The sequence below is a fragment of the Canis lupus genome, chromosome X, assembly GCF_048164855.1.
Source record: "Canis lupus baileyi chromosome X, mCanLup2.hap1, whole genome shotgun sequence".
NCBI lineage: Eukaryota > Metazoa > Chordata > Mammalia > Carnivora > Canidae > Canis > Canis lupus.
The window spans coordinates 78976707-79181034 of NC_132876.1; the positions used below are offsets into that span (position 1 = coordinate 78976707).

At 39.0% G+C, this 204328-nt stretch overlaps 2 protein-coding genes, 1 long non-coding RNA gene and 2 pseudogenes across 10 annotated transcripts in view; 3 read left to right on the plus strand and 2 right to left on the minus strand.

The window, feature by feature from the left end:
- WNK3 (WNK lysine deficient protein kinase 3) overlaps positions 1 to 14637 on the plus strand; it is a 154114-nt gene extending 139477 nt beyond the window's left edge. For all 4 annotated transcript variants that reach the window (XM_072817553.1, XM_072817552.1, XM_072817554.1 and 1 more), the window contains exons 22-23: positions 4944 to 5146; positions 9208 to 14637. In XM_072817553.1, the coding sequence (XP_072673654.1) occupies positions 4944 to 5146; positions 9208 to 9537 (533 nt within the window). In that variant the 3' untranslated portion in view covers positions 9538 to 14637. The remainder of the gene's footprint in view (positions 1 to 4943; positions 5147 to 9207) is intronic.
- Positions 14638 to 17753: 3116 nt separating this feature from the next.
- On the minus strand, positions 17754 to 22733 carry LOC140628010 (uncharacterized). Its single transcript, XR_012026466.1, has 2 exons — positions 22087 to 22733; positions 17754 to 17961 (listed from the first exon to the last, which is right to left on the minus strand). It is a non-coding gene; the product is annotated as an uncharacterized lncRNA (long non-coding RNA).
- On the plus strand, positions 21991 to 184229 carry FAM120C (family with sequence similarity 120 member C). 5 transcript variants are annotated; one of them, XM_072816737.1, is made up of 16 exons: positions 22001 to 22820; positions 46636 to 46882; positions 48362 to 48444; positions 73997 to 74125; positions 87117 to 87219; positions 87780 to 87856; positions 88422 to 88573; positions 89555 to 89828; positions 90469 to 90640; positions 120261 to 120510; positions 166819 to 166933; positions 168570 to 168779; positions 176039 to 176240; positions 178746 to 178884; positions 179272 to 179329; positions 183271 to 184229. In XM_072816737.1, exons 1-16 carry the CDS (start codon positions 22128 to 22130, stop codon positions 183523 to 183525), a joined length of 3159 nt encoding a protein of 1052 aa, XP_072672838.1. In that variant the 5' UTR covers positions 22001 to 22127; the 3' UTR covers positions 183526 to 184229. The 5 variants fall into 5 exon arrangements, 3 of the variants coding, with proteins under 3 accessions (XP_072672839.1, XP_072672838.1, XP_072672837.1); XM_072816736.1 differs by having other exon boundaries at positions 22002 to 22820; positions 88293 to 88573; XM_072816738.1 differs by lacking the exons at positions 168570 to 168779; positions 176039 to 176240 and having other exon boundaries at positions 21998 to 22820; positions 88293 to 88573.
- Positions 124548 to 149908, plus strand: LOC140627825 (beta-galactoside alpha-2,6-sialyltransferase 1 pseudogene; annotated as a pseudogene).
- On the minus strand, positions 153512 to 154299 carry LOC140627187 (small ribosomal subunit protein eS6-like; annotated as a pseudogene).
- Positions 184230 to 204328: the final 20099 nt, after the last annotated feature.

Sequence of the window (204328 nt, forward strand, 5' to 3'; positions counted from 1 at the left end):
TGATAAAGGCTTATCAATTTTGTTGATCTTTTCAAAGAGATCCAGTGTTTGCTTTTATTGATTTTCTCTATTGTTTACCTGTTTTAATTTGCATTGATTTCTGCTCTTCATATTCTCTTCTCCTTACCCATGCCTTGTTTTTATTTTGCCCCTTTCTCTAATTTCCTTAAATGGAAGCTAAGATTTTTTTTTTGTTGCTAAGATTATTTTTTAAAGATTTATAGGTAAAATCTTTAGAAAAAAACCCTATCTAGAGTGCTTATTTTTTATAAGAAGTAATGGACCCAGTTATTTTTTTTTAAGATTTATTCATTTATTTGAGAGAGAAAGCACACACACAAGTGGGGGGAGAGGCAGAGGGAGACACTATCAAGCAGATTCCCCACTGAGTGTGGAACCCTATGCTGGCTCAGACCGAAGACCCAAGAGATCATGACCTGAGTCAGAACCAAGAGTAGGCTGCCCAACCAACTGAGCCACCTAAGCGCCCCTGTGAGTTTACCTTGTGAGTTGTAGCCTATCTTCTTTGGTCTGTTGTTCCAATGTTAGCTCAGTTGCATTGCCTCTGTGGTGTTCTTTGGATCTTTCCCACATGTGGGTCTCCAAGTGGTCAATCTCAGTCTTTGGCAGTTGTCTTAGTTCAGTTCTCATGTCTTTGGTGTACTGCATTTCTTGTTGCTGAGAGAAAGGAGTATGCTCAGGTGTGCCCCTTCATAATAGGAAGAGAGCATAAGGAAGTCTGTGCATGAATTTCTCCAGATTCCTGTCTTTTTCCCTTGCTGATCTATCATGCATCTTTTTGCTGTAATAAACTTAGCTGTGAGTACAACTACATGCTGAGTCCTCAGAACTGAATCACTGAATCTGTGAGTGGTTTTGAGGACCCTGAAACATAATTACATAATCTCAATCCTCAAAAGAACTCTAAGGTAGATAGAAGTTAATGTCTGTCTTTTATAGGTAAGAAGACTAAAGTTAGTGAGGCTAAACAACTTCCCTAAGACCTAAGACCTCAGTTCATAACAGAGGGAATCCAAATCTGTTTAACCCCAAAGACTTGGTTCTTTTTTGTTATTCTGCATTGCCTCCCAATATCAAAAATTGTGTCTGCAGTGGGTTGAGAGGAAGCAATGGAGAATCATAGTGGATGATAGTGGTCTGAGATTGCTACATATAGGTTGTAGTATTTGAGTTGGTCTTGAAGGATAAATAGGATTAAAATTGGTGAAGTGCTGTGGGAAGAGTATTGTCAGTAGGTAGAATTGCATGATATAAAGGCATGCAAATGGTAAAATTTAAGATTTATTTCCAAGAAAGAAAATATAACAGTTGAGTGAAATGGAGGGTTTACATTAGAATTAGAAGGTTTTTCTTACATACTTTACAAAAAGAACTTTTGGCTTGTCTATGCTCTAGTTTGGTGTAAGATAATTTATCTAACACATAATGATATGTTTAAGCTTAATACATGAGATATAGTATGTATAAGGATAATAAACACCTGTTCTGCAAAGATAACCATGACTACTAACAATGACTTTACCACGTCAACAAGTTAAAAACCCACTGTTGTTGGTATTAAGAAACCTTTAGGGCAGCCTGGGTGGCTCAGAGGTTTAGCGCCACCTTCAGCCCAAGGCATGATCCTGGAGACCCAGGATTGAGTCCCACGTCGGGCTCCCTGCATGGAACCTGCTTCTCCCTCTGCCTGTGTCTCTGCCTCTCATTAATAAATAAATAAAATCTTTTAAAAATAAAAAGAAACCTTTAAGGGGGAGGAGGAAGAGGAGTGAAATCGAAAATAGTTAGCTGATACTAATCTGGTGGTAGTGTGAAGAATATATTGGCTAGAGCTAGGGAGTGAGTCCATTTATTTAGATCATTGTACTCACAGCATTCCATGTATGAGATGATTAAGAGCTTAGAGAATTATGGAAGTGAAAATAGGCAAGAGGTGTTGTATAGGATGAATTGCAATGATGTGGTGATGAATTAGATATTTGTCTGTTTTTGGTTAGATCCAAATGTTCAGAGTCAAGTGACTTGGAGAAAATGTGAAAGATATCACAGAAATAGGACACTTAGGTGAACTGTTATGTGTATTGAATTGAACAATTTATTGACATCCAAGGGGAAAAAACACATTTGGGTTTTGAAATTGGATTGAAGATGGGTCAAGATCTGAGATAAGAGATGGGAACCCATTGCAGTTGGATGGTCACTAAAACTATCTGAATGTGGGCATCACCTTAGGGAACAAACAAACAAACAAACAAACAAACAAAAAGAGCACCAAGTACCATACTCTGGTTTTATTCATTTCATCAGTAAGAAATGAATATTAAAGAATATCTTTGAAGTTAAGTAATGTCATAAGTAATGTTGACATTTTTTATAAATGGTAAAACATTTGTACAGTACTTCTTTTCATGTAAGTATTTTCTCGTTTGTGAGCTTCAAATTAAGTGATCTTTTATGGTATATGAAAAACTCTTAAATGAAATCAATAAATAATTGTCCTTTTCATGTGTAGAGTATAGTTAGGCCCTGGATAACGTTCAAATCACATTTTCTGCTTCTCATGTAGCACTTTATTCTTGATAACTTCTGGAAGGTATGTGTGTGCATATCATTCTGTTGCCTACTTAGGAGTCTTGCCCTTGGCCCCTATTTCATTTAAATACCTGCTTGGTTTGCTAATCATTTCTTCACTTGCTGGCTTTTGTGCCACTGGTGCAACATCCATCATTACCATCAATTGAGAGTTCAAGATCACTTGTTCCATCAGAGCTGTACACAAGAATCCTGACATTGGGCTTTCCCTTAGTGCAGAAATGTTCTTAAATGAATGACATTCCAACTTAGCTTTATGTGACACAATTTTTTTTTAAGAAACTAAGGGGAATAAGCACAAAAGTACTCCTTGGAAGAAGTGGGGTGGGCAAAAATGCTGGCACTAACTTGTATATGGTTCTGGCTATCTTCTCCTTTTTACTCCTGCCTGCTGACATTTTTCCAGGGTAAGAAGACAATCTTAGGTTTCAGCTCCAGAGTCTTACCCAATATCATTCTATTTGTTCCATCACTGGAGTTGATGGAGAATTAGATGAACGTGCAGAGGGATTACAGGAAAAAATGTCTTTATTATAGGCTGACTTGGTGTCTTTGAGTTTTAAGTCTTAGAAAAGGAGAAAAAATAAATAAATAAATAAAAAAGAAAAGGAGAGACTTCCAGCAAAATTGGTATGTCCTTTTGGTATCTCATGGTTGCCCAAAATGTAGTATCCATGATTTTGATAAAACTCATTTGTATATGTGAATATGGTCCAATTAATTCATTAAGCTATTCTCTTTTTTTTATTTTTTTATTTTTTTATTAAGCTATTCTTAAGCAAATTTCATTAATATATTTTCATTTAAGATTTAATCTCCTTGAATCTAAGCTTTTAGTAGTGCAGAATTCGTTGAGAATCACAGATTTTGTATAAGCAATCATTAAGATTATCATGTTCCTCCTTTTGAAGCAATTTCCCCCATTCATTTCCCAGTGTCTTCTGTGGTACAGTAGAAGGTACACTGACCTAATTGTCTGGATACCTGGGTTCTAGCTGAGCACATAGCCTCAGCTTCTGGATCCCATTCTTTTCATTGAAAAAAAAAAAAAGAATACTTGTTGAGCCTATATCACAGGCCTGTTGTAAGTCTCAAAAATGATAAAGAAAATTACTTTGAAAGTGTCAATATGGAGGCTTTTTGTATCATCTTCTGCAATTTCTATATTTTTCATAATTAAAAAACTACCATAATAAATGTACAAGAAATTTTCATATGCTTGTTTAATAAAATCCCTGAAAATGTTATTGTGCTTATATTTCACAACTCTATTTCCTAAAATTCATTTTAAATCCACTCTCTTGGGGGATCCCTGGGTGGTTCAGTGGTTTAGCTCCTGCCTTTGGCCCAGGGCGCGATCCTGGAGTCCCGGGATCGAGTCCCACATCGGGCTCCTGGCATGGAGCCTGCTTCTCCCTCCTCCTGTGTCTCTGCCTCTCTCTCTCTCTCTATGTCTATCATGAATAAATAAATAAATAAATCTTAAAAAAAATAAAAAAAATAAACCCACTCTCTTAAGTTTTGGTGTGTAAATCAGAGGAATTGGAACTTCATGAATTTTTTTCTGTGAAAATGATTTAGTGAATGTGTATAATAGTACTAAATAATTTAAAGACTTAGTGTGACGTTCAGATTAGGAAATTTTTTTTTTGGCAGAGACTTCTATAATTGATTTGTTTCATTTATTTGGACATCTTATGCTCTACAACTCTTGAGGTTCACAGACCATCTGCATTCTTGTTTCTGCCATTTATCATTAAACAAAAATATTGGTTAGAAAATTAGATTCTGGTTTTCTGATGCTGGTTGAAAGTCAGTATGGTATATTGAAAAGAGAGAGCATCCTTGTCTACACAGGCCTGATTCAGTTGGTAACTAATTGCAAGAACTCATCATACTTATTCTGGGGCTCATTCACCCATTATAAAACAAGTGGTTTGAATTAGACTTCTAAGATTCTTTGCAATTTTAACATTCTATGGTTGTTTTTTGAACTCTTCTAAATATCTATCTGAGGAAACTAATATAAAGATTATAATTGATACTGTTTTTAGAAATATTGTTTATTATATTTGACTTATAACTTCTACCTTATTTGACTTAAACCAAGGTGACCATATAATTTGCCATCCAAATAGAGGAAACTTTTGAAAGCTAATAATTACTCCAGGGCAGCAGCTTTTAAACCAGAACTGTCCCAGATAAACTCAAATATCTGGTTACCCTATATGTACCCTATATGTGAATTTCTGTCAACTGCATTATTGGCCAAAATCAGTATTTATCAGTTTTAATTCCTTTTTGTGATTTTCCTGTTTTTTTTCTTCTAGATCCACTGTGTGTGGAAAGTAATGTAGCATCATGCCAGCAGTCTCCAGCTAGTAAAAAAGGGATGTTCACAGACGACTTACATAAATTGGTGGATGACTGGACAAAGGAAGCAGTAGGAAATTCTCTAATTAAGCCAAGTTTAAACCAACTCAAACAGAGTCAACACAAACTCGAGACAGAAAACTGGAACAAAGTATATGAAGTAAGTTGGTTTTATGTGTTCCTCTTTATTTATGAGAACTAAAACCAGGGGCACCTGGGTGGCTCACTTGGTTAAGGATCTGACTCTTGATCTCAGCTCAGGTCATGATCTCAGGGTTGTAAGTTCAAGCCCCACATTGGGCTTCATGCTGGGCATGGAGCTTACTTTAAAAAAAAAAAGAACTAAAACCATAAAAATTGATTCACTTAGGCCTATGGTTAAAGTCACTATGAGAGAATGGTGTGATTTGACAACATAGAGATTTTTATCCTCGTCTAGATTCATTATGTCTTGGAGCAAATTATCTTTTAGACAAGAGGTCAGCAAAGTTTTTCTGAGAAGGGGCCAGCTAGGAAATACTTTCAAGCCATGTAGTTGCAACTAGTCAATTCTGTCATAGGGCAAAAGCAGCCATCGACAAATCATAAATGAGTGCATGTGGCTTTGTTCCATTAAAACTTGATTTGCAAAAAGAGGTGGCAGACTGTAGATTTCTGTCCCTTGTTTTAGACTCTTATACCTGAAAAAATAAACATCAAGTATCAAAAGAAAGCATCTGTAGCGAGGATTAATTCAGTCCTGTGGTGCAAGAAAAGTTTGGGTTTTGAGGAAAAGGTATCATATGTTGTATGTCAATATTCTTAGAACTATTAAGTGATCTCATTTGTTTGGTTTAAGAAATAATTTCAAAGCTTTTTAAGCTAGAATACTATAAAAGGCATCTTAAGTTTACAGATGAGATGCCTAGTTAATTGCATATGGCCTTAGTCAGATGTACATGTATTTGAGATATAGAAAGATGTCCTGAATGCATTCTGGATTGGGAAGAAGGCAGGCTTATAGAACAGTACATACAGTATTTGTTTAAAATTACGTATATTAGATATATGTATATACACATAGAAATGAGAAAAGCCATTAACAATAGGCTGGATGGTGGAATCTGGGCCTTATTTTACTTTGTACTTCTCTGTTTGGATTTTTAAAGTATTTTTCAAAATTAGTAAATCTATTAAAATGTGTATCAGGGCTTAGAATCTGAACCCTCATAATTGAAATATATTTGTGTGCTGTGTTATGTATGTATGTGTATATTTGTACACATGTATGTATGTGTATATTTGTAGTCATTGTATATAGTTTAGTAAAGGAAGTCTGAAAATACGTTTAGTGTTAATCTTGAATAGAAATTTCAAAAACCTAGACTTCCCAAACTAGTAAGCAGCATATCTTCTTGGGGACTCTGTGTATTTATCTTATTCCTGGCACCGATTTATACACAGATAGTATCACCATTGTAAAAATTGGAAGGCTTTAGAGGCAAATTTCAAGGCATAAATGCATTGGTGCTGCCATTGAGAGATCCTCTGAATACTGTGAATGGAGACTTTTGTTGACTAGTAGGAGGGTGGTTTTTTGCAGTATAATGGGGGATTTTTGGAGGGAGAGTGAGTAGAAAATGGAGTATGAACAAAAGTGGTGAAGGACACAGAATTGGGTTCCAGTGTCAACTCAGTCACTTACTAGTTGTGTGACTATAGGCAAGTCATCTGTGCCTCAATGTCTATGTCCTTAAAACAGAGATACTTACCTGCCTTATAAGATTGCTGTGAGGATTAAATGAGGTGTAACACCTATAAAGTGACTAGCACAAAGTAGTAATATTTTTGTATTTTGAGTTCAGTTGATTACATCTTTGTGTGGAAAGCTCATCTCCTAATCTAATGTTCTTGCTTGTTACTGGTCTGTGGCCTTACTTAGAAAATTTTGTCACAATTATGTCAGGCCCTTTACTTTGTGCCAAGCGCCCTACTAGGCACTGGATTTGATGAGCAAAAACAAGTATGTGCCCTCTCTCATGGAACTTACACTCTGGTGGGACAGTTAGATATGAACAGACTAATATAAATAAATATAAAATTGTAGCTGTAATATGGACTACAAAGGAAAAATATAGGATATCATATAGTAAGAGATTTGATCTAATAAAAGGAAGTCAAGCTTTCCCTGAGAAAGTGATGATTGAACAGAGATCTGAAGAATGAGTAGGTGTTGACTAGGTGAAAAAGGAAGGGGATATGATTCCAAGCAGAAAGAAGAGCATATGCAAAAGCCATGTATGGCTAAAGGGATTACAAGGGGACTGAAAATAGGCCCATTTGGCTGAAGTGAAGAGAGCAGAGAGGAGCTGGTGCACAGTGACTCTAAGGACGTTGGGAGGGCCTTAAAAGTAGTGATGATAAGGAACTTTGTCTATTTTAAGAAAGCTAGATAGCAAAAAAAAAAAAAAATTGGATAGCCATTGAAGCCCTAGGGTTAACATCACATTTGCTTTTTGAAAAGGTTATTCTGACTTGAAACAAGAAGAAAGGATTTTTGGGGGTAAGGATACGAGTTGATAGATCGGTTAAAATTTAGTCACAGTAGTGCAGATAAAGAGAAGTTGAGATGAAGAAAAGTGAACAGATTCTAAGAATGTTTAAGAGAGAAAATGGGGGAGCCTGGGTGGCTGAGTCAGTTAAGTGTCTGACTCTTCATCCCAGCTCAGGTCTTGATCTTGGGGTCATGAGTCAAGCCCTGCTTTAGGCTTCACACTGGGCATGGAGCCTACTTAAAAAAAGGAGATAGAGAAAATGGACAAGATTTAGTGATGGAATAGATGTATGGCAGAGGGAAGGGATCAAGACTAGGTTTCTGGCTGGCATTACTGGCTATCATTCCAGCATGCCAATTACTGAGATGTGGAACATGAGTAGGCAGTGCGTTTTGGTAGAGGAAAGACCATAGGTCATTTGAATCTCAAATCCCTTTGAAATATGCAAGAAAAGGTTAAGTATAACAAATCATCTCTCATTGTCTTTTTTAAAAATAAAAACCACATTATTTGTAAAATAATATTGTTCATAGAATTTAATAAATGCAGTAAAGTACAGATCTTAAAACAGCACCTTCTAATCCCACTACCTAGAAATTATTGTCACTAACTTTAGATAAACACCATTTCAGATATCTTTCTATGTTTGTATTTAGATACATGGAAATGACTTTATAAAAATGCAATCATATATATATGCTCTTTTGAATCAGAAGTATTAAATTTAATTTTACTTTAACAGGACAAAAACACTGATACGAAGAAGGGATTACTGAACTTGAAGTGAAAGTATTTTTTTCACCTCAAGAGATGTAGTCATTCATTCTTGAATCAAGCAAAAGCCTTTAGCTTTAGTTTGAAAGTTTATTTGAAAGGCTTTTAGCTTGACTATTCAGTTTAGAAGAACTAAGCATTTGGGACTGATACCAAACTCTAAGTGGGATTTATTTACTTTCATTAGACATATTATTACCATGTGCATAAGATTTCAGTAATCTCTGTATGTGTGCATAATCACAAGAAGACATGATAAGAAGAGTCAGGCAGGAATATATTTTCACAATACTGCCAAAAACATAATTGTCTTGAGTTTAAACTTCCAAAAATGCTACAGGAACATTAGACTTTAAGGCAATGAGTAGAAGTGGGTAGGGAGGTGACATTTGTTGAGCACTTACTATATATGCCACGCTCTTTTCCCTTGTGTCACACTAAATCATGCTTCTCTGTCTCCAAAGAATTATGTAGTAAGCTGGGCTATTATTGTCTGTGGTGCTGAATGAGAGAATTCATGGGGCTGGCAAAAGGAAATAAAGATAGAAGAGTAGTGCTAGCATAAAGAAAGGCGATGACACTAACTGGACAGACATTTAGCAGGGTCCTTGGAGTAGGCTGGAACTCTATTCAAATCCTTACCTCACTATAAAGTTGCTTAGTGATATTAGGTGTTACCAATTTTGAGCTTCGGTTTCCTTAATCTGAAAATGCCTACTTTGCAGGGCAGTAGTGAAGAGGAAGTGAAAGAAGGTATGCAACAATGCTTGGTACACAGATAGGTGGTCTAAAAGTGGTACCCATTTATAGTAATAATGGGAATAGTAAGCCAGAAAGAATAGGAAGGAATATAGATGGGTAAAAGCATCAACCAAATGAACTGATCTTTTGTTTTTATTTTTGTTTTTGTTAGAATACTCCATCTACTATGGGCTACACATCAACATGGATTTCTTCTCTGTCCCAAATCCGTGGAGCTGTCCCAACCTCCATGCCACAAGGACTCCCACTCCCTTCATTTCCTGGGCCATTATCATCATATGGAATGCCCCATGTTTGTCAGTATAATGCTGTGGGGGGGCCAGGGTACCCAGTACAGTGGGTAGGAATTTCAGGAACACCACAACAGTCTGTAGTAATTCCTACTCAATCTGGGGGACCATTCCAGCCAGGAATGAATTTACAGGCATTTCCAGCTTCATCAGTGCAGAATCCATCTGCAATCCCTCCTGGTCCCAAATGAATCAGAGTAGATGATGAAGAAAAGGGAGATTTTTTCAGAATTATTTTCAGGACACCTAAGATACTAAACGTTCTTCTTGGGTTCTGCCACATTTTCCCTCATTTGAGTTTACTTTCCACTGTACTTTTTCATTCCATTGTGGTATTTTATATAGCTCATCATTCTGTAGAACTGTGCAGTTTGTACATAGAACACTGCACACAGAAATGTTTTTTCACTGCAAATCCTATCCTCTTTGATACTTGATTTTTTTAAAAAATACCGTTCAGAATGCTTTAATAAGCTCAGCTTGAGCATTACCATTTCCAGGACACTTTTCATGAATTGCTGAGAAGCCCCCATTTTTTACTGCTGCTATCTGCAGCTGGATGATACTTTAAAATGTATAAAAACTATTTAAATTGATATTCCCCAAACGTGGACGAAGTGAGACCCTCCAAAAGCTGGAGTCTTATGGGATTCTTCACATGTTTATCTTAGGTTTACTTTCACAGAAGGCAGGGTAACTTACTGCAGGAAACATTTTGGTATATAAAATTAGAATAACTTTGTCAACCAATATAGACCGTGAGCCCTTTTTAATGTGATTTTCTTCCCGTCTTCACAGCAGGAGGAGTGAAGCCTTGTTTTAGGTGAGGCGGAGAGAAAGGAAAAAACAGAACTGTAACAGTTCCTTGATTCTGCAGATACTGTAGCTGCTTTAGGATTTCAATAGTAATTCAAAGCAGCTATCTCCTTGTTTCTCATGTGCACACTACATTGTTTTGGGGCATCTGAGAGGCATTGGTTTGGCTTGCATTCTTTTGCAAGGGATATATTGCAGCTGATATGAATCTCATTTTGGGGGAATCTTTGTATTCCTAACAAAGAGGATTCAAGTTACACCTCTCAATCCATTCTTCTGAAGTAAAATGTACTTGACAAGTTGGTTGTAGGTTTTGAGACTTACACATGAAACACTGGCTTTACAGGGTTCTAAAATGTGGGGTATACACTGTCCTGCAGTGAGATAGTAGACCCTTGAAGGACACTATTTAAGTTGCCCTTAGCTTCTTTTTTTTACTACAATTTTTTTAGTTGTTATAATTTCTTATTAGTATATATAGCATCCTAGATGATTTTAGATCTTATGATTTTGGCAGCCTCTTTAAAATCTGAGAGAGATTACTGTCAAGTTGCACTTTACTGGGTTTTATCCAGTTTTAGGAGGAGGTGAGGCAGTGTCAAAATACACTTTTGGCTTTCGAGGAGGTTAACTATAATAATCTTAAAAGGCTAGTCACAGAGTTACCTAATGTTCAGTCTGTGAAACCCAAATAGAATTCTTAAATGGTATTAATCAACTACCACATATACATGTTTAAAATACTTTCCACTCTGAAAATTTCAAGCTCAAATTTCTAGTACACATTTACCTGATAATGAGCTGTCTACTGGTAAACATTCCAAAATTTCACCCAACATTTCTTTTAACAGATTTTCCTCCATATTCCCCTAAAATTTTTACCCCAAGAGCTTGCCAGGTAATGAGGAAAATTTAATAGGTATACATTTTTTTTTGCATAGCCTACTTTGTGACATTCAGTACCCTTTTTCAAAAAATGTGTCTAATATTGCTTAGCTAAGGATCACACTAAATATCATAAAGATTGATTCTGTCATTATCCTTTGGGGTGTCTAAGGCAGCATTTTCAGAATTACCGTTTATAAGAGTCACAGTTTCTTTTCATAAAACATACTCTGGTTTGGGTGATTCTTTCTAAATCTTATGTACAGATTCTTCAAATTTCTTCTACAGTATTGGTTTTCAAGTTGCAGTGATTTTAGGACATTAGCATTAATGCAAATGCTTACATTGCAGTATTTTCCATGTGTACAAAAACAATGCACCTAAAATCCGTAATTCTTTAAAACTGCTCATGTTTTATTATAATAGTTGGTTTTGTGTAATTACACTAAGACTTAATACCTATAAAGTGAAAATCCTGCAGGTTTTAAGATCCCTTCTTCTCTAGATGTAATCTTTTTAAACCGTGTACCCCAGGATGAAAAAACTTCCATGGATGACATGCACAATTACATTTATTATTGGCTGCTCTACATCAAATGTCCCACATTTTGCCACCACTTCTGTTTTATGTATAGCCTGCAGACTTTTGCAGTGCCTTGTAATATTTAGAATCTTTTCAGATTTTTTTGCTGGAAAGAAAAGTAGTCTTCTAAAGTTTGAAGATGGTGAATAGTGTACTGCTGTCTCCGTGCTGACTGCAGTAGTTGGATTAACATATGTTATGTATATATTATGTATATGTAACATGTATAAGTTTAAAGATACAGAAAAAGTGAGTTTGTGCAGAAATTAAGAAACGGTGTTACATCACTGTAGGGTTTTTTTCCCCCATTACTTAAATGTTGATTCAGATTATAGTCACTTTGTGAATATTGGCTAGTTTTTTATCTAGGGGTTTTGCATTATTTCATAATTTTGTGAACTCATATAATAGTGCTGTTTTCATCCTTGCTGAGGTGATTTTCCTCCCCAGAAATAATTAACTCTTGAGGTGAAGCTCAGAAATTCCCTTCTTACTTAACTATGAGCCTACTATATAACAGGAGCCTTCTTCCCATTTCCAAAAAAACACACAAACCTGTCCTTTTCATAGGAGAAAAACAGTTGTACTAAAGTACCCTGCTTGTAAAGTTTATTTGGGGGATAGTCTCTATGTTCAACCACCATGTTTACTTCTCAAAGTACAAGTCTGACAATAGTACTGTATCTCCATATGTGGCAATGTGAGCATTTCATCATGAAGTACATGCTGCTATGTTTGTGAAGTTGGGTGTAACATCATAAGACTATGAAACCAGTATTGGTATAAATCTAATGAAAATAACCCTATGTATATTTGTAGCAGTCTTGAATCTCTATTTAAGGTAATTTGCTGTAATATAACAAATATCCATTTTGTTTTTCATCCTTTTCTTGCCAATTTTATATCAAGCATGAATTCTAATGGTTTGACAGCAAAATTATCTGTGAAAGTTTAAAAGGCACTTTTCCGCTGTAATTTTTGGATTGAGTGTGGAGTGTTATGTGCAGTATGATGGGATGTATCATTTTAGAACCCCAGATTTAATTCCAGTCCAGTTACTTTTGTTTATCTACCTCGTTTTCAGTACAGAAGTGAACACTGCCTGTGAAACTTGCTTTTTTTTTGCCTTGATTCTCAGTATACTTTCAGGTTATAAATCTGGCCTGCCTCCTAGTCCCAGTGCTAACCATGAGTTCGAGTTGAGAGGGACCATCACTCTGCCACCAATCTGTGTTTAAGTGATAAGAGCCATGTGCCTCTGCAGAATAAGCTTTGGGGATTTGTGGATGACAGCAGAGAAGTAAATCCAGCTGGTGGCAATATAGGACTTGATTTAAGGGTCAGTCATAAAATAAATGCTAAGAAAGTATCTAAATTAGACAGTCCAGTGCCTGTAACTTTGCATCTTTTATTAAAGATGCATTTCTTGTCCGTGTGCCTAAAGGGCTAAAGGTTGAAATTGCTTTAACTACCACAATGAAATATTTGATAAATCCTATAGCAGTGGCCTGTCATTCAGCATACTGGTAGGTACTTGCAGTGGCATTTTGTTACCTTAAAATGGCTATATGCTTTTAGTTGAATTGTAGTTGGTGGTAACTGTTTATTTGATCTCTAAAGTTTATTGGAGGCATTGACTTTTTTCTTTGTTGTCTTTTCTGAATGATGAAATGATGCATTCCTTTTCTTTTTCCAGAAAACCTAGCTAATGTTTATAAGCCACATGCTCCTTGTTTCACATGTTTACTGTAACACTACAGCATATTTAATGTTAGCAAAATACTGTATTTCAGGCTTCATGCACAAATACATTCCTGAGGTTTATTTGCCATCAGTTTGAAATTTGGTTATTTAATCTTCTGTTTGGTTTAGAAAAACTTGAGATTTGAGGTGGTGTGCAGGTCATTTTCTAGAATAGATTGTTCATTTTTTCATTCTGTAGTGTACTGGGGACTTTTTATCCCCCCTTTGTTTTGAAGGTGAACCAGAAAGGGGGTATGTTGTAGAAAAGGCCATTGATTTGATAAATATAATTTCTGGGATTCAGTTTCTTTTAAAAACAATCCAGACTGTAAAATTGTGACACTCAAACTTGGTAAAATCCTTTGAAATTGGTATGAAGTTTTGTTGGAGCCAAATGCTTTCAGATCATCATGGAAGTAGTCTTTGTATGTGAAGGATGAACACAAACATTGGTCAGGGTCCTTGCTAGCTAACATAGGCAGGGGCCTGGGATAGTGGCTAGGTTACACTGAAGTTATTTTCAACTGAGATAGTTGAAAGAGTGTACAAACCAACAGCTTCCATTCTGGAAGGTTTTCTTTTAATTTAAAAAAAAAACTCAAAAAGGCTAAAGTCAAGCAAGAAGGGAAAAGAGAAACTGGGCCCTTGAAAAAAAATGTGCGGGTGTAAAATAAACTCCTAAATGTGTGCTTGTCATCCTTTTAGGTTTTTGTTTTTGTTTTTTAAGTTGCATTTCTTTTTCACTATAAGCTAAGATTTCAGATTGAGGTTTGTGGTCCAGAACATACCCTCAGCAGAAATAGTGACTGATCGGAAAGTGCAGTTGTTCAAGGTCTGTCATGCTCAATCTCTTAAAGCTGTCATTTGTTTGATATGAATATTAAGCATGTAGACCTAGTGCAGCATGGGAGCCACTCAGGAAGTTTATGCAATTAATAAACTTTCATGCATAATTTACTATGAAGTATGCAGACTTTCAGCCACTTCTCTACACTTAACATTTAGTTGTATATGTGAACTCTCCTTCCTTAATTGGGGAATGTAGCATTATATAGAATGTTGTTAAACTCAATTTTAATCCTTCTTGACATTAACTTTTTTTTTTTTTTGGTAAACCAAGTGATCTGCCTTTAAGCAGTTGTCTGTTTTTGGTTCTTTGAAACTGTGATTTTTATTTCATTTGTACCCAGCCATTGTAAGTATTTTGTTTTGTTTCTTGGAAATTTTGTTTTGAAACGAAAATAAAGGCTGTGTTATAAAATGAGTATGCTATCTTATTAAAATGCTTTCACAGTCACTGCAATCACCTGTCTTAAACTGATTCTTCATTTATCAAATGTAATTTAGCAGATTTAAAAAATGTAGTCCTAAATAAATAAAATCTTAAGAAAAAAAAGTGCAGCCCGGTAGCTCAGCGGTTTAGTGCCGCCTTCAGCCCAGGGCCTGATCCTGGAGACCCGGGATTGAGTCCCACGTTCAGACTCCCTGCATGGAGCCTGCTTCTCCCTCTGCCTGTGTCTCTGCCTCTCTGTCTCTCTCTGTCTCTCTGCCTCTCTCTCATGAATAAATAAATAAAATCTTTAAAAAAAATTAGTCCTATAAATTATGCTGGCTGAACAAATTAACCAAGATAATCAAGATTATCTCTTGATGTATACAGCTCTAGCAAAAATTGAGTTGTACCTCTTCTCCACTCTTATTAAGGAACTATACTTGTAACTGTCACTATGATTTTCTGAGTATTTATTGTGTTATCTAGACTTTTACTTGTGATAGTTTTAATTTCAAAACAATCCTATAGGCTAAATCTGTTACTGTCTCTACAGAGAAAATTAATGTATCAGAGAGATTAAAGAATTTGCCCTGGTAATATAGCTAGGAAATGGTAAAGCCTGAATCCAGAACCAGATCTGTCTGACTCCCAAGCTCATGGGAAAAACCCCAGGCCACACATTTCTTGGATATACTGTAAAGAAAAATAATGCAAATACATTTACAATAAGTCTTCATCTATTATTAGGATTAGTATGTACTCTTTTTAACATATCTTTCATTAGGTTGTAGCCAGTGCTTGTTTCATAATTTTAGGAGTAGAAGTATGTGTTTATGGTACAAATAAGGATTCAAGATGTGCCCTTTGCGCAAACTTATTAAGGAGATTTCCTTTCATATTGACAATGTATATGGTACACCCTTAGAAAAAATTACATTTGGAAACTTCCCTCCCATATTTCTCATTTACCACACCACAGTGACTTGGGAAACTGCCAAATGAGGTGCGATCACTTGTTCACTTTGATAACTTATTAGAATAGTGCATATGTTATGCAAACAGCCCTGGGGTAAGTTAGAAGCCTATCAAAAATATTTAAGATTAGCTGAGGATTTTATAAATATTTTTTTAAAATCTATTACCTTGATATATTGACCCAGTAATGCTGAGGCATTCTATCTTAGATGATCCCTAAAGGTAGGATACAAGGTACATAGTGGAACAAGCATGGCATGGGTTTTGATTCACAGACCTCTCAAACCTCCATTTTCTCATTTGTAAAATGAGGTGGTTGTATTAAATGAGATCTGTAGAAGCAGCTATGTCTGTCCCTAATGAACTAATTGTGTTTATTGTGAGATATCTCTCTCCGGTGACTTTCACACTAAATTTGTAATTAGGAATCAGGCTGGTTTGGAAATTGGCCCTCATTCTTACTACAGTTAATACAGATATACTTTTTAGAGTGCAGCAGACCTGGATTTGTAGTCTAGCTTTGTGAACTTGGGAAAACTGCTACACTTTTCCACCTCAACTTCTTTATCTGTAAAAAAAGGATAGCTGCCTTAGTTGGGCTGTTTCTAGACTAAATGATAAAGCATATAAAGGACTGGTACATAGTAGGTTTGCTCAAATAATAGTAACGACTACTCAAGGGACCTTACATTATCACTATTTTAAAAGAAGAGGAAACAGGTGACAAACTGAACCCAACCTGTGAGTCAGTGTGAGATTCATTGGTGGAAAAGATTAGGTATTGGCCCAAAAGGTGCTAGAGGATGTAACAGAGTGGGGGTTCAGAGGTGAACATGTCTATGTTGGGGGATAAGACCATATAAAACCCATGTAAAGTGTGCACCACTAGATAAAAGAATGAGATGGCAGAATTGTCTGGCCTAAAGAGTTTAGAAGGAGCTGAAATAGTAGTAGTCGGGGAAAAGAGGGTACAGTGTTACAACAGAAGCTCAAGACAGAAATAAAGGTGTACAGCATAGGTAATGGTCCAAATAGGAGCAGGACCTTGTGATAGATAAATGAATTGGACTAGCTCACATGCATGTTACAAATGAGAAAATAGCCTCAGGAATTTAACCAGTATTTGTAAGGTTTCTTCATCCCAGCTCAGAGATTCTCAACCCTGACTGCATATTAAAATCACCTGGGGAGCTATGTAAAGCATAGCAATGTGAATATACTTAACATTACTGAATTGTGCAGGTAAAAATGGTTAAAATGGTAAATTTTGTATGTATTTTACCACAATTAAAAAAAACGCATGTGTGTCCCATCCCTACAACCAGTATCGTTACATACACATATTAATGTAATTAGGGTTGAGAACCACTGTCCTTGTTTACTAATCAAATGACTTCCCTGCTTGCTACTAGCCAGTTGCTGGTTCAAGAAAAACAAGAAATATGGCAGCCTCATTAGACCTTCTAATGAACTATTTCCTATAACCATATGAGCTTATAGCCTCTCATACAGGCCCCAAGGTTCTGGGCAATAGAGAAAGCTAAGTGGGCCCCTTGCAGAAACTGAACAGCTTGTTGCTACTTGAGTGGAAGATACCAGAAGATTGAGTCCAATGTGAACTCTCCATACCAACTTCTTATGCTTCTTTCCACCTTTCCTGATAAGAATGAACATTAATTAGGTATGTACTGTGCCAGTTACTAAGCTAAGCACTCTACATCATTTAACCTCCACAAGCTTCTGAGGTAAGTATCATTACTATTTCCCTTCTAAGCTCCTCAACTGTCGAAAACTGCTTTCTCCCAGTGTCCAGCTTTATTCCTGGCATGTAGCAGGTACCAAATCTGTAGAATGAATTAATAAGTTCTTATTTCACAGATACAGTAAGGGATCAAGAGGCTAAGTAACTTGTTAGATAGCTAATAAGGAGTTGAACTAGTATTGGAATCCAGATCTTGGCTCCAAAGCATGCACTTTAACTACTATTCTGTGACATCTACTATCCCCTTCTGCTCTCAGGGCTTTGACCTATGTTATCTCTACCCTCTCTGGTCTATCCAGCATGAAGTTTCTCCTGTATTAGGTATGTTAAGACTCTTGTGTCCAAGTAATAGAAATCAATTTGAACAAGCTTAAGCAAAAAGAATTTATTATAAAGATGGTGGTGTCTCACAAAATCCAGGGATAATGCAAATGGGCTTTAGGAACAAATACATCAGGTGCTTGAATGCAGCCAGGATTTTTCATCTCTTCACCAACCAGCTCAATCCCAAATTCTCTGTGAAGGTACATAAAGAATGCTTCCTGCTGCAACCATGAGGATAAAGTAGAGAAAGGGTGCTGGGAAGACAAAACAATAGATGTTTACCTGTACTCCTCCTCTTAAACTGCCCATAAACACATGCCACTTTCCCCACATCTACAATTCCAAAAACGCAAATACCTAACAATCCACGGCCAACTACAAGTCACATGCCCCTTCCTCTACTTCAGCGACAGTCTAAATGTGGCTCCTCTTGATCCTGCAACCTTTTGTAAACTTAACCACTACCAATAGATCTAATATGAGAAATAGATTAACCATGATCAAAATCCCCTTTTAGGAGAGGAGAGGGGCACACCATTATCAGCTACCAAGTCCAAATATGCACCATTTCCACCTGGATAGGAATAAAAGTAAATTACAGGCATAGAAAAACTTATGGGAGTCAATTTACTGATGCACCTTCTCACTTAACCAGTCTACTTGGGCCGAGGGCATGTTCTAGAAGAGAAGTGATTCTCAAATTTGAGAGTGCATTATAATAGTCACCTGAAGGTGAGACCTGCAAAAACTTTCTCAACACAAACAGTCCCTTCAAACACCTAGGTCAAGAGACTTGACCAAACTTTAGTATAGCTTCTAGAAGCCTAAGGCTAGTCCCTGAGATGACTCATTTCCCATTTGGAAAGCTCAGGGCTGTCAACAGAATTTATAGTTTGCTTTAGCCAACACTTAAAGATAGCCCCCTGACCTCCCATTTTTAGAGCATTTACTAAAAAAGGCTTACACCTGTGAGCTCTTCCCCTCCGTCCCCTCTTACAACTCAGAAAGATCTTTCTTAAGGACCTGAGAGCCATTCCTTTGAAATGTAATCATCAGGAAGGTTAGGCCTCTATTTCCCAGTCTCTGTAGGACAGCACCCTAATTTCCGTAAGTGCCAGCTAGCAGACCTAGCTGGCCTAATCGCTTTTACACTCTTGCCCACTCTTTGTAATTTTTCACTACCCTGACTCTACTTGAGCCCCTGCACCCTCCTTCATCCTCCCTCATCCTTCCTTTAAAATACCCAGTCACCTCTGCACAAGTGGGAACAGAGCCCAGCTTTTTCCCCAACTGACAGTAGTTACTGAATAAAATGTTTTCACTGCTTTTATTTCAAGATTTTAAAAAAAAATTCTAGTGACCATGGTAAAATTGGTTTCAGGAGTAGAATTTAGTGATTCATCACTTATATATAACACCCAGTGCTCATCACAAGTGCCCTCATCACCCAGTTTTCACTGCTTTAACTAATGTCAGGTTTTGTTTATCTTTGACATTACTTAAAAACACAGATTGCTGGCCCCACTCACAGAGTTTGATTCTGGAGGTCTGAGGTGAAGCCTGAGAATTCCTAACAGTTTGTAGGTGATGCTGATGTGCAGGTCCAGGGACCATCCTTTGAAAATCACCATTTTGACTCATGGTCTCTATTCACTAGATATGATTTTCTAGTGATACAACTTCCTCAAAACCTCACTTGACTGCCTGTGGATTTCATTTGAGGGGACTCAGAATGCTAATAACAAGTCCAAGAACCTTGTCAAATTATAATCTTTGTTTTTTTTTTTAAATTATAATCTTTGAATCTTAAGATCTACTAAAGGGAATAACCTGGCTCAGCCTGTTGCAGCTTCTCTTAGTACTCTACTGAATGACTTGGCTTATTCTCCCTGGCATTCTACTCAAGCTATACCCAAGTTCAGAGGTTGGGTAGATAATAATAGGCTGAGTTCAAGGCTATGAAGTGTGTGTGTGTGTCTTTTAAAATATTTATGAGAGAGAGATAAGCAGACTCCACCTGAGTGCGGAGCCTGACGTGGGGCTTGATCCCAGAACCCTGAGATCACAAACTGAGCCAAAACTTAACTGACTGAGCCACCCAGGTGCCCTGCCTCTCTTTTCCGATCTGCTTTGGGCATGTTATACCTATTCTCTCTTCTTTGCATTTCAGCTGAATGTATTTACAGAGGAAAATATCATCACATTTGGGGATCTGGAGGACAAGGAATCTATGGAGGTTTAGACAGATAACCACATTCCAATTACCTAGATGCCAATTTCCTAATCAGTGAACATTTGAAATGAGAAAGTTCTGCTTTAAGTTAGCAAAGCCCATGAACATCTGACACTCAGCAATTGAAGATCTCTTGATACAGGCAGAAGGGCTGCTCTGTTTAGAGTCCTGAGAGTAATAAGCAACTGCCTCACTGCCAAATAACACAAAATGCCAACTTCCCATTAACTGATGTGGGAGATCACTAATCTCTGCCAGTTCCATATTTTGGGATCTATAAATTGCCACACTCCATTTCTCCTATCAGTTTTTGAAGGGATTTTTTTTTCATCATAAGTAGTTTCTAATCCAATTCTGTCTTAAAAGTAATAATAGTAAGGATATGGGGTTGCCTCACAGAAACCAATGACCAAGAATGCTTCAGGAATGATACAGAACCTGGAACTTAAACACAAGACTATATCTCACTTCTGTGCTGAGAATCTGCATTTTTCTTCCCTTTCTATAGAGTACATTTTACTTCTTTCCCTCTGGTGGTGAAATTGCTGACAGCTTCCAAGTTTTATGTTTAGAGAAAAACTGATCTCTCTGGTCCAATTCCAACTTTCCAGGGAATGAGATTCTGATTGATCCAGCTTGGATTGTCTATCTTTGACCCATTCAGTTATGGTTATATGAACTAGAAAACCTCTATTCTTTCCATCTTTCATCCCTTTGAGCCACTGCTCTCTCCTTTTACTAAGAGTTACCTATGTGCACTGCTTCACCATCTATTCTTTGCCAGTATGGCTTGTTCTATCTGCACTATTCTTTCATGATAAATTCCTTTATGGAGCTTGAAGCATTTTCAGCTTTTGCATCCTGATAGACTGTTCTCAGACTTTCATTTATCTGGACTACTCTTGGGTTCTGCACTTTTATATTCTAACTTGGCCTACCATTATCTCCCATCTTTCATTATGTTCCAAGCCAGGTCTGGCTACACTACTCCCTATTACAAACAGATCTTCTATTTTGTTGTCCTCCTGCTAAAAGAGTGGGCCCTAAAAGCCAGTCAGAAGACTGATGCTACATCAGAATCAACTAAAAAGCATGCTGAAAGTCTATTTTTCAAAAGATTATGATTCTGTACGTCTGGAATTGTAGCCCTTGCAGTTATTCTGCAAGAGCTCCCAGATTCACAATGAGGTTTGGAAACAAAGGTCCAAACTAAAAGACACTGTAGCTCTGTGACTACCTTGCAGTTTAATTTGTGTTGGTGCTTATTTCCCAGACCAAAGACGTTCTGGAAAAAAAAAAGTGATAATTTCACTTTGTCTCTGCATTGCCTTGGGCAAATAAGTAACGTCAACTTCACTACTCATAAACTGGGGCCAACAACTCTTCGAAGAATTACGGTAGTTAAAAGTTAAGTAGAGTACTACAGAAATGTTGGTTACCACTTTTACGTTTCATGTGTGTCCCATCTCATTCATTAAAAGATACGCATATTATACCACCCCCCCCCCGGAAAATGCTCCCTCCTCAGGAATTTTAGCGTTGTTTAGCTGAACTCAATTAATCCACTCTACTTCCTTTCCCATGGTGCATCACTTCTTCCCCCAAACTCCTTTTCCTGGGAAAGGCGGTAAACAGCCTGAAGCAATTCGGCGGATGCAGGGAGTTGGGATTGCAAATCCTAAACACGTTTCACGCCCCGTCACCTCGAGTCCTGTGAGCGCAAGGGCAGAAAGGGTTGGTAATCTTGTTCCTCGACTGCATCCTGAGGCCATAAAGAAGACTACAACTCCCAGGATGCCCCCTCCGCCCCGCCCCACTATCCCTCCCCCAAGCTAGAAAGCGTGTACCATAGAGAAGACGAGGCAACATGGCTCCCGGAGGTGGAAGGAAGAGGCTTCACCCCTTTTGAAGCGGTGAAGATCGGCCAGAGAGGGGGGAGAAAAAAAAAGAAGTCACTAGAGCCCGTCATCGCTTTTATCCTCCTAGCCTCTCCTGAGTCCGGTCGGCCTCACCCCTCCTCCCCACTCCGCCCTCGTCCTCTCGCTCGTTTCCCCCCTCCCCCTCAGGATTCCTTTTCCCACCCCCTCGCCCCCTGCGGAGTGCGCACGCGCCCGCCCCCAGCTTCGCGCCCAGATCGCCGCCTAACCTGCTCGCGCAGCCGCCGTCTCGTCTGCCCACCGACGAAGCATGGGCGTCCAGGGCTTCCAAGAGTTCCTGGAGAAGCGCTGTCCCGGGGCCGTGGTGCCCGTGGACCTCCTCAAACTCGCGCGCACGGTCTCGCGCCAGCAGCAACAGCACCAGCATCGTCAGCTGCCGCCTACGGCAGCGCTAGCACCCGGGGCTCCACGCGCCGCCAGAGGCTCCGCACCTCTGCAACCGCCGCTCCCGCCCGCTGCCTTGGGTGCCTACTCCGGGGGCGCGGGGCCGACTCGTCACCATCACCCCGCTCACCACTTCCACCACCAGGGCCAGGCGCACCCTGGGCTGCACCCGCCACCACCGCCGCTTCCCCCTCCGCTGCCTGGGGCCCGGGTGCTTGTGGACGCGGGCTCGGCGCTTCCGCGGCTTTATGGTGGCTACCAGACGGATTGGGTGTGTGGCGGCCAATGGAACGCCATGCTGGGCTACTTGTCAGCGCTGTGCCAGGCTTGTGCCTATCCCGGCGGCGACGGCCTGGAGCTGGTGGTCATGTTCCCCGGGGGCCTTGGAAAGGACCGGCTGGCCGAATGGGGCCGTCGGTGCCAGGCCGAGCGGCAGACAGCGCAACTGATCGTGGGACACGTGGGCAACAAGGGCACCCCTCCTCCACGGGCCTGGTTCCTGCCACCGGCCTGCCTGAGCCACTGCGTGAGGCTAGCACTCATCCGCTTCCGGGTCAAGGTGAGGGAGGGGCCGGATCTTAAATAATATGCCCACACCTATTCCCTCCCAGCTAAACACCTAACCACCCACCCACTAACCTGCTCCCCATCTACTCGCTCACCGACTTAGCAGCTAATCCACTTGCCTAACTATCCTTTATCATTCTATCCATCTACCCACCCTTTCATACCACCTCATACCAATTTGCCCACCAACACAACCACATCTCTACTCATGTCATCCCAATAACTCCCTTTACCTTCGTTTATCCAGTGGCCTATCCCAGGGTTTTAGCCGAATTTCTTTTGTCGCCCCATCTTTCTCCTGCTGTCTTCTGCCTTACGCTGAAATGGCTTTTTTCCAAATTTTACCAGTTGGTACCTCTGTATGTCTCCTTCCAACCTTGCAGCAAATCAAACATGTTAATCGAATACCTTTCTAGATCTTTCCCCACCATTTGACCCTGTCCGCTTTTTTTTTTTACTGCTGTATTCAGCCTTTTTTCACTTCAACATGCTATCTCCTCCTGCCTTAGCCTAAACAAATAAAAAACCCACTGATTCAGTCACTGTTCAACAAATATTAGACCACTGAGAGAGGGATTTAAAGGACATGTGAGACATGATTTCCTGCCCTTGGAAAATCAAGTATATAAACATGAAAGATTTATTTAATGGTTTAAGTGTATGTGATTATGCTTTTACGATACAGACTGTAAGTACAGTATCTGCTTTGTGTGTGTTGGGGGATATCTGTGGGCTAAATGGGTCAGGGGAGGGAGGCTTCCTTGAAGAACTGGATCTCTAGTTCTACAGGGTTGGGTTGGATTTGAATGAGTTACAGGTTTGGGAGGGCTGCTTTATGTGGGAGAAAGAAAATGAGCGGAAGCAAAAAGGAATATGCATGTCAGGCCCCATGGACAGTTAAGTCCAATCTCTGCATGTAGTTGGTCACTGCATATGGGGTCTGGGGAACAGCTGGGCAGCAGCATCTCCAGTTCTTGGCACCACTCCTATTGCTCTGTTGCTCTCCCATACTCTTAGGTTTCAAGTTCTTATGTGTGGGGAATACCAAGGCTTTTGAGAAGTAAAGGAGGTGGGCAGGAAGAAGAAAAAGTAGTACAGGGTTGGGTAGGACAAAACCTCAAACCCATTTTCCAACCAAGGCTCTTGGGTATGTGGTCACAATTAGAAGACAGGACAGGGAATTGTGAGCATCATAAAGAAATTGTCCTGGGTAGAGTAATGTGGAAGGAAAACTCATCTGAGAGACTATAAAGACCTGCAACAAGCTTGCAGTGGTCAGAGAGTTTGTGGCTACAAACTTCTGTCATGCTAGAACTCCTTGTACATATTCTTAAATCTGTGCCTGGGTTGGATACAACATCCAGTAAAGAGCCATCTCAAATATACAAAGTAAGAAAAAATAATATAGCAGGCATTCATTTGTTTTCCCTCAAGACTGAACATTTTTCAGTAGATTCTTCATTTATGACAGTTCTTTCCATTTTGTTTTCATTGCTACCACTCGAGCTTTAAGGACTTTTTAACTCAGTGGCATTATTAACCTGGTTGCTGGTGACAATGACTGATGGAATGCTTATTTTGTGCCAGGTGCTAATCTATGTGCTGTAACAACAAAATTTCTTTCATTTGATCCTCACAATAACCTGTGAAGCAGTATTATCCCTGTTATCCAAATGTGGAAACTGAGGCACAGGAGGTTTAGAAAGTTGCCCAAAGTCACCAAGCAATAAATGGCAGAGCTGAGGGATCCCTGGGTGGCGCAGCGGTTTGGCGCCTGCCTTTGGCCCAGGGCACGATCCTGGAGACCCGGGATCGAATCCCACGTCGGGCTCCCGGTGCATGGAGCCTGCTTCTCCCTCTGCCTATGTCTCTGCCTCTCTCTCTCTGTGACTATCATAAATAATAAATTAAAAAAAAATGGCAGAGCTGAGATTTTGAGGTTAATGCCCAGGCAGTCTGGCTCCAGAGCTCATGCTCTTAACAATGGTGCTCTAAGATGAATCTTTCTAAAGTGCCAATGTGATTAGATCATTCCCCCTACTCACCTAAAATCTTTCCTGGTTCTGGATAAAGACAGGTCTGGGTCATTAATTTATTTCATTTATTGCTTGCTGTAGACTAGGTACTATGCCTGTTGCCAGGGGTTAAGAGGTTAAAAAAAAAAAAGGAATCCTTATACTTAAGGAGGTCAGTTTAGTAAAAGACAAAACCAAGTTGCAGATATGATACTGTGAGCTAATTGCAAATGATGAAAAATATGGCCCTTACAGGGGGCATGGTTAATTCTGAGTGAGGGTTTAAAAGTTGGGAGAGGCTTCACGGTTTGGTGCTTAGCCATGAAGAGGGCTGGGAAGGATAGTTTGGGTAGTGGACAAAGGTGTGGAGACCTAAAATGGCCAGCCATGAGATCTGAATGGATTTTGATTGTAGGTTGGCAAGAGAGCTAAACACTAAGTGTGGATTTGTGGTTTCCAGACTTTTTGTTCATGCATCCCATCAATCAAAAGTTTTGAGAAGCAGCCTTAATATGGCCTACCAAAATTCTCTATCGCACATTATTTAATTTTTAAAATCCCAGCAGTTCATTCTAATAAGATAGATTAGATAAATGGATTGATAAGGCTAGTGAAAATGGAGGAATCTCACTGCAAAATTTCAACTTTGCCATATGTTTGAAGTTTTTCATAATAGGATATTGGGGAAAAATTCCCAAAAGTCCTCTTCAGTCCTGAGAACTACCATTTGGGGAATATATAAATCTTGTTCCCTATGCTAGATTGTAAACAAATTCTTTCATCTTTTCATATTCTCCATAATGTCTTGTATATTTTAGGTTTAGGATACATTCTCTTAGGAATTCTAAGAGAGTGGTTTATAAGAGTAACTTTTAAAAAGTGTGTAGTGTGGCTCTTAATCTAGTGGATTTAAAACTGGCTCCAAAGTCACATATAGTAAGGTATCTGTAGTTGTTACAATGAATGAAGTTCTCTTTTCTGGTTCTGGTTGGTGATTTTTGTTGTTGGAGTGATGGAGAACTTCCTTCCTGGTTTATAGTACAGACTTAAAAGTTATTGGTTAATAACTGATCATGGTTTGCCTTTATAGAGGAGTGTGTTCCACTGTCTTTAAGATAGCAGTTTTTCACTTGGATGATCTGTATGGGTCCCGTTTCTTTTGACTGAACTGCTAGTGCTTCAGAACAAAACTTACTACTGTATTTCTCCTCCCCTTGGTTTTATTCTTCAGCCTAGACCACAAAATGGGTCTTTATTCCTAATCTCATTTTCTTTTTTTTTTTTTCGTTTTTTTTTTAATTTTTTTTTTCAATTTTCATTTATTTATGATAGAGAGAGAGAGAGAGGCAGAGACATAGGCAGAGGGAGAAGCAGGCTCCATGCACCGGGATGCCCGATGTGGGATTCGATCCCAGGTCTTCAGGATCGCGCCCTGGGCCAAAGGCAGGCGCCAAACCGCTGCGCCACCCAGGGATCCCTAATCTCATTTTCATATCGATTTTTTTATTTATTTATGAGAGACAGAGAGACAGAGACAGAGAGAGGCAGAGGCAGAGACACAGGCAGAGGGAGGAGCAGGCTCCATCCACGCAGGCAGCCAAACATGGGATTCGATCCCAGGTCTCCAGGATCAGGCCCTGGGCTGAAGGCAGTGCTAAACCACTGAGCCACGGCCGCCCTCCTAATCTCATTTTCATTTGTAACAGAGAAAATAAAGGTGGAGTGATTAAATAAAAGATAAATTGCTGGGCTGTTTAGCTTTAGACAGTTTGAGACTTCCCATTAAACGAGTCAATGTATATTGTTGGCTTGAATTTTGTCATTTGTTTGGTTTCATTGGTATGTTCTGCAAACCTTTATAAGTGGTAATTGTCAATAGCAGGAAAATTAAGTAAACTGACAAATTGCTAGCCTGATCTCTTCCTAAGGGTCTCAAAAGTCGAGCAGCCAAAAGCAGTTTTAGAATGTAGTCTGGGAGATGACATGGGGGTGGCTCTGGGGATGACTGCTTTGTTTTAATGGTTAATATATATTAGAAAAAAAGAAAACACATCAAACGCACCTCTTCACAGTTAATTCTTTAGAATGGGACCAATTAAAGAAAAATTAGTTGGTTTAAAGAAAAGTATTAAGTTGCAGTACTTGGATGTGGCAGAAATCATATTGGTGGTAGGTGAACAATCCAAGTTTTGAAAAGTCTGACCAAGAGCTGGTGTCTTTTTATGCTTTTGTATAGCATACGGTATAGCAATGGCTGCTATGGTTCTGGGTTATTTATTTATCCTCAGTCATAGACACATCCTGATGATACTTCTTAGGTCCCTAATGGTAGGAAAAATGATTTTTTTTAAGGTTTTTATTTATTCATGAGAGACACAGAGAGGGAGAAGCAGACTTCCTGCGGGGAGCCTGATGTGGGACTCGATCCCAGGACCCCGGGATCATGACCTGAGCCAAAGGCAGATGCTCAAGAGCTGAGCCACCCAGATGCCCCAGAAAAATGCTTCTAATAATAATAATAATTAATAATAATATTATTAGTAATAATTATTACTACTTCTTGAGTTCCAAGTTGTACATAAAGTGCTTTTTATATATCTCATTTATTCCTCACAAGCTTGCAAGAATGCACAGTATTCTTCCCCATTTAACAGTTGAATAACTGAGGTACAAAGAGGTGGGATGATATTTTTGGTCTGTACAGTATTACATGCTGGGTAAAAATCCTTGTTCTGAGTCTGTGTTGCTCATAGTCCCTTTCCACATTTCTACCACACTATTTCCTTCTTTTTGTATATTCCTGCGTAAGATTGTACACTTTTATTGGCCAGATAATATGCATAAATACAAGAAGAAAAACAATAATAAGTCAACTTGTTGAGCACTTAGTTTGTTCCAGCATTGCTAAATGTACATTACTACCAATGTAAAGCACATGTGTAAGCTAAGTGCCAAATGAGTAAGTCATACCAATCTCTTTTTTTGCATTTTCAGTCTCTCCCTCTGGTTTCTTGCACTTACAACATAAACAAATAACCTTTAAACAACAAAAACTTTGCCTTTACTTTGTTATTCCCTTAAGTCATGATCCTTATCCCATTCTTCCCTTTTAGCCATTAATCATGAACAAAGAAGACTATTAATTCCCATTCCCTAGCCTGTTGTCACTTGATATCTGAGGTCACCATTCTCAAGCTGCCACATCCATTTCCACTCTTACCCTTTCTTGGTCCTCTTTGAAATAATTAACACTATTGAGCCATGCATTCCTTGAATTGCCTTCCTTGGATTTCATAATGCTACTCACTTCTGATTCTCTTTGTAATTCTCTATTTCTTTCTCCTTTCCTAAGTTACTCTTCTCTGCCTGCTTCCTTAAGCTTTGGTTCTCTCAAAGCTTCTGTCCTAGTCATTTTATTCTATATTCACTTCCTGAGCAATCTTACCATTATTATGGCATTAAATATTAACTATATTCTGATGATTCCTATAGCTCTTTCCCTACCCTCAACCTGTCTCGAGCTTTTTTTTAAGATTTTATTTATTTATTCATGAGAGAGACACAGAGAGAGAGAGAGAGAGAGGCAGAGAGAGAGAGAGAGGCAGAGACACAGGCAGAGGGAGAAGCAGGCTCCATGCAGGGAGCCGGATGTGGGACTCTATCCTGGGTCTCCAGGATCACGCACTGGGTGGAAGGCAGGCGCTAAACTGCTGAACCACCCGGCCTGCCCTCTCATGAGCTTTTGACATATCTTTTCAGTTCTACTACTAATGTCTTATAGGTCACTTAACCTTAATAATATTCAAGATGTAACTCATTATCTTCTCCCAAAACTTGTTCTATTTCCAGTATTCACTTTTTCTTTGAACATTGTCTTTTATCTATTTCAAGCCAGAGATACTGGAGTCCTTAATTCTTCACTCTCCTGTCATATCCACTGTCATATCCACTTGGTTACCTAGTCCTCTCACTTCTACCTCAAAAATGTCTTCTGAGTTCAGCTATTCCCACCCCCATTGCCTTAGTTCAAGCTGCCATCATTTCTTATGTTAACCATGAAAATAGCTTCACTTTTCCCTTTACCACTTCTGGGCTGTAATCCATCTTACACATTGCCATCCGGGATACCATCCTAAAGACCAAAGCTGACTTCATTGTGTGCCCAAACATACCGACTGGCTACTTTCTGCCTACCCTCCCAAGACCAGACTTTTCAGCATTGCAGTTGCCTTTTACAGTCTGATCCCAAACTCTCCAGGGTTACTTGGTGCTTACTCTGCCCACACCTGTTCCAACCATTGGTATGTCTCAACCATCCTGAATTTTTAGTTCCCTAGGCTTACAGAGTATTCTCATCTAGTGCTTTGCCTATGTTACTCTCACTCTTGGCATAGCAAATTACTACATGTTGCTCAAAAGTTATCACTATGAATCTTTTCCAGCCAGCCTGAATGATGTGCTACTCAAATGCTCTTTAATTACCTCTCATTTATTCTCTTTCATAGTATTTTCGTATCACTTCATTTTAGTTCTCTTTATTTCCCATGCTGTACATTACATCTTAAGAAGTTATTTATTTTATAAGATGAAGTTTGTGTATAATCCTCTTTTAATTGAATTCCAAGAGCGCAGGGATTTGCTTCTAGGGCTTGACACATTGTATACAATTATGGTTGTTGGGAGAGAGAGATTGGTTGATTGACTAACTGGGGAGCTTTAAAGGTCAGATAAGGAAGAGTTTAGAGCCTGTGTTTTATAATGTTATATATTAATTCCATGTAAATCAACTTAAATTCCAAATGGAATTTCAGAGCTGTTAAGTAAGTTTGGTAGCTGCCTAGCAATGTATTTATAGAATAAATCCCCTCTTGGTTGTGGTAATAATAGCTACCACATGGGCTGAGTATCTTACATAGATTCATTATGCCATTTAATCCTCATAGCTATCCTCAGGATATGTATTAATCTCCATTTTTTATGGCTAAAATAAAAACAGACTCAGCATAGCCACTGGCCTGAGGTTGCACTGCTAGAATATGGTTGAGCCAAGATACAAACCTAAATATATTTGACACCAAAATCCTTTATCTTTAGCATATTATAAAACAATATAGTTGCATTTTAAACTTTTTCCAGAACATTTTTCTTATAATTAGTGTAGCATAATGGCTAAGATCTTGGAGCCAGATTGCCTGGGTTTAAATCCTTGTTCTCCTACCTACTAGCTATGTAAACAGGCAAGTTAACCTATCTGTGCCTCAGTTTCTTTATCTGGAAGATGAGGGTAGTAATTATACCTGCATCACACACTTTGTTGTGAGCCTTAAATGATTTAATGCAAGTGCTTAAAATATTACATGGCACATAGTAAGTGCTGCATAAATGCCAGCAACTATTACTTTGAACAAAATATCTTGTATGCCAAGTAGGTTGAACATAGATCATTTCACTCTCATGCTTTAAGATTAATATGGCGTGGCATACAGGGTCTTCATGATCTGCCTGCTATTCTTTGGCCTCATTTCATGTTTGTCTTAGTGAATGATTTTCAATTCAAGTAACATTTTTTGAGCATCTCCTTTTGCCAGACCCTATATACTAAGTACTATGAACAGTGGAATTCATTCATTCAATAAATATTTATTGGGCTCCTACTGTATGCCAGACACAATTCAAGATTGTGAAGATAAAGTAGTGAACAAAACAGATTTCTGATCTTATGAACTTTATATTCTAGTGGGGAGAACGGACAATAAACAAGATAAAAAGACAAAACTATGTAGTGTTTTAGATGGTATATAAGTGTTATCGAGGAAAATGAAGCAGTTGATAAGGGAGTGTTAATGTCAGGGGGATACTCTCTCTCCAGGACCTTGTTGTCTGATAGGGGAGACAAGTACAAAAATACAGTAAGAGCCCTGAGGATCATTTTTCTAACCCTTGTCAGAAGCCTAAGGACATGGTCAGTGGAAGTAGCAGAACTAGGATTTGCATACCAGACACCAAAACCTTGCCCTTTTACCTATACTGTGAAGGAAATTGCAAAGGTAATGGCCAGGATAGCAAACTGGCAGCCCATAAGCCCACACATTTTTAAAAAAGAACTTCATTGATTTTCTACTGACCAGGAGCGTTTATCAGAGTCTGACATCAGACAGCAGATTTGGACTGAATATTAAGGCATCATCTAGTTGAATGATTTTTCACTTCCCTCTATTGCTTAACTTGCATTATATGAATGTATTTTTTCTTTGAAAAATATGAATTTGTTGCCAGCATTTTAAAAATTGTGAAATATTACCAAAAAGTCTGACTTTCCAACCACTTGTGAAATATTAGATCCTTTGGCAATACTGCCCCCTTTTGCTGAGCCACATGGGCTTCATTTATTGAATCTCTACCATTCCGTGATGTCTCCCTGACACAGTGACCAAGTGCCTCTTGCCATTCGTGATAGCCGTCTTCTAACAATGGCTCCCAATGATCCCTGCCTTCGGTATTCACACTCTTGTGTAATCTCCCCCCATCCCTTGTCTGTGGGCTGGACGTAGTTACTTGTTTCTAATGAACAGACTATAACAAAGTGATCAGATGTCACTTTCAAGATTAGATTATAAAAAACTGTGACTTCCATCTTGTTTGCACTCTTTCTCTGGTTCTTCTTGCTTGATCACTCTGATGAAACAAGCTGCCATGTTGTGAGCTGCCCTCTGGAGAGGCCCACCTGACAAACTGAGGGCAGCTTCCAACTAACAGCCAGTGAGGAACCGAGGCCCTTCAACCCAACAACCCACAAGGAACAGAATCCTGCCAACAGCCAAAAGAGTGAGCTTGGAAGTGGATCCTACTCCACTTGAGCCTTGAGATGACTGTAGCCCTGGCTAATACCCAGATTGCAGCCTGAGCCAGAGGACCCAGTTAAGCCATGCCCAAAAATATTATGAGATAATTAAATGTTTTTTTAAGCCACTGTTTTTGGGGTAATTTGTTATATAGAAGTAGAAATTGAAAACACCATTGATTGTTGTACTTTTTTGTAGTAGTTTTGATAAGCATGAACTATTTCTTGTACTCACATCTATGAAAAGTGACAAAAAATTATACAAGAAGGTCACATATTTTAAAAATTATAATTTTTAATTCAATGACAAGGGGTTTTTGTGCTGTAGTGAAAAGAGCAAATGAGTTGAAGTCTAAAGACTTGGATTCAGGTCAGTAGTTGGATATTGGGTAATTTATTATTTCATTTTGAAGACCTTCATTTATAAAATGGACAAGGAAATAATACCATGTTTCCCAGGACAGTCCAGAGAACTACTGTATATAATGTATGTGAAACATACTTTATATACATGTCTGTTAGTTTATATGAATTTCAGTCTCTCCTGTGTTTCCATAATACTCTTTACATACTTCCATTGGCTTATACTATAATATCTTGTGATTATCTGTTATATGCAAGTGACTTGATGGAAGGGACCATATTTTATTCATCTTTCCATCTCCTTAACACAGTATTTGGGCACATAGCAAGTGTGCAAAAAGCTTTGGTTGAAAGACTGAACAGTTGTTTTGTTAGATAACTAATGACATTTTTGAAACACTAAGATATACTTAAAATTCTTAACCAAGATCTTTCATCTTTGGAAAACTTCCTCTTGCCAGTTCACACATAGGCAGGCATGTCTATAAAGAGGGCAGTTTCTACAGATAAGTCTTTATATAAGGTCAGTATGTAAGGCTTAAATTTGGTCTATTGAACAATTCTTAGCACAGCCAAGGCACCTGAACCAGAACTGTAAGAATAGACTAGTCCATCTTCTGGTTATTCTCATAGCACAAAGAATACACTTAAATCTACATACATTTTACGATGTAAGTAAGGCAAGAAGCAGTCATGAGGTTTGGGGCATTGTCATTTCTCTCTCCCTCTGTCTCTCAAATCAAAAAGCTGGCAATATCAACTGAAGTTCACATATTTAAAGGAAAGTTGGAGAGAGCGTATTTCTTGGTGAAAGTGATGAGTATTCCTCTATATCTAAATAAAATATGTATGTTGAAATACTGCAGTTTAAGACATCATTTTAAAATAAACCATTGTAAGAAATATGACCAGTATAAAAAAAAGGAGTGCTGAAACAAAAAACTTTTAAGAGGGCTTGGAATTTTAATAGGCTGTGTTTTGGAATACAGACAGAACAAACGATATTGTTATGAAATGCATTTATATAGTTAAAGAATTTGCCAGGGCTTGAAAGTCTTTCTTAGTTGGTGTTTAAGAAAAGAGTGTCTGTTGAGCACAGCAGAAATTATATCATAAGCATTTGTAAAGGTAGGAAATACTGTTCTCAGGTTGTTAAAGATTGGTGGCTGAACATTTTTGGGACAAATTGGGTCAAGAATTTATTTGTGAAGTTTTAGATTGCAGCTGGTTACAAGAGATCTAAACACTACCCAAATAACTATACACTTAGCTATGTGCCTAGCCAGTAGTTTTCAAAGTATGGTCTCTGACCAACAGTACTATATCACCTGGAAACTTGTTTGAAATGTAGATTGGGGGATCCCTGGGTGGCGCAGCAGTTTGGCGCCTGCCTTTGGCCCAGGGCGTGATCCTGGAGACCCAGGATCAAATCCCACATCGGGCTCCCTGCATGGAGCTGCTTCTCCCTCTGCCTATGTCTCTGCCTCTCTCTCTCTCTGTGTGACTATCATGAATAAATAAATAAAATCTTAAAAAAAAAGAAAGAAATGTAGATTGGGGGATCCCTGGGTGGCGCAGCGGTTTAGCGCCTGCCTTTGGCCCAGGGCGCGATCCTGGAGACCCGGGATCGAATCCCACGTCGGGTTCCCGGTGCATGGAGCCTGCTTCTCCCTCTTCCTGTGTCTCTGCCTCTCTCTCTCTCTGTGTGACTATCATAAATAAATAAAAATTAAAAAAAAGAAATGTAGATTGTCAGGCCCTAGTCCAGACCTACTGAGTCAGAAACTGGATATGGGACTTGTCAATATGTTTTGGCAAGCTCTCTAGCTGATTCTGATACACCCTAAAGTTTGAGAACAACTGCACCTAGATAAAATTCATGTGTTAAGTATTTTGGTGGAATCTAGTTTTTTTTGGACTTGGAGCCTGTGACATTCAGAAATACCTGGATTTTGTGCGTTGAGGAAAACTTTAAAATTTTTATAGATCGGTCAAAATCATGACTACAGATGGTGCTTCTGCAGTAATGTTAATCTTGGACTCAGAATACTTCAATTTGAAGCAGAAACACTTCATAAGGACTTAAAGATTTTCATCGTGTCACTTCTTAGGGATTTAGTTTTTGTGCAAAAATGTTCAAAATGAATCATGTCAGGAACTAGTGATTAACATTGTGGTTTACACCAAACACAGTTGAACACTTTGATTTATTAGATGCATGTTATATAAAACTATAGTTTCTATAGTTTGGCCTAGTTGAGGCATGGTATCAAAGACACTGAAAAAAAAAAAGAGGGAGGGGGGACTTATTTGGTGTCCAAAGGGCATTTGATGCACTAGCAAAGATTGAAATAAAGTTATTTGACCTGTTTGGTTGACATTGCAACTCATCCAAGCACTCTGAATAAAAGGAGGTTTATTCTAAAATAGCTTCACAAATGTATGGTTGTATTTGCTCATTCCTAGCAAAATTATGCCTTTGGGAAACTCATTTGGCAGGTGATAAACTGACTTACTTTCCTGTGCTGAAATTGAATTCCAAGAAATGAAAGTAATGGCCTGAACTACATCCCCAAAATTGTGAAATTGTCTGTTACATTCCGGGAAAGGCTCTCTGGTCTTTTATTTTATGAAAAGGAACTAATACTGTTCAGTTAGTCTTTCTCAATTAAGGTTTATGGCATGAAGGAGGAGCTACAGTGGAGATACTGAATTACTATGCTATGGTACTGAAAATGAAGCATGCTATTATTGGAACACCAGAATTCTACAAATATCTTGGGAGTTGTTACTATATATATATATATATATATATATATATATATACACACACACACACACACACACACACACACACACACACATACACACACCACTGTGCAAAATGTCTGTTAAGAAATGCCTAAATTTCTAAACAACTATTTTCCATTGTGAAATAGGATAAAATTATCATTCCCAATGAAAGGGCCAAAGGCTAAATTCTTTACTGAACATCCTAACCCAAAAATATAAGACCTAATATTGACTTCTTGGCACGTAAGAAACACCTCAGACTTCCTGTTCCAAGTTAAAGGGGAATAAATCACATACACAAATGTAATGATGAACTTTTTCTATTTTTGTGTTATTAATTTTTGAATTTTTAAAATGTAAACCCCAATATCTTGCATGTTTATATCATTAAGACCCACAGCATGGTTTAGTTTAAAAATTACATTTCTGGCAGTTGATTTTCTTAACCCAGCCCTTGAATGCATTTACAACCTTTGGTTCAAGGACTCTTAGAAATTTCTCACCGTCTTTGTCCTCTGCAGTTCCTGTCTTCCTTTCCTAGGTAACCCAAAGGCTACCTTAGACTCTTGTTCTTCTCTTATTCCTAAGGATACCTTGTATCAGGCTTTCTGATTTTTCAATCCTGAAAATTTGCTTTGGGCAGAAGAGGCATCTATACTGGTATCTACTTGTCTCAAATGATTTCCGATGACCTAGAGAGTAGTACATACTATAGACTTCATATCTACAAAATAAACAGGCTATAATTTATTTCATAACCACCTTTTCAGAGCCTGCATGTAAGTAATTTGTAAGTCTTACAATAAGGAATTCGCAAAATCTCCATTTTATAGATGGAGAAGCTAAGTGACTTCCCATGACTTACCCATCACTGGAGTTTAAACATATTTCCACTAGATAACTGAAATGCCTACTGTATCTTCTGATGATAAAGGTTATTCTCAAAGTAGAGTCTCTAGCCCCCTTATGAGCCACACCAGATTTTAAAAAATCTAATAGTAATTAGTAGCAGCCTAATAGTAATTAAGGTTACTAAAATTGGGTATTTGTAAATGAAAATTAGCACCTTTACTAATAACCTTTACTAAACACTGGATTGGTATTCTACCTCCATCCTGATGGAGATATTTAATGGCAAAGACTCTACAATGCATGTGTGTAGATCGTTGAGATTCCTACAGTCCGGAGAGAAGACCACTTTGTTGATGTTGGCTTGAATTGGCTATGATTTTTTTATTGCTGCTATTCTTACTTTTGGATTCTATATTATTCTTCAGATTCATCTTTATAGTTTGGTCTCTTAATAGTTGTTGGGCTACACAGTGTGTAGTGATGAAACGTTGTTTCAACAGTTTTGGTCTTCACCTTTTCAGTAGTTAGACTTCAAGGCACAAAGGGCTTGCACCTGAACTACAAACCATCTATATTTCTATTGCTAAAGCAGACTTATACATAATCCACTCCTCCCTTTGACTTTTCTTATAAAGTGATGCTTCCTTGTCATCTCTGATATCTTTTTGCTTTGGGAGTGAGAACAAATGGAGGAGGTAGACTACAGAGCTCTGCCACTAGTTTGGTGTATGTAACATGGTAGATGGGAGTGAGGCTAGTAATCCAAGAGAATTTGGGATGAGTTGGAGGAAGTATTGACGAGGTCAGAAAGTAGTGTTGCTTCTGGATTAAGCTCTTTCTATAGTCCAGGCAGGCTTCTAGGGAACCTAATGGATATAATATAATCACAGCAACTAACAGGCTCACAATCTAGTTAGTTATTCTTTATGGCCCCATGCTCTTTGTATTACTTTATGAATTGACCTGAAGTTAGTGAATGGTCAGTTTTCCAGTTGCCTTTATTTGATAAATAATATACTCAATGGAAAGAACATTATTTTGAAGATAGACCTAACTAGGTTCAAATTCAAGTTCTGCCATGTGGCTAGCTGTGTGATTTGAAGCAAACTATTTAAATTTTTCTATTAAAAAAGAAGGAAGTGATACCCATTTCACAGAGCTAGAAAGGTAAATGAAATACATCTTAAAATACTTAGCCCAGTGCCTATCATGAAGTATTAATCACTAGAATGTCAGCACCATGAGAATAGGAATTTGGGGCTCTTGGTCACTACTGTATTTCCACACTTAGATCAATGCCTGACATGTATCAGTGCCTGGTTCAGTAAATATTTGTTGAGAGTCAAAATGGCTCATTGGTTTCCTACTCTGCAATTATTTAGTGCACTGACAATCCAGCAGTAAGCAAAGTGGACCAAGAAATCTTGGCCCTCATGGAGATGGCATTCTAGTGATAAATACTTCTAGCTGTTTTTAGTAGCAGATATTCAATAAAATATTTCTGAAAGAGCCAAAATATAAAATAGGTAAGATGGAGAATATGAGCTCAGATTGAAGAGAAAGTAGGAGTACCTTTCCTGTCTGATTGTTTTGTCCAATTCTCCATCTACCCAAATACTTGTTTGGGAAGCACAATTTAAAAGCCACTGCTTTTGTCTATTGGTGATTGGAAATGAGACGTTAAACTTTCCTCAGAGAGCTGTTTTCCCCTGGGTTTTATAAATAAGTGTTGCTTCCTGTAGAAAGCATTGCCCTATTGACTGGTTAGGTGCCTTTCCTTTATGTTTCCATGGCACCCTGTGGTTATAACTTATGGTATATTAAGTGTCTTACTCTGTGCTTTCTGCATCCTGGCACTTAGAAGGCCCCTCAATTCATATTTGTTGTACTGAACAGTGAGATAGCAATTAAAAGCTGTAGGCAGTTAAGAATTTCACCTCTTACTTTGTTTGAGGCTCAAATGTGCTGCTTTTCCATTTAGTTGTTTGGGTATGTTGTTTAAGCTCACCTAAATAATTTTAGACTCCTGAAAAATTAGAAGGTAAACAACTGAACTGAATTGATTTGAGCCAGGGACTGGAAGTCATTCTGCTTACAGAGGATAGTAGTCATCATACATGGAAATGGGGCCGGGCTACTCAGATATTCTGAGGGGTCTTGTGGCTAGAAGGCTTCTTCCTTGCCCTGGTCAGGATTTCATTGCCATGCTGTGTGATCTGACTAGAGAGCACTGTTTTTTAAACTTGCCTCATTGTGACAATCAGTTGGTGTTCTTAAAAACAACCTAAGTGTCCATTGTTGGATGAATGAATAAAGAAAATATGGTATATACATACAATTAGAATAGTATTCAGCCTTAAAAAGGAAATCCTGACATTTAGGACAACATGGATGAACCTGGAGGACATTATGCTAAGTGAAATAAGCAAGACACAGAAGGAAAAATACTTCATGATCCCGCTTAATGAGGAATCTAAAATTGTCACTTAGAAGCAGAGAGTAGAATGGTGGTGGCCAAGAGCTATGAGGAGGAAATATTGGGGAAGTATTAGTCAAAGGGTACAAAGTTTTGGTTATACAAGACAAATGAGTCCTAGAGACCTGCACAGCATAGTTCCTGTGATTAACAATACTGTATCGTGTACTTACAACTTTGCTAGGAGAGTAGCTCTTATGTTAGGTTGCTTTTATTACAAAAAAATAAGAGGGCAGGAGGAAACTTTTGGAGGACATGGATATGTTTATGGCATAGACTGTGGTGATGATTCTTATCTCTAAATTAAAATTGTATACATGAATTATGTACAGCTTTTAGTAGGTCAGTGATACCTCAATAAATGGTTTAAGAAAATATATTCCCAGCCTACCCCTAGACCTACTCCTCAGAGGAGAGACCTGAAATAGGAGTAACTTCAAGGAATGGGGGATGACAGGACTACAGGCATACCTCATTCTATTGCCCTTTGCTTTATTGCATTTCACAGATACTGCATTTTTTACGAATTGGAGATTTCTGACAACCCTGCATCAAGTCTGTGGTGCCATTTTTCCAACAGCATTTATTCACTTCCTGTTTCTGCGTCACATTTTGGTAATTCTCATAATATTTCAGACTTTCTCATTAATATATATATTTTAAAGATTTTATTTATTTGTTCATGAGAGACACAGAGAGGCAGAGACATAGGCAGAGGGAGAAGCACACTTCCCACGGGGAGCTAGATGCTGAACTTAATCCCAGAATTCCCAGGATCACACCCTGAGCTAAAGGCAGAAACTCAACTGCTGAGCCACCCAGGTGATCCTCATTAATATATTTGTTATGGTGATTTGTAATCAAGAGATCTTTAAAAAAACACATTTTATTATGTATTCATGACAGAGAGAGAGAGAAAGGCCGAGGGAGAAGCAGGCTCTGTACAGGGAGCCCAACGCAGGACTCATCCCGGTTCTCCAGGATCACACCCCGGGCTGAAGGCGGTGCTAAACCACTGAGCCACCGGGACTGCCCAAGAGATCTTTGATGTTACTATAGTCCTTGTTTTGGGGTGCCACAAACCTCACCGATATAAAATGGCGAACTTAATAAATTTTGTTTGTGTTCTATTTCACTAGCCAGCCATTTAGCTTCCCTATTCCCCAAGACATAAGAATATTAAAATTAGACCAATTAATAGCCCTAGTATGGCCTCAGGTATTCAAATAAAAGGAAGAGGCACAGTCTCTCACTTTAAATTAGAGGCAAGAAATTATTAAACTTAGTAAGGCATATGGAAAGCTGAGATAGGCTGAAAGCTAGACTTCTTGTGCCCAAAAGATAACCATGTTGTGAATGCAAAGGAAACATTCTTGAAGGAAATTAAAAATGCTACTCTATTGAATACATGAACTATAAGTGAAACAGCCCTATCACTGATATAGAGAAAGTCTGAGTGATCTGGATCAAGCCAGCTACAACATTCCCTTAAACCAAAGCCTAATCCAGAGCAAGGCCCTAACTCTCCTTAATTCTAGGAAGCTGCAGAAGAAAAGTTTGAAGCTAGCAGAGGTTGGTTCATAACATTTAAGGAAAGAATCCATCTCTAGAACATAAAAGTGCATGATAAAGCAACAAGTGCTGATGTAGAAGCTGCAGCAAGTCATCAAGAATATCTAGGTAAGATAATTCATGACGGAGGCTGCACTAAACAGATTTCCCACGTACATGAAATGGCCTTCTATTGGAAAAAGATGCCATCTAGGACTTTCATAGCTAGAGAAGAGAAGTCAGTGCCTGGATTCACATCTTCAAAACAGGCTAACCCTTGTTAGGGGCAAATGCAGCTGGTAACTTTAAGGTGAAGCCAGTGCTTATTTACTGTTCTGAAAATCCTAGGGCCCTTAAGAATTATGCTAAATCGACTCTGCCTGTGCTCTATAAGTGGAAAAACAAAACCTAGATGACAGCACATCTGTTTACAACATGGTTTACTGAGTATTTTAAGCCCATAATTGAGACCTATTGCTCAGAAAAAGAATCTTTTCAAAATATGATTGTTCATTGACAGTACACCTGGTTACCTAAGAGCTCTGATACACATGAGATGAATGCTGTTTCCATGCTTCCTAACATAACACCCATTCTGCAGCCCATGAATCAAAGAGTAATTTCAATTTTCAAACCTTATTTAAGAAATTTTGTAAGGCTGTAGCTGCCATAGATAGTGATTCTTCTGATGGATCTGAGCAGAGTAAATTGAAAATCTTCTGGAAAGAATTGACTTCTAGATGCCATTAAGAGCATTCATGATTCATGGGAAGAAGTCAACATATCAACATTAATGAGAATTTAGAAGTTGATTCCAGTCCTCATGGATGACTTTGAGGTCTTCAAGACCAACAGAGGAAGTACTTTTACAGATGTGGTAGAAATAGCAAGAGAACTGAAATTGGAGGTAGAACCTTGAATTGCCATAATCTCATGATAAAATTAATGGGTGAGGAGTTCCCTTTTATGGATGGATAAGCAAAGAAAATAATTTCTTGAGATGGAATCTGCTTCTGGTGATGATGCTGTGAAGCTTGTTGGAATGACATTAAACAGTTTAGAATATTATATGAACTTAGTTGATAAACAGTGGCAGGATTTAAGGAATTGACTCCACTTTTGAAAGAAGTTTTACTGTGGGTAAAATGCTATCAAATGGCACCAGGTGCCACAGAGAAATCATTCCTGAAAGGAAGAATCAATCAATGTGGCAGACTTCTTTATTGTCTTAAGAAATTGCCACAGCCACCCCAGCTTCAGCATCCACCACCCTGTTCAGCCAGCAGCCATCAACATCGAGGCAAAACCCTGTACCACCAAAATGATTGACTTGCTGAAAGCTCAGATAATTGTTAGTGTTTTTTAGCAATAAAGTATTTTTAAACTAAGGGATGTACTTTTGCACATAATGCTATTGCACACTTAATAGACTACAGTATAGTACATAACTTTTATATACACTAGGAAACCAAAAGTTCATTTGCCTGCCTTATTGAGATACTTTATTGAAGTGCTCTGGAACTGAACCTATAATATCTGAGGCATGCCTATATTACTTTCCACCATACAGCTTTCTGTATTCTTTGATTTTTTTTTTACCTGGAGTATATTCTACTTTTATTCAGTTGTAATTTATCTTTTCAATTAAGTATTGCAATTCATATTATAAAAATTCAAAAGGTACAATAGGATATATGATAAAAGAAAATCTCCCTTCCACTCCTGTCCCTAGTTACTAGATTCCTTTCCCTAGAGTTGACCAATATTATCAGTTAGTTGTATATTATTCCAAAGTTATTATGCATATGAAACCAAATACTTATAACTATTTGTTACACAGACACACACACACCATAAATATACCTTTCAAAAAGTGGAAGTATACCATACATAATTTGTACATTGCTTTTTTATTTGCCACATCATGCTGATTTTTCCATGTGAGTATGTAAGAGTTTGGTCCTTGTTTTTTATGGTTCCACTCTATTCCATTGTATGTATATGTTATCATTTATATAACCAGTCCCTTATTGATGGGCAGGTAATTAGATTTTTTTCCAGTTTTCAGCTATTACAGTAATGCTACAATGAATACTTGTACAGTTGCAATGCTGTTGCTTATACTTACGCATTTGTGTTGTTCCAAGTGCTTTACGTATCTAAAAGATGAATCCATAGAAGCAAAATTACTGAGTCAAAAGGTATGTGTATTTGTAGTTTTGACAGATCTTGCCAAATTTTTCTCCCTAGAGATTGTATGATTTTCATGCCTACTTTCAATATTTGTATGTGCCTGTTTCCTTTACCAGTATAACATTTGGTGATGTTATAGTTGAAATACCATCTTTCAGTAGTGTTTCAGTTTTCACTTCTTATCACAAGTGAGTTTGATCACCATCTTACATGCTTACAATCTGTCTACCTTTTTTGTGAACTGTTTTCTTGTCAAGTTTTATCCTTTTCCGTTAGAGAAATTGGCCCTTTATACTATGAGTTGCAGATTTTTTTGCAGTTTGTCATTTGTCTTTTGAGTTTACTTACCTTGGCTTTTCCCAAACAGAAGTGTTTTGTTTTTATTTAGTCAAGAGGATTTATCTTTCTCTTTACTGTTACTGGGTTTTCTCTTATACATAAACTTTCCCCACTCTGAAATTATTTTCAAAAATCCCCATGAAGTCTTCTGTTATTTTTATGGTTATCCTACTGTTCTCAAATGAATGTCCAGTTATCCCAACACCATCTGTTGAGTAATCCATATTACCTTTGTAATTTGAATTATGAGTGATGGTTTTTGAACAAATAAATGGCATTTAATAAAGGCAAGGGCAGCTGTTATAAATTAAGGTACTGGGATCCCTGGGTGGCGCAGCGGTTTGGCGCCTGCCTTTGGCCCAGGGCGCGATCCTGGACACCCGAGATCGAATCCCACGTCGGGCTCCCGGTGCATGGAGCCTGCTTCTCCCTCTGCCTGTGTCTCTGCCTCTCTCTCTCTCTCTGTGACTATCATAAATAAATAAAAATTAAAAAAAAATTAAAAAAAAATAAATAAATTAAGGTACTTAGGAGCCATGTCAAATGAAGCATGGGTACCCTATTTGGATCCTAATTTGAACAAATAAACTCAAAAGACATTTTTAAAGTAATCTTGGAAAATAGAGTAGGGATTGGATATTAAGGTATTAAGAAACTATTAACTTTGGTGAAATGATAGCTTTGTTATTTTTAAACTCTATCTGTTACAGATAATGAAGTATTTATAGGTGTTTGATATCTGGAATTTTCTTGAAAGTATGCCAGAAATGACCAACAATCATATGAAAAGATGTTCAACATCACTAATTATCAGAGAAATACAAATGAAAACAACAATGAGATATCACCTCATACTTATTAGAATGGCTACTATAAAAAAGAAAGAAAAGAACAAGTGTTGGTGAATTTGTGGAGAAGCTAGAACCTTGTAGATTGTTTGTGGGAATATAAAATGGAGCAACCTCTATGGAAAACAATAGGGAGGTTCTTTTTAAAAATTAAAAATGAAACTACTGTGTGATTCAGCAATTCCACTTCTGAGTATTTACCCAAAAGAACTGAAAACAGGTTTTTGAGGAGATTATTTTCACATCTATGTTTATAGTAGTGCTAGTCATAAAAGCCAAGAAGTGGAAGCAGCCCATAAGTCCACTGATGAACAGATGAAGAAATTGTGGTATGCACATAGAATGGAATATTCATCAGCCTTAAAAAGGAAGGAAATCCTGTCACATGCTACAATGTGAATGAACCTTGAGGATATTATGTTAAGTGAAATGAGTTAGTCATAGAAAAGATAAATATTGTATGATTCCACTTATATGAGGTATCTAAAGTAGTCAAATTGATAAAAACAGAAAGTAGAACAGTGGTTTCCAGGAGCTGGGGAGAGGGAGAAACAGAGTTGTTTAAGGGGTTTAGAGTTTCAGATTTGCAAGATTGAAAAGTTCTGGAGATCTGTTTCACAACGGTGTGCCTAACAACACACAACAACGGTAAACCTAACACTACTGAGCTATACACTTAAAAATGGTTAAGATGATAAATTTTATGTGGTTTGTTTTTTTAGTCACATAAAAGATTTATTTATTTAGAATATGCATGTGAGTGGGGGGAGGGTCAGAGGGAGAGGGAATCTTCAAGCAGACCCCCTGCTGAGTGTAGTCGCTGACACAGGGCTTGATCCCAAAACCCTGAGGTCATGACTGAGCTGAAATCAAGAGTTGGCCACTCAACCGATTGAGCCATCCAGCTACACCAAAAATAACCATTTTAAGTGTATAATTAAATTGTATTCAGAGTTGTGCAACTGTGATCACTAATTCCAGAACATTTTTAACACCCTAAAAGGAAACCCACTACCTTCTAGCAGTCATTCATTTCCCTTTTCCCCTAGTCTCTAGAAACCACTAATCTATTTTTCCATCTCAATGGATTTTCCTATTCTGGAAAATTCATATAAAAGGAATCATATAATATGTGGCCTTTGTGTCTGGCTTCTTGCACTCTGTAGTGTTTTTAAGTTTGTTTATGTTGTAGAATGAATCAGTGCTTCATTCCTTTTTATAGCTAAATTACATTGCCTCTTCTGGTTATTCCACATTTTATTTAACCATTTTTTCTGTTGATGGTTATTTGGGATGCTCTGTGGCCTTGAGCATGGCACCTTGCTTCTCTGAGCCTCAGTTTCCTCATCTGTAAGAAGCGGCTTATAACATCTACATGGTCTGATTGTGATAAGAGGGAAAGTATACTTAGCACTATGCTTTGTACAAATAGATGCTCTAGGAGTGACTTGTATGAGAGGTATGCTGGAAGAAACTATCACCAGGGGGCAGCATAAAACTACTACTACCCTGACCCAATTGGAGTTAAACATAACTCTAGGTAAAAAACAACAACATAACTCTATGTGTAAATATGTTGCAGTACAAAGTAAAGATTTTTGGTTCTCCTACTTGGAAAACAAACATATACACATATTTCTTTGCTATCTATTTATCAGTTTCCCTCCCCTTGTGGACTTAATGTGTGACATAACTATCTACTGTGACTAGACCCTTTTTAGCCTAACAGAAGCTTAATGCATTGAAATTCTTGTCAGATTCCAGAAAACTACCATTTTTTATAATTTAAATGAAATAAAAGGTCAGTTGAGTTCAACAAAAATATATAGGTCCACAGGCTCTAGAGCCAAAATCCAGGCTTTGTTCCTTCCAGCCATGTGACCTTAGGAGTAGCAATGTAAAAATGGGGATGATAATAATAATAGTTATGGCCTTCTAAGATTGAATATTAAATGATTTAATGAATGCAGAGTACTTAGGACATTGCTTAGCACATAATATATGTTCAGGATCTGTTAGTTATTATTCATATTACTCTGTTCCAAGTTTCATGTTGGAGCCAGGAATAGATAAAGTCTCCACAGTCAAGGAAGTTAGCACCATAAAACCAGTATGCAGATTATTTCAGGATGCTCTAAGTGCAGCGATAGAGGCATACACAGGAAGGACACTTAAAGGTCTGTTTCTATTACATAAAAAATGCTGCTCTCCAGGAAGAAGCCTGGTACAATAGAAATAGTGCATTCTGGAGTCAGAACAGCCTGGGTTTGAATCTCGTGTACACTCATAAACATTATGCAGCTTTAGGAGCAGCCAATCTCTCATAGTCTTAGTTTTCCCAATCCTAAAATAGGGTGAAGTTTCTGATGTCTTCCTGCTGGAAGTGCCCTGTTTGGGTGCTCTGTGGTCTAAAATGTCCCTAAGGGATGCCTGGGTGGCTCAGCAGTTGAGTGTCTGCCTTAGGCTCACGGCACGATTCTGGGATCTGGGATCGAGTCCCATATCTGGCTTCACACAGGGAGCCTGCTTCTTCCTCTGCCTATGTCTCTGCCTCTCTCTGTGTGTCTCATGAATAGATAGGTTTTAAAGATTTATTTATTTTAGACTCAGCACAGCACACGTGATTTGGAGGAGGGGCAGAGGGAGAGATGCTTCAAGTAGAATCCCTGCTGAGCATGTAGCCCAACCTGGGGCTAGATACCACAACCCATGAGATGATTACCTGAGCCAAAACCAAGAGTCAGAGGCTTAACCAACTGAGCCACCCAGATGCCCACAAGCAAAGATTTTTTTAAAAGGTGTTAGGTAGAGGAGAAAAAGACATTAGATTAACTTAAAATCAGATTCTGACTATGTTATTTAACCTTTCTTTGTCTATTTCCACATGTAAGTTTTTTCATCCATATATACCTTGCTCATAGTTGTTCTGACAATGAGATAATGTATATAAAGTATATGTGGAATATAGAAGGTGCTGAGCAATAAATAATAGTTTTATTATATTTCTAACAAAGATATCTCTGTTATTTTTTAAATTATTTAATTGTTTATTTATTTATTTATGATAGAGAGAGAGAGAGAGAGAGAGGCAGAGACACAGGAGGAGGGAGAAGCAGGCCCCATGCAGGGAACCCGACGTGGGACTTGATCCTGGGACTCCAGGATCCCGCCCTGGGACAAAGGCAGGTGCTAAACCGCTAAGCCACCCAGGGATCCCAGATATCTCTGTTATTGTTGAAGTGGAAACTTAAGTAATATATACCATGTTAATTTCTGTATTCTCTTGAAGAGCCTTACACCACAGTTTCATGAAAGGACTGGGCATTTCAATGAATACATAGATAATACTGTGTTTGTTTATAGTAGGAATAATCAAGTTTGAAACTAGGAGAGACTTTTTTTTTTATAGAGTAATGTGTTCAGCCATGTGTGATCTTAAATTTCAACTATAACATTTAGTTACTAACCTTCTGAACTTCTAACCAAATATAGTCAGTTTCTGTTGCATTACATGTTCCTCTCTTCTTCCTTCTTAGGTCTTTCAGAGCCTTGAAGACCACCATTTGGAAGTGGTGGCTTTTTTCAGGGAAAATGGCTTCCATGGCCTTCTTGCCCATGACTCCGAGTATGCTCTCTACAATATTCCTTCTTACTACAGTTCCCATGCTCTGAAGCTGAGCTGGAATGGGAAGAATCTTACTACCAATCAGTTCCTGATGCAGGAGGTAGCCAAGCAGCTGGGCTTGAAGCGGATGAATTTTCCCATATTTGCTGCTTTGCTAGGTAGGTATCCAAAGAACAGATTCCAGTGATTGGTAAAGTTTCCTCTTCCAATGTTAAGACATGAAGACCAGAGCAATTTAGCCTATCATTATTGAATTTATCCTTTTAAAGTCCACATGCCAACACTATGCTGGGGAAAATTCAGCAGGCTTTTGGAATTCTTACTGGAAACTCAGCATGTTTGTCTTATGAATTTAACACCGGATCCTAGAAAATTATTTTGATTTTTGTAAGACTTTTTTTTTGTTATATTCCATAACTATTTTATGTAGAGTACTGTCTTAGGCCAAACATTTTAATAACTCTAAATAGCTTTGGCTCCCCCTTCAGAGCATTTGCATTTCTTTCCTGCTGTCTCAATTTAGATCAAGAACACAAATTGTTGTATACGTTTTTCTCTTTCTGTTTTGCTAACATTTTATTATGATAATTTCCAAACACACAGCAAAATTGAAAGAATTTGGTAGTGAAAATCCTATAAATCCTACATCTACCTCCTATATTCTTCCCTTAACATTTTCCCATATTTGCTTTATCATATATCTTGTCCATTCTAGCCATCCATCAATTTATCTTTTAAATATACATCTAAAAGTAAATTGCAGAGAGTTATGTTTTCCTAAAGACTTATTTACTTATTTGAGATAGAGGGAAAATGTAAGTGGGGGGAGTGGTAGTAGAGGAGGAGAGAGAGACTCTTAAATTAGACTCCCTGCTGAGTGCAGAGCCCAACCCAGGACTTGATCCCAGGACCCTGAGATCATGATCTGAGCTGAAACCAAGGGTTGGATGCTTAACCAACTGAGCCACCCGAATATCTTGAGAGTTGACTATGTTTTCAGGTGGCTTTCCAAGTACTGACAGCATGAAGGTTAATATATTGTGTCAGGTGTAACCTCTGCTTAAAATCCCAAAGGATTTGGTTTTGGCTCATCTAAAGGAGTCAGTACAGGTTTTAGAATTAGGCCTATGACAAATCCCTGAAGTTATAACTTCCTGGTTTCAATTTCCTCATGTGTGAAATGGAATAGTACACTTCATTGTGTTATTGACAAAATTAAATGAGATATAAAATGCCCAGCACTTACTAAGCAGTCTGTAATTGTGGCTGCTATTATAAAAGGCAGAATGACTAGGTGATAGATAATAGCATGGGCTTTGGAGTCTGCTTCTTATCCTGGTGGGGGCACTTATTAACCAAGCTACTTTGGGCTAAGTCACCAAACTTGTTTGAACCTCACTTTCCTTATCTGTAAGATGGGGATAATAATACTACTATGTGTGATTATTACAATGATAAAACATAAAATGTAGGTGATACAAAGTAGGTAATCAACACATAGATACTATAGATATTACATTGAGAACCTACACCTGTGTGAATTATTTGATTATTTTCTTTCCCAGAAGTCCTTTCATGGCCTGAAGGCTCTATGAAAACATTTGTACAGTCAAAAAATGATAAAATGTACTTTATAGGTAACCACATTCTCCCAGACGAGGACCTGGCTGCTTTTCACTGGAGCCTCTTGGGACCAGAACATCCCCTTGCATCACTTAAGGTAAAGTGCCCCATTTCCTGCTTATGCATCCATGTCTAGGGGATATTGGGGTTTTTTTTCCATTGGCGTTTTGATAGAGTAATTACCTTTCATTAGGCTTAAAATATTTTAAATGCAGAAAATTATAATTATGATCAATACCCTTAATATCTTTTTTTATTAAGTTTTTATGTTAATTCCAGTATAGTTAACATACAGTGTTATATTAGTTTCGGGTATACAATATAGTGATTCAACAATTGCATACATCATCAAGTGCTCATCAGGACAAGTGCACTTCTTAATCATCATCACCTATTTAACCCATCTCCATACCCATCCCTGCCTCTAGTAACCATCTGTTCTCTACAGTTAAGAGTCTGTTTCTTGGTTTGTCTCTTTTTTTCCCTTTGTTTTTTATCTTTCTTAAATTCCACATATGAGTGGAACCATATATTTCCTGACTGAATTATTTCACTTAGCATTACATTCTCTAGATCCATCCATGTCATTGCAAATGGCAAGATTTCATCCCTTTTTATTGGAATAACATTCCATTGTATATATATACTACTTCTTTATCTTTCATCTATCAGTGGACACTTGGGCTGCTTCCATGCTTGGCTATTGAAAATAATGCTGCCTTAAACATAGGGGTGTATGTATCCCTTTGATTTGTGTTTTTGTATTCTTTATGTAAATACCCAGCAGTGCCATTATTGGATTGTAAGGCACTTCTATTTAACTTTCTAAGGAACATCCATACTGTTTTCCACAGTGGCTTCAAAGCGGCATTCCCACCCACAGTACATAAGGGTTCCTTTTTCTCCATATCCTTACCAACACTTGTTTCTTGTGTCTTTGACTTTAGCCATTCTGACAGGTGTGAGGTGATACCTCATTAGTTTTGATTTGCAATTCCCTGATGATGAGCCATGTTGAGCACCTTTCCATGCATCTATTGGCTGTGTGTATGTCTTTTACGGAGAAATGTCTGTTCACCTTCTGCCCATTTTTAAATGGATTATTGTTTTTATGGGTGTTGCATTGTATCAGTTCTTCGTATATTTTGGATACAAACCCTTTATTTTACATGCCATTTGCAAATATCTTCTTCCACTCAGTAGGTTGCCTTTTCGATTTGTTGATTGTTTTCCTTTGCTACACAGAAACTTTTTATTTTGTTTTCTTTTAAGGTTTTATTTATTTATTCATGAGAGACACATAGAGAGAGAGAGGCAGAGACACAGGCAGAGAAAGAAGCAGGCTCCATGCAGGGAGCCTGATGTGGGACTCAATCCTGGGACTCTAGGATCATGCCCAGGGCCAAAGGCAGGCATTCAACTGCTGAGCCACTCAGGCGTCCCAGAAATTTTTTATCTTATAGTCTCAGTAGTTTTTTTACTTTTGTTTCTCTTGCCTCAGGAGTCATGTCTAGAAAAATGTTGTTACAGCCATTGTTGAGGAGTACTGCCTGTGACCTCTTCAAGGATTTTTATGGTTTCAGGTCTCACATTTAAGTCTTTAATCTATTTTGAGTTTATTTTTGTGTATGGTGTAAAAAAGTGGGCCAGTTTCATTCTTTTTCATGCAGCTGTCCAGTTTTCCCAGCACCATTTGTCAAAGAGACTTTTTCCTGTTGTATATTCATTCCTTCTTTGTCAAAGTTTAATTGAACATACAATTGTATGTTTATTTCTGGGTTTTCTGATCTAGTCTATTGATCTATTTGTCTATTTTTATACTAGTTTACCATACCGTTTTAATTACTACTGCTTTGTAATATAAATTGATATCTGGAATTCTGATACCTCCAGTTTTGTTTTACTTTTTCAAGATAGCTTTGGCTATTGGAGGTCTTTCATGGTTCCATACGAATACTAGCATTCATTGTTCTAGTTCTGTGACAAATGCTTTCGGTATTTTGATAGGGATTGCATTAAATGTATAGATTGCTTTGGGTAGTATAGAAAAAGTGTAGTGTAGAAAAATTTTAACAATATTTGTTCTTCCAACCCATGAGCATGAAATATCTTTGCATCAGCTTGAATTTCTTTCATCAGTATTTTATAGTCTTCAGAGAACTTATTCGTAGATATTTTTTTGTTTCTGGCACAATTATAAGTGAGATTGTTTTCTTAATTTCACTTTCTGCTGTTTCATTATTGGTGTATAGGAACATAACAGATCTCTGTACATTGATTTTGTATCCTGAGAGTTTACTAAATTCATTAATGAGTTCCAGTAGGTTTCTGGTGGAGTCTTTAGGGTTTTCTATATACAATATCATGTCATCTGCAATAGTGAGAGTTTTGCTTCTTCCTTACCAATTTGGATACCTTTTATTTCTTTATGTTGTTTAATGGCTGTGGGTAGGACTTCCAGTACTATGTTGAATAAAAGTGGTGAGAGTTGACATCCTTATCTTGTTCCTGACCTTACAGGAAAAGCTCAGTTTTTCTCCATTGAGTATGATGTTCACTGTGGCTTTTTCATATAAGGCCTTTATTATGTTGAGGGTATGTTTCCTCTAGACCTACTTTGCAAAAGGTTTTTATCATGAATGATGTTGTACTTTGTCAAATGCTTTTTCTGCATCTATTAAAATGATCATATGGTTTTGATCCTTTCTCTTAATTGATGTGATGTATCACATTGATTGTTTTTGCAAATATTGAACCACTCTTGCATCCCAGGAATAAATCCCACTTGATCCTGGTGAATGATTTCTTTAATACATTGTTGTATTCGATTTGCTAATATTTTGTTGAGGATTTTTGCATCTATATTCATGAGAGATATTGGCCTGTAATTCTCTCTTTGTGATGTCTTTATCTGGTTTTGGTATCAAGATGATACTAGCCTGATGGAATGAATTTGGAAGATGTCCTTCCTCTTTTATTTTTTGAAATAGTTTGAGAACAATAGGTATTAACTCTTCTTAAATCTTTGGTACAATTCGAACGTGAAGCGGTTTGGTCCTAGACTTTTTTTAGGGTGGGGGAGTTTTTTGATTAGTGATTGAATTTCATTGCTGTTAATTGATAGTTTAAATTTTCTACTTTTTGGTAGGTTATGCTTTTCGAGGAATTTATTTCTTTCTGGGTTGTCCAATTTGTTGGCATATATGTTTTCATTATATTCTGTTAACAGTTGTTTGAAGTTCTGTGGTGTTGGTTGTAATTTCTCCTCTCTCATTACTGATTTTTTTTTTGTGGTCCTCTCTCTTTTGTTTAATGTGTCTTGCTAGAGTTTTTTTCAATTTTGTTGACCTTTACAAAGAACCAGCTTCTGGTTTCATTTATCTGTTCTATTGTTTTTTAAATTTCTATGTCATTTGTTTCTTCTGTAGTCTTTCTTATTTCCTTCTTTCTGCTGGGTTGAGTTTTCTTTGTTCTTTTTCTAGCTCCTTTAGGTATGTAGTTAGGTTGTTTGTTTGAGACTTGCTTTTAGAGGTAGGCCTGAATTGTTAGAAACTTCTCTCTTAGAACCATTTTTGCTGCATCCCAAAAATTTTGGGTCACTGTGTTTTCATTTTCGATGGTTTCCTTGTAATATTTTATTTCTTCTTTGACTTGTTGGTTGACCCATTCATTGTTTGGTAGCATATTATTTAACCTCCATGTATTTGTACTCTTTCCAGATTTTTTCTTGTGGTTGATTTCTAGTCTCATAGTGTTACGGTCAGAAAATATACATGATATGATTTTGGGTTTTTTAAATTTTTTTGAGACTTGTATTGTGGCCTGCCGTACGATCTGGAGACTGTTTCACATGCACTTAAAAAGAATGTATATACTGGTGTTTTAGGATTGAATGTTCTGAATATGTCTTGTTAAATCCCATCTGTTCCAAGGTGTAATTCAAAGCCATTGTTTCCACATTGATTTTATGTTTGGATGATCTGTTCATCAATATCTGTGGGTTGTTAATGTCCCCTATTATTATTGTATTCCTATCAATCATTTCCTTTATATTTGTTATTAACTCCTTTATGTTTTTGGTGTTCCCATGTTGATTATATATATATTTACAATTACTATATCCTCTTACTGGATTAGCCTTTTTATTATTATATAGTGTCTCTCTCTGCCTTTTTTTGCAACATTTTTTTTTTTTTTTTTGTAAATCTGTCTTGTCTGATATAAGCACTGCCACCCTGGCTTTCTTTTAACAATCATTTGCAAGATTGATGTTTTTCCATCCCCTCACTTTAAATCTGCGGGTATGTTAGGTCTGAAACTGTACACAGCATATAGATGGGTCTTGTTATTTTTTTAATCCATTCTGGCACTCTATGTCTTTTGATTGGAGCATATAGTCCATTTACATTCAATGTAATTATTGATAGATATGTATTTTTTTTCCATTTTGTTACCTGTTGTTGTTTCTGTAGATTTTCTCTGGTCCTTTCTTCTCTTTCTCTTTGACATGGTTTGTTGGCTTCTTTAGTTATATACTTTGATTCCTTTCCATTGTTTGCATATCTATTACTGTTTTTTGATTTGTGGTTATCATCAGATTTGTATATAATCTCTACATATAGCAGTCTGTACTAAATTGATGGTTGCTTAATTTTTATTTTTGTTTTTTATAGATTTTATTTATTTATTCATGAGACACACAGAGAGAGAGGCAGAGACACAGGCAGAGAGAGGAGAAGCAGGCTCCCTGCAAGGAGCCCGATGCGGGACTCGATCCCAGGACTCCAGGATCACACCCTGAGCCAAAGGCTCAACCACTGAGCCACCCAGGCGTCCCGGTTGCTTAATTTTAAACCCATTACTTCTCTCCCCTCTCACGTTTTAGGTATATGATGTCATATTTTGCATCGTTTTATTTTATGACTCTCTTACTGATTTTTACAGAAATATTTATTTTTATTGCTTTTGTGTTTTTTACTTTTCATGCCTTCACTTTTGGTCTCATTTACACTCAAAGAACCCCCTTTAATATTTCTTGTGGGGCTGGTTTAGTGGTCATGAACTCCTTTAGTTTTTATCTGATACACTGTTTATGTATCCTATTCTGAATGATAGCTTTGCTGGGTAGAGTATTCTTGGCTACAAGTTTTTCCCATTTAGCACTTTAAATGCCACTTTATCATGCTACTTCCTTCTGGCCTGCGCTATTTCTGCTTGAAAAATCTGCTGTTCACTTATGGGGTTGTCGTTTACCTTGCTTTTAAAGTTTTTGCTTGATCACTACTTTTTGCCATTTTAATTACTATGTTTCTTAGTGTGGACCTCTTTGGGTTGATTTTTTTGGGAATCTTTGTGCCTCTTAGATCTGCATATCTGTTTGTTTCTCCAGAATAAGTAAGATTCCAGGTATTATTTCTTTAAAGAAATTTCCTGCCTCATTATTTCTCTTTTCTTCTGAGATCTCTATAATGCTAATATATTACACTTGTAGTCACTGAGTTCCCTAAGACAATTCTCAATCTGCATAATTTTCTTTTCTTTCTTTGCTTAGTTTGGTTACTTTCCATTAATGTGTTATCTAGATCATTAATTCATTCCTCTGTTTCATCTAGCCTGGCATTTATAGCATTAAGTGTATTTTAAATTTTATTTATTGTGTTCTTGATCTCTTTTTTTTAATAAATTTATTTTTTATTGGTGTTTAATTTACCAACATACAGAATAACATCCAGTGCTCATCCCGTCAAGTGCCCCCCTCAGTGCCCGTCACCCTTTCACCCCCACCCCCCGCCCTCCTCCCCTTCCACCACCCCTAGTTCGTTTCCCAGAGTTAGGAGTCTTTATGTTCTGTCTCCCTTTCTGATATTTCCCACACATTTCTTCTCCCTTCCCTTAAATTCCCTTGCGCTATTATTTATATTCCCCAAATGAATGAGAACATACACTGTTTGTCCTATTCCGATGGACTTACTTCACTCAGCATAATACCCTCCAGTTCCATCCACGTTGAAGCAAATAGTGGGTATTTGTCGTTTCTAATGGATGAGTAATATTCCATTGTATACATAAACCACATCTTCTTTATCCATTCATCTTTTGATGGACACCGAGGCTCCTTCCACAGTTTGGCTATTGTGGACATTGCTGCTATAAACATCGGGGTGCAGGTGTCCCGGCGTTTCATTGCATCTGAATCTTTGGAGTAAATCCCCAACAGTGCAATTGCTGGGTTGTAGGGCAGGTCTATTTTTAACTCTTTGAGGAACCTCCACATAGTTTTCCAGAGTGGCTGTACCAGTTCACATTCCCGCCAACAGTGTAAGAGGGTTCCCTTTTCTCCGCATCATCTACAATATTTGTGGTTTCCTGCCTTGTTAATTTTCCCCATTCTCACTGGTGTGAGGTGGTATCTCATTGTGGATTGGATTTGTATTTCCCTGATGGCCAGTGATGCAGAGCATTTTCTCATGTGCGTCTTGGCCATGTCTATGTCTTCCTCTGTGAGATTTCTGTTCGTGTCTTTTGCCCATTTCATGATTGGATTGTTTGTTTCTATGGTGTTGAGTTTAAGAAGTTCTTTATAGATCCTGGAAACTAGCCCTTTATCTGATATATGTCATTTACAAATATCTTCTCCCATTCTGTAGATTGTCTTTTCATTTTGTTGACTGTATCCTTTGCTGGGCAAAAGCTTCTTATCTTGATGAAGTCCCAATAATTCATTTTTGCTTTTGTTTCTTTTGCCTTCGTGGATGTATCTTGCAAGAAATTACTGTGGCCGAGTTCAAAAAGGGTATTATTGCCTGTGTTCTCTAGGATTTTGATGGAATCTTGTCTCACATTTAGATCTTTCATCCATTTTGAGTTTATCTTTCTGTATGGTGAAAGAGAGTGGTCTAGTTTCATTCTTCGTCATGTGGATGTCCAATTTTCCCAGCACCATTTATTGAAGAGACTGTCTTTCTTCCAATGGATAGTCTTTCTTCCTTTATCGAGTATTAGTTGACCATAAAGTTCAGGGTCCACTTCTGGGTTCTCTATTCTGTTCCATTGATCTTTGTGTCTGTTTTTGTGCCAGTACCACACTGTCTTGATGACCACAGCTTTGTAGTACAACCTGAAATCTGGCATTGTGATGCCCCCAGATATGGTTTTCTTTTCTAAAATTCCCCTGGCTATTCAGGGTCTTTTCTGATTCCACACAAATCTTAAAATAATTTGTTCTCTCTGAAGAAAGTCCATGGTATTTTGATAGGGATTGCATTAAACGTGTAAATTGCCCTGGGGAACATTGACATTTTCACAATATTAATTCTGCCAATCCATGAGCATGGAATATTTCTCCATCTCTTTGTGTCTTCCTCAATTTCTTTCAGAAGTGTTCTATAGTTTTGAGGGTATAGATCCTTTACCTCTTTGGTTAGGTTTATTCCTAGGTATCTTATGCTTTTGGGTGCAATTGTCCATGGGATTGACTGCTTAATTTATCTTTCTTCAGTCTCATTGTTAGTATATAGAAATGCCACTGACTTCTGAGCATTGATTTTTGTATCCTGCATGCTGCCAAATTGCTGTATGAGTTCTAGCAATCTTGGGGTGGAGGCTTTTGGGTTTTCTATGTAGAGTATCATGTCATCGGCGAAGAGGGAGAGTTTGATTTCTTCTTTGCCAATTTGAATGCCTTTAATGTCTTTTTGTTGTCTGATTGCTGAGGCTAGGACTTCCAATACTATGTTGAATACCAGTGGTGAGAGTGGACATCCCTGTCTTCTTCCTGATCTTAGGGGAAAGGCTCCCAGTGCTTCCCCATTGAGAATGATATTTGCTGTGGGCTTTTCGTAGATGGTTTTCAAGATGTTGAGGAATGTTCCCTCTATCCTACACTCTGAAGAGTTTTGATCAGGAATGGATGCTGTATTTTGTCATATGCTTTGTCTGCATCTAATGAGAGGATCCTATGGTTCTTGGTTTTTCTCTTGTTGATATGATGAATCACATTGATTGTTTTACGAGTGTTGAACCAGACTTGTGTCCCGGGGATAAATCCTACTTGGTCATGGTGAATAATTTTCTTAATGTACTCTTGGATCCTATTGGCTAGTATCTTGTTGAGAATTTTTGCATCCATGTTCATCAGGGATATTGGTCTGTAATTCTCCTTTTTGGTGGGGGTCTTTGGTTTTGCAGTTAAGGTGATGCTGGCCTCATAGAACGAATTTGGAAGTACTCCATCTCTTTCTATCTTTCCAAACAGCTTTAGTAGAAGAGGTATGGTTTCTTCTTTAAACGTTTGATAGAATTCCCCTGGGAAGCCATCTGGCCCTGGACTTTTGTGTCTTGGGAGGTTTTTGATGACTGCTTCAATTTCCTCCCTGGTTATTGGCCTGTTCAGGTTTTCTATTTCTTCCTGTTCCAGTTTTGGTAGTTTGTGGCTTTCCAGGAATGCGTCCATTTCTTCTAGATTGCCTAATTTATTGGCGTATAGCTGTTCATAATATGTTTTTAAAATCGTCTGTATTTCCTTGGTGTTGGTAGTGATCTCTCCTTTCTCATTCATGATTTTATTATTTTGAGTCTTCTCTCTCTTCTTTTTAATAAGGCTGGCGAATGGTTTATCTATCTTATTAATTCTTTCAAAGAACCAACTCCTGGTTTTGTTGATCTGTTGCACAGTTTTTCTGGTCTCGATTTCGTTGAGTTCTGCTCGAATCTTAATTAACTCTCTTCTTCTGCTGGGTGTAGGATCTATTTGCTGTTTTTTCTCTAGCTCCTTTATGTGTAAGGTTAGCTTTTATATTTGAGTCCTTTCCAGTTTTTGAATGGATGCTTGTATTGCGATGTATTTCCCCCTTAGGACTGCTTTTGCTGCATCCCAAAGATTTTGAATGGTTGTATCTTCATTCTCATTAGTTTCCATGAATCTTTTTAATTCTTCCTTAATTTCCTGGTTGACCCTTTCATCTTTTAGCAGGATGGTCCTTAACCTCCACGTGTTTGAGGTCCTTCCAAACTTCTTGTTGTGATTTAGTTCTAATTTCAAGGCATTATGGTCTGAGAATATGCAGGGGATGATCCCAATCTTTTGGTGTCGGTTCAGACCCGATTTGTGACCCAGTATGTGGTCTATTCCGGAGAAAGTTCCATGTGCACTTGAGAAGAATGTGTATTTAGTTGAGTTTGGATGTAAAGTTCTGTAGACATCTGTGAAATCCATCTGGGCCAGTGTATCATTTAAAGCTCTCGTTTCTTTGGAGATGTTGTGCTTAGAAGACCTATCGAGGGTAGAAAGAACTAGATCAAAGTCACCAAGTATAAGTGTATTATTGTCTAAGTATTTCTTCACTTTGGTTATTAATTGATTTAAATATTTGGCAGCTCCCACATTCGGGGCATATATATATTGATGATTGTTAAGTCCTCTTGTTGGATAGATCCTTTAAATATGATATAGTGTCCCTCTTCATCTCTCACTACAGTCTTTGGGGTAAATTTTAGTTTATCTGATATAAGGATGGCTACCCCTGCTTTCTTTTGAAGACCATTTGAATGGTAAATGTTGCTCCAACCTTTTATTTTCAGGCTGTAGGTGTCCTTCTGTCTAGAATGAGTCTCTTGTAGAAAGCAAATAGATGGGTCCTGCTTTTTTATCCAGTCTGTAACCCTGCGACTTTTGATGGGTCATTAAGCCCATTCACGTTCAGAGTTACTATTGAAAGATATGAGTTTAGTGTCATCATGATATCTATTCAATCCTTGTTTTTGTGGATTGTTCCACTGAACTTCTTCTTAAAGGGGAATTTAATAGTCCCCCTTAAAATTTCTTGCAGAGCTGGTTTGGAGGTCACATATTCTTTCAGTTCCTGCCTGTCTTGGAAGCTCTTTATCTCTCCTTCCATTTTGAATGAGAGCCTTGCTGGATAAAGTATTCTTGGTTGCATGTTCTTCTCATTTAGGACCCTGAATATATGCTGCCCGCCCTTTCTAGCCAGCCAGGTCTCTGTGGAGAGGTCGGCTGTTACCCTATTCCTCCTCCCCATAAAAGTCAGGGATTTCTTGTCTCTTGCTGCTTTAAGGATCTTCTCTTTATCTTTGGAATTTGGAAGCTTAACTATTAAATGTCGAGGTGTTGAACGATTTTTATTGATTTTAGGGGGGGATCTCTCTATTTACTGGATCTGAGTGCCTGTTTCCCTTCCCAGATTAGGAAAGTTTTCAGCTATGATTTGTTCAAATACATATTCTGGCCCTCTGTCCCTTTGGCGCCCTCGGGAACCCCAATTAAACGTAGGTTTTTCTTCCTCAGGCTGTCGTTTATTTCCCTTAATCTATCTTCATGGTCTTTTAATTGTTTGTCTCTTTTTTCCTCAGTTTCCCTCTTTGCCATCAACTTGTCTTCTATGTCACTCACTCGTTCTGCCACCTCGTTAACCCTCGTCGTTAGGACTTCTAGTTTGGATTGCATCTCATTCAATTGATTTTTAATTTCTGCCTGATTAGCTCTAAATTCTGCAGTCATGAAGTCACTTGAGTCCTTTATGCTTTTTTCTAGAGCCACCAGTAGCTTTATAATAGTGCTTCTGAATTGGCTTTCTGACATTGAATTGTAATCCAGATTTTGTAACTCTGTGGGAGAGAGGACTGTTTCTGATTCTTTCTTTTGAGGTGAGGTTTTCCTTCTAGTCATTTTGCTCAGTGCAGAGTGGCCAAAAATAAGTTGTATTGGGAAAAGGAGAAAAAGAGAGGAGAGAAAGAAGGAAAGAAAAGAGAAAAAGAAAAAAGGAAGAAAAAAAGAAAAACGAGAAGAAAAAGAAAGAAAGGAAAAAAAGAGGGGGGGAAGCAAACAGAAATCAAAAAGCAAAAAAAAAAAGAAAAAACAAAACAAAACATGGGTAGTGTCTTCTGTTTCTGTATACTTTAAGTCCCTTGACTTCCCCTGGAACTTGTCCTTGTAGCTGTTCTTCTGGGGGAGGGGCCTGTTGTGCTGATTTTCAGGTGTTAGCACTTGGGGGAGATACGCTGCCCCTTGCCTGGTGCAGGGCTCAGTGGGGGTCGTTTACCCCGTGAGGCCCCAGGAGGAACAACCACAGTGGAGAGGCCAGCTCTGGAGCCCTGGATTCAGCTCCCACAGTAACTAAGGAGCTCTCAGCCTGCAGGGCCTGGAGGCTCAGGGGGCGGGCCTTTGATCTCCTCAGCTCGGGGCAGGAGCGTCCTTGCTGTCCTGGGCCCTCCCGGCCTCTGCCTATCCCGGGGGGAGGTTGAATCCTGGGCTGTGTCCCTGGCACCCTGCGCTCCCGGACCGGCGCTGTTGGATTCGCGCTCCCCGCTGGACCCCCTCCGAGCTGCTCCCGGAGCCACGCAGCCCCCTCCGCATGGAGCCTCTTCCTCTGCCCGAGCCCCTGTGAACTGCTCCCGGGTCAATGCGTGCGCGCTGCAGCCCTTAGGGAGCTCGGCGCACTCTCCTGGGGCACAGGTATCTGTTAGTGTCCCAGGGAGCCTGAGGGCATCCCCGCCCTCCTGGGGTCCTGCTCCAAATCCCTGCGAGGCCTTTCCGCCCAGGAAGATTGGTGCAGCTCCTGTTTCTCCCGGACGGGGCTCTCCTGTCCTGGGGACACTTGCCCCGGCCTTAGCCCGGCTCCTCGTGGGGCCTCTCCACCTTGGATGCCTTTTGTTTCTTTATTTCTTTTTTCCCCATCTTCCTACCTTGATAGAAGGGTGAACTCTTCTCACTATAGCATTCCTGCTGTTCTCTCTTTAAATCTCAGGCCCAATTCGTAGATTTTCAGGATGATTTGAAGGTTATGTAGGTAATTTGTTGGGGACAGGTGATTTGGGGACCCTACTCCTCTGCCATCTTGCTCCTCCTCCTGTTCTTGATCTCTGATTAGTTCTTATCTCTATGTTAAGGGTCTCACTGATGTCCTTTACCCTTTTCTCAAGTCTAGTGAATATCTTTATGATTGATAGTTTAAATTCTCTATCAGGCCTATTACTTACATCAGTTTCACTTAGATCCCTTGCTGTGGTTTGGCTCTGTTCTTTCATTTGGGTAATAATACTCTCTCTTCTCATTTTGTCTGACTTTTCTTTTTTTTAAATTTTTTTAAATTTTTATTTATTTTTATTTATTTTATGATAGTCACATAGAGAGAGAGAGAGAGAGATTGAGAGAGAGAGAGAGGCAGAGACATAGGCAGAAGGAGAAGCAGGCTCCATGCACCGGGAGCCCGACGTAGGATTCGATCCGGGGTCTCCAGGATCGCGCCCTTGGCCAAAGGCAGGCGCCAAACCGCTGCGCCACCCAGGGATCCCTTTGTCTGACTTTTCATGTGTTTCTTTCTGTTAGGAAAGTCAGCTACTTCTCTTGCTGTTAATGATAATAGCCTTATGAAGATGAGTTCCCTGCGGTGCCCTGTAGCATAGTGTCCCCTGTTCCCCAGGACATGGCACTTCAAGGAATGTCTCCTACATGTGTTGCATGTGCTTTGCTATTGAGTCTTGGCCCCTTTTTTCTTCAGTCTGGTTGTTTGCAAAGGCTCTCTTTGCCTATAGTGGGCAGTATTTGGTCCCCAATGGTGCAGGGGGGCACGTTTTAACACTGTGTGTGGTGCTCTGCTTGAGAAATGAGACTTGCCCCTGTTGCTCAGGAACTGAGGTCCCACCATCTTTATCCATTCATCTATTATGGGCACTTGGGCTTTTTCCATAATTTGTTTATTGTAAATAGTGCTGCTAAAAACATAGGAGTGCATGTATCTGTTAGAATTAATGTTTTCACTCTTTTTTTTTTAACTTGGTAGCTTTTGCATCATAGGGAAGTTTTATTTTTAACTTTTTGAGGAATATCCATACTGTTTTCCACAGTGGCTGTACCAGTTTGCATTCCTACCAACAGTGTAAGAGAATTCATTTTTCTACACATCCTTGCCAACACCTGTTATTTATTTGTGTGTTTTTTATTTTAACCCTTCAGACAGGTGTGAGGTGATACCTCATTATTAGTTTAGGTTTGCATTTCCCGGATGATGAGTGATGTTGAGTGTCTTTTCATGTGTCAGTTGCTATGTGTATGTCTTCTTTGGTGTAAGAGAGTGGAGCAGTTTCATTCTTTTTCATGTAGCTATCCAGTTTTCCCAACACCATTTGTTGAAGAGAATACCCTTACTATCTTAAGGATTCATACAAATCTCAGATATGAAATACTAATACACCAGTACATGAAATAATGAGGAAAAGACTGAAGCAGACAGTTCACAAAAGAAGAAATGCAGTGTCCAATAGTATGAGTAGATAGATGTTAAATCTTACTATTGATCAGACATGCAAATTATTTTTTTTAACCTAACGGTTTGGCAAATATTGAAAAATTAGTCTGCCCACTCCTGTCAAGGCTATGTCGAGACTGATACTCTCATACATTTCTAGTGGTATTGTGAGTTGGTGAATATTTAACTTTTCTCTAATTCTTTAACTCTGCTGGTTTATACCTTTTCCTTTCTCCTCAACCTCTAATACTCCCTCCTTCTGCTCACTGTCAGCTCATGAGCTGGCTTCCTATTTCACTGAGAAAATGAAAGCATTTGAAACAAAAATTCCACCAGCTCCTAGGCTTTCGTATTCTTACCTATGTGCATCTATGTGCCCACATGTTTTGCCTGCCTTTTGTTAACTGCGGATGACCTGTCCATGTTCCCATCTAAGGCCAACCTCTTTACTTACATGCCAAGTCACATCCCCTCTTGCTAACTTAAGGGCATCACTTTTACAAATCTTACTTCTTTCTCCCACATCATCAGTTTTTCTCTCTTAGTTGGATTTTTTCCAATCAGATTTATAAGCATGCATCCATATTAAAAAAAAAAATAAAGCAGGAATTCCTGGGTATTTCAGGGGTTGAGCTCCACCTTTGGCTTAGGGCATGATCCCAGAATTTCAGGATCAGGCCTAGCATCTGGCTCCCTGCTGGGAGCCTACTTCTCCCTCTGCCTATGTCTCTGCCTCTCTCTGTGTGTCTCTCATGAATAAATAAATAAAATCTTTAAAAAATCAAATCTTACTCTTGATCTTACTCCCTCCACCCAAGCTACTGTTCCATATTTCCTATTCTCTTACGGCCCATATGCCTTCTAGAGAGTTTTTTACACTTGAGCTGTTTATTGTCCCTTTTTCCTATTCTCTCTGCAATCTCTTTTACTGAAATTGTTCTTTATGAGGTCAAGGTGTTAATAGTCCTTGATCAAGTTAATAAATCTAATGGCCAGTTCTCAGTTTTTATCTTACTTGGCCAATCAGCAGCTTTTGACCCAATTGCTCACTCCCTCTTCCTTAAAACCTGTTCTTCAGTAAGCTTTAAGGGCACCACTCTCTTCTAGTTTCCTTCCTACTTCCCTGGCTGTTGTTTTTGTTTCCTTTGTTGCTCCTTTGTCTTCTTTTGTACTTCTTATCTTTGGAGTGCCCCAGAATTCTATCCTTGGTGCCTTCTCTTAGTTCGCCCTACATTTTCTGCCTTAGTGATTGATATCATTCAGTCTCATGACTTTAAGTATCACCTGTTCATTGATGACTCCTAAGTATGTCTCTAGTTTTGATATCCCTCTTGAACTCCAGATTGTAATATCTGAGAGCCTACTAAAAATCTTAAGGAAGTGTATCTAAGTGGAAACTCATGATCTTTCCCCTAAATCTGTTCCTCCCAGAGCCTTCCCCGTTTTTATTCATGGCAGTCTCAGCCTTCTAATTGTTCATGCTAAAAACCATAGAGTCATCCTTGACTTCTCTCTCTCTTTCTCACACTCTATATTTTCTCTGCCACAAATACCATCAGTTCTCCCTCCAATATATGTCTACTTCTCACCATTTTCATTGCTACTTTCCTGGACAAACCACCATTATTTCTTGCTTGGATTATTATAACAGCTTATTAACTGTTGGTCTTCTATTTGCACTCTTCCCCTCCCCAAAACCTAGTCTTAGCAAAACAGCAAGGGTGAATCTTAAAAACTGATTCAGATCATGTTACTTCTCTATTCAGAATCCTCCAGCGGCTATTCATGTCAGTCTTGACCATGGCCTACAAAGTTCTGTCCTGACTGACCTCTGTTACAGTTGTTGTCTTTTCTCTTCTTTTTTTGTTAGAACCTTTGTATGTATTATTTTCTCTACTTGAGACATTTTTTCCTCCCATATAGCTATGTCATCACCCTTCTAGGTTTTCTTAAATGTCATTTTCTCAGTGAGGCGTTTCCTGACCATCTTATTTCGTAACACATGCTTGTGCACATGCATGTATACACTTGCATTCCCAAGGTCACCCTCTTCTTAGATTTTCTCCATAGCACTTATCTATATCTAGCACAGTATGCATTTCACGTCTTTATTCCGTTTGACTCTCATCACCCTATTTTGACACACCTACCCCACAATTTAAGCTTCCATGAGGGCAGTGATCTTTATCTTGTTTACAGTTGTATTCTTGCTGCGTATGACAGTACCTAGTTAGTAAACAGTGTGCAATAAATACTTGTTGAAGGAATGAATGATAGAGCCTTCTGCCTAAACAATTTTATATAAAAAGCCTTTAAGAAGTTTATACTCTTTGACTGATTAATTATAATTTTAGGAAGCTTGTAATTAATTAATTGGAAAGTGAACAGCAAATGATACCTACATTTTATCACGGCATTAAAAAAAACTTGTATTTAAATTTTTTTCAAGTATTATAAAGGGGAGAAAATAATAACATAGTCACTATTATAACATCTTCTACCTCCAACAGTTACCAAGATGTAGCCAAACTTGCTGGGATGTTTTGTTTGTTTCTGTTGCTCATGTATTTTAAAATAAATTCTGGAACACAAGTCATTTTACTCCCACATTCTTCAATATGCATTTGTAAAACATATGGTCACTTTCATGCATAATAAGTACAATGCCATTATTACTTTTAACAAAATTAGGGATCCCTGTGTGGCGCAGCGGTTTGGCGCCTGCCTTTGGCCCAGGGCGGGATCTTGGAGACCCGGGATCGAATCCCACGTTGGGCTCCCTGCATGGAGTCTGCTTCTCCCTCTGCCTGTGTCTCTGCCTCTCTCTCGCTCTCTCTGTGACTATCATAAATAAATAAAATCTTAAAAAAAAACAAAACTTATAATAATTTCTTGGTATCATTTTACTTGTCCATTTTAAAAGGATCTTCCTGGGCAGCCTGGGTGGGTCAGCCGTTTATGGTGCCACCTTCAGCCCAGGGTGTGATCCTGGAGACCCGTGATCGAGTCCCACGTCAGGCTACTTGCATGAAGCCTGATTCTCCCTCTGCCTGTGTCTCTGCCTCTCTGTCTCTGTCTCTGTCTCTGTCTCTGTCTCTGTCTCTCATGAATTAATAAATAAAATCTTAAAAAAAAAAAGATCTTCCTGAATGTCCCAGAAAGGTTTTTTTGTATGTGTGTGGTTAGTTCAAATTAGGATCTAAATACAGTCCACAAATTAAAACCTTACATTTAATAATAAAGAATTGGAAGCAACCAAATGGTATTGTGAAAGAAAACTGATCAATTATGATGGTCTCATCAACTCATGGCTATCTCTGTAATAGGATTATGAATGATATGATGTTATCTTTCTTTATACTTTTTGATCTTTTCCAACTGTTCAATACTGAGAATTACTGAGGAAAATATTTTTTTTGAAAAAATCTTTTTAAATATTTTTTATTGGAGTTTGATTTGCCAACATACAGCATAACACCCAGCACTCATCCCATCAAGTGCCCCCCAGAGTGCCCATCAGCTAGCACCCCAACCCCCCGCCCAATTCCCTTTCCACCACCCCTTGTTCGTTTCCCAGAGTTAGAGGACTCTCACGTTCTGTCACCCTCACTGATATTTCCCACTCATTTTCCCTCCTATCCCCTATAATCTCTTTTGCTATTTTTTATATTCCCTGTATGAGTGAAACCGTATATGTTTGTCCTTCTCCGACTGACTTACCTCACTTAGCATAATACTCTCCAGGTCCATCCACGTTGAAGGAAATGGTGTGTATTTCTCATTTCTAATGGCTGAGTAATATTCCATTGTATACATATACCACAGCTTCTTTATCCACTCATCTTTCGATGGACATGAAGATCCTTCCACAGTTTCGCTATTGTGGACATTGCTGCTATAAACATTGGGGTGCAAGTGTTTTGGTTTTTTATTACATCTGTATCTTTGGAGTAAATCCCCAGTAGTGAAATTGCTGGGTCATAGGGTAGCTCTATTTTTAACTCTTTGAGGAACCTCCACACAGTTTTCAGAGTAGCTGTACCAGTTCACATTCCCACCAACAGTGTAAGAGGGTTCCCCTTTCTCCACATCCTCTCCAACATTTGTTGTTTTCCGTCTTGTTAATTTCCACCATTCTCACTGGTGTGAGATGGTATCTCATTGTTGCTTTGATTTGTATTTATCTGATGGCAAGTGATGCAGAGCATTTTCTCATGTGCTTGTGGGCCATGTGTATGTTGTCTTTGGTGAAATTTCTGTTCATGTGTTTTTCCCATTTCATGATTGGATTGTTTGTTTCTTTGGTGTTGAGTTTAATAAGTTCTTTATAGATCTTGGAAACTAGCCCTTTATCTGATACGTCATTTGCAAATATCTTCTCCTATTCTGTAGGTTGTTTTTTAGTTTTGTTGACTGTTTCTTTTGCTGTGCAGAAGCTTTTTATCTTGTTGAAGTCCCAATAGTTCATTTTGGCTTTTGTTTCCCTTGCTTTCATAGATGTATCTTGCAAGAAGTTGCTGTGGCCATGTTCAAAAAGGGTGTTGCCTGTGTTCTACTCTAGGATTTTCATGAATTCTTCTCAGACATTTAGATCTTTCATCCATTTTGAGTTTATCTTTGTGTATGGTGTGAAGAATGGTCTAATTTCATTCTTCTGCATGTGGATGTCCAATTTTCTCCACACTATTTAATGAAGAGACTTCTTTTTACAAGCGGATAGTCTTTCCTGCTTTGTCGAATATTAGTTGACCATAGAGTTAAGGACCCATATCTGTATTCTCTGTTCTGCTCCATTAATCTATGTGTCTCTTTTTGTGACGGTACCACACTGTCTTGATGATCACAGCTTTGTAGTACAACCTGAAATCTGGCATTGTGATGCCCCCGGCTCTGGTTTTCTTTTTAAGTATTCCCCTGGCTATTTGGGGTCTTTTCTGATTCCACACAAATCTTAAGATGATTTGTCCCAACTCTCTGATGAAAGTTCATGGCATTTTGATAGGAATTGCATTAAATGTGTAAATTGCCCTGGGTAGCTTTGACATTTTCACAGTATTAATTTTTCCAATCCTTGAGCATGCAATATTTTTCCATCTCTTTGTGCCTTCCTCCTTTTCTTTCAGAAGTGTTCTGTAGTTTTTAGGGTATAGATCCTTTACCTCTTTGGTTAGGTTTATTCCTAGGTATCTGGTGCTTTTGGGTGCAATTTTAAATGGTACTGACTCCTTAATTTCTCTTTCTTCAGTCTCACTGTTAGTGTATAGGAATGCCACTGATTTCTGGGCATTGATTTTGTATCCTGCCACACTGCTGAATTGCTGTATGAGTTCTAGCAATCTTGGGGTGGAGTCTTTTGGATTTGCTATGTAGACTATTATGTCATCTATGAGTAGGGAGTGTTTGACTTTTTCTTTGCTAATTTGACTGCCTTTTATTTCTTTGTTGCCTGATTGCTGAGGCTAGGACTTCTAGTCCTATGTTGAATAGTGGTGGTGAGAGTGGACATCCCTGTCTAATTCCTGATCTTAGGGGAAAGGCTACGAGTGTTTCCCCATTGAGAATGATATTTGCTGTGGGTTTTTCGTAGATGGCTTCTAAGATGCTGAGGAATGTTCCCTCTATCCCTACAGTCTGAAAAGTTTTGATCAGTCAATGGATGCTGTGTTTTGTCAAGTGCTTTCTCTACATCTATTGAGAAACCATATGGTTCTTTTTTCTCTTATTGATATGATCTATCATGTTGATTGTTTTATGAGTGTTGAACCGGCCTTGCATCCCAGGGATAAATCTCACTTGGTCATGGTGAATAATCTTCTTAATGTATTGTTGGATCCTATTGGCTAGTATCTTGTTGAGAATTTTTGCATGTGTGTTCATCAGGGATATTGGTCTATAATTCTCCTTTTTGGTTGGATCTATGTCTGGTTTGGAATTAAGGTGATGCTGGCCTCATAGAACGAGTCTGTAAGTATTCCATCCCTTTTTTTCTTTCAGAACAGCTTTAGAAAAATAGGTATGGTTTCTCCTTTAAACATTTGATAGAATTTCCCTGGGAAGCCATCTGGCCCTGGACTTTTGAGTCTTGGAAGGTTTTTGATGACTGCTTCAATGTCCTCCCTGGTTATCGGCCTGTTCAGGTTTTATATTTCTTCTTCTTCCAGTTTTAGAAGTTTGTGGCTTTCCAGGAATGCGTCCATTTCTTCTAGATTGCCTAATTTATTGGTCTATAGCTGCTCATAATATGTTTATAAAATCGTTTGTATTTCCTTGATATTGGTGGTGATCTCTCTGTTTTCATTCATGATTTTATTAGAGTCTTTTTTGTTTTTAATAAGGCTGGCTAATGGTTTATCTATCTTATTAATTCTTTCAAAGAACTAACTCCTGGTTTTGTTGATCTGTTCCACAGTTATTCTGGTCTCTGTTTCATTGAGTTCTACTCGATTCTTCATTAACTCTCTTCTTCTGCTGGGTGTAGGATCTATTTGCTGTTTTTTCTCTAGCTCCTTTATGTGTAAGGTTAGCTTTTGTATTTGAGTCCTTTCCAGTTTTTGAGTGGATGCTTGTATTGCGATGTATTCCCCCCTCAGGACTGCTTTTGATGCATCCCAAAGATTTTGAAGGGTTGTATCTTCATTCTCATTAGTTTCCATGAATCTTTTTAATTCTTCCTTAATTTCCTGGTTGACCCTTTCATCTTTTAGCAGGATGGTCCTTAACCTCCACGTGTTTGAGGTCCTTCCAAACTTCTTGTTGTGATTTAGTTCTAATTTCAAGGCATTATGGTCTGAGAATATGCAGGGGACGATCCCAATCTTTTGGTATCGGCTCAGACCCGATTTGTGACCCAGTATGTGGTCTATTCTGGAGAAAGTTCCATGTGCACTTGAGAAGAATGTGTATTCAGTTGAGTTTGGATGTAAAATTCTGTAGATATCTGTGAAATCCATCTGGTCCAGTGTATCATTTAAAGCTCTTGTTTCTTTGGAGATGTTGTGTTTAGAAGACCTATCAAGTATAGAAAGCACTAGATTGAAGTCACCAAGTATAAGTGTATTATTATCGAAGTATTTATTCACTTTGGTTATTAATTGATTGATATATTTGCCAGCTCCCACACTCAGGGCATATATATTGATGATTGTTAAGTCCTCTTGTTGGATAGATCCTTTAAGTATGATATAGTGTCCCTCTCCCTCTTCATCTCTCATTTCAGTCTTCGGGGTAAATTTTAGTTTATCTGATATAAGGATGGCTACCCTGCTTTCTTTTGAGGACCATTTGAATGGTAAATGGTTCTCCAACCTTTTATTTTCAGGCTGTAGGTGTCCTTCTGTCTAAAATGAGTCTCTTGTAGACAGCAAATAGATGGGTCCTGCTTTTTTATCCAGTCTGAAACCCTGCGCCTTTTGATGGGTCATTAAGCCCATTCACGTTCAGAGTTACTATTGAAAGATATGAGTTTAGTGTCATCATGATATCTATTCAGTCCTTGTTTTTGTGAAATGTTCCACTGAACTTCTTCTTAAAGGGGAATTTTAAGAGTCCCCCTTAACATTTCTTGGAGAGCTGGTTTGGAGGTCAATTATTCTTTCAGCTCCTGCCTGTCTTGGAAGCTCTTTATCTCTCCTTCCATTTTGAATGAGAGCCTTGCTGGATAAAGTATTCTTGGTTGCATGTTCTTCTCATTTAGGACCCTGAATATATCCTGCCCGCCCTTTCTCGCCTGCCAGGTCTCTGTGGAGAGGTCTGGTGTTCCCCTACTCCTCCTCCCCATAAAAGTCAGGTATTTCTTGTCTCTTGCTGCTTTAAGGATCTTCTCTTTATCTTTGGAATTTGCAAGCTTCACTATTAAATGTTGAGGTGTTGAACGGTTTTTCTTGATTTTACAGGGGGATCTCTCTATTTCCTGGATCTGAGTGCCTGTTTCCCTTCCCATATTAGGAAAGTTTTCAGCTATGATTTGTTCAAATACATATTCTGGCCCTCTGTCCCTTTTGGCGCCCTCGGGAACCCCATGTAAAAGTAGCTTTTTCTTCCTCAGGCTGTCGTTTATTTCCCTTAATCTATCTTCATGGTCTTTTGTCTGTCTCTTTTTTCCTCAGTTTCCCTCTTTGCCATCAACTTGTCTTCTATGTCACTCACTCGTTCTGCCACCTCGTTAACCCTCGTCGTTAGGACTTCTAGTTTGGATTGCATCTCATTCAATTGATTTTTAATTTCTGCCTGATTAGCTCTAAATTCTGCAGTCATGAAGTCTCTTGAGTCCTTTATGCTTTTTTCTAGAGCCACCAGTAGCTTTATAATAGTGCTTCTGAATTGGCTTTCTGACATTGAATTGTAATCCAGATTTTGTAACTGTGTGGGAGAGAGGACTGTTTCTGATTCTTTCTTTTGAGGTGAGGTTTTCCTTCTAGTCATTTTGCTCAGTGCAGAGTGGCCAAAAATAAGATGTATTGGGAAAAGGAGAGAAGGAGAGAAAAGAGAAAAAGAAAATAGAAAAGAAGGAAGAAAAAAGAGAAGAGAAAGAAAAAGAAAGAAAGGGAAAAAAAGGGTGGGAGAAGCAAACAAATCAAAAAGCAAAAAGCAAAAAGCAAAAAAAAAAAAAAAAAAACACCCGGGGGAGTAAGTATCTCCTGATTCTATATACTTTAAGTCACTTGACTTCCCCTGGAACTTGCCCGTCTAGTTGGTCGTCTGGGGTAGGGGCCTGATGTGCTGAATTTCAGGTGTTAGTACTTGGGGGAGCTGCTCTGCCCCCTGCCTGGTTGTAGGGCTCATTGGGGGTTGTTTACCCTGTGAGGCCCCAGGAGGAACAACCGCAGTGGTTGCTCTGGAAACCTGGATTCAGCCCCCGCAGTAACTCCGGAGCTCTCAGTCTGCAGGGCCTGGAGGCTCTGGGGCGGGGCCGCTGATCTGCTCAACTCGAGGCAGGAGGGTCCTTGCAGTCCTGGGCCCTCCTGGCCTCTGCCTGCCCCGGAGGGAGGTAGGATCCTGGGCTGTGTCCCCGGCGCCCTGTGCTCCGAGGCCTGTGCTGTTGGATTTGTGCTCCCAGTCGCGCAGCCCCCTCCACGCGGAGCCTCTGCCCGAGCCCCGCTGTGCTGCTCCTGGCATGGCGCATCCCCCTCCGCAGGGAGCCTCTTCCTCTGCTGGAGCCACCTCCGAGCTCCTCCCGGGGCACACAGCCCCCTCTCCGTGGAGCCGCCGCTGGAGCCCCTCTGACCTGCTCCCGGGTCAATGCGTGCGGGGGCTGCAGTCCTTTAGGGAGCTCGGCACACTCTACCCGGTGCGCAGTTGCTCTGTTAGTGTCCCAGGGAGCCTGAGCGCATCCCCGCCCCTCATGGGGCCCTGCTCTAACTCCCTGCAAGTGCCTTTCTGCCCGGGAAGATTGGTGAAGCTCCTGCTTCTCCGGGCGGGGCTTTCCTGTCCTGGGGACACTCGCGCTGGGCTTAGCCTGGCTCTTCGTGGGGCCCCTCGCCCTTGGATGCCTTTTGTTTCTTTAATTCTTTCCCTGCCCCCCCTTCCTACCTTGATAGAAGGGCGAACTCTTCTCACTGTAGCATTCCAGCTTTCTCTCTTTAAATCTCAGGCTGAATTCGTAGATTTTCAGGATGATTTGAAGGTTATCTAGGTAATTTGGTGGGGACCGGTGATTTTGGGACCCTACTCTTCCGCCATCTTGCCCCTCCTCTCTGGTGTAGGTTTTTTTTTGCTGTTCTCCAGTGCCTTTAGGAGCAAGGTTCGCTTTTGTATTTGAGTTTTTTCCAGTTTTTTGAGGTATGCTTTTATTGCGATGTATTTCCTCCTCAGGACTACTTTTGCTGTATCCCAAAGATTTTAAATGGTTGTATCTTCATTCTCATTAGTTTCCATGAGTCTTTTTAATTCTTCTCTAACTTCCTGGTTGACCCTTTCATCTTTTAGCAGGATGCTCTTTAACCTCCAGTGTTTGGATTTCTTCCAAGTTTCTTCTTGTGATTGAGTTCTAGTTTCAAGGCATTATGGTCTGAAAACATGCAGGGTACAATCCCAAATTTTTGGTATCTGTTGAGACCTGACTTGTGACCCAGTATGTGGTCTATTCTGGAGAAAGTTCCATGTGCACTTGAGAAGAATGTGTATTCAGTTGCGTTTGGATGTAAGGTTCTGTAAATATCTGTGAAATCCATGTGTTCCAGTGTATCATTTAAAGCTCTTGTTTCTTTGGAGATGTTGTGCTTAGAATATCTGTCATTTGTAGAAAGTGCCATGTTGGAAGTCTCCCAGTATAAGTGTATTATCATTTAAGTGTGTGTTTACTTTGGTTATTAATTGATATACTTGCAGCTCTCACATTAGGGGCATAAATATTCATGATTTTTAGATCCTAGTGTTGGAGAGATCCTTTAAGTATGATATAGTGTCCCTCTTCATCTCTTACCACAGTCTTTGGGATAAACTTTAATTTATCTGATATGAAAATTGCTACCCCAGCTTCCTTTTGAGGACCATTTGAATGGTAAATGGTTCTCCATACTTTTATTTTCAGGCTGTAGGTGTCCTTAGGTCTCAGATGAGTCTCTTGTAGACAGCAAATAGATGGGTCTTGGTTTTTTATCCAGTCTGAAACCCTGTGCCTTTTGATGGAGTCATTACGGCCCCAGGCCCATTGACATTCAGAGTTACTATTGAAAGATATGAATTTAGTGTCATCATAATACCTATTCATCCTTGTTTCTGTGGATTGTTTCTTTGGGCTTTCTCTTTCTTTTACACAGTGTCCCTTAATATTTCTTGCAGAGCTGGTTTGGTGGTCACATATTCTTTCAATTTCTGCCTATCTTGAAAGCTCTTTATGTCTTCTATTCTGAATGAGAGCCTTGCTGGATAAAGTATTCTTGGCTGCATGTTCTTCTGAATATAGGACCCTGAATATATCCTGCCAGGCTTTCCTGGCCTGCCAGGTCTCTGTGGAGAGGTCTGCTGTTAACCTAATACTTCTCCCCATTTAAGTTAGGGATCTCTTGTCTCTTGTTGCTTTAAGGATCTTCTCTTTATCTTTGGAATTTGCAAGTTTAACTATTAAATGTCGAGGTGTTGAACAGTTTTTATTGATTTTAGGGGAGATCTTCTCTCTATCTCCTGGATCTGAATGCCTGTTTCCCTGCCTAAGTTAGAGAAGTTGTCAGCTATAATTTGTTCAGATATTCTTTCTGGGCCTCTGTCCCTCTTGGTGCGCTCTGGAACCCCAATTAAACATAGATATTTTCTTCTGAGGCTATTATTTGTTTCCCTTAACCTTTCCTCTTGGTCTCTTAATCGTGTTTCTCTTTTTTCCTCAGTTTCCTTCCTTGCCATCAACTTGTTCTAGGTCACTCACTCTTCTGCCTCATGAACCCTCCTTGTTAGGACCTCCACTTTGAATTGCATCTCATTTAATTGATTTTTAATTGTGACCTGATTAGATCTAAATTCTGCCTTCATGAAGTCTCTTGAATCCTTTATGCTTTTTTCCAGAGCCACCAGTAGCTTTATTATTGTGCTTTTGAATTGGCTTTCTGACATCGAATTGTAATCCAAATTCTGTAACTCTGTGGGAGAGAGTACTGTTTCTGATTCTTTCTTTTGTGGTGAGTCCTTTCTAGTCATTTTGCTCAGTGCAAAGTGGCTAAAAACGAGTTAGACTTGTTAGAAGCGCAAGCTCTTTTCTATGTAGTGTTCCAGCTGTTCTCTCTTTAAGTCTCAGTTTGAATTCGTAATTTTTCAGGTTGATTTGAATGTTATCTAGGTAAGTTGGTGGGCACAGGTGATTGGGGACCCTACTCCTCCACATACTTGCCCCACCCCTCCAAGTCTGAGGGGAAATATTTTAAAAGATTTTAACTATCTCTCAGTGCATTTGCTAAATTTGAATTCTCTACCTTATGCCTACCTCACTCTTTTTTTTTAAAAGCCTAGATTGCTTTGAAGATTTTATTTATTTATTCATGAGAGACACAAAGAGTGAGAGAGCCACAGAGACACAAGCAGAGGGAGAGGCAGGCTCCATGCAGGGAGCCCAACGTTGGACTCGGTCCCGGGTCTCCAGGATCACGCCCTGGGCTGAAGGCGGTGCTAAACCGCTGAGGCACCAGGGCTGCCCCCTCACTCTTGTTTTTTAAGAGTTTGAGAAAGACATAGCAAGCAAGACAGAGCTCGAGTAGGGGAAGGGGCACAGGGAGAGGAAGAAGCAAAAGCACCACTGATTAGGGAGCCATATGCTGGGGTTGATCCTGGGACCCTGAGATCATAACCTGAGCCTAAGGCAGACATTTAACTGACTGAGCCACCCAGATGCCGCTACTTCACTTTTTCTCTTAGTGATCTATCACTGACGTCAGTGTACCTTGCTGATCTTATCTCCTTTAGGTCCGAGCTCATCAGCTGGTTCTTCCTCCCTGTGATGTGGTGATCAAGGCTGTGTCTGAGTATGTTAGTTCCATCAAAGACCCCTCAAACTTGGATGTGGTTGGGAAGGACGTTTTCAAACAATCTCAGGTGAGCTGGCCTTCTCTTTCCTAAGAGTCTCTAGTTTTCTTAACCTTATTAAAACCACCAGCAGATTTTTTTTGTCTGTGCTACCTACCTTTTCTCATCATGGCTGCTTGTTTTCTCCATGCTTACAGATTGGAGTCCCAAAGTTTTCTTTGGAAACATTACTAGGACTAGAATGAAAGTGTTCCTTAGCTTTGGGACTGTCCATGGTAATATAAGCTCGTTCTGGGAAATTTACAAAATAAAATTACTTACGATCTCATTGCCCACAAACAACTTGCTGTAGTTATCACTCTAGAATATATCCTTCTACTCTTTTTTTGTTTTAATGTATATTTTAATATAAAGAAGGTCTTGCTTAGTGGAGGTTAATGGGTAATGAAAGACTGCTCAAAGTTGGTACACATATGACAAAAATCAATACTTCATTGTTAATATTGATAAATGAACTCTACTGGGAACTTGTGAAATAAAACTAAAAGTTAGGAAAATAAGTTAGTTTTTTAAAAAATTTTTTAAAGATTTTATATATTGATTCATGAGAGGCAGAGGCATAGGCAGAGGGAGAAGCAGGTTCCCTGTTGAGAGCCCAATGCAGGGCCGATCCCAGAACCCCTGGATCACGACTTGAGCCAAAGGCAGATGTGCATGCAACCACTGAATCACCCAGGCGCCTCTCTCAGTATTTTTTAATAGCCGTTCTTAAAAGTGTATAGTGGTAGCTCTTAATAATTTTAATTTGCATTTCTCAAATGAGTAACGAACATTTTTTTCTTGTGCTTATTTGACATCCATATACCGTCTTTGGTGAATAGTCTGTTCCTGAACAGTCTATGTTCACCTGAGTTATTTATTTACTCACTGTTGATTTTTTAGAATTCTTCATGTATTCTTACTTGAAGTCCTTCGTCAGATAGATGATTTACAAATATTTTATTTCAGTCTATAGTTTATCTTTACATTCTTTTAACAGTATCTTTTATAAAGGAAAAGTTTTAAATTTTCATCTTTTATGGATCATGTATTTGGTGTCATGTTTTACAAATTTTCCCTAACTGCAGGCATGATGATATTGTCATGTTTTCTTGTGAAAATTACATACTTTTACATTTCACTTTTTAAAAATATTTTATTTATTTATTTATTTAAGAGAGAGAGAGCACGGATTGGGGGCAGATGTAGAGGGAGCGGGAGAAGCAGACTTACCATTGAGCAGGGAGCCTGATGCTGGGCTCAGTTCCAGGACCATGAGATCATGACCTAAGCCGGAGGCAGATGCTTAACAGACTTAGCCAGCTAGGTGTCCCTTCGTTTTACATTTAGAACAAATCATCCATATCAATTTTGAGTTCATTTTTGTATAAAGTGTTAGGTATTTTATTTTTTGAATATAGATGTTTAGTTGTTTCAACACCATTTTTTGGAAAGACTGTCCTTTCTCAATTGAATTTCTGTTTGTGTGGGTCTATTTCTAGACACTGTTTTGTTCAGTTGACCCCTGTGTCTATCTCTTTGCAAATAGAACTTTGTCTTGAATACTGTAGCTTTATGGTAAGTCAAAATTAGGTAGTGGTCCCTCCAATTTTTTCTTTCTTTTTCAAAATTATTTTCTCTAGTTTCTTTGTCTCTCTATATAAATTTTAGAATAATCTTTTCTGTATCTACAGAAAATAATCCTGCTGGGATTTTAATGGGAATTCCTTATATTAAATATACAGTTGACCCTTTAACAACATGGGGATTAGGGGAACCGACCCCCTCCATGAAGTCAGAAATCCATGTGTAGTTTTTAATTCCCCAGAAACTTAGCTGCTAATAGCCTACTGTTGACTCACTCCATTACTAATAACATAAAAGGTTGATTAACACATATTTTGTATGTTGATAGTAGTATATACTGTATTCTTATAATCTAGAGAAAAAAGTTATAAAGAGAATAAAATATGTTTAAAGTACTATATTGTATTTATCATAAAAATTCACATATAAATGAACCCACACAGGTCAAACCTGTGTTGCTCAAGGCTCAATTGTATAGATGAATTTGTGAGTTTTCAAATCCTGTAATACAATATGTATCTCCATTTATTTAGTTCATTTTTAATTTTTTTCATCATCATTGTATAGCTTTTAGCATACAAGTTACATACACTTATTAATATTTAAGTATTTTATATTTGAGACACCAATTGTAAAGGATATTGTTTTGTTCATTTTAATTTCTAATTGTTCATTGCTACTATATTAAAATATGATTGCTTTTTGTGTGTTGACCTTGTGTGTTGACTTTGTGTGTATCCTGCAACCTTTCTAAACCCACAAGGAGTTTTCTGATGGATTTCTCGATATTTTCACTGTAGGTGATCATATTGTCTGTGAATAAGGACAGTTTTATTTCTTTTGTCATCTCTGTGCTTTTTCTTTTTTTTACTGCACCATCCGGGATTTCCAAACAATGGTGAATAGGAGTAATCGGAAAGGATATATCTTGTTCCCAATCTTTGGGAAGACCATTCAGTCAGTATTAAGTATTATATTAGCTGTAGGTTTTGTAGATGTACATTATCAGGTCCAGGAAGTTATGTTCCTAGTTTACTAAGAGTTCTTATCATTAAAGGGTGGTGTATCTTGTCAAATGTATATTTTTGCATCTGCTGATAGGATCATGTGATTTTTCTTCTTTAGTCCATTGATTTTCAGATATTGAACCGTCCTTGCATTCCTAGGATGTGGTCAAGGTATATCCTTTCTTTTTTATATTATTAGATTTGATTTACTAGTATTTCATAGAACATTTTTGCTTTTATTTTCTTGAGGAATATTGGTCTCCAGTTTTTTTGGTGCTGTCTTTGTCTGGTTTGGTATCAGGGTAATGTTGGATTCCACGTGAGTTGGCAAGTATTCTGGTTTTTTTTGAAGAGATTGTGTAGAATTGGCTTTTCATCTTTAATTGTTTGGTCGAATTTTCCAGTGATGTGTCTGGCAGATATTTCTTTGAATTTATGCTGTTTAGAATTTTCTAATTTCTTGAATATCCAAGTATGTCTTTCACTAAATTTCAGAAGTTTACAGTTGTTTTTCTTCAAATGTTTTTTTCTGTTCTGTGTTTTCCTTTCCTTCCATGATGATAATGACACCAATGTTAGACCTTTTGTTATTGTCTTGTAGATGCTTGAGGGTCTGTATTTTTCTTTTTTAAAAAAATATTTTATTTATTCATGAGAGACACACAGAGAGAGAAGAGAGAGGCAGAGGGAGAAGCAGGCTCCATGCAGAGAGCCTGACGTTGGACTTGATCCCAGGTCTCCAGGATCAGGCCCTGGGCCAAAGGTAGGCGCTAAACCGCTGAGCCACCAGGGCTGCCCTGGTCTGTATTTTTCAAAAAAAATACATTTTTGTCACAGTGAATAATTTCTTTTGATTTATTGTCAACCTCATTGACTCTACTTGGTCATCTCTATTCTGCTAAAGAGCTCATCTAAAGAATTTCTTTTTAAGTTTTGATTATGTATTGTTAAGTTCTAAAGTTTCCATTTGGTTCTTCTTTACGTATTATCGTTTTTTTTTTTTTTTTTTTTTTTTTTGCAGACTTTCTATCTTTCTTTTTGTTTCAGAAGTATTCCCCTTTCAGGCACTTTTATAAAGTTACTTTAAAGTCTTTGTCAGATAATTCCAGTGTGTTTGTCGTCTCAGCACTGAGATTCTTGATCTTGTTTCAGTATAATAGAGAATATTGACAGTTTTGTTTTAGGAGATAATTGACAAGTTAGGTTCAGACCACAAGTTCTTACCATCCTTCTGTGGGCTGTGATGTCACAGTCAGTGCAGTTTTCAAAATCTTTGCAAACTTATTTGGCTCGGTCCCATGTATATTCTACCCACCCAGTATCCAGTCTGGGACTTGTTTAGTAGTTTATCTCTTCAGTTCTTAGAGTCTCTGGTCTGCCATTTGGTGTCAGATCCATACATGTACTACTCCCTCTCTGATCCTTCAGTATTTCCTGGTTCATTGGGCCACCCTTTCTCAGTGCCTGGGGCCAAGCAGCAGAAGGATGGAGAGAAAAAGCATCAAAAGCTCACTCTACCCTACTGAGACTTCTCCTTCTCTGATTGGAAAGCAAGGTTCCTGCTATTCCCCTGCTGCCACTGCTGCCACCATAGGTTTGTTTCAGGTGCATAGAAGAAAGGAAAAGAAAAAACTATTGGAGTGTTTCCGTATACTTTCTTGAGTTTTCAAGGACCCCTTTCCCATTCTTTAAGCCAGAACTAAACTAGGGTTTCTCCTGGCACACTTAGTCTACATTAATGTATGCTTTCAGATTTTAGGCTGCATTGTGTCCACACCAAGGGATACTAGAGGAAAAAAGAAATAGGGATCCCTGGGTGGCGCAGCAGTGTGGCGCCTGCCTTTGGCCCAGGGCGCGATCCTGGAGACCCGGGATCGAATCCCACGTCAGGCTCCCAGTGCATGGAGCCTGCTTCTCCCTCTGCTTGTGTCTCTGCCTCTCTCTCTCTCTCTGTGACTATCATAAATAAATAAAAATTAAAAAAAGAAAAGAAATGCTAAACTCACCCTTGATTCAGTGGTAATTTGAATTCTGGTCCTCTTCCCCAGTCCTCCTGCTACTGTTTACATTTCAGAGTCTTCAAATAGCTGCTTCTAGGTTTTAAAACTATCTTACAGTGGGAATAAGGTAGAGTGTGTTTACTCCATCTTATCTAGAATGGAACTCTCTCTGTAGATAGTTTTAAGTGAATAAAGCAAAAAATCAGTGCTTTGTTTTGGGAGCATAAGTTTTCCTAACCAATTATATGATAGCACGGTCCAGCATCTATTCCTTTATATCTAACTTTCTGTCATAATTATAAAAAAATTTGTTTTTTATAAAAAATATACTTGGGCTTGATTTTCCCAAAGGGCTTAGTTTCTTTTTATATTCAAATTATTGTTTTTTCAAGTGTCTTTCCTAACATCATCTTTTAGAATTCTTTCCACTGTTGTTGAACACTAACTGTACCAGATACTCATTTGTCCATGACTTCTAGCATTATGAGTGCAGGCCTCTATTGTTTCCCTTGACCTAAGAAAATCTTGAACTTTATGACAGATTTTATACATTCATTTTGTCGATTTCCATTGTACTTTCAGCTGTTTGCATCAGACAATTAGGAAGAGAGTGACCCACAAAGAAAGAAATTGACATAGTGGGTAGGGAGAAATGCTAGTGTTAAGTAGGGGATACTGTTTAGATGGAAAATTAATTTTCCTTCCTTTTTTTATTGTGGTAAAATATACTTAACATAAAATTTGCCATCTTAATCATTTTAAGTGTATAATGCAGTGGTATTGAATACATTCATAATGTGTAACCGTCACCATCATCCATCTCCATAACTCTTTTCATCTTCTAAAACTTCTATACCTATTAAATGATGACTTTGCATTTTCCCCTTCTCTCCAGCCCATGGCAACCATAATTCTTTCTTTCTCTATGATTTTTGACCATTTTAGGTACCTCAGTATTTGTCTTTTTGTGACTGATTTATTTCATGTAGCATGTCTTCAAGGTTCATCCATATTTTAGAATGTGCCAGAATTCCTTTACTTTTTAAAACCAAATAATATTCCATCGTATGTTGACAGAGGAAAAATTTTGTAAGTGTTCAGTTCAGTGATGAATTTTTTAATGTTACAACTTTTGCTTCCCTTTGTAACTTTATGATTTTTGGAATCTGGATAATGATCATGTTCTTTTTTTTAAATTTTTTATTTATTTATGATAGTCACAGAGAGAGAGAGAGAGAGGCAGAGACACAGGCAGAGGGAGAAGCAGGCTCCATGCACCGGGAGCCTGATGTGGGATTCGATCCCGGGTCTCCAGGATCGCGCCCTGGGCCAAAGGCAGGCGCCAAACCGCTGCGCCACCCAGGGATCCCTTGATCATGTTCTTAACAAGGATCCCCCTTTTCACTAAACAAGAAGAACAAAATAATTTTAAAAATAGAGACTTTGCTATTAATTTGATGTTAAGTGTTTTATAGTGTTTCCTAGTTTCCTTTGTATATATTTTTTGATGTGGTAGTCATCTCAGTATAAAATTTTTTAAACTGCTTTTTTCATGTAACCTTTGTCTTAAACCGGTTTTCATTGTAGCTGTATAATTTTCATAAACATCATTTTTAACAGTTGTAGAATTATGAGAGCTCTTCTAAACAAACATAAAAAAACTGCCAGGTAATAGCGTCAAAGAGTAGGGTTCTACTCAGCTACCTATGGCCTCTGGGGATCTATAAAAGAAAAGAGTAGGATGTTATTAAATATGATCATATATTAAATGCTAAATATATTTCCAAAGACAGGGTTCCATGCTAGGCACTAAAATATAAATGTGAATAAACCGTTCTCTGTTCTTGCAGAATTTGAGGTTAAATGGGGACAGAAGCAAATACATAAGTATAATAAAGATAAACTACAATAAATTTGTCACAGAAGGAAAGTTTCATAGAAGTAGTACCCTTTGAAGGGAGACTAAATGTCAGGGCACAGAACAGTGCTACATTGAGGGAAGTATATGTAATTCAGGATTTCAGGGGAGTAGGTCATAGATCTATACTCACTGAAGTTGAATAGTTTTCAAGTTAAGTGCAGAAAACAAGTTGAAAAAACCGTATGATAGTATAATTACACATATATGAAAAAAGCAAAACCATATTGGTATACATACATAATGTGTATAAACACAGCAAAAATTATGACAGGATATAGATCAAACTAATAACACTGGTCACTTCTGGAGAGGGGAGGAAGTACAGAGCTATAGATATTAAAGAAAATTATATATGTCTTGTACCTTTGAGGAGATTGTTATGTGTATAATTAAATATAGTGGATATATAACTAATGGAACCTTGATACAGTGGAATTTTATTCAACCAATTAGGATATCATTCTATAAGTCAGTAATTTCATATAATCTTTAGATTTGGAACATTTTTTCAAACAATTATATACTCAACAGAATTTTGAGAAAACAGAGTGATTTTATTTCTAAGCGAGGCTGGAGGACCTGGCAATCTTGATTTCTGTGTTTCTGTGCTTGAATGTATGTAAATAAAGATATCTGGAATGTTATAGATTCTAGAATGTTAACAGTAACAGATTCTGAGAGAAGATTATAAATGTTTAAAATTTTACTTTTTTGGATTACATTTTAATAATTTTATATATGTTTCTATAAGAAATATTTATTGTAGTTAGATGACTTTCTTGTAGAAAGTACTCAACATTGGGGCTCTATGGTGAATTGGGCATTCTCATGCACTGATGATGAGTTAACTTGAGACCTCAGTTTTGGAAAGAGAGACACATTAGTATCATGTGTCAAGAATCTATGCATTTTAGACCTAAAGACACCTGCATATCGAAAGTGAGGGGATGGTGAACCATGTATCATGCTAATGGACATCAAAAGAAAGCCAGAGTAGGTATACGTCTATCAGACAAACCAGATTTTAAAACAAAGACTAACAAGAGATGAAGAAGGGCGTTATATCATAATTAAGGTGTTTATTCATCAAGAAGATTTAACAATTGTAAATATCTATGCCCCCAGCTTGGGAGCACCCAAATATACAAATCAATTAATAATAAACATAAAGGAACCCATTGATAATAATACAGTAATAGCATGAGACTTTAACACTCCACTACAGCAATGGATAGACCATCTAAGCAGAAAATCAACAAGAAAACAGTGGCTTTGAATGCCACACTGGACCAGATGGACTTAACAGATATATATTCAGAACATTTTATCCTAAAGCAGCAGAATACATATTCTTTTCAAGTGCACATGGAGCATTCTCCAGGATGGACCACATACTGAGTCAAAAATCAGCCCTCAACAAGTAGAAAATATTGAAGATTATTCCATGCATATTTTCAGACCACAACATTATGAAACTTGAAGTCAACCACAAGAAAAAGTTTGGAAAGACTGCAAATACATGGAGGTTAAAGAACATCCTACTAAAGAATGAACAGGTTAACCAGGGACTAAAGAAGAAATTTTAAAGTACATGGAAGCAAATGAAAGTGGAAAGACAGCAGTCTAAAACCTTTGGGATGCAGCAAAGACAGTACTAAGAGGGAAGTATATTGCAATACAGGCCTATCTTAAGAAGCAAGAAAATTCTCAAATACACAACCTAACCCTATACCTAAAGAAGCTAAAAAAGGAACAGCAAATAAACTCAGAGTCCAGCAGAAGTGGGGAATAATAAAGATTAGAACAGAAATTAACGATATAGAAACAAAAAAATCCCACAGTAGAATGGATTAAAAAAAAACTAAGCTGGTTCCTTGAAAGAATTAACAAAATTGATAAAACCCTAGCCAGACTTATCAAAAAGAAAAGAGAAAGGACACAAATAGATAAAATCACAAATGAAAGAGAAGAGATCATAACCAACACCACACAGTTATAAGAGAATACCATGAAAAATTATATGCCAACACACTGAAACACTTGGAAGAAATGGACAAATTCCTAGAAACCTACATTTTTTCCAAAACTGGAACAGAAAGAAATAGAAAATATGAACAGACACATAACCCACAAAAGAAATTGAATCAGTAGTTAACAATCTCTCAACAAACAAGAGCCCAGGGCCAGATGGTTTACCTAGGGAATTCTACCAAACATTTATTTTAAAAAAAGATTTTATTTATTTGAGAGAAAGAGAGTGAGGGAGGGAGAGAGAGAATGAGCAGGGAGAGCAATAGAGGGAGAAGCAGATACCTCACTGAGCAGGGAGCCATATGTGGGGTTCAGCCCCCGGACCTTGGGATCATGACCTGAGCTGAAGGCAGACACTTAACCAACTGAACCATTCAGGCACCCCTCTATCAGACATTTAAAGGAGGTAATTACCTATTCTCCTCAAACTGTTCCAAAAAACAAAAATGGAAGGCAAACTTCCAAACACATTGTTGAAGCCACTATTACCTTGATTTCAAAATCAGACACACTAAAAAAGGAAAATTACTAATACCCCTAATGAACATGGATGCAAAAGTTCTCAATAAAATATTAGCAAATCAAATTGAACAGTACATTAAAAGAATTATTCACCACAATAAAGTGGGATTTATTTCTGGGCTGCAAGGGTGATTTAGTATTCACAAATCAATGTGATACAGCACGTTGAGTAAAAGAAAAGAACCATATGATCCTATCAATAGATGCAGAAAAAGCATTTGACAAAATACAGAATCCTGATAAAAACCCTCAACAAAGTAAGGATAGAAGGAACATACCTCAACATCATAAAAGCCATATACAAAACACCCACAGTTAATATCATCTTCAGTGGGGAAAAACTGAGAGCCCTTCCCCTATTGTCAAAAACAAGACAAGGATGTCCACTTTCACCATTAATATTTAGCATACTACTGGAAAAGCCTTAGCTTCAGTCAGCTAACAAAAAGAAATAAAAGGCATCCTAATTGGCAGGGAAGAAGTCAGACTTTCAGTATTTGCAGACAACACGATACTTTGTGTAGAAATCTAAAAGGCTCCACCCCAAAAAATGGCTAGAACTCATACATGAATTCAGCAAAGTTGCAGGATATAAAATCAACATGCAGAAATCTGTTGCATTTCTATACACCAGTAATGACACAGCAGAAAGAAAAATCAAGGAATTGATCTCATTTGCAATTGCACCAAAAAACAGGAAGTACCTAAGAATAAACCCAATTAAAGACATAAAATATCTGTACTCTGAAAACTATAAAACATTTATGAAAGGCATTGAAGAGAACACAAAGGAATGGAAAAGCATTCCATGCTCATTGGAAGAACAAATATTTTTTTAAAGATTTTATTTATTTATTCATGAGAGACAGAGAGAGAGAGAGAGGCAGAGACAAAGGCAGAGGGAGAAGTAGGCTCCATGCAGGGAGCCTGATGTGGGACTCAATCCCGGGTCTCCAGGATCAGACCCTAGGCTGAAGGCGGTGCTAAACCACTGAGCCACCTGGGCTGCCCAAGAACAAATATTATTAAGGTGTCTATACTACCGAAATCAATCTATACATTTAATGCAATCCTTATCAAAATACCATCAACATTTTTCACAGAACTGGAACAAATCATCCTACATTTGTTTGGAACCACAAAACATCACAAATAGCCAAAACAATCCTGAAAAAGAAAACTAAAACTGGAGGCATCACAATTCTGGATTTCAAGCAATGTTACAGACCTGTAGTCATCAAGACAGTATGATATTAGCACAAAAACAGGTACATAGATCAGTGGAACAGAAGAGAAAACCCAAAAATGGACCCACAACTCTGGTCAATTAATCATCAGCAAAGCAGGAAAAAATATCCAGTGGAAAAGAGAGTCTCTTCAACAAATGGTTTTAGGAAAAATGGATAGCAACATACAGAAGAATGAAACACTTTCTTATACCATGCACAAAAATAAATTCAAAATGGTTGAAAGACCTAAATGTGAAAAAAATCCATCAAAATCCTAGAGGAAAACACAGGCAGCAACCTTTTACCTCTGTTATAGCAACTTTTTCCTAGATATATCTCCAGAGGCAAGGGAAACAAAAGCAAAACTGAACTATTAAGACTTAAGATAAAAACTTCTGCAAAACAAAGGAAATAAAAAATTGACAAAACTTTTAAAAAACTAAAAAAGTTTGATAAGGAAAAGCTCCTCAGTCAGCCCTAACCCCTCAGAGATGAGCAATGTTATTCTTTTTTTTCTAAAGATTTTATTTATTTATTCGAGAGAGAGAGAGAGAGGCAGGCAGAGACACAGGCAGAGGGAGAAGCAGGCTCCATGCAGGGAGCCTGGCGTGAGACTCGATCCCAGGGCTCCAGGATCACGCCCTGGGCCGAAGGCAGCGCTAAACCGCTGAGCCACCAGAGCTTCCCTGTTATTACTTCTTTTGCCATAGTTTTGCTTCTACTTGAACTTTATATATACTCTTTTTGTCTCTTCTTTCACTCAGTATAAGGTGTTTGAGACTTATCTATGTTGTGCTTCATTCTTTTTATAACTGTATCATATTCCATTGTAGGAAACTACCACAGTTTATCCATTCTTCTCTTGGTATACATTTGAGTTGAGTTTGGGGCTGTTATGAATGAAGTTGTTGTTAGCATTCTTGTTCCTATCTTTTGGTGGACATATGTCCTCATTTCTCCTGGGTAACTACTTGGAAGTAGGATTGCTGTGCCATATGGATAAATATTTGTTTGATTTTATAAGAAACTGCCAATCTGGGCAGCCTGGGTGGCTCAGTGGTTTAGCGCCACCTTCGGCCCAGGGTGTGATCCTGGGGTCCCAGGATTGAGTCCTGCATCGGGATCCTTGCGTGGCGCCTGCTTCTCCCTCTGCCTGTGCCTGTGCCTCTGTGTGTGTGTGTGTGTCTCATGAATAAATAAATAAAATCTTTAAAAAAAAAGAAACTGCCAGTCTGTTTTTCAAATTATACCAATACACACTCCCCCCAACAATGCACTGCAGTTCTAGTTAGTCCATATCCTTACCAGTGCCTAATGTTTATAATCTTTAATTTTAACTATTCAAGTGGATATATAGTAATGACACATTATGTATGGTTTTGTATATGTTTAAATGCTTTTTATTTTAATGTTTATACCTTTTGAACCAATGATTCCACTTTGGGCACAGTGTCCTAGGAACATAATCTGAAATCTAGAAAAAAAAATATATGTAAATATATGTTCTTTACTGTATACCTTATAATAGCCAAATGTGAGAAATAACCTAGGGGTGCCTTGGTGGCTTAGTTGGTTGGGCATCTGCCTTCAGCTCAAGTCATGATCCCAGGGTCCTGGGATTGAGCCCCTGCTTATCAGGGAGTCTGCTTCTTCTCTCCCTCTGCCTCCCCCCTCCTCTTGTGCTCCTTCTCTCTTCCTCTCAAACGAATAAATAAAGGTTTTTTTCAAAAAAGAGAACCTAAGTATCAGGTATTAGGGAAGTAGTTACATAATCTATGATACATTTATACTTATAAAATATAGTCATTTAAAATTATAATAAAAGGCTATGAATTTATTTAATACCAACTATTTAAAATGTATTAAAATAGACCAGCAATATGTCAACAAAAAATTTACTTTAAAATACTGAAAGAAAGGGTACCTGAATGGCTCAGTTAGTTAAGTGTCTCACTCGATTTCAGTTCAGGTCATGATCTCAGGATCCTAAGATTGAGCTCTGTGTTGAGCTCTGCACTCAGTACAGTGTCTGCTTGAGGATTCTCTCCCTCTGCTGCTCACCCCACTCACATGCTTGCGTGTGCTCGCTCGCTCTCTCTCACACACACACACAAATAAATAAATCTTGTAAAAAGTTTTAGAAAATAAAATATATGAACTAAAATACTGGAAGAAAACAACCCAAAATATCTTTGGGTGTTGGTACTATGTAATTTTTCCCCACCCTTATCTGTTTTTTCTTTTTTTAAGATTTTTTTTATTCATGAGAGAGACAAAGAGAAAGCAGAGACATAGGCAGAGGGAGAAGCAGGCTCCATGCAGGGAGCCCAATGTGGGACTCGATCCCAGAACAGCGGGATCACGCTCTGAGCCAAAGGCAGATGCTCAACTGCTGAGCCACCCAAGTGTCCCTATTTTTTCTAATGGTCATATGACCATTTTTGAATAGCACAAAATGTACTTAAACTTTATTTACTTATTTATTTGTTTTTATTTTTTTAATTTATTTATTTTTAAACTTAATTTTTTTTAAGTTCTCCAGATTTTACATTCTATAGTGCTTTCTGCCTACCTAATCTTTTCTGCAATTTGAAAAATTGCTCTCTTGGGTTTCTTAAAATATTTTATTTCTGCTACTGTTTTGACTCTTCAATTATAAAATTGCATGAAAAAGACACTCTCATGTTGTTTCTTCTCTTGAACATCTGATGTTCCAATGTCCAGTCCAGGATAGAAGATAAAATAGAGCGATTCAAGAAAGCAGTTGAATATTATTCAGTCACAACCAAACTCTCTTCGCTGCCAGTGGGTCCCTCCTCCTTTCTAGGTAAGGCTTCCATCTGATGCAGAGCTGCTCTATCTAAAGGTGCAACTGAGTTCCTCATGGGAACTCCTGGGCCAGAGTGAAATGACTTGTTGTATTGCACTCTTGTAGAAGTCATTCCTGTTTGGTGGATACTCTCCTTTTGATTTCCATGTAATAAGAGTAGTGACATGAGACAGGGCACTGATTTCTCAATTTTGTATGTGGGATCCAATGCCATTTCCTTAGCTTGGGCTTCTTCTGGCACTAACCTCCATTATGGCCTGGTGTATGTAAAATAGCCCTGTCTTTGGGTTCCGGTCTGAGTTTGAATTCCACCTCTGCTGCTTAATAGCTGTGTGATCTTAACTAGTCACATTTGCATGTATGTTATGTGGTTCACAATCTTTTATAGGATTTTTAAGATAAAATAATTTTTGTAAGGTTCTTGGCATGGCACATAGCTACTATTCAATAAACTATAACATTTATTAATAATTTTTCTAGCAATGTGGGGTTAGCAGAACGTAATATGGTAGAACTATTAGGATTGACTAAAGTATAGTCCTTTCTCTTGGCTTCAGGTTTTCGGAATAATCGGCTTGGAAATCCTCCCCTTCCACGAAGTCAGATGGGCACTATCTCTACTGGAAAGCCAATGGTAATATCTTTCAGGAGTCCCAAGGCCATGTGTTAGCATTAGACTCAGGTTGCGTCCTGATTTTTATACTCTGAATTAAGGAGTTAAGGAAATTCAGTGTTATCAAGACTGTATATGCCTATGTCATGTTCTCAATTTGAGGCTGGCAGACTATGTAAAGAAAAGATCCAAATCAGTAACCACTAAAGCATTGTGAAGATAGATTAACTCATGTTGGAGAGTGGTTTTAGGAGACATGGATTGGTCCATTGCCCTGTCTCTGGAGGATTCTGTCCATATATAACTGTTAGAATAATTTTTTTATTATTCTCAGTAGGCTCTTTGTATCCCAACAGTCCCTGCTACTGGCATTATCCACTGTGTCACAACTTCTGAGGGAACCATTTTGGAGCTTGTTCAAATGTTAAATAGGTTTTCTGTCTGTTTTATCCTTCAGTTTTCTCACCATGTGCCCCAGAAAATGAAATATCCACCACCATTCCCAATGGGACCCAATTCCTCTCTTCTCTTCTCTTCCCATGCTTTGGGGGAATCCCGTGCTTTTTCTGAGGACCCCATGCTGCAGGACAGTCCCTTTGCCAATTGGGCTGTCTCTTATGACTCCTCTGCATCCCAGTTTCCCAATTACCTGACTTCCAAGGCCTCACCTCCTTTGGGACCAGACTCTTCTCACTCTTCTTCCTCTGATGGTGATGAACCAAATGGAGCCAGCTCTGAGTAAGTATCTGAATAGGCACTCAAGAGAACAGACTTTTAGAGCATCTGTATTTTTTTGCTAGTAACCTGGGTTGGGTGTGGGGAAGTGTATGTTCCTAGCTTTTCTCTGTGGTACTTTATTCTTAAGTAAAGTAGGAAAACTCTATGCTTGACTATTTCATACTCATATTGACTCTGTACAGGTGGTAATTTTCAGATACCCAGGCACCTAAAGTAAAAGTAAGCATAGCAGCTGGTTAGAAAAGCCCTGGGTATGGGTATGCTATATTTCATGCTATCATTTCTCAATTTTTGAGAGGGGTGGGTTCAATGTAAAAAAAAAAAAAGAAAAGAATTTATAGAGTTAAGTATTAGAACAGTTGAGTAGGCAGTTATATTGCTTAAGACAAGATTCTGAGGTTTAAAACAGTGGTATTTTGGAACACCTGGGTGGCTCAGCAGTTGAGTGTCTGTCTTTGGCTCAGGGCATAATCCTGGGGTCTAGGATCAAGTCCCATATCAGGCTCCCTGCAGGGAGCCTGCGTCTCCCTCTATGTATGTCTCTGCCTTTCTCTCTGGGTCTCTCGTAAATAAATAAATAAATAGATAGATAGATAGATAGATCTCTCATAAATAGATAGATAGATAGATAGATAGATAGATAGATAGATAAATAAATAAAATATTTAAAAAATAATAAAACCGTGGTATTTTATACTAGCTTATTTGTTCTTAGATTATTTCTCCAAGCAGATTCTTCTTGGGAAACAGTTACTTTGAGGTTTCAATTGTAAATAGTTTCTTAGAACATAAGCTGACTCTAGATATGGCCTCTTACAAGATTTAGAGGAAATGTATTAGGTCCAATACTAACTTAGTTATCTTGAAACTAAACCTTCCAGAAGGTTTGTAAGATTCCTTAGGATCAGAACAGACATCTTCTGTTGGAGTATCTTTATCAGCCTCCTTTATCTCTTCTACGTGGTCTCTTAAAATTTTTAGTCACATCACAGAAACACTTCAACAGCAGCCTGGATGGGAGGATCCAAATGGTGAGAGAGGGTCCTGGGTACAGCCCATCGATGCTGGAGTTTCAGATGCCAGCCTGGGTGATGGTGAGCCCCACATCCCATCCCTGCTGTCTATGTCTACAAGGAACCACATGGACATCACCATTCCGCCCTTACCTCCAGTAGCTCCCGAAGTCTTGCGGGTTGCTGAACACAGACACCGAAGGGGTCTTATGTACCCATATATATATCATGTCCTCACTAAGGTAAGAGAAAACATCAGCTCCCACCTCCCTGCTTTTAACATTGTACTTCACACTTCATAGAACCATAAGTTATTACAGAAAATTCTAATTGGTATCTGAAGGGAGATAAAAGGAGACCAAGTATTCGAGGGCCCCTCATTGTATTAAAGGCCTCAGCTGCAGTTACACAGCAGGAGATGGGACTTTATAATAAATGAGGCCCCAAGAAGAGAACTATAATAGTGAGATTTCAAAGAAGATAATGTACTATGTTGATAGACTCTGGTATAGGGCTGGATGCAATCTAAGAAGAGTTCTTATGCCCTTGTCCTTTACCTCTTCCTCTACTTCTCCAGAGCTGTTCCCTTCCTGCATTCTTACTATACACATCTATCCCCCAGCAAAATGTCTAAGATGGACTTTCTCCATTTAATCAGCTATTGTCAGTCATAGCAGAGACTCTAAAAATGGAACATAGCTTTTAAGCTGGCTACAGTCATCTGGGATTATTACAGCTTCTTTTTATTCTGCAACTGTTAAATACAAGCAGAAAATTTGATAGCTTGGCTACAGAGGCTATAGTTCATTACTGATTCTTCTCAGCTCAATTCCCTTTGAGGTAACTCATTTTGTTTTTTCTCCTGGACCATTTTCTTGTTAGGGTGAGATTAAGATCCCTGTATGTATTGAGGATGAGTGTAACATGGAACTTCCTCCAGCTGCTCTTCTGTTCCGGTCAGCACGTCAATATGTTTATGGGGTCCTTTTCAGTCTGGCAGAAACACAGCGGAAAATGGAACGCCTGGCCATACGGCGGCGGCTACCTGTGGAAGGTAAGTTTAGTTCTAGTTTTAATAGCTCTCTCAAACTTAGTGTGGAACAAATTGTGCAAGCACATCATACTTTGGCTGTAGAGCAGTCTTTGAGAAAATATATGATTCTCCAGAATACATAATGGCACGGGAAATGCATTAACTTAAGCCTCAGTTCTTTAATCATTAAGCATTCAGAGTAACTATTACTTATAAGAACCATGCTGGACTTTGGGAATGTAGAGGTATTTCTGACATAGTTTTTCCTTCTCAGTAAGGTTTTGTTTTGAATTTGATCCCATAGAGAGTTAGAGCCATTGAGATGTTTTAAGCTGCAGAGTGACTTGGTCAAATTAGTGTGTTCAAAAGAACCCTCTAGATTTCTGCTTCTGGGAAGATGGAATACATATACTTTTCCTTATTCCTCCTGCTAAATACAACTAAAAATCCAGGACATTATATATATAACAAGTATAAGACATTTTAGAAGGTGAAGAGAAGAAGGCAGACTGGCTAAGGACTTTGGGATCCAAGGAATTATGCAGTGGTGAGTTCCCTGGGTTTTCTTATTGCTGCATATATCCTAGACTAGGTGTGGGACAAGCTGGCAGCCCAGAAACACCCAACAGATACGGAACAGTAAGAGCCCCAAGAAATGCCTTCTCACTCTAGTCACAGGACCCCAAAGAAACAACCTAGCAACACAGAATATTTTTAGATAATAACCACCCTGTTCTAGTCAAAAACCACAGGAAAACTGTAGCCTACCCCCACTCCTATTAGCAAAGGCCAGATAAAGAACCTAGACTTCTACCCTTGCCAGACTATAACAAAGGAGAGAGAAGAGCTGAGTGGGGACCCAGGACTTTCACTCCCACTTGGCAGTGATGAGATAGCATCCCCCTTCACTCACTGGAGTAGTGTCAGAAACTACCTGCTAGAACATCAGATTAAAATAAGATCCAGGGTCTTTTAAACTAATATCCCAAATGTCCAGGTTTCAGTTGAAAATCCTTCGTCAGGGATCCCTGGGTGGCGCAGCGGTTTGGCGCCTGCCTTTGGCCCAGGGCGCGATCCTGGAGACCCGAGATCGAATCCCACGTCGGGCTCCCGGTGCATGGAGCCTGCTTCTCCCTCTGCCTGTGTCTCTGCCTCTCTCTCTCTCTCTCTGTGACTATCATAAATAAAAAAAAATTAAAAAAATAAAAATTTATAAAGAAAATCCTTCGTCATACCAAGAACCAGAAAGATTTCGAACTGAGATGTCAAACCAAGAAAAAAAGTCAATAGATGCCACCATTGAGATGACACAGATGTCTGAAGTACCTGACAGGGATTTCAAAACAGCCATCCTTTGTAAAGCAAAAATGCTTTGACAAACAATTCTGAACAAGCATGATACAAATTAACAATAGAAAGTCTTAGCAAAGAAATGGAAGATATAAATAAGAAATGGAAATTAAGATCTAAAAAATACAATGACAAAATACTCAATAGATGGGTTAAACAGCAAATTGGAGACAACAGAAGAAATAATCAGTGAATTTGGAGACAGAACAATAGAAATTACCCAATCTGAATAACAGAAAATAGGCTGAAAAAATAAACAGGGACCAGTGAAGGTAGAACAAAAGATCTAATATTTGTGTCATCACAGTTCCAGAAGGACAGGAGAAAGAGCATGGACTGCAGAAGTATTCAAATACAAAATAGCTGGACTAATATCAAATTTTGGGAAAAAACAAGCCCACAGATTCAGGAAGCTAATTGAATTATAAACAGTATAAACCCAAAGAAATCCATGTGAAGACCTAACATGGTGAAACCTTTGAAAGCTAAAGGCAGAAAAATTATTGAAAGCAGCCAGAGAAAAACACTGCTTTACCTATAGTGGCAAAATAATATGGATGACAGCTGATCTCTCATCAGAAGCCAGAGTCCAGAAGGAAGTTGCACAGCATTTTCAAGGGCCAAAAGAAATGTCAAGTCAGAATTCTATATCAAACAAAAACATCCTCCAGGAATGAAGGAGAAATCAACCTATTCTCAGATAAAGGAAGACTAGGATAATTTTTCACAAGCAGAACTACAGTAAAAAGAAGGGCTAAAGGTATTTCTCTACACAAAAAGGAAATGATAAAAGGAGGAATCTTGGGAGGAGCTTGGAAAGATGGCAGAGTAGGAGGACCCTGAGCTCACCCCGTCCCATGTTTCCAAGTAGATATCATCCACATACAAGTCAATTAACTGGAGAGTGATCCGAAGGCTGGCAGAACTAACTCCACAAACAGTAGACAGATCTGTTCATATTTATTTCTGAGTATATTGGGAGATTTCTGAAATGAAGGTGCTGACAGGTGCCATTTTCCATCCCTACCTGCCAGTATAAACACAGAGACACCTGCTGGAGGTGGGGCTGAACAGATACTTGACACCTAACTCACCAACAGTGCTCCAGGCCCATGAGTTCTCCTGAGGACTTATCCACTCCAAGCCTGCTGGCCTTGGCCCTGGGCTCAGGGCAAATATTTTTAAAAGATTTAGAGCACAATAAAGAGGGTCAGAGGTAGAAAGAAAAAGAATCCCAAACAGACTCCACACTGAGCATGGAGCCTAAAGTGGGGCTTGATCCCGTCACCTGAGCTGAAACCAATAGTTGGGCGCTTAACCGGCTGCACCACCCAGGGACCCCGGGGCAAATTTTGTTAAAGCTAAGCAGGTGCCCCACCTAGCCACCAGGTGCAAAGCTACCACTGAGTACCATGCATGTCTGTCACACCATGCTTACCTGTGCACCCCTGGCCACCCTTGTGTGTTCTCAAAGCCACATGTCCCCCAACCACCAGCATGCACCACACTGAGCAGCAATACACTAGTCACCTTTTTACATGTACCCAGCTGAGCACCCATAGGTGCCATCTACCACTGTGCCTAGCTGTGTACCCCCAGCTGTTCTTGTATGCCTCACCACCCAGTGTGCAGCTTCCAGCCACTACAGCACTAAAGGGGATCTGGCATAGGACTGGTGGTCCAGTGCACATTTTGCTAATACAACTGCCTTGTTTGCATTACCTGGTAGGCATGCCCCACTCCCCTAGAGCTAGCCTCCCTGAGTCTCACTAACACTATGGAGAGCAAGCACAATCCACAATAGGCAGAGAGTCAGTGCCAATGACTACATGGAAAGGAAAAGGAACTCATCAGCAATAGCAGGACATAAGCAACATACATAGGATACTCTCCTGAAGTGCCAGGTTCTAGTGAACAGGGGACTAAAACTGCAGGGCACTCCAGGACCTCTTCTTTGTAAAATCACTACTTTCAAGAGCGGAAGATGCAGCTGACTTTCTTAACACAGACAAATTGACACAGAGAGGCAGATGAAATGAGAAAACAGAAATTTATCCCAAATGAAAGAAAGGATAAGGCCATAGCCAGAGATCTAGGTGAAACAGATAGAAGTAATGTGTTGGATAAAGACATTAAAGCAATGATCATAAGGATGCTCACTGGACTTGAGAAAAGAGTAGAAGGCATGAGTGAGACACTTAACACAGAGATTAGGAATAACATAGCAAAGATAAAGGGCACAATAAATGACATGAGAAATGCACTTGATGGAGTGAACAACAGGATGGTAGAAGCAGAGGAACATGTACGTGGAAACAAATGAAAAAGAACTAGTGACCTAGGAGACAGAGTAATGAAAAGTAATGCCGGTCACTCCTGAGTGGCTCAGTGGTTGAGCGTCTGCCTTTGGCTCAGATTGTGATCCCATATACTGGGTTGAGTCCCACATCAGGCTCCTCACAGGGAGCCTGTTCTCCCTCTGCCTATGTCTCTGCCTGTGTCCCTGTGTCTCTCGCGAATAAATAAATAAAATCTTTTTTTTTTTAGAAAGAGTAATCAAGCTGAATAAAGGAGAGAGAAAAGAATTATGCAAAAACAAGAATAGACTTAGGGAACTCATTGACTCCATTAAACATAATAACATATTACAAAAGTCGCAGAAGAAGAGAGAGAAAGGTGGTCAGAAAATCTATTTGAATAAATAACAGCTGAAAACTCCCCTACTCTGGGGAAGGAAACAGATACTCAGGTATAGAGGCACAGAGAAACCCCAACAGAATCAACAAAAACTGACCAACAGCAAGACATATCATAATTAAATTTATAAAATATAACGATAAAGAAAAAATTCTAAAAGTGGCAAGATAAAACAAGTCATTTACTTACAAGGGAAAAGTTATAAGGCTAGCAGATTTTGCAACAGAAACTTTGCAAACCAGAAGGGGAGTGTGATGATATATTCAAAAAGCTAAATGGGAGAAATCAGCAGCCAAGAATATTCTATCCAGCAAGGCTATCATTCAGAATACAAGGAGACATAAAGAGTTCCCCAGACAAATAAAAACTAAAGGAGTTCATGACCACTAGACCAGCCCTATAAGAAATATTAAAAGGGACACTTTGAGTGGAAAGGAGAGACCAAAAGTGAAAGTTTAGAGGTAGGAAACACAGAAGCAGTAAAAACGAATATTTCTGTTAAAAAAATCCATCAACAAACTCGCAAAAAGGGATATACAATATAGTAACATATACTTAAAAGGTGGGGAAGAGTGGAGAAAACAATGCAAACATAAATGACCACCAACTTAATATAGACTGCTATATGCAGAAGAGGTTACATGCAAACCTAATGGTAACCATATATCAAAAACCACTAATAAATATACAAAAAAATAAAGAGAAAGAAATCCAAATATAGCACTAAAGAAAATCAGCAAAACACGAGAGAAAGACAGGAAAGGATCAGAGAAAATCTTCAGAAATACCCAGAAAACATGTAATAAAATGGCAATAAACGCATATCTATCCATAATTATTTTGAGTGTAAATAGAGTAAATGTTCCAATCAAAAGATATAAGGTGGCAGAATGGATTAAAAAAACCAAGACCCATCAGTATGCTACCTACAAGAGACACATTTTAGACCTCAAGGCACCTGCACATTTAAAGTGAGAGGATAGAGAAACATCTTTCATGCAAATGGATGTTAAAACAAAGCTGGAGTAGCAATACTTATATTGGGCCAAACAGACTTTAAAAGAAAGACTGTAACAAGGGACAAAGGAGAGTACTATATATAATAATATATAGTATTATATATAGGGGACAGTCCAACGAAAAGATAAAATGTGAATATTTAGGCACCCAACATAAAAGCATCTAAATACATAAAACAGTTAATAACAAAGATAAAGGAACTAATTGACAATAATACAATAATAGAAGTGGACTTTAACACCCCAAATATGTCAAGGGATAAATCTTCTAAACAGAACATCAACAAGGAAACAATGTCTTTGAATGATATACTGGAACAGATTAATTTAAAAGATGTATTCAGAACATTCCATCCTAAAAAAACATAATAAATACTCTTTTCAAATGCACAAGGAGCATTCTCCAGAATAGATCACATATCAGGCTACAATAGAAGTCTCAAAAAGTTCAAGAAGATAAAAATCATACCTTGAATATTTTCTGACCACAACACTATGAAACTAGAAGTCAACCATAAAAAAAAATCTGGAAAGAGCACAAATACATGGAGGTTAAATAACATGCTACTAAATAATGATTGGCTCAACCAGGAAATCAAAGAAGAAATAAAAATCTACATGGAAACAAATGAAAATGAAAACACAATGGTCCAAAACCTCTGGGATGCAGCAAAAGAGACAAGTTTATAGCAATATAGACAAGTTTATAACTCAAAAAATAAGAAAAATCTCAAATAAACAACCTAACCTCTTAACCTAAAGGAGCTAGAAAAAGAAGAAAAAAACAAAACCTAAAACTAGCAAAGAAATAATAAAGATCACAGCAGAAATAAATGATATACAAAGGGGAGGTGCGTGGGGGGATGGGGTAACTGGGTGACAGGCATTAAGGAGGGTACATGATGAGATGAGCACTGGGTGTTATACTATATGTTGGCAAATCAAATTTAAATAAAATATTTTTTAAAAGAAGGAAAAAAGAAATAAATGATATACAAAGTAAAAAACAATAGAACCAATCAATGAAACTAAGAGCTGGTTCCTTGCAAAAATCAATAAAATTGACAAACCTCTAGCCAGACTTTTCTTTTTTTTTTTTTAATTTTTATTTATTTATTTATGATAGTCACAGAGAGAGAGAGAGGCAGAGACACAGGCAGAGGGAGAAGCAGGCTCCATGCACCGGGAGCCCCATGCGGGATTCGATCCCGGGTGTCCAGGATCGCGCCCTGGGCCAAAGGCAGGCGCCAAACCGCTGCGCCACCCAGGGATCCCTAGCCAGACTTTTCAAGAAAAAAAGAATTAATACCTATTCTTCCCAAATTATTCCAAAAAAGAGAAAAGGAAAGAAAACTTCCAATTTCATTCTATGAGTTCAGCATTACCCTGGTACCAAAACCAGTTGAAGACACCACTAGAAAAGAGAACTACAGACCAATATTTCTCATGAATATAGATGCAAAAGTCCTCAAAAAAATACTAGCATACCAAGTCCAACAATATATTAAGAAAATCATTCACCATGATTTAAGTGGTATTTATTTCTTCGTTGCCAGTCTGGCTTAATATTCACAAATCAATCAATGTGATATATCACATCAGCAGGAGAAAGGACAAGAACCACATGATCATTTCAATAGATGCTGAAAAAGCATTTAACAAAGTACAACATCCATTTATGATAAAATCCCTCAACAAAATAGGTTTAGAGAAAACATACTTCAATATAATAAAGGCCGTCTATGAAAAACCACAGGTGTAACATCATCCGTAATGGGGATAAACTGAGTGCTTTTCCCCTAAGGTCAATAACAAGACAAGGATGTCCATCTCACCACTTTTATTTAACATAGTACTGGAAGTTCTATCCACAGCAATTAGACAACAAAAAGAAATAAAAGGAATCCAAATCAGTAAGGAAGAAGTAAAACTCTGTTTGCAAATGACATGATACAATATATAGGAAACACTAAAGACCACCCAAAAACTGCTAGAACTGATAAAGGAATTCAGTAAAGTCGCAGGGATCAAAATCAATATGAAATCTGTTGCATTTCTATACACCAGTAATGAAGAAAAGTTTTTAAATTTCATTTCCAATTGCACCCAAAGTAATGATACCTAGGAATAAAGTTAACCGAGGTGAAAGATCTTTGCTCTCAAAACTATAGAACACTGATGAAAGAAGTTAAAGATGTGATACAGAAATGGAAAGACATTCCATGCTCCTGGATTGAAAGAACAAATGTTGTTAAAATGTCTATACTACCTGAAGCAATCTACACATTTAATGCAATCTCTATCCAAATACTAACAGCATTTTTCACAGAGCTAGAACAAACAGTCCTAAAATTTGTATGGAACCACCAGAGAACCCAAATAGCCAAAACAGCCTTGAGAAAGAAAAAACTGGAGGCATCACAATTCGGGACTTCAAGTTATATTACAAAGCTGTAGTAAATCAATACAGTATGGTACTGGTACAAAAATAGATACATAGATCAATGGAACAGAATAGAAAATGAAGAAATAAACCCACAATTATGTGGTCAGTTAGTTTTTTACAGAGCAGGAAAGAATATCTAGTAGGAAAAAGTTTCTTTAATAAATGCTGCTGGCAAAACTGGACAGCAACATTCAAAAGAATTAAACTGGACCACTTGCTTACACGATATACAAAATAAATTCAAAATGGATTAAACACCTAAATGTGAGACCTGGAGTTAAAAATCTTAGAACACAAGAAATAACTTCTTTGACATTAGCTGTGCTAACATTTTTCTAGATAGATTTCCTGAGGCAAGGGAAACAAAAGCAAAAATAAACTGTTGGGACTATATCAACATAAAAGGCCTCTGCAACACCAAGGAAACAATAAAGAAAACTAAATGACAGCCTTCAGAATGGAAGAAGATATTTGCAAATGACATATCCACTAAAGGGCTAGTATCCAAAATATATAAAGAACTTATGAAACTCAAAACCCAAAAAACAAATAACCCAATTAAAAAATGAGCAGAAGACACGAACAGACATTTCTCCAAAGAAAACGTCCAGGAAGCCAATAGGTATATGAAAAGATGCTCAACATCTCATATCGTCAGGGAAATACATATCAAAACTACAATAAGATAACACCTCACACCTGTCAGAATGGCTAAAATAAAAAACACAAGAAACAACAGGTATTGGTGAGGACATAGAGAAAGGGGAACCCTCTTGCAATGTTGGTGGGAATGCAAATTGATGCAGTCACTGTGCAAAACAGTATGGAGGTTCCTCAAAAATTTAAGATTGGAACTACTTAATGATCCAGTAATTGCACTACTGAGTATCTACCCAAAGAATACTGAGACACTAATTCAAAGGGATACATGCACTCCTATGTTTATAGCAGTTTTATTAATAATAACCACAATATGGAAGCAGCCCAAGTGTCCATCAATTGATGTATAGATAAAGATGTGGTGTGTGTATGGAATACAATGGAATCTTGTATTGGAATATATTGTGGAATATTATTTTTTAATAATTAATATTAAAAAAAACCAAAATCTTGCCATTTGCAACAATATTGTGGAGCTGGAGGGTATAATGCTAAACAAAATTAAGTCAGAGAAAGAAAAATACCATATGATTTCACTCAAATGTGGAATTTAAGAAACAAACAAAGGAAAAAAAATGAGAGAGATTGCCAAAGCAAGAAACAGACTTTTAATCATAGGGAACAAACTCTATGGTTACAGAGGGAAGGGATTAGGGGGGTGGGGATGGAAATTAAGGCATACACTTGTCATGCTGAAGACAGGGTGATGTATGGAAGTGTTGAATCACTGTATTGCGCACTTGAAACTAATAACACCGTATTAACTAGAATTAAAGTAGAGACTAAAAAAAAAAGGAATCTTGCAACATCAGGAAGAAAGGAAAGACAATGGAAAGAACAAAAATATAGGTAAAAACAGTAGACTTTGCTTTTCTTGAGTTTTCTAAATTAGGTTTCACAGCTGAAGCAAAAGTATCACTGTTTAATTTGGTTCTCAGTGTCTATAGGGAAAATATGTAAGACAATTCTAAGTGGGGAAGATTAAAGAGATGTAATCAGTGAGGTTTCTATATTTCACTTGAACCAGTGAAATATCAACACCAGCAGACTGTGGTAACTTATGTATACATAATGCAGTGCCTAGAAAATGCAATAGAAAAGCTGTACACAGAGAAATACTCAGAAACACTATAGATAAATCAACATAGAATTTTAAAATAAGGTAATATAACCTATAGGAAGAGAAGAGGAAGAAAGTAGAGCTATGAAAAACAGAACAAACAAAAAAGGATAGACATAAGCCCTAACATATCAATAATTACATCAAATGTGAGTGGTCTAATTACACCAATTAGAATACAGTCATTGACAGACTAGATAAAAATCATGACCCAGTTATATATTGTCTACAAAAATTCACTTCAAATATAAATGATATGTTTGTTGAAAGTAGAATGATAGAAAGTTATATACCATGAAAACATTAATCAAAAAAAATCAGGAATGGAGGTATTAATAGCACATAAAGTAGACTTCAGAGTAAAGCAAAATGCCAGTGATAAAGAGGGATATTATATACTGGTAAAAGGGTCAATATACCAAAAAGACTAGCAATCCTAAATGTGTATCACCAAACCACAGAGCCACAAAATATGTGGTGCAATAACTGAGAAAACTTAAATGAGAAAGATACAAATCCACAATTCTAATCAGAGATTTCAGCTCCCCTTTCAACAGTGAATAGAACAACTAGACAGAAAATCATCGGGAATATAGAACTCAACAACACCATCATTGAATAGGATCTAATTGACTCTTAACATGTCAGGCAACAAGAACAAAATATATATTCTTTTCACATGCCCACAGAACATATACCATGATAGATGATATCCTGGACCATAAAACAAAGCTCAATAAATTTAAGAGAATTAAAATTATACAAAGTATATTCTCAGACCACTATGGAATCAAACTAGAAATCAACAACAGAAAGATAATAGGAAAATCTATAAATACTTGGAAGATAACGAAACACTTTTATATAATCCATGGGTCAAAGAGCAAGTCTCCAGGGAAAAAAGAAAATACGTGAAACTAAATGAAAATAAAAATACAATATATTAGAATCTGTGCTATGGAGCTAAATTGCTGCGAAGGAAATTTATAGTACTAAATGCTCAGATTAGAAAAGGGAAATGTGACTAATCTGTCATCTGAATTTTTACCTCAAGAAACAAGAGGAGGAGAAAGCTAAACCTGCAGCAAAGCAATGTGAAGAAATAATAATAAAGAGCAAAAATCAATGCAATTGAAAACAAAAATAACAGAGCGTAATTAGTAAAACAAAAACCTGGTTCTTTGAAAAGAAAAATAAAATTAGCAAATGTCTAGAAAGTCTGCAAAGAAGAAAATATGGAATACACAAATTACATCAAGACTGAGGCAGGGAATAATACCATAGTACCTACAAATGTCCAAAGGATTATATACGAATACTATAAACAACTCTACACATAAATTTGATGGGTCAGTTTCTCAAAATTACAAACTACCACAACACACCTAACATGAAATAGACAATCCGTATAACCCTGTGAATATTAATATAATTTTAATTTTACCAAAAGAAAATCTGATTCCATTGGTTTCACTGGAGAATCCTACCAAATTTTTAACAAATAATTTTCTTTTTTTTAAAATTAGAGTTCAGATTGCCAACATATAGTATATCACCCAAGCTCATCCCGTCAAGTGCCCCCCCTCGGTGCCTGTCACCCAGTCACCCCAACCCCCCGACGTCTCCCTTCCACTATCCCTGGTTTGTTTCCCAGAGTTAGGTGTCTGTCATGTTCTGTCACCCTCACTGATATTCCCACTCATTTCTCTCCTTTTGACTTTATTCCCTTTCACTATTTTTTATATTCCCCATGAATGAGACCATATAATGTTTGTCCTTCTCCGATTGACTTATTTCACTCAGCATAATACCCTCCAGTTCCATCCACGTCGAAGCAAATGATGGGTATTTGTCTTTCTAATGGCTGAGTAATATTCCAGTCTATACATATACCACATCTTCTTTATCCATTCATCTTTCGATGGACATTGAGGCTCCTTCCAAAGTTTGCCTATTGTGGACATTGCTGATATAACCTTTGGGGTACAGGTGCTGCTATTTTGGTTCTATGTTTCTAGGAATTTACCCATTTCTCCCAGATTGCCTAATATGTTGGCATATAATTGCTCATAATATTCTCTTATAATTGTATTTCTGCAGTGTTGGTTGGGATCTCTCCTTTCATTCATGATTTTATTTATTTGGGTTCTTCCTCTTTTCTTTTTGAAAGAATAGATCACATACTGGGTCACAAATCAGGACTCAAATGGTACAAAAAGACTGAGATCATAGCATGCATATTTTTAGACCACATGCTATGAAACTTGAAGTCAACCATGAGAAAAAAATTGGGAATAACCACGCATACATAGAGTTTAAAGAATATCCTACTAAAGAACGAATGGGTCGACCAGAAAATTACAGAAGAAATTTTTAAAAACACATGGAAGAAAATGAAAAACATGACAGTTCAGAACCTTTGGGATGCAGCAGGTGCAGTCCTAAGAGGGAAGTATATAGCAGTACAGGCCTTCCTCAAGAAATAAGAAAGGTCTTGGGGCACCTGGGTGGCTCAGTCGATTAGGCATCTGCCTTCAGCTCTGGTCATGATCCTGAGGTCCTGGGATTGAGCACCACATGGGGCTCCCTGCTCAGTGGAAAGCTTACTTCTCCCTCCTCCTCTCCCTCTGCCTTCTGCTCCCCCTGTTTGTGTGCTATTTCTCTGTCAAATAAATGAATAAAATCTTAACAAAAATGAAATAAGAAAGTTCTCAAATAGACTACCTAAACTTACACCTAAAGGAGCTGGCAAAAGAGCAGCAAATAAAGCCTAAATCTGGCAGAAAAGAAATAATAAGGTTAGTGCAGGAATCAATGATACAGAAATTAAAAAACAAACAGTAAAACAGATCAATGAAACTAAGAGCTGCTTTTCTGAAAGAATTAACAAGATTGATAAACCCCTAGCCTCTGATGGATATTTAAAATGGTTTTATTTTTCTCTAATAAAAAGCAGCAGCAAACATACCAGTAGGAGTTTCCTGAGCTGTCATGTTTCTCTAGGTGAACACTTTGAAAGTGGGTTGCTGGGGTATGGACATTTGAAATTTCAATACATACTGCCAAGTTGCCTTTCAAAAGCATTATGCCAATTTTCATTCTCATCAGCAGTATTTCTTCATGTTTCCTCAGACTCTAACTTTTAAACTGTTTACCGGTCTGATGGATGGAAAAAAATGGTAACTTATGTTTATTTGTTTTAAATTTTCATTGTATCATTGCTAGTGAAGTTGAATATCATTTCATATGTTTTTTAGCCCATCCTTTATGAACTGCTTGTAAACTTTGTTTAGGTTTTCTTACAGCATTGTCTTTTCCATATTGAGTTGTAGGAGTCATTTCTAGTTCTGGATATTCACCCTTTATCTATTATGCATGTTGCTGATATTATTCCATAATATGTAACATGTTTATGGTTTGTGTTATCATACAGAAGTTTTAAATGTTTGTATAGTGATTTGATTATATCAGCCTTTTTCTTCTGTTGTTTTTTTCTGTTTTGTTTACTATTAGAAGGCCTTTCTTGGGATGCCTGAGTGGCTCAGTGGTTGAGCATCTGCCTTTGGCTCAGGGCGTAGTCCCAGTTTGGGAATCAAGTTCCACATCAGGTTGCCTGTGAGGAGACTGCTTCTTCCTCAGCCTATGTCTCTGCCTCTCTCTGTGTCTCTCATGAATAAATAAATAAAATCTTTTTTCTAAAAAAAGGTCTTTCTTATCCAAGGCAACAACCATTTTCTCTTTTTCTCCTTCTGTTATAGTGCTTTCCATTTATGTCTTTTATCTACCTTAAACTCATTTCCTTCTCAAACCTTTGTGCTTTTCCTATCTAGATACTCTCTTCCCCAGACCTTCCTATGGCTGACACCTTCAGCACTTGGTTCAACTACTTGTTCTTCCAGAAGGCCTTCCCGACTACCCTAACTAAACTGACCACCCACTCTCCATTAATATGTACCTTAGTTCATTACCTTCATTTCTTTTCTTTTTTAAAAAGATTTTATTTATTTATTCATGAGAGACACAGAGACATAGGCAGAGGAAGAAGAAAGCTCCCTGCAGGGAGCCTGATGGGGGACTCTATCCCAGGACCCCGGGATCATGACCTAAGTTGAAGGCCAGACGCTCAACCATTGAGCCACCCAGGTGCCTCGATTTATTTTCTTCATAGATCACCTCTCCAAAGTTATCTATTTGCTGTGTCTCTTTAGATTGTAAACTCCATAAGAGTAGGGATTTTCTCTTGTTCCCAGCTCCTAGAATACTTTTAGAGTTTATTCTAGTGAATTTGACATGATATAGGGGTAAAGTAAGTTTTCCCTAAATGGATAGCTGGTTGTTTCAACACCGACTCCCTTTTTAAAAGAGAATTATTTCAGTCATCCTGTTTTTCTACTTCTACTAAATACTGAGTGAGTCAAGAATGGTTATAATTATTATTCAGTACAGTGATTCTCAATGTTGGTGGTATATTAGGATCATACTTAAAGATGTTTTTAAAATTTAGATATAGAGTATGTATTAGTTTTTTAGGGCTATCATAACAAAGTACCACAAACTGGATAGCATAAAACCATAGAAATTTATTATCTCACTGTTCTGGAGGTGAGAAGTCCAGAATCAAGGTGTTGGCAGGCCATGCTGTTTCTAAAAGCCCTAGCAGAGCATCCTTCCTTTCTTTCTAGCTTTTGGTGGTTGCAATCCTTGACATTCCTTGGCTTGTAGATGTATCACTATGCCTCCACCATCACATGGTGTTCTCCCTGTGTGCCTGAATTTCCCTTTTCTTATGAGGACCCCAATCATTGGATTAAGATCCACCCTATGACCTCATTTTAACATGATTACATCCTCATAGGTGATATTTCTGAATAAGGTTAAAATCACAGGCTCTGGGTGAATGTGAATCTTGGGGACATACTATTCAACCCCCTACAGAGTGTCACATTTTATAAAATCTGCTTCACTAGGTCTGGAGTGGAGGCCTCGTATACTTAATTTTTAAGAGCTTCATTGACTTGAGTTCACCTGAAAGGTAAATATGGGAAAAAAAATAGAACATTTCTAAAAAAAGAAAGAGAGAGAGAAAGAAACAAAACGAAAGTGAGAGAAAACTAGTTCTGTCAGATATTAAAAATACTACAGAAGTAAAATGATTCATACAGTATAGAACAAAAAATGAATTAGATCAATGGAACAAGTAGATTCCACAAGTAGACCCAAATACATAAAGGAATTTAGTTTATGATAAATGTGGCAATTGAAATTAGTGGGGAGAAAAAAGGCTTATTCCATAAATAGTGCTCAGACAACTGGCTATTTGTTGTTGGGGCAGGGGACGGAGTATCCTTACCTTACTCCTTGTACCAAAATATAATTCTAGATGGATCAGAAGTGGAAAAGGAAAAAAAATGAAAACAAAATTCTAGAAGAAAAGATGGATGTACTTAGGAATAGGGAATGCCCCCCCCCCTTTTTTTTTATGATAGTCCACAGAGAGAAGAGAAAGAGGCAGAGACACAGGCAGAAGGAGAAGCAGGCTCCATGCACCGGGAGCCGGACGCGGGACTCGATCCCGGGTCTCCAGGATCATGCCCTGGGACAAAGGCAGGCGCCAAACCGCTGCGCCACCCAGGGATCCCAGGGAATGCCCTTTTAAAGCAGACTCCCAAACCCAGATGCCAATAAAGGAAACTATTGATAGATTTGTGTCATAAAAGTTAAAAGCTTCGTGAGACAAAAATACCATAAACAAATTCAAAAGATCAACAGAGCTGGGAAAACATATTTGCAACATATATGACCAAGGGCTAGTTTCTTTAATTTACAATAAGTTCAGAAAAAAAAAAAATCAACATGAAAAAGGCAAAACCCAATAGGAAAATGAGCTAAAGAATAAGCAAGTAATTTACAAAGGAAAACATATATACATCAATACAGATTTGAAAAGATGTTCAGTCTCATCCATGAGGCATATGAGAAGTATATTTCTTATGTATTATGTAAGAAATATAAATCGAAACAATAAAACTCCATCTTCACCTATCATTTTGGGAAGCATTTAAAGTTTGATTATATGCAGAGCAAGTGAGGATATGAGAAAATAGATACACACTGCTGGTGAGACCATAAGTTGGTGCAGCTTTTTACAGGTACAAATTGGCAATATTTATCAAAATAGAACATGCACATATTCTTTGACTAAGTGGGTGGACTTTGCTAGAGTATTCACAGCAATAGTTTCCTACTTTTTCCTTTCTACCAATTCATGGTTTTTATTTGTGTATCTATTCTTCCCACTCATAGTCCATGTATTATGGGGTAAACTGATTCTAGTATGTCTGGCCACAGACATTATTACTTCAGGGGAGATTTGTAATGTAAGCCAGCCAATTAGGGTGCACCCTGGGAGTCCTGCTCATATGAAAGACTGGATCAGAAGTTTTTGCTGAACTTAAAGGAAGAGACTGTGTCCATGGCCACTGGCAGCCATCTCATGGTTACCTTGCCTACAGCAATGTTTCTCAGCCTTTAGTGTGCATCAGAATTACCTAGTCTGTTAAAACACAAATTGCTTATCTCCATCCTCAGAATTTCAAATTCTGTAGATCTGAGGTAGGAACCAAGAATTCCCTTTTGTAAGAAGTTCCCAGATGCTGCTGAGGCTGCTGGTCCAGGGATTGCACTTAAAAATCTACTTGGATAAAGTAGGGATTGCAGAACATGGAAACTAAAAGAAACTGAGTGGCTCAGTTTCTTTTTTTTCTCAGTGGCTTTTTTTTTAACTTGCTAAACAGAAGCATCTAATCATTATACTCAGTAATCTTGCCATTAAAAATGTACCCTATGGATATCATTGCAGAAGTTCACCAAAACATATGCCCCTGGATGATCATTGCAGCCTTGTTTGTAATAGCTAAAACTGGAAGCAATCAAAGCACTTCTCCATAGGGAACTGATCTGATAAAATCATCCATCTAATGGAATACTATGTAGTATTAGAAATTATGAAAGTCTGCGTATGCTCATAAAGAAATATCTCTAAGATACATTAAGTATAAAAAATTATGATGACTCAGTGGGAGTAATTTATGCTTTTTAAACAAAAGAGTAAACAGATGAATATATGCAGGTATATGCTTAGTTATTTCCTGGAAAGTTAATTACTTCCCGGAAGATTAATTCTAAGAATGGCTATATTTGAGAATGGTTGGGATTGGGGTGGTGCTAGAAGTTTCTGGCATCACTTTGTGCATTTTTATTGTTTTAATTATCTATCTTTAGGTAAATTTTCCTGTTTTAAAAAAAGAAAATGTCATTTGGAGTTATCTGAGCAAGGCATGGGCCAATTTTAGCTTTTTTCTTTGTATTTCTGTATTGAAAATACAACTAATAAATGTTATATTCTTTTTAAAAAAATTAAATCATGAAAAAGTAAATGGAAAATTGAAGACTTCTCAGGTATTCAACCAGACTTGAGTGCCACTGTCATGGTGCATAGGTTATAAACTGGTGGGCACCTCTACCTATCCAGATTAAGCCTCAGCTAGGGAGTTGTTTATTGTACCTTCGTATGCATATGAATCACCTAGGGATCGTTTTAAAATGCAGATTCTGATTGAGTAGATCTGAGGTGGGTCTCAATATTCTGCATTTCTAATAGGCCCCCAAAAGGTGCTACTATTGCTGGACCACTGGTCAAACTTTGATAGCAAGAAAAAAGGAGGTGAAGAGGAGGAAGAAAAAGGAAGCATCTGAGTGGGCTGTGAAGATGGGGAGGAAGGGACAGATATGACACTGCAGCAGAATGATCAGATATGGTGGATGAGGAGAATCTGGGATGATGAGGTTTCTGGCCTGGGTGATGAGGATAGTGGTGACATTAACCAGAAGTAGAGGAATCAAGCTGGAGATAGGAGGAGAAATAGGAAACAATGTAGGATTGGTAGCAAGTCTTCATATTTAAACACAATGAGGTATGCTTTTTTGGGGGGAGTTTGCTGGACTTGCCCAGCAGATCATTTGAACTCATTTGAACTCCTCAGTAGAGTTCAGTTAGAGGTAGATTTGGAAGTCATCTATATAAAGGTAAGAGTTGAAGCCATGGGAAGGGATGAATCTCACCAAGGAGAAAGAATACTGAGAAGATGGCTGAGAATAGAAACTCTAAGAAAGGCTTATTTTAAGAGACAGACTAAGGGAGGAAATGAAGAAGAAATCAGAGAGGCAGTACAGAAGACTAGATATTCCGAAAAAGATTAGATATTCTGAAGAGGACTAGATATTCTGGCCTCCTACAACCAGAGCAACTTGATCCTGCATAAAATACAATTTGTACTGTATTGCTGGATATGTGAATTGGCAACTACTGCATAGTAAACCATCCTCAAACTCAGTGGCTTGAAACCAAATCATTTATTATTGTTTATGAATCTATGGGTTGGCTGCATATCTCTGCTGTTGGACCAGGCTTGGCTGGTCTTGGCTAGGCTTGTGTACTTGTGGTCTGCTGGTGGGTTGGCTGGGGTTAACAGGTCTAGGATGGTCTTGTCTGGTATAGCTGGACAACTGGACAACGGGGTCTCATCTTCCAGAAGGCTAGTCCAGGCTTGTTCTCATGGTAGTTCCAGGGGTTCAAGAGTGAGCGGAAGCATGCAAGCCTTCTTGAGGCCTATGCTAAGAACTGGCATAATTATCACTTCTGCAAAAGTCTATATAGGCCAAAACAAAACCTAGTCCAGATTTGAAGGGTGGAGAAACCTATCCATCTCTTAGTGGGAGGAGCTGTAGAAAGTATAGATACAGGAAGATGTGAACAAGTATGGCCATTTTTGTATTCAATTAATCATGCTGGATTTGTCAGAAGTAAAAGGAGTCTTTAGAGGACAAGCAAACAAACAAATAAATCTATGATAATGACAGTTAACAAATCTCAGTGAGCTGGCTGCGGGAACGGAGCACTTGAGAAAACTTCCAAAAATGGAATAGCAGTATATCCTTGGAAATTTGAGGTGTTGTTACTGGATGGAACAAGGAAAGGTTGCTGGTTAGGTAGGAAAACAAACAAATAGACACCTGCCACAGAATCTAAGAGTCTAGCATTTTTCATTGGAAAATTCTACAAATACTTTATTTTTTATTTTTATGTTTTAGATGTTATTTACTCACGAGAGACACAGAGAGAGGCAGAGACATAGGCAGAGGGAAGAGAAGCAGGTTCCATGCAGGGAGCCTTATGTGGGACTCGATCCCGGAACTCCGGGATCCTGCCCTGAGCTGATGGCAGACAACCAGAGCCACCCAGGTGTCCCTCTACAAATACATTAAATTAACAATGAACAGTTTTGGTCTTTCTGGTCCTAGAAACTAGTATGCTCATGGGCCGACTTTAGAGTTTGAACTGAGACTCAAAACCAGTATGCCAACCATGTCTTCTTAATGTACTGAAGGTATTTTCACTTCCTAATGGAAGCTTTTTAAAATTTATTTTATTTTTATTTTTTTAAAAGATTTTATTTAGCCATCCATTAGAGTCACACACACAGAGAGAGAGGCAGAGACACAGGCAGAGGGAGAAGCAGGCTCCATGCAGGGAGCCCGACACGGGACTCGATCCCAGGTCTCCAGGATCATGCCCTGGGCTGAAGGCGGCGCTAAACCGCTGAGCCACCCGGGCTGCCCTCCATTAGCTTTTTTTAAAATCAGAGTTCAATTTTCAACATGTAGCATATCAGCCACTGCTCATCCCATCAAGTTCCCCCCTCAGTGCCTGTCACCCATTCACCCCAACCCCCCACCCACCTCCCTTTCCACTACCCCTTATTCGTTTCCCAGAGTTAGGAGTCTCTCATGTTCTGTCACCCTCACTGATATTTCCCACTCATTTTCTCTCCTTTCCCCTTTATTCCCTTTCACTATTTTTTATATTCCCCAAAGGAATGAGACCATATAATGCTTGTCCTTCTCTGACTGACTTGCCTCACTCAGCATAATACCCTCCAGTTCCATCCATGTTGAAGCAAATGGTGGGTATCTGTCATTTCTAATGGCTGAGTAGTATTCCATTGTATACACACACCACATCATCTTTATCCATTCATCTTTCGATGGACACTGAGGCTCCTTGCACAGTTTGGCTATTGTGGACATTGCTGCTATAAACATTGGGGTGCAGGTGTCCTGACGTTTCACTGCCTCTGTATGTTTGGGGTAAATCCCCAGCAGTACAATTGCTGGGTCGTAGGGCAGGTCTATTTTTAACTCTTTGAGGAACCTCCACACAGTTTTCCAGAGTGGCTGCACCAGTTCACATTCCCACCAGCAGTGCAAGAGGGTTCCCCTTTCTCCACATCCTCTCCAACATTTGTTGTTTCCCGTCTTGTTACTTTTCCCCATTCTCACTGGTGTGAGGTGGTATCTCATTGTGGTTTTGATTTGTATTTCCCTGATGGCAAATGATGCGGAGCATTTTCTCATGTGTTTGTTGGCCATGTCTGTGTCTTCCTCTGTGAGATTTCTGTTCAGGTCTTTTGCCCATTTCATGATTGGATTGTTTATATCTTTGCTGTAGAGTTTAATAAGTTCTTTATAGGTCTTGGATACTAGCCCTTTATCTGATATGTCATTTGCAAATATCTTCTCCCATTCTGTAGGTTGTCTTTTAGTTTGTTGACTGTTTCTTTGGCTGTGCAGAAGCTTTTTATCTTGAAGACCCAATAATTCATTTTTACTTTTGTTACCCTTGCCTTCATAGGTGTATCGGGCAAGAAGTTCCTGTGGCCAAGTTCAAATAGGGTGTTGCCTGTGTTCTCTTCTAGGATTTTGACGGATTCTTGTTTCACATTTAGATCTTTCATCTGGGGATCCCTGGGTGGCCCAGCGGTTTAGTGTCTGTCTTCGGCCCAGGGCGTGATCCTGGGGTCCCAGGATCAAGTCGCGCATTGGGCTCCCTGCGTGGAGCCTGCTTCTCCCTCTGCCTGTGGCTCTGCCTCTCTCTGTGTCTCACATGAATAAATAAATAAAATCTTTTTTAAAAAAGGATCTTTCATCCATTTTGAGTTTATCTTTGTGAATGGTGTAAGAGAATGGTCTAGTTTCATTCTTCTGCATGTGGCTGTCCAATTTTCCCAGCACCATTTATTGAAGAGACTGTCCTTCTTCCAGTGGATAGTCTTTCCTGCTTTGTTGAATATTAGTTGACCATAGAGTGAGGTCCCATTTCTATATTCTCTATTCTGTTCCATTGATCTATGTGTCTACTTTTGTGCCAGTACCACACTGTCTTGATGACCACAGCTTTGTGGTACAACCTGAAATCTGTCATTGTGATGCCCCCGGCTCTCGTTTTCTTTTTCAATATTCCCCTGGCTATTCAGGGTCTTTTCTGATTCCACACAAATCTTAAGATGATTTGTTCCACTCTCTGAAGAAAGTCCATGGTATTCTGATAGGGATTGCATTAAATGTGTAAATTGCCCTGGGTAGCATTGACATTTTCACAATATTAATTCTTCCAATCAATGAGCGTGGAATATTTTTCCATCTCTTTGGGTCTTCCTCCATTTCTTTCAGAAGTGTTCTGTAGTTTTTAGGGAATAGATCCTTTACCTCTGTGGTTAGGTTTATTCCTAGGTATTTTATGCTATTTGGTGCAATTGTAAATGGGAATGACTCCTTAATTTCTCTCTCTTCAGTCTCATTGTTAGTGTATAGAAATGCCACTGATTTCTGGACATTGATTTTGTATCCTGCCACACTGCCGAATTGCTGTATGAGTTCTAGCAATCTTGGAGTGGAGTCTTTTGGGTTTTTTATGTACAGTATCATGTCATCTGCAAAGAGGGAGAGTTTGACTTCTTCTTTGCCAACTTGAATGCCTTTTGTTTCTTTTTGTTGCCTGATTGCTGAGACTAGGACTTCTAGTCCTATGTTGAATAGAAGTGGTGAAAGTAGACATCCGTGTCGTGTTCCTGATCTTAGGAGAATGGCACCCAGTGTTTCCCCATTGAGAATGATATTGGCTGTGGGCTTTTCATTGATGGCTTTTAAGATGCTGAGGAATGTTCCCTCTATCCCTACACTCTTCAGAGTTTTGATCAGGCCTGGATGCTGTCAAATGCTTTCTCTGCATCTATTGAGAAGATCCTATGGTTCTTGTTTTTTCTCTTGTGGATATGATCTATCACGTTGATTGCTTTGCGAGTGTTGAGCAAGCCTTGCATCCCGGGGATAAATCCCACTTGTGGTCATGGTGAATAATCTTCTTAATGTATTGTTGGATCCTATTGGCTAGTATCTTCTTGAGAATGTTTGCATCTGTGTTCATCAGGGATATTGGTCTATAATTCTCCTTTTTGGTGGGGTCTTTGTCTGGTTTTGGAAGTAAGGTGATGCTGGTCTCATAGAACGAGTTTGGAAGTATTCCATCCCTTTCTATCTTTCAGAACACCTTTAGTAGAATCAGTATTGTTTCTTCTTTAAACATTTGATAGAATTCCCCTGCAAACCCATCTGGCCCTGGACTTTTGTGTCTTGAGAGATTTTTGATGACTGCATCAGTTTCCTCCCTGGTTATTGTCCTGTTCATGTTTTATATTTCTTCCTGGTCCAGTTTTGGTAGTTTGTGGTTTTCCAGAAATGTGTTCATTTCTTCTAGAATGCCTAATGTATTGGTGCACAGCTGCTCATAATATGCTTTTAAAATAGTTTGTATTTCCTTGGTATTGGTGGCGATCTCTCCTTTCTCATTCATGATTTTATTAATTTGAGTCTTTTCTCTTTTGTTTTTAATAAGGCTGGCTAATGGTTTATCTATCTTATTAATTCTTTCAAAGAACCAACTCCTGGTTTTGCTGATCTGTTCCACAGTTCTTCTGGTCTCGATTTCATTGAGTTCTGCTTGATTCTTTATTAACTCTCTTCTTCTGCTGGGTGTAGGTCTTATTTGCTTAACTTTCTCCAGTTCCTTTAGGTGCAAGGTTAGCTTTCTATTTGAGTTTTTTCCAGTTTTTTGAGGGATGCTTGTTTTGCGATATATTTCCCCCTTAGGACTGCTTTTGCTGTATCCCAGAGATTTTGAATGGTTGTATCTTCATTCTCATTAGTTTCCATGAATCTTTCTAATTCCTCTCTAATTTCCTGGTTGACCCTTTGATCTTTTAACAGGATGCTCTTTAACCTCCACGTGTTTGAATTTCTTCCAAATTTCTTCTTGTGATTGAGTTCAAGTTTCAAAGCGTTATGGGCTGAAAATATGCAGGGGACAATCCCAATCTTTTGGTATCGGTTGAGACCTGATATGTGACCCAGTATGTGGTCTCTTCTGGAGAAAGTTCCATGTGCACTTGAGAAGAATGTGTATTCAGTTGCGTTTGGATGTAAATTTCTGTAAATATCTGTGAAATCCATCTGGTCACAGTGTATCATTGAAAGCTCTTGTTTTTTGGAGATGTTGTTTTTAGAAGGTATGTCATTTGCAAAAAGTGCCGTGTTGAAGTCTCCCAGTATTAGTGTGTTTTTAGCTAAGTATGTCTTTACTTTGCTTATTTTTTTAAAATTTTTTTTAAATTTATGATAGTCACACAGAGAGAGAGAGAGAGAGGCAGAGACACAGGCAGAGGGAGAAGCAGGCTCCATGCACTGGGAGCCCGACGTGGAATTCGATCCGGGGTCTCCAGGATCGCGCCCTGGGCCAAAGGCAGGCGCTAAACCGCTGCGCCACCCAGGGATCCCTTTACTTTGCTTATTAATTGATTGATATACTTCGCAGCTCCCACATTAGGGGCATAAAGATTCATGATTGTTAGGTCCTCGTGTTGGATAGATCCTTTAAGTATGATATAGTGTCCCTCTTCATCTCTTACTACAGTCTTTGGGATAAACTTTAATTTATGTGATATGAGGATTGCCACCCCTGCTTTCTTTTGAGGACCATTTGAATGGTTAATGTTTCTCCAACCTTTCATTTTCAGGCTGTAGGTGTCCTTATGTCTAAAATGGGTCTCTTGTCGACAGCAAATAGGTCCAGTCTGAAACTCTGCGCCTTTTGATGGGATCATTAAGCCTATTCACGTTCAGAGTTACTATTGAAAGATATGAATTTAGTGTCATCGTGATACCTATTCAGTCCCTGTTTTTGTTGGTTATTTCTTTGGGCTTCCACTTTCTTTTACAGAGTCCCCCTTAATATTTCTTGCAGAGCTGGTTTGGAGGTCACATATTCTTTCAGTTTCTGCCTATCTTGGAAGTTCTTTATCTCTCCTTCTATTCTGAATGAGAGCCTTGCTGGATAGAGTATTCTTGGCTGCATGTTCTTCTTTAGGACCCTGAATATATCCTGCCAGGCCTTCCTGGCCTGCCAGGTCTCTGTGGAGAGGTCTGCTGTTAACCTAATACTTCTCCCCATGTAAGTTAGGGATCTCTTGTCTCTTGCTGCTTTAAGGATCTTTTCTTTATCTTTGGAATTTACAAGTTTCACTATTAAATGTTGGGGTGTTTTACAGTTTTTATTGATTTTAGGAGGGGAGCTCTCGATCTCCTCGATCTGAATACCTGTTTCCCTCCCGAAATTAGGGAAATTCTCAGCTATGATTTGTTCTGGTCCTCTGTCCCTCTCGGCGCCCTCTGGAACCCCAATTAAACGTAGATTTTTCCTTCTGAGGCTGTCATTTATTTCCCTTAACCTTTCCTCGTGATCTTTTAATTGTTTTTCACTTTTTTCCTCAGCTTCCTTCCTTGCCATCAACTTGTATGTCACTCACTCGTTCTTCTGCCTCACTAACCCTCGTCATTAGGAGATCCAGTTTGGATTGTATCTCATTTAATTGATTTTTAATTTCGGTCTGATTAGGTCTAAATTCTGAAGTCATGAAGTCTCTTGCATCCTTTATGCTTTTTTCCGGAGCCACCAGTAGCTTTATAATTGTGCTTCTGAATTGGCTTTCTGACATCGAAGTGTAATCCAAATTTTGTAACTCTGTGGGAGAGAGTACTGTTTCTGATTCTTTCTTTTGTGATGAGTTCTTTCTAGGCATTTTGCTCAGTGCACAGTGGCTAAAAATAAGTTGTACTGGCAAAACGAAGGAGACAAAAAGGAGAGAAAAGAAAAGGGGAAAAAAAACCCCAAAGATCAAAAAACAAAAACAAAACAACAAGGAAGGGTGTCCTTCCCTTTTATATATTGTAAATCCCTCGACTTCCCCTGCAGCTTTCCAGCGCTGCTTGGTCAAGAACTTGTGCTTCCTCTGTCCTTCCAGCTGGTCTTCTTTGGGAGGGCCCTCTGTCTGATTCTCAGCTGTGTGCACCTGGGGGAGCTGCCCTGACCCCTTCCAGGTGTATTGCTCAGTTGGAGCGGTTTATCCTGTGTGGCCCCTGTTCCCTGACACTCAGGCAACAGGTGACACCAGGAAGAACAACAATAGTGGCGGGGCCAGATCTCCAGTCCTGGAGTCAGCTCCCACAGTAACTACTCCAGTCTCCCAGTCTGTAGGGGCTTGGATGCTCCGGGGCAGGGGGCACTAATCTGAACAGCCAGGGCCCCCGGGTGGCAGGAGCATCCTCTCTGTCCTGTGCCCCTCCGGCCTCCCTCCTTTCCCTGTGAGAGCCCAGGATCCCAGGCTGTGTCCCCCGGGGCCCTGGGATCCGGGGCCTGCGGCCCTGGAATTGCACTCCCAGGACATGCAGCCCCCTCCACGTGAAGCCGCCGCCTGAGCTGCTGCCTAAGCTTCTCTGAGGCGCCGCTGGCATGCACTCTAGCCCTTTACCAAGCTTGGCCTGCAGCGTGTGGCGAGCTCTCCCTGGGGTGCACTTCCTCTGTTAGTGATTCGGGGAACCTGGAGGCTCCACTGCCCCTCCTGGGTTCCTGCCAGAGTTCCCTGCGAGTGCCTTTCTGTCTGGGAAGATTGTAAAAGTTCCTGCTTCTCCGGGACTGGGCTTTCCTGTCTTGGAGGCTCATGTCCCCCGGCCTTAGCCGGGCTCTTCGTGGGGCCCCTCCCCCTCAATATTCTTTTTAATTTTTTTTTCCATCTTCCTACCTTGTTAGAAGCTGAACTCTTCTCTCTGTAGCATTCCAGCTGTTCTCTCTTTACGTCTCAGGTCGAATTCATAGGTTTTCCGGATGATTTGAAAGTTACCTCGGCAAGTTGGTGGGGACAGGTGACTTGGGGATCCTACTCTTCGGCCATCTTGCCTCTCCCCCAACAAATAATTTTCAAATCCCTATGTTATACACCTAAAATAATAATGTAACATTGTATGTTGGTTATATTTCAGTAATAAAATTTTTTAAGTATTTTATTTATTAATGAGAGACACAGAGGCAGGATATAGGCAGAGGGAGAAGCAGACTCCCTTTTGGGAGCCTGATGCGGGACTCGGTCCCAGGACCCCAGGATCCTGACCTGAGCCAAAGGCAGACAGTCAACCACTGAGCCACCGAGGCACCCTCAATAGTAAATTTTTAAAAAGATTTTATTTATCTATTCATGAGAGACAGAAAGAGATGCAGAGACAGAAGCAGGCTACACGCAGGGATCCTGACGTGGGACTCCATCCCAGGTCTCCAGGATCATTCCCTGGGCCAGAGGGAGGTGCTAAGCCGCTCAGCCACCTGGGCTTCCTAATAGTAAATTTTTAAAAAAATTTAATGTAATCTCTACACCCAGCATGGGACTTGTACTCGCAACCTTACAATCAAGAGTCGGATGCTCTTCTGTCTAAGCCAGCCAGGCAGCCCTCCATAATATGTTTTTTTAAAAAAGAATACATAGAGTCTGTTGCATAAATCTTAATTTCCAACAATGCTTTGCATAGTCAGACACTTATTATGGACAATATATTTTTTAAAATTGCCATCAGTTCTGCATAAATCTTTTTCAGTAAATAGGAGAGAACACTTGCCAATTCATTCTATGAAGTCGGTATTACCCCAGTACTAAAACCAGGTAAAGACAATATATAAAAACTGTATTTCAGACCGGTATCCTTCATCAACATAGATGTAAGTATTCTTAACAAGATATTCATCAGTAGAATTCAACAATATATAAAATAATTACATACCATAGCCCAGTAGGGTTTATTACATCTTGCAAGACTGGTTCATTATTTGAAAAATCAGTCTTTGCAATCCACCACATAAACAGGATAAAGAAAAAAAAGATAATTATCGTTATCTCTATGGATGCAGAAAAATATTTAACAAAATTGAACAATGCATGATTTAAAAAACCTCTCAGAAGATTAGGAATAGAGGAGAATTCCTTCAACTTCATAAAGAACATCTACAAAAACTATACAGCTAACATTACACTTAATGGTGAAAGACTAAGTGTTTTTTTTCCTAAATCAGGAGCAAGACCAGTTATGCTCTCCCTTCTGCTCTGCAGCATAGTACTGGAACTTCTATCCAGCATAGAAAGGCAAGAAAATGATATAAAGCGCATACAGATCAGAAAGGAAGAAGTGAAACTGTCCCTAGTTGTAGATGACATAGTCTGTAGAAAATCACAATCTACAACAAAATTCCTAGTACTGATAAGTGAGTTCATCTAGGTTGTAGGATACACAATAAATATACAGAAATTAATTATATTTCTATATACTGACAATGAATTGGAGGAACTGACATAAAAAAACAAAATGCCATTTATAATTCCTCCAAAGAAAATGAAATAGTTAGGTATAAATTTCACAAATGATGTTCAAGATCTATATGCTGAAAATTATAAAATACTGATGAAAGAAATCAGTGATGGACTACATAAATGGAGAGACAAAGACCTCCATGAATTAGAAAGTTCAACATGGTAAAATGTTAATTCTCTCCAAATTGGTAAAGAAGTTTAACACAATTCTTCTTTATATCCCAGCAGAATTCTTTGTAGATATATACAAGATTATTTTTTATTTATATATATATGAATAATATATCTAATTATCTAATTTATATATTACATATATAATCTTATATATAATCTTATATAATATAAATATAATCATATATATATGGAAAGAGAAAGGAACTAGAAAAGCTAAAACATTTTTGGAAAGGAATCAGTTGGAAGCAATCACTTTACTTTGATTTTTAAAACTTACTGTGTAGCTATAATAATTAAGACTGTGTGGTATTAGTAGTGGAACAGATATAAAGAGCAGTAGAACAGAATAGAGAAACCATAAATAGCCCATACAAGTGCAGCCAACATTTTTGACAGTGCTGCAGAAGTACTTTGTTAGAGGAAAGATAGTCCTTTTAACAAATGGTAGTAGATTAATTGGACATGCATAGGTGAACAAGTACCACACATCTAGATTACTATCTAAAATATATGAAGAACTCTCAGAACTGAACATTATGAAAACAGTCCAATTAGAAGATCAGCAAAAGACTGCAGACATTTCCCTGAAGAAATTATATATGTGGCAAATAAAGACATGAAAAGATGTTTAACATCATTACCCATTAAAGAATTGCAAATTCAAATCACAATGAGATATAACTAACTATATGCCTATCAGAATGGCTAAAATGAAGAATGGTGATAACACTGCATGCTGGATTGGATGTGGAGAAACTAGATCGCCCACAAATTGCTGGTAGAATATAAAATGGTACCATCACTCTAGAAAATAATTTGGCATTTCCTTTCAAAACTCAAAATAGACTTATTGTGCAACCTAGCACTTACACTTTTGGGCATTTATCCCAGGGAAATGACTTATTTTCATGTAGGAACTTATAAATAAATATTCATAGTAGCTTTTAGTCATAATAGCTCCAAACTGGAAACAACCCAAATGTCCTTCATTTTCTTAAAAGGTTTTTTTTTTATTTATGAGAGACAGAGAGGCGCAGAGACACTGGCAGAGGGAGAAGCAGGCTCCATGCAGGGAGCCCAACATGGGACTCGATCCCGGGTCTCCAGGATCAGGCTCTGGGCTGAAGGCGGCGCTAAACCGCTGAGCCATCCAGGCTACCCCCAAATGTCCTTCAAAAGATGAATGGTTAAACTGTGGTACGTCCATACCATGGAGTAGTACTTGGCAAAGAAGGGTATTGATATATACAACATGGATGAATCTTAATGGCATTATGCCAAGTGCAAATGCAAATCTCAGAAGGTTGCATACTGTATGATTCCGTTTATATAACAATCTCAAGTTGACAAAATTGTAGGGATTGGGAACAGATTAGTGGTTGCCAGGGATTAGGGATGGTGCTGAGGGTGTTGGGTGTGACCATGAAAGGGGTAACATAAGGGAGATCTTTGTGGTAATTGAATAGTTCTGTATCTCAATTGCAGTGGTGGTTATACAAATCTACACATGATTATAGAACTATACACACAATTATACCTATGTCAACCTCCTGGCTTTTATATTATAATTGTTTTAAATATGACCATTGGGGGAAACTGGGTAAAGTGTACACAGGACCCTCTCTCAACTATCTTTGCAACTCCCTGTGGATCTATAATTATTTCAAATCAAAAAGTTTGTTAAAAAGAACACTCTCACTATTGTGGAGCATGCATATGAGGTAGACCAGATATGATGAAGGCAGGGACAGCAGTCTGAAGACTCTTGTCAGGTAAAAGTAATGAGATCTGAACCTCTGCAATATTTGTTGTGATGAAGAAAAGAGAACAGATATAAAGGATAATAAAGTAATCGAATCAGCAGGACCTTGGAAATACGCAGATGTGTAGTTGGTGAAGGAAAGTACGGACTCCTGGAAGATGACTTCCAGGTCTTGGGTAATTGAGTAGATGCTAGGCGTCTTAAGTAAAAGAGGCCATATTAAGAGCCTGAGATATACTAGAAGTAGACAGAAGCCATGTTTTCCTTGTCTGTTAAACCTTCAAAAATCTAAAAGATGTTGGTTTTTTGAGAATTTGGAGAAATTTAAAAAAATCTTTTGGAGTGTCCCATAGTCTGTTATGAAGCCAGATATTTATATAATTCTTCCTTGGACTTCTTTCCTTGCTAGCTTGCTTTCCTTGCTGGTACATTTACTTAAATGAGTTTCAATGTGATTAATGTGACTTTGAGCCTTTATTTCTTCATCTGAAAATTGAGCACTATGTTTTGTGATAACATAGTTATAATGCTTCTCTCTCAGGATTAGAATTCTGAGAAGTAAATGAGATTTACATTTATATGTAAAATATTCAATACATATCAAGTATCTAATAAGTGCTTACTACTCCTACTGTTACTACTGCTAACAATAAAAATTATGGTAACAAAAAATAAAAAGATGTTGAAATGTGACAGATCTTGTCAGTTATGGCCAGTTGCAGAAATGCTCAGAAATTTTCTAGAGCCTGTTTTTCCTCAATTTCTGTTTTCTAGTTCCTTCAGTGATCCTCAAAGAGTGGTCTGCGTATAAAGGGAAGTCACCTCAAACCCCTGAGCTGGTGTCTGCACTAACATTTCGGGAATGGACTTGCCCAAACCTCAAGAAGCTCTGGCTAGGCAAAGCAGTTGAGGACAAGAACAGAAGGATGAGGGCCTTCCTGGCCTGTATGAAGTCAGATACACCCAGCATGCTCAATCCAGCTAATGTCCCAACCCATCTGCTGCTCATGTGCTGTGTACTCCGGTAAGCGATGTGATACAGCCAGTTCATTTCTCTTTTACTTTTTTCACTTTTCCTTTAAACATATGTTTTTATAGTGTTTTGGGACAGGGAGGTTTTTGTTTTATGTGTAGCTTAGAATTCAGAAACACTGAAATTGATCACTGTGGCAGTCTCCTCAGTTTATGATCCTCTCTCATCATCAGTTCATGATCTATGTGAACTTTTTTTAAAGATCTTATTTATTCATGAGAGAGACACAGAGAGAGGCAGAGATATAGGGAGAGGAGAAGCAGGCTCCCCTCAGGGAGCCCAATGTGGGACTCCATCCCAGGACCCCGGGATCATGCCCTGAGCCTAAGGCAGATGCTCAACCACTAAGCCACCCAGGCATCCCTCTATGTGAACTTTTATATTTGGTTTTATGTTTGGTTTTTGTGCCCTTCAGTCTTTATTCATGATCTAATTCCCTTCTCTTCCTGTAGTTATCCACTCTGGGGTATTTGGTGTGTGTCCTTCCAAGCCATTTTCTGTGTATTTATTTAAACATATGTGTATCCATACACAGTCTGTAGGGTTGTTTGTGTAGATTTTTTTCCAGTTTTTTAACATGAAAGGTGCTGACATCTCATTCTATTCCGTATTTTTTTCGCTCTGTTATTTTTGGCATTTGTCCATATTTATACATGGTTCATTCCTCAAGACTGCTGGATTATGTTCCATCAAATAGTAATTCCACAGTATTTTATTTATTGATATCCAGTTCTTGGGTGTTACAAACAGTGTTGCAGGAAATATCTTCATAGATGTCTTTGTTTTTTGTGTGTTCCTGTGTCAGTTTATCTGAAGTGTATACTCAGTAGAATTCATGGATCCTATGAAATATGCATATAGGCTTTTCACCACATATTGCCAAGTTGCTCTAGATCACATCTGTACTAATTTATAGTCTTGTGAACAATGCATAAGGGTTTCTATTTCTTCATAGTATCACCAGTACTGATATCATATAACTTCTTAATTTTTGCCAGTCCAGTGGGGTTGAGGTAGTTTCAAAAAGTTATTTGTTTATTTAAGAGAGTGATGGAAGAGGGATAGAGGGAGAGAGAATGTGAAGCAAATTCTGCACTGGGTGCAGAGCCCAACAGAGGATTGGATCTCACAACTGCGAGATCGTGATATGAGCCAAAACCAAGAGTCAAAACACCTAACCGGCTGAACCACCCAGGCACCTCTCAAGTAGTATCTTTTATTTTACTTTGCATTTCTTTGACTACAGATGAGGTGAGCTTCCACTTTATACATATTAGCCATTTGTTTTCTCATTCTCTGCAGTGCCTATCTATTTTATCTTGCAAGTTTTCTTTTAGGTAACTTGTCTTTCTTGCTGATCACAGAAGTTTCTTATCAAATGTGTATGTATATACATGCATATATCATTGATATATGCATCAATGATAGCAAAAATCATTTCTATATCTGTGTGTATATCAAATATTTTCCAGTCACTGTTTTTTAAAACTATGTACAATATATTTTTTTAACAAAAGTGTTCATTTTCACCAGCTTTTTTATTGTTATGACTTCATATACATAGAAAAGTTGGAAAAATAGTATGGTGAACACTAATATGACCGCCACTTAGAGTCTGTAAGTCATATTTTACTATACTTACTTTATCCTATATAACTATCCATCTCTAGCCAGCCATTTACCCATCCTTTTGGATGCATTTCCAAATAAGTTGCAGACATCAGTGTATTTCACCCCAACTAAGAAATATTTAAGTTTGGTTTTGTTATACCCTTTAAATTGTGCCCGTGTGGTGTGTGCTTTTAAAATCTTATTTAATAGGGATCCCTGGGTGGCTCAGCGGTTTGGTGCCTGCCTTCAGCCTGGGGCGTGATCCTGGAGTCCCGGGATCGAGTCCCATGTTGGGCTCCTTGCATGGAGCCTGCTTCTCCCTCTGCCTGTGTCTCTGCCTCTCTCTCTCTGTCTCTCTCACGAATAAATGAATAAAATCTTTAAAAAATCTTATTTAATAAACTCCTCCCTACCCTTAGGTCATAAAGATACTTTTCTACATTGTTTTAATAGTTTTATAATGGTGACTTTATGTCAGGTCTTAAATATAGTAGCTGTTTATTCTGTATATGCTGTAAGAAAGGATCTGATTTTATTTTCTTGAAATAATAAGTTAGTTTTCCCAACTCCATTTATTAAATGATCTCTTCAAACCCCATGATGTATATTACCACCTTTCTTATGTGCCAAGTTCCTATATATACACGAATACATTGCTGGTATCATTTTTTTCCATTGCTTATTTGATCTCTGACTAGGATCACATTGTTTCAATTGTTCTAGGCTCTTAATTTGTCTTAATATCAGGTTGGGCAAATCTCCACTCTGTACTTTTCTTGTGTCAGACATGTACTATTTTTTAATCATGTGATCTTTATCCTTCAACATATAATTTAGAATTAGTCCAGTTTCCACAAAATCTTGTTGGAATTTTTTGGTCCATGAATTGAATTTATAGATGAATTTTGGGAGAGTTGACATCTTTATCATGCTAAGTGCTCCCATCCAGAGATCATAGTTTACCTTTCCCTTTATTTAGGGCTCTTTCTTTATGTCTTAGTAGAGTTAGGTTTTTTCCCATGGAGTTCTTGTGCATTTTAAAATCCTAGGTATTGGGGATCCCTGAATGGCTCAATGGTTAAACGCCTGGAGACCCAGGATTGAGTCCCACGTCTGGCTCCCTACGTGGAGCCTGCTTCTCCCTCTGCCTGTGTCTCTGCCTCTCTCTCTCTGTGTGTCTCTCATGAATAAATAAATAAAATCTTTAAAAAATAAAATAAATAAAATCCTAGGTATTTGATATACATTGTTATGATTATGGATGACATTCTGTTTTCTATTACACTTTCTCGTTTATTTGCTGATGTAGAGAATGTAAATTTTTGTGTAGAGAAGTCAGTCTCAACAAGTCATCAGAGGATTACAGAGTATTGACTTTTGAAATTGGACAGACTTTAGTTTAATTCTGGCTTTGGGACTTTATAGCTTGGATAAGTTACTTTAACCTTTTAACATCCTTTTATTATAAAGGTTCTCGAGAAGCCGCCTTATGGCCTCTTTCACATTATCATTCTCATTTATTATGTTGTATCGCATTAACCCCAGTTTATTGAACCCTGCAGCATTGTAATAACATTTTCAAATGCTCTGCAGCCACCAGCTTGATGCTACAATGGTAGGCCTGCTTGTCATTTTGACTCGAGACTCTGGATATTTTAAACACTTCCAACTACATAAAAATAAATAAGAATGGCTTATGAATAGCTATAATAACTATCACAAAGACTAGGCTCTAATAATCTAATACATTCCATATGCTTTCCCTGAAGAAAACACTTTAGCCTCCTGTTCAGCTTCAATTATTTATTCTTAATTTAGACATATTTCCAACAATTTGTTTATCTGATTTTCCAATGTACAACAGATCAGAAGCAGCAAATTGTAAGACGGGTGAGACAAGGTGTAGGATCTATTATTAGAACCAGTCCGAGTAACAGCAGCAATAAGTAGCAGCTTAAAAGCTGCCTAAAATGGGCAGCTCTGGTGGCTCAGCAGTTTAGCGCCGCCTTCAGCCCAGGGTGTGATCCTGGAGACCTGGGATTGAGTCTCACGTCGGGTTCCCTGCATGGAGCCTGCTTCTCCCTCTGCCTGTGTCTCTGCCTCTCTCTTTCTCTCTCTCTCTCTCTCTTTCTCTCTCTCTTTCCCTCTTTCCTCTCTGTCATGAATAAATAAATAAAATCTTTAAAAAACAAAGCTGCCTAAAATCAGGGGAAAAGATATAAAGATTACTTTTTAAAAAGACCTAAGAACCCATATAGTATAGGGAGAAACTGCCCTGTGTAAACCAGTAACCCGTGTAAGTTTATTAATAAAGCACAAACCAATAATCAGTTCGTAAAATCATCAAGAACAGGTTCTGTAATGTTACATATTATGTACTTGGCAACGTGCTAAGTCAGCCCTTTGTATACGATGCTATGGATCCTCATAATAGTGCTAAAAGGTAAATATTATTTATCTTCATTTATAGATGAGGGAACAAAGGCTCAAAGAGAAGTGACTTGCAAAGGTTACATAGCTAGTAATGGGTGGTGCAAGAGTTTGAACCCAAGTCTCTCCAACTCCCAGTTCCTATGCTCTTTAAAAGACAAAATGGTAGAAAAATACGGTCTTAAAGATTAACATAAAATCTGGTTGAAAATTTAAAATTCAACTTCATTTTTTTAAAGATTTTATTTATTTATCTATGAGAGACAGAGAGAGAGAGAGAGAGAGAGAGAGAAAGGCAGAGACACAGGCAGAGGGAGAAGCGGCTCCATGCAGGGAGCCCAACATAGAACTTGATCCCAGGTCCCTAGGATCACAGCCTGGGCCAAAGGCAGCACTAAACAGCTGAGCCACCCGGGCTGCCCTAAAATTCAACTTTAAATGAAGATTAACTTATCCTAAACACTTCCTTGCTGAGCAATATCAGGTAAAGACTGGGTAGTGGCTTAATTGCATTACTAGGAGTCTAAACTCCTCAGTTGCATCTGCTGACTATTCTCATGGAAGTAAAGTAATGCTGGGGAAGTTGTAACTAAAAGTTAATGTTGGTGCAGCTCTTGGACAATTGTCCTAGAGAAATGAGAATCTAGAATAAAAGTTGGTACAGTTTGAAGTAGGCATAACCTTTACGAATATAATAGTCACCACTGAGGAGGACAGGATAAGGAGGAACTCTGTCAGGCTTCCAGGAGTGAGGAATAGCCCTGTTGAATGTGGAGAGGCATATAACAAGGCTCTGTCATCTCTAGCAAAGTTTCGTTCAAATCTCAACACTTTTCCAGAAACACAACATGAAATTGGACAAGGATATACCTCTAGATTCATGGGTAAAGTTGAACCTTTCTGAGAAATAATTCTGTTAAGAAGCAGTGAATTTGTTATCAGCTGTAATAGGGTATTTGAGTTAACCATGTGCCATCCTGATATGTAAAGATAAATAAGAACTAGTTTTTGTCCACTTGACAGAATAAGTCTAAAGTTTACTGGCAAAAGCAAATGAATAAGAATAGCTTGGGATTACAAAAAAGGATAGTCTTGGCTCAAACAAAAATACCAAAATATTATAAATTATGCTAAAATGATGTGATACTGGCATAAAAATTGATGTCATTGTTTTAGAGCAGATAATACTACGTAGTATCCTAGACACATGATAACTTAAAATATGCCAAAGGAAGCTTCACAAAACATGGATGGGAATAGATGAATTTTTAAATAGTTGTTGAGAGAACTGTACTGGTATTTGGGGAGAAAACATCAAGTATAGGCCTTCCTCACATAAATTCCAGGTGGATTTGTTACAGAGATAAAGGTAAAGGAAAAAAGATAAAAGATAAAATAAAAACTAAGCAATGACTTAAATGATCTTGAGAAAAGAAAGGAACTTTTTAAATGAAAAGCCTCAAGTCAGGGCAGTACCAAAAAAACAGTATCAGGGAAGGCAAACACCTCTGTTGACAGTGACTGCTATACACCATGCTAAAAATTTAACTGATAGATCTGGGCAGTAAGACAATCATAAAGCGCTTTGATAAGCTGTCTTATATTCCTGGGGCTCTGAAAGATTGTCTATATCCATAAAGCTATATACACACTCGAGAAACTGGAGAGACTCCCAAATACATGTTCCTACCAGGCTGAACATGAAACTTGCACAAGGTAAAAATAAAAGCCTGACTTATAACTGCCTAAAATTTTAATGCATGCCCTAAGCTACACTTAAATCCCCTTGGCAAAAGTGGAAGCTTTATTGGGTCAAGATGTTTCTGCACAACCTCTGACTAATTGTTGGCTGACCAATAAGCTATGCTGATCCAAGGGAGATGTTTAGGAAGCTAGGCTTAAAAATGCAAAGAAGAGTTAAAAATAAAAAGAAAAATCTTAGCAGGTGTATCAGGTCACATTCTGCAGTAGAGACAGGCTCTGCAAAATCAGTCCAGACATGTCACTAAACTAACAAAGTAGCAGCAACAACAGTGTTTGGGAGGGTTGCTACAATATATGATTGAAACTAGCTGATGTGTACAAAAAATTATGAGACTTGCAAAGAAATAATAATGTTTGGCTCATACACAGAACAAAAAGCACTCAATAGCAACAGTGTCTAAAGGAGTATGGATGTAGAACATAGTAAATAAGGACTTTTAATACCTACAATAAATACATTCAAAGAACTAAAGGAAACCATATTTTAAACATTGAAGTATGATAAAAATGACCCATCAAGTTGAGAATAGCAATAGAGAGATAGAAATTACAAAAAGAAACCAAGTAGATATTCTGGAATGGAAAAATACAATAATCAAAATGAAAAATTAAAGGAAGAGGCTCATTAGTAGATTTGAGCTGAGAGAAGAAAAAGATCAAGGAACATGAAGATAGACCAATAGAGATTATCCAATCTGAAGAACAGAATGTAAAAAAAGAATTATTAAAAATGAAACTAAGAGAGCTATAGGACATCAAACATACTAACATATACATAATAGGTGACCCAAGAGAGAGGAGGATGTTTAGAAAAAATATGTGAAAAACTAAGAATTGAAAACTTCCCAAATTTGGTGAAAGACATAAATCTACGCATCTAAGGTCAAAAACTCCCAAGTATCAACTCAAAGATCCACACTTAAACACTGTTAAAAGATAAAGACAGTCTTGAATGAAGCAAGAGAAAAGCAATTTATCACGTACAAAGGAATCAGAAGAAGATTAACAATAATCAAAAACTGGAAGCAACCTGTTTCCACTGATGGATACATTGATAAAATGTGGTATATACATACAATGGAATATTATTCAGCCTTAAAAAGGGAGGAAATTCTGACACATGCTACAATGTGTCTGAACCTTGAACACATTATACTTAAGTGAACTAGCCAGTCAGTAAAAACAAATCTGGTGTGATTTAATTTATATGAGTAGTCAGATTCAGAGACAGAAAGTAAATTGGTGATTTCCAAGGGGCTAGGTTGGAGAAATAGGGAGTGTTTAGTGGGCATGAGTTTCAAGTTGAGAAGAATAAAAAATTATGCAGATGGATGGTGATGATGGTGTAAATGTACTTAATGTAATTAATACCACTGTAAATGTACACTGAAAAATTACTAACATGGCAATTACCATATATGTTTTACCACAAGAGAAAAAAGGTACATAAGGGGTAGAACGCTTCCCCTTCCCATAGTACAGAGTAAGGAGGTTAACAGACTCTCTCCCCAGCAAAATTGCAACTAACCTGGTAGAAATTTTTTTTAATCATTTAACCCTTAGGCATATATAACCAAGAAGATAAGGTTTCCTTCTCCTCCCAGCTCTCGTTTTTAGGTTATGGTTTCACCCAGGAAGGAAAATATTGCCATTTCTCATCAACTCCAGCCCTTTGTCCAGGTAGGCATAGTAAAGAGGATCACCCACCAATCCGCCACTCAGGGCAGAAGCTCTAATCTAGGGGCAGCATGCCAAGAATACTTTGGGCCCCAATCATTCCCACCCCAGCAAATGTGTGGAAAGAAGTTTCCACACTGGGAAGATCAAGCCAAAAAGAGTAGGGGCTGCCAACTACCCCACCCTTTTTCAATGCACACTTACAGAGCAGGTGTGTCACTTGTCACTCTGGAAAAAGCAGCCTCAGCATGGTGCAATGAGTGGTTCTTTTCAGGGAGAAAGTAGACCATAAGAATGAGGAGCTCTACACCTTCCTGAAGGGACTGTCTTTAATTGAAGCAGAGCATGGAGAATTCCATACCTAAGAGCATATTGAGAACAATAAGTATCTTGATGAGCAATTAAGAGGAGGCTGGTAGCTCCATGATATGAGCAGAACACCAGGGCATCCATATGTTTTATAGAGAAAACCAGGGAAAGAAACAGCCAAGAACCCTCCTAGGATCACAGTCAACTCTGGGGATCAGGAAGGTTGTATACATACACCTGATGGCACCCACTCAGGAGAAATCAGAACAGGACATGGGACAGACTTCAAAGCATTCCCCTAAACCACCTAGAGACCATCAATACAGGGCATATGCCTCACTGGCACAAGGAACTGAAATACTACCTCTGATACAAGCATCAACTGAACAATAAGCTTCTCTGACCCAGAGGCAACTCCTCGGAAACCAGGTTTAGCATAAAATAAAACTTACCACTGCCAGACTAGAAGATTATGAATACCCAAAGTTATGCCTTCTTAGCAAAGATCAGAGAATGAACCTCCAAACTAATATTCTTTCACTGAATATGGGCAAAAATGTGTAAACTCCCTGAACTATGATAGCTGCCTTACTCTACACTTATATGCAATGGGAAAAGGTATAAATCTAACTGGCTAAGAAGGCTTAAGCATAATAATTGACCAGTTAGTGGCTTATGCAGACCCAGGGGGAACATCTAGGTTGCCAGGCTAAAAGAAAAACAAGCAGAGACATCAGTAGAGACATCAGAGGCTGCATCCTACATATTTCAGAAATAGAACTAACAGAATTAGTGCAGCTAAGTCACTAAATAAACAAGAGAACAACAAGCAAACATCAACCAACCCTGGGCTGGAGGGTGGGGTCAGTATCCACTGTTGTTATAATATATTATCTAAAATATCCAGTTTTCAACAAAAATTTCCAAGGCACTCTAAAAAACATGCAAGCAAGACCCACTCACAGTAAATAGAACAGGCTTTTTAAAAAGCCTACATACTTTGTTGAATATTAATTGACCATACAGTTGAGGGCCTATTTCTGGGTTCTCTATACTGTTCCATTGATCTATGTGTCTGTTTTTGTGCCAGTACCACACTGTCGTGACGATCACAGCTTTGTAGTACAACTTGAAATCTGGCATTGTGATAGCCCTGGCTTCAGTTTTCTTTTTCAGTATTCCCCTGGCTATTCAGGGTCTTTTCTGATTCCACACAAATCTTAAGATATTTGTTCCAACTCTCTGAAGAAAGTCGATGGTATTTTGATAGGGATTGCATTGAACGTGTAAATTGCCATAGGTAGCATTGACATTTTCACAATATTAATTCTTCCAATCCATGAGCATGGAAATTTTTCCATCTCTTTGGGTCTTCCTCCATTTCTTTCAGAAGTGTTCTGTGGTTTTGGGAGTATAGATCCTTTACCTCTTTAGTGAGGTTTATTCCTAGGTATCTTATGCTTTTGGGTGCAATTGTAAATGGGATTGACTCCTTAATTTCTCTTTGTTCAGTCTCAGTGTTCGTGTATAGAAATGCCACTGATTTCTGGGCATTGATTTTGTATCCTGCCACACTGCCAAATTGCTGTATGAGTTCTAGCAATCTTGGGATGGAGTCTTTTGGATTTTCTATGTACAGTATCCTGTCATCTGTAAAGAGGGAGAGTTTGACTTCTTCTTTGCCAATTTGAATGCCTTTTATTTCTTTCTGTTGTCTGATTGCTGAGGCTAGGACTTCTAGTACTATGTTGAATAGCAGTGGAGAGAGTGGACATCCCTGTCTTGTTCCTGATCTTAGGGGAAAGGCTCTCAGTTTTTCCCCATTGAGAATGATATTCGTTATGGGCTTTTCATAGATGGCTTTTAAGATGCTGAGAAATGTTCCCTCTATCCCTACACTCTGAAGAGTTTTGTTCAGGAATGGATGCTGTATTTTGTCAAATGCTTCCTCTGCATCTATTGAGAGGATCATATGGCTCTTGTTTTTCCTCTTGGTGATATGATCAATCACGTTGATTGTTTTATGAGTGTTGAACCAGCCTTGCATCCTGTGGATAAATGCCACTTGGTCATGGTGAATAATCTTCTTAATGTACTGTTGGATCCTATGGCCACATGCAGAAGAATGGAACTAGACCATTCTCTTACACCATACACAAAGATAAACTCAAAATGGATGAAAGATCTAAATGTGAGACAAGAATCCATCAAAATCCTAGAGGAGAACACAGTTGAACTCAGCCACAGCAACTTCTTGCAAGATACATCTGTGAAGGCAAGGGAAACAAAAGCAAAAATGAATTATTGGGACTTGATCAAGATAAAAAGCTTCCGCACAGCCAAAGAAACAGTCAACAAAACTAAGAGACAACCTACAGAATGGGAGAAGATATTTGCAAATGACATATCTGATAAAGGGCTAGTATCCAAGACTTAAAAAAAACTTATTGAACTCAACAGCAAAGAAGCGAACAATCCAATCATGAAATGGGCAAAAGACCTGAACAGAAATTTCACAGAGGAAGACATAGACATGGCCAAGAAGCACATGAGAAAATGCTCCACATCACTTGCCATCAGGGAAATACAAATCAAAACCACAATGAGATACCACCTCACACCAGTGAGAATGGTGGAAATTCACAAGACAGGAAACAACAAATGTTGGAGAAGATGTGGAGAAAGGGAAACCCTCTTGCACTGTTGGTGGGAATGTGAATTGATGCAGCCACTCTGGAAAACTTTGTAGAGGTTCCTCAAAGAGTTAAAAATAGAGCTACCCTATCACCCAGCAATTGCACTACTGGGGATTTACTCCAAAGATACAGTTGTGATGAAAAAACGAAACACCTGCACCCCAATGTTTATAGCAGCAATGTCCACAATAGCCAAACTGTGGAAGGAGCCTCAATGCCCATCAAACGATGAATGGATAAAGAAGCTGTGGTATGTGTATACAATGGAATATCAGTCAGCCATTAGAAACAACGAATATGGGGCAGCCCGGGTGGCTCAGTGGTTTAGCGCTGCCTTCAGCCCAGGGCGTAATCCTGGAGACCCTGGATCGAGTCCCATGTTGAGCTCCCTGCATGGAGACTGTTTCTCCCTCTGTCTCTCTCTGTGTGTCTCTCATGAATAAATAAACTCTTAAAAAAAAAGAAACAATGAATTCCCACCATTTGCTTCAATGTGGATGGAACTGCTGGAGGGTATTATGCTAAGCGAAGTAAGTCAGTCGGAGAAGGACAAACATTATATGGTTTCACTCATACGGGGAATATAAAAAAAATAGTGAAAGGGATTATAGGGGAAAGGAGGTATAATGAGTGGGAAAAATCCGAGAGGGTGACAGAACATGAAAGACTCCTAACTCTGAGAAACGAACAAGAGATAGTGGAAGGGGAGGTGGGCGGGGGAATGGGGTGACTGGGTGACAGGCACTGAGGGGGCACTTGATGAGATGAACACTGGGTATTATACTATATGATGGCAACTCTCCAATAAAAAATATACAAAAAATAAAAATTAAAATTTTTAAAAGCCTACATAGGAGACTTAACAAAGACTTAAAAGCAGTTATTTAAAAAATGTTCAGGGACGCCTGGGTGGCTCAGCGGTTGAGCCTTTGGTTTAGGGCGTGATCCTGGTCCCGGGATCAAGTCCCGTATCGGCCTCCCTGGGAGGAGCCTGCTTCTCCCTCTGCCTATGTCTCTGCCTCTCTCTCTGTATCTCTCATGAATAAATATAGAATCTTTAAAAAAAAAAAAGTTCAAAGAACCAAATGAAACCATGCTTAAAAGAATTAAAAGAAAACATGACAGTGTCTCCTCAAATAGAGAATTATCAATAAAGACTAAATATTAAAAAGAACCAAGCGAGTATGCTGGAGTTGAAAAGAACAGTAAACCAAATTGAAAAGTTTACTAGAGATCAACAGTAGATTTGAGCTGGCAGAAGAAAGAAGCAGCAGACTTAAAGACAGATTAATACAGATTATGTAGCCTAAAGAGCAGAAAGATAAAAGAATAAGGAAAACTGAACAGAGCCTTAGAGGAATGAGTGACACCATTAAGTGCACCAACATTCGTGTAATGGAAGTACCAGCAGGAGGGAGCTGGAATAAAAAAGTATTCTAAAAAAATGGCTGAAAACTTCCCAAAGTTGACAAAAAAAACCCACTTTATTTTATATATCTAAGAAGAGATGAGCTCAAAGAGAACCGCACTAGACATATCGTAGTCAAAATGGTGAAAGCCAAAGATAAAAAGAGCATTTTGAATGCGGTAAGGAAAGACTAATCACATGCAAGGGAACCACAAAGATTAGATTCTCATCAAAAACAATGGAGACCAGAAAGCAGTGGGACAGCATAATTCAATGTGCTTAAATATAAAACTCTCAGCTGCCAACTTTATATGCAGTAATACTATGTTTCAAACATGAAAGCAAAATAAAGACATTCACAAGTAAACTGAGAAAATGTGTTGCCAGCAGACTTCCCTTTTAGGAGATACTAAAGGAAGTTCTACAGGCTTAGAGCAAGTAATAACAGGCAGTAATTCAAATTCATATTAAAAAAAGACAACACCAGTAATGGTAATTATGTACATAAATTATGTACGTAGAATAATTGCATAGTCCTTTTTTAAAAAGTTATTGCATCAAACAATACGTATATAATTGTATTGTCGAGCCTATATCATATAGAAGTATATTCAACAACATCAGCAAAAAACAAAGTGTATGGGAACAAAGATGTATTGGAGTAAGAAAATGACACCAAATGGTAAATTCACAAGTAGAGAACTAGAGATAATTAGGTTAACACAACAAAAACTATGAATATGTCCATGTTCTCTCAACTCTTTTAAAAATAAGGTTGTGTAAAGTATAATTATGACAATATATTCTTGGGGGTTTTTTTATTCTTGGGTTTGTACAGATGTAACATGTATAACAATAATACCACAGAAATGAGGGGAGGGAATGGAGGTACATAAGAATAAAATTTTGATATTACACGGGAATGAAGTTAGTGTATATGTGAAGCAGATGCTATTAAGTTGTACATTACAAGCCCTAGAGAAAATAACTCACAAGTGTAATTTAAAAATTATTAAAGGAATTAAAGTGTTACACTAGAAAAAAATCCACTTAAGACAAAGAAGGACGAGTGGATTAAATAACACGAGACATATAGAAAGCAAAATGACAGGTGCAAATTAATAATAACATTAAACTTGAGTGGACTAAAAATCCAATCAAAAGGCAGAGATTGTCAGATTAGATGAGAAAACAAAATTCAGCTGTATGCTGTCTGCAGGAAACACAGTTTAGTTTGAAAAATATAAATAGATGGAAATAAAAGGATGGGAAAATACAAAAACAACAACCATAAGATTGCTGGAGGGGCTATAATAATACCAGACAATAAATATTAAGACAATAAAATGTTACTAAGGACAAAAGGGAATACTAACAGAAATGAAGGGAAAAACAGACAATTCGAGAGTAATAATAGGAGACTTCAATACTCAACTTTCAAAAATGGATAAAACTATACAAAATATCAACAGGGAAATACAATATATGATCTTATGTGTATAAAATCATAAACACTCTACAAAAATGCTGTTAGAACTAATAAAGGAATCCAGCTAAATAGCAAGATACAAAGTCAATGCACAAAAAACAATTGTTTTTCTATAAATGAACATTGAACAATACTTAAAGCAAATGACAAAACCAACTCCATTTATGATAACATTGAAAAAATAAACACATAGGAATTAATTTCACCAAGTACATAAAAGACTTGTACAATGAATACAAAGTGTTGCTAAAGAAATTTCAAAAGACCTAAATAAATGGAAACACATCTCGTGTTCATGGATTGGGGGACTTAATATAATTAGAATGTCAATACTACCCAATGTGATTTATAGATTCAGTGCAGGCCCTACCAAAGTCCCAATGACCTTTTGTGAAGAAATAGAAAAACCTATCCCTAAAATTCATATGGAATCTCACAAGACCCGAATAGCCAAAACAATCTTGAAAAAATAAAACTGAAGGACTCAAACTTCCTGATTTTAAACTTATTACAAAACCACAGTAATCAGAACAGTATGGTATTAGCATAAAGATAGATGTATAGACCAGTGGAATAGAATAGAGACCCCAGAAATAAATTCTCACATATGTGGTCAAATGATTTTTTGACAAGGGTGCCAGGATCATTCAATGGGGACAGGACAGTCTTTTCTCTCTTTTTTATTTTTTCATTTTTTAAAATTTTTATTTTTATTTTATTTTTTTAAGATTTTATTTATTAATGAGAGACACACAGAGAGAGAGAGAGGCAGGCAGAGACACAGGCAGAGGGAGAAGCATGCTCCATGCAGGGAGCCCGACATGGGACTCGATCCAGGGTCTCCAGAATCACACCCTGGGCCGAAGGTGGCCCTAGACCGCTGAGCCACCTGGGCCGCCCTCTCTCTTTTTTAAAGATTTTATTTGTTTATTCATGAGAGATGCAGAGAGAGAGGCAGAGACATAGGCAGAGGGAGAAGCTGGCTCCCTATAGGGAACCTGATGTGGAACTCGATCCCAGGATCACGACCTGAGCCAAAGGCAGACACTCAACCACTGAGCCACCCAAGTGCCCCCAGGACAGTCTTTTCAACAAATAGTCTTGGGAAAACTGGATATCCGCATGCAAACAAATGATGTTGGACACTCACCAAACACACATATAAGAATTAACTCCAGTGGTTCAAGGACCTAAAACAATGAAACTCTTAGAATGAAACATGGGAAAAGTTTCACAACATTGGAGTTGGCAACAGTTTCATGGATAGGACACCAAAGACACAGATAACAAAAGAAAAAATACACAAATTGTACTTAATGAAAAAATTTTAAATGTATGTCAGAATACACTGTTTACATAGTAAAAAGATCACCCACAGAATGGAAAAAAATATTTGTAAATCATATCTGATAAGTGATTAACATCCAGACTCTGTAGAATCTATTGGAATCCTAGTGCACTGTTGGTAGGAATATAAAGTGGTATAGCCACTTTGGAGAAAGCAGCTCTTTCGGTGGAGCATGTGACTCTTGATTAAGAGGGTTGTGAGTTCGAGCCCCATGTTGGGTATAGAGATTACTTAAAATCATTTTAAAAAGATACGAGATACCAATTTACACCCATTAGTGTGGGTATAATAAAAAAGACAAGAAGTGTTGGTGGGGATGTGGAGGAATTGGGACACTGGAAGTAAGAATATAAAATGACACATCCACAAAGAAACATTCACAAATATATATATATATATATATATATATATATATATATATATTTATTTATTTATATATTTATATATATTCAAAAATATATAGCGCTATTCATAACTGCCACAAATGGAAACAACTAAAATTTTCATCAACTGATAAATGGGCTATGTTATATTCATACAATAAAATGTTCATTCAGATATAAAAAGAAATTAACTACTAATTCATGCTACAACATGGATGGACCCCCCCCCCAAAAAAAAAATTAGGCTAAGTGAAAGGCACCAGTCACAAAAAGACATCTATCATGCAATTCTATTTTTTTAAGATTTTATTTATTTATTTATTCATGAGAGACAGAGGCAGAGACACAGGCAGAGGGAGAAGCAGGCTCCATGCAGAAGCCCGACATGGGACTTGATCCCAGGGCTCCAGGATCACGCTCTGGGCCGAAGGCAGGCACTCAGCTACTGAGCCACCCAGGGATTCCCCATGCAGTTCTATTTATATGAAACATTCAGAATAGGCAAATCCAAAGATTTGTGTTTGCCAGGGTCTTAGGGGAGGGGCAGGTGTAGAGTGACTGCATGAATTCAAGATTTCTTTTGGAGGCAAGTTAAATGTCCTGGAATTAGATAGTGGTTACGGTTATATAACCCTGAGAATATGCAAAAAAAAAAAAAAACACTGAATTGTACCCATTTGATACATGAAATGTATAGTATGTTAATTTATCTCAATAAACCTGTAAAATGGAAAGGAAAGGAAAATAGATTGCCAGATAACCAAAGACTAAGAGAATTTATCACTACTGCCTTGCATTATAGGAAGTATTAAATGATGTCCTTCAATTTTATGTCCTGAAACCATAAAATTCCTAGAAGAGAGCACAGGCATCAGCCATAACAACATTTTTCTAGATATGTCTCCTGAGGCAAGCGAAACAAAAGCAAAAATAAACTATTGGGACTACATCAGAATAAAAAGTTTCTGTACAGCAAATGAAACTATCACCAAAACTAAAAGGCAATCTACAAAATGGAAGATGATATTTACAAATGACATATCGATAAAGTGTTAGTATCCAAAATATATAAATAAAAAAAACAAAATATATAAAGAACCTATACAACTGAATACCTAAAAAACAAATGATCTGGTTAAAAATAGGCAGAAGAAATGTACAGACATTCTCCAAAGACATCCAGGTTGCCAACAGAAACATGAAAAGATGCTGAACATCATCATCAGTGACCAGGGAAATGCAAATCAAAACTACAATGAGATATCATCTCACACCTGTCAGAAAGGCTTAAAACAAAAACACAAGAAACAACAGGTGTTTGTGAGGATGTGGAGAATAAAGGAACCAGCTTGCACTGTTGGTAGGAATGCAAACTAGTGCAGCCACTATGGAAGACAGTATGAACATTCCTTTAAAAATGAAAAATAGAACTACCATATGATCCAGTTATCACACTACTAGGTATATACCTGAAGAATACAAATCACTAATTCAAAGTGATATATGCATCGTAATGATTATTGCAGCATTATTTACAATAGCCAAATTATGGAAGTAGCCCCAGGGTCCATTGATAGATAAATGAATAAAGATGTGGTATTTATATAAAATGGAATATTATTCAGCCGGAAAAAAAGAATTATTTTGTATCAATAATTTTTTGTTGTTGTTAACCTTTATTTTTTTTAAAGATTTTATTCATTAATCATGAGAGACATACAGAAAGAGGCAGAGTACAAAGCAGAAGTAGAAGCAGGCTTTTTGGAGGAAGCCTGATGAGGGACTCTATCCCAGGACCCTGGGATCACAACCTGAGCCAAAGGCAGACACTCAACCACTGAGGCACCCAGGTGCCCCTGTTAGCCTTTACTTTAAAATTTACTTCAAGTATTTTAGCTTGTATTTTCTAGATTTTCACCATTCCACTTTGCATGATCATAGATTAGGAAATGCAAACTAGGTATTTTGGAAGAAAATTACTTATTATTAATATAATATTGCTTACAATGTGATTTAATTTGATTGTCTTATGATCTGAAATGTAACAGTTTGGGTTAAATGTGTGTGAAAAGCAAATTTAAGCATGTCTAAATTCATAACCCTGATGAATGAACAAGGTATGAGATAGCTCACTCGTCACACTCCTTTGAACACCTCACCAACCTAGCATGATCACTGATGTTTCCTCTTTTTTTTGTGATAATGTATTTTATTTATTTTAAAAGTCAGTCTCTCTTTCTGTCTTTTTTTTTAAATAAATTTATTTTTTATTGGTATTCAATTTCCCAACATACAGAATAACACCCAGTGCTCAATCCCGTCAAGTGCCCCCCTCAGTGCCCGCCACTCAGTCACCCCACCCCCCACCCACCTCCCCTTCCACCACCCCTAGTTCATTTCGAATTGTTAGGAGTCTTCCATGTTCTCTCTCCCTTTCTGATATTTCCTACCCATTTCTTCTCCCTTCCCCTCTATTCCCTCTCACTATTATTTATATTCCCCAAATGAATGAGAACATATAATGTTTGTCCTTCTCCGATTCACTTATTTCACTCAGCTTAATACCCTGCAGTTCCATCCACGTCGAAGCAAATGGTGGGTATTTCTCATTTCTATTGGCTGAGTAATATTCCATTGCCTACATAAACCACATCTTCTTTATCCATTCATCTTTCGATGGACACCGAGGCTCCTTCCACAGTTTGGCTATTGTGGACATTGCTGCTATAAACATCGGGGTGCAGGTGTCCCGGTGATTCATTGCATCTGAATCTTTGGGGTAAATCCCCAACAGTGCAATTGCTGGGTTGTAGGGCAGGTCTATTTTTAACTCTTTGAGGAACCTCCACACAGTTTTCCAGAGTGGCTGCACCAGTTCACATTCCCACCAACAGTGCAAGAGGGCTCCCTTTTCTCCGCATCCTCTCCAACATTTGTGGTATCCTGCCTTGTTAATTTTCCCCATTCTCACTGGTGTGAGGCGGTATCTCAATTGTGGTTTTGATTTGTATTTCCCTGATGGCAAGTGATGTGGAGCATTTTCTTATGTGCTTGTGGGCCATGTCTATGTCTTCCTCTGTGAGATTTCTATTCATGTCTTTTGCCCATTTCATGATTGGGTTGTTTGTATCTTTGCTGTTGAGTTTAATAAGTTCTTTATAAATCTTGGAAACTAACCCTTTATCTGATACGTCATTTACCAATATCTTCTCCCATTCTGTAGGTTGTCTCTTAGTTTTGTTGACTGTTTCTTTTGCTGACAAAAGCTTCTTGTCTTGATGAAGTCCCAATAGTTTATTTTTGCTGCTTTTGTTTCTTTTGCTTTTGTGGATATATCTTGCAAGAAGTTACTGTGGCCAAGTTCAAAAAGTTCTCCTCTAGGGTTTTGATGGAATTTTGTCCCACATTTAGATCTTTCATCCATTTTGAGTTTATCTTTGTGTATGGTGAAAGAGAGTGGTCTAGTTTCATTCTTCTGCATGTGGATGTCCAATTTTCCCAGCACCATTTATTGAAGAAACTACTTTCTTCCAATGGATAGTCTTTCCTCCTTTATCGAATATTAGTTGACCATAAAGTTCAGGGTCCACTTCTGGGTTCTCTATTCTGTTCCATTGATCTATGTGTCTGTTTTTGTGCCAGTACCACATTGTCTTGATGACCACAGCTTTGTACTACAACCTGAAATCTGGCATTGTGATGCCCTCAGATATGGTTTTCTTTTTTAAAATTCCCCTGGCTATTCGGGGTCTTTTCTGATTCCACACAAATCTTAAAATAATTTGTTCTAACTCTCTGAAGAAAGTCCATGGTATTTTGATAGGGATTGCATTAAATGTGTAAATTGCCCTGGGTAACATTGACATTTTCACAATATTAATTCTGCCAATCCATGAGCATGGAATATTTTTCCATCTCTTTGTGTCTTCCTCAATTTGTTTCAGAAGTGTTCTATAGTTTTTAGGGTATAGATCCTTTACCTCTTTGGTGAGGTTTATTCCTAGGTATCTTATGCTTTTGGGTGCAATTGTAAATGGGATTGACTCCTTAATTTCTCTTTCTTCGGCCTCATTGTTAGTGTATAGAAATGCCACTGATTTCTGGGCATTGATTTTGTATCTTGCCACGCTACCGAATTGCTGTATGAGTTCCAGCAATCTTGGGGTGGAGACTTTTGGGTTTTCTATGTAGAGTATCATGTCATCGGCGAAGACGGAGAGTTTGACTTCTTCTTTGCCAATTTGAATGCCTTTAATGTCTTTTTGTTGTCTGATTGCTGAGGCTAGGACTTCCAGTACTATGTTGAATAGCAGTGGTGAGAGTGGACATCCCTGTCTTGTTCCTGATCTTAGGGGAAAGGCTCCCAGTGCTTCCCCACTGAGAATTATATTTGCTGTGGGCTTTTCGTAGATGGCTTTTAAGATGTTGAGGAATGTTCCCTCTATCCCTACACTCTGAAGAGTTTTGATCAGAAATGGATGCTGTATTTTGTCAAATGCTTTCTCTGCATCTAATGAGAGGATCATATGGTTCTTGGTTTTTCTCTTGCTGATATGATGAATCACATTGATTGTTTTATGAATGTTGAACCAGCCTTGTATCCCCGGAATAAATCCTACTAGGTCATAGTGAATAATTTTCTTAATGTGTTGTTGGATCCCATTGGCTAGTATCTTCTTGAGAATTTTTGCATCCATGTTCCTCAGGGATTTGGTCTGTAATTCTCCTTTTTGGTGGGGTCTTTGTCTGGTTTTGGAATGAAGGTGATGCTGGCCTCATAGAACGAATTTGGAAGTACTCCATCTCTTTCTATCTTTCCAAACAGCTTTAGGAGAATAGGTATGGTTTCTTCTTTAAACGTTTGATAGAATTCCCCTGGGAAGCCATCTGGCCCTGGACTTTTGTGTCTTGGGAGGTTTTTGATGACTGCTTCAATTTCCTCCCTTTCCTGGTTATTGGCCTGTTCAGGTTTTCTATTTCTTCCTGTTCCAGTTTTGGTAGTTTGTGGCTTTCCAGAAATGCATCCATTTCTTCTAGATTGCCTAATTTATTGGCGTATAGCTGTTCATAATATGTTTTTTAAATCGTTTGTATTTCCTTGGTGTTGGTAGTGATCTCTCCTTTCTCATTCATGATTTTATTAATTTGAGTCTTTTCTGTCTTCTTTTTAATAAGGATGGGTAATGGTTTATCTATCTTATTAATTCTTTCAAAGAACCAACTCCTGGTTTTGTTGATCTGTTCCACAGTTCTTCTGGTCTCGATTTCGTTGAGTTCTGCTCGAATCTTTATTAACTCTCTTCTTCTGCTGGATGTAGGATCTATTTGCTGTTTTTTCTCTAGCTCCTTTAGGTGTAAGGTTACTTTTGTATTTGAGTTCTTTCCAGTTTTTGGATGGATGCTTGTATTGCGATGTATTTCCCCCTCAGGACTGCTTTTGCTGCATCCCAAAGATTTTGAAGGGTTGTATCTTCATTCTCATTAGTTTCCATGGATCTTTTTAATTCTTCCTTAATTTCCTGGTTGACCCTTTCATCTTTTAGCAGGATGGTCCTTAACCTCCACGTGTTTGAAGTCCTTCCAAATTTCTTGTTGTGATTTAGTTCCAATTTCAAGGCATTATGGTCTGAGAATATGCAGGGGACGATTCCAATATTTTGGTATTGGTTCAGACCTGATTTGTGACCCAGTATGTGGTCTATTCTGGAGAAAGTTCCATGTACACTTGAAAAGAATGTGTATTCAGTTGAGTTTGGATGTAAAGTTCTGTAGATGTAAAGTTCTGTGTGAAATCCATCTGCTCCTGTGTATCATTTAAAGCTTCTTTGGAGATGTTGTGTTTAGAAGACCTATCGAGCGTAGAAAGCGCTAGATTGAGGTCACCAAGTATAAGTGTATTATTATCCAAGTATGTCTTAATTTTGGTTATTAATTGATATATTTGGCAGCTCCCACATTCTGGGCATATATATTGAGGATTGTTAAGTCCTCTTGTTGGATTGATCCTTTAAGTATGATATAGTGTCCCTCTTCATCTCTCACTACAGTCTTTGGGGTAAATTTTAGTTTATCTGATATAAGGATGGCTACCCCTGCTTTCTTTTGAGGACCATTTGAATGGTAAATGGTTCTCCAACCTTTTATTTTCAGGCTGTCAGTGTCCTTCTGTCTAAAATGAGTCTCTTGTAGACAGCAAATAGATGGGTCCTGCTTTTTTATCGAGTCTGACACCCTGCGCCTTTTGATGGGGTCATTAAGCCCATTCACGTTCAGAGTTACTATTGAAAGATATGAGTTTAGTGTCATCATGATATCTATTCAGTCCTTGTTTTTGTGGATTGTTCCATTGGACTTCTTCTTAAAGGGGAATTTTAAGAGTCCCCCTTAAAACTTCTTGCAGAGCTGGTTTGGAGGTCGCATATTCTTTCAGTTCCTGCCTGTCTTGGAAGCTCTTTATTTCTCCTTCCATTCTGAATGAGAGCCTTGCTGGATAAAGTATTCTTGGTTGCATGTTTTTCTCATTTAGGACCCTGAATATATCCTGCCAGCCCTTTCTGACCTGCCAGGTCTCTGTGGAGAGGTCTGCTGTTACCCTAATACTCCTCCCCATAAAAGGTAGAGATGTCTTGTCTCTTGCTGCTTTAAGGATCTTCTCTTTATCTTTGGAATTTGCAAGCTTCAGTATTAAATGTCGATGTGTTGAGTGGTTTTTATTGATTTTAGGGGGGATCTCTCTATCCCCTGGATCTGAATGCCTGTTTCCCTTCCCAGGTTAGGAAAGTTTTCAGCTATGATTTGTTCAAATACATATTCTGGCCCTCTGTCCCTTTCGGCGCCCTCGGGGACCCCAATTAAACGTAGGTTTTTCTTCCTCAGGCTGTCGTTTATTTCCCTTAATCTGTCTTAATGGTCTTCTAATTGTCTCTTTTTTCCTCAGTTTCCCTCTTTGCCATCAACTTTTCTTCTATGTCACTAGTTCTTCCACCTCGTTAACCCTCGTCGTTAGGACTTCTAGTTTGGATTGCATCTCATTCAATTGATTTTTAATTTCTGCCTGATTGGATCTAAATTCTGCAGTCATGAAGTCTCTTGAGTCCTTTATGCTTTTTTCTAGAGCCACGAGTAGCTGTATAATAGTGCTTCTGAATTGGCTTTCTGACATTGAATTGTAATCCAGATTTTGTAACTCTGTGGGAGAAAGTACTGTTTCTGATTCTTTCTTTGGAGGTGAGGTTTTCCTTCTAGTCATTTTACTCAGTGCAGAGTGGCCAAAGTAAGTTGTATTGGGAAAAGGGGAAAAAGAGAGAAGAGAAAGAAGAAAAGGAAAAGAAAAAAAGAAAAAGAGAAGAAAAAGAGAAAAAAAGTGGGGAGAGCAAACAGAAATCAAAAAGCAAAAAAAAAACCCAAGGGGGAGTATCCTCTGATTCTGTATACTGTAAGTCCCTTGACTTCCCCTGGAACTTTCCAGTGCTTCTTGGTCAATAATTTGTTTTTCCCCTGTCCGTCTAGCTGGTCTCCTGGGGGAGTGGCCTGTTGTGCTGATTTTCAGGTGTTAGAGCTTGGGGGAGCTGCTCAGCCCCCTGCCTGGTGCAGGGCTCAGTGAGTGATGTTTAAGCTGCTTATCCCGTGAGGCCCCTGTGAGGCTCAGTGGGGGTTGTTTACCCTGTGAGGCCCCAGGAGGAACAACCACAGTAGCGCTGGCCAGCTCTGAAGCCGTGAATTCAGCTCCCGCAGTGACTAAGGAGCTCTCAGTCTGCAGGGGCCTGGATGCTCCAGGGTCGAGGCCGCTGATCTGCTCAGCTTGGGGCAGGAGTGTCCTTGCTGTCCTGTGCCCTCTTGGCCTCTGCCTGTCCCTGGGGGATCCTGGGCTGTTTCTCCGGCGCCCTGTGCTCCCGGGCCTGCGCTGTTGAATTCGCGCTCCCAGCCGCGCAGCCCCCTCTCCACGGAGCCGCTGCCTGAGCCCCTCCGAGCTGCTCTCGGGGCCGCGCAGCCCCCTCTGTGCGGAGGCTCTTCCTCTGTGGGAGCTGCCTCCGAGCTGCTCCCGGGTCCAGCTGTGAGCATGCTGCAGCCCTTTAGGGAGCTCAGCGCACTCTCCCTGGGGCGCAGGTGCTCTGTTAGTGTCCCATGGAGCCTGTGGGCATCCCCGCCCTCCTGGGGTCCTACTCTAACTCCCTGCGAGCGCCTTTCCCTCCGGGAAGATTGGTGGAAGCGGGATCCCTGGGTGGCGCAGCGGTTTAGCACCTGCCTTTGGCCCAGGGCACGATCCTGGAGAACCGGGATCGATTCCCACATCGGGCTCCCGGTGCATGGAGCCTGCTTCTCCCTCTGCCTATGTGTCTCTCTCTCTCTCTGTCTCTCTCTCTCTCTCTCTCTGTGACTATCATAAATAAATAAAAATTAAAAAAAAAAGATTGGTGGAAGCTCCTGCTTCTCAGGGACAGACAGGGCTTTCCTGTCCTGGGGACACTCGCTCCGGCCTTAGCCTGGCTCCTCACGGGGCCTCTCCCCCTTGGATGCCTTTTGTTTCTTTATTCCCCCCCCACCATCTTCCTACCTTGATAGAAGCGCGAACTATTCTCACTGTAGCTTTTCTCTCTTTAAATCTCAGGCCGAATTTGTAGATTTTCAGGATGATTTGAAGGTTATCTAGGTAATTTGGTGGGGACAGGTGACTTGGGGACCCTACTCTTCCGCCATCTTGCCCTCACTGATCTGTATTAATAATTATTATTAATTATTATTATTATTTAGTATTATTTTTATTATAGCACATTATTTTGTATTTTGAATTATTTAGTATTAATCTAATATCTTGCTGTTTGCAACATCCTGGATGGAGCTAGAGAGTATAATGCTAAACAAAATAAGTCAGTCAGAGAAAGACCAGTACCATATGATTTCACTCATATATGGAATTAAAAAAAAAAAAAATCCCCACAGAATCGTAACTAAAGGGAACAGATAGTTACCAGAGGTGAGGTGGGTAGGGGGATGGATGAAATAGGTGAGGAGGATTAAGAGTACATTTATCTTGATGAGCAATGAGTAGTAAATAGAATTGTTAAATCACTATATTGTACACCTGCACCTAATTTAACACTATATTAGCTATGCTGAAATTAGAATTTTAAAAAACAACATAAATATATAAAACATAACAAAATTAAAAAATAAATGGTGTCCTTTAGACTGAAAGGAAATGACACCAAAAGGATAAATAATGACCACCTGTCTAAGTAGTTGCATAGGTAAATATAAAATGTTGTATAAATATATCTTTTCTTATTTATTCATTTAATTGAATTTTAAAAATTTTATTTTTAAGTAATTTCTCCACCCAACATGCAGTTCAAACTCAAAACCCCAAGATCAAGAGTTGCATGCTCCCCTGACTGAGCCAGCCAGGCTCCCCTCATATAACTAATTTAAAAGACAACTGCATAAAGCAACAGTTATGAAATTGTGTGTTGGTGTTAAAGGTATAATATATATGGCAGCACAAGGGAGGGTGGAAAGAAGAGAACCATTATAGGAGCAGTTTTTCTATATGCTACTTAAATTATTTAGTATTAATTTGAAATAGTGTGTAAATTAAGATATATACTGTAATCCATGGAGCAACCACTATAAAAATTACCAAAAATACAGAAAAAAAAGATTTAAAATGCTACACTGGAGAACATCTCATAGAAACAGTAAAAGAGGAACAAACAAAAAAGCAAAGAAAGGGGAGGTGTGAAACCTATACATCTAAACATAACTACATCAAATGTAAATGGATTGAACAATCAAAAGGCAGAGATTATCAGATCAGGTAAAAAGCATAAACTGAGCAAGAGATATGCTTTAGATTCAAAGACACAAATAGGTTGAAAGGAAAAGAATACAAAAAAAAAATACCGTGCAAATAGTAACTATATGAGAATTGTAATGGCTATACTGATATCAGATAAGATAGACATTAAGACAAGTAATGTTACTAGATAATTAAGAACATTTTGTAGTGATAAAAGGGTCAATTCATTAGGAGTATATGCCAATTATATGTACTCCTAGCAGCAACACCCCAAAGTGCATGAAGCATAAACTGAGTTTAAGAATGAAATACATTTAAAAAAAAAAGAATGAAATACATTTCAACAATAATAGTTGAAGTCTTTCAATACCCTACTCTCTCTTTTTTTAAGTATTTTATTTATTTATTCATGAGAAACACAGAGAGAGAGAGAAAGAGAGAGAGAGAGTCAGAGACATAGGCACAGGGAGATGCAGGCTCCCTGCAGGGAGCCTGATGCAGGACTCAATCCCAGGACCCCGGAGATCACACCCTGAGCTGAAGGCAGACGCTCAACCTCTGAGCTACCCAGGAGTCCCTAATACCCTACTGTCAATAATGGCCATAAGTAAACAGAAAATCAGAAAAAAAATATGGAAGACTTTACCAACATTATCAACCAACTTGACCTGATGTGATAAAAATGATGAGTTCAAAAAAAATGATGAGTTCAGATCCTTATATACACAAAAATTACTCAAAATGGATAATAGATCAAAATGTAATAATTAAAATTATAAAACCTATGAAAGAAAACAGGAATTTTTCTGATTTGGCATTAGATGATGATTTCTTAAGTACAATAACTATAAAGCTCAGTCCATTAAAAAAAAGTGGATCTCATCAAAATACCAACTTGCATTTCAGAAGCTACCATTAAGAAACCGAAAAGACTAGCGACAGAGGGAGGAAACGTTTCCCAATCATATATCTTATAAAGGACTTGTATCTGGAATATATAACGAACTCTGAAAACTTACAAGAAAACCAATAACCAATTTAAAAATGAGTAAATGAGAGGCACCTGGCTGGCTCAGTCAGTAGAACATGCAACTCTTGATCTCAGGGTCATGAGTTCAAGTCCCAAGTTAGGTGTGCAGCCTACTTTAAAAAAATAAACCCCTCTAAAAATGAGTAGATGTGAATAGGCATTTTGCCATAAACGATAAAGGATTGGAACAGAAGGACATGAAAATATTCTCAACTTGAATAATCATTTGCATTTCACAAATTTAAACCACAATGAAATATCACTCCACTCAGGTAGAATGATTATAATAAAAAAGACAATAATATATGTTGGTCAAGGTGTGGAGAAACTGGAATTCCCTCATACATTGCTGGTGGGAACTTAAGTGGTTATAGCTACTTTGGTGATTAGTTTGGCATTTTCTTAAAAGGGTAAACACAAATGTCTCATATAACTTATTTATGCTGGGTATCTGCCCACAAGCATCAAAAAGATAGGTCCACACAAAGACTTGGACATGAATGTTCATAGAGACATTACTCATAATCAAAAAGTGGAAATAGGGTAGCCCGGGTGGCTCAGCAGTGGGCAGCCTGGGTGGCTCAGTGGTTTAGTGCCTCCTTAAGCCCAGGGTGTGATCCTGGAGACCCGGGATTGGGTTCCATGTTGGGCTCCCTGCTTGGAGCCTGCTTCTCCTCTGCCTGTGTCTCCACCTCTCTCAAGTATCTGTCAACTGGTAGATGGATAAAGAAGTGGTATATCCATCAATGAAATATTACTCAGCAATAAAATCAAACAAATTACTGATACATGCCAGAGCATGTAAAATCATTATGCTAAATGGTGCTAAAAGAAATCAAAGAAGGAAAGTTCATGAACTAGAAGACTTACCACAGTCAAGCTGTCATTTCTCTTCATATTGACCTATAGGTTTAATGTCATTTCTATAGGCTTAATAGGCAAGGGTTTTTTTGTAGGCATAGATGAACTTCAAAATTTATATTGAAAGGCACAGGTCTTACAGTTAGCTAAAACAATCTTTATAAAGAAGAAAAAAAGGGTGGAAATCACTCTACCCAATATTGAGGCTTAGTATGGAGCTAAAGTAATCAAGACAGTGGAGATATTTGCTAAGGGACAAACACATAGGTTAATGGAAGAAAATAAAGAACCCAGAAATAAAACCAAACAAATTACTGATTTTTGGCAGAGGTGCAGAAGCAATTCAGTTAAAAAAGGATAGGCTTTTCAACAAATGGTAGTGGACCAGTGGGCCTTCCATAGGCCAAAAAAAATAAAAATAAAACAAAACCCCAAAAAACAGACAAAAAATTTTTTTAAAACTTTGACTTAAACCTCATACCTTATACAAAAATTAACTCAAAAGACTTAAATATAAACATAAAACAGACTTAAAACAAAACATAAAACAAACATAAAACAAAACACAGACTTAAATATAAACATAAAATTATACAAGTTTTAGAAAAAATATAGTCTTCAGGATATAGGGCAAGGCAGAGTTCTTAGACTTATAACCAAAAGCACAATTCATTGAAGGAAAAATTAATGAATTGGACCTCCTTAGAACTAAACTCTTTTGCCAGTTGAGGCTCTTTTCTTCCTTCCTTCACTGTCCCATCCACCCCTCAGCCCAGGTCCCCCACTCCTCCCCAGCAGACCCTCCTGCTGGGACTTGGTTCCTGGCACCAGCTCCCCTGTGGCCGGGCAATGAGTTGGCTAGCACCTGGGGGAGGGGGGGAGGGGGGGGGCGACAGGTCCAGACTGGGAAGACACCTGGTGCTAACAAAGTAAGCTGCTGTCTGCAAGAGAATGGAGCAGGCAGGTAGAACAGATGTAGCCCAGATGGTCAAGCATGGGGCAAGGAAGATAGAGCCAATTGTATGGAGCCCAGCTGAAATGAACTGGCTTCCTTGAGTGTGCCCAAGTCCTGGTACCAGGCCTCTGTCCCAGCACTGAGGTTTTCCTCACACATGAATGCCTTGATCCTGGGCTGGATGTGTACCCCTACTCCTGGACCAAGGAGAACCTCCTTTGCGAGAAGAAAACATTTACTTATTTGGCACATGAAGCTGAGCTACAGGCACTGACTTTGGCCCTAGGAACATCAAGATGATTTTTGATCATCCTGAGAAAAATGAGCATTGTCCTCTAGGCCCAATAAAGCAAATATTTTCCTATAGAGAATAGTGCTGGTTCCTGAGGACTTGAAGGGCCTGCAGCCCCAGGGTGGGTAGCCAAAGATAGTCTTGTTTTCCTGCTCAGAACAGAGTGGCTGCCTTGAATGCCTCTTTCATTATGATTCACACCAACTTGAAGAGTTGGCCTTCTATTTTCAGTCATCTGTGTGTGGAAGGAGAAAGGAGTTGCTGTGATTCCCTTAAGTTGTAAACCATAGAATTCCAGATGTTGAGAAGTTTGGAAAAACAGTCTATGACTTCAAGCAGCACCCAGAACCCCACCTCAGCAGTCCCCGGGGCCCAGCCAAGGCCAAGCCAGAGGCCTCCTTCCAGGTGTGGAACAAGTACAGCTCTTCCAAAAACCTTACCTCTAGGCTGCAGAAAATATGGAGGAATTATCTGAACGTGAAGGACTATAAAGTGTCTTATAAGGGGCTAGGGTCTGACGGTCAAGTTCAGTGCAGAGGCCCTGCACTACCACCTCTGGGACCATGTGAATATATCCATAGTAGAGGCCACAGATTTTCCCTTCAACATTTCCGAATGGGTTTCCTGCCCAAGGAGAACGTTAGGACCAAGGCTGGGCCATGGGGCAGGTTTGCTATTATCTCATCAGCAGGATCTCTGAAGTCCTCCCAGTTGGGCCAAGAAATAGATGATCACAGTGCAGTCCTGAGGTTTAATGAGGCATCCACAACCAGTTCCTCCCAAAATGTAGGCACAAAAACTACCATTCGCCTGATGACTCTCAGTTGGTCACCTCTGCAGAGCACTTCCTCAAAGACAGTTTGTACAGTGAGGGATTCCTGATTGTTTGGGACCTGTCTGTTTGCATTCATATTATCTCAAAGTGGAAACAGAGCCCTGATTACAGCTTTTTTGAGAACTGTAAGAGCTGTTGCAAGCTACATCCTGATCAGCCCTTTTATATCCTCAAGCCTGAAATGCCTTGAGAGCTGTGGGACATCATTCTTGAAGTCTCCCCAGAGGAAATTCAGCCAAATCCCCTATCCTCTGGGATGCTTAGCATCATCATTATCGTGATGCTGTGTGACCAAATGAATACTTACAAGTTTCTCCCATCCAAGGCAAGCCTTGGAGTGTGCTACTACTACCAGAAGTTCTTTGGCCGTACCTGTACAATGAGTACCTACCACCCACTCCTCTTTGAGAAAAATTTGGTGAAGCACCTCAACCAGGGCACAGACAAGGACATTTATCTGCTTGGCAAAACTATACTGCCTACCTTCCAGGGAATTCCCTGCTGAGCCTGGGCTCCCTGGTCAGGTCTCCTTGCCCTTCTCCTCCAAGCCTGGGCAGGCCACATTCCCTAATAATCACAGGCTGTACTGTGGGCCTTCTGTCAGTATGAGTCACAGGCTGCAGGAATCCAACAGCAAGCAGCCAGGTCCAGCCTTCCCTGTAGCTGCAGAGGTTTGTAAACCCAGATCCTCCTGCCACACACTTGTACACACATACCTAGCTTTCTTTCCACACACAGGTAAATGCAAGATCCACCTTTCCCATTTGGGCTGCCACAGCTGGGCTGTTTCCCCCTACCGGAATGTTATTCTCACAAACCAGCACTCTGTATTACTTGAAATCTGCACCTAGACACTAATTTCATGTGTTAAAGAAGTTCTCCAAAATTATGATTGTGCCCAGGCATAGGGTGCCTCGGGGTGGGGGGGTGGCCAGTAGTGGTACAGGACATAGGAAACATGATCAGTTCTTCCAGAACAAAATTACCCCCAAGGTCCATGCCCCTGGAGGAGGTGGTGTTCTATTAGTCTAGCTGGTTTGGTGGGCCCTTAACATGGGTGCTTATGAGCAAAGGGTCTTGACGAACCCACAACCATCTCCATATGGAGAGGAGAGGCACAGAAGGGCACAGTCTCCATCTTCCAGTTCCCCACAGTTCAGTGGAAGAGAGACAGGGAAGATTCAGTTTGTTTGGTGAATAGGGTTGGCGGAGGGGGTGTTGTGGAGAGGCCTACTTGCCATGCTGTTTGCCAGCACACTTAGGAAGGGGCATACTCGTGCTGTGTCTGTGTTTGGCGAGGGCTTCACAGAGCTGGGGCTGTGGAAGAAATTTTAGAGGAAGAGGAGAAACCTGTCAAGCAGCTATTTGAGTCATTTAAATTGCATTTTCTTTTCTGCCTTTGTTGCCGTATTCATTCTCTAAGGTCTGCCTGAACTTGAAGGCGCAAATCATTTCTTGAGGGAACTCCTAACCCTGTCTGAGGCAGCAAGTACGGCCCCATGGTAGACACTAGGCAAGCCAGCTGCCAAAACTCAGATTTGTCCAGGTTCACCCTGGCCTGACCCTACCCTGCAGCTGGATTTGCATACCATGTCCACTGCTTCCCTGTTAATGCCCCGCTCCCCCTCCTGACTGCCATCATATTTTCCCTTTGAAAGGAGTAGTTTTTCCCCCTCTCTCAAATTGCTTTTAAGCATTTTCTACTTTAAAAGTATACTGCCCAACAATTTCTTTGACCTTCATGGGCCTTCTGTGGAATGTCTCTCAGAGTGGGGATGTGGTTCCCTAGAATTTAGTCACTCTCAGAAGTCAGAGCCTTAGAGATCATAACTGATTCTCACAAGGTTTATCAGAGTGCCATGCCCTCTACCCATCCAGCATGGGAGTAATGTCAGAGTCTCCAGACAGAGGCCTTGCCACCACAGTCTGCACACGTTTCCAGGTAGTTTTGCCATCTCCTCCCCTGGTGGAGAGCCAGGTTGGAGTGGTCTGGCCCCCCAGTGTGGAGAAGGTAAAAGACTCACCCAGGGTCACAAAGTAATGCTGTAGAGCCAGAGCTCCTAAACCCAGGATTCTGGGCTCCTGGCCCCATGTAATCAAGGGCCTCTTAAGCATGAGCTCCAGACCATCCACTCCATCTAGGAGCTGGAGTGCTCACTTGGTGCCAAACCCTTGGCTTATATAAGCAATAAAAGGAGTCCTGAAAGGAAGAAGCCCTGAGTTTTCAAAGTGATGATCCCCTGTTTACTAGCTATAGCACGATGGGTGAATTCTCCTGAGATTCTGTTTCCACATCTGAGGTGATGAGCCTACCTCAGGATTGTTGTGTTACATAAGACATCTATCCTGGTTCTGTACTTGGCATATAACAGGTACTCAGTACATTGTGGTTTCCTTCATTCCTGCTTTCACTAAGGTTTCCTTCCTTCCTTCCTTTCCTGCTATGTGCTCACGCCCGGGGAGAACCTTGCTTTAAGGGAGGCCAGAGGGGGAGTACTGTCCTCACGAAATTAACTATCCTATTGAGAGACAGTAATTACCCTGTCTGGAATACCCAGGAAGCCATCCAAGGCAGTGGAGGGTGCAAAACGTGCCCCTCCTCGTTGTCCCTGCTTGTAACTCGGGCCTGATTCTGCTTGGGAATGGGTGGAGCACTTGGGCCACTTACTGCTGTGTAGAGTAAATCTTTTCCACCCCTCTGTGCCCATGAATTCCTGGCTTGCTTTTTTTTTTTTAAAGTAATCTCTACACCCAACGTAGGGCTTGAACTCACTACCCTAAGATCAAGACACATGCTCTATTGACTGAGCTAGCCAGGCACCCATCTGGGTTGGTTCATCTTCTGATTGATACACTCATTGTAATCTTTGAATCACAAACACTGAGTGAGAGGAAGGTGCCATTCCATCAACAGGAGATAAGTGGTGGTATGGGCACTGAGACTACACTGGGTAGATGGCTAGCTTTTAATTGTTATTAATATAAGGGATCAGATTAAGTATGATTCTAGGTTTACAGAACTTTTAATTCTGTGTTCTTTCTATATGGAAACTAGTAAAATGCAAATAAGATAGGGGTATTATTGTTGGTCTGGTGACATGTTTAATATTTGTGACATAACAAAAATGATGACTGAGTGCTACAGGAAAGTCCCTGTCCATAACAGGTTCTGTCTTCATCAATAGACACCTATTCGTGTATCATGAGGTCTTCCAATCCTTCCACCAATCACATAAGCTATTCATATTGGTTTGGAGACCTCAATTTCAGAAGCTTCTGAAACATGCCTAATCTAATTCTGAATTACCCAAAGATTATGCAAAATTTTAAAATAAAGTGTTTAAAAAAAAAACAACTTTTGCCAGTTAAAAGAAAGCCCATGTGAATAAGATGAAAAGACAAACTACAGACTGGAAGAAAATGTGTGCAAACCCCATATTCAGCAAAGGACAAGTATTTACAGTATACAAAGAGCTCTCAAAACTCAACCATAAGAAAAAGCAATCCAGTTAGAAAATGGGCAAAATACATGAACAGATGTTTCCCTGAAGAGTATATACAGTAGCAAATAAACACATGAAAAGATGTTCAATGTCATTAGCCATTAGGAAAATGCAAATTAAAACCACAATGAGATATCGTTATATAGCCATCAGAATAACTAATATAAGAAATAATGATGGGGTGCCTGGGTGGCTCAGTCATCAGAATCTGACTCTTGATTTCAGCTCAGGTCATGAGATCAAGCCCTGAGACTGGCTCCATGCTGAGCATGAAGCCTGCTTAAGATCCTCTGTCTTCCTCTCCCTCTATCCCTCCCCTGCATACATGCATGCACATGCTCTCTCTCAAAAAATAAAAATAAAAAGAAATAGTGATAATACCAAATACCACATGCTGGGGGGATGCGGAGAAACTGGATCATTCATACAGTGCTGTTGGAAGTATAAACTAGTATAACCACTTTGGAAAACAATCTATCAATAAAATAACTATACAAACCAGAAATTATACTCTTGGGCATTTATCCCAGAGAAATGAAATTTTATGTCCCCACAGAAACCTGTATACTAATGTTTGTAGCATCTTTATTCTTTTGTGTGTGTGTGTGTCTGATCTTATTTATTTTGTCACTCTTAGAAAATCTCATTTTTGACTGGACTCAGACTTAGAGGTAGAACCTCTCAGAGAGGACAGCCTCTGTCTCTTGGCAATCTGTTCCTGGTGTTTTTCTTTGGCCTCCTTCATTCTCTTAGCCAAAAGTTTAGCATATTCTGCAGCATCTTCCTTATTTTTCTTAGTACACTGTTTCTTCAAAGCAATACGCCAACGTTTGTGTTGGAGGACACGTGGAGTAACAAGACGCTGAATCTTGGGTGCTTTGGTTCTAGGTTTCTTACCTTCTTTGTTTAGGGGCTTTTTAACAACATACTGGCAGACATCGTCTTCTTTTGACAGATTAAAAAGCATTCGGATTCTGCTGGCTCTTTTGGGCCCTAGGCGACAAGGCACAGTAGTATCAGTGAGTCCAAGAATATCCTTCTCCCCTTTTTTCACAATAACCAAATTGAGAACACTTGAGATTGGCATCCACAATGCAACCCCGAACAGATTTGCTCTTCCTCTCTCCAGTCCTCCTGGGTCGGTAGCAGGAATGCCCCTTACTCAGCAGCAGGCGGACGTGGCCATGGGTCAAGACACCCTGCTTCATGGGAAAGCCTTGTTTGTCATTGCCACCACTGATTCGCACCACGTAACCCTTCCATTCCTCGCCCAGAGCATCAGCAGCAACTTCTGTGGCCATACGCTTCTCATAAAAGGTGTACACAGTTTGTGCTCATCATCCACTTTGAGTTTCTGACAGCCAGTGGCTGGGAAAGAGATGTTCAGCTTCATCCTGAAGCGGCCTACCTTTCTGTCACCTTTGAAAACTGTTGGAATACCAGTTGCAAAGATGATGCCATTGGGAGAACTGGATAAAATGTTCAAGGGATCCCTCTGTTTTATTCCTTAAAATTGCATGTGAATCTACAACAATATCAAACTTAAATGTTGAATTAAAATAAAAACTATGCTGAGGAAAGAAGCCAATCACAAAAGACCACAAAATTCCATTTGTATGAAGTGTCTGGCAAGGCAAATCTATGGAGATAGAAAGCAGATTAGCGGTTGCCTTAAGGATGGGAATGAGGAGTGACTGCACATGAGAATGAGAGATCTTTCCCAATGAAAATATTCTAAAACTCGATTGTCATGATAGTTGCACAACTCTAAATTTACTAATCATTAAATTCTATACCTACAAGTGGGTGAATTTTATACCTCAAAAGAACCTTTTTAAGGTAAGTTTCTGTTTATATAAAATTTTTGCAAAATAAAAAATTTATTTAAAAAATTATTAGTGTTAAAAAAGGTAAAGACTTGAGGCACTCCCCCACCAAAAAAGGGAAGGTATAGAAAGGAGATCAATAATTACAAGAGTTGCATACTCCAAAATACATAAAAGACAGACTTGGAAAATATTTGCAAGTCAGGACAGCTAGTTTGTCAATATTCTCAACACATACTGGCTTCCTAATTAAAAGTATATCTCAGAGGGGTGTCTGGGTGGCTTAGTCACTTAAGCGGCTGCCTTTGGTTCAGGTCATGATCCTGGAATCCTGGGATCAAGTCCTGCATCTGGGCTCCCTGCTCAGCAGGGAGTCTGTTTCTCCCTCTCCCTCCTGTGCTCTCTCAAATACATAACATACGTACGTACATACGTACGTACATACATATATACATACATACATAAAATCGTTTAAAAACAAAACAAGTATACCTCGGAGAGGTGGCATGTTCATTTCCAGGCTACTATGATAAAGTGAATATCATAGTGAAGCAAGGCAAATGAAGTTTTCTGTTTCCCAGTACATATATAAAAGTTATGTTTATACTATATTGTGGCCTGTTTAGTATACAGTAACATTACATCTAAAAAAAACAGTGCATATACCATAAAAAATATTTTAGCACTACAAAATGCTTACCATTATCTGAGCTTTCTGTGTATCACTCTTTTTGCTGGTGGAGGGTCTTGCCTCAATGTTGGGGGCTGCTGACTGATAAGAGTGGTGGTTGCTAAAGGCTGGGATGGCTGTGGCAATTTCTTAAAATAAGACAGCAATGAAGTTTGCCGTTGACTTTTACTTTCATGAAAAGTGCGTGACTCCCTTGCTGCATCCAACTTCTACATCCAGTACTTGATGTTTCACCTTACACCTCTGTGTTATGGAGACTACTTCTCTCCTTAAACCTCAGCTAGTTTCAAACTTTTCTTCTACAGCTTCCTCACCTCTCTCAGCCTTCACACAATTGAAGAGAGTTAGGGCTTTGCTCTGGATTAGGCTTTAGCTTCAGGGAATATTGTAGCTGCTTTGATCCTCTGTACAGACCACTAAAACTTTCTCCATATCTGCAATAAGGCTGTTTCTCTTTCTTATCATTCATGTATTCACTGGAAGAGTGAATAATTCCTATTTAAGAACTTTTTCTTTGTATTTACAACTTGGTTAGCTGGCAGAAGAGGCCTAGATTTCAACCTGTCTTGGTTGTTGACATGCCTTCCTTACTAAGCTTAGCCACTTTTAGTTTCTGATTTAAAGTAAGAGATATGTGGGACACCTGGGTGGCTCAGCAGTTGAGTGTCTGCCTTTGGCTCAGGGCGTGATTCCAAGATCTAGGGATCAAGTCCCGTATCAGTCTCCCTATGGGGAGCCTGCTTCTCCCTCTGCCTATCTCTCTCTCTCTCTCTCTCTCTCTCTCTAATGAATAAATACATAAAATCTTTAAAAAACGTAAATAAAGTAAGAGATATGTGACTCTCCCTTTCACTTGAACATTTCCAGGCTATTATAGAGTTAACTGGCCTAATTTCTTTTTTTTAAGATTTTATTTATTTATTCATGAGAGAGAGAGAAAGGCAGAGACATAAGCAGAGGGAGAAGCAGGCTTTCTGCTGGAACCCTGATGTGGGACTTGATCCTGGACCCCAGGATCACGCCCTGAGCCGAAGGCATATGCTCAACCACTGAGCCATCCAGGTGTCCCTTAACTGGCCTAATTTCAATATTTTTGTGTCTCAGGGAATAGGGAGGCCTGGGGAGAGTGAGGAACACCAGTCAATGAAGCAGTCAGAACACACTGAAGTGTTCTTTTATTTATCAGTTAAGTCCACAGTCATATATGGGTGTGGTTTGTCATGCCCCCAAAACAATGACAATAGCAACATCAAAGATCACTAACCACAGATCATCATAACATATATAATAAAGATGAAATCATTAGAAATATTTTAGGAAATACCAAAATGTGACAGAGAGACACTAAGTGAGCAAATGCTTTTGGAAAAATGTTGCTAATAGACTTGCTTGATGCAGGGTTGTCACAAACCTTCAATTTGTAAAAAGTGCAATATCTGCAAAGCACTTTAATAAAATAAGATATGCCTATACTAGCACCCCAAAACAAAAATGTGTAAATGACACTCTCTTCAGATCATTTGTTTACAAGAAACAAAAATCATCTCTGCCTACTAGGTAGGCTCATTGTCATCCAAGAAAAAGAAATGTTAACACGGAGAATAGTGCTGGAAAGGCAGAAATGAAACTGCCTACTCTTTCATGTTTCATCACTCTTGGAATCTCTTAGCTCAAGTACTTGAGATTCTGGCAAGCCATGGATTGATTTAACTTACATTAGCTGTCTACTCTGTGTCCAAATAGTTGTCACTGGGCAGCCTCGGTGGCTCAGTGGTTTAACGCCGCCTTGAGTCCAGGGTATGATCGCGGAGACCCGGGATCAAGTCCCATGTCGGGCTCCCTGCATGGAGCCTGCTTCTCCCTCTGTGTCTCTGCCTCTCTGTGTGTGTGTGTGTCTCTCATGGATAAATAAATAAAATCTAAAAAAAATAGTTGTCACTATCCTAAAGATAACCCTTTAGATTATCTTAGAAGGAGCTATAAGTAGACCAAGAAATTTAATTGACATGGTTATGATAGACATAGACCAGTCATAGAAGTATGTATTTGTAAAAAAAAAAAAATGTGCAACCTTATCATTAGCAGTCAAAGAGATAGCTATTTAAATATCAAGAGTTTTGCTCATTTAATCATCACAGATTAATGATAACAATATATGCTTATTTTCTGCTAGAAAATAGGACAAAGTAGTCTGGAAAACAGTTTTGGAAAATATATTGGGAACCTTTAAAATGGACATACTGACACAATAATTCCAAATATAAGGCTCTATACTAAGAGAATGAATAATCAGAGATACAGATGAGATATATGTATGTGATCTTTGTAGAATTATATATTATTTATATATTATATATAACATATATAATATATATTTATAATGAAAGAAAAAACAGTATAAACTTCTGTTACAGGAATATTCAAGTAAATTGGTATATGCAGTCATTAAAAATCATGTTTTTGGTTAAAATGTCCATTCTACCCAAAGCAATCTACACATCCAAAGCAATCCCTATCAAAATACCAACAACAGGGCAGCCAGGGTGGCTCAGCGGTTTAGTACCACCTTCAGCCCAGGGCCTGATCCTGGAGACCCAGGATCAAGTCCCACGTCAGGCTCCCTGCATGGAGCCTGCTTCTCCCTCTGCCTGCATCTCTGCCTCTCTCTGTCTCTCTCTTTCTCTCTCTCCCTCATTAATAAATAAAACTTAAAAAAAACAAAATACCAAAACATTTGCCACAAAACTAGAACAAATAATACTAAAATTTGTGTGGAACCACAAAGGACCCTGAATAACCAAAGCAGTCTTGTGAAAGAAAAAGCTGGAGTTATCATAATTCCAGATTTCGAGATACACTACAAAGCTATAGTAAGCAAAACAGGGTACTGGCACAAAAATAAACATACAGATAGGTCAGTGGAATGGAATAGAGACCCCAGAAATAAACCCACACTTACATGGTCAATTCATCTGTTGATAAAGGAGGCAAGAATATACAATGGGGCAAAGATAGTATCTTTAAAAAATGGTGCTGGGAAAACTGGACCACTTTCTAACATCATACACAAAAATGAATTCAAAATAAATTAAAGACCTAAATATGAGACCTGAAACCATAAAAATCCTAGAAGAAAAGACGGGCATTAATTTCCCTGACATTGGCCTAGCAACATTTTTCTAGACATGTCTCCTAAGGCAACAGAAACAAACAAAAGTAAGCTATTGAGACTACACCAAAACAAAAAGATTTTGCACAGTGAAAAAAATTAACCGACCTACTAAGAGAAGATATTTACAAATGATATATCTGATAAAGGGTTAATATTCAAAACATATAAAGAACTTCTACAGCTTAACATCAGAAAGCAATCTGATTAAAAAATGGACAGAGGGCCTAAATAGACATTTTTCCAAAGAAGACATCCAGATGGCCAATAGACACGTGAAAAGATGCTCAACATCACTCATCATCAGAGAAATGCAAATCAAAACCATAGTGAAATATCACCTGTCAGAATAGCCAAAATCAAAAGTACAAGAAATAACAAGCGTTGGCAATGTTGTGAAGAGAAAGAAACCCTGGTGTACTGTGGATGGGAAGTAAATTGGTACAGCCAGCCACTGTGAAAAACATTATGGAGATTCCTCAAAAAATTAAATATAGAAATACCATATGATCCAATAATTCCACTACTGGGTATTTACCCAAACAAAACAAAAACACTAATTCAGAAAGATAATATGCACCCCTATGTTTATTGCAGCATTATTTACAATAGCCAAGATATGGAAGTAACCTAAGTTTGCATCAATAGAGAAATGGATAAGAATGATGTGAGGTGTGTGTGTGTATGTATGTGTAAAATGGAATTTTACACAGACTTACAAAAAAGGAGATTGTGTCTTTGAGACAACATGAATGGACCTAGAGGGTATTATGCTAAGTGAAATAAGTCAGACTGAGAAAGACAAATACCATATGATTTCACTTATTGTGGAATCTAAAAAACCTAAGCAAAGAAAAAAGAAAATCAGACCTATAAATACAGAGAACAAGGTGACGGTTGGCAGAGGGGAGGGGTGGAGACTGGGCAAAATGGATGAAGGGGAGTGGCAGATACAGGCTTCCAGTTATTTTTTTAAAGATTTTATTTATTTATGCATGAGAGATACAGAGAAACATAGAGGGAGAAGCAGGCTCCTCACAGGGAGCCTGATGTGGGACTCGATCCCCAGACCCAGGATCACACCTTGAACCAAAGGCAGATGCTCAACTGCTGAGCCACCCAGGCATCCCCAAGCTTCCAGTTATGAAATGAATAAGCCATGGGAATAAAAGATACAGCATAGGGAATATAGTCAGTGATACTGTAATAGCTTTGTGTGGTGACAGATGGTAGCTACACTTGTGAGCAGAGCATAATATATAAACTTCGGGGACCTGGGTGGCTCAGGCAGTTAAGCGTCTGCCTTTGGCTCAGGTCGTGATCTCTGGATCCTGGGATTAAAACCCCACATTTGGCTTCCTGCTCAGGCGGGAGTCTGCTTCTCTCTCTCTCTCTCTCTCTCTCTCTCTCTCTCTCTCTCTTAAATAAATAAATAAATAAATAAATAAATAAATAAATAAATAAAATCTTTAAAATATATATAAACTTGTTAAATCACTAAGTTGTACACCTGAAACTAATGTAACAATGTGTCCATTATACTCAAATGAAAAGATTTTTGAAAGAAAATGAAAAATTTGGGATCCCTGGGTGGCGCAGCGGATTAGCGCCTGCCTTTGGCCCAGGGCGCGATCCTGGAGACCCGGGATCGAATCCCACGTCAGGGTCCCGGTGCATGGAGCCTGCTTCTCCCTCTGCCTATGTCTCTGCCTCTCTCTCTCTCTCTCTCTCTCTGTGACTATCGTAAATAAATGAAAAAAAAAAAAGAAAATGAAAAAATTTTTTAAACATTTTTTTATTGAAGTTTGATTTACCAACATATAGTATGACACCCAGTGCTCATCCCATCAAGTGCCCTCCTCAGTTCGTGTCACCCAGTCAGCCCATCCCCCCGCCCACCACCCCTTGTTCATTTCTCAGAGTTAGGAGTCTCTCATGTTTTGTAACCCTCTCTAATTTTTCCCACTCATTTTCCCTCCTTTCCCCTATAATCCCTTTCACTATTTCTTATATTCCCCATATGAGTAAAACCATATGATTGTCCTTCTCTGATGAGTTACTTCACTCAGCATAATACCCTCCAGTTCCATCCATGAACTATTGGGACTTAAGATAAAAAGCGTTTGTACAGCAAAAAAAAAAAAAAAAACTAAACTAAAAGGCAACCTACAATATGGGAGAAGATATTTGCACATGACCTATCAGATAAAGGGCTAGTATCCAAGACCTATAAAGAACTTATTAAACTCAACAGCAGAGAAACAAACAATCCAATCATGAAATGGGCAAAAGACATGAACAGAAATCTCACAAAGGAAGACATAGACATGGCCAACAAGCACATGAGAAAATGCTCCACATCACTTGCCATCAGGGAAATAATAATCAAAACCACAATGAGATACCACCTCACACCAGTGAGAATGGGGAAAATTAACAAGACAGGAAACAACAAATGTTGGAGAGGATGTGGAGAAAGGGGAACCTTCTTGCATTGGTGGTGGGAATGTGAACTGGTGCAGCCACTCTGGAAAACTGTGGGGAGGTTCCTCAAAGAGTTAAAAATAGACCTGCCCTACGACCCAGCAATTGCACTGCTGGGGATTTACCCCAAAGATACAGATGCATAAAACGCTGGAACACCTGTACCCCAATGTGTATAGCAGCAATGTCCACAATAGCCAAACTGTGGAAGGAGCCTCAATGTCCATTGACAGATCAATGGATAAAGAAGATGTGGTGTATATATATTTTTTGTTGTTGTTGTTGATTTTTGTTGAGATTTTTTGTTTTGTTTTTTGGGGTTTTTTTTAAAGATTGTATTTATTTACTCATGAGAGACACAGAGAGAGAGAGACAGAGACATAGGCAGAGGGAGAAGGAGGCTCCCTGCAGGGAGCCCGATGTGGGACTTGATCCCAGGACCCCAGGATTACAACCTGAGCCAAAGCATTATATATATATATATATATATATATATATATATATATATATATATATATATAATGGAATATTACTCTGCCATCAGAAAGGATGAATACCCACCATTTGCTTCGACATGGAAAAAAAATGTTTTCGAATAGTATTTAATGAATGAGAAGTTATCCTAATGTTGAATGAAAAAGGCAAGATACAGTATTCTATATATAGTATGAAATAGAGAAAATTGAGATTTGAGATGCTAGGAAGAAAGAAGCCAAAATCATCATCTTAATTGTGGTGATATCTGAATTGTAAGAGTACAAATTATTTCAGTTTTTATCTTTCATTTTCTTTATACTATTTGTTGCTCTCTTCATATTTTCTGAATAATGAACTTGAACCTTTGAAATCAGAATAAAATCATAAATATTATTTAAAATTAAAAGAGGTAGAGTAAAAGGGGAGACTACCATATATTAACACAAATTTAAGGGATCCCTGGGTGGCACAGCGGTTTGCCTCCTGCCTTTGGCCCAGGGTGCGATCCTGGAGACCCGGGATCGAATCCCACGTCGGGCTCCCGGTGCATGGAGCCTGCTTCTCCCTCTGCCTATGTCTCTGCCTGTCTCTCTCTCTTTCTCTCTCTCTCTCTCTCTGTGTGTGTGTGTGTGTGTGACTATCATAAATAAATAAAAATTTAAAAAAAATAAAATAAAAAAATAAAACAAATTTAATACTTGTCATTATGGTAGTGGCATGAGAAATAAACAGAATAGTGTAGAAACAGATCCTTGTATATATGAGACTTTAATATATGATATGAAGGCTTCACCAGACAGTAAAGGAAGAATTAGATCATAATTGGCTCACTTACAAATGGTAACCAGGAGTGCTGCTATGGCAAGCACTATGCTAAGTGCTTTTACATGCATTTTCTCTTTTACTTTTTACACCCTTTTGAGATATAGGTAGTATTTTCCCCATTTTAGAGATGAGGGAGGGAACTAAAGCCCCTAGAACCTAATGCATTTGCCCAGAATCTGTGTGTATAAAGTTTATGGCAGGGTGTCTAGAATGCAAGAGGCATTTAGTAAATGTTGTTCCTATGAATAACTTATAGTTTGTTCCATATATTGTAATATATAATGCTTGTATATAGTATATATAATAATGTAAATACTACAAATAGCAATCAAGCTGTCTTGTTATTGATACTAACGGGAATTAGTAAGCCTGCAGTTTTTCCAGAATAAATCCCCAGTGAAATAATATAATTTAAAAAATAACACATGATGAGCATCAGCAAATATTGGTTGATTTAATAATTATGATTTCCTGCTGTCTCATTTACTTTGGACACTGTCCTCTCTTGTAAATTCATTCAAGGCTGGTTGAATAAGCAGTGTTAGCCAAAAGGTGGAGCTAGCATTTCCTTCTGAATATCTTGCCATAGACTCATTTGTTCAGCAAACGTATTTGAGCATCCATTCTGCCATGCACCATACCAAGGTTAGAGAAAGGTGGAAAATTGCAAATTAACATTAACAAATATAAACCAAACCAACCAAAAATTCCACATCCCTAGGAAACTAAGTGTTCTCTGTGAAGCCTTCTCTGATCCTCCCAGGTGAATTCAGTTACTCTTTCCTAAGAGCATCCAAAACAACCTGTTCAGCTTGTAAAGTCACATCCCTCTCATTGTGCTAGTCTTTCGGTGAGCCTGTCTCCCACACTTGACTTCTTTAGGAGCTCCTAAGGTCAGTCTTTCTTTCATAGTAGTCAGGATGTGACTGGTACAATCCGGCTTTAGAGGATTTTTGTTGAGATTTTTTGTTTTGTTTTTTGGGGTTTTTTTTTAAGATTGTATTTATTTACTCATGAGAGACACAGAGAGAGAGAGGCAGAGACATAGGCAGAGGGAGAAGGAGGCTCCCTGCAGGGAGCCTGATGTGGGACTCGACCCGGGATCACAACCTGAGCCAAAAGCAGATGCTTAACCACTGAGCCATCAGGTGCCCCTTGTTGAGGCTTTTTGGGTTTGGGGTTTTTTTTCCCCGTGACCTGGTTGATGCATTCAGTCAGTCCCTAATAAATACTTACACCTACCCTATGCCATGTACTGTGCTAGATAGTTCTTAATAAATATGAATAAGAAACAACACAATAGACAAGGCCAAACAGAAAAGGTCCTAGAGCTCATGAGAACTCCCATGGCCACTTAAAAGGAGTTATGTTTTCTTTGTACAGAATTAGTCAAGCATTTGAACCTTATTCGTTGCATTGTTCAAATCTTCTGTGATTTTAAATGTATTTTAGGCATATTTTACATGTCATAGCTTAATGGTAGTATGCTAAAGTCTCCCACTATAGTTGCATTCCTGTTCATTTTCTTCTATTTTTGCTTCATGTTTTGCCAACAAAATAAGTTTGAAAGATTAAAAAAAAAAGAATGGGCAAAGGTAAATCAAGGAAGTATAAATCAAAAGAAACAAAAAAAAAATCAAAAGAAACAATATTAAGGGGATCCCTGGGTGGCTCAGTGGTTTAGCATCTGCCGTCAGCCCAGGGCATGATCCTGGAGTCCTGGGATCGAGTCCCGCATTGGGCTCCCTGCATGGAGCCTGCTTCTCTCTCTGCCTGTGTCTCTGCCTCTCTCTCTCTCTCTCTCTCTCTTTGTGTGTCTTTCATGAATAAATAAATAGAGTTTTCTGGGAAAAAAAGAAACAATATTAAATAAATAAAGTAGTCAAGAAAAATTGAGGATAAAGGCAAAAGAAACATTGAGGACAAAGGAGAATATCTTGTACTGATAGATATAAGCTCTGAATTGTGCACTGTATAATATAGCCTCAAAAAGTGTAAAATGGATTATAAAATGTGAATAAATATTCCAAGTGGAGAAGGTGTGAGCAAGGAAGAGGGTGGAAATTTCTTTCTGTGTGGTGCAGGAAGATGCCTCCTGGAAAGCCCCGACATTTAGAACTTAGTTTATAAAGAATAAGGCTTGTCAACATGTCCTGCAATCCCAGAAGCATCCTGGAGCTCAGAGAAATGTCAGTTGGGCTTGAAGAAAGAGTAATGGCAGTAGAGCTACCTGTGCTGTTGTGATTGTTCTGGGTGAGGAGACAGCAGGTTAGTGATTCAAAGCCAGGCTGCTGAGCACAGGCTCTTTCCAGGGTACCATACTGCCTCCTAGTAGTAGTAACTGGATCTGAGTCCCAAATTCCACATGCCACTCAAAAGAGACCAGCCCTTGCTTTATTTTTTTTAAAAGATTTATTTATTTATTCATGATAGACACAGAGAGAGAGAGAGAGAAAGAGAGAGAGGCCTAAACACAGGCAGAGGGAGAAGCAGGCTCCATGCTGGGAGCCCGACGCGGGTCCCGGGACTCCAAGGATCACGCCTTGGGCCAAAGGCAGGCGCCAAACCGCTGAGCCACCCAGGGATCCCCCAGCCCTTGCTTTAAATGCCAGCTTTGTGAAGTCTCACACAGCTCCAATAAATCTGAATGATCATTGTCTTGTGGGTCTTCAGGAAGCTATTGACAAAGACATAGATGTATTTTTTCATCTTTCTCTTCTTTCTGCATTCTTGGTGCCTAGGACATTAAAACGTATTCAGTTCATGAAATTCAGGTCAAATACTCATCAATGAGTATTTATTTTAATTAGTGAAGTTCCTATCTTGGGGAATGGCCCCATCTATCCATCTGCCCAAGCCAGAATTCTAGGAATCTTATACCCTTCTTTTTTCTTTTACCCCCTTCTTGCAACATGCATGATCAAATCCTATGGATTTATCTCCTCAATAGCTCTTGTCTTTGTCCCCTCCCTAGCCCTCTCCATCCTCTGAGCCAGTGCCTTTTGTTTATACACAGGCACTTTGGCCACAGGTTGCTACAGTTGCCTCCCAACTGGTATCCAAGCCTATGAGCCAGTCAATATCACTGTCCTGCTGATAAACCTTAAATGTTCTTATATTTTCAGAACAAAGATCCAAATTCCTTAATACTGTTTTTGAAACACTTCATGATCTGGCCTTTCTTTTTTTTCCCCAGTTTTATTGAGAAGAAATTGATACACATCACTGTATAAGTTTAAGGAGTACAGCATGATGGTTTCATTTACATATATTGTGACATGATTACCACAATGGATTTAGTTAACATCCATTATCTCCTATAGATACAAAGAAAAAGAAAAAAAATTCTCCTGGTGATGAGAATTCTTAGAAGCTATTCTTTTAACAACTTTTCTATATATCACACAACAGTGTTAGTTATAGTCATCATGTCCATTATCTCTAGTACTCGTTTATCTTATAACTAAAAGTTTGTACCATCTGCCCACCTTCCTCTAATTCCCCCTTCCTCTAACTCGCCACCCACTTTTAGTAACCACAACTCTGATCTCTTTCTATGAGTTTTTTTTAAGATTCCACGTATAAGTGAAATCATACAATATTTGTCTTTCTCTGTCTGACTTATTTCACTTAGCATAATGCCTTCAGGCTTCCTCCTTATTGTTGCCAATGGTAGGATTTCCTCATTTTTTATGGTTGAATAATATTCTGCTATATTTGCATATATACCACAACTGCTTTATCCACTCATCTGTCAGTGGACACTTAGGTAGTTTCCATGTCTTGGCTGTTGTAAGTAATGTTGCAGTGAACATGGGGTTCCAGGAATCTTTTTGAGTTAGTTTTTATTTCCTCTGGACATATTCCCAGAAGTGGGATTGCTAGATCATATGGTAGTTCTATTCTTAATTTTTTGAGGAACCTCCATACTGGTTTCTATAGCCAGGCCTACTTTCTAATCCTGCCTTCTGTCACTGCAGACATGTTTAGCTCCAGCATTGTAGAACCTGCTATATCATACCGAACTCCACACTTCTGTACTTTCACACATGCTGTTCCCTCAACCTAGAACATAATTTCCCCACCTTTTGTTTCACAAATTTCCCCAGGGCCTTTGAAACCCAGCTTCTGCTATTTCTTCAGGATGCTGCCCTCCCTCACTCTTCTAGCCTAGCCCTCTTCCATGTTCTTATAGCACCCCAGGGCATTCTTTTATCTTGGTACTTAACCACACTCTCCTGTTATTGTTGATGCATGTACCTGTCTCCTCTACCCCCCAGACTGTAAGCAACCAGAGGCAGAGGTTCTTTTACTTTATTCTGTTGGAATTGCTAAAACCTAGCCCAGGGTCTGGCCCATGATAGGTTCTTAGCTTAGTAAGTGTTTGTGAAATGAATAAATGAGACTTTGTGGCTTAATAATAATGCTTTTATTTTCTAGGTACATGGTTCAGTGGCCTGGTGGTCGAATTCTGCATCGCCATGAGCTAGACACTTTCCTTGCCCAGGCAGTATCTACCCAGCTTTATGAACCAGATCAACTTCAAGAACTCAAGGTGATTTGATTTACCCTCACTTAAGTTCTTTCTTTTATGAGCTCAGAGTTTTCCTTTTTGGTCTTTTTTCCCCTGGAGCGGGGAAGAAGAGTAAGTTCTGTAGGTAAATGTTTGATTTACTTTGGCCAAACATGTATGTCTGTTAATAAAACCAAAGAGATGCCTACACCATTGCTCCCATACTGATGGGTGAGAATGGACAAAAAAGATGGATATTATATAGTACAAATAAGTCATGGCCACAAACCGTGATAAGGTTTCTGACTCTTGCAAGATACACTACAGGGGATTTTCCCTAGTGTCCTCTGTTTCTGAGTAAATGTCCACCCTCCCTTTATAATAATATGTATTGGCATTATAGGGAAGTCTAGAAGAACATAAGAAAGAAAGTAAATCACCAAATAACTGAAAGCATTAGAACATACTAGGTTAGAGGGCAGGCTCTGAAGACAGGCTGCCTTGGGTTTAAATCATGGCTTCATTACTTACTAGCTGTGTGATTTAGGGTAGGTTGCTTAACCTCTGTAGCTTCAGTTTCCTTACTTATAGGGTTATGAGGATACTAAGTAAAATAATCCATGCAAAACACTTAGAATGGTGTCTTGCATATTTTAAGTACATAGTATCCAATAATATTAGCTATTAATGCAGGACACCCATCTCCTGACTTCAGTGGCCATGGTCTTTTGAGGCCCTAGGATAAACGTGGAAAAGATCTGGTCCAATAAGACTTACAAAATCTAAAAAAAAAAAAAAAAAAAAAAAGACTTACAAAATCTTAATTGAACTGAGGTTAACTAAGGGAAATACAAAAAACAGTCTAAGGAAAACAGTGTTGGTTCCTTTTTACAGTAAGTATAATATTGCTTGGCACTAATGCAGTTACTGACTCCCGATAACATGCAGGAGGGGACCTGCAAGCACTTCCCATTTTCCCATTAAAGCCATCTAACATGTTGACTTGAGATAACAAATATCAACATTTTGATGTTTTCCTTATCTTTTGTCATGCCTTTTCTACATAGTTGAGGTATGATGTATGTAATTACATAATGTATTTTTAAACTTGACATAGCACATATTTTTGTGTCTTAAAGAGTTTAATAAATGTATTATATATATATATATGAATTATTATAATGTTGGCCATTTGGTTTACAGTTTTTCCCTATTATATGTAATGTTATCATTAAAATCTTTATGCATTGAGCTTTATTCACAGCTCCACTTCCTTAGAATAGATTCCTGAAAGTAGAATTTCTGAGTCAACAAATGTGGACATTTTCAGGGTTACTGACATACTGCTTAAGTGTAATATACGTTCCTCATCAACGTTGAGTGTTCTTTCTGTCCTTAGTTTTTAAACTCTTCTAATTTGACAGGCCAATAAAAGGTATCTCAAAGTGATATCTTCTTAAAGTTTTAAAGCTGATGTCTTTGTTTTTTTTGTAATGAGTATCTTTCAAACTGTCTTAAGGAACGACATAGATAGAAGCTACGTGTGCACTCAAGTGTCTGTAATTAAAAGGCAACCTGTTCATATTTAACTAGAACACTCAGCACAACAGGGATAAGAGTAAATGTAACCAATAACAGTAAGTTTTTAATGGTAGTTTTTCCTCTGTGGTGGTTTCAGATTGAGAAACTGGATGCCCGAGGGATCCAGCTTGCTGCTCTCTTCATGAGTGGGGTCGACACAGCTCTGTTTGCTAATGATGCTTGTGGCCAGCCAGTCCCTTGGGAGCACTGCTGCCCCTGGATTTACTTCGATGGCAAGCTGTTCCAGAGCAAGTTAATTAAAGCAGGCCGAGAGCGAGTATCCCTGGTTGAGCTCTGTGATGGCCAGGTACCAGCAAGTTGGGCAGCACCTAAGGGCCATCTCTGATCTGCTGCAGGGATGAATGGGCAGAGGGTGGAAAGGAGCAGAAACATTGGAGAGGGAGGTAGGAGAAGTGGGAGGATGTGTCTGCCATTAACCTAACTTGCTCAGGGATCAGCCCAAAGGCCCAGAGTCTGATACAGACATGTTTTAAAATCATATTTTGGAAAGTGCTTCTTATGAACTTCAAATTTTCTTATATTTTAAGTGCACCTGCTTTTATTTATTTTTTTTAATTCAATTTCTTATTTTTATTTTTTACATATTTTTAATTGGAGTTCAATTTGCCAACATATAGCATAACACCCAGTGCTCATCCCATCAAGTGCCCCCCTCAGTGCCCATCACCCAGTCACCCGCACCCCCACCCCACATCCCTTTCCACCACCCCTTGTTCGTTTCCCAGAGCTAGGAGTCTCTCATGGTCTGTCTCCCTTTCTGATATTTCCCACTCATTTTTTCTCCTTTCCCCTTTATTCCCGTTCACTATTTTTATATTCCCCAAATGAATGAGACCATATAATGTTTGTCCTTCTCCAATTGACTTATTTCACTCAGCCTAATACCCTCCAGTTCCATCTACGTCGAAGCAAATGGTGAATATTTGTCATTTCTGATGGCTGAGTAATATTCCATTGTATACATAAACCACATCTTCTTTATCCATTCATCTTTCGATGGACACCAAGGCTCCTTCCACAGTTTGGCTACTGTGGACATTGCTGCTGTAAACATCGGGGTGCAGGTGTCCCGGCGTTTCACTGCATCTCTATCTTTGGGGTAAATCCCCAGCAGTGTAATAGGGCAGATCTATTTTTAACTCTTTGAGGAACCTCCCCACAGTTTTCGAGAGTGGCTGCACCAGTTCACATTCCCACCAACAGTGCAAGAGAGTTTCCCTTTCTCCACATCGTCTCCAACATTTGTTATGTCCTGCCTTCTTAATTTTTCCCATTCTCACTGATGTGAGGTGGTGTCTCGTTGTGGTTTTGATTTGTATTTCCCTGATGGCAAGTGATGTGGAGCATTTTCTCATGTGCTTGTTGGCCATGTCTATGTCTTCCTTTGTGAGATTTCTGTTCATGTCTTTTGCCCATTTCATGATTGGATTGTTTCTTTGCTGTTGAGTTTAATAAGTTCTTTTTAGATCTCGGATACTAGCCCTTTATCTGATAGGTCATTTGCAAATATCTTCTCCCATATTGTAGGTTGTCTTTTAGTTTCGTTGACTGTTTCTTTTGCTGTACAAAAGCTTCTTATCTTGATGAAGTCCCAATAGTTATTTTTGCTTTTGTTTCTCTTGCCTTCATGGATGTATCTTGCAAGAAGTTACTCTGGCCAAGTTCAAAAAGGGTGTTGCCTGTGTTCTCTAGGATTTTGATGGAATCTTGTCTCACATTTAGATCTTTCAACCATTTTGAGTTTATCTTTGTGTATGGTGTAAGAGAATGGTCCAGTTTCATTCTTCTGCATGTGGATGTCCAATTTTCCCAACACCATTTATTGAAGAGACTGTCCTTTTTCCAGTGGATAGTCTTTCCTCCTTTGTCGAATATTAGTTGACCATAAAGTTGAGGGTCCACTTCTGGATTCTCTATTCTGTTCCATTGATCTATGTGTCTGTTTATGTGTCAGTACCAACTGTCTTGATGACCACAGCTTTGTAGTACAACCTGAAATCTGGCATTGTGATGCCCCCAGATATGGTTTTCTTTTTTAATATTTCCCGGGCTATTTGGGGTCTTTTCTGTTTCCACACAAATCTTAAGATGTTTTGTTCCAACTCTCTGAAGAAAGTCCATGGGATTTTGATAGGGATTGCATTAAATTTGTAAATTGCCCTGGGTAGCATTTATATTTTCACAATATTATTTTTTTTTTAATTTTTATTTATTTATGATAGTCACAGAGAGAGAGAGAAAGAGAGAGGCAGAGACACAGGCAGAGGGAGAAGCAGGCTCCATGCACTGGGAGCCCGATGTGGGATTCGATCCTGGGTCTCCAGGATCGCGCCCTAGGCCAAAGGCAGGCGCCAAACCGCTGCGCCACCCAGGGATCCCTATTTTCACAATATTAATTCGGCCTATCCATGAGCATGGAAATTTTTCCATCTCTTTATGTCTTCCTCCATTTCTTTCAGAAGTGTTCTGTAGTTTTGGGGGTATAGATCCTTTACCTCTTTGGTTAGGTTTATTCCTAGGTATCTTATGCTTTTGGGTGTAATTGTAAATGGGAATGACTCCTTAATTTCTCTCTCTTCAGTCTCATTGTTAGTGTATAGAAATGCCACTGACTTCTGGGCATTGACTTTGTATCCTGGACACTGCCAAATTGCTGTATGAGTTCTAGCAATCTTGGGGTGGAGGCTTTTGGGTTTTCTATATGTACAGTATCCTGCCATCTGCGAAGAGGGAGAGTTTGACTTCTTCTTTGCCAACTTGAATGCCTTTTGTTTCTTTTTGTTGCCTGATTGCTGAGACTAGGACTTCTAGTCCTATGTTGAATAGAAGTGGTGAAAGTAGACATCCGTGTCGTGTTCCTGATCTTAGGAGAATGGCACCCAGTGTTTCCCCATTGAGAATGATATTGGCTGTGGGTTTTTCATTGATGGCTTTTAAGATGCTGAGGAATGTTCCCTCTATCCCTACACTCTTCAGAGTTTTGATCAGGCCTGGATGCTGTCTTTTGTCAAATGCTTTCTCTGCATCTATTGAGAGGATCCTATGGTTCTTGTTTTTTCTCTTGTGGATATGATCTATCACGTTGATTGCTTTGCGAGTGTTGAGCAAGCCTTGCATCCCGGGGATAAATCCCACTTGTGGTCATGGTGAACAATCTTCTTAATGTACTGTTGGATCCTATTGGCTAGTATCTTGTTGAGAATTTTTGCATCCGTGTTCATCAGGGATATTGGTCTATAATTCTCCTTTTTGGTGGGGTCTTTGGTTTTGGAATGAAGGTGATGCTGGCCTCATAGAACAAGTTTGGAAGTATTCCAACTCTTTCTATCATTCTGAACAGGTTTAGTAGAATAGGTATGGTTTCTTCTTTAAACGTTTGATAGAATTTGCCTGGGAAGCCATCTGGTCCTGGACTTTTGTGTCTTGGGAGGTTTTTGATGACCGCTTCAATTTCCTCCCTGGTTATTGGCCTGTTCAGGTTTTCTATTTCTTCCTGGTCCAGTTTTGGTAGTTTGTGGTTTTCCAGAAATGTGTCCGTTTCTTCTAGATTGCCTAATTTATTGGCATATAGCTCCTCATAATATGTTTTTAAAATCATTTGTATTTCCTTGGTGTTGGTGGTGATCTCTCCTTTCTCATTCATGATTTTATTAATTTGAGTCTTTTCCGTCTTCTTTTTAATAAGGATGGGTAATGGTTTATCTATCTTATTAATTCCTTCAAAGAACCAACTCCTGGTTTTATAAATCTGTTCCACAGTTCTTCTGGTCTCTATTTCATTGAGTTCTGCTCAAATCTTTATTAACTCTTCTTCTGCTGGATGTAGGATCTATTTGCTGTTTTTTCTCTAGCACCTTTAGGTGCAAGGTTAGCTTTTGTATTTGAGTTCTTTCCAATTTTGGATGGATGCTTGTATTGTGATGTATTTCCCCCTCAGGACTGCTTTTGCTGTATCCCAAAGATTTTGAAGGGTTGTATCTTCATTCTCATTAGTTTCCATGAATCTTTTTAATTCTTCCTTAATTCTTTAATTTCCTGGTTTGCCCTTTCATCTTTTAGCAGGATGGTCCTTAACCTCCCTGTGCTTGAAATCCTTCCAAACTTCTTGTTGTGATTTAGTTCTAATTTCAAGGCATTATGGTCCGAGAATATGCAGGGGACCATCCCAATCTTTTGGTATCGGTTCAGACCTGATTTGTGACCCAGTATGTGGTCTCTTCTGGAGAAAGTTCCATGTGCACTTGAGAAGAATGAGTATTTAGTTGCATTTGGATGTAATGTCCTGTAAATACCTTTGAAATCCATCTGGTTCAGTGTATCATTTAAAGTTCTTGTTTCTTTGGAGATGTTGTGCTTAGAAGACCTGTTGATTGTACAAAGTGCTACATTCAAGTCACCAAGTATATGTGTATTATTATCTAAGTATGTGTTTACTTTGGCTATTAATTGATTGATATACTTGACAGCTCCCACATTCGGCGCATAAATATTGATGATTGTTAAGTCCTCTTGTTGGATTGATCCTTTAAGTATGATATAGTGTCCCTCTTCATCTCTTACTACAGTCTTCGGGATAAACTTTAGTTTATCTGATATAACGATGGCTACCCCTGCTTTCTTTTTTTTTTTTATTATTATTTATGATAGTCACAGAGAGAGAGAGAGGCGCAGAGACACAGGCAGAGGGAGAAGCAGGCTCCATGCACCGGGAGCCCGACGTGGGATTCGATCCCGGGTCTCCAGGATCACGCCCTGGGCCAAAGGCAGGCGCCAAACCGCTGCGCCACCCAGGGATCCCCTACCCCTGCTTTCTTTTGAGGACCATTTGAATGGTAAATGGTTCTCCAACCTTTTATTTTCAGGCTGTAGGTGTCCTTATGTCTAAAATGAGTCTCTTGTAGACAGCAAATAGATGGGTCTTGCTTTTTTATCCAGTCTGAAACCCTGTGCCTTTTGATGGGCTCATTAAGCCCACTCACGTTCAGAGTTACTATTGAAAGATATGAATTTAGTGTCATCATGATACCTATTCAGTCCCTGTTTTTGTGGATTGTTCCCTTGGACTTCCTCTTTCTTTTAGAGAGTCCCCCTTAATATTTCTTGGATAACTGGTTTGGTGGTCACATATTCTTTCAGTTTCTGCCTATCTTGGAAGCTCTTTATCTCTTCTATTCTGAATGAGAGCCTGCTGGATAAAGTATTCTTGGCTGCATGTTCTTCTCATTTAGGACCCTGAATATATCCCGCCAGCCCTTTCTGGCCTGCCAGGTCTCTGGAGAGGTCTGTGTTATCCTAATGCTTCTCCCCATAAAAGGTAGGGATGTCTTGTCTCTTGCTGCTTTAAGGATCTTCTCTTTATCTTTGGAATTTGCAAGCTTCGCTATTAAATGTCGATGTGTTGAGTGGTTTTTATTGATTTTAGGGGGGGATCTCTCTATCTCCTGGATCTGAATGCCTGTTTCCCTTCCCAGATTAGGAAAGTTTTCAGCTATGATTTGTTCAAATACATATTCTGGACCTCTGTCCCTTTCGGCGCCCTCGGGAACCCCAATTAAATGTAGATTTTTCTCCTTCTGAGGCTGTCATTTATTTCCCTTAACCTATCTTCAGGATCTTTTAATTGTTTTCCTCTTTTTTCCTCAGTTTCCCTCTTTGCCATCAACTTGTCTTCTATGTCACTCACTCATTCTTCCACCTTGTTAACCCTTGTCATTAGGACCTCTGGTTTGGATTGCATCTCATTTAATTGATTTTTAATTTCTGCCTGATTAGATATAAATTCTGGAGTCATGAAGTCTTTTGAGTCCTTTATGCTTTTTTCTAGAGCCACCAGTAGCTTTATAATTGTGCTTCTGAATTGGCTTTCTGACATTGAATTGTAATCTAAATTTTGTAACTCTTTGGGAGAGAGGACTGTTTCTGATTCTTTCTTTTGAGGTGAGTTCTTTCTTTTAGTCATTTTGCTCAGTGCAGAGTGGCCAAAAACAAGTTGTACTTGATAGAAGCCTGAACTCTTCTCACTGTCGCATTCTAGCTGTTCTCTCTTTAAATCTCAGGCCGAATTCGTAGGTTTTCAGGATGATTTGAAAGTTAGCTAGGTAATTTGGTGGGGACAGGTGACTTGGGGACCCTACTCTTCCGCCATCTTGCCCCTCCTCCAAATTTTCATACTGTTTTCTTACTCTGAGTATTTCTTTCCCATGGAATACTCAGATATACTATATGCATTAGCTCCATTTCTTAAAATTTCATTTCCCTTATTTGCTAAAAACTGTAAGCCACTCTTCTAAGTGATGATATCTTTGGAAAAGAAACTATGTTTGGAACTAGGAGAGGGTAGTAAAGTAGATGACAGAGTAGAAGCAGGAAATTTTTTACAGTGAAACCTTAGGAAAGATGAGGAAAGGAACCCTTACTTATTCCTCTATCCATTTGGGGGAAATGAGCTGAGGGACTAGAACAGGGGTTGGCAAACTACTTCAAAATTTGAAACTTGGAATTTTTATGCCAGTAAGGTTTCATTGGAACACAGCCACATTCATTCATTAATATATTGTCCATGGCTGCTTTACCACCACAATAGCAGAGTTATATAATTGTGACAGTATGGCCTACAAATCCTATCTGGCCCTTTTCAGAACAGGTTTGCTGACCTCTGAACTAGAGGCATGGACTTATCCTGGACAGAGATCATGGTCTCTGATCCTGGGTATGAAGAAGAAGGTTAAAAAGCTTTGCATATGTCAGGTTTTATTCTTTTCTCTTTCACCTCATTCTGTTATCTCCCCCTTTAAAAAATAATCTAGCGGGGATCCGTGGGTGGTTCAGTGGTTTAGTGCCTGCCTTTGGCCCAGGGCATGATCCTGGAGTTCCAGGATCAAGTGCCATGTCAGGCTCCTGCATGGAGCCTTCTTCTCCCTCTGCCTGTGTCTCTGCCTCTCTCTCACTCTGTGTCTCTCATGAATAAATAAATAAAATCTTTAAAAAATTAAAATCAAAATTAATCTAGCCTATTTCTGGTTGTGTGATAGACCATCAGTAAATACTTACAGTCACATTTGTCTTCCTTGACCTAGTCAGCATGCCTCATAAGCCCTTGGACAGAGCTGATATGATAGTTTGGTGTCATGCAAATAGTGCCAGGCAAGTTTTCCTGGGTATAGCTCCTTGAGCCATTTAACTCCAGGCTTCAGTTCTCTTAATGGGAAGAGATTTGTGAAACTGTACCTAGAGTGCCCATTACTGTGCCTGAAATATAAAAGTTTAAAAAAAATGGCAGCTGTTGGGGCACCTGGGTGGTACGATCGGTTAAGTGTCCAACTCTTGGTTTTGGCTCGAGACATGATCTCAGGGTCATGAGATCGAGCCCCATGTCATGCTCTTTGCTCAGCTTGGACTCTGCTTGGGTTTCTCTCTCTATCTTCCTCTGCCCCTCTGCCCCCCAACCCCATCTCTCTCTAAAAATAAATAAATATATCTTTATACTGTTATTAATTCCATTACTGTTATACAGTTACTGTTATTAATTCCATTCTTCATTTGAAGGCTGACCTGGCAACCAAAGTGGAAAAGATGAGACAGAGTATCCTTGAAGGAGTCAACATGAACCATCCACCACCTTCTGCTCTACTTCAATCACCTACTTTTGTGCCTCCCATGGTGCCCTCTCTCTACCCTGTTTCACTTTATTCCCGAGCCATGGGCTCAGTGCCACCACCCCCTCAAGGAAGGAGTCGGGGATTTCCAGGTCAGTATCTAAGAATGAGGTATTTGTCACCTTCAATCTGTTTCATAATACTCATCCAGTAATTCTCCTGTGTTAGGTTGCAGTAGTTTGACGAGGAGCTTATTGACAGGGAGGGGTGTAGCCTAGGAAAGAAAGTCCACTGACTTCCCAGACCATGCACCATAGAGGTGGTTGGTCCCTAAGGATTTGACTGTCACCAACCAAGCTCAAAGTAACCAATATAGTAGCCAGGAGCTGCTTTATTACTTCTGAGAAATATATCTCAAGTGAACAGGATCATCATAGTTGCTGGTTAGCTCACTCAATCCATAGGCAGTTGTACATAGGAGCTTGTACATAGGAGTTGTACATAGGAGCTTACAGAAAGACCAAATGGGAAATAAGAGTATATGACCAATGTCCACAGACAACCATACCCTGAGGTACCCATTTTCACTCTGGGAGTAGATCTGACACATTTCCAGAAGCTTGGAGTGAAATAAGTCACAGTCCATGGCTGCCAGTGGATTGCAATTTAGTGAAAAAAACAAATACATACACATACACACACACACATATGTATATATATATATATTTATACATACATATATATATATAAATTTATGGTGTGTGTGTTTGACACCTGAGCTATGGCTTAATGGTGAATAGACAGTCATGCTTAGGTAGCTGAGATACTGATCCTAATAATTCAGACAACCTTGGTGAAGCAGGATATCTTTAATAGAGATATTTTGACATGAAATACCCAGACTCTGATCATGTGGGAGTGTTACTATGGTTGAAGATGTTTGTTGTCTCTTGCTCATCATTTTAAAAGTAATAAATCTGGAAGATGAAGTTTGTCTTAAATTTAGGGTCAAATTTCAGTATGCATATTTAGTTCAAGATTCTACTTAGGTGAGCAGTGTGAATGTCTGCTCTGTTCAGTCAGGTAATGATCAAGTCTTAGAAACCAGGCAGCCAGCCATTCATTCATTCTATTCCTTGACGCTGACTTTAGAGACCTTGCTCTCATTCTTTGCCTGTTGACTTTATTGTGTCTCAGAAGACAGCCTTAATTAAGGCTAAGTTCTTGGGAGGTCCTTGCCATTGTCCCAGCTCCTAGTGATGCCTGGTCTCCAGTTACTGGTGGTCCATGAGGAGCCTCTTGCCACCTGAAAGGCCACAATAAGATCCCTAAATGCAAGTCTTTCTAACCTTCTTCGGACTAGCTAGTACCCTAGTTTCTTAGACTCCCACTGCTATATGAATGAAGGGCTCTTTACTGGCCATCTGCTAAGTGAGTAAAGAGTTTTTAACATTCGGATATTTTCCATAAACTAAAATTAAAGGTTTACTACAACCATGTATTCTATGAAGGCTTCCTTTTGTGCCAAATGATGAAGCTCTACTGTGCTTGTGAGCTCATACATATAGAGTTGGAATTTCCTGTTTTAAGGAGATATGCTATCTTGTCTTAAATTGGTTCTGGTTTTCAACTGTTGCTGTTCTTGCTTATTAATTACAAATTACTTTCAGTTTAGTTTGGTGGTTTGGCTGAGCTTCCATTGTGTAGTGGTACATATATTTGAATCAAAAGTGGTTTGGGCCCACTTTATATTAACTAACCAGAATTTATTTTTTAAAAGATTTTATTTATTTATTCATGAGAGGCACAGAGACAGAGAGAGTGGCAGAGGGAGAAGCAGGCTCCACGCAGGGAGCCCCACATGGGACTCAATCTTGGGTCTCCAGGATCACACCCTGGACTGAAGGCGGCACTAAACCGCTCAGCCACCCGGGCTGCCCAATAACCAGAATTTAAATAAAAACATAAAAGAAAATGAAAAGTGGCTTTGGCCCAAATGAACCAACAAACAAAAAGCAGAATCTGTAAACACAGAACAATCTGATGATTGCCAGAGGGGAGGGGTGGAAGGTAAAGGGAAGGGTAAAATGGGTGAAGGGGAGTGGGAGATACAGGCTTCCAGTTATGGAATGAATAAGTCACAGGGATAAAAGGTATAGCATAAGGAATAGTCAGTGGTATTATATTAGCATTGTATGGGGACAGATGGTAGCTACGCTTGTGGTGAGCACAGCATAAATCTATAGTTGTCGAATCACTATGTTGTACACCTGAAACCAAAGTAACGTGTCAACTAAACTTTAATCAAAAGAAAAAAGAAAGGAAAATAAAAGTGGTTATAGTTTATAATTTTCTAATAAACTTGATTTTAGGACATTCATTCTGAAAACAAATATTGAACACCTACTATATGCCAGGTTCTGTAGCTGAAAAATGAATCATCCACACCCAACTTGCTAAAGTGGATGTGTTACAGATCTTCAACCCCCTGTCCCTAAATTTGCTTCCACTGTGAACCTTTGTTGTTGCCATCAAGTCTTTATCATAGAGAAATGGAAATAAGCAGAGTAGGGGGGGTGGCTATGGGATCTTTTGTTCCACCTCTTATTCTACCTTGCCCTTAGCATTCATTACTGCCCTTCTTCCTATCTTTCCAGGTCTCCATCCGATCCCACCCCAAGGAGGAAAACTGGAGATTGCTGGGATGGTTGTGGGCCAGTGGGCTGGCAGCAGGTCCTCCAGGGGCCGAGGCTCTTTTGGCATGCAAGTGGTTTCTGTCGGTGGGCCGGGAAAAGGGTATGTATTCCAGTAGGTTGGTATGAGCTAGTGGCAATCAAGGTGCCGTTGGGGAAATGCCCAACTATTGAATTCTTCTGTTAAGGTAAGAGGCATTAACTAACTTTGCATTTTTAAAGCCAGTTTTCAGTTTAAATGTTCAGCAAACATACACTAAGTTCCCTGCCTCAGGGAAAAAGTTTTCCCCCTAGAGGAGGACATGGGATCCAGAACAATTTAGTATAATATAGAAATCAGAGAAAGGGTTACAGTGGTAACACAGACGAGGGGCATCTATCTAACCTAAGAGGGTCAAACTTCCTAGAGAAGGTGAGTAGTTAACTAAGTGAAAATGTGGGTATGGGCTGTCTCTGTTCCTCAGGATCACTTTTTCCCTCACTTCTACAGGCATGGAAAAGAACAGACTGGTAGAGGATCCAAAGGACACAAAAAAGGAAATAAACAAGTAAGCACTATTTTGATACCTCCTGTTTGACACCTCCTGTCTTTTCAGCTAACTTGCGAAAGATCAGATCAGGCATGAAAAACTGTTTTCCTAGCTTCTCCCAGCATTTGATTTCATTCTCTTGCTCTCTAGCTGTTTAGTGAGGGTTAGCCTACCCAGGCTGTTTCCACAGTGCTGCAGTGTCATCCTTTTCCCTGAGTGAGACCACAGGATAGAAACCAGGTACTGTGTCCTGAACACCTATACCTAGCATAGTGTGTGCTAAGTGCAGCCATAAAGGGGCCAAAGTGAAGTTAACAGTGGGATTGCCAGCTGTTCAGGCTTTCTGAGGGACTACCCAAGAGGCTTAGAAAATTGAACTTTGGCCTTTGCTGAATACAAGAAGGAAGGAGGTGTTGCCATTTTGTGTATTCTTAATGGCTCAAAATGGTCATAAATTTTCCTCTATTGTACACCTTGAATTCTGTCACAGTCTCCATCAATCTTTGTTAGACATGCCCCTCTCCCCAGATATGAAGACCCTAATCTTGTAGTGAACCAGAATCTTGTACTAGACTCAGACTGCTGGGCTCCTCATAGTATAGCAGCAACCTTTTCTTTCTTCTTTCTTTCTTTCTTTCTTTCTTTCTTTCTTTCTTTCTTTCTTTCTTTCTTTCTTTCTTTCTTCTTTCTTTCTTTCTTTCTCTCTCTTTCTTTCTTTCTTTCTTTCTTTCTTTCTTTTTTCTTCCTTTCTTTTCTTTCTATCTTTCTTTATTCATTTATTTATTTAGTGCACATGAGCAGGGGAGGGGGAAGGGCAGAGGCAGAGGGAGAGAGAGAATCTTAAGCAGGCTCCATGCCCAGTGTGGAGCCCATTTCAGAACTCAATCTCAATAGACCCTGAGATCCTAATCTGAGCAGAAATCAAGAGTAGGATGCTTAACCAACTGAGCCACCCAGGCACCCCAGTAGGTACTGCTTCTTGAGTGCCCCCTTTCTAACAAACCCTCTACTAGACATTTTACATGCAGTTTTTAATCTTCACAAGGGTCATTTTTCTTTTTTTTTTTAATTTATGATAGTCACAGAGAGAGAGAGAGAGAGAGGCAGAGACATAGGCAGAGGAAGAAGCAGGCTCCATGCACCGGGAACCTGATGTGGGATTCGATCCCGGGTCTCCAGGATCACGCCCTGGGCCAAAGGCAGGCGCCAAACCACTGCTCCACCCAGGGATCCCCCACAAGGGTCATTTTATGAGACCACACTGCAAAGCAACTTTCACATAGGTTCTCAGTTCCAAATTAGTTCTGTATACAGCCAGCCTTCATTGTATCCATGTTAATCCCCATTGTCTAATGTTTTCTCAAAAACATATCTGCTTTAATGTTATTTTGAGCTAAAAGTGGAAATAGAATGGTAAATCCTCCACATAAGCTAGAGAGCAAGGACTTAGGGATTTTTTCCAAAGCTTCTCAACTTTTTCCAGAAGCTGTTCAGTAAGATACAAAGGATTATACCTCAAAGGAAAACTTGCCACAATGTAATACAGCCTCAATTAATCCATCATGACTTAGGGCTGATCATTAGGTATACGGTCTGAAAAACCTGATTTTTTTTTTTTGGTAGAATAAGAATAGATCCTATCTCTCAGAGGTTGATTCATGTTAACTAAGATCACAGAAATAGCTATGTGGATGTGGCTGAAAGAGTAGCACTGGGGAGAAGAGAGGGAGTGAAAAGACACTGAAAGATCTGTGAAAGATCTAGTGAAAGATACAAATTTATGCTACTTTATCGCAATCAAGTACTTTCCGCAGTAATTATTGTTATATATTGTGCACTTACTCTTTTCTGGTCACTCTTATAAATCCATGTGAGGTATTTATTATTCTCCATTTTAAATAGGAGGAAACTGAGGCCCAAAATTATCCATCAAGTCATCATCTGTATTGCCATTCCAGTCTGAGCTGACTGATTCCAAAAGTCCTGTGCTGTCCTGATTCCACTGAAGTATAACAACTCTAATTGGTAGACAAGATTCAGACTTAGGTCTGGCTGACCCTAGTGCATATGCTCTTAACCATTTCTATCAGAGCTTGCTTTTCTTAAGTGTAAGCTGCAAGAGAAACTGTGGTATCAGAAGTTTGCTTGGGGACATGGAATCAAAACAATAATATTAGCTAGCATTTATTGAGTTTTTATAGTGTGCCATGCACAACATGTTCTAAGTGTCTCATTGAATCCTTATAGGAATTTAAAACATAGCTACTATTACTATATTTTACAGATGAAGAAACTAAGGGAAAAGAAGGGATGGTAGATGATCTTAAGTTTCTCTTTGCTGAGATTACTGGGGATACTGTTATCTACTCCAAAGGTAGCCTGGCCAAGGAAACTCTCATGTTGACTTTGTGTTTAACTAAGGCATCATTCCTGGACAGAGCTGCTGCTGATTGCCTTAATGTTTCTCCTTTTTCGTCCTTTCTTCAGAGCATGAGATCATTGTTCCACCTTATTAAATCTGTTTACCCTATAGTCCTATGTTCTTTTTTTTAAGTTTATTTATTTTTTCGTATTAATATTTGCACCCAACATGGGGCTCAGACTCACAACCCCAAAATCAAGAGTCACACGCTCTTCTGACTGAGCCAGCCAGCTGCCCCCATAGTCCTGTCTTCTTGAGATTATTTCTAGGCCACTGGAGTATTGTATATTTTCTTAAGTCACTTACTGGTAATGTTTTATTTCTTTGCAGACTCCCTCAGGTGGCTCATTCCATCCATTGTGTGGATTTTTACTAGTTTCATCTTATTTCCAGGTTCTTGAGCAACACTTCTTAGTAATGCCCATGTTGTACAGATTTTGGAGCCAAATCATCTAGCTTTGAATCAGGCTCTACTACTTATCAGTTCTGTAACCTTACACAAGTTACCAAACTTCTCTGTGCCCTAGTTTCCTCATCTGTAAAATGGAGAAATTGGTATCTATCTCACAGAGTCATTTATGAGTATTAAATGATATTTGTTAAGTGTTTATCACAGGACCTGTAACATAGGAGGTACTCAATAAAAATTCAGTTATTATTTATAATTGACCACAAATTCCATAGGTATTAGATTTCCATTATATATTGTATCTTAGTGGAAAGAATGAGGTTTTTGGAGTCAAATAGCCTTGGATTCAAGTCTCGGCATGCTAGTGACCTCGGGCAAATCATTTTACCTTTTTTTTTTATTTTGAGCCTCATTTACTTTATCCATAAAATGAACCACAGAGTACCTGGCACGCCCAACCCCTTAGCAATCGGAAGCTGCTATTTTCCTAATAACATTCATGGAGAGACTGCCCTGCATTGCAAGGTAATGCAGTTCATGTCATTAGTATTTCAAAAGCAGTCACATCCCTGAAATCAACAGAAAAACAGGTGATTATTTTCTGTTATGAAAGATTCTGTGGAATAGTGCACAGAGATCTTCTGGTTTGCTTTCCTTTGCTTTCCTTTACATGTCCAGTTGTCAAAATTGGACAGTATTGTGCAGCAGTTAAGAGAATAGACTTTAGAGGCTGACCCACCTGGCATGGAATCCTGGCCCTACTACTTTCTATCTGAGTCTCCATGAGCAAGGTACTTTAATCTTTCTGAGCCTCAGCTTCCTCATCTGTAAATATCTACCATTTAGGGTTCCTGCTAGCATTAGAAAAGTATATTTCAAAGCTTTATAAATGATAGGTGTGTCATTATTATGTTGCCATGGCCATTGAGTTTCGGTCAAATCCATCTGTTGTCACCTTAAGTTCTCAGGACAGTTATCAGAGTGTACTACTAGGTGGTAACATGCTTTGGGCTTTCTGCTGTTTTTGAAGAACTGAAGCAGCTTCCAAAGGCTGTCTTATAAACATGCTTGGGAAGTGTCAGCCAGTTTGGGATTACCATTTCCACGGACTCTCTCTGTTTTTGACAGGGCACTTCAGATGGAGTTTCTAAATCCCTGGAGCCTCATCAGGGTCGGTCCCACTCACAGGTAAATGGAAACAATGGCACATTTATTAAAGAAGAGAAGAGTGGTCATCATCTTACAACTCCATCACAATGTGCCTTATCCAGGGACAGCAACTTGTGTAATAATGGTAACCGCTACTTCCCTGTGAAGAATGGGGAGAAGAGCCGCTTAAGAGAGCAAAAGCTAGGAACTGTGGCACAACAGAAGGAGGAATAATGAGAAGATGGCTTCAGCAGATCAGGAAGAGAGGAAAACCTATACTTTTCTGATTGTAGGCCCAAGTTAGAGGAGGACATAAATGCTTAGCCTAGATTTATCCAGCATTTTATTGGGATGTCCTGGTGTATTCACATTTTCCCTTTCCCTGTCTTTTTCTGGACCTCCAGACTTAGTGGTCTGCTTCTAGGGAAGCTCTGGGCAAAGATGAATGGTAAAAGGACTAGCTCCTATTTTCAAATTGAATATGTAGTGCCAGTATTCTCTTTGCCTCCCCTGGGAGTGTAGTAAGGCAGTGTCTGTCAGAAATCTGGTGTCATCATGTAAGGCCCTATAGAAAAGTTCCAGCTTTGGTTTTCTGAGTCTTCATCATGTTACTCATTTATAAAACCCATGGATGGTAGGGGTAGGGACTGCTGCCTGTGGCTTCCTAGCTTGCTTTTTCCTCTAAGAAGTAGTGGGACCTTGGTATATAATCCATACCTTTCTCCCCATTCACCTAACCCAAGATTTTATACCACCGCCTCTAACTCTGGCCTGACAATCAGATAAGTAAATGTTTTCAGGGAAGCGAAATAGTACTGGTTATTTTATTTTATTTTATTTTTTATTTTATACACTTAAAAAGAAAACTACCAATGGCCTTTGTACTGGGGGATTCTACTGAGTCAGAAAAGTACTCGGCAGATTTTTCCTGCCTCTGAACTAATGCATTGTTTGTAAAATAGAAGATGTGGTGCAGTTCACCCACTCCCTGCTGCCCACACCCTGAAAGGGTGGGAATCAGTGTATTGAAACTGAGTATGAAAGGGAACTCAAAAGACTGTGTGTGTGTGTGGGGGGGGGTGTATGGGTGGATGTATATATGAATGTGTGTATCTATATGCATACACATACCCTTTATATAAAGAGACAGATCTATTTATCTATACATATTTTATATATATAAATATATGTGTTTGTGTGCATGTGTGCATGTATACACACATGCATACATACATGGTGATGTCCCAGAGGATTTACTGAGTTTTCCAGAAATGCTTCCACTGCTATGGAAGTGGTTCTTTCCAAAAGACCACACTTTAAAATCCTTACTGAGTCACAGCCCATCGGTTATGAGAAGATGGGCTTCTCTAAAGCAGACAAAAAGTACTTTCCAGAGATTGCCTGTTCAGAACAACAAATAGTTGGGTTGTCACAAGTTTAATCTTGAACAGAGCCCTCACATCCCATATAGTGAACACAAGAGGTTAGAATGGGGTGGGGAAGATTCGGGCATTTCCTTCTGCAGGAACAGCCTAGTCAGAGAGAGAAAGGGAATGAGAGGTGATTGCCTAGGCTTGCAGCCAATTTGGAGGAAATCTCATCTGGAACTCCTGGGTCAAACTGGCCTCAGGCTAGAGTTGATTGCCATGAATCCCTGAAGGAGAGAAGACTAGCATTGGAAAGATGGGGTAGGGAAGTGTGAAGAAATCGACAATTTGATTTTACATGCCTAGATCGTTTTATTTGTTCATTGACATTTTGACTACTAGATCTTTTCATTTGCTTTGCAAGGAAGACTTCAGAGGACTCTGGCCCAGGCCTTTAAGGGTATTCTGGAAAGGCTCCCAGCCCCTGAAGAGGCCAGAATCTGCCCAGGACAAAAAAAAAAAAAAAAAAAAAAAGCTGTTCTTCCTTGCCAGAGATACTCTTGAGACAAACTTGCATTTCCAGTTTCCCTCCTCAGCAGCTTCAGTATGAGAGATGGGAACATGGCTTACAACAGATTAGCATTGTGTCTTCATTCAGGAACTGAGGCTTCTAGCCTTACACATCTCCTTTTGGGCTTTGTGATATTCTTGCCCAAGAAGTATCATTTCTACAGGAATTCAACTGACTAGACTTCTAGCAGGGTTTCTCTCTCTTTTTGAAAAACCCCATGTACCTTAACCCACAGTAGGTCCTTGGTGATTTTTTTTCCAGACAACCAGAAGGCTATTTGCTCACTGCCCACTTAAAATGAGTTCATCATGAGAGATTGGAAACAGTCTCAGACGCTTAATCCTAGTCTGACCCAGTGTAAAAGAACCCACAACTTGTAGGGGGAGGAGGCCCTAGAATGCCTCGCCCTCTGCCCAGACACTTACATAAACCAAGCAAGATGACAAGTATGCACACCTAGCAAGATAGAACCAAGAACAAAGCATAAACAAAAACCTCCTCTTTGGAATTTGCTCCCTTAATTTGGTCTCCTCTCTTCTTTTGGACCTGCCCAGCCTTTCACAAATATCTTGAAGGTTAGGATTTCTGTGTCCAGCAAGAAAGGGATTTGGTAATGAACTTAGATGGCTGGGAAATTTCTTTCTGGAGCCACAGAGGGAGGAATCTTTGAAGCTCTAAAAATAACCAGAATTACTGAGCTGAGTTAAAAGAATATATAGACATCATTTTCTAATAGGAAGTGCTTAGAGTTATATGGAAAGGTATTTTCTTCAGTTGCTGTTTCTGTGCATCTTGAATCTATTCAACACAATCAAATGACAGTATTGTTAACTCTCACAGCCTTAGGAAATTTTCTTATTTTATAGGCATTCACTGTGAGAAGTAAAATTGCTGCTTTGACAGGGATGATTCCAGTTTGCCAAAAGGCTTGCTTTTCTCCCTTCCACATACCTCTGCTTTCTCCTAGCCTGCCCCAAGGTGAAATAAGTGGCTCACTTCCAACCTTGATTTTTATTTGGATTCAGCATTTTGGGTTTGGAAGACTGTAATAAAGAACCATAAAGGACCACTTCCTATGTTTTAATTTATCTGCCAAAATATACAGTTTAGGAGCTGGAAAGGCTAAGGTTCATTACTGAAAGATGAACTTTTTCTTATCTGAGGGCAAATTGGGGAAGGTGGGTCTGATCTTTGCTGTATCACTTGAAGAGACTGTCATCCTTTCCTTGAAGTTCCATTTCTTACTATAATGTGTGTGGCCTCTCTTGAACAAAATCATATAGGAACCCCCAGAAATGACCCCTGTATCACAAGCAAAAGGGCCACAAGCAAAAGCATCCTGGTTGTATATAGCCACCGATTTCCAAGGACTTGCAGTTCTTCTTGATTTCTCCTGGTATGTCTTAGGGTCAGCCTATAACTCCCACCCTTATCCAGTGGCCAGTCTGGTCAGAACCAGGCCTAACAAACTTTTGCCTACTTGAATCATTTTCATTTTGAGCCAGGAGGACTTTGGGTAGACTTTAAAGCCCAAGAAATGGCACTGGCTCTGGCCAGTGACATTTGATTTCAGTCTCCATCTTGATTTTCTAGCATTACTGATTGGCCAAGTCACATTAACTTTTTTGATCACTGAGAAAAATAGCCAGACAAGGCATTAGGGAGGGTGGTAAAGGCGGGGGTGGGAGGGTGGGGGGAGGAATGCTTACATAGGGTAGGAAGAATGTGGAAGTAACGGTTTGGTTATAGTGATCCAGTCCGTTGGAACCTTAGAAGGCTTGTGTGGGCATGTCACTGCTACCCTTTCAGTCTCTAAGACTCCCCTCCTTTGAAACGACAATACAAGTAGACCACTGTTTAAAGTAGCTAGTATAATTCTACTAAGGTTTAATCATTATACTTGTTCACTTCCTGATGCATATTTCCTAAATATGCTTGGGGTTTGGGGGCAGGGGGTAAGTTTTCACTGTTCCATTGTATGTCACTCCATATTTTTCTCCCTCTCGTGACTTTGGCATCTTTAATTTGACTTTTCATTATCTTCCCCTTGGCTTATTGCAGTAGTCTGCTGGGGCAGGTAGAGCTCAGTGCACTATTCCCTTATTACTGCTAATTACCTTCAATATTGTCAGAGGTTATTTTGATGTTTTAAGAAGATAACTTCATTTTTTTTACAAAATCATCTTTTCCAATTTAAAGGCAAAATAAAATACCCCCTGTGCTAGGGTGCCCATTTCAGCTTTTGACATTGCCCTTGTACTTTTATAGATGCTCTTTTTGTCCGTGTTGGTAGTAACTAATGACTAGTGAATTTTCATGTAAATGAAGCAAATTAAATATTTCAGATTTTATTAATCTCTCATAACCCTGCCAAATCTGATGATTTCATTTTAGTTATTTCCCCAAAGACACTTCCCCTCCTTTTATTTTATCCTATTCTCTTCTGTTTTTAGTATAACATACTAGGTTAAAGAAACTGTAACTGCAAGGAGTCAATGGTTTTTAGTGCTCCCTGATAAATGATGTTATTGACAAAAGTAAATTCTTTCATTGTTTTTTCCTGTGTTAATATCTCTTCTCCTGTGCTCTTGACAGTGTGTTTAGTGGATGGATAATATGTATTTCTCTTTCCCACTCCCAGATTCCAAATTCCCTGCCTTTTTGGCCCACCTCACCACAAAAGCTCCATAGTTTATTAATGTAAGTTTGAATGGATGCTTCTTAGGGAAAACTGCAGGAGTTTCTGGAAGTGTTTCAGAAAGGAATGAAAATGTCTCAGGAGTTGTTCTGTGATGGAATTGGTCTGTTGTTCTGTTAATGCTGATGGAAAGAAACTTACAGTGCTTAATAAAAGTCTATTCTTTTAGTAAAAAAAGTGTGAAATAATTTTGGGTGTGTGAAGTTAAATTTCTTCTCCCATTTTCTGGATCCCTTTCTGCAAGTGGGGGATATGCTTGTCTAATTCAGAAGTGTTGCACAGAGATTTAGGAGCCTATTTGTAGGTGAATATTAGGACAAGAGAAACAGTGCAACAATCATCAAAAGGAAGGGCATATTTAGCTTCCTGCTGAACTTTTGTATTTGGCTGTTCTAAAGGCACTTTTGACTTGACATTTCCCAGACTGAACACATCCTCTCTTCTGAAACCTCCTTCTCTCTATAAGTAGACACTACCTTCTACTCAAATGTCGAAATCACAAACCAACCTGGGAGTTATCCTAGACTCATGCTTTTCCCTCATTTCTGAAATCCACCTCATGACAAGATCTGTTGATCATACTCTACCATCTTCCTGTTTTTCACATCTGTCTCTTTTTTGTCCCAGATGCTGTGGTTTAAGTTCAGGCCTCTTCATGTCTCACTTGAATTATTGGAGTTGCTCCCCTGTCTTACTCCTAACCAGGAAACTTTGAGCAGCATTTTTGTGTTTAAGTGTATGTACCTTTTCCCAGTGAAAGGGCCCCTATATTTTTCTCGGGTTCTTTTTTTTTAAGATTTTATTTTATTTATTCATCAGAGAGAGAGAGGCAGAGACACAGGCAAAGGGAGAAGCAGGCTCCATGCAGGGAGCCCGATGTGGGACTCAATCCCAGGTCTCCAGGATCCCACACTGGGGTGAAGGCAGCGCTAAACTGCTAAGCCACCCAGGCTGCCCTTTCTCGGGTTCTTAACAAAAGCTATGACTCAAGAGACATTAAGAACTACTGCTTTAATCTACCATGTATATCAGCTTCCAGAATAATCTGTCCTTCTAACATGTTATACCCCCACCTCCATGGTCCCTTCATGATCTGGCCCCTGACCACTTCTCTAGCCTCATTTCCTACAACCCTAACCCATTTCAGCAACACCAAAGTGCATCCCATATAGCTGTTAATATCCATTTCTTCTCATTTGCTTATACCATTGCCTAGAATGCCTCTCTCCCCTTGTCTCTGGTACATTCTCAACTTTACCCACCAAGATTCAGCTCATATCTTTCTGATTCTTTTCCTGATCCCTGACCAGGGACCCCTGTACAGACTCATCACACCCAGTCCCCATAGCATTTTGCTGCATCTCTGCCCCTCAATTAAACTTCATCATCGCTGTCTTCTTAGCACATACCACCCAGCGTGCACTTAGTAAATCAAGGACAGCTAAAATACCTTTGAAAATATTCCCTGGTATAAAGCAGATTGTAGACTTCTGAGGCAGGATATGCCGGTGGCAAAAAAACAAAAAGATTGAGTATAAAGGTTCAGCACTGAATGATATTAATTTAAATGTGTTATGGAGCTATGAAAAAAAAACCTGAGCTCTGAGTCACCTTTGACCCATAGAGGCATGCTTGGAGCAGAGTCTGAAGCCAGGACTCTAGGGCATTCTTCTTACCTCACTGCTTCTGCTGAGTGACATTAGCTTTGCTTGGCCTCCCTAACTGCTCTGTGCCTTGTGTATACAGATTAAAGGAAACAGCTAAGTCTAAAGGTGAGCATTAGAGGCCTACTGAAGCTTATAAACACCTTACCCTTAAATAAAAACTCCTATTTGTAACATAGTTTGTTTAATATTAGGTTCATTGTGGCTATAGATGCCTTTTCCTAGCCTTTGAGTATTGGAACTCGGAAATTAATAGTAGGAAATCTTTAGCATTTGGCTTTTAAAAGTTACCATTTATTGAGCACCTACTGGGTACCAGGTGTAGTACCAGACTCTTGCACCTTATTTCTAATCCTCAAACCACTCTGCAAAGTAAGTACTATCCCCACTTTATATATGAGTAAATAAAATGCATTCAGTGGTACCCAAGTTTGTAAATGCTAATGAGCAATAAAACCAGAGTTCTAAATCTAAGTTTGTTTTGACTAAGCAGATAACTTTGTTTCTGCATGCCCAGCATTCCTTCTTCTTTCTAGCAGTTAAACCCAATTCTTCCTTTTGGGGTAGTGTTCCTCCCTGTCTTGCAGTAGAGGTGGGTTGGTCAGTCATGTGGCTTCACCTTCCCCAGTGGGATGGGTATATGATCTGAGCAGGGCCAATTGTGCTTTTTCATGGATTTGAGGGGAAAAGTGACAAAGAAAACATATCTTCCAAACTCACAAGCATTAGGAATAATGTGAGCCTAGAACATATTTATATCTTCTACAACTAGTCTTTATGTGTGAGAAATATGAAAATTCTGTGATCATCTATTAGGAATAGATTACAGAAAGTGATCTAATGAGGTCTTACCGTGTGCCAGAGAGAGGTCCGGGCACTTTACACATTTGTATACATTCTCATTTCATTATTCAGTCCTTATACATGAAAAATCTCCAACTGTTAAAAAGGGAAGTGTATCAGTCAGGGTAAGCTAGTTTTTGCTGCAATAGCCCCCAAATCTCAATAACATAACAGAGGTTTACTTCTTGCTCATATATGTCCAGCATGCATTGGCAGGGGAGCTCTTCATCTACAGTCACTTGGGAACTCAGACTAACAAACCCCATTACTGAATCAGGAGAAGGCATGTGGCCAGAATGCATACTGACTCTTAAAGCTTAAAATGGCATACATCACTTCTCTCTTTTCATCGCACAAAGCAAGTCACATATTTGCACCTAACTTCATAGAAGTGGAAAAGTACAGTTCTACTACATGCCTGGAACAAGGGAGAGGTAAGTTTGGTGAGTTGAATCACAAGGAGAAATGACCCATTTCTGCATAGAACTGATTTATCACATTTTGTCTGGTTGCCATTATCTAACCACTTGAGTCATTATACCTAAAATTTGGAATGAACTAGTGAAGCATTCATTCCCATTCTAGTGTCATAGGGATTCCCCGCATGTGGCTGAAGTGAATATAATCTGGTGGTAACACAAGCATTTGAGCTTAGCTCCCCTAGCCCACATTGTGGCGATGGTTCTAAGGATTAAGTGACATAGTGGATGTAAAGTGCCTGGCAGATAATACAGCCTTGATAAATGTGAGCTCTTATGGGTATGCAGGGCCATGATAAGGGATGAGAGACTTGACGCTCCCAGTCCTGACTTCCTCATAACACATTCCTTCCTAACCTATAATTGAGTGCCAGTCCTTCCATTTGAATTTGGCTGCTTCCAAAAGTGAACAGTGTGCCCCCAGTCACCAAGTCCAGGGTGTTCATAGAGACCTTATCTCACTGAGGACTTCCATAGTAATTGACACTGAAACAGAACCTATCTCCTGAAACTGTCTGGCTTCCCTGATATTTCTCTCCTATTTCTCGTTCCTTTTTGACCACTTTAAAAAAATTATGTAATATTTGATAAACACAAAAGGCTGTATGTAACATACATTATGAGATTAGATAATAAAATGAACACGCATGAGTCCACTAACCAACCTAAGAAGTATTCCATCTCCCTATCTTCCCCAGAGGTAACTGGTATCGTGAGTTTTGTTTTTCATTCCTTTGTTTTCTTTTTCAATATTTTTTATCACATAATGGTCTCTGAACAATATATTAGTTAGGTTTTACCTGCTTTTTAATTTTATAAAAATGTAATTTTTATGTAGTCTACAACTTCCTTTGCTAACTCAGTTTGATTTCTCTGACCCAAACATGCTGCTACAGTTCTAGTTAATTTGCTTTCAGGTCTACAGAATAGCCATTGTATGAATATACCACAATTTACCCATTCTCTGTCCAGTGAAAATATGAGTTTCTGTTAATGTTACTATGAATACTTTTGCACATGGCTCCTCCTGGGACCTAAGGCACACAAATGTTCACCTTTATAAGATAGTGAAAAAAAAATTTGCGTGTGAAAATTATTTTAAAAAGTAGCATTAAGTGGGAATAATAATACCTGCCTTGCCTCCCTTACTGATAGTTGTGTGAATAAAACAACCTAATGGGGGGTCGGGGCAGGATGATGGAAGAGTAGGGTCCCCAGGTCACCTGTCCCCACCAACTTACCTAGATAACTTTCAAATCATCCTGAAAACCTACGAATTTGGCCTGAGATTTAAAGAGAGAACAGCTGGAACGCTACAGAGAGAAGAGTTCACGATTCTAACAAGGTAGGAAGATGAAAAATAAATAAAAAAGAATCCAGTGGGGGAGGCCTCACCCCCCACCCCCCACCCCCCTGAGGAGCCGGGCTAAGGTGGGCAGCAGGAGCCTCCAGGACAGGAAACCCCAGTCCCGGAGAAGCAGGAACTTTAAAAATCTTCCCGGACAGAAAGGTGCTCACAGGGAACTCGGGCAGGATCCCAGGAGGGGCAGTGGAGCCTCCAGCTTTCCGGGGTCACTGAGGAGGTGCACCCCGGGGAGAGCTTGCCACACACCGCTGGCCAAGCTTGATAAAAAGGCTGGAGAGTGTGCCTGGCAGGGCCTCGGGAGCAGCTCAGGTGGCAGCTCCGCATGAAGGGGGGTGCGCGGCCCCGAGAACGCAATTCCAGTGGCGCAGGCCCCGGATTCCAGGCGCTGGGGGACACCGCCCAGAATCCTGGGCTTCCCCAGATACAGGAGGATTCTGGGAGGACACAGGACAGTGAGGACGCTCCTGACGCCCGGCGCCCGAGCTGTGCAGATCAGCACCCACCGCCCCCGCTGCCCCCAGAGCATCCAGACCCCTGCGAACTGAGAGACTATGGTAGTTACTGCTGGAGCTGACTCCAGGTCTGGAGAGCTGGGCGCTGCCACTGTTGTTACTCCTGGTGTCACCCTGTGCCTGGGAGGGTCGGGGCCGCCAGGGAACAGGGGCCTCACAGGATAAACAGCTCCCATTAAGCCGTGCACCTGGCAGGGGGCGGGGCAGCTCCCCCAGGTGCACACACCTGACAATCAGCACGGCAGGTCCCTTCCCCAGAAGACCAGCTGGAAGGACAGGGGAAGAGCAAGTTCTTGACCAAGCAGCGCTGGAAAGCTCCAGGAGGAGTCAAGGGATTTACAGTATATAGAACCGGAGGATACCACTCCTTGTTTTTTGTTTTTGTTTTTTGTCTTGTGGGGATTTTTGTTTGATTTTTTCCCTTTTTTACTCTTTTTATTTCTTCCTTTTTCCAGTACATCCTGTTTTTAGCCACTCTGTACTGAGCAAAATGCCTAGAAAGAAGAACTCACCACAAAAGAATCAGAAGCAGTACTCTCTCCCACAGAGTTACAAAATTTGGATTACACTTCGATGTCAGAAAGCCAATTCAGAAGCACAATTATAAAGCTACTGGTGGCTCCGGAAAAAAGCATAAAGGATGCAAGAGACTTCATGACTTCAGAATTTAGACCTAATCAGACCGAAATTAAAAATCAATTAAATGAGATACAATCCAAACTGGATCTCCTAATGACGAGGGTTAGTGAGGCAGAAGAACGAGTGAGTGACATACAAGACAAGTTGATGGCAAGGAAGGAAGCTGAGGAAAAAAGTGAAAAACAATTAAAAGATCATGAGGAAAGGTTAAGGGAAATAAATGACAGCCTCAGAAGGAAAAATCTACGTTTAATTGGGGTTCCAGAGGGCGCCGAGAGGGACAGAGGACCAGAAGGCATATTTGAACAAATCATAGCTGAGAATTTCCCTAATTTCGGGAGGGAAACAGGTATTCAGATCCAGGAGATCGAGAGCTCCCCCCCTAAAATCAATAAAAACTGTAAAACACCCCAACATTTAATAGTGAAACTTGTAAATTCCAAAGATAAAGAAAAGATCCTTAAAGCAGCAAGAGACAAGAGATCCCTAACTTACATGGGGAGAAGTATTAGGTTAACAGCAGACCTCTCCACAGAGACCTGGCAGGCCAGGAAGGCCTGGCAGGATATATTCAGGGTCCTAAAGAAGAACATGCAGCCAAGAATACTCTATCCAGCAAGGCTCTCATTCAGAATAGAAGGAGAGATAAAGAACTTCCAAGATAGGCAGAAACTGAAAGAATATGTGACCTCCAAACCAGCTCTGCAAGAAATATTAAGGGGGACTCTGTAAAAGAAAGTGGAAGCCCAAAGAAATAACCAACAAAAACAGGGACTGAATAGGTATCACGATGACACTAAATTCATATCTTTCAATAGTAACTCTGAACGTGAATAGGCTTAATGATCCCATCAAAAGGCGCAGAGTTTCAGACTGGACCTATTTGCTGTCGACAAGAGACCCATTTTAGACATAAGGACACCTACAGCCTGAAAATGAAAGGTTGGAGAAACATTAACCATTCAAATGGTCCTCAAAAGAAAGCAGGGGTGGCAATCCTCATATCACATAAATTAAAGTTTATCCCAAAGACTGTAGTAAGAGATGAAGAGGGACACTATATCATACTTAAAGGATCTATCCAACACGAGGACCTAACAATCATGAATCTTTATGCCCCTAATGTGGGAGCTGCGAAGTATATCAATCAATTAATAAGCAAAGTAAAGGGATCCCTGGGTGGCGCAGCGGTTTAGCGCCTGCCTTTGGCCCAGGGCGCGATCCTGGAGACCCCGGATCGAATTCCACGTCGGGCTCCCAGTGCATGGAGCCTGCTTCTCCCTCTGCCTGTGTCTCTGCCTCTCTCTCTCTCTCTCTGTGTGACTATCATAAATTTAAAAAAAATTTTAAAAAAATAAGCAAAGTAAAGACATACTTAGCTAAAAACACACTAATACTGGGAGACTTCAACACGGCACTTTTTGCAAATGACATACCTTCTAAAAACAACATCTCCAAAAAACAAGAGCTTTCAATGATACACTGTGACCAGATGGATTTCACAGATATTTACAGAAATTTACATCCAAACGCAACTGAATACACATTCTTCTCAAGTGCACATGGAACTTTCTCCAGAAGAGACCACATACTGGGTCACATATCAGGTCTCAACCGATACCAAAAGATTGGGATTGTCCCCTGCATATTTTCAGCCCATAACGCTTTGAAACTTGAACTCAATCACAAGAAGAAATTTGGAAGAAATTCAAACACGTGGAGATTAAAGAGCATCCTGTTAAAAGATCAAAGGGTCAACCAGGAAATTAGAGAGGAATTAGAAAGATTCATGGAAACTAATGAGAATGAAGATACAACCATTCAAAATCTCTGGGATACAGCAAAAGCAGTCCTAAGGGGGAAATATATCGCAAAACAAGCATCCCTCAAAAAACTGGAAAAAACTCAAATAGAAAGCTAACCTTGCACCTAAAGGAACTGGAGAAAGTTAAGCAAATAAGACCTACACCCAGCAGAAGAAGAGAGTTAATAAAGAATCAAGCAGAACTCAATGAAATCGAGACCAGAAGAACTGTGGAACAGATCAGCAAAACCAGGAGTTGGTTCTTTGAAAGAATTAATAAGATAGATAAACCATTAGCCAGCCTTATTAAAAACAAAAGAGAAAAGACTCAAATTAATAAAATCATGAATGAGAAAGGAGAGATCGCCACCAATACCAAGGAAATACAAACTATTTTAAAAGCATATTATGAGCAGCTGTGCACCAATACATTAGGCATTCTAGAAGAAATGAACACATTTCTGGAAAACCACAAACTACCAAAACTGGACCAGGAAGAAATATAAAACATGAACAGGACAATAACCAGGGAGGAAACTGATGCAGTCATCAAAAATCTCTCAAGACACAAAAGTCCAGGGCCAGATGGGTTTGCAGGGGAATTCTATCAAATGTTTAAAGAAGAAACAATACTGATTCTACTAAAGGTGTTCTGAAAGATAGAAAGGGATGGAATACTTCCAAACTCGTTCTATGAGACCAGCATCACCTTACTTCCAAAACCAGACAAAGACCCCACCAAAAAGGAGAATTATAGACCAATATCCCTGATGAACACAGATGCAAACATTCTCAAGAAGATACTAGCCAATAGGATCCAACAATACATTAAGAAGATTATTCACCATGACCACAAGTGGGATTTATCCCCGGGATGCAAGGCTTGCTCAACACTCGCAAAGCAATCAACGTGATAGATCATATCCACAAGAGAAAAAACAAGAACCATAGGATCTTCTCAATAGATGCAGAGAAAGCATTTGACAGCATCCAGGCCTGATCAAAACTCTGAAGAGTGTAGGGATAGAGGGAACATTCCTCAGCATCTTAAAAGCCATCAATGAAAAGCCCACAGCCAATATCATTCTCAATGGGGAAACACTGGGTGCCATTCTCCTAAGATCAGGAACACGACACGGATGTCTACTTTCACCACTTCTATTCAACATAGGACTAGAAGTCCTAGTCTCAGCAATCAGGCAACAAAAAGAAACAAAAGGCATTCAAGTTGGCAAAGAAGAAGTCAAACTCTCCCTCTTTGCAGATGACATGATACTGTACATAAAAAACCCAAAAGACTCCACTCCAAGATTGCTAGAACTCATACAGCAATTCGGCAGTGTGGCAGGATACAAAATCAATGTCCAGAAATCAGTGGCATTTCTATACACTAACAATGAGACTGAAGAGAGAGAAATTAAGGAGTCATTCCCATTTACAATTGCACCAAATAGCATAAAATACCTAGGAATAAACCTAACCACAGAGGTAAAGGATCTATTCCCTAAAAACTACAGAACACTTCTGAAAGAAATGGAGGAAGACCCAAAGAGATGGAAAAATATTCCACGCTCATTGATTGGAAGAATTAATATTGTGAAAATGTCAATGCTACCCAGGGCAATTTACACATTTAATGCAATCCCTATCAGAATACCATGGACTTTCTTCAGAGAGTGGAACAAATCATCTTAAGATTTGTGTGGAATCAGAAAAGACCCTGAATAGCCAGGGGAATATTGAAAAAGAAAACGAGAGCCGGGGGCATCACAATGACAGATTTCAGGTTGTACCACAAAGCTGTGGTCATCAAGACAGTGTGGTACTGGCACAAAAGTAGACACATAGATCAATGGAACAGAATAGAGAATATAGAAATGGGACCTCAACTCTATGGTCAACTAATATTCAACAAAGCAGGAAAGACTATCCACTGGAAGAAGGACAGTCTCTTCAATAAATGGTGCTGGGAAAATTGGACAGCCACATGCAGAAGAATGAAACTAGACCATTCTCTTACACCATTCACAAAGATAAACTCAAAATGGATGAAAGATCCTTTTTTAAAAAAGATTTTATTTATTTATTCATGTGAGACACAGAGAGAGGCAGAGCCACAGGCAGAGGGAGAAGCAGGCTCCACGCAGGGAGCCCAATGCGTGACTTGATCCTGGGACCCCAGGATCACGCCCTGGGCCGAAGACAGACACTAAACCGCTGGGCCACCCAGGGATCCCCAGATGAAAGATCTAAATGTGAAACAAGAATCCGTCAAAATCCTAGAAGAGAACACAGGCAACACCCTATTTGAACTTGGCCACAGGAACTTCTTGCCCGATACACCTATGAAGGCAAGGGTAACAAAAGTAAAAATGAATTATTGGGTCTTCAAGATAAAAAGCTTCTGCACAGCCAAAGAAACAGTCAACAAACTAAAAGACAACCTACAGAATGGGAGAAGATATTTGCAAATGACATATCAGATAAAGGGCTAGTATCCAAGACCTATAAAGAACTTATTAAACTCTACAGCAAAGATATAAACAATCCAATCATGAAATGGGCAAAAGACCTGAACAGAAATCTCACAGAGGAAGACACAGACATGGCCAACAAACACATGAGAAAATGCTCCGCATCATTTGCCATCAGGGAAATACAAATCAAAACCACAATGAGATACCACCTCACACCAGTGAGAATGGGGAAAAGTAACAAGACGGGAAACAACAAATGTTGGAGAGGATGTGGAGAAAGGGGAACCCTCTTGCACTGCTGGTGGGAATGTGAACTGGTGCAGCCACTCTGGAAAACTGTGTGGAGGTTCCTCAAAGAGTTAAAAATAGACCTGCCCTACGACCCAGCAATTGTACTGCTGGGGATTTACCCCAAACATACAGAGGCAGTGAAACGTCAGGACACCTGCACCCCAATGTTTATAGCAGCAATGTCCACAATAGCCAAACTGTGCAAGGAGCCTCAGTGTCCATCGAAAGATGAATGGATAAAGATGATGTGGTGTGTGTATACAATGGAATACTACTCAGCCATTAGAAATGACAGATACCCACCATTTGCTTCAACATGGATGGAACTGGAGGGTATTATGCTGAGTGAGGCAAGTCAGTCAGAGAAGGACAAGCATTATATGGTCTCATTCCTTTGGGGAATATAAAAAATAGTGAAAGGGAATAAAGGGGAAAGGAGAGAAAATGAGTGGGAAATATCAGTGAGGGTGACAGAACATGAGAGACTCCTAACTCTGGGAAACGAATAAGGGGTAGTGGAAAGGGAGGTGGGTGGGGGGTTGGGGTGAATGGGTGACAGGCACTGAGGGGGGAACTTGATGGGATGAGCAGTGGCTGATATGCTACATGTTGAAAATTGAACTCTGATTTTAAAAAAAGCTAATGGAGGGCAGCCCGGGTGGCTCAGCGGTTTAGCGCCGCCTTCAGCCCAGGGCATGATCCTGGAGACCTGGGATCGAGTCCCGTGTCAGGCTCCCTGCATGGAGCCTGCTTCTCCCTCTGCCTGTGTCTCTGCCTCTCTCTCTGTGTGTGTGACTCTAATGGATGGCTAAATAAAATCTTTTAAAAAAATAAAAATAAAATAAATTTTAAAAAGCTTCCATTAGGAAGTGAAAATACCTTCAGTACATTAAGAAGACATGGTTGGCATACTGGTTTTGAGTCTCAGTTCAAACTCTAAAGTCGGCCCATGAGCATACTAGTTTCTAGGACCAGAAAGACCAAAACTGTTCATTGTTAATTTAATGTATTTGTAGAGGGACACCTGGGTGGCTCTGGTTGTCTGCCATCAGCTCAGGGCAGGATCCCGGAGTTCCGGGATCGAGTCCCACATAAGGCTCCCTGCATGGAACCTGCTTCTCTTCCCTCTGCCTATGTCTCTGCCTCTCTCTGTGTCTCTCGTGAGTAAATAACATCTAAAACATAAAAATAAAAAATAAAGTATTTGTAGAATTTTCCAATGAAAAATGCTAGACTCTTAGATTCTGTGGCAGGTGTCTATTTGTTTGTTTTCCTACCTAACCAGCAACCTTTCCTTGTTCCATCCAGTAACAACACCTCAAATTTCCAAGGATATACTGCTATTCCATTTTTGGAAGTTTTCTCAAGTGCTCCGTTCCCGCAGCCAGCTCACTGAGATTTGTTAACTGTCATTATCATAGATTTATTTGTTTGTTTGCTTGTCCTCTAAAGACTCCTTTTACTTCTGACAAATCCAGCATGATTAATTGAATACAAAAATGGCCATACTTGTTCACATCTTCCTGTATCTATACTTTCTACAGCTCCTCCCACTAAGAGATGGATAGGTTTCTCCACCCTTCAAATCTGGACTAGGTTTTGTTTTGGCCTATATAGACTTTTGCAGAAGTGATAATTATGCCAGTTCTTAGCATAGGCCTCAAGAAGGCTTGCATGCTTCCGCTCACTCTTGAACCCCTGGAACTACCATGAGAACAAGCCTGGACTAGCCTTCTGGAAGATGAGACCCCGTTGTCCAGTTGTCCAGCTATACCAGACAAGACCATCCTAGACCTGTTAACCCCAGCCAACCCACCAGCAGACCACAAGTACACAAGCCTAGCCAAGACCAGCCAAGCCTGGTCCAACAGCAGAGATATGCAGCCAACCCATAGATTCATAAACAATAATAAATGATTTGGTTTCAAGCCACTGAGTTTGAGGATGGTTTACTATGCAGTAGTTGCCAATTCACATATCCAGCAATACAGTACAAATTGTATTTTATGCAGGATCAAGTTGCTCTGGTTGTAGGAGGCCAGAATATCTAGTCCTCTTCAGAATATCTAATCTTTTTCGGAATATCTAGTCTTCTGTACTGCCTCTCTGATTTCTTCTTCATTTCCTCCCTTAGTCTGTCTCTTAAAATAAGCCTTTCTTAGAGTTTCTATTCTCAGCCATCTTCTCAGTATTCTTTCTCCTTGGTGAGATTCATCCCTTCCCATGGCTTCAACTCTTACCTTTATATAGATGACTTCCAAATCTACCTCTAACTGAACTCTACTGAGGAGTTCAAATGAGTTCAAATGATCTGCTGGGCAAGTCCAGCAAACTCCCCCCAAAAAAGCATACCTCATTGTGTTTAAATATGAAGACTTGCTACCAATCCTACATTGTTTCCTATTTCTCCTCCTATCTCCAGCTTGATTCCTCTACTTCTGGTTAATGTCACCACTATCCTCATCACCCAGGCCAGAAACCTCATCATCCCAGATTCTCCTCATCCACCATATCTGATCATTCTGCTGCAGTGTCATATCTGTCCCTTCCTCCCCATCTTCACAGCCCACTCAGATGCTTCCTTTTTCTTCCTCCTCTTCACCTCCTTTTTTCTTGCTATCAAAGTTTGACCAGTGGTCCAGCAATAGTAGCACCTTTTGGGGGCCTATTAGAAATGCAGAATATTGAGACCCACCTCAGATCTACTCAATCAGAATCTGCATTTTAAAACGATCCCTAGGTGATTCATATGCATACGAAGGTACAATAAACAACTCCCTAGCTGAGGCTTAATCTGGATAGGTAGAGGTGCCCACCAGTTTATAACCTATGCACCATGACAGTGGCACTCAAGTCTGGTTGAATACCTGAGAAGTCTTCAATTTTCCATTTACTTTTTCATGATTTAATTTTTTTAAAAAGAATATAACATTTATTAGTTGTATTTTCAATACAGAAATACAAAGAAAAAAGCTAAAATTGGCCCATGCCTTGCTCAGATAACTCCAAATGACATTTTCTTTTTTTAAAACAGGAAAATTTACCTAAAGATAGATAATTAAAACAATAAAAATGCACAAAGTGATGCCAGAAACTTCTAGCACCACCCCAATCCCAACCATTCTCAAATATAGCCATTCTTAGAATTAATCTTCCGGGAAGTAATTAACTTTCCAGGAAATAACTAAGCATATACCTGCATATATTCATCTGTTTACTCTTTTGTTTAAAAAGCATAAATTACTCCCACTGAGTCATCATAATTTTTTATACTTAATGTATCTTAGAGATATTTCTTTATGAGCATACGCAGACTTTCATAATTTCTAATACTACATAGTATTCCATTAGATGGATGATTTTATCAGATCAGTTCCCTATGGAGAAGTGCTTTGATTGCTTCCAGTTTTAGCTATTACAAACAAGGCTGCAATGATCATCCAGGGGCATATGTTTTGGTGAACTTCTGCAATGATATCCATAGGGTACATTTTTAATGGCAAGATTACTGAGTATAATGATTAGATGCTTCTGTTTAGCAAGTTAAAAAAAAAAGCCACTGAGAAAAAAAAGAAACTGAGCCACTCAGTTTCTTTTAGTTTCCATGTTCTGCAATCCCTACTTTATCCAAGTAGATTTTTAAGTGCAATCCCTGGACCAGCAGCCTCAGCAGCATCTGGGAACTTCTTACAAAAGGGAATTCTTGGTTCCTACCTCAGATCTACAGAATTTGAAATTCTGAGGATGGAGATAAGCAATTTGTGTTTTAACAGACTAGGTAATTCTGATGCACACTAAAGGCTGAGAAACATTGCTGTAGGCAAGGTAACCATGAGATGGCTGCCAGTGGCCATGGACACAGTCTCTTCCTTTAAGTTCAGCAAAAACTTCTGATCCAGTCTTTCATATGAGCAGGACTCCCAGGATGCACCCTAATTGGCTGGCTTACATTACAAATCTCCCCTGAAGTAATAATGTCTGTGGCCAGACATACTAGAATCAGTTTACCCCATAATACATGGACTATGAGTGGGAAGAATAGATACACAAATAAAAACCATGAATTGGTAGAAAGGAAAAAGTAGGAAACTATTGCTGTGAATACTCTAGCAAAGTCCACCCACTTAGTCAAAGAATATGTGCATGTTCTATTTTGATAAATATTGCCAATTTGTACCTGTAAAAAGCTGCACCAACTTATGGTCTCACCAGCAGTGTGTATCTATTTTCTCATATCCTCACTTGCTCTGCATATAATCAAACTTTAAATGCTTCCCAAAATGATAGGTGAAGATGGAGTTTTATTGTTTCGATTTATATTTCTTACATAATACATAAGAAATATACTTCTCATATGCCTCATGGATGAGACTGAACATCTTTTCAAATCTGTATTGATGTATATATGTTTTCCTTTGTAAATTACTTGCTTATTCTTTAGCTCATTTTCCTATTGGGTTTTGCCTTTTTCATGTTGATTTTTTTTTACTGAACTTATTGTAAATTAAAGAAACTAGCCCTTGGTCATATATGTTGCAAATATGTTTTCCCAGCTCTGTTGATCTTTTGAATTTGTTTATGGTATTTTTGTCTCACGAAGCTTTTAACTTTTATGACACAAATCTATCAATAGTTTCCTTTATTGGCATCTGGGTTTGGGAGTCTGCTTTAAAAGGGCATTCCCTGGGATCCCTGGGTGGCGCAGCGGTTTGGCGCCTGCCTTTGGCCCAGGGCGTGATCCTGGAGACCCGGGATCGAGTCCCGCGTCCGGCTCCCGGTGCATGGAGCCTGCTTCTCCTTCTGCCTGTGTCTCTGCCTCTTTCTCTTCTCTCTGTGGACTATCATAAAAAAAGGGGGGGGGGCATTCCCTATTCCTAAGTACATCCATCTTTTCTTCTAGAATTTTGTTTTCATTTTTTTTCCTTTTCCACTTCTGATCCATCTAGAATTATATTTTGGTACAAGGAGTAAGGTAAGGATACTCCGTCCCCTGCCCCAACAACAAATAGCCAGTTGTCTGAGCACTATTTATGGAATAAGCCTTTTTTCTCCCCACTAATTTCAATTGCCACATTTATCATAAACTAAATTCCTTTATGTATTTGGGTCTACTTGTGGAATCTACTTGTTCCATTGATCTAATTCATTTTTTGTTCTATACTGTATGAATCATTTTACTTCTGTAGTATTTTTAATATCTGACAGAACTAGTTTTCTCTCACTTTCGTTTTGTTTCTTTCTCTCTCTCTTTCTTTTTTTAGAAATGTTCTATTTTTTTCCCATATTTACCTTTCAGGTGAACTCAAGTCAATGAAGCTCTTAAAAATTAAGTATACGAGGCCTCCACTCCAGACCTAGTGAAGCAGATTTTATAAAATGTGACACTCTGTAGGGGGTTGAATAGTATGTCCCCAAGATTCACATTCACCCAGAGCCTGTGATTTTAACCTTATTCAGAAATATCACCTATGAGGATGTAATCATGTTAAAATGAGGTCATAGGGTGGATCTTAATCCAATGATTGGGGTCCTCATAAGAAAAGGGAAATTCAGGCACACAGGGAGAACACCATGTGATGGTGGAGGCATAGTGATACATCTACAAGCCAAGGAATGTCAAGGATTGCAACCACCAAAAGCTAGAAAGAAAGGAAGGATGCTCTGCTAGGGCTTTTAGAAACAGCATGGCCTGCCAACACCTTGATTCTGGACTTCTCACCTCCAGAACAGTGAGATAATAAATTTCTATGGTTTTATGCTATCCAGTTTGTGGTACTTTGTTATGATAGCCCTAAAAAACTAATACATACTCTATATCTAAATTTTAAAAACATCTTTAAGTATGATCCTAATATACCACCAACATTGAGAATCACTGTACTGAATAATAATTATAACCATTCTTGACTCACTCAGTATTTAGTAGAAGTAGAAAAACAGAATGACTGAAATAATTCTCTTTTAAAAAGGGAGTCGGTGTTGAAACAACCAGCTATCCATTTAGGGAAAACTTACTTTACCCCTATATCATGTCAAATTCACTAGAATAAACTCTAAAAGTATTCTAGGAGCTGGGAACAAGAGAAAATCCCTACTCTTATGGAGTTTACAATCTAAAGAGACACAGCAAATAGATAACTTTGGAGAGGTGATCTATGAAGAAAATAAATCGAGGCACCTGGGTGGCTCAATGGTTGAGCGTCTGGCCTTCAACTTAGGTCATGATCCCGGGGTCCTGGGATAGAGTCCCCCATCAGGCTCCCTGCAGGGAGCTTTCTTCTTCCTCTGCCTATGTCTCTGTGTCTCTCATGAATAAATAAATAAAA

Bases quoted from the DNA above. Each gene is read 5' to 3' on its own strand.
- FAM120C (XM_072816736.1), top strand. From the start codon at position 22,128: ATGGGCGTCCAGGGCTTCCAAGAGTTCCTGGAGAAGCGCTGTCCCGGG. The intron at 90,641-120,260 runs GTAAGTTTAGTT...TCTGTTTTCTAG, and splicing joins GCGGCGGCTACCTGTGGAAG to TTCCTTCAGTGATCCTCAAA. The intron at 168,780-176,038 runs GTACCAGCAAGT...CTTCATTTGAAG, and splicing joins TTGAGCTCTGTGATGGCCAG to GCTGACCTGGCAACCAAAGT.